Below are 288,358 nucleotides of genomic sequence, written 5' to 3' on the forward strand. Positions count from 1 at the left end.
TCATATACAGCTTTGGTGAGGGTGTTTTTTTAAGTAAGGAGCACAGGAGCTGCTTGACCCCAGCTGACACCTCCGCAGGGATCTCCAGCCAGAACAGAGCCAGCTCTGACGCTGTGGTCTTGGGGAACGAGCCAGGCGTCACTCTCAGGGTGATGCTGCTAGATGCTCCCAAAAGAAAAGCATGAGCCATCACTGTGCAGTGCCAAACGTGGCTGCAGAATTTAACTTATTATCACATCCTTTGGGTTCACAGAAATGTCACAACTCACAAAAAAATCCTTCCCTCGATAGCAGTGGATCCAGAAATCATTCTGCCTCATCTTGCTCAGGGGGCCTTGAGCGCTGGGGAAGTACTTCTCCAGGGCCGCAGAAGCAGTGCTTGGTGACATTCAGCAGGATTTGGGACCTGTGGGTGGTAAACTGCTTCCCTTCGCATGCCACCTTCAGTCCACATCATCCGTGCTGTCGTTCCACCCCCTAAAAAGCCCTCCTGCTGCCAGCTGAGCCCTGTCAGTGGGGCCAAGCACCTCGGCCGCAGCAGCCCAGCACTGATGCCAGGCAGCACGCCAGCCTTGGACCTAACAACCTGCTTTACATTGAAGTGGAGGTGCCTGACCAGACACAGCAGTCTGAGCCATCTCAGCTCCCCCAGTGCTACCCCTGGCTCTTCCTTGCTGTTCTCCTAATTCCTAAAGCGGTTAAGAGGGGATGTAGTGACACTTGAAAGCGCATTTTATCTTGCAGGCAAACGGTGAATATCACGCCACAGCCTGTGCCATGTTCCCAGCCCATGATGGCTTCTCTGAGACCAGGAACGCACATGGAAGTGCCAGAGCAACTGTCTCAAATGCTGCAGGGGGAAGGTGTTTATGGGCAACCCTGCATCCAGGAGCAAAGGCTGAGCTGCTGCTTGGATGGAGGAGAGAAAGCACCAAGAGCTGTAATTGTTGTGGGAAGCCGTTCTGGCTGCATAGCAGGAAGGGAGCAGCATGTGTTTGAACAAGCACAGTCCCACCGGCTAAGCGCACGAAAGCCAACTCTGTCCAAAGGAAAGCAGCTTGCTTGCTGCCAGTCATCTGCATGAAGCAGATTCCCAGCCTGCTCTGCCTGGATTTCTCCAGACTTAGCCTGCGCTCGGCTGAGAGGGAACCTCTGGCGACATCTTTGTGCTGCTTTAGGGTACTAGTGATAGCAAAACCAAGCCCCTACTTAGTTTGTTGGTCGATGTGCTTGGGTGCCGGCCCCTGCCCGGCTGTGAGCTGCAGGGAGGCTCGGGGTGGCCAAGGGCAGCGCATCACCCCAGGGCAGGGGTTGGGGAGCGTGGAGGAACCTCACCTCAGCAGGAGAGCTTGTGCAGCCAGCAGACTCCCAGGAGGGATGGCCGCCCTCCTCCCCGGTACTGCTGCAGTCAGACCAGTCGGCTCTGGGGGACTGGGGTGCCGGGGAGGCACCCCGGGGCCGGTTTTGCTAAGGGCAGAGGCGTTCGCAGGACACCGGGTCCCTCTGCCGACGAGCTGCCGCAGCGCTGCCAGTGCCATTGCCGGAGGATTGCTGCACGGCCCCGGCCCCGGCCCCGGCCCCGGCCCTCCCTGCTGCCGTGAGGTTTCAACCCCACGGAAAATTACCGTGAAAAGAGCTCGAAGGGGGTGAGATTGAGGAGGGGGCCGAGGACGGAGGAGAACGGCCTGGCTGAGGCGGGGAGCTGCAGGATTGCCCCTGCTCCCCGTCAGGGCGCAGCGCCCTCGGAACGCTCTGACTGGGCCTGCCGGGCTCCCGGGGGATGGGGCAGGTGGAGGAGCCGAAGCCGCCGGGCCTGGGGCGGGGGGAAGCCGCCGCTGCCGCCCCGCTCCCCTCAGCCCGCGGAGGAGAGGGCGGGCCGCGGGGCGGTGCCTGCCTCTCGCTGCCTCGGCGCTCGGCTGATCGGCCTGGCGCGGCTCGGCGCTCGGCGAATTGGCCTGGCGCGGCGCGGCGCGGCCTGGCAGAGGTGCGGAGCGGTGAGGAGCGGAGCGGACGGCGCGGCGGGACCCGGCGGAGCCCGGCGGGATGGTGAAGCTGACGGCGGAGTTGATCGAGCAGGCGGCGCAGTACACCAACGCCGTCCGCGACCGCGAGCTCGACCTGCGCGGTGCGCGGGCTCGGCGGGGCTTTGGCGGGGGCGGGAGAGTGGGGGGAGGCGGTGCGGCCTGTGCCGGGAAGGGGCCTGCGGGGGGGGCTGAGGCCTCTGGGGCCCGTGATGGGACCCGGGGCTTGCAACGGGAGGAGGGGCTGCCCCAGGACGGGGGAAGCCGGGGGGAGGTTGCTGGAGGGACCTGCAATGGCCGGGGGGGCTTGGGGGTTGTTAAAGAGGTTCCAGTAGCAGGAGCAAGGGGGGGGGGGTGTGGAAGGGGAATTTGGGGGAGATGTAGCAGGAACCTGCAGTGGTGGGGTGGGGCACACGAGGGATGTTCCAGAAAGGCGGGTTTGGGCTGAGGGGGACACATAGAGGGAGGGACCTGGGATGTTTGCTGAGAGGGGGGAAGAGGGATGCTTTGAAAAGGCTGCGGGGGCGGTTGGCTTTGAGAGGGCGAGTTTGGCCTGTGAGCGATGTGGAGCAGAGTCGTTCTGGAGGTGTTTTGAGTGAGGCTATCTGCATTCTCAGTCCATCCAGATAGTCCCCCTACGCACTCTGTCTCTTGCTTTGTGCTGCTCTCCTGTAGGCACCATCTGATTCCTGTCTTGCACTCTCTCCCCAGGCTATAAGATCCCTGTTATTGAGAACTTGGGTGCCACTCTGGACCAATTTGATGCAATTGATTTCTCCGACAATGAGATCCGTAAACTGGATGGATTCCCTCTATTGAGAAGGCTGAAAACTCTTCTGATGAATAACAATAGGATTTGGTAAGTGGTTGTATTTTGGCTAGATGGGGCCCTTGCATGGCGGAAAATGTTCTTGGGAGAGAAGTGTGCGTGCAACTTTCAGTGCTGGGTAGGTGTAGAAGTGTTTGGTTTATGAAAAAAAAAAAAAAAAATCAGCACTGAGCACTGTAGAGGTCCTCTTTGAGTTTCCTGCCTTGTTTGGCACAAAAGTCAGCCTTTGTTTTTCAGACAGGACAATGAGATGCAAAGTTTGGAATTTGGCCAGAACTTTGGATTTCAGTAATCATTCCCATAAAGACAAGAAAACAGGGATATCTGAAAGTGAATGAACATAAATCTTGTATTGCATCTAATAATCTTACAGCGATGGCTGGCATTTATTGCCAGCTTTATTAGGAAAAGTATTGTAATGGATGCTAACCCAAACTTCTGACAGTGTCAGACTGGGTTATTTTACAGGGGGATCCTCTATGTTACCGTATTTCTGCATGTCTTTTCACCATTGGTAATTTCTGCCCTAAGTTAAACCTTTGGTTTTTGTTCTTCTTTAGTCGGATTGGTGAAAGCCTTGAACAGGCTCTGCCCAGCCTGACGGAGCTCATTCTTACCAACAACAACATTGCTGAATTGGTAAGCTATCAATGCAGGATAAATCTAAACAAGCTTAAATTTTGTGTTTGTCATCTTTCTAATTAACCTTTTTCCTGAGAGTAGTGTCATATGCTTTTGGTAATAGTTCGTTCTTTTTCTTTAGAGTATTATCATATGGTTTAGGTAGTAGTTAATGGTGTACATATTTTAATGAACATTATTTGCAGCATGCAGTGGAACAGCAGTCACAAAGTCTTAGTAGGTTTCCTGTTAAAGTAATTGCAGTAGTTCTAATTAGTACCAATTAGTAATTCTAATCGGTCTCTAAAATAGATATGAGTTCAGGAACTTTGTTTTCAAATGTTTGATTTTCACTAAATGGACTTAGGATTTCTTACTGTGTTCCCATTATGTAGGGTGAACTGGATCCGTTATCAACTATTAAATCACTGACTTACCTGAGGTATGTAATCGTGAAGAGAAAAGCTACTCTTTCTCTGCTGGCCTGGCTCTTTGCTTTGATCTGGAATGCTCTCCTTTTTATCAGCTGTGACAGATTCTTTATGGCTAAAAATTGAATCGATAAACAATGTTTCCATTACACTTCAGAAATACCTGGTATTTAAGGGGTGAGGCTTTATATTACTGACAGACAGACCAATGAGATGTAAAATCTCTATAAACCAATACGCAAGCATTGAAGTAACCTTAAGCTTTAAAAACCTAAAACCCAAAGGTTTAAACTGCTGTTACAAAATACTTTAAAATACATGTAAACAATGACTTTTCAGTAAAGTTACATTCCATGTGAGGGACAAAAAAAGAAAAGCAATTTGTCCTGTGATTTTTCAGTTGATCAGAGTCCAGGCAGGAAATGTGATGGTTTAGGTATTTGGTTTTGTTTTTTTTTTTAAATATTTTGAGGTTGTTCTTTATGTTCTTTTTCAGTAAAATCTACTTAACTGATAAAATAAAGTGCAAGTTTTTACTATAATTTTCAAAATACAAAAGAACACTGTCACTAGGCTTATTTAATGGTGTTTCTGTTATAGCAGGAGGTACAGGAATGCATTTTAAAAATATACTTCAAGTGCGCAGAACCTCTTTATAACCTTTATTTACTTTGTAGCATTTTAAGGAATCCTGTAACAAATAAGAAGCATTACAGATTGTATGTAATCCACAAAGTTCCCCAGGTCAGAGTGCTGGATTTTCAAAAAGTGAAACTCAAAGTAAGTCTGCTTTCTTTTGATTCAGCACAAGATGAATACCTTTTTTTTTTTTTCTTGTTACATTCTTGAAAATTCAGTGGTAACAGTGAGCTTTTTGCTGTAGTTGTGAATTTTATTGAAACTATATATCATAAGTGGCTCTAAAACATGCTGTTTGTTTTCTTTCATGGTTTCATTCTGTTAAGGATATAGTCTGTTTAATTACATTTAATTAAGTTTTACTACCTTTGCTTGTTTAGTCTGATTTTTTTCTGGCCCTCTGGTGTTGGTAGAAAGACAGACCTCTAGAGAAAGGAATGAGCAATTGCAACAGAGCCCTCTGCATTCAGCGAAGATGAGTGTGGGAAAGAGTTCTTACTTTTAAGAGCACTAGGTTGATATGTCTTGAGTCTGAGCCTTTGGGCAATGTTTATGTGCTTGTTCTTACATCTGATCTCCACATACCAATGTTCACTGATGAAGATGAGCCAAAGCATCTTTCTTTGCAAAGACAGAAGCTTTGCAAAATGCAATGTTCTTAAATTAACTTTGTGTGTGTGGTATCGCTGTAGGAGCGACAGGAGGCAGAGAAAATGTTCAAGGGCAAACGGGGTGCACAGCTTGCAAAGGATATTGCCAGGAGATCAAAAACGTAAGATAAAAAAAACAAATTTACACTGGCATTCTCCTTCAGAAACACCACTTTCTTTGTGTGCGGTATTAGGCAGCAAACTGAAATATCAGCTACTGGCAGGATGCCTTGAAAGCTTTGGTAGCCAGAAGTACCTTGTCCAAGCATCCCTATTTTTGGATGGTGGTGAATACATCTCAGAAATATTTTTGAAAGAGATATTTGGTCAGGGTGGATTGATTTAAGTCAGCAAGCAGGAAACGTTAATTTGACTTTTTTCTTTTTGTTATTTAACTGTAGAGAGGTGGCCATTGTTTATTTTGGGTCGGTTGTGGAGTTTTTTCCCCCTAGATGATTGGTAACTAAAATTTTTTGTTTTGCCAGGACATACAAACTGTAAAATCTGATGTAGTTAGGAGGATAAATGCAGATGAAAATCTTCAGTTAAGCTATTACAAATACATGGTTTTTTAGTTTAATTCTTAAGTGGTACATCATATGTTTTGTTTAATCTTTCATCAACCTGTTTGGAAATCAGAATTCGGATCATGTATAGCAACAGCATTTCCAAATTCATAGTTAAATAAAAAAAAACCTTGAAGGTATTTAGCATTTAAAACTGTAACAGATGGACTCTAGCTCTAGTTTATGATTGTAAAGGAGTTCAGGTCTGTGATAGTTTTTAGAACAAGTAGGTGATTGAACTAAATACCTCAATAAACAGATATGAAGAAAATCTTTCTATAGCTGCAGAAGAGGTTGCAGTACTCTGATGCTGGGTCAGCACTTCAGGAAATTCTTTCCAGTTCATTACATCCATTTTCACAGACTACAGATTTTTTTTTTTTTTTTTTTTTTTAAAGCAGCAGCAGCTAACCTTTTTCTTTTGAGTGTTAAGATTACATGCGGTCTAGTGTAGGCTTTAATATAGGCTGTTGTAATATCATACTAGACATACAAGAACAGGAAACCCTATTTCAGTTACTCCGTATTTATCCACCCTGCTTTTGTAGTGGCAACAGACCACCTGAGCGTTCAACAACATCCAAATTGAACAGCTTTTGTCAATGGCTTAATTTATAAAGTTAAGGTCTGCCTCTCTTTATGAGCAGATGAAAAGGGGGGCGGGAAATGGGACAGCAAGGACAAGTTGCTGGTGTTTCTGAAGGAGGTAATTCTTCACTGTATCAGTTTGTTAACAAAGATAAGATACTACACTTGATTGAATGAAATGCTTCCAAACCTAGTTTGGAAGTTAGAGAAGCACATACTCTTCAAAGGGTGTAATGGGCCTTTATTTTTCCTTTGAAGCTTCAATCCAGGTGCTGGTCTGCCAACTGACAAAAAGAAAGCTGGGCCCTCCCCAGGGGATGTTGAGGCAATTAAGGTAAATATGTCAGGATAGCACGTGCAGGCAAAACTGGAGGAGAAAAACGGTCATGGATCCAAAGTGAACAAATGTTTGCTTCCTCCTGGTTACTGCTGACTCTGTTCAGACGAATAGAGCGGTGTGTCCTAACTTTGGTTTAGGTGCTTTTTCTGTCATTTTTCTTCTGTTATGACTTATCTGGTTTTTGAGAGTTTAAATGTAACGTTGGTCTTAGCTTAAGAATTCTCCCAGGATACAGCAGCTTGTTTAATAAGGGGGGTGGGGGGGTGGGGGTGGGAAAGAGTGAGATTGTGCTTTGTCCTTTGTAGAATTTTCTAGAAATAGAATTTTGTAGAACTTTCTATAGAAGCTTAGCATTACTTGACTGGAAAAAATCTTGTTCTTATGTTCATTCTAAACAGACTGACATACTGTATGTGAAGATTAATTGTGTTCTTTTGTCTGTTTTTTAGACTGCTATAGCTAATGCCACGACTTTGGCTGAAGTGGAGCGACTGAAAGGCTTACTACAGGCTGGTCAGATTCCTGGCAGAGAACGAAAATCAGGTCACTCTATACTTATATTATGTTCATTTCCCAGATAGAATCTACCTCTCTTCGTTGCTTCCTGATGTTTTATGCGATCTCAGGGAGTTACGTTGGAAGGACCAAAGAGTTAGGGAGTTGAAAAAACTGTTTATAATGAGTGTAACTTTATCATCAGAATGACTGCGGACCCTATCCATACGGCTCTGTGACTGGAGTATTATCTGCCTGACCTCTAGCGTGCAGTTCAGGGGTGTTACCTGGACTCCCTTGAGAGCAAGGTGCCAAACGTCAGCCCCAAGTGCTTCACTGTATTGGCTAACTCCTGAACAGTTCATGCCAGTTATCTTAAAAAAAAATAAAATTAATTACAAAGTATATCTGGACTCTGTTGTTCTGGGCGTTAGTGCCTCCCGGGGGGGGGGCGTGGTACAGAAATGTGTCTCCGAGAGGTCTCTGCATGGACAAATCTTAACTGCAGGCTGGCAGTATTGCCTGTTTTCTGTACGTTAGCGCTAGGCAGATTTTTCTTTCTGTAGTGTTTTTTAAGAGTTCATGTTACTACTGCCGCTCTTCAGGGGGTGAAGATGAATGCTTTCTGTGTGGGAAGGAAAACATGATGTTTAACTGCCCCTAAAACTCTTGACGTGTCCTTTCAGGCCCATCGGAGGACGCTGAAGAAGAAATGGAAGAAGACACGGTTCCCAACGGATCTTAGGCGCAGGCCCTGCCCGAGCTCCATCGCGTCTCCCCACCAGCCCCCTCCTGCCGACCCGCTCTTCTCCCTCCAGGGGGGCTCAGCCCCCCCCGCCCCCCGTACCCTCTCCTCGCTCATTTCGGCGTTCAATAAACGAACGTTTCCTTTTTCTCCCCTTGGTGCGGCGTCCCCTGCAGAGCGGGGGGGGGGGGGGGGGGCACGGCCATGGCGGCCGGGGCTGTGGTGACGGGACGGCCATGGCGGCGGGGGGGGAGGAGCCTTTCCTCCACACCCTGATTGGCTCTCTTGCTCCCTTCTCCTCTCCTCTCGTTGGCCGGCATAGCCATCGTGGCCCCTCCCCCTTTACTCTGTCACCTTCCCACTGGCCCGGGAGGGGAAGCCTCGCATCCTGGTTGGTTCTCTGGCTCCGAGGGGGCGGAGGACGAGGAGGGCGGTGATTGGCACAGCCGGCGGGCGCGAGGGGCGGCTCCCGGACGTGAGGCGGCGTCGGCGTCGGGCGATGGAGCTGGGGGCCGGCGGGCCGGCGGCGGGCCCCGGCCAAGGGGCGCTGGGGCGGGGGGGCCTCGAGTTCCTGCAGCACACGGGTGAGGGGCCGGGGGCGTCCCGGGCTGAGGGGAGGCGAGGGCGGGGGTGGCAGGGCTGAGGGGAGCCCGGCGGCCTCGCCTGCCCGCTGAGGAGAGGAGCCGGGTCCCGCCCGGGCGTCCTCCCCCTTTCTCGCCTCCTGGCTGGGTGGGCTCCTTCCCCCCCCCCCCCCTTCCCCGCAGCCTCCTCTCACCTACGGCTTGTCCCCGTCCCAGCGGGCTCCCTGCTGTCCAGCTATGGTTGGTACATCCTCTTGGCCGCCGTCGCCATCTATCTCCTCATCCAGAAGATATCGCAGAGCCTGGCGGCCAGGCCGAGCAGCCAGCCGGGAGCAGCTGACGCAGCTGTGGGTGAGTAAATCTTTGCTGGCTCTCTAGAGCTGCGTAGGGTGGTGCTTGTGTCCCTTCTAGGTTCCTGCTAGCAGTCATGATGGGGCGTCCGACAGCTGCTCAGATCCACACACAGAGAGTATTTATTAACAGCCAAAAAGAGATCAGTTCCGATGGGCTTTAACAGTAAGCGATGCTCAGGATAACTGTTTAGGCCCGCGAAAGCGTACAGATTGTGTTATTGGAGAGATTGCTGGGGAAAGGTTGGGCCGAGAGAGGTGTTTTGAAAAGGTTGTCGAGGAAGGATTGTGTCCCAGAGTAACGTGGTCGGGCACGAAGGAGCGGGGCATTGCAGAACAAGGGAATAGCTGTGCAGGAGCTGAGGGAAAGGTGGTTAAAATTAGCTGTGGTCAGTTATCAAATAACTTTTAGACTTACCAAAACCCAAAACGTCCAAATCTAAATATTGGGGGAAAATCTTTTGATCAATATTAATTTTTTATTAACATTCATCATCTCTCTCTCTCCTTCCAGTTATTCCTTCACAGTTCCTACTCTGGTAGAATTGTGTACATTTGGGGTGTAACTGCCTCTCGTCTGTGTTATCTAATCAAGTGTGGCATACGTTGTAAACCTTACAGTCACAATCCTGCCTCATTTAGAGACTTGCTGCTGTAAAGCACAGGCTGTGCTTGTGGATCTGCCAAAACAGTAACTGCTTGGCACTGATTCCTTTGGCATGTTGGCATGGCAGTACATGGGGCCCCAGAAAATATTACTTGCGTGCCCTTATCCTACCGGTGTTCTTTTGTAATGCTAATTAAATCTTGATTTTAATTGCCAAAACTGCCTATAAAATGAAATTACTGAATGTACTGAAATTTTTTTTACATATTCATCACTGGTTCATAGCAAACATATAAGGAGACAAACAAATGTGAAGATACTTCAGCTATTGGAAAAAAGAGAGCAATATTTGCCTTTGTTTGGGAATCATTTTTCTTTTGACTTCTAAAGGCCAGTCATGAAGAGGAGTGGTGGCTCAGTGTAGATTTTCTGAGACTGCCAGTTTTCTCTTGAGATATGTGTGATATTTGTAAGTAATTTCTCTGCTGATGGAGCATGTTAAATCTGTGGCTTTGCTGCCATAATGAAACATGCAGGACCAATTGCCAGAAGGAGTAGGAGTAAATGTAGGCTGGTTGCTTCATGCTTCTGCGTAAAAGAAGTTCTCTGGGTAAAAATGGAATCCCTGCAAAGAATGGGTGATATTTCTGAAATTATTTGTATCGAACAAATCCTTCAGAAATAGAAGCAAATCTCCTAGACATGTGAATTTTAACTTTTTGTGGGTCTGTTGCATCAGTGTCCTTATTCCTTAAAATCCCATTAAAGTAATTGCTCTAAAAATATTAAAATATTAAGAAATTTAAATCAGCATATAAATTACTGTAAAAGATTAGCTGGAAACTGAACTTGAGCTGTAATTTTCTGCAAAACAGCTGCAGGGAGAGATGCAAGCCTTTCCTTACTACAATTCTTTGAGGAGACCATCTAGAATTTATTTTTAATACCTTTGCAAACTCTTTCCCAATTTCCTAGAACCTGACATGGTGGTAAGAAGGCAGGAAGCTTTGGCAGCAGCTCGCCTCAGAATGCAAGAGGAGTTGAATGCACAAGCAGAAAGATACAAAGAAAAACAAAGACAGGTAATCAGAGAGCATTTCTTTCTTTAACTCATAAATTTGTCATCGAGTACTTTGCTGCTTTTACAGAAAGGTTTATTCCATGCTAGATACCAGAAGGATAGGAGACTCGCTCTCTCTGCTGGAATGTGGGTGGTGGGCTTTTCCCCCCCTCCTTTACGTGGACCACTTCTGAAATGGTTTGATCCACGGAGCAGTAATGGACAGTAGGTATCATGATGGACCTCCAGTGATGCAAGCATATACTTATATGCTTGCTGTGCAGACCTGATGTCTTGATGCTCTTTGTTGATTAGAATGATTGATATGTGTAGTATTCTGCTCCTTCCTGAAGTAAGTAATTTCTGTGGCACTTGCTTCTCTACAACTAACTGTGTCCGTGGGACACTGTGGGCCTTTTTTCTTTTTTCTTTACAGGTAAAACTGTACCTGCAGAAACTTAGTTATATGCACAATGAATGGCTGGAGGGGATTTACTGGCATTTAGATTAACTGTACTACTGCATATGTGTATTTTCTGTTCTTAATGGCAAATATAAGTTCTTAGAAATGTAGCTTAGCATTGCTGTAATTTGATGGTTTGAACTACAGCTTGAGGTAATGAGGAATAGCATATTGCTATGTGCGGTAGCATAGAAAAGTGGATGTGACCAGCATAGCAATAATATTGCTCATTTATCCCAGCTCTCCTTCTATTTTTACTTTTGCAGTCAGATACATTCAGACCTCAGTATAACTGATGGTTCAAGAAACACGGGCAGTTAAAAATGAATGAAAAGTCGTATTGTGGAAGAAAATACCCACTATGTAGGAAGTCTAGGTCTAGTGTGCTTGGACTCAGGGAGCTTTGCTTTCTTTGACTGGGTGGAGTAGCTACCTTGTTTCCTTTCTATTTGTTGAGAAGGTGGCAGTCTGTCTTAACCATTAATTTATTTGGTTTTGTGGATAAATTGCTTTAGAAGAGAGCTGGGAGACTGTTGATAATGTATATTGGGATGTAAATATGTAGCTGGCTGCCTTGTTCATTTGAAAAACACATTTTCTTCTGCGGAACCCTATGTTGTGCATTAAATTACTGTCACATGCAATATTCTTTACTTAGTACTTTTTATAAACTCAGGATTTAAGCTTACCACTTGGTTCTGTTTTACTTTCAAAATGTTTTAAAGCATCAAGTGGTCAAAAGAAGCTGCAGGCAGAGTCAGTGTATATTGAGGAGGGGTGGTTGTTCTGTGGTTGGGAAGACGTGGGTGTTTAAAAAAGTAAATGCTTCTATAAGCTTGGAGATACTGCATCAGGTAAAGATAGATCCCTTGGTTTTTGATGAGTCTGCTCTAGCTGTTTCTGTAGCAGTGGCAATTCTACTAGTTCTGAAATCTTAGTCTTGCATATCCTGGTTTTGTTTCTTAGCTTGAAGAAGAGAAACGAAGGCAGAAGATAGCAATGTGGGAAAGTATGCAAGAAGGAAAAAGCTATAAAGGAAATCTGAAACTGAATCAGGTAACAACTGTGTTATCGGGTGACAATTATGTTTATGTGATTAGGTTAGCTGAAATTTATGTGGATTAAATTCTGAGTAACTTTTGCTTTTGTGAACAGCAAGAAGTAGAATCTGGTGCCTCCACCTCATCAGCAGTCCCGAAATCTAAACCAAACAAAAAGCCCTTGCGAGGAGGTGGTAAGTATGAAATCCTTAAGATATCCTGAGCTTGAAACAGACCATTTATCCAGCTGCGTACATAGTCATTGCACATATTTTTTCTCTTGAAGGAGGAAACAAAACATGCCTTACAAATGTGCTCTTTGCTTCTGAGCAGCATGGCCTGCTTTGCACTTTGTGCAAAACCTAGCAGGAAGATTCTGTGGTGCTTTTCCTCGGGGAAACAGTGTTTCAGTTTTCATGTAAATGCTTTTGCTATAATTCACTGAGATTTTTGTGACTTAAGATTATAGATTCTTACAATATTTCTGGGATCCCTCCCCCATTACTCTAAAAGTCCTATAATTTAATATCTGGTCTGTCTTTCAACCACCTGTAGTACTAAGTAAATGCAGGAAGAGGTATTTTACTTTGTATTATATAGATTCAGGCAGATGAAAGACTTCATTACACAAATTGTGACCTTATTTATCAGATATCACAGTAATGACCTATTGAATATATAAATCCTGCAGATGTATAAACTGTTACCAACCCTCACAAACCGCCAGAGGGTCTTATTGTTAAACTCACTGTCAACTGCTGAAGTCATCTTGATGGATGAACTGCTTTCTATGGCCTTACATAGCCCACGTTAGGATCGCTGCCATATATCAGCCATGCAGCTAGTCTCCTAGCTGGTCAAACAGCCTGTGCCATGCCTGCAAGTGGTGTTTGGGTATAATATTTTAATGACAGTTTTCTGTATTGGAGGGGATCATCTAGACAGCCTCAATTGTATCAGACTAAAAGGGAAACCCACTTAGGGTGTAGTGCTAAGTAAGTCACTTGATTAAATGTATGAAACCTGAAGTTTCTTGATTAAACATATTAAACCTCAATAATAGCTCAGTGCTGAAATTTCTTCTTTGAATATTTTTACTGACAGCTGTTGACAACTTCTGAAAGAACTGACCGATTGATTGAGCTTATGTTGTTTAATATGAGTGCAGTCTAACATCTGATACCGTCAAATATCTTTTATAGCTCTTGCATATTTACCACTGTGGGGGATGAGTAACGCATGGGTAATAGCTGTGCTAAGAACAAGGATCAGGGCAGCTAGGTTGAGGCACCCTTCCAGCTGCTACCTGTCCTAATTTCATCCTGAGCAAAATCTTTGCTTAAGTAACAGATTATAGAATTACAGGTCTCTGATCTTCTCATGAGGTAGATCAGCACAAAGTGAAAGAACCATCTGCACTGTTCAGCTGCTGAATTAAGCTAGAAAGCAGAACTTGGCTAGTCTGAGAAAAACTTCAAAGATGGAGGTGATGCTTGAAGTTTCAGTGGAACAGGTTGCTTTGAAACCTGCTTGGTTAGCAACGCTACTAGGTTTTCGGTTGTCTTTTTCTTTGCCGTGTACAGAACAAATTGAGGACCTTTGCCAAGTTGTATCTTCCTGAGTAGATAGTCGTAAAATGAAGTTGCCTATAGGGGGCAAAGGGGAGGTCCAACTAAAGTATCTGTTTACCTTACTGCATATACTTGCCTTTTCAAGTTCTTTAAAAAAAAATAATCTTACAGTAGTAATGGATTGTTCTACCTTTTGACCTTCAGAGTATTCCTTCCTTGTAGGACTGGAATAAAAGATTATTTTAAGGCCCTAACTATTGGGGCTCTTGGAGAACAGTTACACTCTTACAGAGTTTACTGTACTCTGTTTACTCTGCAGAGCAGCATTAAAGTTTTAGTGCAGACTTAGAGAAATTAAATGGTAATTAACTTCAATTTAATTTAATCCGAATTGATCAAATTAAAACATGAGTGTTTTGCAATGGCTTTTACTGTTAGTACTTAGAAAAATAAAACATCTCAAGTCTGGATATTTTCTCTGCTTTTATCATCCTTAAAATGCTGCCTACGTAGTAAGTATGAATGAGGTGCAAGTAATTGTGAGGTTTAATTTTTGTGTTCCTTGTGTGTCGGTGGAGGCCTGTTGAGAACGAATATTAATACAATGGTTTTCTTCTCTGTACTTCTAGGCTATAACCCCCTGTCTGGAGAAGGAGGCGGAACTTGTTCCTGGAGACCAGGCCGGAGAGGCCCATCAGCAGGTGGATGAGGCTAACCTCCCTAGTGTCTCATGTCACTAGCAGGCTTGATCTTACCCACTGTCTAACTGCCTACGGTTTGCATGTCACAGTGACTCCTTTGGGATTGGGTTTAGTGCAGGTGTTAACTCTGAAAACAGATTTACACCATTTCCAAATAGTAACGCAGAAGCTGATACTACACAAGAAAAAATACCTGATCCTCTTAGAGAGGATGAAGAAAGAAACAATTTCTGTGTAATCAGTTAATTAAAACTCTTCTGTAGAGAGAAAGCATAGTGTCTAGCCAAGGTGAATCACCTGGGATTGTGAGATCTGGGTTTTATGGCTGGCTATTCAAAAGACTGGCCTCAGGCAAATTTAATTATCTACGCTTGGTTTACCTCTGTAAAATGAGGGTATTTACCATCCTTAGACATGTGTTACCAGATTTACTGTGTTTGGCTGGAAGGTACTTTAGAGGGGAAGAATATTATCATCATCAGATACCTTGAATTTTAGGAGGAGGGACTTTCAGAAAAAACGGGTGAACTGACAAACACCACAGATTTGCACCAAAGGCCGGTTATTGCAGAAGAGTCTCTGTGACAAGCTACCTTGAATGATGTTTTCCTTATAAATGGTAAACAAACCAGTGAGGATTACTGATGCTAGACAGCAGATGGGGGGGGTTTCTTGCTATTCTTTTTTTTTTTTTTTTTATTTCAACTGCTTTGTAAAAACAAAATACTATTAATATTAAATATAATTGCAAACAAATCATAAATCTACTATTTACAATTGTGGTTTTCTACAGCATCTTTTTATATAGAAGGCATATGTTCTAGTGCAATAAATGTGTATAAAGCAAGATGAGAGATCAAATGAAATTATTTTCATTTGACTACTTCCATAAACAAAAGGGTTTTTTCAGCTGTTCTTTTTGGCTTTTACGAGTTTTGTTTTATTTGGGAATTCTGTTTTCCACATCGTGGTTTTAGAAGAATCACCTTCAGGTTAAGACCAAATCAAGTTTTCCCAGGTTTAAAAAGTGAAACTCCCCATTCTCTTCCCCACCCCCAGTAAGCGATTCTGAAGTTGGAAAGACCGCATTACTGGTTGTTAAGCACTCCGGCTGAACTTGAATCTAAATTAAGAAAAAATGTAACAAAGGCCTTTGCTCTAATAGAGCAGAACGGGTTTCTTTACAAATTACTGTCGACAAATACGGTTTGAGGAGGAGGGGATTCATAGGCGTGGTCAGCTCTAACACTGCAAGGTATTCAAAGGGAAAAGAGAAGCCACAAACTACGCTGAGATCTGTGTGTTGTGGGCAGCAGGACTGTGTATAGCTTTACCAATGCAGTGTTAGGGCTATGCCTCGGGGACATTAAGAACTTTGTACTGCCTTCTGTTCTGAACGTGTCTCAGGGTGGGAACCGATAGCCTGGCTGCACGGCTGCCCTGCATAGCCCAGCTAGATGCTGAGGTGCGTTCTTGCTCTGCTGCCAGCTTGTGCAGCACAAAAGCTGAGGGTGGTCTGTGCTGAAAAGCGCCTCTGGCTAGCAAACGTGTAAAATTTGCAAGTGAGGGACTGTAAGGAGTAAGGAACTGAAGTGTGTGCGGTCTTCATCCTTCTGGTGTTATATCCAGCACTGTGGATAGAAAATAAAGTTAGAGCTGGTCATTGTAAATGAGCTTTCCAAACATCCCATCCTCTTGATATGCTCTCTAGCACAAAATGCAGCAGATGAGTAAAATTCAGGCTGTCCTTGACAAAGAGTGAAATAGTTCCTGTCAGCGTCAGAGAACTGTCCCTGTGTCTGATTACTGTTACTGAGCTTGTATATAGGCATTAAAATATGTATCAGTGTGCCATTAGCATAGCTTAGGGCTGCTTGAACACTTCATTCTAAATACTTGCACTTGGAATATTTGTGTTCATCAATAGGTGTGACTGCCAACTTTGAATACACTGTTTATATTTATATAGATACTGCTCTGTATGTCAGGTGATCCATGATTTTCTCCTGACTATAAATGTAACAGTAGCATGTTTCTAGTAACTTTTAAAGTTGCCAGCTAATGAAATGGAAAGGCAAAGAACCTTTTGCTTTAGACCCATGAAGTGTGTGTTCAAGTGCATATAGAAGATGAAGTGAGAAGGCTATTAATGTTCCTATGGAAACTAGTTTTCATTTCCTGTCTTCTGTGCATTTTGGTATGTAAACTTAATTTCCATTGTTGTAACATAGACTGGTGTATGTAACTTCAGGTTTTAATCTTTAATAAGGCAAAAAAAATAGAGGTGGGGAAGGATATTTTCAAGATCTGAAGATTCCTCATCATTAAAGAGGACTAAGTTGTTATCTTACTCATGCCTCTGGGGAACGGTTTCCCCTCGTGTTGGGGAAACAGGCAACAGACTGAGGTGGTGTCTTCAGAAAAACAGCTGGGGGAGGTTGTTGTCTTAAAGAAGCAGAATTCCTCATGTTGATAAAATGGTAAGGATGGCTTGATTTAATTCAGTAAAAACATTTTAAGAAATAAATAAGCAGGTCTGAACTGAGCATATGCTAATCTTTCTCTGTGTTTCAAGACTTGCTTCTGGCTGAGACTGGGGATATGGATTTTTGCCTAATTCTAAGATTTATTAAGACATATCCAGTAAGAATGAAGTGATTTATGTATTTCTGAAAGCATCAACCTTCTCTCTCCCTTAATTTTTTTACTTTAACCCTCAAGTCCCTAAGTTTTTCTTGATCAGACACTTCTAAACTATTGAACAGGGTGGGAGGAAGAACCTCGGTTTGTAAAACTTCTCTTTTGGCTTACAACCTGCACAAGCAAAGGGAAGGGTTTTTCCTCTGACTTCAAATAGAAAGCTCTCCCTTGACCGCAAACAAGTATGGAAAGGTGGTTGCTTGTTGCTTTATAGCTTAAGAGTGAAGCATGCAGAAGGCATTAGGTGAAAGTGAACTATTTAATGAATCCATTGTTCCTACTTTGGTATGAATTCCCAAGAACTTGATTATGAAAGATCATATTAAAAAGCCTTCGGGAGATGTTCCCCCCCCCCCCGCCCCCCACTCAGAGCAGTTATGCAAGAAGCCTCTTACTCTACTGATGCAGATGTTCTGGAAATATCTTTATCTGGAAGAAGCTAGGGAACAAACTTAGAGTTAATGCAATGCTATAAAGCTGCTGTATGTTACCTAACTACTGAAGAGTAATCTATTCTGGGTATTGAAAAATTGTAAATCAAGCAAGTTTTCAGAGGAACAAAAAAGTCCTGAAAATGTTAGTTGCTCAAGAAATGCAGCTAAGTATTTTTCATTGCCTTTCAGATGATTTATATGCTGGAGGAACAACGTTTTTCGCTTTCTTTAAATTGTAGATGAGGTCTAGTTTATGCATAGTTCTCTTAAGTATGCGTCAGGACATACTGAGCACTGGAATTAAAACTGAAAAAAACCCATGTTGTCACTTTCATAGTATTTATTTGGCTTTATTTATGCCTTTCAAAAACATTGTGAAATGAGGGAAAGCTTTTAAGAGTGATATTGCATACTTAGTTGTTTAAAAAAATATGTTTCTTATACTGGAAACTTTTAATAATGAGCAACAGAAGATGGATTTGGGGGAGTGAAGGCAAATGGGGAATCTGCAGAGCTGTTCCTGGGTGTTCCAGAATTACCTGCATGTTAATCAAAGATCACTGTGAACAAAAATGATAATTGCACCCATATCTGCAAGGAACTGCTCTCCTAGCAGAGACTGAATGCAGGTATGAAATGTTAGTACTAACAAATCAAATCTACTGTTTTATGCAGTTCTGTACTACTTTGACTCAAAACTCAAGGCATTAGGCTGTTCTGCAGTTGCTCTATGCCCAGTCTGGTTTCCTTCGTAGACTGTGCTGATACTCAGCTTAGGTGTTTAGATAGGGATGTTTTTTCTTGGGTTTTGTGTCTTTTTTCCCCTCCATAGGAAGATGACTAAGGAGACCATTAGCATTCAGAGAGCTCTGTGAATGAGGATGGCCTCCAGCGTGGCAGTCTCCCGTACGTCTTACCAGCAGCACTACAGTTAATGGCTGCATTTAAACCATCCTAATACTGTCCTTTATGCCTCCTGCACTCAATGAGGCAGTTCCCATCTTTGGCGGTCATGTTTTTTCAAGCCTGGCTGCACATCAGCACACATCTCTGCATCAGGTCAAATCTACCCTTTGGAAGATTTTTGTCCTTGTACAGGCTAAAAAGTGACACCTTTTCAGGGATCAGGTTAGCCAAGAGTTGGGCACAGCATGTTTCTGTCCACACTATTGCTGAACACTGAAACTATATAATTTCCAGCTGTAGAAAAAGCCAGTCTAGACTTAGATGGGCTCAAGACTGGGGTTTTCTTTTTTTTTTTTTTCTTTTTTTTTCTTCCCCCCTTTTGGAATGAAAGCTTAGCTTTTGGAACAGCTCTGCAACCACAAAGGAAAAGCATACGGCTGCTGGCTGGGTGGTGTCCTGGCCCGGTTGCACTGTTGTAGCTGATTTTGTGTGAGCTTCCAAGCCAGCTGTTCCAAGCCTGACACACACCCTGCCCGTATTCCCAGCTCCAGAGCCAGCAACTTCAAAAACTTCCATCAGTTTTTGTGAAGCAACCAATGGCTGCGATGGAATAGGTCTCAGCTCGGTTTTGGTGGTGAATGTACACATTTTCATTGCAGATTTCTGTTGTGAGGGGCTGGCAGGTATGCAGCCGCTGCTCTGATGTATATTTTTTTCTGTGATCATTTGTGTTTTGAAGTGTATACCTGCTAAAAAGCACTTTCAGCATGGAGCAAGATCTCCACTGATAAATTAATAATTTCATTCCTCCCTCTGTCCCTACCATAGTTAACTAATCAAGATTCTTTCTGTGTGCTGCTTAGTGAGCTCAGCTTCAGAGCTGGTACTGTGGGTAACATTAATCTAGGGATGGCAAGGAAAAGAACTTAGAAAATTCTATTTAAAGAGAATGGAAGGAAAATGGATATGCTGAAATACCTGGTCTTTCAATCTAGTTCTAATGCTCTGTTGCGTGCGTTAAAATGGGGAGTTACTGTTAGGCTGGCCTACAAGATGCAATTTCAAAAAATCCAAACCCAAACCTGGGTCGTAAAGCTTTACTTTATCACATACTGGAGGGGGTAACGTTCCCTGTAAATTTGGCTTACTGCTTCCTAGGTATTGTAATTGCTACTTTGTTAGCTGTTCTGCTTCTTAGGTATATTGCATCTTGATGTTTGCTTTTTAAATAGACGTTCTAGACTTTTTCAACCGTTTGTTGACTCTGGTCTGGTGGTAGTGCGTTAAAAATACATCACCTTCCCCTCCGTGATGCAAAGCTCAAATGCCTTGATGCACCACGGCAGCGCTGCTGCAGCCACGCAGCCGATGAGAACAGGAGGTTTGAGCTGGCAACTGAGGAGCTGCGTGGGGAGCAGGAGAGTTTTCCATCCCCTCCCGCACCTCCAAAGCCCTAAAATCCGGTTCTTTGGCTGGGAGGGGCGGAGGTGACCCAGGACAGCCCCTCGGCCCCGGCGGGCCGGGCGCGGTGCGGCCGCTGCACTGCGGGGCCGCGCCGTAGGATGGCAATGTTGGTCTGGCTTTCCAGCAAGGAGCGACGGGTGACATTTCTTTTTTGTCCCTCGAACGGGCATCTTGTGAGTGATTCAGCTGAGAGGAAAGGTTGGGACTGGTCCATGGCAGGACCAGAAGAGGATGGGGAGGAAAAAAAAAAGTGGGTGCTGGAGCCGGGAAAGGAGTTTCTGCATCATTTGGGAAAATGCAACGGTGCTGGAAAACTGTGACAGAGACAAATGCTGCTGGTTGCCCAGCTAGATTTTTTCCACTGTGAGTCTATTACCTTGAATATATGAAGTATACTCATTTTCCAGTGCCTGGTTAGTTTTTAAAGTATCAGTTTAAGTACTGGAACATTCATAATTAAAGTTTCTAGAGCACTTGGGAAGTAGTCCACTTCTTTAACTATTATTTTAAAATATGGTATTGTAGAAGGTACATCCTGTAAGTATTGGAGTGGGCTCATCACTGTGGAAAAATTGGAAATCAAAACTGATGGGAAAAAAAAGTGGTTGTAATGCAAGATAGTCCCTCTTTCCTCTATAGGGTAGAGTCCCCTATGTGGAAGAAACTTTTTTCTTTTGGTATTAAGCTGCTTTATTCCAAAAGGATGACATCTATTCTGTATGCACACAAAACAGCTCACCGCTTCAAGGACTTGGCTTTTTCATCGTTTAAAAATAGGATTACTGTTTCGTTAATCTGATTATGAATCTGAACTGTGTGGGCCTGTCAAGTGGGCTCTCGCTGGCTGGTCTGGGTGCTAATCTAACTGGAGTGAGTGGGATGGGAGCACACACGATGTGCATCCTCTTCAGATTCTGGAGAGCCCTCAGAATATTTCCTGAAGCAATCCCACATAGAATAGAAAACATGCTGCGTAAAAATGTGTTTATACTTGTATATAGTGTTATATGAGAAAAATACCATGCCTTTTAATACATAGTCATTGTAATATATAGTGTCAACTATTTATTGAGACTAAGAGCTGTAGGGGGAAGGCACTTAAATGTGATTATGCAGTATGACCGTTCTCCACCAACCAGATTAAAAACATACTCTAGGCAGGTAATGGCAGGGTTATAATTCAGCTGGAAAAACTAAGCCATACTCTTCAAGTTTTCCCTTAATCTGCCCCCTTTTTTTTTTTTTTTTGTTTCCTATAGTGGAAACAGCAGCTGCTCTATGCAACAACAGAGGAGGGGGCAGGAGCAGTAAAAGGGGCATTTGCCCACCTAACACTTTGGAACCTGAGTTTGGCACAATAAATTAAATAAAGCAAGGCAGTTTGATGTGCTTAGGAAGGTTGCGTGAGCATCGCTGCATTCACAGGTGCTACCCCGTCTTTACAGCTGGACGTCTCGGCCTTATAGCCAGTGGTGTGGTCTCGTGCGGCGGCAGCATGAACTCTAAACTTGCCTCCTCTCCGGGTTAAATCCTGGCACCAAGGAGGCACCCCTTCCTTCTCCTGCCCCTTCCCCAAGCGCTCTCTGCTCACCCCCTGCATGTGGCGAGGTCCAGGACTGTAATTGCTCTGGAGGTGCAGGGAAGTGGGAATATGCCAAATGAGAACTCGGGGCAGAGGAGATCTAACACGGGAGTGGGCTGCTCCACTTCATCGTTTCCATGTGTGCTGAAGTCGCATGAAATTTTCAATTCTGATGACTAACTTCTTTTCTATATGGGAAGAAGCCAACTGACAGCTCCTCAGCCCCAACCCTTCTCTTTTTTTATTGCCTTTTAACCATGCTAGCTCTGCCTTTTCCTGTAATTCATAGGTCACAGTGGCTTTCCCTTGAATCAGGAGATTTTTACTGCTGATTTGGAGCACGCTGAGAGTAATCCTGTTCCTGCTTACAGACTTGCCACATCTCCCTCTCTTGGAAAGGAGTGGCCTTACTTTTTATTTTAGCCTGAATGTCTGTTGGTGTCCTGTGTTTCAGGACCTGATGATCAGGCTTCTGGGGGGAGGGGAGAAGTGGAGTTTGATGAGGTCCCTTTTGAAGCAGCTTTTGAAAGATCCATGTGTGCAGAGTGGCACAGGCTGAGGACAACCCCAGGCTTTGCAGGAAGGGATCAAGACACCAGCAGTTAGAAATAATAGTGAAGCATTGCAAATCCTGGGAAGTAGAAAGGAATTACAGTAGTGGTTGGGGGCGGGTATTTCCTCATATGGAAGGGATGGGAAGGACGGCATAGCAGAAATGGTTTTCTTGGTATAAATAGCAGTTTGGGATTATTTTACTAGGGAAGAACTGAGGTGGATCATGGGTCCTGTTCCCCAGAGGAAGGTCCCAGAAAGGCAACTTTGTGCTGCCTTTGTCAGAGCAAACGTGGGGCTTCCAGCCAGGCACAGCCCAGGGTGGGAATGCCTCCACACCTCATGTGTGGTCAACCTTTGAGGAGCCTTTTTGGGGATCTCCATCAATCTCTGCCTGGTAGCACACATGAAGCTGTTGGGAAACTGTTAACATTCGCTGCACCCGAGCTAGTGCTGCAGTTATAACCCTTGCCCAGTGTTCTGCAGCTCTCAAAGGCACGCAGCCTCGGCCTCAGAAATTCTTCTCACCTTCCAGCCAGTTTTTGCCAAGCAATGGTGCTCCTGTCCTTCCCTGGCTTTACCCACCTCCTGGCTGTTCCAACTTGGACTTTTCTTCCTTTCCCTCTCTTTTGCCATTTAGTTCTTCTCCTCCTCTTCCCACAAACATACATCTCACTCAATACTTCTGTGTTCTGCCTATGGGTGACTGAAAGGAACCCTCCTGCTCTTCTTTCCTGTTAATTGCTTGTATTTCTTCTCTAGTTTCTATTTATATTTAATTTTATTTTTGTTTAATACCATAAATCGTGGTGGCACTTTCCTTGTGTTATTTGTTGCTCCTGACATCACTAGAGTTCATTGGTGCTGACCTGTCTATGAGGATTGCACCATCACAAGAGCAATAAAACCCACACAAAAACATTTTTTTCAAGACATATCATTATGTTAATTAGATAAGCAGATTGTGATATTACCTGCTAGTTCCCAGAAGTGTGACAGTTACTTGCTGTACAAGGATCATAAAACTGTCATGTATGGTGCTCTGACTTATTAATGTACAGTATTGATTTGGTACAGCATCCTCTTTTGCAACGGTTCTTGCTCAGGATCTGGCTGCCGTTATGCTGAGACTTTCTTCTCAGCTCATTGTGGATGACACCATAATATAAATAATTTTTAAAATGGGGAAGACTGGTAATTGGAGATGCAAAAATGGGTAGGAAATGGAAGAAACCACAACGATAAGCAGGAGGTCAGTGGGTTGTACTAAATATGTTTCTTCTGTAAAGACCAGAGAGTTTTTTTCTCCTGTAAGATGTCAAGGGTTTGGGGCTGCAGTATTTGAAGCTGAAGCACTCTGTAGATAAAAGGCACGCTGGAGCGTTAGTGTGGATGAAGAAAAAAGAAGTCTTCAGCCGGTACGGCTAACGTCTTCACTCTGTCAAGCAGTCATTATAGCCTGTGGATGGAAACAGACAGACCTATTTCTGGTCAGTTTAATTAGCAAGGTGGGAAAAACTGGAGAGCTGCTCATGCTTTTGCTCCCCCTGGCACCCGAGCACGTGCTGCATGAACGCATTAGCACCAGGCAAAACCAGGGCTGGAGGGCTGCTCCTCACTGCCATGCCTCCCCTCCGGCTCTGCACGTGCCGTGGGCTGAGGCAGGGAAGGTCTGGGGCTTGGGGAGCAGGGACCCGACGGTGCAGAGATGGGAATGGCACGTTCCTGGCTGCGCAGACTCGGCATGAACGGTGCTGGGTCTCTGCGGGGATGGGCAACAGACCTCTGCCACCGGGCACGGGCACCTGGTGCCTGTCTCCGGTTGGGGTACCAGTCTCCCAGTGCCTTCCCATCCTGGGTCCTGTCCTGGGGTCTCGGTGCAGGGTGCTGGGCTGGGCTTATGCCCAGGGCCTCAGTCCCTGTCCCAGGGTCATGCCCAGGGCCTCAGTCCCCGTCCCTGGATCCGAGCACCCCTGCTCCCCGGGGCTCCTGTCCCAGCCTCTTGGGCTGGGCAGCTGGGCGAGGCTCTGTGGTCCCGGTCCCAGGGCGGGATGCTGGGTCAGGGTCCCCGTCCCCTGCGTGTCAAGGTGCCGGTCCCCGGCCTGTCGTCCCGCTCCAGGATGGTGCTTTGGGAGCCGGTCCCCGTCCCGCGGTCACATACATCCCGGGTCTCGGCCCCCCTCCCCACCCCCAGCGTCCAGGCCGCCACCGGGGCCCTCGTCCCGGGGCGGCGGCCGCGCCCCCCCCCCCCCCCCCCGGTGCGCCAGCGCGGCGGGAGGCGAGGGGGGCCGGGGCGGGGGCTACGCGGGGGCTGCCCCGCGGCGGCCCCGCCGCCACCGCCACGGCCGGGCGGGGCCATCGGCGGCGGAGCAGCGCGGCGCGGGCCGCACACGGCGCCTGTGCCGAGGGGCAGGGCCGGGGAGGCGGGCGGCCCCTTCGCCTCCCTCCCCTCCGCTTCCCGTCCCTGCCCCTTCCCCCATGGCGGCGCTGGGCGACACGGCGCGGCTGGCGGCGGCGGCGCAGCGCGGGGCGGCGGCGCTGTGAGGAGCCGCGCGGGGCCTGCGCGGCGCGGCGCCGGGCGGGCATGGCGGGCCGCGGCCGCCGCGCCTGGCTCAGCGTCCTGCTGGGGCTGGTGCTGGGCTTCGTGCTCGCCTCGCGCCTCGTCCTGCCCCGCGCCTCCGAGCTGGCGGCGGCGGCGCGGCCCCGCCGAGCCCGCCCGCAGGGCTGCCGCCCGCCGCCCGCCGCCGCCGCCGCCCCGCCGCGCCGCCCCGGCCCGCCGGCCCAGAGCTTCCTCTTCGTGGGGGTCATGACGGCGCAGAAGTACCTGCGGAGCCGCGCCGTGGCCGCCCACCGGTGAGCGGGCGGTGGCTGGCGGGCGGGCGGGCGGTGGGGGGGGGCGGCTCCGCTCGGCTGCCTTCGGCTGGGCTCGGGTGGATTCGGCTGGGATGGGTTCGGCTCGGTTCGGCTGGGCTCGGCTCGGTTCGGCCACGTTCGGCCGGGCTCGGCTCGGTTCGGCCACGTTCGGCTGGGCTCGGGTGGATTCGGCTCGGCTCGGTTCGGCCACGTTCGGCTGGGCTCGGCTCGGTTCGGCCACGTTCGGCTGGGCTCGGCTCGGCTCGGCTCTCGGCACGGCCGTTTTTCCTGAGGAGCGGCTGAGGTAAGAGCCCGCGGGCGGGAGGTCTTCCGCGGCGGGGCCCTTGCGGCCGGGATCCCCCCCCACGCCGGCCCGGGGACCGCTCGCTCTTCCCCGGGGCAGGTGTGAGCGAGCCGAAGGGGGGGGGCACGCTGAGACCCGGCTGTCCTCACACCAGCCCAGGCGCAGTGTGGGCAGCACTGGAGCGCTCTCCGGGCAGCCGGGCCGGGTTGTGGGGAGGGAGGTGCCCCGACCTCTCCTCCGCTGCCTGGACAGGTCGACGGAGACGTGAGGGGTCGAGTTGAGTCGCGTTGACGCTCTCACAGGGTCTGGTTGAGCCGGTACCTGGCAGACGGACCCAGAGGTCTTGCCTGAGGGTCAGGCAGCCCCTCCAATAGCGAGGGGGCACCTACCACCGGTCACTGGGGGAGACGCGGTCGTCAGCGTCCTTCCCTCAAAGCTTCTGCCTTGGGCATGGTCGCGTCACGCTGGTGCAGTCCTTGGCTGCTGCTTCTGAAGAGAGCCGACAGCCTGCTAATAATAATAATAAAGTTTGGAGACCGCTGTAACCACCTGGATAGGGGAAGAAAAGACTGCTGTGCCAAGCTGACAGCATATGCTTAGGAACGAAACTCAGAAAACGCATCTGGGAACAAAGAGTAAAATCAACCTCTGCTTGTCGCAGCTGTTGCTAAGGCTGGACCAGGTAGCGAAACAGCTCAGATGGGGAAAGTCAGCTTGGGTGAAACGCCTCTAGCTTTGGGCTAGTGAAGCTAGCGCCAGAATCAGGGTCTCTGAGCCATGTGTTTATTACCTGAGTATACCTTTTTTTGGAGCAGGGACAATCTTTGTGCTTTGCACTGCGTGCTGCTCGCTGTAGCCAGCGGCGTGGTCTCCAGCTGTAGCTGGGTATCGCTGTGAACGTTGCGTGCTAACAGGAGTTCTGTCCAAAGCCTTGGCAGCATCAGAATAATCATCTCTTATGTGAGAGACGTGTCTGTGGCTTTGGAGAAACTCTCTGCTCTGCTGAAATATGCTTATTGCTCCAGCGTTCGCGCCAGCAGGCAGTGCAGGGAGGCTGCGCGGGAAGCCTGCTTGGGAAATCTGAAAGAGTTAAGAGCTAAAATGTCAGCTCGGGTATACCCCAGCTCCGACTGAGCGCTGCACAGCCAGTGCTGTCAGAGGAGCAGCCGGGAGCTCTGGGGCGGATCTTGCTCTAATAAAACGTCCCCTTCAGTCTTGTACTAGAACAAACCCTTCTCCATCTCCTGCCTGCCCAGGTTGAAAAGTATTTGGCCCTATTGGCCAGTAAGAACAGTATGGCAAAACTGTGTATGATGGACCACCTCCTCCTCCTCCCACTGCACAGCTCTGGCTTTGGGAGAGGGTTGCTCTCTCTCTGTATCATCATCAGATGCACTAAAATTGCTTAATTTGGGCAATCTGAAGCATATTGTCCACCAACAATGGTTTTAATGGTAACTTAATTCCTTCTTTCAGCAGTAGACCTGTAATAAAGTTACAGAGAGTGCATGATTGGTGCTTTGAAATGGGTGAAAGAATCTATTTCTTCAGGGTTATGTATTCTTCTTCACCATGTGGGATGGAACATTTTGTATTGCAAATCTCATGAGCCATGTAATTTACATTTACATACAGAAAGGCTGGAGTTATGTTGGGACATCACATAACAGGTTTTATGGCAGAATAGTTTGTTTAGCATCAATCAGATTTTGTGTCAAGAATTCAAGAAAGGGAAATTTATCACAATATTGTCCAGAGATGGGTGTTAGTTGTGGAGCATTTAACTTTGCTGGTGTGGGAAGGATTCATGTCCCTGGCTTTGCCCATGCTTGTTGAACAGTCCCGTGCTGTGGGAGAGCTGGGTTTACAGAACCAGATCTGCAACATCTGCTCACACAAAAAAAAAAATGGCTAAAGATGCAACTTTAGAAATCCAGCTATGGAATCGGGCTCCTTCAGCCCTCTGAAGGAGATCTGAGTATCACTTTTTCCTGCACTGCTATTTTGGTTTAACCTCTAGAGATGACATCCACTCTCAGAAGGGATGAATAAAGAGACCTCTTAACGGTGCGGTAGGGCTAAATGCATTTTTTTCACCTCTGTTGCTAAAAGAAACTGGTGACAGGAAGACATCTTTGGGGGAAGGTGGGGAGGGGGGAAGAGGAAGACAAACCTGAAATCTTAAATGGTTTTTGATTGCCATGAAGTACTCAAGCAGACAATTGCTGGGATTACTACATTGACAAAGCATCCTGGTGAGCTGAATCGCTGGCACAGCGAGTGAAATGGGAAGCTGCTAGCAAGGCATTCCCGGGGTGGCAGCATATGCAGAGCCTTGATACTAACGCTAGCCAGAGCACTGAAAGGAATTAGGGATTCAGAGGCTGAATACCTCCAAATTGCTGTGGCTCAAAGGCCATTTACAGACACAGCTAAAAGGGACCAGAGCGGAAAGCATTTGCTGATCCTTGCTACTGTGAATCCAGATAGGGTCTAACAAGAGGGGAAGCAATCCACTTCCTGAACATCAATCACGAGCAAAATGACCACTGCAAGGCAAAACGGGCCTGCTGGATTTTCAGGAGACGCCGGCTCTTTGAAACAGTCATGCTTTTGTAGTCTGCAAGGCAGAGAATAAGGTTTTAGATCTACAGGTTTTCGGAGGGCAGATTTGTAGCTTCAGCAGTTATTGCATCTGACAGCCAGGTTAGCAGAGCTTCCCTTCCAGGAGGCCAGTGAAGTGCAGCAGCAGAAACTGCAGTGTCACATCAAAGGACAAGAAATAGTCAGGAAAAGAGCTGTGCAGGAAGGAGTTAAGGTATGGCTGGGGTTCAGGGAAAGTGCAACAATATGTGCTAATGGTTTTGCAGTTGAGGGGAGTTGTCCTGAAAGAGCTGCAGGAAGGAGAGGATGGGAATAAGCAATCTCCCAGAAGATTTAAGTGTGCTGTCTCAGGAACAGAGATATCAGCCAGTTAACTTTTTTTTTTTTTTTTTTTTTTTTTTTTTGCGTAGCAACTAGATTTCCTGGGAAACGTGGCAGGAGACTAGTGTGAATGCAGTTAAAGGCAAGATGTCAGAGGCTGGCCTTTGGCAGTGTCTCTGCAGGAACACAGCCGCAGTGCTTCTCAGTTTGGGACAGTCCCCATGGCATCTTGAAGTGCCACGAGGCCACACACATGAGGACCACAAGCGATGCCTGGGCTTGTGCTAAGCCATCCCACTCCTGCAGCAGAAGGATGCCCTTCAGGAGGCTCTGTTTCAAACGTCCTGCCACACTGTTCACGGTGGCTTACAGGAAACAGACTGGACTGGAATCTAAATACCTGAGTGCTTGGAAAAGCTTAAGTGAAAGGCAGCCAGAAGGATTTGGGGTCTAAAGGAGTTTGTATTATCTGTCTAAGCCTGCACTAGCTGCTGCAGAAGTGTAATACAAAACACATTTTTGTGTTTCTTTTAAATTCAGAGCCTAGGTTGAGGCTTGTGTGGTATTTGGTTTTGGTCCTTTCTGGTTGCTAGTGAGGTAATACGATGGATTGTGGAGCATGCACTCTTGCCTCTCGGGAGGAGGTTGTGTGAAGTGACTTTGAACATCGTGACAGCACGATACACATTTTGCTTAATGTGTCCATCATACCGCAGTATTGCAATAGTGAGAACTCGGGGTGTCCTGCTCTTGTATCCTCTAGCAGACATATGACATACTTGGCCTTTCCAAGCAGTAAGTTACCTAAATTTTGCAAGAATGTTTAAGGAACAGTATGAAACAAGTAAAGTGAGAGCAATTGGCTTTGATGCATGGGGATAAGGAGAAACAAAGTCACCTATGTACCCCAAAATAACCATAAGGCCCAAACCTCTGAGACACTTGGGCTTTGATCTTAGTCTGACCCAATGAGTATCAGTGTGCTTACAGATGATGGATCTGTTTCTGTCCCTGTTTCTACAAGGAAGGTGGATGGATATCCATGGACAGAAAACTGGCATCACTTTAAATTGGAGGACTTTAATTCAAAGGACTCTAAGGAGCTGTGGAAGCTGCTTGGGTTCTCCATTAAAGCTGAATATCAAACTGTCCTGCAAAAATTTGAAAGGAACTCCCCCTCAAAATCTGAATTCTGTAATGCAGATCTTAACTGACAAGCTCTTTTAAACCTATCTGGAAATTTAAAAAACCAGCTTGTTTTTCTGACCTCTTGTGATGATCATCTGCAGTACCACATGCAGGAGCAGCATGCTGGTTTCTGTGCTCAGTTCTCCTGGCTAAGCTGTGATTCATTTGCTTCCCCTGTAGCAAGCGTTGCTGGAAAGATGGGACCTTGAAGAACAGTTATGCAAAACTGGCCCTAATTCAGCATGAAATTTAGCTGAACCATGTATTCAAGAAATCACTCTTTTAGGTCCGTTATCTTGCCAAGTTCTTCACAAATTATGATTTTCTTCAGCATAATTATACAAGATGACTATTTCTCAAAACTTTAAATGGTTTCTCTGATCTCCTCTAAGGGAGGTTCCCAAGCAGCAGACAAAAACCAAATACATTTTATGTAATCGTCTCCACTTTGGGTCTCTACAAAGGGAGCACTCTGCATAACACCACTGACTGTGCTTCTGCTGAGTCTGCAGAGCTGATAACAAAGCAAGGTAATACAAATAAATAATAAACACTGGAAACCGAAGATAAAACATTGCAGATCAGTGCTGCTCCTGCTCCAAGCTATGCTTCTGAAACTTCTTTTTAAATGAAGAAATGACTTAAGACAACATTTGGTGACTATAGTAGTGGTCACTTTTTAGAAAATACTGGGGTTTTTTAGCACTCTCTTTGTGCACAGTTTTCTGTATTGCATGAATACCTGTACCAACTGTGACAAAATCTTTGCACCCTGTTTGCTTGTGACTTGCTCAGATTAGGGTACACATAGAGTATCCAGTGCGCAAAACCAGTTAAGGGATGGTAAAATGGACTTGGTAGCCACCAATACTGGAGCGGTCCTAATGTCCTCTGCTAAGAGGTTTCTTCTAAGGAAGCATTACCTAATTTTTCTGTTTCTGTTCGTTTAAATTGCACTTTGATTTGCTTGTCAACGCTAGCTTCTAGTTTGTTGGAGTTATGTGCCCTGTGCACCGAGAGAAACCAGGTCGCACTGTCGTGCATGTTTTCAGTGCTGCTCCTGGGGAAGGTAATAGAGAGCCTTGCCATCCTGATTCATGCACATCCTCCTGTTTAACCGAGCAGATTCAGATTACACAGAGGAGATAAGGTTGGGTTCTGTCAGAGCAGTTCAGTTGCTGAGTTTTTAAATGACCAGTTTAGTACATGTATCGGTCAGAAGCTGATCTTTCTCTCTGGATAGAGTTGAAATGGCCTTAAGCTGCCTGAGGCCACCAGTGATCACTGCAGTGGAGGTGGTCTCTGCAGGCGTAGATACAGGAGTTGGGTGGCAGAAGTGTCGTGACCGCATTTCCTTTAAACAGCGGAGGGTGACGCAGAGCCCTTGCAGGGGGAAGGAGGGCATCAAGTTTCACTAAAAATATTTTCTCTTGTTTTTTTTTAATTATCAAACATACAATTAATTTGCAGATACAATCTGCAAGTCTTATATTAGAGAAGCCTTGACCAGGAAAGCAATGTCAGCTGGTGGGAGCAGGTGCTGATGGGGCCACAGAAGTAGGAGGGTGTTGAGACAAGAGCTCTGTGCCTAAGGAGCGGAAGGGGTCAGGTTGCGGCCCATATCCTGAGAGCAGACACGGTAAACTGGACTTCAGGTGGGAGGATGGGCAAGAAACATAGCTGTTAACACACTAATCTGCAGAATCGCTTGTGATTGAGGCAGGTCTGATTCTTTGCAATGTCAGATGAAAAAGTTAAAAGTAGCTTTGATAAGAATTCGTCCATGCATTTACCAGTCCTTAATTCTGCTGATAGCTGGGGTCAGAAAAATGTACTTAAAGTTCATATTACAATCTGTGGTTTGGCTTCTTTGGCGGAGTGCAACAACGTGTTTCCTGAGCAAACTGTTCTTTCTGTATTCTCTCCCCCAAAAAGGGCCGCAGCAAGCTGTGGCTTAGACATAAGGAGCAGCACATGGTGACTCCCATTGTTTCAGCTGCTGCTGAGCAGCGCTTGCATTGACACAGACGCTCAGGCAATTTTTTGATGTGGGAGCATATTTCGTCTGTCTGGGTTCAAATGAATGCTTGAAGCCACAGTCACAAATAACACGGTGAGTTGTCTCATCCTAGAAATTGCATTGTCACAGGAAATCAGCAAAGGCTTGGTCAAGCTGTGCTGGGGCGTGGTCGATGTGAGATCTTGAGGCTGAAGTAATGTCGTGGTGCCAGCTCAAGTCACACACTGATCATTGGGGTATGGTTAATGTTAGGGCATGGTCTTTCTGTGTGCGTTGTGCTCTCCATGTATGCAGGAATATGTCTCTGGTTTATTCCTGTTTTAGTATGAAACTTAAATGTGGCCCAGATCCTTGAAAAGATGGGGTCAAACTGGCTTTGAGCTGAGGGGTTTAGTGCAATACGAGGACTGGGAATCAAATGTGCCAGGGCTTATGGATGTACATGCATTTTGTTCCCTCTCCATTGAATGGGAACTCTTCTCCTGACAATATTTAGGGGGGGTCCTGAGGTAAGGGTACCTGGTTGGAGAGAAGGAGTAAATTTGAACTGGGAACCAACAGAAGGGGTGGTGGTGTAAAAAAAAAAAACCAAAAAAAACCCAACAAAAACCCAAACCAAACCAAAACAAAACCCACTTGAAGACTGCTCCACAAGAGTCCAGAAAGGAGTGATTGAAGATATCTTGCATTGTCCATAGTTTGTAATCATTACAAAGGCAGACCTTTCAGGATCTTGAGAGCAAGTCTGAAAATTCATTGTTTGCTTTTGATTAAAAAAAGCGAATAAGCAGAAATTTCCATAAGACTTTAGCTTATAACTTCACCTGGTGATTGTCTGGAAAGTGTCCTGGGTCCACCCAAAGCTGCATGGGGAACTGGTCGCAGTGGATGAGATAAGCTGCATTTCTCAGTAGCTTCTTCTGCCTTCTCTTTTTATGAGATTAAAATTTGAATGTATCAAGTACCTTTAATGAAGAAGTCTTTTAAACTTAGATTGGGAGTTGATATGGGAAGAGCAATTTACCATGTAGTCTTTTCATTCAAGACCAGATGATTTGTATGTGGAGTGTGGGTGTCAGAAAAGAAACAGCAAAACTTCCTTAATAGTTAGTGAAAGTTCAAGATATGAACATGTCTTATTTTTAAATGGGCAGTTTTCAATGCTTTAACAGGATGTGATTTTATAACCAGTAGTACCGTGCATTAATTGCATCACTGTTCATTAAAGGCCTCAACCTCTGTTGTGAAGTCAACAGGAATGTTTCCACTGGCTTTACTCTGTGCTCTTCTGGGAAGCTGGGATCTAAACTTTTCCTATGAAACACTACCCATTGCAGTAAGAAATCCAGAAGTCAAAGCTTTTAAAGTAATTGGGCAATATTCATTACACAGGGCTGAAGTAGTGTGTAACTGTTAAGGTGTCAAAGTTGATGTTTAGTTACTGCTAATTAACTGCCTTTGTGTTTGCTGGTGGGACTTAAGGAATAATTCTTCTGAAATATTTTTACATTGCAGGCTTTGTACAGTAGCTAATTCTGGAGATCTCAAATTTCAGATGGTCTGTACTGCCCAAAATCTGCTCTGCTTTTGGCAAGAAACCTATGTTGAGAGGCATCTGGTAAAAGTGACAGTGATGTATTGAGGGAATACTGTGTCCTTTATCTTGAGACCATTTTCACATTCAGCTTTGAATATAGGTTATATTCTGATTATAGTCACCAAACATGATTAGAAAATATTCTCCCTCTGTACAAAAAGGGGCAAAACTTGTTGGTTTACCAATGAAAATAGTTTTCTGTGAAGGATATGTGAACTCTGCTTTTTCCCAGGTAGAATTTGAGAAAATGGCACTGAAAGCCTAAAATTCATAATTTTTAGGGCAAGGCTGTAACAGCTACATGATTGAAAATCCTCCATGGAGGAGGTTAAGTATTCTGCAGTCTGCCTTGAGGAATCATCCTACGTCTCTTCCTGCAATATAAGTGACCCAGTTTGCCCACGCAGATGGGTTGGATTTGGCAAAGAGGAGCACAAAAGGTGTGGAGCAGATGTCGTCGCTGTGCTGCTTCGCACAGAAAAGGCTCCTCTTTTGTGATGTTCCTCTCTACTAAAATCTAGTTTGAAGTGTGCAGAAAGCTGCTGGAGGTGCAGCTGTTGGTAGCACCAGGTCATCTGTTGGGATTACATGTTTTGCATGCATCTCTTAAGACTATGTTTCTACTAGTCCTTTGCTGGTATGGGCAGACCCATTTGAGGTTAGTGTTGCTGCCATGCTCTGTGCTTCTCCGGCCATCACAAACAGGCAGTAGTGTTTTACTTCTGTCAAAGCCCTACATGCTTCTCCACACAGCATCTGGAGAAGTTGCTGTTTGGTTGGTTTCCCACAGGGTACTGATTCTTCACAAGCTCATGTGAAATTTGCATCTATTTACTTACTGGAAGTCAGTACTTCTGAATGCACATTTGCGCTTTTGGGGACTTAGAGGGACTAGAAGGTGGATATGATGCTGGAAAACTTTCAGGGAAGCTTTGGAGGCATTAAATCCAGTTGTATGTGAATTGTTTGCCCATCTTGGCTCGCTTTGGCTTCACTCTGTATCTTGTGACCAATAGCTGTTAGACCAGTACTGAGTGTGCTTAAGAAATCCTGCCTGCCAGTAGTGAACTACTACTATTGAATTATTTTTCTTTCAGGGATGCAAAAATGATACTCAGATGCTTGCCATACCAGAATTTTTTGTGTGTTATACCAATTGATCTGTGTGCCATGTGAATATTCGCATTTGTGGGGGAAAAAAATAACATTTCAAGGTGTTTAAAAAGCAAATTTGTAAAGCAGATGAGGTGTAGTTCCTTTGAGTGGCCTCTGGTAGAACTCTTTGCCTGCCTTTGTTTGCATACTTAATTAGTCCTTATTGTCTTTTTCAATCTAGAACATGGTCCAAAACCATTCCTGGCAAGGTCGAATTCTTCTCCAGCGAGGGTTCAGACACCTCTATTCCCATCCCCATCGTGCCGCTTCCAGGTGTAGATGACTCTTACCCACCCCAGAAGAAGTCTTTCATGATGCTCAAATACATGCATGACCACTACCTGGACAAATACGAATGGTTTATGAGAGCTGATGATGATGTTTACATCAAAGGGGACAAACTGGAGAACTTCCTCAGGAGTTTGAACAGCAGCGAGCCCCTCTTTCTTGGGCAGACTGGCCTCGGCACCACAGAGGAGATGGGGAAGTTGGCACTGGAACCAGGTGAGAACTTCTGCATGGGGGGACCAGGAGTGATCATGAGCCGGGAAGTCCTGCGGAGAATGGTGCCCCACATTGGCGAGTGCCTGCGAGAGATGTACACCACCCATGAGGACGTGGAAGTGGGAAGATGCGTACGGAGGTTTGCAGGAGTGCAATGTGTATGGTCCTATGAGGTAAGGATGAGGGCACGGAGAATGAGGTGTGCCTTGGGGAAGGTAGAGGAGAGGGTGGGAGAGGCTGGCAGCAGGGGATTGCTGTTGTACGGCTGCACAGCAGTTGCTCCAGAGCTTCCCTCCCTTTGCAACTTGGCCATCCAACTGTACAGTTTCTACACTCTGTTTTCTCCAAGCGTCACCCTGGGAGAAACTTGCACAAATACAGAAATGCAAGAGTAAGGAGGGAAATGGAGCCTGACATTAGGCACATTGGGGTGGGGGGATGAACATTCATCATTCATAACATATTTTTATTTAGACAGAAAGGGAATAAGCTTATATCAAAATGGCCATGGGTCCCTGCAGTCTTGACTGCCTAGGCCTCTTTTCTCTAGCTGGGTATGTCATGGTGTCAGTGTGGAAAATAGATGATAACAATTACTGTGCAGCTCGCTGCAGTTGAAATGTACAAGGCTGACAGATGTTTGCCCTGACAGTGACAGTTTTTTCCCAAACTACAGCCATGGCAGAGGTGTCTCATGGTGGATGGCACTGTCATACCTGTGTGCTGAGCTGCCTCCCAGCCTGCCAGCAGCCCAACTCCATTGCTGCTCAGGGGACTCGCTGGCAGCTCCATCCTGCAGGTGCCTGCTCAGCAGGTCCTTGATGTCAGCAGAGACAAGCCACCGTTCATACACCGAAACATGAAGTCTGCCCACACTGGTGTGGCTGTGAATTTGGCATCTTGGAAAAAAATGAGAGGGTCCCCAGCGTGGTTGTGGCAGTTTCCTGCTGCTGTTCCTGTGGGATACTGGGGGCTGGTGGCTCCTCCCAGGGGTGAGGGGGAGCTTCTCCTGCCTGGGTGTGCTGGTCTCCTTGAAGTGAGTCCTGGGTGTTTACAGACTGACTGAAAACACCTGCTGGACTTGAGCTGCTGTTTCTCCTCTAGTACCAGGGAAAAAGCTGCCTGGTCTGCCTTAGAAATAAGGGACAAGTTGAAAGCAGAAGAGAGGGTGAACAGTTTGTCTTTTTACACAAACATTTATGACTTGTACGCAACTATCGCTTTGTCCTTTTATGAGATGTGGTAACGAGGGGGATTCCTCTGACCGCATGACAGAGGAGCTTTGGTCATTGATGATAACAGATACTGCTGCTGACCCGCTCTTTCACTGGCAAAGACTTCCGTTAAACTTTTGACACTGAATTTCTGCCCCCAAAAGCTGTTACTTCGTTTCAGTTCACAGTTCAGTGAGGGAATGAGGTTCCCAGCTGCAGTAATTCATTCATATCTTTTGTGCATAAAGACTTTCTGGACTAACAGTGGCTTTCCTCATGGCCTACTTACAGACCTGGAACTAGTTTATGTATTGCCAGCATTGTGGTTAGCCGTTGATAAGGAATCAGTAACTTTTTCCGCAGTTTTTAGCAGCATAAAATCTTTACTCTAGACATTCTGAGTTGAAATAAATTCTGATGTGAATGCCTGTGCAGTGTGACATTTGATAACTTACTGAAGGTCAGTATTTTAGTCCTACTGAAACTGGCAAAGACCTCCTGCATTCAATATGATCAAATTTTGGCTTGAAATAGCTAATGATAGCACACAACTGCACTAGGAATGCTATCTGACAGAATTAGATTGGCCTTTTCTCAAAATCAGTTTTGTTTGATCAGCTTCTGTCAAATTATCTGTAGTGCTGAATTCTCCCAAGTGCCATGAATTACTTAAAATTGGTTTGTGTGAAGTGTATAAACTGTAGGATGTTCAGAAGTAACCCGTGAGTGTGAGATGCTAAGACTCAGCTGTTTCGGAGAGAGGGAAGAGTTTCGGTGATGAAAGTACACTGCTTCTGCAAGGAATAGGTCCACTCTCATTTAGTTGAGGCTTTTAAATTTAAAAAACTGTCATATTTTCCTTTTTTTTGATCTGGTCCTCTCATTGCCCAGGCAACTAGATTAAATGTGCCTGGTATTTTATTTAAGATAAAGCAATAGCTGTGTGAAATAACACAGCTGTCGTAACAGCTGTGTTAGGAAAGCTTGGTGTAAAAGCAACATTTTCCATGTCTTGTATGTTCATGAACATCAAGTAACAGGCCACTGTAAGTGAATTGCAAAGCGTTGTATTTCAGTGAGCTTCTGACAGAGCAAAAAGTTTATCTGTGCCTTCTCTGCTGGGGCACAGCCACCACATTCTTCACAATTCCTGTCAAAAGGGAAGCAGTAACAGCATAAGGCTCAGCAAACAAAATGGCATTGGCCTCAGAAAACCCAAACCTCAAACTTCTCCATCACTTGCTGCACTTCCTATTCTGGAGAGTCTCAAGTGGAAGCACAAATGAGGAGCTCAGGTCTTTGCAGTCACCCCCCAGCTCTTTGGGTTTTGTTCTTAGCATCTTGGACATGGAATGCCCTGCCGGACCTCAGTGCGGGTGGTTTTTTTCCCTGCACTGTTCTTGCAGTGGGCTCTATGCCCAGAGTCATTTTACTCATCTCCATGACTGTCACTGCCCCCTTTCTCTGATTTTAGGATCCCACAATGTCTTTACTGTGCTGCTCATCTTCCCTGGCTCTGGCTCTGGTGGTGTGCCCAAACGTGTCTCCAGGCCTGGCTCTGTTTTTTTTTCTGCTCACAGCAGTCTGTCTCAAAACCCCGTTTTTTCAACCCCTCCCTGTGCTTCTGTCACTTCACTGCTCTCTGTGGTGCCTCTTAGACCACTTCATTAGTGGCACTGGTTATTGCCCGTTTCAAGACTTGGAAAGATTTGTTCACACTCTTCCTGCTGCCAGGACCTTTTCAGCAAATACAGTAAAGGAATGGACACCATGATTCTTTGGACTTCCTGTTTCATCTCATCCCAGAAAAGAGGCAGCAACAGTGTGTGCAAGCTTGAGGAGAAGCTTGAAGCTCCCTGGGCTCTGGGGAGCTTTGTCTGATGCGCCCAGGCTGCTGCTTCAGGAGCAGTTTGCAACCCATGATGGATTTTAGGCTACTGTGACCAGGCTTGTAGCCGTTGCCTTACTTGACACAGGTCGAGTGAGTCACAGATAAGACATGCCTCTTAAAATGTAAGTTCTTTATGGCAAGGATTCTCATTATTGTAAAAACAAAACTGAGACTGTTACTGCTATTTGATGAATAGCTGTAAAACTCAGCCCTCTATAGGGTGGAGCAGCCAAAGCTATGGCTTTTATACAACAAACTGGAAGAAAAAAAGTCTTGAAAAGAATGGAGCTGTGAAGTCTCTGAAGCTTACGGATGGGAGCTTGACAGTTTATGAAGTAGTATAGAGCACAGTCCTTCCTCTTGAACAGGACAGAAGGCTTGTACTGAACTTGCTAGGAAGTGATTCTGTATTTCTGGTGAATGTTGGTATTTTGGACTTCTGGCAGGCTGCTGCGTTTTTTCCTCAGAAAAAGTTCACATATTTAAGTCTTCTTCTTTTCTCATTTCCTCCCACCAGTAGTTCTTCTAGTTTGTCTTGCACGGATCACAGAGACATACTAGTTTTGTTTTCTCATGCACTGCCATGCGGTGCCATGCATGGTCTTGGCTGTTCAGCCTGAGGACAGGTTTCAGCTTTGGTGACAAGCTATCTCATTTGTGATTTAAACGATCCCAACGTATTGTTGATCTCAGTTTTCATTTTGAGTCTAATGTTTCCTTTAAATGCATCTAAATTACAAAGCCATCACTCTGTAGCTTAGTGTTGTTTCAGCCTCGTTTCATAGCTGCTGCTGAGTATTGTTCTAATTTGTGTTTAATATCCTCACCTTAAGAGCACTGGTAACTTTAATACAAGCTCTTTGTAGCTGCTAGAAATCAAGGCAGTGCTGATATATATCCCATTAATTTCTTCAGTAATAAAACCCTTCTGACACATTGCTTTCAGGTGATACTAATGCTTCATGTCCTACAGTGCAATAGAAACAGCTGGATCCAACGGAGCAGCTTACGCTGCTTCTAACTGCTAGTACAAATGCCCAAATGTTTTGTCTGGTTTTCCTTCTGTTCTGATTGAGGGTAGTGGGAGAAATTAGGTAAGAAGCATCAAGTGTGTCTATGTGCAGGGGGCAGTGCTTTCCTCCAGACTAGCGACAAGTACTCTTAAATGTCCTGAAGTGAGACAGGTTTTTTCTTATAACATACATGGAAAAGAAGCTATGACAAAGGGAGCAATCACGTCAGGAAACATAAGCATCAAGGAAGAGTATGTCCAACCTTTTGGGCATTGGTGAGGGAAAATGTAGGGCAGTGGTAACTAGGCGTAGCAGGGGGCTTCTGAGAGGAGGGGGATTTGAATTAATGTTTCGTGTGGTCTTTCATCTGTAGTAATTGAAGATAATTGCTACTCTGAAATTCACTGAAGTTAGGAAATTCCTTAAAGTGCTCGTTATATCTGCCAAGTATGCTGGCAGTGCCAGAACATACCATTTCTGGAATGGACTCTCCTGTGGGCAAAACTGAAGTTTATGGTTTTCTGCAAGATAGCCAGAAGTAAAAAAACCAAAACACCAAGCAACATCAACAAAAAAAGTCCTGCAGTGATTGATCAGAACTGAAAGACTGGGGACAGATGCAACTGTTAACCACTAACCTTCAGTTACCTTGCTTTATCATCTGAGAAAGAACCTTCATTCATGAAAAAGGAGATTCAGGCAGTTTGTAGCTGGCTAATGTATGGTATGCAGCATGTGGTGACTTCAGCAGGAAGAGCTGTACAGCTCGGAGCAGGGCAGGATGGGGTCTATGAGGAGATGCTTTGGGCAGGGTGCTCTGAAGCACCTCGGTTCACTGCAGTATGTACGGGGCAGTGGGGTTGGACTGTGAAGTTTGGTCACTCTTGCTCTGTGAACCCTTGCCTTGGACTCCAGGCAGAAAATGTAAGACTCGGCTTGTCTTTGTGGTGGGAGCATCCAGCAGCGCTTCTGAAATCAGATGCTCTAATACATATATATTGTCCCGGCTTCAAAGCTCATATGTTTTTTTGAAGTCAGAGCATAGGAACTTGGCAAACCCTGACAGCAACAGATACCTTATCTCACCGTGTGTGTAGCCCATTGCATCTCTTCAAGAAACGTACAATACAAATGACGTGTGTGTATGCACGAGAGAAAGGATACAAGCATGCCCAGTGTTTTGGGGTGGATGTTTATAAATCCATCTTTTCTTAAGCACTAAATTTTATCTTTGAAACACTTCAGAGATGTCTTTTTGGCTTCAGAGTAAGTTGGAAGTGGGTGGTCATCCATTCTGGGGATGGATGGAGATTGAGCTTCATGAAGGTAATGAGGAGTGGCATTTCGTCAGAGGACAGACAGGTAAGACTAGAGAAGAGCATTATCTGGGCAGGGAAGGTGATGCATGGGGCTCCGTGTGAGACTAAAATACGTGACTGATGTGACAGGGAGTCTGTGACGACAGTGGGGGAGGTAGTGTGGTATGACCACTGTGGTCTAATTTTAGTAGCAATGTTTGCTGAGGAGGAGGGCAGAGAGGTCAAAGTAGAGAGTAAAGGCTGCAGTTTGGGTTTGTGAAACCAAGGTGTGGGTTAGGGAGGGTTTGGAATAAGAGACAGATCTCAGATCTGCACCAAAGTCCTGACCTAGCTCTTTCACTTCAGAAAAAAAATTTAATATTTGAGAAGCAAATATTTCAAAGAGGGAAAACTTGACATCACTAAGTCATTTCTTGGTGGCTTCTGAACTCAGGTTGGTAAAGGTTTCTTGTTTGTTGTAGAAATCAAGAACCACTTTGTATATAGTGCTAAGTGTTGTACCAAAGTTACTTGGGTCTGGATCTCACTGACTTTCTGCTGGCCATCATTTTGAAAGAGGAAGGCTGTGTGATTTGTGCTTACATATACATGCCTTTCCAGGCTGTAGAGACTGTTTGAGACTGACCTAGTTTTTGTGAGCACATGGTTAATCTGTCCCTAGTTAGCTGGATGACTTGATCTAATGCCTAAGCTGAGGGTTGCTGAAATGGGGACTTTGATGGTGTCGTGCAGACTCTAAGGAAGCTTCAGCCATTAATCCAGCAAACAGAAGTATTGCTTTTTTTCCCTCCATTACTGTCTTCTTGAAGTACAGTGGTTCGGTTAGAAATTAGGATCTGTGCAGCCTGTTGAGTTTAGGGAACCATCAGGATTAGTTGTTATCTTGAGGACAAGCCTGGAAAGACTCATCCTTCATTGCATGACAGGACAAAGAACTCTAACAAAATAGTTTATCATCCCAGTTTCTTAATTAAGGCACACAGAAGATACTTTAGGATTTGAGTTTGTTCTGTTGAGCAGCAATAGGTGCAGGGAGGCAAGTCTGAGACCAGAAGCTTTCTAATGTATTTTTTCTCTTCTGAACTGATGGGAAAGCCATCTCTCTTTGGCAGGGTAGATTCTTGCTTTATGGATTGCTGGAGCTGGGAGGCTCGGTAATTGGAGGAAATGATGCTGTGCTGTGATCAGAGCTGCGTGCTGCACTGCCTCTTGTAGGTGAATCCCACCTGACTGGAGACCTTGGAAGGACACGGTTAAGTTCCAAACCTAATCAATATAAAACCCAGTAGTACCTGTGTAGTCAGTTGTCTCCCATGGGTCAATTATGTCTGACCAAACTTTGAGTTGGCAAGTTTCCTTTTCTGTTTTATTTAGTGCTTATGTCTGTGTATAAAAGATGAGGGTGAGAGAATAAACCACTTCATGGCTGCCTCTGTATAAACAGAATCTCTGTGAAATGTCCCATGTGACTAGACAGTAAAAAAAAAAAAAAAAAGTCTATCTTAGCTGAAGTGGATGTGAAGTGTCTTCAGCTGGAGCTTTCAGTATGGAAGTTGTTAGCTGATCTATATGTAGAGGGTAACTGTGACCTGGATATTTGGGGCAGGGGAAGGGGGTTAACTGTGTAAGTTTGGAGATAATACTTGCTTTTCTTCCCTCAATCTATTAGAGCCAAGTTCTGTGTGCAGCTTAAAGTGCCAGCAGTATGTAGGTATCAGAGCCTGTAAGCATGGGAGAGAAAAGTCAGACTTGTTTGGTGATGGGAAATAGAAATAAGTGCTGATGTGGGGAAGGGGCTTATTATAAACTAGCTGAGGTCACCGAAGGGATGGTAGAAACACATTTTGCTCAAATGCTTTTAGTGCTAGCTGTATTATACTTGGAGTATGGTGTTTTGAGAAATATTTGGATTTTTTTAAAATAAAAACAATTGAATTATTACATAGAAGAAACAAAAGGTGGATCTTTTAAATGGATGGATATGGTGGGTTTTGATGTAATATTTATTTGTTTGGTTTTTTATAAAAACAATTTCGTGTAAAACATCATTTTCTTTTGAACTTTGAGTGAGTGAACACAGATAATTTTCCAGAGTTGCCTTAGACAGTGGTTATAGCCAACTGTATTGGTGTGTAGCACCTGCTGTGTAGGTGTTTCTTAATGCTTTTGGAGAAAATAGTACATAGCACGTTAACTCTGCCTTGACACAGCACTGAGTAGCTGCCCTGTGAGCATTTCCCTGTGCTCTCTGGGCTGACAGTGTACTAGGGCAGTCTCCGAGGATGCATTTGTGATGTGTACAATTACATTTTGCCAGTTCACTGTGTTTGCAGTCACTGCTCTGCTGCTGGTGCTGGGAGATAACATTGAAAAGAGCTGTTAACACCAGGCAACTCCTCGCCTCAGCCCACAAACTGCCAATTCCTCTTTTGCTTCCCAGTTGCCTACTCCTGAAGTCACTGTCCTTGGTGAACTTTGTGGTCTCCCAGTGCTGACAAGGCAAAAGATGGCATTCGGTGTGCTGCCATGTTTCTTTTTTTATAGCTTCCAGCTGCAATTACTAATGAGAACTGTGTATCTTGAGTCTTCCTGTGCATTGTACCCAAGTCTACTTAACATATGTCAGTAAGGAGCTTGGCTTTTTAAGCTGTGGTGGGAGAACCATTGGTTCATGGATGAACAAGGAAGATGCAAGATGACGACCTGCAATGCCCGGTCCTTGCAGCAGGCAGGTAGCAGTTTAACTTGGTGCTCTGCAGTGTTGTCTGATGGCCCTGCGGATGGTGTAAGTATGTAATCTGACTGCACAGAGGATTAATTGTCCGGGATTTGTCTAACCTCATTTCCTGTAGACATCTCCTGGCTGAAGAGCTGCTGCTGCTGTTTTGTGTTCTAAAACCATCTAATTTGAAGCAGAAAACTTAGTTCTACTTTGCTGGACTGTTACACCATCTTTAATTGATCCTTAGAATGCTTAAAACACTTTAGCACTAATTTCCTGTGTTAAAAGCTTATCTGGACTCCTGGCGGTGTGAACTTTCATGGTTATCAGCTGGAGACCTCTTAAAATCTTGCCAGAAATCCCGATTGCCTGAAGGGTGGGGATTATCTTCCTGCATGCCCAGACCAAAATGACCTTTATGTGTCACAAAAGTTGGGAACATAATTGGAAGGGTTTGGGGAACTAACAGGGTTTGTTTTTTTAAATCCTGAAGTTTCAGCAGAAGGTGTATTTGGGGATCCTTGCAGAACTGAAAGTTGAGTTCTGGTTATTTCTGGTTAGTTTCTTACATAGAAGTGAATTTCTGCTGGTGTCCTCAGTGAAAGCAAGTTAGTTGTTAGTGGTTCTTTCAGATGTGTTTTGAGCAAGTTTAAAAGTACTGTTACAATAACGAAGCAAAAATAAAAGTTGTGATGGATTTTTATCAGGGGCATTCTTGAGAACCAATTGAACTTCATGCCAGTTAATTGCAGCTTATATGGTAATGGTGACTTCGGTAAAAGAGTCAAAGCCTGCATGTAATTTAAATTGCTATTAGGGACCCAAAGTGTTTTTTAAGACTCTTTGAATAGGAAATGTCCTTTTATCCATTTATACTTTGTCCACACTGCAGTGTTGTACCCTGATATGAAGTATTGCTGATAAGAGGAAAGCCACTACAGTGAGCTCTCTTTTCCACATAAGTCCCCCAGCAGTTTTTCTGCTTCACGGCAAGCTTTGCAGTGGGCGTAATACCATTTTACCTGTGCTGCTGGCAGTGACTTGCTCCCTGGGCTGCAGCATAGATGAAGCTCCAGCGATCAGCTTCTGTGCTTTGTGGTCTGATGTCCCGGGAGCATTGCTAGGGTAGAGCAAACGGCTTCATTTAGCGTCTCTTCTGGTTCATAGCTGAGAGCACATGTCAGTACAGGATGGGAGCCCTGAATAGTTATGCAGAGCTGTGAGATGAGGCTCCTACAGCCAGTGCTTTAGAGTCATTAGCTTAGAAAGAGGTTTAGGAAAAGGCACGACATGCTCTTGTGTAATGAAGAGAGCAGAGGTAGGGTCTTACCCGCTGGATCTAAGCTCCATCCAGATCTCTGGGTTTAAGCATTCCTACTGAATGGCTTTAGGGAGCTCCAGCTGAGTGCTATATTTTTGTTCTTGGAAGCAGTCTTCAGAAGCATCCAGTACTCTTTGTGGATCAAGCACAGGTTCTTAGACAGAGTCTAGGATCAATGAAATAAATGAGAACCCATAGTTTGGACTCAGCCAGCAGTTCATTAGAAAGCAGAAAAGGGTAGTAGAAAGCTGCTTACCATTCCAGAAGTGCTACTATCACGTTCTTCCAGCTGCAAAGAAAAGCATGTTATCTGAAAAATAAAGAAAGAAGCACGTTATCAGAAAACTCGTCTACCTTTGGGTTGCTCCAGCCTTTCTGGGTAGGCAGCCAACATTTGGATGCTGCATCCTTTCCCACTGTCCTCTTGGCCATGCTCAGACCTTGTGTCAGTGTGCTTTCTGAAAGGCTAGCACAAGTTTGTTCATGAAAAGTTGTTGTCTGCTCTTGTTCATGATTGCCACTTCAAATGGGTGCAACGGGTTAGAAAAGTGCTCTGAGAATAGCAGCAGAGTATTAATGAAGGTTCCTCTGCTCATAGGCCTTCAATGGGTGTAATTACTTGGCAGTAACTTCTTTAAACCTTATTTGAATTAAAGCTACATGTTTTGGCTGGTTATGTCACCACTGTATTAGTGAGGAATGCAGGAGAGAGTGCTAGTTTGCCTTAACTGAGCTGCCTTAATCCTTTGTAACCATACTTTTTAATATGTGTTACTGTTTTGCAGAGAGACAAAACATTTGCCCAAACAGCAGAGTTCACTCCTCAGCATCTCTGCATAAGGGCAATGTTCTTTGTCCTCAATAAGGACTAAGAAATTTCTTAGTGAGTGGGTATTGACAATTAATATTATGTGCAATTCTGCATAAATACTCGATGGGGAACTCTCTGTGTCTTACGACTGAGTTTTTTATAAATATTTTTTTCCTACAGTCCTCTTCAGTGTATGGTTGCAGAGTGGGTTAAATGCTTGTTCAATTTTTTTAGTGGTTTCATGCACCCTTCAGCCCAGATGCTTCACTAAAAACAATCTTGTCTGACTAGAGTGAGTCCAGAATGTAGACCTCTCACGTTCATTGTCCAGGTCAGCAAAAACATTGTTCCCTTGCATGTGTATCTTTGCTGTCCTGACAAAAGAGAAATTTGCTTAACCTTATAACAGATGATTTGTCAAGAAATTACCCTTACCTTACCTTGTTTGTTTAACCTTATCACAGATTACTTAATGGGCATACTTGGTTTTATATCCTTCTGCTGAAGACACTTCCTAACATCTTTGGCCAAGGGGAAATTTATTTTTAAAAAAAGCCCACAACCAACAACTGAGAGACAATAGCAGATTTAATCTACATAAAGCAGCAGGGCTTTCGCTTTCCTGGAATGTTCACGAGCTGTGGCTTTTCCAGGTTTTGGACAGAGGAATTTTTCTTTGACTTTTTCAAATAATCTTTTTCCCTCTCTGACTCCTTAGAGTTGAAATGTGGGCTGTAGTCACTGCGAGAGCCTTTTGCAGTTGCACTTTGCCTTATTGCTGCGTTTTATTGGGCCCAACTGGAAGCCACCTCTGATCCTGTAGAATAATGTGTTTAGCCAAATCGTGAAGTTTGCCAGTGGTGTCATCACTGCTGCATGTGCTTGTACTGAGGAGAAACTGTACACGTGATTTCTTATCTCTTCTAGACCAAAAATAACACCATAGCTCCTGCAGCCTTAAAGAATTAGCCTAATTTCAGAGCTGGAAACTAGGGTGAAGGTGAAAAGGTTATTTCAAAATATATAAATTAGGAGCTGGGTGCCTAAGCATTAGGATGAAAAGCCTTTGTCTGGAGCTCTGGACAGTGAATCAGAAGTATTTGTGATGATCTTTTGCACAGACTCTACTGCGGGGGCAAGTCTCTGCTGAATTGCAGATCTCAAATTTAAATCAAGTGGTGCAGTTCTGATACGGGAACTGCAGGCAAGGAAGATAGAAGGTGAGGGCAATGTCATCTTCCTTCTTGTTGTAATGTGGCTCCTCCAGATCCCTGACATGGCTCTGCTGAAGCGAATGGGTCATTTCTCCAGCCCACGGCGTCTGCTTTGTGCCATCTGCCCTCACGGTTCCTGGTGCAGAGGAAGTGTGAAATGTGTAACCCCGTTTATTCTGCTAGGTGGTCAAGGCTGTCTCCCTTACAGAAAATGCCTTGTTTCTGTTCAGCCAGCACAAAGGCTCTTTTATAGCTGCTTGGCTATACATCTGTCGAGGTGCCTCAGACTGTTAGCACTGGTTACTGTTTGAGGTATGCAGGCTCTGAGGCTGTGATGTACAGTGATACGTTGTTTATATGTTGCCTGCCTTTCCTTTTGAGCATAGGGAGCTGTGCTGTCTCCTGCCCTGAACAAAGCTGGTGTTAGTTATGTGATGGAGCAGTAGCCTGGAGATTTTCCCTTTAAAAGCAGGACTGGAATCCTTGTCTTTCATGCTTTGAATTAAATGTCTGAATATGGCAGTGTGGCTGCAGGACAATAGAACTTTCTTTGGGGAAAAGTGTGTTGAATTTCTGCTCCAAAGACAGACCTGGTTTGAAAGAGTGTATGCACCAGCACAGAGGGACCCCCATCTTTCACAGGGCACTTAACAACTAGAAAAACCCCCCCTGACTTCCTAAAGGGTTTGAACTTTATTGCAGCTTCTGGATTAATTTCCCCATCTTACCTACCTACTCCCCCCTCCCCCCCCCAATATTTTTTTCTCCCGCACATGTCCTCGTGCTCATTTCACAAAGAGACTTTGCTGAAACCACTCCTGCCCAGAAATGCACACTCATCTTTTGAAATGTAGGAGAGGGAGTGAGAGGAGGGTCTTAAAGCTGACAAAATCTTGGTGAGTTCTGAATCTCTGATGTTTTTGTCCTTTGGCTTTCAGACATCTTAAGGTTTGCCATCTCCTGGCTCCTGTGTTTGGTTTTCTGTGCTGTTTTTTTTTTTTTTTTTTTAACCCTACAAAGCTATCTGACAGCTCTTCAGTTCCATTCCCAAATAGCATTTTGATGCTGTCACCGCTGGCTTCTTGACTCAAAGTAGAGCTTGGATGGAAAAACAACTTTTCATCAAATTACCATGAGAGGTCTCATGGGATAAAGGAAGAGCACAAGGGGGATGTGCCCTGTTTCATGTTAAGCTCTTTTGCTTTGATGTTGATGTTCTCTTCTGCTCCATTAGTGTGGGTAAATATTGAAATCTGGTAGCTGCTGAGTGTGGCAAAAGGTGACTTGGGGCAGGTCCATGGTATGTTCCACCACCAAGTCCCTGTCCCTCGAGAGCAGCAGTTCTGCCCTGCCCAGGCCCTACCGTCAGCGCCCAGCTCTGGCTTGTGAACATGTGCCTGTACTTGCTCTCCTCTCCCGGGAGTATTTCTCGTTAAAGATCTGTTTAGGCTTTGAAGATGTATTTAGGCTTTTTGTGGCCTCTTTCACAAGAGGGTGAGAAGTTACTTTTCAACTTAATTTTGGACTGACTGTCATTCTCGAGCAAGCTTGAAGAAGTGTGGTTTTGACCTTGCTTGCAGGGAAACTTGGAGGAACCTGATTTCCCAGTACACTGAGGGAACTGTTACCTCAGGTCTAGAATTTTGTGCTTCAGCATCAAAGCGTTCTGCAAACCTTTCCCATGCTCCTTGCACCCTGTGGAACGACAGCTCTCCCCACATGGCACGGGGTTATCCCCAGGGCACGGGAGGAGGTACCGTCAGGGCAAGGTGTAGAGTGTAAGAGGTCCTGACTCTGTGTCCTGCAGCCAAACCACACCTTCCCTCTCCTCCTTCACCAGTCACTTCAATTAAAATTCCACTGTCAGGGCTGAAGTGAGGTGAGGCAGGAGCAGACTTGTTTTCAGGAGGGAGAGGGAGAACTGAATTTTCTGCCAGAATGGGCCTTTTTCCAGAGTGGGCTCAGGAAGTGTCCCCTCCCTCCCAGTTAAGTGCAGAAAAATCACAGGTAGAAATTGCAAAAATAATCAGCATTGTCTGCTTCAGTTCCCAGAGGGCATCAAAGAGTGAATGAATTGAGCTGGAAGCGAAGAGCCCTGCAGAGACAAACCTGTGGTTCTCCGTCAGCCTTTCTGAACTATGGCCTAGAGCACTCATTGACGATGATTTCTTAATAAAGCTTGGGGGAGCTGAGCTGGCAGGGGTGCAGATGAGACTTTGCCAGCACCGGGGAGCAAAGTGGAGGAATGGGGAAGAACCTCCTGAAGGTGAAAGGTGGCAAAAGCAAGAGAGCCAGAGTGAAACCCAGGGGGGTCTTATGAGTGTGGTGGAGTCCAAGTAATTTCAAATATTCTAAACAGAGGTCCCGTGAGTAGAGCGATACAAGGGAACCAAATTCCTTTGGCATTTGCAATATCAGGCTGGCTAAAGTAGCTGCTCTTGTGCAATACTCTGCTGAGTGGTTATGGAGCAGATGTTGCTCCTTTTGTAACTGCAGCTCAAAGTGAACCAGTTTCCATGTGGGAGAGTGCGGCTGCCTGTGTAAATTCAGGTTCTGTTTTACAGGTGCTCACCTTTGCAGAAGGTCAACACAGTGATAAAGCTGAGGTTGGAAGTGCTGAGAGTAGAGGAGAAGCAGTCAGTTACAGTTGCTGAAGAAACTGTCTCCTTAAGGAGTGTGAGGACAATGTGAACCTTAAGCATGCTTAGCCTTAGTTGCAGGCAGTTTCTCTAATGAGAGTATGGGAGCTGGGCACGTGGTGGGGTTAAGCAAAGGACTGAGATATGCTTTCAGAAAGGAAATCGGTCTAAAGTAAGTGTAAGTAAACAGTAAAATGTTACAAGGTACAAGCTAAGGAACAACCTGCTGTTTTCGCTAGCTGCTGTGACACAGCTCTAATCCTTAAAGCCAGAAATCATATCTGATAGGCTACAATAATCTTATTTTTTCTAGACTTAGAACTCCCCTATGTCTGTCTCCCCTAGGCGAGGAGGAATACCTGCCAAGAAAGCAATGCACTCTGAGACTCAGCTGCTTTGGCATGCCAGCAAAACCATCCTGGACTAAAGTGACAAGCGTGATGCTGATGGGACGTGTTCTGGCGTGGCATCCAAGTTAAATCTAAGTGGGAGCAGTCATGCACCTGACTGATAGCCGACATAGAAAAAACACTGAGCAGCCTGCATTGTAGCTGTTATAATTTCATGCCTAGTTACCATGCAAAACAGTCAACTCTTTATCCAAAAACATGGTTAGAAGGTGACTTCTTAGAGTATGTTTTCTTCCTGTCCAAAGAGTGTGCAATGAAGAACAGTGGCTTGGATTTTGTTTTCTTTGGTAGCCAATATAATGTCACTGCTTGTTTTTGTGTCTGCCTCTCTTTGTGCGGTGGGACAAAAAAGCCATGTCCAATTTGAGCAGTTGGTGCCAGGTTTATCAATATGATGATTATATGCAGAAGAAAGGAGCTGCAGTGGTTCTTGTGGTGCCTCGATGCTAAATAATAGTAAAATATGGCTATCTCTTAACACTCTGGTTAGACTCCCCTGATTGCCACACACTGGAAAGCACCCCTTTTCATGTAACTGTGCGTGCTCATGCACTCTGTGGTTAGCTAAAGTAAATGTTCACATCCTTGTGTGTGCTGGAATATAACAGAATCACTGTAAAATGTTCCAGACACTGTTCCTGAGCATTGTCACTTGGATGATGCTCTCACGTTTGTTTTTTGTGTTTTTTTTAATTTTTAAATACTCAAGTGTTTTGTAGAGCTGCTGCAGTCCTTTCTACATCAGCCTTTGGGAATAAAAACATAGCTATAACTTTGAAACTTGGAAAAATCAGTACAGACTCAGTCCTGCATCTCACAGCAGACAATAATGAGCACTGAAAGCTAAACTGAGCCCATTGATATGTTGATGATCAGTATTTTTTTCTTTCTGATTAACATTCAACCTGTGTCTTCTACAACATTTCAAACAAACCATGGGATTGTCCATTCTTCTTTGATCCAGTTGCCCGGTGGATTTGAGCCCATCCTGCCAGAGAAGTTGCTGGCGCCGTATCCTGTTAGGGCAGTATCCATGTTGGCCCATGGTGCTATGGTTATATATATGATCCAATCTGGGTTGTTTTTCATTCCCTGAGAGTGGTCCTGGGCTGAAGGTGACAGACTGACAGCATGGAGAGAGTTCCTTCTCTGTTTGATCTGCTGCAATGTGGAGTCTGTAATCCCATAAGGGTTGCTGCATCCCTGCTGGGAGTCTGCGTGTTGTGCAGAAAGTGCTGAGGGCTGTGTGCTGCAGCCTTTGCCTTGGAAGGCTTGCATGCCAAGAGATTTAAGAGAGGCACAGTAAATGGCAGGACACCACACAGTACCGTGGGCAGCATTAAGTGAGCAAGTATAGAGGCAGATATTTTTAATGATGTTTTAAGTTAAACCAAATTCAATTTAGACAAGCAGCTAGGTAAAGAGAAAACTTCTTGTCTGTGCTTTAGGAGAGCTTCCTGGCTGTCCTCTTGGTCAAGCTGCCTGCTTTGGGTCCCACTTAGCTCTCATCTGCCCTGTTTGCCTTGTTGCTTCCCATGTGTGCTGCTGTGGAGTGGCCGCCTTGGTTCTCCTGTGGGGTCAAGGCTGGTTTCCCTGTAGGAGCTCTGCTGGGGATGAGCCTGGCTTACTGGAAACCTCAGCCACAAAAGGAGGCAGGCCAGTGGGCCAGCAGGCTCTCAGTAGCTGGGGATAAGCTATCCTGTTGCTCTTGGATGTAAGAAGATAATTGAATGAGGCATGTATTATTGGGAAGGCTGCCAACTTCTGTCCCATGCCTTTGCTGTAAGTTGCCAGCTTTTGGCAGTTGTCCTTTAGTCTTTGAGGGTGGGAACTCAAATGTACTGGTTAACCAGGCTGGGATGCCAAACCTCCCGGGTGTGAGGTATGGCAAATGTTGCACCAGCCCCCCAAAAAGGCAAGAGAAAGGATCCATGTTGGGTGGCCAAACACACCTTCCCTCCTGCCCACTGGCATGTCAGTTGAAGGTCAGGGCTGAAAGGTTTGCTTTTCATGCCAGGATAGCCTGGCAAACTCATTGCCATGTACTGTCAGTGGAAGTAGGAAATTAATAAGATCTGAAGGGGAATTAAAACGTAAGGGCAATCAGAGTGCTGGGGCATGCTCATCTGTGAACGGTACATTTCACAACAGAGCTACCACTGCACAGGGCTTCATCTGGTGGGTAAATCTCTGCTTGCCCAGACCACAGCAAATTTAACAGAATAATAGTTTGGAGAGGTGGTGGATCACTCTATTTGTTTCTCTGTCTTCTATTTGTGGGGAAATGCTGGAACAATTAGGGATTTGCACATGTGCATGTGAGAGAGAGAGAGAGAGAGATGCACCCCTGCTCCCTGCAGGGAGAAGTTGCACTGCAGTTGGTGGTGGGGAGATGCTCTCCCAGTGGTTCTCCTACATCTTCTCCCTGGAAGCTCTTGGGAACTGAAGCTGTCAGGAGGCGTGGGGAAATGAGGAGGGCAAGGGGCGAAATAACATGTGAGACTCATCCAGGCTTTATTTCTTGCTCTGCAATAAAGACGACCTTGCCGGCTTGATTGATTTAGGTTTGCTGCAAATCTCATCCACTCAGCAAGCAGCTGGAGGAAACTGCTGGCAGTGTCTTCAGGTAACAGTAATAAAAATCCAAGTGATTATAATATTATTTCATTTATAACTGAATGAAATACATAGGGGATGGCTGCAACAGAGCGGTTATATGCAAGGGCAGGCAGGCAATTCTCTGCTTTATGCGGGAAGAGTGAACGCTGGGGAGTGGCTCAGGCATCCCAGTGCTCCCCATAGACACAGCTCAGAATGTGAGCTTTCTTCTTTTTTTTTTTTTTTTTTTTTTTTTTTAAAAAAAAAGATTTCTAGGAAATGCAAGATGAAGTGGTCTTTGTTTGAACTGGCTGCACAATCCCCTCACGAGCAAACACTTTATCATGCCGGTTAAGCTGTGATGGGTGATGTATTACAGTAGCAGGCTTGTTATTCAGTGTAACTGCTGCTGCCTTTACAGCCAGAGAAACCAGGCAGTGAACTTGCTTGAAGCAGTTTAGTGCTAAATTTGCTGTTAAAGCCCTTTCAGGAGAAATCCTTGTGGCAGAAGGCTTACATGTTTATTAATTGGTCTAATTTCTCTACCTAGTGAAAGATGTCTTAAATCATTCCAAAAGTAAAGAATTGGGTCCAGGTAAATTTATATTTAATGAGATAACATTATAACGAAAGAGAACATTGTAGCTATACAGAAATGTCTTAGAAATGCCTTTTGCAGTCATAAAATGGAGTGAAGATTTTTTTTTTCTCTCTTGCATTTTCTTCCCTCCTGCCCACCCTCCTCCCCTTGCTGAACGTCTGGACAATGAATGTTCTTTTGTAGGGATGAACACACAGTCTCAGACGTTAAACTTGCTCTGCAAAGTGTTTGCACTCAGATAAAGCTCTTTTATACATGACATTTCCTGCATTATAGCAACTAGGTTTAAAAAAAAGTGTTTAAGGAAGACTTAACTTGACATAGCAAGGCTGTACTTAGCTTGAACTTCCTTTTTAAAATGTCAGTGTCACTTAACAAAGCCCTTAACATCTTCCTCAGCATTGCCATCAGTCCCCTCCCAGAGCTGGCGCATGGGGTATCTATGAGCTCGTGGGTGCAACCAGGCGATTCTTGCTGTTGTGAGGTTGGGGACTGCTTGTCATGCCTCTGATAAAGGTGTATCTTTATGTACTCCCCAAGCTGTGCATCCACCCGCTTTGCTACAACAAAGGCCTCCAGTTTGTAACTCACCGAAGAAGCCTCTCAGTCAAGAAGAACTTCATCAGAGTAGAAACTTAGCACAAGGCTTTTCTCAGCACATTTCTGCCAGGAGGAGCCTATGCATATTGTATTTTTTAAAAAAATGTGTTTTATCCATTCAGGAGTATCACCCTTAGGACTTTACCTGCAATGGAGTAGACACAGCACAGTGAGACTCCCTTTGCTTAACGTGATCAGCTGTGTGTCCACTTACTGACTCGAGTCACTCTGTGCATTTAGTTCCTCCCCCCCCCCCTTTTTTTTCCTTTTACAAATAGATTTTGGCCACTGCTTTTAAAATTGTTCATATTTCCATTTTAACTAGATGAGTCTAACCACTAAAGCTGTCTTGCTTTTAATGCTGTTCAGGATGTGTCTTTTTTTTTAAATTTTTTTTCTTTCCTTCTTCAGTCAAGTCTACAAAGAATACTCTGTTTTATGTGCTTTATATGTATGATTTTGTCTTAAAGGACGACTCATTTCCTCTACTTTAGAGGTATTTTCTTAAATCTGTCACTTCCTGTCTCTTGGCTGTCTGATTTGCCAGTTTTTACATACTTTTTTTTGTAACTGTTACGCTCATTAACTTCTCAAATCCTCTGGGAGTTGTGTCCTTGCCCCGGCAAGGTGAAACTCTGTTTTCATTCTCTGGCAAGAAATATTTGATGATTAATTTAATTGCTAAATTGGCTTCTAAGCAGAAGCAGGCTTGGAAAACTGAAGGGGAATTAATCATGCCCGCTTAACAGAAGGGACTTGAAAATGTGGAAGCTTGCACTAAAGACGTCAGTGAAAACCAAGGTGCACAGTAGCTAACAAGCTTTTAGTATTTTATCATACTTTTTTTTGATTTCTTGCTGGCTTTCACTGCTTTTTGGCTGCTTGAAGAACAGACCATTGCCTCCTAAGAAGAGAGCAAAGTCTTCTCATCTGTTGAGAACACTATCAGGCTCTAAGGGTGAAGCCGCTGGGCTTTTGAGTGAACACCTGAAAATTCATTTACCAGCACAAAATACAAACGTAGGGACACCCACAGATGGAGCCATGCAGGTACTTGTGCTGCTTTTCAGAAACTAAAAATGTAGTTCCCAACCTCTCTGTAGGTTTGGAGAGTTAAGATGTATTCCATGAGCGGGTACATGAATGAGCAGGAGGAAAAGCTCTGATCCACTTCTTGTAGCCTCAGTGCTCACAGATTGTGCTGAGGCCTTCATCTTTCACCTGTCCTGCAGCAAAAGGGCTGGTTTCGCAGTCTGGTTCCTTGTGCAAAAACAGCCTCATGCTTATAAATGTTTCTCTTGAACTTTCTACAGACATGTCTGAATCAATTTGGATTGAACTGTCTTTAATGTATACACAATAGGAAATTAATTCTGGTATAATAAAGAATTATATTGGTTCAAATAGGCAAGCGCTGCCTCAGATAATATTTAATTTTTTTATTTTTTTTTTTTTTTTGTACTAGAAGTGTAATACAGATGAGTTACACGAGCTACTTCTAAATAAGACCTGGCATAAAGTTGAATTTTCCTCTGATGTAAATGGGTGTAACTTGATCAGGTGGCAAGGTTATGCTGGTTTACATCAGCTAGAGATTAGGCTTAGAAATCTTGTATGTGACTACATACAAGTACGATGAAAAAATAGTAAGGTCTAAAGGGTATTTTTTGTTCAGTATTTTATTAAATTGAATCCCTTTTGAAAAAGCTTCTGCCTGCAACACTAGGTGTCTTAGAGTGAGCTCAACTTCTTGGGAGTTGAGCATTATTGCAACTTCTGTAATTACCCAAAATAACTGTTCTGTACATAAGATTGGCATGACATTAAAGCTCTGTGTCTTGGGCTTTTGCAGGACTAAGCTCCAGTAATGACTCTTCCATTATCTAGCTGGGAATCTCCCTTTGAAATGCATAAAGTCCTTTATAAGTAAGGGGGGTGAGGTGTCAAGCTGTACAATGTCTGATTTTCATTAACCATGTAAGATCTGCTATTGGTAGGAGATGTCACTAAGGTTTTGCATATACTGTGACTTGGGAAGAAATGGGAACTTAAGAGCAAATTTTGTGTTTGGAGAGGTAGGAGAAGCAATTTTATTACAGGTTGTTACGTGTTTTGCCTTCTGTCTCCATTGGCAGAGATTAGCACTGTTGTGGCATTATTAGGATATTAGATTTGGTATTTGGAGGTTAAATTAAGTGGAGGAAAGAAATGAGAAATTATGGATGTGAAAAATATTCTTACATAGGTAAAACCACTGAAGTTATTCCATACATTAATAAATGACATTTCTTATAAAATGCACCTATAACATTAAAGTCTCCAAGGTGACTGTAACTTCAAGAAATACCTTCCTGCAACTCCTGGATAAAGACACTGAGTTTTTCTGCATCGTTTGCCATGCGTTAATTCAGACATGCAAATAATGACTGAAGAACCTTATTTCCATAGTGCAGGAAGTATTTTCTGAAGAACAAGCAACCCTGATTGGTATCAGCATTGTATTGAACATGGACCTATCCTTTGAAAATCCTTTTTTGCTAGTGAAACTGGCTCCAACCGCAAATCTTCTAGTTCTACTCAATTTTAATTATTTTTGCATTTGCTTTTCAGTAAATGTTAATAGTCCAAGAACTACAGTCTGTTGATTGTTTTTCCACTATTTATATAGCAATCGAGCAGAGCCAATATAAATCTAATTGGTTTTGAGCATTGTCATTTTTTAAGTGTGTCAGATGTTATAAGGCAGGTGTAAATGAAAACACAGCTGTGGTTCATGTGGTTGTTATGTACAACTGACTGGTTTGGTACTTAAACAATTGAAGAAATTAACAGTTATCTTGTGCACATTGTCAAGTAAATTGAGATCTAAAATGCCTGAGTTGTAAGTATGCATTAATTGTATGCACAAATTTCTGAAATACCATCCTGCTGAAGTGTTGGTAAAGCACTGGGTGTCTGGTATGGGCTTTGACCTCCAGATGGGAAAAGTAACAGGGAAAAATAATTATGCAGTAAAATTAAAATTTCCTACATGGAATGGGGCAGGGTTTTTTTGTAACAGAAGAGAGTGATGGGACTTGAGATGATGTCTGTAAACTTTACTTTTCCTCTCTTGAAATCTGAAGGGAGAACCCAAGACTTCCTCCTTGCTAGTCCTGTAAGTGCCATGTTCTAGACATTTCTGTGCATCTCAACCACTTTTTCAGTGATTTTTTCATTAATCGCTTGGGAGATCTGTTTTTTTTCCCTTTAAGTTATAACCAAATAGTGTCTTGTCTTAGGATCAGAAAATACCTTCTTTACACTGTTAACTGGTCCCTTCACATTTAGATTACTGCTTTACAAATATTTGTGAACATTTTAGTAGCTCATACTTGGCACCTTTCAAACTAATGACATTGTTCTTTCCTTTGTCCATCTGTCCACGGTCTGCCATATGCTTGGGTAGTTTGTTGCTATGTTGGGGTTTTCCCCAGTTGTTCTAGTTTTGCAGCCAGCTTTCTGGCAGGAACATCTTCAGAAGGTGCAGTATTGGAGTAAATGTGTGATTTTAGCTCCCCGGCCCTGAACGTGGGGATACCATTAATATATCCCAAAGCAATAGCCTTTTTGCTGCATTGGTGATTAAATTGCTTTCTAGCTCACACTGTAAGAAGTAAAAACACTATTGCTCTCCTTTTGTGGGATAGTCTGTCAGGGGCTATTAAACATAATGGTCCAAATGCAATCTCCAGCTCAGGAAACTCTTTGACTGTTGTCTGCTGCAAGCTGGAAAGTAGTATGAGGGCAAGGACCATCCTGTATCTGCCCTGCTGCTTGGATGCTTCCCGGAGAAATTCACAACTGCCCACTGTCTGACAAGACATTAGCCAGGAGGGCCTTTAATCCGACACAGCGTGGCTGCTATATGTTTATATTCTTAAGTTCCTCCTGGTGCCGCCTTTGTCTTACTGAGTTGTCCAAATTGTTCGCCAGCTGGCTTGTAAACTCTGGATGCATGTCATCTGGTTTCACTGCGTCAATGGGATGAAACAAGATGAAATACATTAACTGTTCCTCTGACCCTTTTTTTCCAGCACTGTGAGCTTCTCTGTTTCAAGAGAAATGTGAGTGAAGGCTTTTACCGGCTTGGTGTCACCTTTTGGTTTCTTCCTCTGTATTTCAGTGATGGGTCCCTGTCCAGAGCTTTCCCTCCCCTGGATGGGTTTGTGTCACTGCTGCTGTTTAAACTTTGTGATGTTGGTGTCTTAAAGAGCATTGCTCTTTAAAAATTGTACTGCTACTCTGTGTCCTGGGGTCATCTTCTCCCATGTACCCATTTCTCCACAGGTTTTAATTTCTGCTGCCTTTCAGTCTTTCCCTGCAACCAAATGACTTGTGTGCCATTTTCTTTTTGGTTGTAGTGGATTTGCACTGCTTAACCTCTGTGCTTAGCACTGAGAAGTGGCATTCAGTTTACTTCAACCTGTTTTCCTCCTCTTATTGCCACCTGGAGGATCTTGTGAGCTCATTTAACAGCCTTCAACCTCTACTCTCTACCTGTTAATATTTTTCTTTGAATTCCTACCATCCACTGGAGCATTGCCTCTTACTAATTGAGAGCTAATGCTAAGTAGGGCAAACATTGTAAAGGGCAGCTTTTCCATGAAGAGCCTCCTTAATTGCTGGTGGGAGAGGGTTATATCTGTAGTGTTTCCTTTCCCTTTGCTTAATGCAGGTTCAAGTATTGCCCTTTCTGCTGGTACATGAAAACACTTTATTAAAGGTTAGTGCTTTGTATTTGAAGGTAGTGATTAATGAAACTTCGTGGTATAGGATTATTTTTGGTATTAGGAAAAGAAATGGGCATCCAAATGTGTGTATTCCAGTAAATCTTAAGCTTATTCAGGCACTTCTGAGATACTGGCAATTGTGTCTTTGGTTTGTTTTGAGAGAAAAGATTACTTGGAGACAATAGACCAAAGGGACCCTACCCTCTTATATTAGGAAATACTAAGGAATGCTGAGTCAGTGGCTTCAGTTGTTACCTGCTCACTGGAGTTTGGCAGATTTTGCAAGCAGTATTCTGCATGGTTGCCCAAACCAGGTACCAAGTTGTTTGAGTGTGTGCTGTCTCCTGGTTTTCACCAACGGATTTTGTGCTTTCCTCCTTCTCCTCTGTCTCGTGGGAAAGTGAAGTGTTTGGTGGAGAACTTCCTTGACCAGACTGTGATGCTAAATCTTATTGTCAGTTGAACTTTCAATTTATAGATGGGTCTGGGTTGCTTTTAATTCGAATGCCTTGTCTTGTTTCTCTTCTCTTCCCTCTCTTTAAATATCTGCCCTGTCCTTTACAGCGCTCCAAAGGGCGCTGCGGCAGAAAGGGAACGCCTGAACAATGCAACACGAAGTCAAGAGCTTTTTAAATTTGAGTTAATATTCTTTCTTAAAGAAATTTGGCCTGGGGCTACGTGTGTGCAGATGGGAAAGATGGAAAGACACATCTGCTTTTTTTACTGATGTCTAATGGTTTAAGTACAGTGCCTTGGTCATTTGTTTTTCTGGTCATCAGTAATAGTGATGAATCAGGGTTTCTGGCTCTTAGAGTTTTTGTCAGATTTGTGTAGGAAACCTTTCCATGTTTTGAATAGAGTCATATGGCTGATTAAACTGTGCCTACCCTACAGTGCTGGTTTTTGACCCTTGCAGTTAGTTGGAAAACCCCAGCTGGTTATCAGCACAGGCAAGGTGGGTGCGGGAGGATGGCACTTCCTACTTGCTGGCTTGGCCCTCCCATCACCCCTTGGAAGCCTGCTGGCATACAAACTGGCCTCCCTTTTGTGTAAGGGTGATGTTAGGCAGCAGATTAAGGCAATTCTGAAATAGCAGGCTCATGCAAGGAGTGCAATGAATATCTAGCATCTCAGAGAAAATGCTTGGTAGTTATCACACCAAGTGATTAGTTTTCATCCAGATCAGCTCTCTGAGCTGGCTGGTCCCACAGCTTGTGCCAGCGCTAGAAGGAAGATGGGCCCCTTCCAGCAGCATCAGCTGCGTCTTAAATAGGCTCAGGCTGTTCCTCAACCCGTCTGAGTGGCCTTTCGACACTGCTGCACTCATCCCAAAGCAGCAATGGACCTGACCTGCTGAAATAATCTAACTTGAAATGGTGGCTCATTAAAAACTAGATACACCTCGAGTGCTGGCATGGCCAGGAAAGAGGGTACTGGCTCGCTGAACTTTCCATTTCTTCAGAAAGTGATTTCTTTGATATGAATCTGTATCACTATTTAGTTTTAAACCAACAGCTTAAATTTAATTAGGCTTTTGACAGAGGCAAAGGCTTCTGTGATTTGAGCACTCCTGTAGTAGTTAATTTTCCAAGAGTTTTTGAGACATTTGGATGTCACTTATTTCAAAAGGTAAGGAGTATATTTTTGTGGGGTCCTTTCTACCTCTGATATCATTCAAATCGTTTTATCTTGGCTTTAAAGCTGTAGGCATTTCTGAGGAAGTTGGGCTGGTGTTCATTCCAACTGTGCACTGCTCATTCTGTTCATGTTGTGGGGGGTTATTTTCTGTTTCTCATGTGGAATAAGGAGAGAATTTGGTAGTTCATATCTGTTAAATTGGTGTCACAGAAGTGAATATTTAAATTGAAGGCTCTTTTTGGTGAAAAACAGTTTTGAAAAGTGAACAACTTAGGAGTTGTTTCCTAAAAGTTTATTATTAATAATGATTTTTGTAGTTGGAACATGATATTTTTATAGTATTGACTTGATAATGTTGTCCTTTTACTTTTGCTGGCAACCTTTAAAATAAATAGTATTACTTTGCCTTATGAAAAGGTAAATAGCAAAAAAAACCAACCCCAAAGTTTGCTAATATGTGCAATCCCATAGACTTTTCAAAATGTTGGAGTTTTAAGGACAGAATGAAGTTAGTCCTTGTTCTTAATCCTTTTTTGTATTCAGGATTATAGCTCCCACAACAGAATCAGACATGAAAAAGGGATTTTTGCAGCAGCGCTTTGCCTTTTCTGTATCTTAAGCACAAAGATAAGCATGTTTATGCTTGAACATGACGACACTATGGAAAGTAATTGTTGACCTGATTAGCTCTATTGAGACCAAGCTCGCCTTCCTGTGCTTTATGGGTGTTCATCTGCCTGGGGCAGCGAAGGCTGCACTACTAAAGCTTCTGCCTCATTTCCATTCTGTAGCTACTCAGAGGATCGAACAAGTTTGGACAGCAGACAAAAGGCAGGCCTGTAATAGTCCCTTCTGCATGTCAGACTTTGACAAGTTTGTGTGTTTGAGGAAGCTGGAAGTAATAAAGGCTGAGCAGAAGAGACGACTCAGTATCTTTAGGAAGACCCGTATGCTTTTTTTTTAATGTTGCTTGATTATTTTGTTGTTTCTGTTGTTGTTGTCTTGGCTGATTTTTTTTTTTTCCTGTGAAAAAATGGATTTTTATTTTAACCTCTTTTTCTTTTAATCCAGGCATTCAGGAAACCTGAAATTGAAATTGGCTTGTATTGATGGCTAGATAGAGCTGAGAAGCAGACAACTGGAATTTCTCTCTCAGAAAGCAAGTATTCAGTTAAATCAGTAAATCCCGCTATGACAGTTTAATCCTAAACTGGAGCATGAAGCTTTATGCAATGAAACAAATGTCCACAATGTTAGGGAGGACTCTCAGAAGCCTCATTTAACTGCTGGAAATGAAGACATGCTAACATGCTGCTCATTCCATAAATATTTCCCAATTGTAAGCCGTAATGGGCAAATAGATTACCTTTCACCACAGTTGTGATTAAAAATGGTAGGATTGCTAAACCGTCAGCATACAAAACTTTCTAAGAATGTGCACCCATGTGAGGTGGTGTCTTTCCTCTGTCCTTAATTTTTACCACAGCTGAAATGGAAAGCTTGGGGCAATAACGTGATATTCTGTCTCTGTAGGGTCAGGCTTAGGATAATCACTTGTTCTTTACCTGGACTCTGTATTTACAAACAGCAGTGTTGTGGATAGGGTGTGTGCCTAACATACTCAGTCTGCAAGACCACCACATTAAAGGTTAAAGTGTGATGGAAGGATCTGTATTTCCTTGATTAGATTTCATCTGTTTATTATCAGTCTGTAGCCATGTTTTCTCTGTATGTCATTTCCAGATGTATGTGTTTGGTTTATTGACACCACTGCTCTGTGATGTTGAGGTATAACCTTTTGCCTTGTGCTCTCCGCTCTGCCTGTACTTGCCTGTTGTGTGTCACCTTACTTTTGCCTTAAATTTGGAGGTCAGAGAGAGGTTGGGGTTTTTGTTGAGGTCTTTGTGTGTGTATGTGTTTCTGTTTTCTTGTTGGGTGTTGGGGTTTTTTTGGTTTTTTGGTTTTTTTCTTTCTTTTCATATTGTTACCAAGCCAAGCCTGATGGCTTCTCATCTGGGGTAACAGAGAGCCTTTGGCCATCCCAAGACTATAAATAATAAACAGAATTGTCTTTAACTTGCAGATTTTGAGCAAGTCTTTCTTGGAGTAGCTCTGGAGGTGGTGATTAGAGCCGAGGTTGGTTGTCTGATGAGTGTGAAGTTCTCACAGCTGTCTGGCAGAGCTGTCTGCTTCCTGCAAATCCTTGTTGTACAGTTGGCTCAGAATCCATGGTAATATAAAGTATCTTTTGACAAGTTCTTTTTTTCTTTCCTTTTTTAATTTTTTTTTTATATCACCCTTCTCTGACTCCAGCACATGATCTCAGGTCCTGCTTACGTGACAATAAAATAGGCCTTTTCTTTCTGACAGTGGGCATTTCTGATAGCTCCCCAAATCTGATGTCCCGTGGGCAGGGAGAACATGCCCAGTTAGAGACAGCTCTGCCCAGTCTGTAATACCACTTAGTTAGTCTTTCATCTGGCTTATTAGATGCATGGGAGAGCAGTTTCTTATACCTGTCCAATTTCCATTTCCAATTTCCATTCTATGGAATGGACATTTCCCAAAAGCCATAGCAGAATTTTACATCGAAACCTTGCCTAGAACCTGTTTTGGTCAATGGACCTTGTTTTTTAGTTTTCCTCTTTGTAAGGGATTGTTCATAAAATGCTGGAGATGCTTATTTAATTTCATCCCAGAAGTTTTACATGCTGCAGAAATTTCAGATTATTCCAGACACTTATCAGGAAAAAACCTTGGAAATAGAAATGTACGTAATTGGATATGTGCGCAGAGATCCCTGCAGGGTGTGTGTTTCAAAGACTCTTGTCTCTGCTGTTAATAACAGCCCAAAAGACCGCAGGCATCTATTTGAGGTTTTTTTACTAAGGGGTATGGCAAAAAAAAAAGCATAATATAATTTAATACAATATTAAAATACTAGTCAAATACAAAATTTACCTTTCTTATTTGAGGCACTAGATTAGCCTGTAGGCCCTCAAATTTAGACTTGGGTTTGGTTCATATTTTTAAAGGGAGGAGCCGGGGAAGCTGGTGTTTAAAATATCTCAGTTTCTTTTATTCATGGTTGTCTTCCAAGCATTTAACAGTGGTAAGTCTTACTGGAGATTGTCTTGATCTGGCACAGATTTCCCGTGTCGCTAGCTCTCACTCTTCAGGCCCTCCTGAGGGGTGCATGTGAATATACTGCTAATGACCCTCAGAGGTGTTTCGTAGAGTTATGTCTGCTGCAGCCTTGCCTTTTTGCAAGGAGTGGCGTGCTGCGGTCCTCCTCGCTGGCTTTCTGCAGCATGCAGTCAGGCTGAGTGCCTAACTGTCCGCGTAACGCTGGGCAGCCTGTCTGTGTCTGGGCTTGGAAGCAGAAGCGGCTGCTTGGCAGAGAGATCAAACTCTTTTCTGAGAACTGCATGGGTGTGAGACCAGACACAAGGATGGGCACAGTTCTGGGTTTCTTTCTCTGTCCCTCAACCATAGCTTGCTGTGGTCTCTGTTCCTTCATCTGAGAAATTGCAGAAGCCAGTTGTCACAGTGCTGATGTAGTTTTCTCTTCTTGCTGCTTGAACTATCCAACCATGTGTAATTGTTGGAGAGGATGTCCTAACAGTACCATAATTTGCTTTCCTTGGGTAAGATGACCAAATTCTAGGAGTAATTGGCCAGGAGGGCATACCTGTATTCCTGCCAGTAGAGCATGTCTTTGCTGGCGGTGGCTGTAATGTGAAACCCTCCCAGAACATATCAAACCATTAAAAGTGACCTTTGGTGACTTTCCTTGTGAGCTTCTTGTATCTAGCAATATCCTTAGTACAGCTCGTAAAACAGCCACTAGCTGTCCTTGGTGGTGATTAAATTACAGCAATTCAAATGTCTCCACTAATCAGACAACTATCTCCTTTAAAAGGCTATGCAACATATACAGAATGGCTGATTCAGAAAGCCAGGTGGTCAGCTGAGATGTTCACTGCCTTGAGTGCACCTTGTGGTCCTGCAGCATTTGCTACGGGAAGGGCATGCAGCCAGTGTCTGCTCCCACACGCTGCAGTCCCCGAGTGCAGCAAGGAAATTCCAGAGGTATGTTACATTGAGGTCATGTTTCTCCCAACACAAGTCCAAAATGACTTTTTGTGCATTCCCTCTTTCATCCTCTTTGGGGATAGCAACATGTCCCAGTACGTCATGCATGTGGTGACAAGCTTTTGCAAGCGCTGCCCCCCCACCTGACCCAGCCTAGCTACAAGGCAACAAAAAAAGGGCTCTTTCTGTGAAGCTTTCAAAGAGGAAGTCTGGAGGAATATGCACCTTTTCAGCGTTCAGTGGCTACTTAACTGAGCAGTGGTTGGCAGTCCAGCACGTTAACAGCTTGAGACTTGGGACACATCTAGTCTAATACGTGCTGGTGAAGGACATTAGGACTGACATTATGTTGTGGGACAGGAAAGCAGAGCTGGGTAGCTTGGTGAGAGATGACATTGTACACTTCCCATATGTGGATTTAGTTTTTCTCGTGGTATAAAGAAGGGATTTGCAAACCTTTAGTTGTATTCAAATACACTGTCTAAAGGTGTATTCATCATTTAACAAAGTAACGTTGAAGCCTTGACAGTTTAAGGATACAAATGAAGTGAGGTTTAGAGGAGGAGCCAAGTTTTCTAATATATATTTTTTTTTTTAATATTATTTGGTCTAAGCAGAAAGGCTTTCAGGCCAACAGCCCTCCTTCAGACTGGAAAAGAAGACTTAGGTGCCGAAAGCTTGTCAGTCTCTTTGCCCTCCCAGCCCCCCGGGCTCCTTGTTTGTATCTGTTGGTCTAATAAAAGGTATTACATCTCCTGAAAAATGTTTCCTCACTAAACATTTAAACACACTGGTTTGGATTTGTCAAAACTGTCTAGGTGAATTAAGCAGGTTTCCATAACACTCCTGAACAGCCTTTAAGTCATGAAGATGGATTTGGAAATGCTATCCAACTTTTTTTAAGTGGGTGGTAAAGTAGTATGGACAATACAGGGGCCTTTTACGTTTCAGTTGTTGAAAACTTCCCTCATTTTGAAGTCTAGGTAGCGTCTATTTAAACACTAGTCCTGCAGCAGATACTTGCTTTGCTTTTCTCCCTTTTAATGCAGCTGGGCTTTTCAGTTACTGGAGCTTCTGCCGCATCATCATCTAGTGTTACCTGCAGCTCTTGTTATGCATTTCCGCAGAAATGTTTGCTTTATTTAGTGCTCTTATCCACCAAACTCCCCAAACTCTTTATTTTCCACTAGATAGCTGCTCGTTCCTGTCTTTTGGAAGCACTGAAACATGTTGTCTTAGCGAGCAGCTCCTAATGTAATGTAGCACCAGTTACTTGCCTGCTTTATGAGGTGTTGGGCCCTGATTAGCATTTGCTGCCAGCAGACTTGATAATCCCTCCAGAACAGACACATCAATAAAATAGCTCCCAAAATACCATGGACATGTTGCAAGGGATGAGAATTCAGCCTCTGCCAGGCTTGGGGCTGCTCTGGCTTTGTTGCTGGGGTGGAGAAGGGATGTGTCAAGGTGTCATGCCGAAGGAGTCCCCTCCTTCCAAACACGTGGATACTGTGAAATGTTCTGGTTCTTGGCTATTGGTTTTTAGTGTTAACTGAGAAATCATATTCTTGACCACTGTTTCTCAAATACTTTCTGCAGGTGAGCTTAGAAGTGCTGCTTTAAGGATCATGAAGCCATTAACATTCTCATGACAAATTCTGACCTTTAAAACAAAATGTTCGTGGTCATATTCGCAAAGTGCAGGGAAGGAAGAACGTGGAAAGATTAGTGCAGCTCTGGGTGTGTTCCCTTCCATAAATGCACTATAGGAGAATTAAACAACCTGCAAGGAGCTGGTTCTCGCTCTTGCTGCACTGCTTTTTTTTATATTAACAAGCAATCTTTGTCAAAGTGACAGTGTACCAGAATCTCCAGTGTATGAGACAGCTCAACTGATCTTTTTTTTAAATTATTTTTTTTTAACCTGCTGAATGAAGGCATGTATTGGCTGGATCAGGCTACCTGGCATTTATAAAGATCTGTCTTTCAAGCATGCAGTGGTCTGCTTTTCAGTAGCATTACTGTCTTTGAAAATTATGTTGATACTTTGGCAGCCCATTGACAGATCTGATTTTTTTTCAAAATGTGGGTAGTTACAGGCTCACAAATAACGGCTCCTGTGGGAGTATATGTAGTGCAGGCTGTAGGGTGGTGTAAAAGTAGGAGCCTGAGTAGGAAGGTGCAAGAAACAAATGGGCTGTGGCAGTTGCATACATTTGCAGTAAGCTTTCTTCCCTTAGCTAAGGCATTTCAAGTCAATCTGGGTGTTGCTGTGCTAGGCTGTAAATATCCCTACTTGTTCTACATGGCTTAAGCTTGTATCCCACTATCAGGGAAAAACACCACACGACTGCAGCAAGTTGCAATATAAAAGGGTTTGTATTTGAAGAAGCTGGAGGCATCTGATTTTTCTCGTGTTGCTTGTAGAGGCCTTTTCTGAGTGCTGCTGTTTTCCAGCAGTAGGTTTGGCCTCAAAAAGGCGTTTGCTAGAACTGGGTTTAATTGTACGTCTCTTGTACTTAGTGGATTTGTTCAGACTCTGAACCCTAAAGAAACACACTTACAACTATCATAGGCACTTCTGTTGCTTGGCTTCTGCGTCCCATTGATTTCTGGTTCCATGCAAGCTTGCAAGTTAAATATAAAGGGTTTTGTAAACTTCATCCAATATCTCTGAGAAAACCAGAAATTTAGTAGACTGAGTTCAGTGGTGCTGAATATCTGTTTGAAGGTAGAAAATCATGGATTTCCAAAAAGATGCTCCTTCCTCTTAGGCATCTAGACAGAGTAGGGAGATTTTTCATCGGAATTTGAGAGCAGGGTCCTTCGGACTGTGAGGTCTTTCCTGTGAAATCATCTTGTATTTTTTTGGTGAGGACAGAGGGCTTAGTATTCAGTTCCTGAACCTCTTGACCCAGAGGAATTTGGCCTCTTCCACTGCTCACAGTGCCCAGTCGCAATCCCACCAGACTTAGAAAACTCCACAGGAGATGGGTAAGACTGTCACTGTTCACTCCTCTGCTGCAGAGGCAGTTTCTCTTTCTGCTAGGATGGCTTTTTTATTTTTTGAGTCCCTGAACTTCTCAGGAAGAAGTGGCTGTAGGAGTTTAGTGGAAATGGCAAATTTAATGGTTTCTAAAACAAGCAAGCATCTTATTTCTTCACATCCTACCCTCTGTGGAGGTTTCCTGCTGGTACTGTTGATGACATTTATAGCTGTTGCTAACGGGGAAAGGGCAAAAAAAGAGACTTGTTATTTTTCCTGTCATAGCAGTACTCAGGACATCATCTTTAAGAAATTGGACCTGGAAAGCTCTCTTATTAGCTATTAGCCTTCCTGTCCTTTCCATATGAGCTCCCCCAAACTTCTTTGCAGTATTCTGTAACATGGGGTTTTGAAGCATTTGAGTATTTGCTTTAACTGCAGTAACTGATTTAAATGCATTTACCCCCAGAAGAGATAAAAATCTTATTTCTTTCCTTGAGCAAGCTGCTTTCACATCTCAAAGCCACCATACAAACTTCAGAATTCAGATTGTTTCAAAGATGCCAGGGAAAACAAAACATTCACCTTCTGTTGTGAGTTGAATGGAATAAGGTGTTCTGCTCACTGGCCTGTTCTTCAATATCCAAATGGCTGCTTAAAGGTTTTTTCCACTTCTGAGCTGTCTGTGAAGGGATCAGGAGCTCTGTGCTCTTCCCCCACATGGGAGGTATTCCAAATGTTTAAAATGGTTTAAGAATGGATCTAGAAGAAGCCTTATAACAGACTGGTAGAGCAGGGAATAAATGTGCAGTGTTTAGAAATGCAGCATTTGGTATACAGTTTTCTTTAAAAAAAAAAAAAAAAACACCACAAAAGATTCAGGAAAATTGGCAGGGAAAAGGAGGCTGAAGATCACAGTTCCTGCATGGAGTGGTGTTGAAATCTGCAAGCTCTCTTGAAATAATGGGTTTTAAAGGGAGACTTTAGACCCCTACCTTTCTGACAGTTCTGCATCTTGCATCACACTTATTTTTAGTACACTTGCCATGTCACAGCACTTATGTAGGATTTTGTTCTTCTGAAAGCAGTCAGGTTCACATAATACCACTACAGGCAAAATCTTTTGCTTGCTTTTGCCTGCCTCTTGGTTTAAAAGAGAGCTAAGTGAAACCGAGAGCTGACTAAAACCATGTGCCTGCAGCCCTCTGCGGTAGTGGTACAGCTCTTTCTGCACACATGCTTGGCAGTGTTTCGTCATCCTTGCTGCAGAGGGAACAGTGTCCCTTTAAGATCTGGCTTCCGTGTCTGTTTGAGGTTTACCCAACTTCGTTTTAGAAGGTACTGTTTGGACTTGCTATGAAGCAATGATCTGAAGGGGATGTCTGATATTTCTAATCTTTTTAAGATACCGTTTAAAATTTGGTCCGACACCTTCCTGCCTTTCTAGGACTTTGTATGGTGCCAAACCTTGTCTTTGCTCAGAACAACCCTGCAGAATTTGGAAAGGAACTCTTTTCTTTGCATCTCATTGCCTTATAATTTATATGGTTTGCTTAAGAGTGCTCTGTGTTGTTGGTATGTATTTCCAAAAAAAGCTGTAGAGAAGGGAGTACAGTTCTGGAGATGTGTAAAAATCTATGTAGGTTTTGGTACTCACTGGAGAAGATGTCTAGGGGAAGAAAGTGGTTCTGGTTTTGAGCTTACCCTGTCATCCAGACAGCACAATTTCCTTAGGGGTCTCAATCTTTCTTTTTTTTTTCTTTCGTTGTTTTTAAGTTACAATTAATGCATTGCAGTGGCAAACTGCTAGCACTTTTCCCCCCATCATTTCTTCCAGAGTCCTTGCTTTGTTCATGCTTTAAATATTAATATAAGGATTAATTCCTATGGTAACTCCATGAAAGTCTGTCTTATTAAAGGTACCACTTCTAATTTTCTCACTGTGCTGCTCCTGAACCTCTCCCTAATTTCCTTTAACTGAAACTGAAGGTTGCTACTGAGACCCTACCAGGATGAAAAGGTGGGGGGAAGTAGTGACCCAGCTTTAAAATTTGCTTCTTGCCAGTTTTCAGCCCAAATCCTTCCAGCACAACAAAGGAAGAATGATCTCTTTTGCTGTGTGAGCACAGAAGAATAAAATTCTGTGTTTGAGCTTTAAATGGATTTGCTGGCATGCACTTACAAGATGTTAAGACTTTGACAGAGGGTGCTTTTATTGAAAGGAGAAGGAGAGATGCAGTAGTTTGTTTGGCTTCCCTTCCCAATTAGGTTTGGTAAAATTAACTTGATTTCCCCCCTTCCCTTTTAATTTTGTTACATATGCAGCTAGAAATCAAAGAATGGGTGTGTGCAATTCAACTTCATCTCTGGGAGAGCTTCTTCTAGATTTCTTACATTGGTCAGGGTGGTGCTCTGCACTCCGGGTGAAGGAGCTGAGCATCTGTTAAGTCGTAGCAGCTTACGACTTTAACTCTTTTGTGTCCAGAAGCTGAGATATCAGGGAAGAAACGCTACTGTGCCATTTTCTAGATCTACGGCACCTTTGTAGCAGGGGCCAGCACAGTACCATACCACGTGTGTCCTACTTACTGGTGCAACAGAAGGACCTGAATTTTTAATCACAATAATATAATTTGTCTTGCTTGCAGAGATCAAAAGGTTGTAATCATCTTCTCAGGGAGAGAGAATACAAATTTGAAGTGAGATAATTTTAAGGTTGTTTGGGGGGGGGTTAATATGCTGTCTCAAGCTTTGATTTGACTGGTCTGCTCTTTGTTACCTTTCTGTTTCCTTTAAAGTCTGAAAACAGTAATTGCTGTGCTAACACTGTCATTACGTGTTGTTTTACTGTGTTATTTCCTCATGTGCTCTTCCTTCAATGGTTCAAAGCCCATTTAATTACACTGATTACAACATTAGCCTGATTTTCTGATCCATACCTGATCTGAGCTTTGTACTTTCCTCACAGCAAGAAAAGAACCTTTCAGGTGTCTACGCTGGTGGCCTGTTCTAACAACTCAATGGAATGGGCGAGACTCTAGGCAGACTTGGTGTTTTGCCATGTGTGTTTGGCGAGTCAGCTCTTCGTGTTTGGATTTTCTGGCTATGTGAACACAAATAAGGACTGGGGGGGGGGGGGGGGGGGGATGATCTGAAAGAAGTCTAGTTGCTTACTGAGTTTATACAGGTGATAGTTTGGGGACCAACCGGCTAGCAAGCAGCATTGCAGACAAGGGACATGGGGTCCTGGTGGACAATGAGCTGCACACGAGGCATCAATATGCCCTTGCGGCAAAGATGGCCAACAGCATCTTGGGATGCGTTGGGGCAGACCATTGCCAGCAGGTCCGAGGGAGGTGGTCCTTCCCCTCTGCTCAGCCCTGGTGAGGCACATCTGGAGTGCTGAGTCCAGTGCTGGGCTCCCAAATACAAGTGAGACATAGACATGCTGGAGTGAGTCCAGTGACAGGCCTCGAGAAAGGTGTGAGAACTGGAGCATTTGGTGTATGGGGAGAGGCAGAGAGAGTTGGGGCTTTCAGCCTGGAGAAAGGAGGCTCAGGGGGATCTCATCAACATGTATAAATACCTGGTGGGGTGGTAAGGAAGATAGAGCCAGTCTCTTCTCAGTGGTGCTCAGTGACTGGATGAGAGGCAATGGGTCCAAACTGGCATACAGGAAATTACATTTAAACATAAGATAAAACTTCGTTACTGCAAGGGTGGTCAGACATGGGAACTGGGTGCCCAGAGAGGCTATGGAGTCTCCATCCTTGGAGACAGTCAACACCCAACTGGGCAGGGTCCTGAGCGACCTGCTTAAGCTGCCCTCTTTTGAGCAGAATGGTGAGACTAGATGATTTCTAGAGGTCCCTCCCCACGTCTTTCATTCTGTTACAGTTAGTGAAGGTTTTTAAAAGGCCTTCAGGCTGGAGTTTACCATTTGGTAAACTACTGGAAAATGCAACCCTTTTGCAATCCTTTTGCCATCAGCAATTGCCTGTTGGATGTGTGAACGTAACTCCAATTGAAATTGCTCGCATGTATCTAAGAGAAGGAGTCCAAGTTGCTTGCTCATAAAACATTTGAGACTTGGGGCTGTTGGCTGCAAATTGGGCAATGCATTCAAATTTGCATTGCATGCGGTAAACCTCTATCTGTGTAATACAAGGGCACGCAACCTTTTCATTGCTAATGGCCCAGTAAATGTTTTCAACATATTTGATGGGCCACATCTTGACACACACTTGTTACTGTGTGTACTGTGCTATGCATAATAAACTAAAACAAATAATATGGCTGTGAGCCATATGTTCCCTGTCATTGGCTTACTACAGCAGAGATTTTCAGAAGAGATTGAAACTTTCAACTTCCTTGTATGTGTTGTCTTGCTCAATCATCTTGGTTTGTGCCAGGTAAAATTGCACTTGTTCTTGGGGCTTGTGGTCTTGAGTTACAGGCTGAGGCGTTAAAAGTTACAGGTCTGTCACTCTCTTAGCATCATTACACACATAACTTTTCCCTGTCAGGCTGGGTATTTGCACGTTGTGCACCAGCAAGTGTCATGCGAGTCCGTGAAAACTGATAGTCAGCACATGGACATTGAACATTTGCAGGGGGGAGACCCAAAACCTGTCTTCATTAATTTTAAATATTGCCTCAAAAGCATTCATACACAACTAGAGCAGTACCTGAGGAGTTCATCCTGCCATCCAGGCAAAATTACAGCCTGTGGTAAATAGGACTGTGGGAACTGCCTTTCCTGTAAAGACACACCAGGATAACAAGCAGCTTGATGGGTGACTTTCCTTTTTGGCCTCCTGCAGTGCTTTGAAAGCCTGGGTGGTCACTTGCAATGTCAGCATCTTCCTTTTTTAAAAAAAAAAGGGAGAGGGGGCACGGGGGCGGGGGGAGAACTTTTAAACAGCTGTCAGTCCAAGAGGCCATAAAGAGCAACAAAGCACTTGCAGTGAGACATGGCAGTTAGTGCCTGGACCCGGTGCATGGGAGCCTTCAGAGGTGACGTCCTGAGGGCACTGGGGTGAGCTTTGAGTCAAAACATGTCCCTTTGGGGCATGCATCCAGCACCACGTTTACTGTACTGCCCAGGGAGGTGTCCCTGTGCTGGGGCTGGCAGTGCAGTGCTGACACAAGGATTTTGCCTTCTGTGGCTTGAGCGGGAGGCTGGTGTCCCCTCCCTGGAAGGCAGGATGCATGCCAGGGCAACAGGACTAGAGACCTCAAGTGCCACCAGCTTCCAGCCTGAAGCTCCCAGTGCAGTCTGTAAGACTCAGAAATGAGCCTATTCTGAAGACCGTAGGAGAAGCTGCAGAGAAAAACATACACACATATCTCCATGGTGGAGGAGGGGAAAAGATGTGTTCTCCCCACCTCCATCCCTTCTTTAATCTTTTTTCTGCAACTGTGGGCTCTCCTGGTTTTGGGGGAGCTGATCCATGTGTACAACTGGGCTCTGCTGCGCTCCTCGATAGCCCTTTGTAGGACATCAGCGAAAAGCGTTGAGCCAAAACCGCAGGATGTGGCATATGCTTGCAGTGGCACGGTGGGATGCAAAGGCAGCTCTCAACCCTCCCTGTTTTAGTTTTGGGGGTTATCCCTACTTTCTCAGAAGATGAAGTAGCCCATAAGAGCAAAGGGGCTGAGGTGTTACCCGTTTCCTGGCTGCACTGCTGAGTGCGAAGCCCTCCAGCAACTGTACAAAAGAGGGTGTGATGTGGAACAGTGACTCTTTACATCCCCCTTAAGGTGAACAGCTGTTCTCAAAAGAAGTCCAGTGCTTCTTTCTTTTCCTTCTTTTCCTAAAGCAATGGAGAATGTAAGGAAGACCAGGGCTTTACTTGCCAAATCTGATCATTTAAGTGGTTTTCCAGAATGCTGTGTTTCATCTTCTGTTGATTAAATGCCTATTTACAGGGGAGAAAAACATTATGCCCTGTTTTTTCTCTGATTACATAAGGGCTGATTTGTATATAGTTTAATAAAAGTTAAAATGTTCCAAATTGAACTGTTTATAACCCTTATGCTTTAAATATATTTAATACCTTTACAGTTTGTCTTAAGCAGGAAAAAAAACCAGTTCAGGGGAAGGCACACATGTTAATACTGTTATATTACTTTTGCATCTTTAATGGCTGCCTACCAATAAATTTAACATTGCCTACACCTTTAAGGCAGGGAAGTGCTGTGTTACCCAGATTTTTATGCAAGTATCGGTGAATGTGTATTTATCTCTTTTTAAATGGGGAAAGTGGGGTGACAGAGAAGCGCTTCAATCTGGTGTCATAGGATATTGCTAGGGGATTTAGTGTGTGTGGGCGATCCTTTCAGGCCAAGGAAGGATAGAGGGGGGATCATACAAAGAACATATTTTGAAGCAAACTGTTCTCATTTTACTTAGAGGGTGTGTAGGGACTTCAGTCACCTTAAGGCTGTGTTGAAAGAAATGTTGTGGGGTTTAGGAGGAAAAAATGTAAAGTTCTGCACATGGAGTGGAATGATGCCTGTGTCAGTACTGGCTGAAAAGGACCTAAGCGTCATGGTGGGCACTAGGTTGAGTACAAGCCCAGAGTACAATTATCACAAATAAAGCAAAGTGTTCATTATCTATGTTAGAAGCCTGGCCAGCAGGATGAGGGAAGTTCTTACCCTCTCTACTTGACACTGGTGAAATACATCTAAAATATTATGCCTTCAGCTCAAAAGGATCATGGAGAAACTGCAGAGAGTTTAGCAGAAGGCCACCAAGATGGCCAGAGACCCATGAGTCATGGATGTCCTCCAAGGAGGAGCTGAGGGAGCTGGACTTGTTTCCTCCAGTGAAGAAGCTAAGGAGTCACCTGACAGCCAGCTACAACTATTTGAAGCGCATATGTGAAGATGATGGAACCGAACTCTTTGGTAGTGCCTGATGGTACAAGGAGCAATGGCCACATAATGAAGCTCCTGGGGTTCAAAGCTGTGCCAATAGCCCTGCTTCAAGCAGGAGGTTGGGCTGGAGTCCCTCAGAAGTCCTTAATAAAAGCTTCTTTAATCTTGTGAAGAGCTCACTCAAACTTTGGGGTAAAATGTGCAACAGCTGTGTACCACTGTGGTCATGAAGCAAACAAAACCTGATCTGGCGAGCCTGAATGTGGCTTTGTTCTGATGTCTTCTGAGTGACTAATGCTGTGAGGAGGTGGGAGGGAGGCACGAACTGGAAACATCTGGGTTGTCATTGCATGGCCAAGTCGCCTACAACTTTGGTGTTCTGTTTGGCCACTTGCACCTATTTAATGTGACTCTGGTTGTAGTGGGTTTAATGCTGCATTTTATTAAAATTAAATTGTGGTGAGCCTGCTGGAGATGTGTAGGAGGATTTTTTTAATCCTGATGTGAAAGAACGTCAGGTAGGAACCAGTGCATGAGGGATTGAAGCGAGACGTGTTCTCTGGGCTTGCGTGCAATGGGGACAGCTTTAGGATGTTGTTGCTTGGGTTGAATTTTTAGGCAGGAGGTGGCAAGGAAGTGAAACAGATCTTGTTTTCACATGCAACATAGATATTCCATTGCAGTCCTGGCAAAAATTCCTGTCTTGTGAATGATATTTAATTTGACTCTCTGTACTACTACTAGGCGGAAATTCTTGTGTGTGTCAGGTTAACACCTAACAGGTTTTTAGGTTAACACTCATGCACGTTTCACGTGCCAGCAATGCGTGTGGTAAAGAAAGCGTCTAAGCACATGATTTTGCCCTGTGAGAATACTGCTTGGAGCAAAATAGTTTCATTTAGGGTTTATCAGCTCATGTCAGGATATATGGGGTCTGGCTTCTTTCCTGGGTCAGCTGCACCTTGTCAGGGCAGACCGACAGCTACTTCTCCCCTTTTGACTCATGGGGTAAATTCTTCCCTCACAGGATATGGCAAATTTTCATTGACTTCAGCATGAGTTTGTCATGCTCTGTGGGAAGAAGTGGGCCCAGAACAGATAGCGCTTCTCGAGATTTTCCAGCAAATATGCGTAAATCTATTTTGTAGCATTTCCACTGTTTGCTGTGGCCCTAGCCATGCCATCATGTGGCTGAAAAGCCTGATTCCCTTACGTAGGAAGTGAGCTCAGCTGCATGTTGGACTCTTGCCTGTGTCTTGGGTTTTCAATATGAACCCGATAAGCTGACCTTCAGGCTGAATATTTTTGGGGAGGGAAGAGGATGCAGAATTATTGTGCAGTTGGTACATCTTGCATTAATTAAAGGTGAAGCAGTGCTTGAAAAAAACACTATTAAAAGGCACTAAAGAGAAAATGGCTGTAGGAAGGCAAAGCTTGGAGGCTCGCCATGCTGCTTCACTGAGCAGTATTGGTGAATGTCCACATGCTGTCCGGTTTGGTACTGATGGCTTAATTTAAGACTGCAAATGCTTGTAAGACCTTCCTGAATGTGAAATGACCCAGTGGAGCAATGCTGGCAGTGCTGTTATGCTTTGGCTTTGTTTTTGACTGGTTGGCTTAAACTGTTCTATCTACTGTCGTGGCTTTTTCATGATTCATTTTTAGAAAGTGCAAGCATGGAAAGCTGTCTGTCTGGCTTACTTTACAGATTATGTCCAAGATTTTCGGTAGCTTATATATGACCACGGTCTTACTTCCTTCTGTGTGAAGGATGGCCGCCAGATTGAGAAGTAGCATGTATCATACCACTGACGCAAATCGAGGGAAATCCGGGAGCTGTCTGCTGGAACAGCTGGTTGCCCTTTTTTTGAGGGAAAGTGGAAAAAAAACAGGACAAAATTGAGCAACAGTGTGTGATACTTGAGCCACCAGTGCGTAGAGTGATTGTCTCCACTGCCGCCTTAATCAGACATTCGATAAGCAAGTTAGAGCAGCACTTGGGAATTCTGAATGTGGTTGAGATGTCCTAGTTTGTGAGGAGTTTCAGGGCTGTGCCTGTAGGCAAATTATTCAGAGTGATGATTATTCAGAATTTGAAACTTCCAAATCAGGGAGGAAGGGAAGGAAACATACTCGGGAGCTGAATTTTTTAATTATTTTAAAGTGGAAATATTCTAGTCAGCATGCTTTTAATTGCAAGTGATGCATTTTAATGTGTTTCCTTCAGCTCGTGTTGCTGAAGAGAATTATGTCCAATACAGAGAATCCTCTTTATCTCACCACTTTGTCCGGGAGAAAAGATTGAGTGGCTGATCTAGTTCATGTTAATATCCCTTCGCTCTCTTTCTGGGGAGCAGGCAGACAGCAGAAAGCACAGAATGATGAGAGAACAGCAGCGAGATCCTTTGCAGTGCTGAGGTGAGGGATGCTCAGTGCTGCAGCAAAGCAAGTACGTGAAAAGAGTAATGAAGTCCAGCCGCTGTCAGCCCCTCTGACAGCCTGTCCAGTGCCGTGTTGTAGTACAAGTCATTTATGTCAAGGTGGCAAAACAGAGTGTCCCTGTTGCACTGTGAGTCAACATAAGGAGAGGTGTTGAAGCAGATCCTCTTATGTAGTGCAGGCTAAAGCAAGCTGATGAGATGTGCACTCAGCATTGCTTCTCAGCATTAAAGTCAAGGGGGACAACAAAGCCTGATTTCTCCAGGGTTTCTTTTCCCTGCCACATGTTTTTTGCTGGGCTGTTGTGAAAATATCAGCATATGAGTGTGAACGCTGGCACTGGACTTCTTTAAAAAGAAAAAAAAAAATCGCTCCCTTCTGATTAACCTCTTACCTCTGTCTTCTGCATCATCATTGCTTAATTATTGCTAATGATTATCAGGGAAGTTAAAGGAGAGGCATTCACAGGGTCTGTAATGAAATCTGCAGTTGGACAATAGAGGAATAAAATCTCTGATTATCCAGGCTGGGAATTTAGCTGTGATAGTATGACTACATATTCAGCAGTGATTATATGCAAGATTACATGTCCTTCTGGAGAGATCTTTAGCTTAACTGGCTCTGTGGGAGGCATCTGGGATCAAGCTAGAATCCCATAATATGTAGAGCAATTCATGCTAGGAATTGCACATGCAATTTTAATTAGTTTAAAGGGGCATTTTCTCAAGCATTTTGCAGATGGGAATGTTTGAATTGATGGTCAGCAAGGAAATAGCATAGCAGGGAATTTCACTAGGGTTGATGCTATAGAGACACATATATAAAATATTGTCAGTGTATAGAATATGGCTTGTATGTGTGTTCTATGTTCTAGCATGTGTGCTTTGAAAGGTTTATGGACCTGGAAGCTGCATCTCAGCTTCTTGAGAGTATAAATTTTCAGCACTACTTCTTCCAGTAAAATCAGGTGAGTAGTCTAGACAGAGGTGACGGAGGATTTCCCTCTGAACAGGAACCCAGTGGAAGCTAGAAAGTGGAGTGAGTCTAATGGGAGAGGACAGGGCTTGGGCCTCTGCTTTTTTTTTTTTTTTTAAACTGTAGTTAGCTGGCAGTCCATCCAAAAACAGTTGGCTGTATTAATTCTTCCTAAGTGAAAGCTTTACATGGGTGTAACTCTTTCTTTTCTTTGGCAGCCAAAACATTTTTATTTCCAAAGGCAGAAAAGTCTGTGGTTTTTTTTGTTTGGTGCCTTTTCTAGGTAATGGAGCTTCAGCTAACCCAGCACTTATAAACATTTTAAATTAAATTTAAAAAAAAAAAAGGGGGGGAAAAGGGACACAAATGCAGACTGGGAAAGTGGGACAAGGGCAGCACTGCAGCTGGCTGCTCAGCCGGATGGCATGGAAAGGGCATGGTGGGAGGTGTCATAACATTTAAGAAGAAACATGTTTTAAAACTTCGGATGGCATGCTTTTTATGTAGCACCTATTAACCCCTAAACTTCGTTGCTGCAACATACTGATCTGCCAAAGCCCTCTGTGGGGTTAGGAGGGATTATGGCCACATATCAGTATTAGCCTTGGCAACCATGCTACAACAAAAACATGTGCATCAGTTGTGAGCTTTCCTGTGTCAGGGAATAAGTTAATGAGTAAGTGGGCTTAAGAGTGACTCTTTAAGCATAGGGATGATGCTGAATGGAAGTTCCTATTCTTGGGAATCCTGGATCCAAGGAGATCTGGATCTGATGGCTGCTTGATGCTCCAGGTGGAACTTGGGGAGCTGGCAGGGAGGGGAAATGCTGCTGATCCCAGTGTCTGTCGAGAGCTGGAAAACAAGTTTAGTATGTGGGGGAATAAGGGGCATCACAGGAGATGCTGGTTCAGTGCAAGCTCACAATCGACACAGAGACCCTGCAGAAAGCAGCTCCATTCCTGACCCAGATCTGCCAGGTAATGAGCATGTACAGGTGTCCCATCACTGCCTGCAGGGCAGCAGCACAGTGGGGAAATCGTTCACATGGGCTCCTCCTGTCTCTTTTACCCCCATGATTTCTCTCCAAGAGCTCTTCTGGGGCAGAAGAGGCTTTGATATTAAATCATCTCTTCAGATCATGGTTTTTCTCCTTGCCAGGGTGTCTGGAGAGGGATTTTTATCTCCTTTTGGTCATGCTGCTGAGGCTCCTGCATTGAATCCTTCCTGGCACCTCCTCGTAGTGTAGCTGGGGGCATTGCTCAGGTTTATGGATCCCTACCCAGATTTCCAGAAACTGGCAGTCTCCTTCTCAGCTGTGAGATGCAGAAGCCTGGAGACCCAAGGCAGTGCCAAAACAGCAGATCTCTTCTGAGCAGCCTTCTGCGTCCCAGGGGGAACAGGTTGGTTTAGTCTGTTAAAAATAAGGTCGTGACAGCTCCATGGGGAGTGAAACGTCTGGGTGTACAAGCTCTCATGTGGAACAGCTTATATAAAATGTGCTTTTTAAGCTGCAGTGTCCTGTATTTCTCCTGTCCCCCGATCTAAAAACATCCTATGGGCTCAGCAGTATGCTTCCTTGTAAAAGATGTCTGAGCGTTTGAATAAAGCTTCACAGTTACGAGGAGGGAGGTGCTCTGGGTTTTGGGTGTTCAGCTTGGAAAACCTGTGATTTTTATTTTTTTTTTAAAGTACCTAGAGATTTTTAAAATGCAGGGACCATTTCCCCCTCTTTGATATACCTGTGAGCTGCGGTGGTTTTCTGCAAGGGCTTAGCCTGTCTGCTGGCTCTGCAGGGTTTTGGTGCTCTTTCTGCGAGGGTTATTGTGTGTGGTCGGCATGTCTGAGATCTGAGAGCTGAAGGAAGTAAAGCCTGTGTTTGCAAGTTGAAATACTTGAGGAGAAATAATTGACCATAATCTGACAGCAGATCTAGCTATGCAGAGGACAGCTCATCACCAACGGAAATGGAGCTGATGGATGTTTTCTAATTATTCCCTTGTGTTGCAAATGTTAGAGAGCCAGCTTGAAATCTCTGCCCAGAATTCAGAGCCTTAATTTGTTTGACCTTTCCACTGCTGCAGACTCAAGGCTGTATGAATTGCAGTCATCTCCATTAATTTCTTTATTGTTCTGGGGATGCAAATGAGCGTGTTTTTCTGCAAATACTGTATGGAAGATGTGATAGCGTTTGGTGTTAGGCAGTACTTTGCAGTGTGTTTGAGGGGGATGCTGAGCCATGCCTTACTGCAGGGTTCATCTTCCAGACAGGTTGAGGGACATCCTGGCTGAGTGGAGCTGGAGTTCTGTTTAAATACACTCATGCTGGAGGGGTTTCTCTCCCTTTCCATGTCTTTCATAGAAATCACCAGATATTCTGGCAGATGTGTTTCTCATAGACATGCCTTGAATTTTGCCTTTGGACAGATCCATTTCGACAAAGAATGGTACATTTCAGATAACATATCTCAAGGATGTATACTGCTCCAGTATCATCCTCTTGCCTTGAAAATATTATTCCAACTAATCAGCCTAAACCTCCCTTGAAAGTGCATGTGTGTTTTCCACTAGTTTATCAGGGAGACTTTTTAGACTGGCTTGCTTTCATGTTTTAATGAAGGAAAGATAGAGCTGCCAGGCATCTGCTAGTTCAGATGGATGTCCTGGTACCAAACGTGTGTGCATGTGTGTTGCCCTCGGTCTGTGAATCACCAGTGGGTGCAGCAGTAATTTTTGGTAACTAGGAGGCAGACGAAATTGCTGGTTATGATTTGATGTCTTGCCCACAGCAGAGCAAGCAAAAGGGATGAATTAGAGACAGGAATAGTAGCACAGCCTTTTTTTCTTTTTGTGTGCAGGAAACCTCAAAGCATATAATAAACTATTGCCATTTTGATTAAAAAAAAAAAACAAAACACCCCAAAAAATTGAATGCAAAGATAAAATAAGAAAACCTCAAGCTTAATGGTTTGGCCAGTAATAAAAATACATCACTGAACAAAAGGCTACAGAGGGGTTTTTTTTGTATCTTGTATTCAGTATGCTGGATTGAAAAGAAATTGGCAAAAGTGTATTTTTAAAGTCCCCACCTTGCTTGTAGTTTCTTGTTTTTGCATGGGAGGAGTGCCTTCGTGGCTGTACAAGTCAGCAGCCGGCAAGAATGGTGGCGAGTATGGGAAAGGACATAATTAGGATAGCATTAATTGCTCTTATCGCAGGATTTATTTTACAACAGCCTTTTAATTCAAGCTGCCCCACCATAGTTCAGTGCACTTTCCAGCGATGTCTGTTTTGGTCTTGGAAGCTGCGCAGGGCCTGGCCGGGTTCTCACTGAAATCTGCCACTGCTTTTTGACTTCAGTTAACAAAGAGCCATTAAATTACATGAACGCAAAGCTCCTTCGGGCTGTTCTGCACCGGTGGGACTTGTTTGAATCCTTATAAATACATTGAACTGACGTTGGCACTTTAAGTAAAGCCTTTCATCTCCTTTCTATATAATGAGTATATCCTTGGCCACAGCCAGTAATCTGCTTCCTTCTCCCATCCCTTCCCTTCCCTCCTGTTCTGAACCCACTGCTTCTCATTTATTGAGGTTCATCCCTCTGTCTGCTGAGCTTCTCCACATTGCAGTGCAGCTGAGGCATCATGCGCTGCTGGCAGGTCTTGCGAGAGGGGAAGAAAATTGTAGAGAATGTTGTCTTTCTCTGGACGCAAATCAGGCTGCGTTTTAATGACAGTTCGCTGCATTTTGGTGCATTGCACTGATACAGACTCTCACTGAATGTCTTCTGCTATCTGTTGGAAGAGCCCAAAGAGTTACTTTTTTCCTTATCCTCTTGCTTTGGGTGTGGGAGCACACCACCTTTCTAGCACTACTGGGATGTGGTGGGGCATCAGGGGGAAAAGCTAAAATCCTGAGTCAGCATTCCCTATCCACTGCTCTTTTAAAATCAAACTAGGATTTTTTTCTTTTTGGTCTCCAGCACTGACAAAGCTCAGAGGATACAGCTGTGCTGCGCAGCAAAGTGCCTTTCAGGGATATCTGGACCAAGCTGCTGTGCTCCACCCAGGGTAATAGTCTAAGCAAAGCAAAATGCTGCTTAATCCCAAGTCACTTTTGTGCCCACAGCTTAACTTGGAGTTCCTGCTCTCAAATACTTATCCTTTGGGGCAGAGGCTTGGATTGCTTCAAACCAGTGTCATTACTGAAGCAGCGTAAAATGTGCAACTGGACTTGCCGGTGTCTGGAGGAATATTGTGTCCTTGCAGGTTCATGGGAGTCGCCCATCCACGTTGATGGGGAGACTGTGACTGCTTTCAGCTGATTCTTGGCAGTGTTTAACTAACTGGCTTTGCACAGTGTTTGACAATGGTTTTTCCACGAGGTGCGGCATACGGCAGTGCCCGGAGCTGGCTGCTGTCATGCCATTACTCGTTATGAAATTGGATTCTTGCGGTTGGCACCACTGCGCTGTGCTCCTTCTGGCAAGGAGCGAGGCAGAGAATACTGCAGCTGATAGAGATCCACCACGCTGCAGCCTTGGAGCCACAACTCTAAATCCGCTTTTTCTGTGTGGAGCATAAGCAATTGGAAAAGCAGGCAGTGCTTGCGCTTAGGGTCACAGGTTGTAGAGCACTTAGTTATGTCCCCTCTTGGACTTTATTTGATCTTGCATATATCACAGGCTGTTAAGTTTCACCCAGGTATCTCTGCATTAACTCAAGAATTTCAGCCTAATCCAATTTTGCTCAGGAGAGACAAGAGAGAGGTTAATTCCTGATCTTCTCCACAGACAGATGATTGATTAGGTGAGAGGTACTTAAGTGGTCCTAAGAGAGAGGCAGATCCCACGTTGCAGTAGGAGAGCACTCTGGGGGAAGGATTTATTCTCCCATCTGTCCTGGGATAGGAATTATTCCTGACACCAGCTCTGGTGACCTTCAGCATGCCTAACTAGCCAGACCTCTTAGAAAAAAGGACTGTATCTTATATCAGACTTGGTTTGGTGTGAGTTGCTCAGCAACTTTTCAGAGCAAAGCACCTGTGCCCCCCTGATCTCCTCCACCATATCTTGCTACCACAAATACATTTAACAACACCAAATCTTCCCTGATCCTGGTGGACAACTGCTGAAGCTCCAAAATATCAGATCTAGTAATAAAGGTTTATTAATACAGGCCTGTGAGTGGTAGGAACGAGCTGAGCAAGATAAGGGCAATTGCGTAAAGAAATGAGCTATATGGAGAATTTGCTGGTTCCGGTCCAGATGAGATGGTCGCATCTAAGCAGCTGGGATGGTCTGTGCACAGAGGCCATGCAACAGCTCCCAAAAACTTTAAATAAAGTATTTATTTTTTTTAAAAAAAGGGGGTTTAATCTAATTTTGAAATCTGAGTAGTTGGGCAGTAGTGTATTATATTGCCCACTTTCTCCATTTTGGTGAAGCTGTTCAAAAGTTTAGCCACTTTGACAGTGTGGTGCCCCTGTTTTCAGCTCTTGGATCTCATTATAGCTTTAAATCAATAATGAAACCCCATTTCCATATTGTCAGGTAGTCACTACCCACACCTAGTGTTCAAATTGTGGCTTGGCCTTTGTAAATGCTGTGTCCTCTTAAGCTAATGCCCATTCAATTAAAGAAAATGAAGCAAATCCCAGCAGTCTTGCTTACAACCCTTTCTTTCCCATTCCTCTGCTTTTTAAGAACATCCCACCCTGTTAATCCTGCTTTATCATAAACCACCCTACAATGGGCAGTACATGTGGTGACAATTCTTCTGTGTGCCAGGCAATGAAGTAATGGTGGTCTGTCAAAACGTGCTGTTTGAATTTGCTATGCCCAAGAGAAGTAGGTGTCAACAGCTCCTATTTCAGTTGCTTGTTGTTAGAGATTTTGTATCAACTAGTTTGTCATCTGCCGTTGTGGTCCCTTGAGTAGTGGAGGCTAATTCTGCCCTCCAGGCCTGTTTTGAGGTGGAAAAAGTGACATGTTCCTAATGCTGATTCAACAAAACAGTGACACACAGCAGCACTGCTCTGCTTTATGGTCCAAAGAGCATTTGAAATGGAATAAATCTTGCAATCCTGTTAAAACCATGCCAAAACACTTTTCAGGCTGGGTAAATATTAATATCAGGCTGACAGGAGCTTCTTGCAGGCTGTCACCCACCGTGGGCAGGAGGACCTGCAGGGGTATCTGGCCAAAATCTGTGAGGCTCCTTTTCTCCTTAGGGGGAAAAGGAGCCGATGGTCAGATCTCCAAGGTTATGTTTAATATGGTCCCTGTTTAAGCCACTGATCCAGGAGCAGAAAGTCTGTGTTTCCAGATCTTTTAGAAGAGTCACTCTTGCAGGATGACATTGCCAAGTCTTCGAAGACTTCAATTATCACGCTGCAATTCCATCTGCGACCTTAATGAAGATGATGTCTTGAGTGGTGATCTGCTTTCATCCTCCTTTTGTGGGCTGATACACAAATGTTTGCATTTTTTGCATTATTGATTTTTAAGTTTTTCTCTTAAAATGAGAAGAGAGACTATATGAAAGTCGAAGGAAGCACAGTCAATTGTCAATGCAGTCGGGGCAAAATCTGCACAGCTGCCAAAATGAGGTTCAGATATTTTACTGGGTGATACAAAATAAATGCTTAATTCATAGTGCATAACACTTTAAATAAATATCACTTGGCCACCCTCTAATGAGGATATGCTTGACCATTGACACCTCATATTCTGGATGTAGTTTCTCTGACTAGTTTTTATGGCAGACTGTACGTTTTTAGGAAAATAACATTCAAAATACAATTCATTCATTCTTGTCTAAAATGAGTCTTCAGTTTCATAATATCATGTTTGAAACTCTACATTTAAATTGCTGATTGAAGACAGCCTTCAGGATTAAACCTGACTTTTATGGAGCAATAAACTGCAATGTCATGTACCAGATGGTAGCAACGTATAGCTACTGTGTACTTTTAACTAAAGACCTTGATGTTTCTCCTCCATTTTCCTTTCTTGAGAGATGTTTGCTTATTCCCTGTATCCCACGCCATGCTGTATCCACCTGCATGCAGGCTCACTAGAGGTTTACCCTGTGCTTAAGGAAGGGAGCAGTTAATTAATATTTGAGCGTGGGTGCACAAAGGAAACAGAAGTTTGTTTAATAATTATTCTTTCCCTCAACAAACAGAGACTGATGCCTATCTCCCTGCTTTTTGTCCAATGACTAGATCCATTTCTTGGACTAACCAGCTAGAGAGTGAAGAGGAAGGGAAAGTAGCTGTGAATAACGGAGCAGCTGCAGGAGGGCTCCTGCCACTTCTTGTTGTAACAGGTGGGAGGGCCAAGAGAGCAGAAGGAAAACATAACTGCAGCCATTATAAATACGGATTTCCTAGGTAAACAGGGATTTGTGTAGTGCAAATCTCATCCACTGAAGTGTGTTATTTGTTGCAGGTGTAGGGAGTGCCTTCTGTTACATCCACAGTTGCTGTTTCTAGTTGTGCTTTTTACCTTTTCTTAAGAGTTAATTCTCTCTAATCTTGGGCAACCTGAGGCTTGCCTGCGTATTTGGGTATGGTGACTTATTAAGACATTATCACATTGATACTGCGCCCTCTCTTTCTGGGAAGATAAGGGAAGAAGTTAGGATTAAATGAAGGAAGATAAGGGGGGAGGCAGTTCTCAAACACCAGCAAGTGTGCTCTCTGGGGCTGTGGGCTCCTGCAGTCCCTCTGACAGCTTTTCATATTGGCTACCCTGGTTTTGTCTGCAGCGGGACCCACACGATGGGCCTTTGGCTATTTCAGTTTTGCTAAGGAGGGCTTGGCAAGTAATCACACACCTCTCCCAGCCATCTTCCCGGACTGCATTCACAAAGAGGCTGTAGCTCTTCCACGTAGTTCTTGGATGGAAAGCGTTGCCCGGTCTGCCGAGGAAACCTGCTCCAGAAGCTCACTAGCACCACTCCCCCATCTTCAGGCACATTTGTTTCTGCTGCTTGTGTCAATGCCAGGATTTAAACATCAGGGAAACCAGAATGTTTGCACTGTGAGCTAATCTACTCTTTAAAGATGTTAGATAATGTAATAAAATAGCTCAGCGGTGCATTGCAATTACCTTTCACATTTCGTCATGCTTCTAAAATTTTTGTCTTCTGAAACTAGGACTATATTTTTAGTACAGTGCAATCAAAAATGTCTGGCCAAGAACCTTATATAGTACCTAGGAAAATGGAAATATTCCTTTAAATGTCTTCCAGAGCTGTGGTTTCCTCTGAGTGTTAAACTCCATTTGTTATGTTCTGATTACATACTTTGGTCTGGGTTATATACGGCTTGGTTTTGTAATTCCATATATATGGACAGTTTGATCTCTTCCTTGTATTTTTAATAACAGAAAGCACAACCTAGATTTTTGTTTTAGCATGATGTAAGTGTAATTATTTAGTGGGCAAGATAATCAAGATTACATTCCTTTGTTTGCCACTGAGGCTTACAGATTTTTTTTTTTTTTTTCTTTATGATCATGACCAAAAGATTCATGCTATTAAAACCCTAACCATTATGTCAGGGTAATGGTTTCTGTAACTTGCAAGTGAAGAAAGAATCCTAATAGAGAGCCAGCTAACTCACCAGTGGAGTGGATTTGACATCATTCAGCAATGACGTGAATTGGTGCATCTCTTAGAAACCTGCATCGTGGTGAGTTCACATAGTTCACTCTTTGGCATTTTGCAGCACTCAGGGCACAAATTATTAGCCGTAGTCCCAACTGCTCTCATAAACTATGACCCCTTAATGTCTTCTGCTCTTTTCAAGTGTTGAGTATATCTCTTCCTGTAAGGAAATTTCCAGGCTGGCGTTTATCACACAACTTCCTGTCTAACATGGTACCTGTGCAGAACTGCTGTATGATCTGCAGCTCATAAAGCTCCAGCTGCCACCTTGAGCAAGTCATTGGCTATTGTTATTGCACACTTTCTCATGCCCGTGAACCATCTGATGCCTGTCTAGTTGCTCTCCTATGGAACATAAAGCAAAACCAGGGTAGAGCAAACCAGCACAGGTAAATGTCCTTTCAAGACAGTTTCCAGTCTCAGTACCAAGTGGGAATTGTCTGAAGGATGAAGATGAGAAGGGTGTTTTGGATAGGGTTGGGTTTTGATGTGTGCTTGTTGATGTTGGGTTGTTTTACTTTCCCAATATATTTTAGCCCTTTGACAAAATGGAGCAGCTGACATTTAATGAGTCAGGTGGTTTCTTTCCCATTCAAGCAGGCAGGAGGGCTACACTACAGAAAAAAACAACCTATGAGGAGCCCATGAAGCTGGGCTTTCAGGGCCAGAAAGACTTTCTTTGACCTACTTCTTGACTCATTGCAAATAACACGCTACATCTACTAATGTGACGCTGTTACTCTGCTAGTGGGTCACAAAACCTGGACACTCATCCTTGCTGCCAAAGAGGACAGTGCTTTGCGTAATGGGAAGGCAGCAGCAGGCAGGCACCGAGTGTGCTGGGTCTTCAGGTTTGGGCCACGTCAGTTCGGTTCCAGCCATAAAACCTTTTTCTTAGAAATCCTCCGGGTGGGAAATCCCAGTCCTCAAGAACAGGCAATACTTTTGTTGAAAATCAACATAAAGCAATGGGCAATACAACATGTTGTGTAAATCACATGTGTCTGTCTCCTCACCCATCCTAAGTTAAGGCAAAGAAGTATCCTTTCCGAGTTGATGGATTTAGTGGAGTTTGTATGTGCTTTCTTTTAATGTGCTTCAAATTAGTCATGGTGCTTTATTTCCTAGGCTTCATTAAGCTTGTGGTCTGACCATATTGTGATAGTCACCCCTAACAGTTTACTGAATACTAGTTTTAATATCCGGATATAGATTTCTTCAATATCCTGCAATGCATTTTTCAGTGCTTTCAGTGGATAATGCTAATACTAAACAGTCTGTGATGCACCAGGCCCGCGAGCTACATTTTAAGGTTAGCATAATGCTTTCCATCTTTCATCTTTGCGCAACACAGACTGCTGTTATGTTTTGGGGGTTTTTTTAGGACATAAAGTACCCAAAAGGAGCATCTTGCTTAAGAAGTACTGCAAGATAACACAGTGGTGCTGTAAGCTTGCCTCTTCTGGTCTGCCATTGTGCCTTCTCCCTTATACTCTCCCTCCGTCTTTGCCCATCCTTTGCGTCTCTGGTTTTTATCTATGAGAAATACCATAATGGTGCACTGTTTCCACGGAGAACAAAATGTCCAGGAGATCACCTCTGCATTCTTCTGGCTTAAAGACCTGCAGAAACAAATGTCATTCCAGAGGGGAACATAAAAGTTCTCTTTTGACAGTTTGCTGAATAAAAAGATGGCACACTGAATAGGTTGGGCTCAATTTGTCACCTGTGTTCCTGTGGCACTACTGAATTAGCTGTTAAAATTTCTGTGAAGGTAGAAAACAACTATTTTGCAAGTCAAGAGGTCAAACTTTCCTCAGAGACAGAGGGTTGGTATTTGCTGGTGTGTAGTGAAGCAGTTCTGGACCAGGTGTAGATTTGCCTTCTCCAAACAGAAAAAAGCCTTTGAACATATTATCATTGCCTTAAAAATAAAAAAGAAAACTATCCTCTCGGGCGTTTGACAGGAGGCCAGACCTCAGAGGACAGCTAAAGAGAGAGAGACAGGTTTCTAACATCTGTTTCGGGTGGGTGGTTTGTATTTGACTTTGGCATTCACATCAAGGCAAGGCAAAGGCAGCATAGGCACAGCTTGATGAAAAGTATTGTCCAGCACCCTGCACGCTGACCCACTGGCTCTTTGATTAAAAAAAAAAACAAACGGCAATGGGCAAAACTGCCATGAAATGAGGGGTGAGAATTCTAGGGTACATGCATAGCTCTTTCTGTAGGTTTTAGAGAAAAAGACTGATAACACTGGATTTGGCATCCCAAATCAGGTTGTTGCTATAGAGTATGTCATTGACAGATGTCCTTGAGCAGAGTGAGAGCCTTCCTCCCACCCTGAGCTCTCTGGGTGCCTCCAGGCCCTGCCAGATGAGCTGTGTTGAACAGTACTGCTATTTTAAGATGCAAATAGTGTGTCAGCACCCACCTTGCTTTCTGACACAAAGTGCTGCCCCCAGGGCTGAGTCAGCAATGGGGAACATGTCCCTCTGCTGCCAGCTGAGCCTGTTTGCAAAAAACTTGTTCTCAGTAGCGGTTTTAAAGCCTGCTGTTGGCTGCGAGTTGGGAGCACACCTATTTGCTCATTGGGTTCACGTCCGAGCTCTTATTAGCTCCAGCTCAAAACCGCACTGAACTCAGGAACAACCTGCAGTTCAGATGATACAAGTATATCTCAGAAGTGTACTAAGAAAAATGCAGCAGAAAGTAGTCCTGTGTGTCCCCGTGAAAGCCCTATTGAAGGGCTCTGGCTCCCTCATGGACGTGCCTTCGTGGGACAGCAGAAGAACACAGTCCCCATCCATGCATCCTGCCCTCCTGGGCCGGTGGCCCGCCTGCGTCTGAACCACGGCAATTTATAACGCCCTGAGGAAACGAGTACCCGTTTCAATGCAGCTTTAAGCTGTCAGGCTGTAAATTGTCTTGGTTCAGGAGCTACTTCAAAGCAGCCCTGCCTTCCTGCAGCAAGGAGAAGGCTTTTTGGCAAACCCAGCGTAAGTCATTTGCTATTCATGAGTCAAATCCCTGAAACGTCCTCGATCAACAACTAAAAATGGGTCATAAGAAGACAAGGCATCGCTGTCTGGTGAACGAAGCTGCTAACTCTACCAGCCTTCTCCATCTGTTGGCTGAAGCTGCTTCTGCTTTCTCAGCCATGGCTTTTTCTCCCTCCCTGCTTTTCTCCGTCATGCTCAGCAGTGTCAAGCACCCACAAGGTTTCCTAAAGCAATGGGACTTCAACCCAATGGGCAAACCCATCCAGAACATCTCCATGTTTCCCTGCTCCTTTCATTGCCCGTATCTCCCAGATGAGTGAGAAGTGTCGATGGGATAAGGGAAAGTCACTAATGAAAATGTTAAAATTCCTCCAAGCTGCCTGGTTTTCAAATCTAGAAGGGCTGCAGTATTCAAGGGAGAGAGAAAGAAAACACTAGCTGGCTGCAAGCAGAGACTTGCAGCCTGGCTGCTGGAGGGATGGAGGGACCAAGGAGCAGTGGCGGCAGGTAAAGGGTGCAAGTTTTGGAGCCGGGTCCACTCTTCCCAAAATGGCACCTGTGGCAGCTTGGTCACAACCAGCAAAACGAAGTGTCTTCCAGGTCGGAAGCAAAGAAATGAAGAAAACCCTATGAAGGGACCAAAAAACTCTTCATGTGCATGTGGCTAACGTTCAAAGGAGAGTTCAGTGTGTTATGTGAATAGCAAATCCTTCACCAAGCTTGGGAATATTTGAGGCAGTGTTTAATTTTTTTTTTCCTTTCCATTTCTAATGGTGGCTAATGCATTTACATTCAGCATAACTGCATTTATTGGTATGCAGATCTCCTGCTTTAATTTAGGGCATTACAAAAGCAGCAGTCAAATATTCTTTTTTGTCAAAGCTAGATGATGGATGGTGTACATCAGCAGAGCTTAAACATACCCAGTCAGAGTTGAGCCCCTTGGTTTGACAGACCACGTGTAATGCAAGAGGCACTTGGTTACAGAGAGCTGCAGAGTAGCACTGCTTGTTACTTTTCCAAACTGTGCCAGACAGCAAACTTCCAGAAAACCTCAGACCATATACAGTTAGCCAGCAACACTATGCGAAATCTTTAACCATATTTGAACGAACGGGCTAACTTGGACACCGCAAGGAGGGAAATGCCAGTCTGCCTGACAGCTCATTTTAATAATGAGAAAGTTGTTCCACTGACAGGACAATAAAAGCTGTGGTTGCGTAGAAAGATGTTGCCTTTCTTCTAGTTGAGAGCATGCATGAAACTGCAGAGGAATGGGCTGGTCCCAAACCTGTACACATGCAGCTGCGCTTTTCCCTTCTTTCACCACTTTTCTCTTCTTTCACCACCTTTCTTTCTGGGGTGTTGAACCTGCACCTAACCTGCAAACCCTATCAAAATGAGGCTCCCATTTGCATTAGTAAATCACAAGTTGCTCCTAAAATGTGCCTTATTTTAAATGTATTATCCCTTGCACTTCAGCGAAGCAAGAAATAAAAATAGGTGACCTTTGTAGTTAAAGCTATTAATGCACAGTTTATGGGGCTTTTGACATACAGGGCATGAAAGTCAAATTCTTGAGAGATCATCAGCTCTCTGAATGGGCAAATTTCCTCTGCTGATCCCCCCGTTGATCAAGGAGCTGTATCTTTTATAACCAAACTGCTGTGTATTGAGCATATTTTAGATGGCAGAACTCTTTGAGGCAGAGACCTTCTCACTGTATGGTTTTGGCAGTGCCACGTCTATGCTGGACAGTGTACGTATGTTTTCCAGCAATGAGACAGAGGGCGGATTTTGCTTTTAAACCCAGCACAGAATAGTGGGCAGGCTTTAAGTCCTGTGTGGTAATGATATGAGCACAAGAAAAACACTTTCGCAATCATGGCATCTCACTGTGGAAATTGTGTCTGCAGCAGCAGTGTTACTGCATGATGCTTTTTACCACCGCAGCTTTCTAAAGCTGCGTTATCCCAGGGCCAGGGCTCAGCTGGAGGATCCTCATGGGCTGACTGAAACATGTGGCTTCTCCACATAAAACAAGGGTTTGTGGCTTTATTTCCCTCCCCTCCTCTGAGCAATTACTAAACAATTCTTTTGGCAAAAAAAAAAAAAGTGCACGCGTTTAAAATGCACACTTCAGAACAATGCTGTGCAGCTTCAGTGAACCTTGGAAGCTGTCATCCTGTGCTGCTCCCCATGTGAAACAAGCTGGTGATTGAGTCCAGGCCCTTGTAGACAGTCTTCAAACCAGCTCCAGAAATGGTGGCTCTGGCTGAAAAACCACATTGAAGATGAAGAACTGATCTGAGCTCACAGGCTGGTGAAACAGGAGCAGTGAAACCATCAGCCTGTGTCACAAATGCTACATCTGTATTGGCCACCGGTTCTGCAGGAGTTTGTTAGTTAACGTCTGTGTTAGGCACCGGTTCTGTGGGAGTTTGTAAGGAATTCCATAGCTTGTTCTTATTTTCCACCAACAGGAATAAAAGGAGATGTTCTTTTAAATCCAGCTGAATTTATGAGAACCAGCCAGAGGATTGCAGAGCGAGTTCCCGCTCTGTTGCTGGATGCCTTGCAGGGCCATCCTGCTGACACCGGTCCCAGGCAAGAAACCCAGCACTGCCTCATGCTGCCGGCTCCCCTCCTGCTTGAAGCAGGCCAGCCTTCAGCAGCGGCCAACAAAGGCAGGCAGCCTTGCTGCGGTAAGCGGAGGGAGATCGTGGTCCTCACTGGGAGGCTTTCTGCTTTTGGGGAGCTGATGCATAGCTAATTGCAGGCCCTGGTGCCTTGTGCTGAGCCACACTGGTTCTTCCTAAGCTTGCTGAGCTAGAGGGGTAGCGGCGACAGCTGGATGGCCAGTGGCCTTCAAACTGTGCTGAATTACTAACAGGGCTGGCTGTCAGATGGGGAGGACTTTTCATCTGAAAGAAGTCAGCTGAATTCCCATGGAGCTTCCCATCATCTGCACACTCAGAGCTGCTGCATGCCCTTTTTGCTAAAGGGCTGGGGGTATTAAATCACCTTAAGTATTGGGTGTCTTCAGCATGACCCTGGAAAAAGCAGTTAGTGAGCACCATGTTGGAGCCCTCGTTAAAATCCAAGCCTGGAGGTGAGATGGCTGTGCCATCCGGTTAACACAACAGCGATTCAGCCATCACCTTTGTGCTGTTGCAAACCAGGTGACGCTGGTGAGACGTGAGTGGAGCCGAGCATTGATCCAGCGTGTCCACATGGATGCAGCGAGGCCAAGTGGATGGAACGAGCCCACTCTCAGAGTTTATTTAAATGTTGGCTTGCTCTATGTTTCAGACTTCCCTGCCAGCATGAGGTGGTGTGCAGCTCCTAGTGACAGGTCACCAGCAATTTGGAAGGGGCTAAGGTTTCAAGAGTGCGTCCTGAACAACATCCCTTTTTCCATCTGCTCACCTGGCAGAGGTGCAGCATAGCAGCACCCACGGGAGCAGCTGTTGTGGCAGCTGGGAGGAGGGCTCACTAGCAGAGAAATCAGAAACCTAATATATTCCCAGTTTTCTGTCAATTTTCATTAGCTGATACTGATGCTGCTGGCAGAGAAGTGGTTTTACCGTCAGTTATTAGGAAAGCATAAAGCAGACGGATTTCTAAATGCAGTTATGAAAGATGCTCTGTCACTTTGAGGCTTACTGGCACTGCAGGTTTGAAGGGCTGCAGCTTTGACACAGGCAGTTCAGCAGTTGGCCTTGTCTTGGGGATTTTATTCAGCATTCCCAGCTCCCCTCTCACCCCTTTCCAAAAGATGCATTCTTGCCACAAGTCTTCATGAGGGATCAGAAACAGCAAGCATGGCCTCTTGCCATAAAGAAGGGAGCTTTGTCCCTCCTCATCTAAAACGGTGCTGCTTAAGCTGGAAGTGCCAAAAGTCTTGAAAATGAATCTGTTTTTTAAATACAACCCCACCTTTTTACACACAGGGAAGAACTGCAGCAGTAGCTATTGTAAGGCCAAATCTTTGCCTAATTAAATTCACAGTAATCTCCTGTGAAGGCTCAGAGAGATTTAGAGCTTTGTGCTGATGTGACTGCTTCAGTACTGTCCTTCAGCCCAGACCTGTTACTGTGACATTGTCTCCATGTAGAGCACTGTGTACCTACTCAGGGGCAGGGATTCCTGAACTATCTTGTATAGAAAGAAAGCTGTGCTTGTGGTTGTGGGCAAGGCTGAAGGGGCTGGATCTTGCAGCTGGATCCACTCGGGCTGATCCTTCCCCAGGGTTCTTGCAGAATCTGGTGTTGGCAGAGACCTGGAGACCTGGTGTGGTGTGTGCTACAAAATCACTGCTGTCCCAGCAAGTCTGGCAGGGAGGCTACACTGCTCCAACTTTATTTCTGATGTTGGACTGATGTTGAGATGATGCATGGATGCCTAGGCTGCAGCTGAAGTTTCTCCAAGCAGGGGGGTTCTTCTCCACTCCCCTGTAAGCAGCAGCTTGTGGTAGCCTTGCCAGGTGTTTTGGGACCAAAAAGGCTCATCATCCATCATGGCTCGCAACTCCTACAAAACCACTGGTTGTGGAAAGTAGCTCCCAAATAGGAATCTTTGAATTCCATGGACAAAAGTATTTCTAAATGATTACATTACTGCCTCTTGAAAACACATGGTGGAAAATCATGCAGCAGTCCAGAAAAGGTCTTCTTTTCTGTAGTCTCTGCTCAGAGGAGACTGCATCCCTCTAACACTGTTTCCAGCATCCAAAAAAATATTTGCCAGGGTGTCAGAAGCTTTCTGCTCATCATCTCCAAGAAACTACCCTCCAAGATTCATGTGCTGCTCCTCTGAAATCTTAACGCTTTGCATGAGAAAGAGCAGATAGAGATTTCCGAGGCTGTGGCTATTTCTTTCATGGGCCTGATGAAATTCATAATGAAAACCAAGTTTTTCTTGTACTCTGCCTGGACTGCAGAGTCTGAAAGTGTGGAGTTGACAACAAGAAAGAGAAATCCCAAGATGCAGTATATTCAGTGGGCAAGCAGTCTGGCATCATTCCTGATTCTGGCCTTTAAATGAACAAATCAGTGGCGAGTCACTGTGTTCCTGGTTTTGTTTGGATCTGGGACAGAGGCAGTCCCTCTCTGCTGGAGAGGGAGAGCTGAATCATTTGCCCTGTGGGTCAAAGCCTTAACTTGAGCAAGGGAGAGCCATGTGCAGAACAGCAGTTTGCACCAGGACTCGTAATTTGGAAATTATGCTAGAAACAAATTTTGAGCACTGTTTCTCAAGCAATAGCAATGATAATTAGTCATTAGCACTTATGATGTTCTGCTGCTTTAATAACCGTAGCATAGAACATTTGTTAATATTTAGTGGTGTTTTATTTGCTTTTGTTTCTGTTAAATCAGAACCTTTTGGAAGAAATCCCTGCAATTGCATCCAGCTCTCTAAGGTTTGCACAGTTAATTCTAAGTAACCTAAAATGGCACATTCTGTTTTATCTGGTTACTCCTAAGGTACAAAATGCTTTCAGGTTATATTCTGGTTTATGCTTTAAAAACATAAATCTGTGTCTCTAGAGAAGCAGTTTGAGGCTTTATGGAGTGCACAATGGCACCTGTGTAGTATCTGTGTCAGATACACCCAAGGAGAAGGATGTTTCACTAAATGAGCAGCTACCTTCTTTTGACAGTGTTAATGTGATTGTACTAGTCTTTCTTTTCTTTAACAGCAGGTCTGATTCAGGTTGCCCCCCTTATCCAGAATAGGGGAGACCTGAGGAAGGAAACCCTGCTTCATGGCTAAGAGGAGACCAGGATCCTGTATCTTCATTTAGACCGGGAGGATGAAGCTCAGTCTAATGCAGGGCCAGGCAGAGGGAAGTTCTCCTCTGCTTTGTAGCTGGAGAATCTCAGTTAGTTCCCAAGTGCTGTGGATTGCTCCCACGTGTAGGTTTTGTGTAATGAGATTGTCAAGCTCAAGGTCGGAGGTGAAGTACATGATGCCAGTTTTGAAGACATACTCATTTTTGCAGGTTTTCTTCTTTCTGTTGCCAAGCTGGGAATACTTTAAAGGCTACTTGGTTAGAAACTGTAAATGAGTAAGTAATTTTTAAGCTCTTCTACTTGCTTAAACAAGAAAGGGTTGGGAGAAGGACAGTTGTTTAATTAAACAGCTACTTGTTAACAAAAGATTGAACTCCAGCAGTAACTCTCCTAATTCACAGATTCCTTGGGAATTCAATGACCTTGAGTTTGCTGTGCTTGAAACTTGCCTTAGATACTTGGCTTCCTTTCTCGAATACTTTGGAGAGGAGAGCGGCGCAGAAGGCACTGCGAGGCTCTTGAGTGAGACAGGCGCTGTTTCACTTAGTATCATATAAGAAGAGGCAATTGTGTTGTACAAAATAAACTTCTTGCTTCAGAGCATGCCTGGAGTTATTGCACTCAGAGGTCACAGTGTATCACAGCTGGATCTGCCTCTGCTTCTCTAGCAGTCTGCTATGGAAATTTTGAGTACTGGCTGTTCATGATGTCCAGCTGATTTTCTTGCCCCTCTTTAATTTATGAAACAAAGCAAATGTGAACCAGTGGTACATGATGAAATTTTTGTGAGAAGTAACTCATCTGAGGAATCACATCATTTGATTGTGCTCCAGAGCTTGGGGCTTCACTTGTCAGCTGAGAGGGAAGTCTGATCTCCCAGCACTGAGTGGTGTTTCCTGCATCCTTTCCTGTAGTGGCAACTGGGGAGGTTACAGGGATGAACAAGAGGCCAAGTTCACTGGAAATGAGTGTTTATCCATTATTTCCCTGTGTTTGTCTCCACCATAATAACTCTGCCCGGGAGTGACTTCACTCATGTCAGTGGTTAGCTGTGGGATCGCACATAAAGCATTAGGATTTAAAATGAAAAGATCATCATTAATAAGAAGCCTGAATACACAGAGTTGTGTGCAGGGTGGTCACTGTGGTCTCCCCCTCCACCATAGGCAAGTCAGCAGTAAACCAAGACCCACTGCTCCTTTCCATTGGGTCTACATGCAAAATATTTTACCAATTTAGTGATATTGGTGGTTTAAAAAACAGAAAACTAGTGATCTGTTTTGGTTAATCACTCCAAAGTGGCAAAGCTGTGTTAGTGCAGCTACAATTATTTCATACAGTTACTTGGGATGTGGGTGCAAAACATGTTTCATTCCACTTTAACCAACCAACAGGAGCTGCTCCCTTGCACTGCTACAGCTGCATCTCTGGAAGGAGGAGCAAGGAGGAGATGGGGGCAAGCATCCTGCGTAGTTTTGGCAGCAGAGCTGTGGTAAGGGTAAGGGCTGTCCTGGCCGCCACGTTGCTCCCATAGGAGAACAGCTCTGCACCAGCTGCGGAGAGGGACCTGCATGCTCATCTCCTCCCAACTGAGGTGCTCATGCACTAGGTGACATTAGCCATCTTTTGAACTTTTAATTAGTTTGGCTTTGTATTTAAAGCACATCTTGGGCATTTCGAAGCCTGCCATACAACATGTCTTGTCCATGATTGCTTTTCATGAGACTTGTGGGGCTGTGTTTTCTGGGTTGTGGTAGTACAATCTGGAGCTGTGAGAGAAAGCCCTTGGGGGCTAATCCATGGCTGCGGGCCAGTTTCTGCATAAACTGGTCTTATTTTTAAAGTCCATTTTCTCCAGTACACTTTTTTTTGGCCTGCAAAAGACTTCTTCATTTAAAATGAAGAACATAACACTCTCTCCTTTCAGTTGGTCTTTTGGACATGAGCCAGTAGTGCCCACAACAGCTGTACCACAGTTTAAACATTCAGTCTCTAATGGTTTGGGGAACATTAGGGTTTTTAAGGCTTCAACAGGTCTAGAGTAAATAGTGGTCAATAAAGAGTAGCTCTTCTTTGTATCCCTATGCTCTCAGTGCTCTGCATTAGAATAAAGCATGCTTAGAATATAATCATTGCAAAACTAATATCCATGAAAGGTTCTTTTTTTGAAAGGAATCATAGAGAAACCTGTTTCACTACAAGAAGAGTTTGCAAGTGTTCAACTCGCAAGAGTCTGGTAACAGGCATGGGGAAGTTTGCATGTAATGTCTGTTAGAGACATGTATGTTCTGGGCTTGTGTCACTCCCCGTGTGTGTGTTTAATGGCTGCTACATGGGAGGAACAAATACATTAGAGGAATTACTTTCTCTGTTGTCTTCTCCCACCCACCTATTAATGATGTACAGAAGAGGTATTAAGATTTTTTGTCTTCCTTATGGCTTTCCAGTATTGTGTGGAGTTGAAAGCCCACATGTGCTAATAGGTGATATTTAGCAAAGTGTTTTGGACCCAAACGAGGTAGAATCTACATTAGCAGTGATGGGCGATGGTTGGGCATTGCCCTTGTTAGTGATTCAACCCAATGCCGAGGACTAGCACTGCCTTAATGATTTAAGCAAATTAATGTTGGTGGAGCTGTCAAACTATGTGGAGGGAACTGCTCATTTCTTTCAAGTTTTGTAGATGTGGGTGAGAAAACATAATCCACGTGGGGCTCCTTATCGTGAAGGAAAGCCCATGGGCATCACAGTGCTTCTGAGGCATTGGGTCAGTGTCCACCTCGGCCCAGGAAGGGTTAAATTGCTCTGTTGGCTGCCGGCCACTTGGACTTCATTTACAGCACTTCATGACACTGTGCAAAAATAGTTTGTAAGTCATTATACTCTCTATAGGGAATTGATTAACCCCTTCTGATACCCTTCCGGGTGTTTCCTACAGGTGTGGGATGTACCTTGGTTCCTAGATGGGGGATCCGGGCTGCAGAATGCTGGCACATCCCATGCCTGCTGCAGCTTGCTGAATGCGAGGAGACAGGAGGGACGCTGGAGTAGGGAAGGGTGAGACTCCATAGGAATAACAAATGAAAGTGCCAGCCTTGCAAAGCATTCTTCTGAAAAATAGGATTATATAAAAGCTGGGCTACTGTGGTGCTTCTCATTAGTTGCACTGCAGGGTTGGCCGGAGCACAGGGTTTATTACAGTTGTCACCTTTTTGGCTGGAGCAAGGTGGCCGTTAATAGATGTTTCAGTTGTAAATTGCTTTGCGTTGAAGCACCAGTAAAGTCTTGCTGAGATGTGTTTTATTTTCAGTTCGGTTTTTGAAGTTAGCTGGTTTCTGGAAGAGGCAAATAGTAGTATTGAAAGTTCAGAAGTTAACCAGCCTAGCTAAGAGGTTACTCCTGCATGGCAAGCCAGAGCTTTAAAATATGCTTGTTAATTTTATTTAGGGCCATTTGCTAGGGGTTCATATCTTTACTTCCGTTGGGAAGTTTCATAACAGTTTCCTACCCATCGGTCTTCTATTAAAACTTTGTTGTGTAATCTAAAAGCCTCTCTGCTTCTCATGGTTTCCTCTTGTAGCTAATTCAGAATGCCCTAGATGGCAGTTTTGGAATAAATGCATTCAGGCTGCATGGTCTTGATTTTGTTTTCTTATAAATTCAAAACAAGATTTGAAATTAAGTCCTACTGTCAATTTTCCTTTAAATAACAGTTGCCTAATGACATGATCTAAGAATTTTTATCTAATGTCACAATACTCCTGGGAAAGCCTGTGCCTATAGTTGTATTGTAGTTAAAATGTCAGTGAAATCTGTTACCATATGCATTTAATACTTCTATATATATGTGTAGTGTTAGAAAGGATAGATCAGCGGCGTCAGTAAAAATACATGTGTGGGTCCTGTAGTGTTGGACTGGTCTTGTTCTTGCCATGTGAGCTCTCCATTGTAATAAATCGTGCTTAGAGGACTGACTGTAAGTGGGTGTGATTTGAGGTCTCCTAGAGCCCCTAACAGAAGCAGCAAGGCTCAAAGTGGACAAAAAATAGAGTGTTATTAGTAGAAGAAACAATACAGGGATACAAATGAAGAACAGTCTTTGGGTGAGTGGAAAAACATGCTTCTCAGGAAAGCATGAGGTTCATTCAATTTGGATAACTCTCAGCTGAACATAGGATTAGACCAACTAACCGCTGCCCATAGCACTCTTTTAAATTTTGCATGACTTCTAAGGGGATATACATCTTGACAGGCAGCTCATCTGTGGCTTGCCAGGAGGCCATCGCCAAGATGTCCTTCTTTGGCTGCATTGCTGTATGGGATCTATCTAGCAAGAGGCAGCCTCTGGCCTGAATTGCTCACAGACAGCATGCATGCAGCAGGAATCATTTGGGGGAGGGTGGGCAAGAAGGTGAACTTGAGCAGGAAAGGAGAACAGGTAGGGGATTGGTGATGACCCATGAAAAAAAACATTCTTTCTTTTTCAGTCCAGCTGAAGTTCCTCCCTCCCTCCTCTGAAATGAATTACATTCGTTCAGATTAAAATCCATGTGAGCTGTTTCAAGTATATGCAGCTTGCTCCTGTGCTGTCCACAGCGATACGCTGAATTTCAAATTTCAGTATGCGCACATGTGGTTTGTTAAGATAGCGGCAATTAAATCCAGGTGTAAGTTTATCCCTTAGATTCAATGTCTGTCCACAATAATGGGAAAAATGCAGCTGAAGGCCTAATAAAACAAGACTTCTCCTGGGTCTGAACAGCTGGTAGAAGCATCACTCGCACTGTCTGTTAAAGGGAGTCTTTCTGTGCCTGTGATTTTCCTTTTAGTGCTCTGTTTAATTGCCATCATATTTGAGTCATTCTTTTTTCTGTTTGTCTTTTGGATTTTAGCTCTTTGCTAATCTTTATAGCCTTTTTACATGTGCTTTATTGACTGTATTACCTATAGCAAATTCTGCTGCCAATAACATGGTTGGATCCTATATCGAATGAAGCTGTCGTGTCAGCTGCTCTGGCAGGTTGATGACATTTGTGTTGTGATATAGAGTCAGCCTGTGATCTTTTAAAATGTCCATTGACTAGGCTGGTATAGAACTTTGGCGTCGAGGGGTTTTTTTTCTTCATGGGTTTTTTTTCCCCCTCCCCAGCTTATTTTCCACATTATCATCCTGGTTTGCACATGCCTTTCATTATATCAGCTACTGCCTGAGCTACTGAAAACTGTAAAGCTGGTTTGTCCACTTTTCTTAAGTTGTGGCTTTCCATAAGGCTTGTGAATCTAATCTTAGCTTGCTATCTTCTTGTTTTGAAGTAGCAGTTTCCACTTTAAGGGTGCGTTTATTCTAGTGTACATACACATCCTGTATTACCTGCCTTTTGGAACTACTGCTGGGAATCTCAGGTGCATTTTACTTTCTGTTGACATTTTAAAATGGCAGGGGAACTATGGTTGTGCATTGCAGTACTTGAGAAAACATATTTGGCATCTTGACTAAAATATTTGGCAAGATGGATTTTTAATGCCTAAACAATATTTGGGTGTAACGGAAAAGGTGTTGTCATCCTTGCTTGCTATGTACATGGTATCCTTTTTTATTGCGCTTTATTATTATTAAAGCTCATGGGAAGCAGACAAATAGTAAGAATTTTGTAGTGGATACTTTATTTTTTTTTTCCTGGTGGTGCTGTGGTGTTGTGAAAAAATGAGCTTACAATCTACTTACTGCTCAGTTGTTTGGCCAACGGTGGTATCTCTAGAATGGGCTGTAGTAATCCCAAATCCATGATAGATGTTTCTTTCACCAGTTTACAATGAATAATCCTCTTAATTTCCTTGAATAGCAGCTGGTATTGCTACAACCTGTGCCTAAAACCAAGAACAGCTTATTCAGAAAGCCTTCTGGCCCTGCGAGCAAGGAGGAATTTTCTCCCAGTGGGGGTTGCGTGGGCTAACTTTCACAAGGACAGCACTGCTGAGACGCTAACTTCTTCTTTCTCTCTTCTAGATGCAGCAGCTGTTTTATGAAAATTATGAGCAGAACAAAAAAGGCTATATCCGAGACCTGAGGAACAGCAAAATACACAGAGCTATAACGCTGCACCCCAATAAGAACCCCCCATACCAGTACAGACTTCACAGCTACATGTTGAGCCGCAAGATAGCAGAGCTGCGCCACCGGACTGTGCAGCTGCACCGGGAAATTGTCCTGATGAGCAAATACAGCAATACAGAAATCCACAAAGACGACCTGCAGCTGGGGATGCCACCCTCCTTCATGAGATTCCAGCCCCGCCACCGGGAAGAAATCTTGGAGTGGGAGTTTCTTACAGGAAAGTATTTGTATTCGGGTGCCGATGGGCAGCCCCCTCGGAGAGGAATGGACTCTTCTCAGCGTGAAGCGTTGGATGACATTGTTATGCAGGTCATGGAGATGATCAACGCCAACGCTAAGACCCGGGGGAGGATCATAGATTTCAAGGAAATACAGTATGGCTATCGCAGAGTAAATCCGATGTACGGAGCAGAGTACGTTCTTGACTTGTTGCTTCTGTACAAAAAGCATAAGGGGAAGAAGATGACCGTCCCTGTCAGGAGGCATGCGTACTTGCAGCAGACGTTCAGCAAGATCCAGTTTATGGAGCATGAAGAGATGGATGCCAAAGAGCTGGCCAGCAAAATCAACCAGGATTCTGGATCCTTGTCCTTTCTCTCCAACTCGCTGAAGATGTTTGTTCCCTTCCAGCTCAGCAGATCAAAAGTAGAGAGGAAGGAACTCAAAGACAAGAAGATCAACATCCTGATTCCTCTCTCCGGACGTTTTGACATGTTCGCAAGGTTCATGGGGAATTTTGAAAAGACTTGCCTCATTCCAAACCAGAACGTCAAGCTGGTTGTCCTGCTTTTCAATTCCAACTCCAACCCTGACAAAGCGAAGCAGATCGAGCTGATGAGAGATTACCGCTCCAAATACCCCAAGGCTGACATGCAGGTTTTACCGGTGTCGGGGGAGTTCTCGAGGGCACTGGCTCTGGAAGTCGGATCTTCTCAATTCCAGAACGAGTCTTTACTTTTCTTCTGTGATGTTGACTTAGTGTTTACCACAGAATTCCTCCAGCGGTGTAGAGCCAATACGGTTTTGGGTCAACAAGTGTACTTTCCCATCATTTTTAGCCAGTATGATCCAAAGATTGTTTATAGTGGAAAAGTTCCTAGTGACAATCATTTTGCCTTCACCCAGAAAACAGGTTTCTGGAGGAACTATGGCTTTGGTATTACCTGTATTTACAAAGGTGATCTTCTTCGAGCAGGTGGCTTTGACGTCTCCATCCAAGGTTGGGGCCTCGAAGACGTAGACCTGTTTAACAAAGTCATTCAAGCTGGCTTAAAAACTTTCCGAAGCCAAGAAATTGGAGTAGTCCATGTGCATCACCCTGTTTTTTGTGACCCTAATCTTGATCCAAAACAATATAAAATGTGCTTGGGGTCCAAAGCTTCAACTTATGGGTCCACGCAACAGCTGGCTGAAATATGGTTTGAAAAAAATGACCCAAATTTTGGGAAAAGCAGCAATACTAATGGCTCAGTGAGGACAGCCTAATGTCCAGCTATGCTGGAAAAGACTTTTTTTTTAATTATCTAATTTATTTTTGGGAAAATGTTTTTTGATAATTCACTTTTAAAACACCACACAGGATATATTTTAGAAATCATCATTGTTTTCTTACAAAGCGCTCGTTTTGAGAAGAACAAGGCCGTTGGTTTTTCTGTTGTTGTGGTTTTGGTTTTGAACAAAACTGTGATCAATATTTGCCTTCAAACTAAAAAGTTGTTTGAGAGTTATCCGACCGATCGGCGGAAATCTGACTTGAATTAGAATTTCCTTATGAACAAAAGATTGTTTCCTACCTTTTCCGTTGCTGTCTTCATTGCTGGGATTCTGTAAATTGGGACCTGAGCGTGCAAGCCAAGTGGCAAAACAGTGTATCTAAATGTTTTGTTGTGATGGCTACCGTGCAAAGATTCTGCTTCTTTTGTTAAGGGTAGCCATTGTTTTTTAAATTGCATTAGAACAAAACAAATCGGTGTGGCGATGATAAGGATATTAATCGCAGGAGGTTTTTTTTCTAAATGGCTGATTATTTCAGTTTAAAAATACACTTCCACTTATTATGGCCAGGCGACTTCAAGGGAGGGAAGAAAGTAAGCACAACCTGCCATCCAATTAGTCCTTGTAGAAATTTTTGTCTTTTATATTTGGTCCATATATGGACGTAATGTTTTAAGAATCCGTGGATGGGTTCTGTGTATTATCCTCAACTGCTGTCCTGTCTAGAGCTGAGATGATGTGTATTATCCTCAACCTCTGCCCTGTCTAGAGCTGAGATGATGTTATCAAGAAATGCCGAAGCATAATAAGGGAGGGGAAGAGGATGGGAAATGCGAATCTCTTGCAGCAAAGCGACAGTATGCAACGAACAATTAGAGATCCTTAACGAGAACTTTGAAAAATCTTCTATACCGAGTGTACTGCACCTGGTTGCGTTGCTTTTATTCAGTCGGTTACATGATGTTAATGGGAACAATTATTACATTTGATTACTAGTTTTGTTTTGGGGTTATTTTTTTCTGTATCTGATAGACCGTTAATTTATTTAATATCCATTGGTTTAGGTTCTTGACCTTTCCTTGAATATCTGTTAGTCATTTTAATATTTTATATATATATATATGTGTGTGTAAATATATATATATATATTAGGAATGTATTGCATCTTCTCACTGATAAGGTAGTGTACATCGTACTTGCAGTAAATGATCTCCAAAGATTACTTTCTAAAATATTTTTTCATGAATCTTTTCTCCCAGATTTCTTTAACACTTTTGGAATGACTTCAGTAAGCTTAGAAATTTTTTTGGTATTCTGAGAGGAACTGGGGATGGGGAGGCCGAATACAAGGAAAGTGTGATCCCTATGAATTAACACCTAGCAAGGTAAGAGAAAATACACAAAATAAAGTGCCTTAAAGCCAGAAAGGGAACCCTTTACACTGAGACTTAGACAGTGAATGGACGTTGTCATTGAAGTAGATGACCTATTGGGACCTACCTACCTGTAAATATCTTGATCAGCAGAAACAAAAAATAAAAACCAGCGAACAATATATTTTTCTATCGTATTCTCCATCACCATTTTGTCTCATTGCTCTCAGTTCCACTTTGCCTACTCTTTGGGAAGTGGAGACTAGTGAAGGAATGGAGAAAAACTGATGCTTAGGTTGTTGCCATGTTTGAAGGGATCTTATGGAGTAATTGCTATTCCAGTAGAAGAAATAACCATTGTTTACATGTGTATGGAATATGAACTGCAACTAGCGTAGAGTTGATGTCTTATAATGTTCATCGTTTTTTGGTGACAGTCCCAAGGATGTAGGTACTTGGATGGATTCAGTGCATGGAAATTCTTTTTTTTTTTTAAGACTTGCTTCTAAGATGCAATAAAGATTTTTTATTTGCAGTCAGCGCCCCTCGTGTCGTCTGCCTCAGTCCGTATCTTTTCATACAGCGTAGGCACAGCCGCAAAGGGTAAAGCAGTTTCGGGAAGAAAGTCCAGGTAAAAGGATCTCCCTCGTACAAAGGCTTGACCTCTGTTGTGTTTTGGCCCAGAATAAACTTAATGCCACATACCCTGGCTCTGGGGAAAGGGAAGATAAATCCATTCATCAGACTTCGGTGTACACTCCCGTTGCTGCCCATGCTGATGAGCTGCGCGATTCCCCAGGGCAGCTGGTCATCTCTAATGGAGGTTTTGGACTTCTTCCTCATGAAAAGATTAAAAGTGCTTTTGCTGTCTGAAAACATCCCAAACTGTACATTTAAAATGCATACGATAACAAGGCTGAATATTAAGTGTGTCGAGCACTTATTTTTAATAGCTCTGCCAGTTTTATCACAGTTGTTCAATATTGGTGTGAGGCTTATTTATGTAAAAATTAAGTCCCAAAGCAAGAATCTTGGGGATTACAGAAGTGTTTCTTCACATAAGGGAATGGAAAAAAAAGCAACTAGTATTTGTGGCTGCAGAAAGGAGCTTGAAGAATATGAACCCTAAAGAACTGTACCAAAAGACAGGAGAAAAAAAGCCCTGTACTTATACTGTATTTATTAACATTTATGATTATGTAGGACTTTTTTTAGCCCGTAACAGCCGGTAAAAGCAGGATGCTTATAAATGGAAAAAGCCGTTTAATGAAAAGCACCCATCTGGTATTATGGTTTTTTTGCTCGGTTGCTGCAGTTCTGATTCAGTTACTAAATCTGTCCAAGCAGCATTACAAGCAAGTTTTACACCAAGCTTGCAGGCTACTCTTGAGGCCCCACATCTTAATTGACCACATCTTTTATGGACTCGCAGCTTAAAAGTAATCCATTTTAAATTTAAATTTCGAATTATAACTGTCATGATAAAGTCTAACCTTATAAAACCCATTTTATACTAAAATAAGTGGTATTTGCTGCCCAAGTTGTAAGAAGCTTGACCAGGTGGAAGTCATTGGCTGGTAAGTGCTAACCCAGCCTCTGACAAATCCCTTCTGGGGCTGGAACATTTAATTCGCGGTTTACTCTGGTTGTTTGGTTCAGAGAGAAGTTTACTTCATGCCAAGAAGCCAGTTGGTGTTGGAAAACCCACGTGGGTTTGCCTGTAGCCCATTAAGAAAAACAAGATAGGAGAAAAGGAGACGGTGTCGTCCTGAAATTGAATAACGTGGTGACCAAGAGTCATTTGCTCAGGTTTGCTATGTAGAGAGATGCTTCTCCTCTTCATTAAAACAATTAACAATGCAAGATGCTTCTTTCCCTCATCCTTCCTGTGTATGTAACCCGTGTCAGATGCCATGCTGGTCGCAGGCATGCTGACAGCAATAAAACTCCTGCCCAAGCAGAGCTCTGCAGCCCTTCAACACTTGGGTTTAAACCCTCCCACCTTTTCTGGACGCTCATGGGTGCGAGCTCTGTCCCACACACCCACGCGGAGGATGAGCTCAGAAACGCTTTGCCATTCCCGTCTTCCCGGGGCTCACGGTAAGAGACAGCATCACAGAGGGGTTTCTCACCCACGGTGGCTCCGCTGGCTGTGGCTCGCAGTTGGCAGGTTGGTGGCTCTGCAGGGTTTTGGGGGCCCCTTGGGTCTGCTGAGCTGCGGGAGTGGCCATCTCCCACCAGTGACTGGCCAGGGACCGTGTTCTGAAGCACAGGTGGGATGACCCATCACCATCCTCACCCTGCAGGTATTTTTGCTCCCTGGCCCCGCATTGCTTGTCGGGGGCTTGGATGTCCCCCCGTCCATGTTCCCCAGGGTCTGATCTTTGGCAGTGACCATCCCCAGGGCTTGTCCTCCGGCAGCCTTGATGGCTGCTCAGCTTTGGAGTCAGTTCTCACCTGCAGAAGATGGAGCTGATGAACAGGAGGGGCTGAGGTGAACATCAGGATCGGGGGGACACACACATCTGCAAAGAAGCCTGAAGGCAGCCTTGGTCCTTCCTTCTGGTAGGGACGTTTGTGGGGTGGATTGGAGAGCCTGGTTGTCCTGTGGGCTGTCGGGGGAGCAGCCAAAATTCCCTGTGAGCCTCGAGCTGGGGCGTCTTGAGGCTGCGCTTGGCTCTTTGTTCATGAACGCATCAGATGCTGGAGTTAAATTGCATGTGAAACTTCATGGCAAAGCAACGAGTGGGAGAGCTGGATTTATTACTGCTGTTTTCTAAAAGCACTTCCAGCAGCTTGTTTCTTTGCTCAAGGATCAATGATGGTGGAAAGAAGCAAAGAAGATGGGGAAAGCACGGGTGCGGGAAAGGCAGCGTAGTATGTTCAGTGACAGTCATGCTCCGTGCAGCTATTTACAGGTTAAATATTTATATGTAACTTTGCAGAGTCACAGTCCGTGGAAGGATTTCAAGTTTCAGTCCTTTAGGCACAGTGGGGTTTTATTGCCCTGAAAAGTCAGCGACCAGCTCCAGCCTCCACACAGCTTCACTGGACCTGGCTGCGCGGTTCCTTTCAGCAAAATCAGCAAGAAAGTCCCGCTGACCCCAAATCTGCTTAGTCTGAGTTTTTGTCGAAGCTGTAACTTTACATTGCAAATTATTAGCCTAAGTCATTTCGCATGAATACTTGCTAAAAATACTCCACTCTCACAGCCAGCCTCACTCCAGAGCTTTTTGGAAAGAAAAATCTTTCAGAGGCATTAAAAATGGAGAGCAGGTTAGCTCCTTGCCTGGGGCAGATGCTTCCAGGTCCCACTGGGTTCCTCCTCCTCTGCTCTGGGACGTGGCAATTTCTGGGCTGGTGGGACACTGCCCACCTTAGGGCCAATTTTAAACAAATGTTCTTGTACCGAGGTCTGAACTCTCTCAACATGAATTATTGCACTGACTGGAGCAAATTCAAGGGTTTATTCGGTCCCAGTTGGAGCTCAAAGGCCATCTCCTCCGTGGGGTATGGGCAGCCTTGGAGACATCCTAGACTCCCCAGCCAAGGCATGGTGAGCTGCAGTGCAGCCGCATCCCCTGAGGTTTCCTTCCCCAACTGTTTCACTGGATTTCACCTGGCAGCTGCTGCCAGAAGTGCTTTTATTCCTCACGTCCAAACTGCTGCAGACGCTTTCCCAGGTGCAAGAAACCCATCCGCGTCCTTTCCAAACTCCAAAACCCATCTCCTGTCTCTCCTCCAGCCCAGGAATCTCTGCCACCTTTTAAATCACATTTATGAGCAGGGTGAAAAAAATTGAATTAACATCAGAAAAATAACAGACTGAATACTGGGCTGGCTGTATTTACTTTCACACTTTAATTCAATAAAAACCTCAACTTTAATTGACCTGACTTGATTCCAGCATTTCCAGCGTGCTGGTCTCCAGTGTCTTGGAAATCGGGGGTCCCCACGGCGCAGCTGGGGGTGCTGGGAGGGCTTTGCCTGGGTCCTGCTATGCCGCTCGCTGACTGTTTTAGCAAAGGAAGACAAAAAAAATAACACCACCTTTGTGCTTTGTTGACTTTTCAATAAAAGGGCTCATACAAAGGGCACAGTTTAAAGTAATTCCGCAATAAAACAAACTTCCAAAGCAAACGCGCTGTGATACAGAGCAGATAAAGGCTGTTTGCTTTGCTGGCATTGGCTCCGTGGGCAGCAGTTCGAAAATGAAAGATAGAGCCGGGGTGGTTCTAGGCAGCAGAGCAGGACCCCAATGGCCCTGGGGAACCCAAATTGCCACAGACCTGCAGCCTTGCGGGGTATGTACGTGCCCTGACCAGCTGCCCGCTGCCAAAAAACCAGTCTGCTGTGATTCCCCTGGTGCTGAGCACCTGCCCCAGGTGAGCTCGGCCCCCATCCCCATCCCCGGCCCCATCCTCATCCTCATCCCAATCCCCATTCTCATCAGCAACTCCATTCCTGGCCTCATGCTCATCTTCATCCCAATCCCCATCCTGCCCGGCTCTCATCCAGGCTGCAGCGTCCCCACACAGTGAAGGTAATTAATGTCCAAATGCAACCAGTGGTTTGAAGTGTTGACCCTCAGTGGGAAGGACTTTTTTAAAAAAAAATTGAATTTTTTTAATTGCTTTTTCTCTGAGCAGCTGTGAGCCGTGTCAGGAGCCTGTGCGGGAGCTGCCCCAGCCCTTGGTGCAGTGGGACCTTTGGGGTTTGGCTTCCCTTTGGGTTTGTTCTGGGGGACAGGACGGTAGCAGGGATGGATATTTGCTGCCCCTGGACATGGTAGCAAGGGCAGCAGCGATGCTCGGGCACCTCCAGAGCCTGGCCCCGCTCCCCGCTGCGACTCTCCTGGGGGATTTCTCCGCTCCTGGGTTCAGTTGAAGCTCTCAGGGCAGTTTCCAGGCAAAGCTGAGCTGGTTTTCACACCGCGATTGTTTTCCACCACCCTGCAGGCTGTGGTATGTGTGCGGAGCTGACTGGTGGCTGCCGCTGCTTCCCAAGACATCAGAAGCCAGGTAGAAACAAGGAGCTGGGCAGTGTTTGCCCAAGGAGACCAGGGAGGTTTAGTTGTTTGGAAAAATTTGGCACAACTTAAAAAGTTCTGTTCTCACATGGGGCCCTGCTTGCTGCAGTCATGAGGGGTAGAGCATCAGCGTGGTGGAAATCAAAGGGAAACCCCCTTTTGCAGAGGTCAGACCAACACAGCACCAGAGGAAGGTTTATTAGGGACGGAAGATTGCAATGAAGTGTTTAATAGTGCAGAAACCAGCCCGAATCACCACCAGTGCAATAACCAGGCCCCGGGGTGATGGCATTGGGGCTCAGCCCCGGAGCCGGGACCCCCAGCCGGACCCCTCAGCACCCAGCAGTGACTGGCAGGGGGCTTTCCACCCTGCAAAACACCTTCCTCAGACATGCTGTGTAAAAGACCCTATTCTCAAAAAACAGAGTGGGGGGGAGAAGAAATGGGAATAAATTGTATAGAGGAGCCTCCAACACACTATATTTTCCACAGGGAGCGGGGCTCTGTGGCAGGATGCGGCCACCTTAATGCTCCTTTCAGCCATCGCGTCCCAGTGTAGGGCCCTCGGGGGTGAATGGGGACCCGCAGCCAGGGACAGCAGGTTCGGCTGGGAACGGCAGCGGTGCCTGGTGCCCCCTCTGCCAAATGCAGCCAGGCCACTGTGGCCCCCCATTATTTGGGGGGGCTTGTTCTCCTTGCCTAATCCTCTGAATAGGACGGTGCTTTATAATTTTTGAGAAGGAAAATGGAGAAGGGAGGGGCAAACGCGTGGCACAGGTTAGTCTGTGGCTCCCAGAGGTACGTGGGGTGCTGAGCGCCTCCTGCTCCCTGCAAAGCCCATGGCAGACTGCGGCAGCCAGCCCTTTTTTGATAAAAGCAGCAGCGGACACTGAAGGGTGCTCTCACACCCCGCTGAAACGCAGCACTCGGAGGGATGCACTTGTGTGATCGCACAGGGAACAGGCGGTGGACGGGGGCAGAGCCCTGATGGGGTCCCGGCCCTGAGCTCCCCGCCCACCCCACCAGCTCCCTGGGCACACGGTGGCCACTTCCCTGTGTCTGTGTGTCACCAAAGCCACTTCCATCCCTCCAAACTTCTATCCCTCCATCCCTACAAGCTGCCATCCCTCCATCTCTGCATCCCTCCAAACCTCCATTCCCTCCATGCCTCCAAACTTCCACCCTCCCCATCCATCCCTCCAAACTCCCACCCCTCCATCCAGCCCCCAGCACTCTCAGGGTGGAGGAGAACTTGCCCGGTTCATGGGCCGCGGGTACCGCACACGTCTAACGAAGGCTCGGCCCCGGAGCTGCTCTGGCCAGGGAGCAGGCGGAGGGGAAGCGTGACGGTCACGGCACGCCGCCGGGGCCAGCTGGGGCTCCGTGGCACTGGGACGGTGGCACCGTGCGAGCTGGCTCCACGCCAGGACTCTGCCGGCGCTGGCAGGGGAAGGAGCAGGAGGGTCACAGCTTGGCATGAAGGAGAAATCAGTGGGACCCGAAGCTCGGAGGAGCCTGATGAGGTGCTGCTGTAAACAAAAAGGCACAAAAAGAGCTGGGGAATTAAAAAAAAATCAGGGAAGAGCTCAGCACAGGCGGAGAGAAGCATCTTCCTGGGGGCACGAGTGGTGGGCTGGGAGGGAGAGGGACGGGGTTGTGTAAACCCGGCTGAGCACTTTGGGAACGGGGCTTTCCGAGGGGTTCTGTGGTTTGGAGTTTTTTAAATCTTGGTGTCATTTTTGTTAGACATTGGTGGCAAACAGTAGCCACCCACCCTGGCAGAGCAGCAGCCTTCTCCTGCCTGCAGGAAAACAAAAGCCAGGGGCTACAGTGCCGGTTAAGCCACTGAAGCCCAACGGTGCTGCCCGTCCCATCGCCATGGGCCCGGGGTAAGCCGAGGACAGGCTGGCAGCCTGAAATAGCCACAATATTTCCTGTCCTTTAAAGTTTGCTTAAAGAAAACTAATTTCCTCTGTCCTTTTGGTAGCAGAATACAAAGCAGCCAGCATTGCCCCTTTCCCCACGTCCCTTAAAAATCACCTCATTTTTCCTTATGCTGAAGCCAAGAGCCCTTGGTGTGGTGTGGGACAGAGAATCATCCAGCTGGTGTGTAAATGCCCACCTGCCCCCATCCTTGTCACTGGGCCACAAGAGGTGGCTTTTACTCTAATATATTAAATTACCATTTTTTTTCCCACATGTCAAAAGTAACAGAGCAGGGAAAAAACATTTGAATTACCCAGCTGTCAGAAAAATGTAGCTGAAAATGGAGTTTTTAAGGCTCCAAAGCACAAAGAGCTGCCCGGGCCATCAGGCAGGGGTGATCACAGGGTGTTTTAATGCTCGTGCTGGTTTTTGGCAGCAGCATGGTGTTATGGCACAAGTGAAGGGGAGCAGGAACCAGCCTGGGCAGCAGCCCCCCACGCCTTTGCCACTCTGGCCAGCTCAAGCCCTGCCCACGCTGCCAGACGCTGGCTGGGGGAGCCGCTGCAGAAGAGCTGGTCTGCTCAAGGGATGGGGAAAATAAAGTCCTGCTTTTAGTTTCTAATCACGCTGCAAGGTTAGAAAATATAATTGGCTTTGCCACCTTTCCTATCCTGCTGTCTGATGCCCAGCTGCCGTTCCCAGTCTCTGGAGCATCCCGGCTTCTGCAGAGGTGCTGCTTTCAGGTGCCGTGGCAGCATCAGCCCCAGGTGCAGGGCACCTATTTTCTGCCAAGGTTATTTTATCCAACCAGGACTAGAGAAAAGTTTAATACCGTTAAATTGTCCTTTCCATGGCTTTCTTTGCAAGGCAATGCCTGGATTAGCCAGAGGGATGTGTCCAGTGATGAGACCCAAAGGGTGTAATCCCATCAGCTGGGTCCTCCAGCAGCAGGATGGGACCGGGGTGCTCTGGGAGCTGTTGCAGGGGTTTGGGCCCAATCCTGCACTGCTGCCCAGGGCAATGTGAGCAACGGGACAAAGAACTGGCCCGTCTTTCATTTTTCTAGTAGAATTAGCTTTAATGTTGTCCCATTTTCCTGCACACTGAGGTTTTGGACAGCCCCGGGCTGGCAGGGTCAGTGTGCCCACAGTGCTGAGGGGGGTTGTACTGGCTCCGCAAAATGCCCTGAGCGAGCACCAGCACATGGGGCCTCGGAGGAGGGCTATGACCAGCAGTTTGCATCCATCACGCCTGCCCCCCCACAAAAAACCAACCCCAAACATTCAAGCTTTGCCCTGAGCTCCACTGGGAGCCAAGTATTGGGTACAGCAATCGTTCTCTGTTCCAGGGCCTGACCCTGCATCCCACTCACCGCACCGATGCCAGCAGAGAAACAGCCAAAACCAGGACTAGTAATCACTGTCCAGATGGTAATTATTTTTATTTCTTTTAAAGCAGGTCAAGGACAGCTGAGCACTTCAGGGAAGAACCCAGGGGTGCTCCCTGCTTGCCGACTGGGGGTTTGGGCAGCCGTGGCTGAGTGGGAGCTCCGGTGCTGCCGCCAGCTCAGTTAATCTGGGTGGCAGCGGGTCCTGTGCATCTCGCTGCTTCCTCGGTGAGTAACGGCCTCAGCACCCGCCTCCCTCCCACTGCCAGTGCGGGGGGTTAATCTCATCGGAGAGCATCCGTTTCCCTCCCAGCACCAAGCCCTTTCCGTGCGCTCCTGCTGCTCCGAGACAGGCTGGGGAGGACCTGACACTGGCAAAATAAAACTAAGCTGCTTTCTCCTCTCTCCTTGGTCAGCTAAAGGGATACACACACATCCCCCCAGGCCCCTGCTCAGGCTTATTTTTAGAAGCTGAAATAAAATAGTGAGGACTGTGATATACACAGCTATCCCGGGCCAAGTGCCGCTAATGGGGATTTTAATCACCAGCGTCTGGGGTTCAGGCAGCCCCTTGCTTCTGGGTTTTGGGGGCTTTTCCTGCCTTTGGCCTTGACCCCATCCCTTTCCCCAGGCATGGATGACAGCGGGATGGATGACACCCCTCACTCGTACCTGCCATCAGTCCGTCCACGAGCAGAACAGGTTTTGCTGGTGAGAGGGTTGGGAATGAACATTGAAATCTCAATGAAACTGGCTGAACTGGTGGGTTTTTTGGGGATTTTTTGTTTTTAATTTCTGTTTATTTTTGCCCCCAGGGATTTATTCCCGCAGCACGTGCGTTGCTTACTTAATGGAGCCTTGTGTTAACAGGGTTTCAGGTTTGCTGAAGGGGAGGGATTTTGTCCTGCTTCCAGGGTAGCAGCATTTAGGCTTTCAGTCGCTTTTGGGAACCGACCCCATTCCCAGGAGGTTTCAGGGCACACTCCTGTCCCTGGGGCAGGGACCTCTCATGCCACCACGCAGCAACATTTGCTTCTCTCCCACACCCTCTTCCCTGACCATCCCGACCCAGCTGGTGACAGTGGCGGCAGGGTTTTTGGTGCAGGGATGTTTCGGTGCGTCTGGAGGAGGGTGCGCGCAATGGCTGTGTGCAATCCCAGCACAAGCAGAACAAGGCCCCTTTTGTGGTGGGGCCTCAGCTGGTGCCCACCGAAGGTTTGGGAGAGGCTCCGGCTGACCTCTATGGGTGCTGGGGAGCCCGCAGGGGGCACAGCCCCATGCTGGCTTTGGAAGTAGCATGGTGAGCAAGATATTCTGCTCGAGAGGGATGACAAAGAACTGCTGTGGCTCTTCCAGATAGTGTTTTCTCCAAAAAAATCTGCAAGGCTGAATGATGGTACAAGCTGTTTTATAGCCCCTGTTGGGGGCATGTAAAAGGGGTCTGGCACCCAGAGAAGGCGCCTGTGGGATGGTTAAACCCCAACTCAGGTGATGGGTGTGTGGGCAGGCACATGCTGCTTTGGGCGATGCAGCAGGACGGGAAGTAGGTGACACAGTTTCAGGGTAATGCAGTTAATTAGCCCTGACACAGATACAGCTATTTCACAGCTAAGCTTGAGTCAGGATAAACTCTCGGGGCAGCTGTGAAAATGCAGTAGCAGTGAAGGGCTGAGCCACCTCTTCCCCATGGCCGAGACAACAGGCAGCAGAGCTTGTCCTGGCGAGGGAGAGCAAACCAGGGCGCAGCGGTGCTGCCACAGGAGCCACAGGGGGACGGAAACAGGTAAGGCCGGGTAAGAAGACAGACTGTACTTGTAAACCCGATTCAGGCTATGCCCATCAGGAGGACAAGCATTTTAATCAGACGCTGCAAACCCCAAACACCCTGCATACAGGCATGGGTTGCCAATAAAAAGCACTACCAATGCAGTGTCATTGTGGGGAGGAATCTGTTTATTTTAAGATACACTCTATTTCTGAAGAAGGATATTTTAGCAGCCTGCAACAGAAATGTGAACCAGAGGGTTAACCTGCCCATTCGGCCTTGGCCAGCCTTGCCGATGCTCACACAAGTTTCTTGGGATAGAAAAAAAAAGGTCCAAAATTTGAACTGTACACCTTTTTACAGGGTGCTTAGCCAGGCTCACTTTTTACACTGCTGTACATGCTTGGGATAACTAAGTGCAATTATATTCAGAGCCAATACATCATCCCAGGCCACTAATGAAGATAAAATAAAAGCTGTGGTGAGCAGAAGCTGTACAGATACACAGGCAAATTAAGCTTATTGTGTTCCTGATACTCCAGAGTGCATTTACCAAGAAGAAGAGGAGTGGAGCAAAGACAGTTTATAAACCTTCCTGGTCACAGGGCTCCCTTCTCTTACACCAGGAAGTATCTGTCAAACTGAGTGGCTTTGCTTTGTATCAATCAGCTCTATTTACAAGTGACTTTGCAACAGTGCAATTAAATAGCTCACTCACTCACTGAGATATTGTGCAGTATTATTGGCAGATTATTTTAGGCTCTCTCACAGTAATGCTGTACCACAATAGCTTTTAGGAACCAGAAATGCAGTGGCCAGCCAAAGCTTATTGCTGGTTCTTTCACCTGGATGTCTCTACACAGCAGTCACAACGGGCTACACCTGAAGTAGCCTCTAACAAACTTGCAGGGATGTGGGTAGCAGCCCCGCAGCGCAGGGCTTCCAGCGGATGCATTTCCCTCGGGAGCAGGGTGGATTAGCCCACAGTGAACCGCACCACCAGCCAGCAGGCAATGAGGACTATAACGTGCTCAGGCTCCCAGGAAAGAGCCTGCTGAGGTTAACAGAGCTCTCCCGGCTGACAATATACACTATAAAAGCAGCAGCAGCAGCCAGGGCATGCTGAAGGTGAGGAAGGAATTTAAAATGGGGAAGAAGAAACTGGAAACAGAGGCATGAGCAGATCTGCAGCCACCTCCACCTTCTGCTCTCGACTACTGCAGGGGAGCATGTGACAGAGCAAGAGAGCGGAGAGAGAGCCCAGCTCCCAGGCTCGTCCCTGCCCTGCTCACACCAGTTTCTTCAGTCCCCGAAAGCCCTGATGGGGGTCCAGCCATGGGAACCCCACAGTGCTCATTAGCAGCAAACCAGACACACACTCCCCCCACGCACCCCTCGTCCCCTCCCTCTCCAGGGCTGTGTCATGGAGTCCAGGTGTGCTCAGAACAGGACCCTTCCATCTTTCGTTGAGCCTCCGTTCCCGGCACCACAAGCACTACCTTCTTTTTCGCATGCAGGTTTCAAGCCTTCCCAGCTCTTCGTAGGCCTGGTAGAAAACGTCAAAGTCTCTGGCACTCCAGCCCCTCCAGACAGCCAGGCACCACTCCATGTTTTCATTCTCAAAGCAGCACACAACTGTGTCCTTTGCTATGAGAGCAGCATCCACCAGCGTCCTGGGAAAAGAAGAACAGAGCAGAGAAGGGCATTACAGCGGAGAGCAGCTCTGCTAACACAGCACACTGTTGCTCATCTGGGACGCACTGACTCACAAGCTTTCCTTTCCAGCTACCGAATCTCTTTTTATAAGCTGCAAATCCTTGAGAAAGGAGAACATAACAAAGAGAGGGATCAGAAACTATGTCACGGCAAAAGCAAGTGGCTCAGTGACATGGGAAAAGATTTTTAAAGGGATTCAGGTGCCTAAACATGCAGGTGGGTGCTTAAGTCTGCTGTGACGTTTTGAAGTTGCTGTTAATCTCCCGATTTGCTAAATCCACAGACTCTTTTGCCTGCTGCCAGCTGGGCATTTTCAAAACAGCTCCATCATGCCACAGCTAACAGGCTGCCAAGAGCTTCCGCAGCCTGAAATACAGTGTGGAAGTGGGATGGAGCCCAGCTCTGCCAGTTCAGGGTATGAGCCCTGAGTCCAGACCAGCAGGCATGGCTATGGCAACAGCCCAGGGATCTGCAAAGTTCGTGTAGGAGAAGTCTGCATGACAGCGTCATGTTGCATGTGCTTCCCTTCATGGTCTCTGAGCACATTACCTGATCAAACAACAGTAGTTGAAGCTGGCCCTGCAGATACCCCAGAGGGAGGGGGCCAGGCAGAAGATGACATTTTTGTCCTTGTAGGGTTCAAGGGACAGGAGTCCAGCCCTTGCTGGGCTCTTTCTACCACTCTGATAGCAGATGGGGGAAGACCAGCCCCAAGTTGTTTCCCCAGAAGGGCCCCTAGATGGGGAGCACTTGCACCAAGGGCTGTTCTTGGCAGCTGGTTTTTATCACAAACTGTCCCTGAGAAGCCACCTCCCTTCCCTCACCTCCCTACCCTGCTCTGCACTTGGAAAGGCTTAGAGGAGGCAGGCACTATCTATTGGTCTTTATCCTGCTCTTAAAACAGGGTGAGTCAACGGCCACTGTGCCTGAACCAGCCAGGCTGCACAGCAGCAATGCAGGACAAGTCTGAGATGGCAGCGTCACTTTGCCTTAACTCCACATTTAATTTGGGTAAAGCAAAATCAACCTAAGAGTATCTGTGAACAATAAAGAGAATACTCCACTCCCAACTAACTAGTAAAGACACTCAGTTCACAAGTAGAGGGAATGGCAGGAGCACTTTGATCTCTTGTTGTGTTTGCCCAGTGGTAATAAATGATCATTTATAATCCTTAGCACTGCTTAACCTCCATTTGTTTGGACATAAATAGTACAATCCCAGACTGGTATTTAAGTGATCAGCAGGAACACCCCCATCTCTCTAGCAGCTATTTATTTACCTGGACTCTCGTTCACTGTATGAAACATTTTAAATTAATGCATATAACTGCTCTCCCCTGTGCTCCAGGAGCCTTCCCTTGGCCCGTCACTGCCGACAGCACAAAGGTGTTCATTTAGAGCCAGAACGTCAACCTGAGCCACGTGAATGCAGCCACAGACAAGCACTGCACTCTGTATAAATACACCTCTTGTTCTTAATGCAGGGCCTGAGTCTGCCAAGCTCTACTGCTCTTCTGTCAGGTGCCCTCAGAGCACCGGCAGTCAGCACCAGGCAGGATTAGACCGATGTTTATCGCATTGTGCAAGACGGTCCTGCCTGTCTCATTATGGGGGTACCTGGTCTTGGTGGCTTTTGGAGACCAGACCATGGTCATGGTGCCCTCCCCTCACCATCTGTCGTGCTGTAAGAGTATGCACATGCCTGGATGTGCAACCAGCAACTGTGTCTCCTCTGGCTGGGACCTTCTCAGATGCTGCTGGAAGCCAAGAGGGAAGCTCCCAAGAGCCCCCAGAGCCTGCAGAACCACCCTCTGTCACCCAGTCCCCTTCTGCTCCTGGAGACTGGTGTGATGGGCACTACCCAGTCAGCCTCACCCGTAGGGAGCCAGTTCCCCAGCCTTCAGCACAGCGATCACTCTGCCCCGCTGGGTGCCGGATTCCTTCTCCAGTCCGATAACGATAATATCCCCTCCTCTCCTAGAAGAGAAGTGAGGGAGATGTTACATGTACTCAGCAATGGGGACTGCTGACAGCTGAGGAAGATCCATGCTGGATATCCATCCTCTCTGCTGCAATCCCTCCTGCAGTTACACGACCTTTTGCAGGGAAGGGGGCACTGCAATGCCAGCAGGGCATCCTGAATCCACTACAGCAAGAGTCCCTGTGACAGACAAAATCAGATTCCCAGTGCCTTCCATCAGCTCAACAGGAGGCAACAGGACTTGCCAGGGTTGCGTCTGAGCAAGGAAGCTGCCTGCTGTTCTTTGTTTCCTCAGTAGCTGGGGAAACAGGGCTTTGAGTCTTACCACCCACCTTCTCATTCTGCTGAAATCTGGCAGGACCTTAGATGTACCATTCTGCTCAGCACTAGGTATCTTTGAAAAGGAGTAGAAAATCAATGTACCATTGTACTGGGAACAAAATTTCTTAATGGTAACTTGATTTTCTGGCCAGGTGAACCATACTGGGAATGCAAGAGCTCCTGAATTAGCCTGAACTAATCCCACATTCAGCCCAGGAGGGATTTTGACAAAGTTGCTTTGACAAGTGACCCACTTACCTGGGGATCCATATGAGGTCTTTTACTGGAAGAATCTTGACAGCTTGGAGATGCTGCATGTTGTCACCTGCAGGCATAGCATCGTGATCCAGGGAAGGCTTCAGCTCATGAAATTTGTCAGACTCCTCAAAATCTGTGGAGAGCGGTGCACTGGAAGAGCTCATGGGTGAGCTGGGTAGGCTGGAGGGGCATCGAGTTACCCTGTTAGGAGGCGAGGAGGAGTAGGAAGACACAGAGCAATAATCTGTGAGTGAGTCCTGGTGGTTTAGTATCTGGGTGCCAACCTCTGGGCTGTAGATAATGCTCATGTCCACCAGCGGGTTACTCTCCATCGCTTTGTGGTTTATAGGTGCCGTAGCTGGGATGGCTGCAGAAGGTTGCTGGATTGTAAACATGTCCCTGAGGGGGCTGCAGTCTCCACAGAAGTAGCGCGCGCAGAGCTGGTAGGTGGTAACATGATACATCACCAGGAAGTTGCTTATATCGTCCAGACACCACACCACCTCCTCCCCGTGACACTCAGAGTTGCAGGCGATGGATGTGATCACTGATGGCGGACTGAAGGGCTCCAGCCTCCTGCTGATCTCCATTGTGCCACAGTCTATGATGAGGATGCCGGGGCCGTTGCTGTACCAGACCTCCGCTCCGCTGTTGGTGATCTCCATGGCCTTCACAGGATACGGGTTCTGCCGGGGGTCGTCATCAGAAATGTTGAATTTGGACCTGTTTGCTGTGTGGGAGCACAGGTAGGAGCAGCTGTCCCCTGGGATGCCCTGGGACACTGAAAACACTGCTACAAGTCCGTCCGACAAGCCGGCCAGCACCACATATGAGTTCTGCAAGAAAGAAAGCAGATTCACTATCCAGATTCTTCACTTCTCTGAATATGAGAGCTTTCAATCCCAGAGGCTCTGGCTGCCTCTCACAATCCTGCAAGTACACCAGTAACTTACCCCAAATCACTCAGTGATAACAGCAACATAAAAAGAAGTCATTACATAGAAGCTGCTGCAGAGCCATACTCCTCTCACCCAGTATTACCTCTCTCTTTATTGGCAAGGGAGGACAGACAGACCTGGCAGCCTGCCCCAAAGGTTAACAAATTCAAGCTGGAGTATGTTCAGAAACAGCCATCATGATCCTAAGAATCCAGCTGTAGAAACCCGGCTCATTTCCAAAAAGGAGTAAAGCTATTGCTATCAGTGTAGGTACGAAAAGAACGGAAGAAATACAGTAAAAATTGAAAGAAGGGGAGGCAATCCTCTTGCAAAGAAGAGCATACAGTGATCGCTCTGCATCCGATGTCTGCTGCTTTGACAGCACCACTCCTCCCAGGGACGTGCTCTGTGTCTGGGATCCCTGGCAGCTCAGAGACATCCCAGCAAAGGGCACAGAAGCAGCAGCAGTCCAGCAAAGCAGCTGCCAAGTGCCATGAACAATTCTGCAGGTAGTTAAAAACCTGCCCCTAAATGTACAGATGTGTTGGCTGCAGGAGCCATGGCTGACACCGAGCTCCAGTGCTGCACTCTGCAGCACTGCTGCGATGGATACCATCACGTCCCGTGGACAGGAGCCGGTGAGAAGGCCACGGCTTGATGGATCTCTGACTCCTCCAGCTCATCACAGCGGTGTAAATTGCTGTTAAACACACTGGGAAATGGATCTCTTGGGAACAAAACTCCCCATGACCTCGGGTCTGTACCAGAAACTCTCCCATCTGTGAAGCAGATAAAACAATACCTACCTCAAAGGCCTTTCCACTTCCTCCCCGTGGAGCAATAAATTCTAAAAAAAGACCCTTTGCCCAGGGCTCTTTTGCTTTTGTTACAATCTGGCTGGACTAAGCAAAGCAAAACGAACAGAACCAGACAGAGCACCGCCAGCTGAACCGACACAGCCTCACCCCTCTGCAGTCCGGCCATGGCAGAAAGCCCTGCCTCCTGGCGTGCTCGGGACGCCAGCAACGCTGCCTGCCTCTGCGAGATGGGACGGGGACTCGGCATCACCCCTTGCTGCTCATAAATTAAGGGAAAGCCTGTGCCCTTCCAGGGATCTTGGCTGTGCCAGCCCTGGAAGATAGCCCCCAGACTGCTTAAGTCCGCAGAGGCCAAAATCAGTATCTTGAATAGCTCCCAGATATCAAGGGGCAGACAGCATAGAGGTAAGTACTAGTTTAATTGATAGTACTGTTTCCAAGGCTCATTAAGAGTCTTGGACAAAAAGACACTATCTGCATACAAAGTATGAGTAAAACCATGAGTATACTGAGCCCATATGACTAATCCAAATCACAGCAGAATTTTACTGTAATGGGAAAAACTAGGGAAGCAAGTGGAAAGTTGTGAAATGGGACTTGGACTTTAACTCAGTCCAGTCCCAATTCTCTAACCACTAATTAAAAGAAACCCAAATGGCCTGCAGTGTTTGGTGCCATGTCCCCGCTGCCATGTGGATCTGGTGCAAAGACTCCTGGATATGGGTTTGCCAGGGAGTTGCATTGATAGGTTGGAACGTGGCACGAAGCTTTGCACAAGCTGGGTTTTGGGTTACTTTTTCTTTGGAAAGGAGTTCAATTATTTAAAACAGAACAAAACAAAGCAGAACAGCCCACATCATTGATGGAAATGGTCCAACTTTTTCAGTCCAAAGGACCCTGCACAATAGGTATTTCTTACTAAAAATGGAAAATTTAAATTGAAATGGGAACATCTGAAATTAACTGTAATATGGGTATGTTAACGTGAACTGCTCCTAGTGTGACACAGGACACTATTAAAGTCTTCAGAGATCTCCATAATTTTATCTCATTTGATTTGAAAATGCTGAATTATCCAAGCATAGTCTTCACAAAAAATATTTTTCTTTCTTTGATTAGCACCAGCTACTGCAGAACAGAATCCAGATTCCACTTTGGGTTCCATAGGCCAAATCTCCCCAGCACTGAGCAATCGGCACCATAACTAGGCAAAGCTGCATCAGTGATCCCCACCCAGCTTTACCAGTAACGCTGACTCCGCCAAATCCTAGCCTGTCTGGAATAGCACAACGGTGGATACAAATCTGGAAGATATTTTATGCTTTGGGGCTTGGCTGTTGGGACCTGTCTGTATCCAGCCACTGTTGTTATCTCTCTGTTTAAGAAACGAGGAGTAGGAACTCAAAAGCAGAGAAATGCCCTCAACCTGCCATCCCTTGCCTGACTGAGACAAGGGAGTGACCTGACCCATTTCACAGAAGACTATGGCAAAGGCCACCCACCCACGGGTGCCACTGGCTCGCCAGACTTTATTAGGTGCTGGTGCAGCCAGGCAGCGAGGCAAAACTCTCTGAATCGGGGTATTACAACAGTGACCAAAGGCAGGCAAGGCAGCAGCCTCCAGAAACCTTAAGTAACTTTCTCAGAATTCATTTTCAACATTTGGGCTGCACAAAGAGCCAACAAAAACACACAGCAACAAAACTGCATTTGAAGTCTCCGTCCTGCCAGAAGTCCTGCTGTGCCAGGGAGGAAGGCCTCTGAGCGGGGCTGTGACGGTATGTGATGTGCAGGAGATGAGCTGGCTCCAGACATCCTGTCCTTGCAGCTGAGGACACTGCAAGGCTCGGAGCCGCCGGGTTGGCTGCTGTGAGCAGGTTAAAAAAAAATACAGCCCTCGACACCACGGCCTCGGTCACCTCCTCCTCTCTTCCCCGCATGGTCTGGCACTGCTGGCAGTGAACGCCATGGCAGGCTGCAGCCTTTAAATGCAGCTTTTGTTTTCATGCGTTCCAGGTTTTTGCAAGAGGCCAGAGGCTTGCACCCATTCAGATTTCTCTCTCCCTCAACATCTTTTTGTAAGAATGCTGCAAACCAATTCAGAAAGCATCTTGTTTTGCTCTTTTTAACCTGTTTGTTTGGCTTTTTTCTGAAAGGGAATTTACTGAAAATTTTATTGTTTGCCAAAACCAGTGATATTGCTGACAGAAAGCATGCAACAAAAAAGCTTAAATTGTACAAGACTTTTCCTTGGCGGCTGAGTTTTGGATTCTGGGCCCCTCTCTGCTGCTTTTAAATTTCCATGATGCTTCCTTTGGATGAGAAACCAAGTTTTGGAAACTATTTCTTTTGGATCAGTCTTCCCAAGGCAGTCATAAAGAATTCCCCTTCCCAGCAACATCCCTCGGCAATTCTCTGACTGCAAGTTTCCTCACATCTCATCAGTTAAAGGCTTTCTTCCCAGGGAAGTGCAAGCAATTCTCTTCTCCGCTGGACAATAATGACTATGTGATAACTGTGATACAGCTCACTGCACTGTACAGTGAGTTTGACAAGTGTAAGCTTTCCACTTAGCTTTTTTGGAAGAACTGGCCGTTTCAGTTTCTTGCCAACCTGGTCTGCACATCCCTATGGCTGCTGCTCTGGCTATTTCACTGCCAAACTCATTCACAGAAAGGAGAGAGGAAAAAGTAAGTCCAATAAACTAAGAAGGAGTGCGCCGAAGGGATGTGGATTTCTGGAAGGTTGGGTAGGGTCGGGGGAGGAAGGGAGGTGTCTAGACTCAATATTACTATTGTAGGGCCTGGCATTATTTATGACATTTTCTAGGCAAGCCACAAACTGAAAATAGAAACCAGGAGACATAAAGCCACTCGTAACCCCTGAGGAATGGCTTTGCAAGCTGTATGACAGTGGAAAAGCTGAAAGTGAAAGACTCGTTCGACTGTCCTGGACAAAACCTCAGGCAGCATGAAAAAGAAATTTGCCCTACACATCAGAAATGAAACTCCACGGTGGAGAAATGCTGCAGGTCTGGGAGCCAAAGAAAGCCGACAGATGCAGCCTCCCGGCGGGTGAAATTTATTCCTGTGCCAATTTTAGATCTATGCCCTATTTCAGTTGTACTTACATGCTCAGAAGTGAAGCGGTACACCTTACACTAACCATCTGCTTCGGATTCAGTTTGCAGCGACGCACCAGTCCAAGCAAATGAGCCAGAAATGGACAATAATGCAGAACAGGCATTTGGTACAAAACAGCTCCACTGTCACTCCGAGAGCTGCTCCATATTGAGCTTTTAGACACATACCAGTCTGCTGGCATTTGCAAAAACTACACAGCTACCAATAATGTTGGAACATAATTATATGTTTTTACTTGAGGTGGCTGTAAGCAAACAGGAGGCAATTTAGCCCAAAACCCAGTTTTTATACATCTCCCAAGACTTGCCCGCAATAGGCAGTCATGTCGGATTTCTCTTGCCAGTACCTGGATGTTAGCAATTCCAATACTAAACAGATAGCATATAACTTCTGTTATTACCTGTAAGAGTAATTACCGTATTACCCGTAACAGCTGTATCACCCATAAGAGCTATATTATCTAAGTGTTCTCATTCAAAACCAGAAAAAGAAATGTGGCTGAGCCTAGGAAATATTTCAAGATGATTGTGCACACAAATGACAGCATGCACACACCCCAAGAAAAGAGCGGGTACAAGAGCTAGGATATACCCAAGTCCTGCGTTAGCAGTTAACAAATCTCTATTCTAATTATTGTTCCATGTCCTCTCTACTTTGCTTGATCAGCCTAAACCTTGTCTTCCAGTGATGTGGAAACACAGCTGGAAAACTTCCTTGCAGAAGAATTTGATCTATTTTGACTATTTTCCCAGCAGGCTTGGAGGTGCCAGCTTTGGTCCCCTGACTCAGGCTCCTGCATACACCTCTGTCTTCTGGCAGAGGCACAAAGACCTGGAAACCTTCTCCTCGCACTGCCAAAATGTTCCTGGGCATTGCAAAGTCCTTCACCACTAGCTAGTGACAAGCCATGCAAACCCTGGCAGCTTGGCCTGGCAGCAGATGGCTTAGTCTCACTGATGCCCCTTTTCCTTTATGTTCCTCCTTACCTTTTTGACAACAGGCATTACTAGAAAGCAGCTCACAGTAGCAGGAGTGTCTAAACCCTTCTGCGGAGTCTTTAGAGGACACATGCCCTGCAACCCATACACAGAAATCTTCTGGTCCTGTAAAAGAGCACATAAAATTCTATACATTTCATTCATCTTCCATGCTTTTCATACTTTGATACCCAAACAAGATAAAATTGGTTCCAAAACCAGTTTTAACTTGTATTTTTTCATATCCAAAGCCTGGATTTCAATTTGTTTTCCCTGGACAGCATTTGCCCTGTCTGTGGGTAGAAAGCAGGTACTGCCTTCCCCAGAATGAGCTGTGGACAATATATGCACTATCCAAAAGCCACCGAAATCACTGCTGTAGGTGTTTTAATACAACATCTTAAAGTACCATTTGACAACCCTGACTGCACAAATCCAAAATGTGCCAGGACAACTGAAACACGTTGTATGTTATTCTGCATTAATAAGTCAATTCAAGGAAAACTAGTATTACATTGTATGTGGAATTACACCTGCTCTACACCTCATAAATCTACTAAACTGACAGAGCACCCAGTTTGGGGAATAGCAACACATTTCATTTTGACCAAAAAGGTGGAAATACAATGCTTTAAGATTTTTAAATTTTAATTTTTCTATACTTCTTGTTATGAAAAAAATAGAAATATTTGAACTTTACCTCTATTTGGGAACAAAAAGAGACAAAATATCTTATTTTCCTACGGGGGAAAAAAGATCTATATTCTCACTCAGTTACAGCATCCATACTAGGGTGGAGTGAATTAACCAACACAATTAACCAACACAAATTATTTATTCAGCAAGTGTGGCCTTTTTGGCCCACTCTGAAACATTGAACTTCAGGAATGTTTCAATTTGCCTCAGCTGTTTTTTGTTTGGTTTGTGTCAAACAATTGTGTCAGAACTGGCTGACACTTAACACAGCCCTTTTTGATGGGCAGACAGGGGCTCTGAGGGGTAAATGAGCCATGCTCTCTCACTCTTATCTTTTTAGCTAGTTTTCCACAGTGAACACAAAACTTGGGTACCCATTTCGCACCAACTTTCAAATCCCTCAGGCCTCTTTCAAAACCCCACCCTTAAACGCATGGTTTCTTTCACTGCTTCCCTTTATCGCTTACAGATAAGGCCATTTCCCAGAAGAAACCCTGGGTACAGATACGCTACAATCTGGAGAGTTTCGCCTTGGAAAGCCGAGGTTCCCACGATCGCTTTGAACACCAGGAGGCACGATTTTGATCTAGATATCAGCTATGTAACAGGTAGAAACAATACACCCGGAGACAGCAGATGCAGTCACACTGCTCATCTGAGATGCCCATTGTCTCAAACACTCTCAGCTTTACTAATTTAATAGGCTCTTTCTCTTCATTTTTGTCTCTTCTAACGAGGCCCCTCTTGAATGGGGCACTGAAGTGCAGACAAGACTTACCTCAGTGGCAGCCCAGAGGGCATTCTGAAATTTTAGTTGGCAGCATAGCTTCATTCCTGGGCAGCTCATCCTCTCCACTTCTATGACTCCTTTCTCTGGATTCACCACCGTGTAGTTTCTGAAAGGAGCAAATAACAATTTCCTATAGCCAACTTTCAGCCTGCAAACTGCTACAGGACGGCACTCGGCACTTTTGGCCAAGGTGTATCGTGACTGTCCAGATGTGGATGATGCTGCAAGGCTCTCCACCTCTCCAAATAGTCTTTGTAAAGGAAGAGAAATACAGATGTGCCACAGCTCTTCCTCAGGGGGCAGATATGCAACTGCTTCTGTGAAAATCTAAACTCAGCTATCTGACTTTGCATGGAAATGGATTAGGAGAACTTAACATGGTCTGTTACTATAATACAGCTGTGAGACAAATAGCTCCAGCTGAATAGCAGTAATTAATAGCTGGGAGGTCTTAGCCCATCTTGCCCATTAGGTTCTCAAGAGAATATGTGCTCATTCTCCAAGTTCACTGCCTCAGTATTATCTGGCTTCATTACTTATTCTAGTATATAAACAGAAGAGCGTGATTCTTCCAAATAAGAGCAAAGATCTGTAATCTGATAAAATAATTTATAAATAGGACTAATTAATATTTTTGTAACTAAAACAGTTTTGTTTGTTTGGGGTTTGGGGAAGTTTACTGGGTTTGGGTGTTTGAACAATAACTGGATATTCACAACCACATCTGTGAGCCCCAGATGTTTTACCAACTGTGGCACAAGCACTTACACATCCTGAAATCTGTTACATATAAGTAATTTGTTATTCAGCAGTCTCCAGCAAGTGGATTGTCCAGTCAGGAAGCAGATTCACTGAGATATATTGCTGTGAATATTTGGACAACATCCATGCATTCAAAATACATCTGTGAGTCCCATGTGTTTCACCAGTTTTAGCAGGAATCGTTATACTGTCTGCACTGAATGAGTGACCAGGCACCACAAATAGCAAAGCAAATCATTCATGAACAAATCACGTACCTTTCCTATTAGGTTAATGGTTACAAATAATGAACACATTAATATAAAATTCAGATCAGTTTGTGATGGTTTCCAAATAAGATTGGGGCTATAAAAATCAGTAACATCCATAAAAATAAACCTAACTAGCCATGGGTCACATGTGGCTGAGCAAAATACCATCATCTCAGTCACAATTTAATAACATTTAAACCACATGCCTATTCAGTATAGCACGCATTTTACTGGCAGTATACACTTGGATGCACACACAGCTTCAGGCATGTGGTTAACTCCTGATGATTTCAATAGGATTTAAGCATGTGCTTAATTGCTTTGCAGAACAGAGATGGAACTGCAGTCTCAATTAGGAAAGGTTTAGTGTTAAATGGCCTCATTAGGAAAGGCAGAACACGTCTGTTCTCATGTGCAAATGCTTCATCCTGTGTGTGTGAATCATTACACTGCCCTAATCTTCTCCTCATATTAACTGAAGCAGAGTTAAGCTCATTAAATATCCTTTATAAAGCAACCACTGTTCCCAATTAAAAGAGTTTGGGAAAACAGTGTTCACCGTATCCTTGGCATTCACCCAAATTCACTTTCACCTTCTTTACCTCCCTCCCAGAGGCATAAGTGAAGACGCTGAAGGATTTTTACATAAAAAGAAAAAAGAACAGAAGAAAGAATTACTAATGTGAGCCATCTCACCTGGTGTCTTCCTTCCCATCCCAGAACACCACAGTGTACTCCTGTCCTTGAGAGCAGAAGAAGGAAGACTGTTTCCCACAGGATAGCAGGTACATAAATGTTGCAAAGGTAGGATCTTTCATCTGTCCTACCACAGAAATGGCCAGTGGACGCTGTGGGGAAAGGAAAAGAGAAAGACATATCTCACAAAGGACAGCTGGAGGTCCAGACGGAATAAAATAATAATAATAATACTAATAATTATTATTATTATTTATTAAAGCTAGAGAGCCAAGAAGTAGGACTTCTTTAATAAATGCTTCTGCTACTTTCTCTAATCTACACCAAATTCTCCTTATAAATCCCACCTGGTTGGTTCTTAGTATCCTCCATACACCAGACACTGAAGCCAAACCTCTTCTGTACTTCCATGGTTTGGTCTGTGTTTCTCATACATATCTTATTGATTAATTTCTTCAGGTGTATGAATTTTGGAAGCTGACCCACTGTCATGATAGTGTCTAGCTGTTTGTGAGTCAAGCTGACATCTGTTTGGAGGACAGCAACTCTGAAACACCAACTTGTAATTAATGAAAAATGTAACGCAGCATAATATTTTTCTCATACTTTGAACCCTTTTCTTCCTCGTACTGCCTTTTATAATCTCGGGGTTTTAGAAGTCTTCGCAGTTACAGTCACAGCATGATACTGTAGCTGGTTTTAGAAATTATGGGTAATGTCTTGCCCTGGTGAAATCAATAGCTTAACTGCCATTGACATCAAGGGACCTTCATGTCACCACAGATGTCTAAGACCACCAATCTGCCATAGCTTCATTCACAAAACTCTCATTTAAGTCAACAGAAGTTCTGGGCCATATCAGCAGGAGGGGTAAATGGGCAATGGAGCTGTTCTGCTGTACTGAGAGTGAGCTGCCAGATCCCTGTAGCTATACGATCAGAAAACACTGGTCATGAGGGTTGTCTTGTACCTTTTCTGGCTTAGTGTCCCAACACTCCATCATGAGTGCCTGCATCCTATATAGCTGCACCTCTTCTGGCTGCCCGAGAACAGGACGGATCCCTTTAGACAGCTTCTTTGCAATCTGGAGCTGGTGTTGTCCTAGCACAGGCCGCTGACCAGACAGCAGTTCATACAGGACCATCCCATATGAGAACATGTCAACCTAGAGCCAGAAACAGAGAGAAAAAACCAAGGCAAACCTCCATCAGTGGGTGGAGAGGAGAGCAAGGAAGGCTCTGGTGGGAAAGCTAGTGCTGCACACCATACATTTATAAGGGAATTCAGCCCCATGCATGAAGACAGCCACCCACCACTGTCACGCAGGGGCTGCGCCCACGGATACACCACAGTTACCTTCTCATCGTAGACTATGCGAGGCCTGATCTCAGGAGCTTGGTAGCCTGGTGTGCCTTCCACGCCAAGCGCACCTTCGTGGAACGACTGCCGGGAGATTCCATAGTCGGAGAGTTTGATATTGATGTGCTCTTTGACGTCCAGGGACCACACCAAAATATTGTCTGACTTCAGGTCGCAGAAGATGATGTTCTTCTTATGCAGGTAGGCAAGGCCTGTTACAATCTGATACGCTACTTTGTGTGTCAGCATGTGTCCCAGTGGCACAAAGGAAGACCCTGGCACAAAGGAACAGCCTGTCTTCAGTTCTTGTAATTGCAGTAACTGCTTCTTTTTTTTTTTCCCCTTTCTCTTTTTCTTTTAAACTCCAGAGCAATAACTAACAACCTTTTAAAACATCACTCAAAGCCACGATTTGAAATGACACTGTTCGTGTTACTATACACGTCTGACAGTTCTATTAGATTCTTTTTTTAAACCCCTCCACTTCTAGACCCCTAAATCTTCTGGTGAAAATTAGCATTTGACTGAAAGTTGATACAAAGCCAAGGTGCCAAGAGGGTCAGATGGCCTCAACCTCTCTTGGAATTAGCATTGTTCATTTGACAGTGAAAAGAAATACAGATAATTATGAGAGAATTTAGGGTGCCAGACACCCATCTGCAGGGAGAAGAACACAGGATTACTGTGAAGTGAGATGCACTTCCTATTAATTTGCAGAGAAATTGAAAATCCAGGTCTCCAAAGTAGTTTTGAAATCCTGAGCATCAATATTTACTAGGTTCCCAAAGGCACAGTTTAAGACCACTTCCATCCCTCCCACTTCCACTAGTCTGCAAAAAAATCCCCTTCAGTAAATCAAGCAGTAATTTAAATGTTGTTGACCATTTGCCACTACCATGACTTGGAGAGTGAGCTCTCCCAGGAGGGAGACCCTGGTTTTACCTTTGGAGTTTTCAGACAATACAGTGGTGAGGCTGCCCAGAGGGGCCAGCTCTAGGGCAAAGCAGAGAGGATGGATGCTGATGCCAATGAGGGAGACGATGCAGGGGTGTTGCAGTGAGTGGAGCATGCTGGCCTCCTGGCGAAACTCGGAGAAGTTCTTCATGGCATCCATGGCTCTCAGGTGTTTCAGCATCGTATCTGGCAAGACACACAAACCCCTTCTCATTCCCCAGCTGAGAAACCAGGTCAGAAACTCTTTGGAAGGTGCTGAGCAAATGCTGCAGGAAGAAGGCAGCTTGTGGGCTTATGCCAAACAGCAAGGCTTTAAGCTGCATCCTCATGTTGATGCACAAGCCGCTAACAGACATTGGCTATAAGCAGGATACATACAGCTGCCTCAGGAAGTAAGTGCTCCCTTGGTCCTTTAACACCAACCTTGAGTATGTCTGGCACACACTGTTCTCATATATCACCTGGATGATTTTGGAAAACTTGTGCTGTGCTTTTTAAAGCAGGGACTCTCTGGGTGTCAATGTCACATTGCAGACCCTTTGGCAGAAGGAGTCTTCCCTACCCTTTCCCGGCTGCCCCGCCAGAAGAGGGACCCTTCACAGCAATTGTCCTTCTGCCACAGGACACCACAGGCTGCTCAGGCAGGTCTGGTCTTTCCAAAGGTTATTTGTCACTGGGACAGCAGCTGGCCCCCTCCACAGCTTAGGGGTTCACTGCATCCTTCCCTGACAAAAATGAGGAAAATGAGGCACTTTCCCCTTTCCTTTATCCATGGACTGAGGCTCTGCTGGAAACCTGGGCTCGACAGACAGCATGTGCAGTACGAGAGCCTGTCCCTGCCTGGAGGAGCTGGCAGGCTGAGAAGGATCTCCAATTTTCTTTCTGGAGCTACTGGCACAGATGGAGTAAAAGACTTATTCAAAGGTGGAGACCCACAAGTCCTTAGTGCAAACCCAAGCAAATCCACACTTATTGCCAAATAGCTTGGGAACAGGTGATGAAGTCTTGCCTCCCACCTCAATCAAGGGCTCTGCCTTGGCAACCTATGAGTCCACCCATTGACCCACAGGAGAGAAGCTTCCTGCTGTGTCAATGACCTTCAACGCTACAAATGCTTTCATGAAGGACTCTTTAAGATGCAGCCTCTTCCTCCATGGAAACACATCAATTTTGCTCTATATTTCAAAGCTGTATTTAAACAGGTGCTGCCAGCACTTCGGAGAGCGAAGACTCTTTGGTCTTAGCTTGGGATCGCAGACTGCACGAGCTGATTCCTGACACCGATTCTGTACACTGTACCTGCAGCTGAAGTGGGAGAACCCTTGCATTTTTTAATCTGAAATCTCTTCACAGCCACTGGTTTTCCTTGGTATCGTGCCCGATATATAATGGTCCCACTTCCACCCTGGCCAAGAACGTTGTTTTCATTTTCACTGCATTCCAGTTTGCTATTCTCCAGGAACAGTCTGCCAAAAAGAGATTGGGGCTTTGTAATTAAAAGTTTCAAAGACATTGTAAATTCATGTTTTTAATGTGATTTCCATTTTCACAAATCCCTAATAGGTTCTTGTCTTATCTACTGAGAGGACTGGATCACCTAAACTACTTTGGTCATCTCAATGTACTCTATGGTGGCTCATATTGTACAACAGATTTCTAGCAGAAGAAAGTAACTTGGGCAAATAAGCAAAAACGGCTTTTTATTAATTTATCCCACAAGAATCAAACAGATCTGGAAAGCACATAAGCTCCTTTTCCAAGCAGATGACACAGGTACAGATATTTGTACCATTTATCTGTATTAATGATTTTTTTGCTTCGTTTACCTCCTGTTCATCTTTTCTCTGCTGAAGCAGGACAGAATGTTTATGAACAGCCCCACACTCTGAAACCTGATTATTCAAATCAGCTTACTGTTCCCAGGCTGCAATTCATCATTTCCCCACTCTTCCAGAGACTACTTTTACAGCTGTTCACACTTCAAACATCTCCATTCGCCTCTCACCCGTCAAATAAATCTCTAGGAGACAGCACTGTGAGGAGAGCTGTCGTGATGAGCCGGTGGGTTGTTTGCCCAGTAAAATGACCCTAAGAAAGGAACAGGGGCCAGTGGGAGCACAGAAAGCTCTGACAGCAGCCAACAGGACACAGTTTGGTCTAGACGTCTCACGGCTCTGCATTGGGCACAGAAAGGTCTGAGAGAGTGTGAACCGAAAGAGATGAGGGTCTCCTGTCCTGCCTGCTGTCAGGAGGTCTCTTGTTCTACACACTAAGTAAAAAGGGGTATAAGACTGAACCCATCTGGAAATGCAGTTAAACAGCTTAAAGATTTGGCAGTGCTGCTATGGGTAGGGAAAGAGCTGTTTCAGCTGTTCAGAACTGCCACACATCCAACAGCCCTCAGCCAAGCAGGAGCCTTGACTCAGTGTGAATTCTCTAGTGGTGTCTATATAAATTCACTCACCTACAGGCTCTTCAAAACTAAAGGCGATTTCAGAGCCAATCTTGTGATGCAGCAGCACTTCCTTTTGGTTTTGCCATACTAAAATCTCCTTTCTGGGATCCCAGAAAGACTCCAACTACAGAAAACTCTGGCCAGAGTACTCAGCAATGCAGGACAGCTGCGGCTTTAAAAAGGGACTTTCACATTGCACCACAGTGATCTCAAAGGACCCCCCAAAGTGATGACTTGGGTCAGCACACAGCGATTATCTAAGCAAGTGTGCTGACCACCAGGAGTGCAGTTTAGGATGAATTGCCAGAGCTGGGTTTGAGAGAAGATGAATTTGTTTCCTGGGGACAGTATGTTCCTCTAGCAGAGGTGACTTAGGAAACCAAATTACATAGGTAGACTGAAACTTAACCAAAGGCTATCAAATAACATTACCTGGCAGGAAAATCGGTCATGAAAAGCTCTGGGACCAGCTCTTGGAGAGAAACAGGGATGTCAGGGTGGTTAGGACATGTGATGTAGTCCAGTTCAATGGCAGTCAGGACACAGTCCTCCATGTTAAAGTACTGCGTGTCCTCTGCCTTCTCACCACACTCATTCTCCTCCGGCTTGGAAGCTGCACAGATGTGGCAGGGCACATACTGCTCCATCAGCAATGTGCCATCACTCTCAGTGGCTGTGAGTGCTTCAAAGCAAGCAAGCAGAGAGAAAACAACACAACTCACATAAACTGAGAAAGAATGACAGTTCCTAGTGCATCCAAATATCTACAGTCCCTACCTGGATCCACTGGCTGAAAATGGTCACACACATGAAAGTAGCAGTTTACTGCAGTGTATTGACTGGAATAAGAAAATAGTTTTTTGCAAAGTATATACAGATAGCAGGGACAGTACTGAGAAGACAGGACTGTTGACGTAACTTAACAGCTACTCTGCTTTGGTCACAGGCTTGTGAAGAAAATATATTCAGGACCAGTAGAAATTAGAAGTATAGGAATAAAGCATTGGAGAGAACCTTCTACTTGCTGGGTGACTGTGTGAACTGCATACAGGGATGAGCGCATATACTAAAGAGCATGACCATGCAGTAGAAGGATGGCAGCTGTGAAGTTGCCCAGGAACCCCAGCCACATCTGTTTCGCAGACTGCAAGCTGCCAGATGGCTTCAGATGGAGAGCAGGCATGGGAAACAGGAATGGGAGTGGACTCAGACGCATGGCATGCTGCGGTCAGGCTTGGCGCTTCAGGTGCAGGCTAGGAGTAAGCACCCACCTGCAGCACTCAAGATAGGAACATGGTGACTGTGGGGTCCCTCACAGGCAAGGTTTTCAACCCCTCCGGGGGAAATGTGGATTCTACCAAGACTAAACCTCTGGGAGGTTCACACCTCTCCCACTGACTACAGATGGATTTTGTGGTGACAGGCTCCATTAACTGCCCACAATTAGGCAGGATGAATGCAGGCCATAGCCTTTGAAGTCGTGACTCTTCTCAAGCTTCAGGGATTAATGTTATCATTATTTTAATCCAAAGGCAAATAAAATTGCCTTTTATGTCCATAATATGCAGAACATGAATATGTGAGAGTGCACAACTGTTTCCTCCAGAGAGCCTCCAATTAAGAGATTTTGGCAGTGCTTTCTAGACCAGTGTGGGATGACAAAGAACACTTCAGATTTTGTTTTGGTTTTAAACAAAGTGTATTGGGGTTGCAAACAGCCCGCTGGGTAACAGCAGGATCTGTGCTGATCAGAGGAAAAACAACTGCTGGAGTCAAGGAAGTTACCTTGGCACAGAATCCTTGGTATCATATTCTCTCATGCCTCTCCCATCACAATTTTATAAATTATAGGGTGTTAGAAATGGTGGGCAAATGCTGATCCCAGCTGATGCCAAAACGAGTTCTGCCATCAAGGGACAGTGCCAAGGAGTTTGCGCCAAATCCTGTCCCTGCTATGAGCACTGGAAGAGTCTCTTGAAATCCTATGGAAGCAGGTCCTGTTTGAACTGTAATGTTTCATGTGTGCTCGCTGTGACTTACACACTGAAAGACACAATGTCTAGACCAAGGTGTGCTGGCAAATATTCTTGATCTGTCTGCAGGTTATCAGCTTTTCTCAAACTTTATTGGCTTGAGACTGTCAGAGCCTGAGGGCTCTTCAATTAACATACAATATTGTGCACCTGGGGAGCTGTCAAAGAACCTTCTATTAAAAAGATGTAATACTGCACAGAAATTACAGCAGTTCTCTTACCAGGAAACCACTGGTCTATCAAAGAGTTGACATGATCCGTTATGAATGCCATTGCTGAAAAGTCTCTTACTTCTGACTGGCAAACGATTTTAATTCCACCACTTTTTTTCTTTTTCCAGTTCACATCAGAAGACTCGACACTGCGTAAGAGAGCCAAAAGACAGCCGCATGAAGCTTTTGTGAAGTATCAGTGTCAACAAACTTTCTTTCTCACAGGAAACCTGAGTTACACAATAACACGTAGTTCTTAAGTAATCAAAATAAAAAGCAATCTAGCTTTGAGGATGATTTTCAATTCAGTCTGTTCTGCAAATGACTTTCAGAAGAGAATTCTTGCACAGAAATGTCAGTTGCTCACAACGGGTAAATGCTACAGAAGGCCAGACCCAGAGAAAACTCTGGCCCAAGTGGACTGAGTATGATGGAGAGTTTTGACAGAAATGCCCCATACAGAATGATGGAGGGTCAGTAGTTCTAAAAATTGGTAACAAAACTCCAGTGGCATAATAATAATAATGATAATAATGATACAACTTAAAAAAACTGCTTGGAAAAGTTTACGGACTTAACAATTTTTGTGCAAATCCCCCCCCGCCCCCCAAAAAACCCCTTTAATACAAAGAGCTGAGTTCTGTAACTCAGTGAAGTACATGGGGAGATAAGAGTATGACCACCATCATGGTCCCGAATTAAGGATCCCAGCTTGTGATTTGCAATGTCTGGTTCCAAGTCTCTACTCAGTGCAGACTGCCTAGATGAACTCGGGAAAGTCACTGTGCCCTTCTGGTCTCCAACCATGCAACAGCACCAATGGTTCCTCCCTACCTTGCCAGCAACTAGAAGAGCAAATGCATCTGCAGATACTACAAAGATGAAAGTCTTAAGTGACTGCCTACTCTCTGCATTTATGAAAGAACATGGACAACAGGTCTTATGCAGGCTTGCAGCCAGCAGACACTCTGCCTTGGCCAGCTTAAACCAGTTAGCCATAGTCCCTGTCGCATGCAGTCTGATAGCACAGAAGCACCTCCATTGATCTGGATTACTGCCACACAGTGGTGAAGTTTTAGGATTCAGTGGAAAACTCACTGACGTAGGGAAATCTTTGCATGTGAAAATGCATGAATTTACACTGGCAAAGAGTTCTGCTCTGAATATCGCTTTCTGTTTTCAGGCCTCTTTAAATTTGTGGCTGCAGTAACACATAAGGTTGATATATTCAGAACTGCCAAACAATCAGTTATTCATCATTTTTGTCACCAGTTGTTACCAGATGAGTTATGTCTATTAGAAGAGCCTCCTCTTCTACTGATGAGTGAGCACATAGCATGAGTCAGGCCCATTCATCTCCATTCAGATGATGTGTTTCATACACTCTATTAGTCCCCTGTCAAGCATGCTGCATTACAAACACAAATTACCTAAGATAGCCTCCATCAAAGGTAACGAACAGACCTTCCTGCCAGTAAACAGTGTGAGTCCTTTTGACTCGGAACGTGCTGCAGCGGTTCCTCTGGGTGCCTGTGAAGCTGTAGATGGTCACCTTTTTGTTTCTCGTCTTGGTGTTCTTCTTGTTTTCAAAAAGCTGAAACAAGCAAAAAAGCATGAAAATCATTAAATTATTGAAATTTCTCATAAGGATGTTGTTTTAATCAAGCAATAAGATGACTTCTTTTTTTGGCCTTCACAGGTGCTATCATACCTTTTCCATTAAAGAGCAACTTGTGCTCATAAAAAAATTTTGCAATGGAATGAAAATGCATGGAGTAAAATTGGTTTTGCAGCAATTGAAGTATTTTTCATGCCACTCAAAAAGGAACAATTTCATATCAGTGAGCAAAGTTAATTCTATAACTGTGACATCTGTTATACAAATTCGGCATTTGCAAAAGTCTTATAAACCTAAAGAAGAGCTAAATGTTCTAGTGAATGATTAAGTCTGCCCTCAATGTAGAGAGTTAACTTTTCCACCTGTTTCAGTGGGAGGAAGATGGCTTTTCTCCAAGACACTTCAAACCAGCACTTAGAGCAAAATGTATTTTTGTTTTAAAACCAAAGACTTAATCTGCAGAACTCCACTGTACTCATTTCTCCAATGCTTATTTGTCTGCAGACGGGTCTGACGCCTGGGATCCTTTCCATTCACTTCAGTGAGGACTGGATGAGGTCCCTAGCAAAGGTGCTCTAGTGTTATATAGTGCCCATGAGGATGTAAGCAAGGGGTTGCCAAGACAGCCTGTTAAAACACGTAAAGTTATTACATGGTTTGAGAAGCCTGGAACACAGAGGACCTTCCAAAAACAGGTATCATGTTTTCCACGTTCTGTACATCAATGACAGAACACAGTTTAAATGGACAGCTGTTAAGAAGATACCACAGTAGTACTAAAAATATTTTGCAGGTATTTATTATGGTTTCCAGCAGGGCTATGTTTTCAGATATAAGCTCTGCAAATATGTCTGCAACAACATCAAAATTCACTTAGCTTTCAGAACCTTACAAACACTACTTTAATGATTTGCATACCACTTGCACTAATAGGGTGCCTGCTTGCACTCATTATCCCATTAAGGCAACAGTGCTGTAATTTTTTTCTCATTTAAACCTATATAGATTCAGATAGCTGACTTTGGTGGAGCTATTCCAGATCTTCTCTGGCAAATGACGTGAGCAGAGTCTGGCCCAGTGGAAGAGTCATGGACAAGAGCCGCAGGCAGAACTCCAATTACTTGTAATTGGAAGATGCTGGAGGTACTGAGACCTTCCAGGGAATCATGTTGTAAAGAGGCTGTGGAGAATGCAGGCTTTCTTCCCCAGTGTCAATTTGTTGTTCTAAATGACACCTACCGTGAAAACAGAATCAGATTTTGATTGCAGAGTCTCATCTCTCCCTATTTACTCAAATAATGTTATTGATGTTTGTGACTGAAGCAAGCTGGATGTGAAGAGACACCCACTAACGCTTATATTTAACAACAACTTTAGCTGCCTTCTTTTGCTTGCAGAGATACAGTAACCTACCTGGAGGTCCATCTCTGCCAGGCTAATTAACATTCGGGCTATGAATCTTTGCCAAAAGCCAACTGGGACAAAACTCATCTTGAAGACCCTTTGGACTGTGTTTGTGGTCTGGTGGCAGAGCCCGTGGATATCTAATGCTGGCTTGGTAGGAAGCAGATGAGGGAGGAGGTAGCTGAAACACATCAAATTCAACAGCTCAAATTTTAGCTACAGCTTGTAACAGTGAGTACATTGTTACTGGATAATAAGGCGATTCAGTCTCCAAAGAGATTTTTAATGGCACAGCCTACTGCATATAAAAAAGCTTTTAGAGTAAAGGCGCTGCAGCAATACATGGAGAAATTCATTTACACTGTGGAAGCAAGCAGAGGCAAAACAGACATTACATAATTCAGCCAGGGCTATTGGATAGGACTAAAATTGATGTAATAAGCAGGACATTTGTGTAATCTCAAATTAAATGCATTAAAATATAAGAGTCATTAAAACAGCTGTGATGTTGGAACTAATGTTTTTGGTATCTTTACTACTCTGCCCTGGTAGTAAGCAGAGAATTACAGCTGTGCTCCTATGTCGAACAGAAGATAAATGCAAGAACAACCTACAGCAGCTCAGCTTCAGTAAGCCCAGAAGGTGGGGAGAGGAGGTGTCATGGGAGGTGGCAATGAGGCAGTTACAGGCTGCAGGGACTGGACTGCTCTGGCTCTGATCCCAGTCCCAGAATGAGAGCATCTTATGGGTCAACATTACAGGGTTTCCTGCTGCACCATACTGCAGCTGATGGATTCCCTACTGTAGCCCTGACAAACTCCTAGGGCAAGAGCTCACTTTGCCAGACTCATGCCAGCAGAGCTATCACTTGTCTTGCTCAGTCTCCTCCTGCAATCAGGGTATTAGGTTCTTTGCCCAAGTGTGGAGGAGACTCAGTGCTATCCAAGTCTGACCAGTCAGAAGTAACAGAGCTACACTGGTATAGAGGACCATGAAGTTTTCAAATTATTTTCAGATCTCCCAGTAAGCACAGAATATTCCTTTGTTCTGATCTTCGGTATTTGGGAAGCTAAAACTTTTTGGAAGACTAGAACTGTTTTGAAAACTGTTGAGTTTATGGCTTTCAATACCTGCCAATAAATCTCATGACAGCGATACTGTTATGTACCAAATACATTCCAAAATGCCTATATGATCAAAAATCTTACTTGCTTATAAGCAGAAACACTGCTGTTTTATCAGTGTTGAGCCTGAGAAAATGTGTCAGCATCAGGGGCTCATCATTGACGGGCATAACAACAGCAAAGATGCAAATGGCCAAGTGTCTTGACCAAAATAACAGTGGCAGGGACTAGACACACAACTAGAACTAATGCTGAGTCCAAATCCAATGTTTTAAGCCTATCATGTTTTCTCTCTAGCAGCTGCAGTATTCTGTAAAACATGAAATATCAGCTCAGAAAAACCAGCCATCACTAGACAACAGCTCTCTCCATATGTCACAGTCCATAACATCTGATGACATTTTACATGATTGAATTATCCGTTCCAGGAAACATCTTTGGAATGTAAAACTGATAAAAATTTCTCTTCACTTATAAATTACAGTAAGAATGGTCATACTTTCAACCCTATTTTAACAAGCAGAACAAAGCTAAATTACATGCACCTTAGGCAGAAAAGTGGAGTGCATCAAACTGAAAGTTCTTGCTCTATAAAGGTAGTGGATGCACCGTGTGACAGCGAATAAATTTTCCTCAGCACATCCAAGAAAAGGTCTAGGAGTATAAGAAGGCCAGTGAGGCCCTACTGGACCACAACTATATAGTGGATTATAATACAGATGGTGATCTGATGCACTTGAACAACAGCCAATGCAAATTTTGAAAATATGTGAAACATGCCCCTATCCACCCTTTCAGAACAGAAACTGGCAGCTGCTTTCTCTACTGACTGCACAGAAACCCTATCTGGCAATCTAGACAATAATTGCAGAAGCACAGTAACAAATAACTGCTCTGTGTCCGGCTAGTACATTAAATTAATCCAACCTGCTATAGCTACAGTCCATCAGTGGGAGGAATATTCTGCTAATGTGGCTTGGATCGCTCTAAAAAAGATTGGGCAGGCCATGAAAAAGCAGTTTCCTTGTTCCCGAGGCACAGACAATGTAATTGCCTTGGAGAAAAATGGCAGATAGTGACAAGGAGTCCAAAAGGCATTTTGGACTAAGCAGAAACATTGCTGCTTTATCTGTGTTAAGCCTGAGAAAATTTGTTGGCATCCGGGACTGGATAAGTGACAGGCATAATGACAGCACAGAGAATGCTGCACTTGTGCTGGCATTCAGAGCTCCCAAGAGGCTCAGGGCGATGCAGCCGTGCTGTCCTGGAAGGGCAAGGAAGTGAAATGCAAATGCCACATCAAAAGTGCAATACAACTATGGTTTCACCGTTAACGCAACAACAGGCTGTCGCCAAGCAGATGGGAGAGAGAAAAATAGCAGGGAACTCTGCCCAGAGGAAGAGAGATGGGGGGGGGGGGGCAGGAGGGAGGAAGACTCATTAACATTTAAAGAGAATGAAGTTTCCTAGAGCATTTCTAGGAAAACTATTGATCAACACCTACTGAGGCTAAAAATTAAGAAAATCACATTGCTACTGAAGCTACACTTTCTTGATTTCACTAGAAATAAAATACTACTACTTTCAGGGCTGACATAACTACCAATTACCCAAAGTTTTCTGCCATACTCTGGAGTGAGGATCTTTCACTGGAAACAGACAACTCCAGCCCATCTATATTTCAGGCCCGGCAGCCATGAGCCTCACATCCTCTCTCAGCTGCAGCTGTGCCGGCTGAGTGCTTACAGCTTCCACCTGCTCATTGCCACATCCCTGGCGGTGTCACTGCCCCTCTGTGCTGGTGGTTGAGCTTGTCACCAGCCTCAATGCCTTGAGTTCCAAAGACCTGCTCTGGAAAGTTTTCAAACTAGCATATTTGGACCAAAGGATGGTCATGCCAGGAAATACAGCCCAAATGGATGGGTGCCTTCCATTACACTGTTTAATGGACTCAAACATTTTCTCACAGCAAGATCCTTGTCAAGACAACTGCTTATAGTGACAAAGCCTGTTAATATCCACTGATTAAATGGCCATTTTTCTCCAGCCTGGCTAAGCCTTTCTTATTATCAACATACCTGTTATTGGCCACAGGCAGTGCAATTTCAAACTTGGCCAAGAACTGGAAGTACTGCTCTTCAGTTTGCTCAGTGAAGCCCGTCCCAACCAGCAGCATCCTGAGATCCTCTGCTCTGATGACTCCATTCTTAGCTACAGACTTGGAGCTCTTGATATTGAAAATCCTCTGTAGACATTCTGAGAGCCAGACAGGGTCAAGGAAGTAGAGGTTTCTGAGGCCATGGCTCGTGTCTGGGAAGTGCAGTAGTGTACCCGTTTCTATGAGAAAATTAATCGCTGCAAAAAATAAAGAACTGTAGATTAGCAATAGACCAGCATTAGGAAACCACAGTGCAGGTGAATAAGATTATGAGGCAGTCTGTGCAGTTTTATGCATACTAGATATAGCCAGCATGTAGCCAAGCCAAAAGAATAGCATTTATCTGCAGTGTGCTGCTATCTGGCACTTCACTTGTAAAACCCACATCTCACTACTTTACAGTCAGTATTTCTGTCCCCATCACACCTCCCTTTTACTCTCCTCCTGCCATCCTCACAGGGAAGGGCTCTCCCTGGCTTCTGCAGAGCAAGGCCTCCATAAAGGTCACAGGACTGAGGCCCTACAGAGAAGACAGCCTTGAAACTATGGCAACCCTCATTCTTCACAGAGCAGAAATAAAATCAGACAAAGCTTGTTGAAAAAAAAATTTAAAAAAATGAGTAGCCTCAGGCCATCCTAGAAACTTCCCAGCCCTGTCCCCAAAGCCCCATTACTAATTTTATATCTAACCAATTTCCAAAGTGACCTCTATACAGGTGTAGAGCTCTCTGTAACTGTTTTTTTGCACAGCAATTATCTGGTGGCCTTCCCCCCCCCCGCCCATTTTTATTATTCATGCAATATTTCAATTGGTCACACATATTGATTTCCAAGAAATTACTGGTCTGCTCTGACCTACCAGTTTGCAAGTCTTCATAGTCTTTGATATCATTTCCAGGCGTTTGCTCAATGATCAGTTCTATTTGTCTGTCTGTTAAATACTGTACATCATCATTCTGACTTCTTCTATGCTGTTCTGCAAGGACAGCTTCTTGAAGACTAAGGTAACTTCTTGGTATCTGCAAGCCACACAAGAAAAATAGCAAGATCAATATCAGACAGCAACCACTCTGCTGGAGATGAACTGGCTAAGTCATCTCCCCTTTGCAGGGATCTTACAGTGGTATTGTTTACCAAAGCCAGATAGCCAATCCAAAACCAAGCCCCAAAGAAGCCCCCCTTTAGTAAGGATCACCACTAGAAAGCAACAGTTCTCACCAATCTCCCTGCAAGTTTCTGTGAGCAAATTGAGCTGCCGACATCCTTCATGTTGCAAGTGACATGAAAAATCAGCTGTCGGAGTCCATCAAGGCCTTCCAGAGTCTTACATGAGAGCTCACTGCAAAAGTCATGCAAGGGTGAAGATTATCAAACTTTATCAGCACACTGGCTTCCTTTCCAGGCTCACTTTCTCTTATCAGTGATTTTAAATTTCCTGTGTCAGATGAATGGGAGGAAGGCTGTCAGTGAGCATTTTTAGCTTTGGAGAAAAATAAGAAGCAGCCTGGGAAAGATATACGAGGCCAACCTCTGCTCTGCCTGCATCATTTGCTGTGCACTGCTCTTCTGTCCCCTATGCACCACAACCTCTGGGGACTTCCCCGGCACACCAACCAAAGTCATCACCCTTTTTCCCTTCAGTGCTGCACACGTCCTGGAAGGAACTGCAGGAAGAAGCAAAACACTGCTCTGCCAATTGCTGGAGACGAGTCCAGTTCTCCCTGCCTCAGATCAAAGAGGCATGATGATGACTACCAGACACCTTTCCCACCCTCATTCTGGCCCTTGCTCAGCTGGATCTTGTGATCTGGGAATTGATGCTCAGATCCTAAAAGCTGGCCTTCATCATCTCTTTTAACAGCTAAAAACCTGCCCTCTCTCCAGCTCCTACTATTTTTGGCCTTTTTGTGGGCTGGGTAAGAATGTTTCTCTTCCACTTTCCCCAACAAAGGGTCTTTCTAACTCATCCTACACATGTTCCTGTGGCAGACAGAAAATCCTTTTCTAAAGCAATATGCTTTATCTTAAACCTCAGCCATCAGTGGCACTGGGAATCATTCACGCACTGGGAATCGTTCACTCACTGGGATGCTGGAGGACCAGCTTGATAAAAGCACTCTGGGCTCACCCACACAAGGCTTTCACAACACACACTCCTCACACTCCTCCGGCTGCCTGGAGTACTGCTCAGAGGAGCCCCATCGGGTGGACGATGGAGTGTAAGGAGAGGCACAGGAGGGAGGACATACGAAATCAGGCTCAAGTTCAACTGGGACGAAATGCAGGGGAAAAGGAAGGTAAAGAAGGGGAACAAGTGGGATGTGTGGCAAGGTGAAAGTCCCCTTGAGAAAGAATGATTGAGATCATGTTAGGATGCTCTGTGGTGATGGGAAAAGAGGCTTGAGGATACCGAAGCACAAAGCTTTCTCTTTCTCAGGCTGAGTCCCTGTCCTCACACCGGGTCCCTGCTACTCCTCTTAACAGAGAAGAGCCAGCAGGGATGCCCGACGCAGCACTTGCATCTGCAGAACAGTGTGGGAGGTCTCTTGATGACTTTGCCAGGCAGCAGACGCAAAGTGCTGGGGACATTGCAGCACCCTTCTTTACTTGCCAGCCACCACCTGCTCTTGCCCCAGGCATTGGCAATTTCACACGGTTCGGTGCCAGCCTGCTGCATCCACGCACTACTTTCCCAGCCGGAGAAGCCTCCTCTCCCCAAGGGCATTCTCTGTCAGCCGAAGGGAAGCAGTGGCATCAGACTCCATGGCCTGACTGACACCAATCTTCCACACCCACTGAACTCAGATGGCACAGGTTTGGACTGTCTGGGGCTCAGGGGCCTGACCCACTCTTTGCCCTGCCAACACTGCCACATTCTCACATCAGGTAGCAAGAGGTTCCCACATGGCCTCCCCTTAACAAACCCCGCAGCACCCACCCTGTAACAGTCATGCTCTCAAGCTTTGCAGCATTAGTTACTCAATCTGTACCTTCTCTCCTTGTGACTAATAAACTGTATCACCATTTAATGGTGAGAAACCTAAGTGGAGCAGGAGCACTAAAACAGGCTGGCCAAGGTCATGACTTTGGAGCTTCCAGCTCTCAGACCCATGATCAGACCCCTGAGCAACACTGAACTTCTCTCTGATTATACTACATTATCTCAGTCAAAAATAGATGAAATGCAATGCTGACGAGTCTTTAAATCAGTTCTGTTGCCAAGGAGATCAAATATTACAAAATTGTTTAAAGTGACATAAAATAGATTGACTGAGCTTCATAAAGGCACAAGTACTTACTGCAGGTGCTTGAATGTGATATCTGGGAAGCCAGTTGCTCTGGATCCAGAGGGAGACCGACAGAGAGCCAAGACATATGCCCTCAGAGTTGCTATCCTCTCAACGCGGAATTTAGTTTCAATTAAATCAAGGTGTGTTCCTACCACTAACACCACTGAATTTGGAGCTTTGGCCTGTAAGAGAAAATACCGACAATGATCTCGTCCAGATTACGTCACGGTAAATTCAATGAGGACATGTGAAAAGTATAACATTTAAGAGGGGGTAGTCATATACATTAATAAAATGGAATATATATATAAAATGCAGGCAACCTGTTGTGGCAGCTTGACAACAGCAACAAGTGCTCTAGGTATTACAGAAGTTCTCCTGCAGAATATGGCTTAATCATCTGCTGCTACTGCAGAGCACAAAACTGTCAGTTTGGGTTTATTACATCACGGCTTAACATAAAGGGAGTTGCCATGTGGTATTAAGTTGCTAGGAGTCAGCTAAATGATAGGAACTATGTCCACCCAGACAATGGAGAATTTAGCTTAACCTGTAGCCAGATCTAACTCTGATATCCTCAAAAAGGCTAGTTACACTCTGGAATGGATATCTGGGGAAGTTATACAAACTTTTTCACTGGAGGTATATGGAGAGGTGAGATAAACTGCTAGAAAAGTCTAAATCTACTTAATCCTGAATCAGTGCAAAGGAATGGATTAGATGATCTCATGATTTCTTCCAACCCTTCCATGATTCTATTACAGCACTGGAATGTATCCAGATTTCAGGGAACACACTGCCAAATACAATGGGATTGCACAGACTTAAGCAGGGATCAGCCTGCCAATCCAAATGACTTCGACCACAGAATAATATTCAGATGCAGAAACATATGCTTATTTGCAGTCTATCCATTTCTCTCTTATGATGTCCACTGAAATCTCTTAAACTAAATGACACCAAACTCAAACCCAGTGCAGACACAGGAGTGCTGGCTGTACCAAGTCAGACCAAAGGACTCACTTGGCCAAATATTCTGCCTGGAGGCTAATGAAGAGTATAGGCACAGGGTAAGCATGTAGAGATTTTCCCTGGTGTGTCCTCCCATTGTCCAGCAGCCTGAAGCAGCCTGAAGCTCACCAACTTCCTGAGCATGAGACAGTATCTCTGAATTAATAGCACTTGATGAATTTTTCTTCCACTAGCGTGTTTTTTTCAACTTCTGACACCCACAGCACATTGTAGTTCCAATAAATTCCACAGGTTAGCTATCTGTTATGTTTAGGATATTTCCTATTGCTTCTTTCAAAGCTACCATCTCATTATTTCATTTGATCTCTCCTAATTCTTCTATAGTAAAAGATCATGAACAAAGACTCCCTTGTGGTTTTCTCCTTACTCTGGTAAGTCTACATGCAGCCCTCCTCATTCGCCTCTTTCCCAAGCTGAAGAGGCCTAATCTATTTAATTACTGTGCACTCAGAAACTTTTCTATACTTTTAACCATCATGTTTATCTTTCTCTGTATCTTTTCTGATACTACTACGTGCTTGTTGGGATGTATTAAGGACACAGGCACATCATACATTTTTGAAATATCATAATTATGCTTTCAGCTTTGTTACCTAGTTTAGGTTTTTGATTGCTGCTGACCATTAAGCTAAAATTTTTGTAATGTCAAGATGCTTCTTTTTTGAGAGGCACTAGCTTAGATCCCTTTTTTTTGTATGTAATGTTAAGACAGATATTAAATAATAAAGATTTACAAAAATTATGAACATGGTATTATAAAAATCAATCAAAGCCAATGAATTCACTGCAGCTCTGAGTCTCAGCTGAGAGCTGTCTGGGAGATACTCTCTAGCTTACCTGAATCTAAAGTGTTAAAAGTATAACCTCAAGACTAATGTGTGTCTAACCCACACAAGAAAGAAAATGCTTCAAACCCTCCTCGGAGCAGTGTGGTCAAACACTAATTCCAGAATAAGTATGTTCAGCCTTTCTTAGCAAGGGTTTATAAATCAGCTTTTGTTTCATTCTCTGATGTGTGTTAGGGAGAACAAAGCAAATGATAAATTTAAACTGTTAAATATAGCAATACGCCTACAGCATAATGGAAAATTAATTCCAAAAGCTATGCAAAATTCATAGCTTGTGGAGTTTTAAAAGCAGACCAAAAAGAATCTGTAATATCACATATCTGTGTGCTGAGCTACTACTTGATAAACAGATACCCCAGAGTCCACCAGTGACTTCTTACCTCAATGTTCAGCAACCAGAACTGTAAGTTTGCCACAGCTTCTTCCCCTAGTGCCAAGTTCCATACCACTATGTACAATGCTTTGTCTGTGAAGAAACACTGATTGACTGTAGACATGCTTGCTGGGCCTCCGATATCCCAGACATTGAACTTCACTGAATCAACCTACTTAGACAAAGAGAAGTGTTCAAATCAAACGGTTGCAGTAAATCACAGGGAGATAATAGCTGAAGTATAAACCTACGCCTGCATAATGTATGACACAAGAAGGGTTTCAATGTCCTAATTGTGCCTCCAGGAAAGACAAATCAACAAGCAATTGTTAAGCATGGCTACCACTTCCCCACAGGAAATCAAGACTAATTACTTGCTCCTAAAACGATAGAGGTGCCCTTAATGCTGTGGATTCTCCAGTACAAACAAGGGTCTCATTCTGAGCCCTGTATTTCACTGGCTCTGGAATAGAAACTGTTTCATCCTTGTCTGTGCCACGCTTGACAGGACCGTTGAAGCTACTTATCTGCCACTGCTATGGGGAACAGGAAACCCCCTGCTGAAATCACTTCCACTGAGCTCAGCCCTAACTGAGCCAAGCAGAATATAGATGCTCAGGAGATGGGAAACTTCTCAAGCCTTTCATAAACACCTCCTGCATGTTGCTCAGAGGCTTCTGATGTGTGTGTCACACCAGAGATGGGCCAGAATTACAGCTACTGTAAATCAGACTCACTGATTTTTGGGGGAACGTGTAAATGGAGGTCATTCTAGCTCTGGCTCCCTTCCAAGTATCTCAGCATCCATTTCTTTGTGCAGCCCCACAACAGCACCAAGAGGGAGCATGGTGCTCTGCTTAAATTGTATTCAGGTTCCCAGTTGCAGTAGGAAGCACCTATATACTTTGGAGGCTCTGTCGCTAAATCACTTGGCCCTGGGGAGGCAAGAAGCTTGTGATCGAGCAGGAAACCAAACCCTGCTCTAGTCACCATCCTCAGAGCATAATGTAACACCGAGTGGGCTCTGTTTACTGGTCCAGGTCCAAGTACTGACTGATCCCACATGACAAGTTACCCTATGAGATTTCAGCAAGGAGCTAAGAATCTCAGTAGGGCTCTGATCTCCTAGCGTAGTCCCAGTTTGAAGTTTCCCAGAAACAGCTAGAAGAACTTCCATATTGTTTAAGCCAAGCCCTAACTAGCACCAGGACTGCCTTGTTCATCCAAAAGACCTTCAGCTATGGGTGCTTGTACATAGAGACAGAGACTCAGAGGTAGGGACAAAAGCCCATTCAGCATCTTGATCCCATTCCACATCTCTGATGCTGTCTAGGTTTTTATTTTATTCAATAGCACTTAAACATGACAAATCCCTTCTCCCACCAAAGTCTTCTCTCTAAAGAGTCAGGCTGTGCTTGCTCTTTTTCTTTCTGTCCCTGGCCTGGCATTCTTTGTTGTAGAATAGCTAAACTCAGCAGGCTCCTCCACTCCTTCCAAAACAGTCTGGTGGTCATGGATCTCATCTGGGAAGGGAGAGCCATGCGCTCACACACCCTTAGCTCTAACAAGACCTCAGGACCAATTCTGCATGCTCTAATCCCTGTGTTAATACACAGGCAGTTGGCAGGGCCACCTATAAATGCTTGAATGAATTCAGTGCTGTCCAAATGAGTTCAGTGTGGGTCAACACACTCCCTGAATGAGCCATCTGAGATTTGTGCGGTTAAGGTATGCCTCAGACATCCCTGGATCACACCAGAGGTCAGGCATCCTATCTTCCACCCACCTTCCCCACCTAGGACAGTTCTGATATCAAGGGAGTCCAGCTTTAGGTACTGATGTCCCATTTTCTGGCCCCAAATGAAAGGACAATCTGCTTTAGATAAGCTGATTTAAAACATTCTCTCAGAATCAGTGTTCAAAAACCACCCAAGCTGGGAAAGCCAGAATTTAGGCAGTCTACACATGGCTTCCTCTCTTTAGGATACAAAGTTGAGTGCTCAGGAAAACAGAACTGTCTTCTAGTAGTACCAACTGGAAACGAAAGAAAGGAATTGTGATGGGTCTAAAACCACGTTACTTGTGAGGTTTGGCTCACAGGTAATGGAAACTGTTCTTTGTAAAAGGGCAGGCAATTTCAGCCTAAAAGGGACACTGCAGGGCTCAAACATCCCACTGGGGCTAAGGATCTTTGATTGTTTTTCACCTTTGCCTTGTGTCCCACTGGCTTGGGGAGCTCCCATTTTGTTGTACGTATGGTGGCATCACTGTGCATCATCTGAGGGACTTTTCCTGTCTGTAGGATCTCAATCAGTGTCGACTTTCCCTGTCGTGGAGGACCAATGATGATCATCTTCATTAGCTTACACTTTTCTGCTTTGCGCAGCTGTGCTCGTAAGTATGCCAGCACTGTTTTAGGGCCTATGGGGGGGAAGTGAACAGACTTTATCTGTGGTTAGCAGTTACAAATGTACATATGTACAGCAGGACTGCACAAAAGCTACTGCTGCAGACACATCAGCTGAATTAATATTTTCCCTGCAGTTTTGCTGTGGGCTGAGACAACCCAGAGAATAAACAAAGAAACCTCTAGTGGACAAACCTGAGACAGAGACCCCAGAAAAAGGTCACTGCTCTGAGACTCTACAATGGAGCACTGTAAGAAGAAACAAATGCTGTGGCTCGTAGGCTTCAGAAGCTCAAAGGAAACATAAAATACTAATTTAGTATTGGAAAATACTCAGTTTTTCCTTCTACTTTTATGTTCCCAGTTAAAATTAGATTTAGGCTTCAACAGTGCACTGGAGAAGGAATAATTCCTAATAACTTTGTTCCCACAGGATTTTCTTATTAAAACACACAAAAAAGAAGACAGTATTGTAATAGATCCAAAAATCTAGCAGCTTACAATAAAGTCACTTCAATGTGACTGCTGATCCTAAACAATTCAGTCTTTAGAAAGACCGTCTAAATACCCTAAAACATATACATTCAGGAAGCAAGACACGGAATTCATCCAGCATGCACACTGCAAATGAATATTGCACTTATAAATCATCATTTCAACATGTGATCTATCTTAAATTGATCATATAGCCAGAGCTTAGCACCGATTATCAAATTTGCAAATATGCGTAGGAGGTTTCCCTATGCTATTCCAGTTAACTGCAAAAAGTGCTTGGGTGCACACTGTCTGTTCCTGTTCAGGACCATTAAAAGGAAGCGATTTTCATTATATGTTCAGTCAATTTAATAAAGAACACACAGGATCAGCCTTACCCTCTTTTCTGATCTCTGCAGGAACGTTGCTGATATTTAGTTCCTCGATATCCAGCTGCCAGAGATTAGCCAGCTGTCCAAGTTCTGGAGGAAGCTCTCGGATACCAGGGTTACTGTACAAAAACAAATAAATCTACCAACAACCAGTCTTTGTGTGTAAGTAGCTGCTCTCACGGACTCTCAGATTACACTATTCTCTCCTTGCAGAAATCTTCCATTAACATTTTAATAAGACTACTCAGCACTTTAATAGTAATTTCCATCCTAAAAGTGATGTATAACCTTAATTTATCCTCTGAGGCAGACAAGTGTAATCATCTTTACTGGATAGTTGAGGAAATAAAGGCAAAAATGATGAGTTATTGACTCTAATGCTATAGAAGCTGACAGCAAAAAGCCAGAATGAACTAGAGGCACACTAGATTCCCAGGCCTGGGTTCAAAGCACTAGATCATCTTCCCTAATTCAAAAGGGTGGCCTACTCCTTATCTAAAGCAAATGACGGGCACAGTTCTAATAAGGGGCTGACTATTTCCAGCTTTTTGACTTCAAAAGCACTGGACGTCTGGGGTGGGACTCCACAGAAGACTGGTCACTAAAACAACATGGAAATAATACCGCATAGCTTTTCCAGGACACGGACTTACTTTCCTAAATAAAGTTCTGTTAAACCTTTCAGAAGGCAAACGGACTGTGGGACAGAGTCCAGCTGATTGTCATTCAGATAAAGGACTTCCAGAGAATCACTCAGAAATGCTGGAAACTCCAAAAAAGGACCTGGAACAAGACAGGAAACAAGTTGCACCTTTAAAACGTAACAGGCACCAAGGCTCTGAACCAAGAGCCTTCACCTTAACTTTATAGGCAGGACATGAGGTCATGTTCCTTGGCAGGAACCACCACAAAGCAACAGCAGAAAAGCAAATGGCCTTCAAGGGCAATCAAACATCAATGCTCACATCTCAATTTTATAAAACCATTGCGATGCGCATGTTTGAAGGTGACAGTCTCCAGGACTTCTCGGGTGCTGAAGGAGGAACTTGAGGCCTGCTAAGACAACTACACATCAGAGGACAAGTGGCATTATATTTCTTGCTGTTGAATAGCTGGTAATACCTTATGAACAGCCCCTATTCCAGTCTAACAGCTGGAAGTGAAAGGGCGTACCAAGGGCACAAGCGGTTCTCAACATGTTTTTTCCCATGCTGCCTGAGAAAAGCCAGAAGCTGGTCAGAATTTATGTTCAGGCCCCCACACTGCATCCTGGAACAATTTATGGTGGATCAAAGTCAATAACAACAGAGAAGAAAACCCAAACTGCAGCTGACAGACTGCTAACCTATGTTGTTTCTAAAACACTGCTTGCATTTGCCCCTCTGTTCTGTTTTAGACTGCAAGGTCTCAGGGTACTTCAGACTTCCTACATGTCTGAGCAGCAACTAGCGTATTTTGGGACCAACCCAAGAAATAATAGCAACAACTGCATGGCTGAGTTGCTGCTGCTGGAGAGGTTCAAACAAAAGGAAATTCAGCTGGTTCCAAAGAGCATCATTTCACTCCACAAATTACTCCCGGGATAGCGGCATGAAAAGCTGCCATGAATTGTGCTGCTGTCTTAAGAGTGTCACATGTATCTACCAAGAAGCATCCTGAAGTCAAGGAAAACTAGGCCACACAGGGACAAGCAGATTCTGAGTCTCTGATTAGGAAAGTACAACCAGCACCATCTGCTGCCTCCATGGTCAATAAAAAAGCAACTCCCTGAGATGTGAGACACACCCTTCCTCAAGGATAGGACAGTTGCATTTCCACCAAGATCTTCTTCCCTTACAGAGAAGACTTGAGGAACTGTAACTAGACTTAGCCAAAAAAGAAAAAAAAAAAAATGGAAGAGGTTTTCTCATAAGAAAATTCCCCCGTTCTAATATTAACAGCATTTCAAGCCTCAAGCTATGATCAGAAAAGGAATAAGATAGAGTCCCACTGTCTGCAGGGGTGTTTTATGTATATGACAGGACTGTCTGGTGTGGGCAGGGTGTCACAGTCCACCTTTGAGTTTTCAAATAAAAAACCATCTTTGGGATTAAACAGCAGGCTTATTCATGGATTCAATTCACTTCCTTTCTAGCTCATCGCTGGACTTAAACTTTTCATTGTTCCTCTTCAGTATGCACCTAGGCACAGACAGATTTAGTCCCTCTTGGACACATAGGAGCAAACACCTAAAATAGTAGCAATACTCTCAATTCACCAAAGAGTCTCAGGCGGAAAGGAGTGTACTACATTGGAAGCAAGCTTGAGGTGTTTATGAATTGTAATTATTTATTCATGAGTTATTTATGATTTGTCTGGCTTGAGCTCAAATTTTCTTTTAAAGAACTGCAGAAAAATTAAAACAAATCCCATCTTGAAAATATATTTTTGGATGAGTAAACACCACCAACACCACATGCGTGTGCAAGAAGTTATTTTAAAATTTATCAATCAAGTATAGTGAGCATCCATAAATTATTCTCCTTAAATAATCTAGACTTAAGTAAACAGCTTTGTTGGTAAAATCATATGAAAACCTGCCCCCCACCTCGCTAGGAGACTTCTGTGAGCTGCTGATGTACTCCAGCTTCTGTTTTCTCTTGATGTTCTTTAAATTCTTGGCCACATCCTCTAGTCTCACCAAGCTACACTTGGCAGAGGAACAGAGAGAAAAAGATGAGCTGGCTTTGCTCTGTCTCTGTGGCTATTCAACCGTGGCACCAGCCAGGTGGGCTACTCTGCGCCCTCCTGCAACCTGAGGCAGCCTCAGGCAGCTTGAAGTTGCACCAGGGTATTAGGTCCCAAGGCTTTTCAAATGGTACTAATGCAGAGTCCATCCTCTCCTCCTTCATGTAGAGGAGTTATGCTGGGTTTGCAGCATGTAGAAATTTCCATTAGGACAGTAATTCCCTTTTATAGCTGGTTTTAGCTGCCTTTGCCCGCTGCTCCTGACCTTCTCTCCCCACTGGGAAATGCTGCTGTAGCCCTTCACAGAGAAGCTCTGAGGATGTGTCAGACTCCACAGATTCACAATATTCAGACTCCTTTTCCAGTTCTTCTGTGTTCAGGTTTTCACTGATGTCACAGCATTTCTACTTCCATTTCCTACTTGCAAAACAGTGCAGACCAATCCTTTCTCCTCCTTAGGGTACACAGACAGGACTTGCTGCACAGCAGCCTCTACTTCCATGGACAGGAAAATGAGGTAGGATTAGCTTTGCCTGGAGGTCCAGGTAGAGCCTCTGCCTCCCAGATGAGCAGACTGGAGGTTAGGACCTCCAGTCCTAAGCTATAGCTATGGCTGTACTTGGTGCATTTACCAATTTCACCTATTCATGTTGACCTGAGACCACGAACAATTTTCAGGGGAACTGAGGAAAGCATTTGCTCCAGGAGGGCCTCTCCCTCCCACAAGCAGCTGAGGGCTGCTCGGATGTGCGTCATGAAGACGGCAGCTCTATTCCACTCTGCTATTTGCAAAGAATGCTTTAGAGCAAGCCATTCTTCAGGCAGCCGAGCATGAGAAAGCTCTCCAAGTGCTTTAAAATAAAACAAACAAACAAAAAGAAATGCAGATGAATCCCACAGAGAGCAGGAAGCAGTGCAAATATCTTCAGATATTCCTTTGTTCTCTCTAGGATTTCAAGTGCACTAATCCAGAACATCTCTTCTGCTCTGCCCCAAAGTGTGGGTGCAAATCACAGAGACGGGAAAACATGCAACTTACAAATTCAGCAACCAAAAGAATCCTAAGAGTAATAAGACTAATTATGGGTTAATTTCCCTTCAACACACCAGTTAGTACTCTGGCCAAAAAGAATAACCTTCATGAAAAGAATAAAACCTCAGTGAAAGGAACATGTTCCACTCATTCTTCATCTTTCTATACTGACGGTACCAACGAGCTGCACCATTTCTTTAGAAATATTTTATCTAAACACATAGCCTCTTAATCTAAATGCTGTTGCACTTAAAATTGCAAATGCATTTACACCAATTTCCCTCCAGCCAAACTCTACAGGTTCCTGCTGCTTCACAGCTCACCTGGCATTCTCAGCACTTACTTCCCCACATTTGCACTGCCATGCACCTTACCTGCCTCTGGGCCACAGCGCACCCTGCTCTTCGTGGTGAAAAAGGGAATCCGCTTTGTTTTAAATCCCTCATCACTCCTGCGGGCCAAACAAAATGGTGACATGTGGAGAAAAGAGCTTGGACACAGCAGTTGAGAACTGTGCTGGAGCTGCGTGCCCAGGACACTATGCAGTGCAGAGTCTAACCCCACTCAAGGCTGTGGGATTCACAGCACAGCTCTCGTGGGTTTCTGTCTGCTTTTGAGAGATGGGATTGAAACCCACTGTGCAATCACAGAGCTAGACTCTACCAACATTTGTCCAGACTCAATGGTTTTCTTCTGGGAAATTAACAGAGCTCTGCAAGGCAACGCGTTCAGCTCCCAGGGCAAGAGCACTTGACCCTCAGCTTTATGGGTGTCAACGTTAAGTAGGCTGTCAAACAGCAAATTCAACAAGCTTCAGGAGAAGCACCGGAGAACCGACCTGCTGCCATTCCCTGTTCTCACCAGAGAGTCTCTGACAAGATGACCCAACAACATGACTCTGGAAAGGCACTGAGACATTCAAAAAACCAGTAATTTGTCTTTTGCAACTGACACAGCAACTCATAAGGCCTCCAGAATATTTGCCGGACAGGCACCCAAGTGAGAAGATACAAGCATGACACAACTCAATGCAGTTCTGGAGAAGATAAGAGACCTTTAACTTTCTCTGTTAAACATCCCTATTGTAATTTCTAAATAGAAGAACATCACTTTTTTATTGGATGACCTTATTAACATCAGCCTTCTCTATGAACTTGCAGCTGGTTACACTTCCATTTAAAATGCACAGATTTTTCATTTTTACCAAAACAATACTCCCACACCAACTACAAACTGCAGTCCAGCCAGATGGCTTACGGTTAAGATATGCTCCCCACAAACCAGTATTTGTAGTGATGAACCACACACTGGGTTAAAGAAATTTCTACATGCTCTGAAATTAAACTGCCATTATCAGTAATCTATCCACTTAATAAATGATATAGTGTGCTAAATGCCCAAAGAATCAGTAAAGGATAATTCATCACTGTCACAGACACACAATATACTTAGAGACATGGTATGTGGATATCAATGCCTTCTATGCAGGTAATTAATTCACTGCTGACACCCTTTGTATTACACGAGGGATCAGGTTTGCTATTATTTCTCCAGCTTTTGTTTTCTCAGACAAAATTTGAAAGAAATACTTACTTTCCAAGTTGGTTTTTTGAAAGATCCAGTGATTTAAGTTGTTTGCAATTCCACTTATCTTGTGAAGGCAATGTAACTAACTGATTTCCCAGCAGCTTCAGGGACACCAAAGCCTAAAAGAGGAATAGCCTAGAGTTAGAAGACAGAGTCCATCAAACACACTGAAAGAGGTTTTTTAGCATAGCTATTAAATAACAGAAACATGAAGAAAGTACATCTTATTCATCAGAACACCCTGTCCCTGCTGCCTAGCATGCAAACATTTCCTTCTTGTCTCCAGCAAGTATATTTTCTGCACGAAGCAACACCACTAATAATTTTGGGAGATTATTAGTCTACTTGCTGACAGATGCAATTGGAAACAACCCATATAAAAAGACATTTTACTTTCAGTGAGGAAACCTTTCCAAATGGAAAAGAACAGTATGATTTACCTACACAGTATGCCACATTCGGATGAGAAGTCTTATATGTGTGTGCAAGCTAGTGTCAGAGTGGGTTTACACCTATTGTGCATGCATAAAATCAACGTGCAAAATGTGAACTATTTCCTACAAAGAAAAATCTAATTGCTTTGTTATTACATGTCTATTAAAATGGAAAGGATTTTTATTAATTTTCCAAGAATTATACAAGTTACCTATTTACCTTTTTTTTTCCCTCACACCAGAGACAGAAATTTTAAAAACAAGAAGTGAAGCTGATTAACACCATACAGTTAACACCATACAGATAGGACTCAGCTGCAAATACCATGAATAAGGTTAAACACAGCTCTCCTTTAAATTTAACTGAAATATAAAAGAAAAAAATGCAGTTCCCATTCAGATTTGTAAAGTTTAAGCCCTTCCACTTGCCCTTAAAAATAATGTCGAGGGTCAAATGATCATTTTCATTTGGTTGAAAAAACAATTTTCCACTGAAAAACAGTCTTCTGTGCAGAGTTTCCAACCAGGTTTATTCTGCAAGTTCCCCCTATGAAAACTGAGATAAGCAGAATGACAGCTGAATTATCTCGTGCCACAAGCACAGCAGTATTAATGAATTATACCCCATGGAAATCACGTTTTACCAGCAGAGACCTCAGCTTCAAGTGTGTTTAAATATTTTATGTCCTCCACATAATATAAAAGGTTTATGCCCCTTCTCATCAAGCAGGATTAACAATGTCTCATGAAGCCAGTCTGTTGGCCTTCCTCCCCTTTTCTCAGATTGGAAAAATATGAGGTATCCATGTGACATAAGCAATGGACAACCAGCAGTTGCTGGAATAGCAACTGTCATGCAGAACGCTCCCTCTAGTGATAAGAGAGGGGCAGCACTGGGTCTTGGTGGGACTTGGGGAAGGCAAAGTACAATACAAAACTGCAGATATGCAAAGTGAACCACTATAGGAAAGGGTTAGAAAACCGTGCAAACTATAAACCCCTCACTGCCACTTGAGTCTTGACAGTCAATGCTTTTATCATCATTAGTCTTCCACTGGCTCAAACCTCCTGTTGGAAGGAAGACCCAGTCCTCACTTGGCGCCTAGTGTCAAGCTCTCTCCAAGTATCAGCATGGGGCTGTTCAATGACAATGCTTCAAACTCCTCCCACGAAATATCCCTGAGCAGGGGGCGGGAGAAAAGGGAGGCTACATGTTCCAGGATTAGCACAAACTTTGTTCTGTGTGGTCTAGCTGGGGTGCTTCATTTTCAGTCAACTGTATCCACGCTACATGTCCCCCACAAATGCTGACAAAGGCCACTCTCCAGGACATCTGAGAGCCTGGTGAGATTATATGCAATGCTTATGTGCCTGCTCCATTGGGGAAAAATTAGTGACTTTCAGCTAGCTGTGGCTCTTCATGATTAATTCTGGAGATCACTAGTCCTTGTTTTGCAATTGCCTCTTCTCTCTCATCTCTAACTTCTCTATTTTTGCTGCCTTTCAGGAAGAGAATGGGTGCCTCCAAAAGCGAGACAACGGCAGCAGCAGACAACTTCCTTCAAACCTACAGCCGCAGCATGCAAAAAGGTTTCTGGTGCGTTAGATTATACCAGAGGGAAGGAACTGTAGCATCCAGGTTAGGCTGCCTCGGTCAGCTCGTGATGTGGAAAAGCTGACCAGAGTCTTACCTGAATACTTCCACCCACAGAGGGTCAGGTCTCTTCAAGAGAAGCAAACTAGTCTAGAGAACTAAGATATGGCTTGGAGCATGTACAGTTGGTTCCTTTAGAAGGCAACAGACAGGAAAGCTGAGAAGTCCTCAGCTTCTCTTAACACCACACTTCTAGTATATACATCATATTAGCGACTGTGAGCTGGTCCTAGTCCTAAGAACCCTCCACAAACCAAGCAAAGGCCAGTGATAAACTACATGTCTCACCAGCCTAGGTCAGAGACATGCTTTCAAGTCAAAGGCTTCCTCTGCTTTCAGCTTTTCCCAGGGAGAAGACAGTTCACTGCTGTTCCTACACAATAATGTAGGAATGTATAGTGTCTGCTATGTTATATGTAGGAACACGTTACTGCTCATTTCTCCCCCTTCCCACATCTACTTCTGGAGAGGGCTGGAGTGTGAGTGGAGCCCTATTCACCAACACAAACTCTACAACCAAGGAGTAGCCCAAGCCAGAACTGATCTATGCATGAGCTTTCACGTTCTATTTGTTCACCACACTCTAGCCCTTGGGGGACTGAAAATACCTATTTATTTCTTTTATGAAGGTAAGGCTGAAGAGATATGGATAAGAACCGGCACTATTTAAGGCAGCCAAAGCTCACTAACTTTGAAGACAGACCATCAGCAAAGATTGCACTGAGGTCTTCTCTGATGCCCTGTACTAGTACTTTCACATCCCTCTGCAGCCTCTCGGCAGCAGCACCCAAAGAAATGTGCCCTTGAAGCACCATCTAGTGTTTAATATTTGTCATGGTAGCTCCCACCCACCGGACTTATTTTTAATGCATTCAGAAAAGAAAAAGTTTCAGAGACAATAGTCCATACGATTCATTCTATTTCAGGAAAAATGCCAACTGAAAACAAATAGTTACCAGAAAGCAAAGCCAAATCTGCAGGGATCATTTAAAACTACTGAGGGAGCAAACAACTCTCAGCACTCTTCTTCTATGCAAGAGCAGGAGGCACTTTTGCAGCAGACTCCCGAGACTGAAATTGGACGTGGATATGAACCATCACTTCTGCATCCTTCCTGCAGAGGCCAGCAGTGAAAATCATGAAACTTTTGCACAAAGATTTACCTCTGTTTCTACCTCCATGACCCTGAGTTTCACAATCTGGAAGGGAAGCTTGGAGGAAACCCCCAAGTTCTGCTTGGTTTCATGTCAAAACCATGTGAAGCCACAAATTCTGAAGAATTTTTGAGTAAAACTATGGAACTCCGATGTCCGCTGGCAAGAATTGTTTAATCTACAAGCTTAAAGATAAGAGAGATGCCAACTAGCATTGTGTAGGGCATTCAAACATGCTATTTTCAGCACAGAAAGACTAATACTTAATTACACAACACTGGTGTGCCAGATGAAGAAAAAAGACAACCATTTGTGAGCACACTTGAGTACGCCTGTATTTCAATGCTTGGAGCTTGCAGCTACAATGCAGTGACTGTCTTCCAAACTGCACTCCCAAAATCTGAAAACCACAGACATCCAAAGAGCTCTCAGAAGACCTGTGTCAAAAGACAGATACCATATCACACTGGACAAGGGCCTAAATGTAGTAATTCAGGGGGTTACGGGCTGCGCAGAGGCTCTGTGCATTGCTGTGTTCATCAACTCAAAACAGCAGGTAGTCTCCTACCTTAACTAGGCAGCCACTGCTAGGACGTCAAGGTCTGAGTAGGTATTAAGAGAAGTACTGTGAAGTAGGAAGAAATGACACTTACTTCAAGCTGGAAGAGTCCCAGTGGAACTTCTTTTAGTGAGTTCTCAGAAAAATCCACTTCTCTGAGGTGATTTTTCCAGAAAATAGTCAACGCATCTGGTAGGAATTCCAGTGAGTTTCTAGATGCTTTACAACATTTCTGGAAAACATAAAAGAAAAAACACCTACAGAGTAGTAATCATCTCTTTAAAAAATGAATTAGATCAGTGGACACGTTTAAGGCATTAATAAATTCATTCTAGGTGGTCTCTTTAAATTTTTTCATCTAGATAAATTATTGTGCACACAGGCACATAGGATTTGCCAAGGAGATGCACTCACTTACTTGACAGGCAAATTCTTTGGTGTGCAAAAAGGATTTCAAAATTGATTTTGAAAATTATCCCCATTTGCTTTTCAACAATAAACAAACACTTCTTCAAAGTATACTGTTCTCCTGCTATCCCTGTAATAATGAGGAATAAATTCACAGTGATGGGTGGATATAATGCCCTAGTTAGCCATGGGTTTGGGCAAAGTTAACTTTGAATGAAGGCTGTTCTGTAAAATTATCCTAACAGTACTTCTGTTCATACGACCGATAGAGCAAACGAATACATCCATATAAGACATGTTTCTAGAAGTTTTCCACCAATGCCATCGACATGGTGAGAACAGGGTAGAACCTCAGAAAGACTTGATCTGAGACCCATAGACCAAATCAAGCAGGGGCACTCCTACAGAAACAGAACAGCCTTTTAGTCTAAGACATCTGACAGCTTTTTAAGCATCACAGTATCTTTTTTGCATTGTTTCAACAGCTTTTTCAGCCTCTGATTCTGTCAGAGAAGTTCAACTTACCAAAGGGCAGGCCCAGGGATCTGGAAACACTTTCAGCTGATTTCTGGAAACATTCAGTATGTTTAGGGACTTGAAGCAGTACAGAAAAACCGTTGGAAGTTCCACCAACCTGTTGTCAGAGATGTCAAACTCCTGTAGCTTCCTTAAACCAATCCAATTAGTTGCTAGAAAACATGAAATATTGCAGACTTGGTGTAAGCATCATAGCAGTCTGATCCAGCAAGATGCTGCATACTTGCTAGATAAGAGCCAAAGGATTTCATGAGTGCTAAAAATCAACTAGGCCTTTTCCCGTACTTTGGACAAAGGATTAAGAGAGGCTAAGCACCTCTAGCTAATACTGGTTTTAAGTATTATAACAGTAATTATTATAAAAGTTTGGGGTTCTCCTTTACAGATTAATCAGGACTTGAAATGTAAGCACAACACAACACTGGACTGTACGTACTGTTTTCCTCGTCAAATAACTTCTCCATATAGTTTTTGGAAGCAATGAGTTTTTTAAGGTTTTTAAGATGTAAGAATCCAGAAGGGAGAGTAGAGAGCCTGTTGCTGGATACATCAACCTCGAGTAACCTGTTAAGTACAGAAGATACTCAATCAGGCATCAATAAAATCCTAGCAAAGACTCCTATTGCCATAGACATCTTTACCAGGACAACTTTAGATCTGAATGAAAGCAGCTGGAATGTGCTCTCACAAGGCAAAGCAAAAAAAAACTATTTAGAAAATTAACCCTTCCAGGGAACAGTTAGAAATAGTCTGGATAGACAGCAGATCAGATAAGTGATATGAGCCAGCAAATGTCAATCTGAGTCAGCTCAGGGCTTAGACTTAGAGGAGTGGGGCTCACTAGAACTGGAGAAAAGCGGAAGCAACATGAGACAATACAGGAATATTGTCAGGACAATACAGTCCTTGTAATTGTCCTGAAAACTAACTTTGAAACACTGAGAATGCAAAAGGGCAACCTTAAGTTAAACCTTGCAGCAGACAGAAAATAAACCAAGAGCTCCTGCATATGCTTTTCACTTACGCAGTTTCACACAAGCACAACTGACTCATTTGCACCTGCTCTCTGTATGGGTTCAGTTTGCTGTAGGCATCTAGTGCACACACCTTGTACATATAATTTCATCAGATGACTGTACACTGGGTAACTCCGTTAGCTGATTGTCAGCCAGGCTGAGCTTCCTGAGGTTTATCAGGCCCCATGGGATCACAGATGGAAGGGAGACCAGGCAGTTGGCAGAGAGATCAAGCTCAGTTATCTGACAGGAGATATCTATCAGCCAGTCCAGATCCACCCAGGGCAGTTTGAGGTTTGACCAGTTCACACACAAAGCCTGCATATGTCAGAGAAAGAAGAGAAAACCATGTTAGTAAAATCCCAATTGCTCTCAGCTTGTGTTACACCACTGGGAATCTGGCAGATCAGAGCACAGACCATGAACGTTTTACTCACTTTCCAATCTGCTTCTAGGAATTAAACTGACTCAGAGATGAAATCGTGCCTGGATATCAGCAGGCCCCACCATATAGCTGCCCCATGATCCCACTCCAAAGGCCATGAGCAAGCACAAACAGGGGACCTGGACTTCTTCACCAGTCCATACACCAACTCTAGTGTGCCCCACAAAGGGTGAGCTGCCCTTGCCTGAAACCAGCACTCTCATCCAAGAGCTGGACAGACTATAGTGGTTTGTTCATCCAACAATGTACAGTGAGCTTCCATGGGGCTGGGCTCCCTGTCCCACAAGACGCATCACACCCTAAACTAGCAGCACGATATGGACAGATAATAGAAACCATCTTAAATCCAGACTCTGCAGACCGAACCCCACTCTGTCTCTTGGACATGGTCTGCATTGCTGCTCTGATCTCCAGGGGACTCTGAACACCAAGAGGCCAGGCAGGTCCAGTGGAACCCCTGTGGAGCAGTCAGCCCCTGAAGTGCTTACAGATCATTGCTTGTGCATCTGCAGAGAGGACAGGGATAGATCTGCTGAGTGTGGTAATGACTTCTTAGGAGGAGGCCTGTTGCTGGAATAATTAATATATGCCCAGGCACTGCTCTTCCATCTTAAACCTTCCAACAACAAGCAGCCAAACCATTCTGGACAAGGTTTAGGTTTTGCAAAGGCACATCTGTGAAAGGCAAGGAAAGGCAAACACCCTCTTGTAAAGCATTTCTAAACACTAGAAATTTGCTCAGTATCATTCAGGAAGATAGTTTAGATTCCGAGAGACATGATCTTCGCAGTTGCCTCCTTTTTAGATAGTGTTCTGTTGCTTTTGACAGTAACACGAGGAAGTTGTTTTATCCTCTTTTGGAAAAAAAAAAAAAAAAGAAGTTGTTGTCAAAGGCATAACTACTTATTTCAGGCTCCAGCTTGGACAGAAGAAAACATGAACACATAATGGTCATCAATGCAAGTAAACAACCCCAGGCTTCATTTTCAAGATCATCTCATTGCGTTCCAATGAGATTTATATTCCAAAATACACGTTTAAAATGTTAGTCTCAAAACGTTTTCATAAGCTTAGTGTTCTTGACATAACTCATCCCAAAGACAGCCTCAATGAAGTGATCATTAATTCTCCACCAGGAGGCAGCAAGGACCCAACAGCAAATTTAATTGCTTTCCAATTCCCAGTATTTAGCACTTAAGATTTTTAACCCCAAATTTAAAACTAAAAGGAATATATTTTGGGAAAGGATAGAAAGAAAAGGGAAACAAAGGTCTATCTCAAATGTTTATTTGAGACTCAGAACTACAACTAATGAAGATCACACAGTTCAAATGTCTAGGAGAATGCAATAAAGGGTAAGTACAAACAGTTGCAGTTTTTAGAAATTGACAGTAGTAGTACTTATTGTAGACGTAGTGCTTTTCAAATGCTCACTAGTGAAGCCTCAGGACAGCCCTGCAAATGTAAATGGAAATACTATGCCCATTGTATCACTGGGGAAATCAAGGCAGAGATCAAAAGCTGTTTGTGTAAAGCTACATTCACCACCATGCCACAAGGCATCCATAAAAAACATAGCAAGCCAGTAGCTACAAGAAATCAAATTAAGCAGAGTATCCACTGCTACTGCAAAATATACAGTACCTAATGGGAGTTACACTGCAAAGCTTTCACACTGGCACTAAACATATTCTGCTTTACTGATAGATTTTCCAAGTCTGTATATTTAACAGCTTCCTGCTTACAAACTCTTGTTTTAAATTCTGTATGTAGTTCCCTGTAATTTTCTTTTCACCAGTAACAGCCCAAGACTGAGCTTGTTTACATCACTGGACAGCACTCAGTTGTGATTTATGGTAACAGAGAGTATAAACACACAGGTCAGATTCCCTTTTCCATCCCTAGCCACCCCACACTTCAGGAGAGGGATGTGGTACTGATGCTAAGGGACTGGAAGATCTTCCCAGCATGAGGAAACCTCACTGGGGAAGAGCACATTTGTGCTGAGACACTTGAGTATTTTTTTCTCGTTCCTTGAATTGCCCCAAGAGCTCATAACAGGAGCCAGATCCCTAAATCCAGGTAATGCAGGAAACCAGCTCTACACTACGAAAAAAATCCTCAAGTAGTATTGATATCTGTCTGGCTATTTACATGCACATTCAGGGCAGTACCCTGTCTTACAATATTATTACTCTTTAATTCAGAGAGAGAATTTTCAGCTGGTTTAGCTACCAGCCGAGGTCACCAAAAAACGACTTAGAATGGTACTGAGGCAAGAGGGGGGAGGAGCACATGGCTGGGGAGAGGAGGAGGGCAGCATCACTGTAGCTCCATCCTGGATGAGCTAAATTTGTCCCTGATAGAAATACAGCTTAATCAGCAATGAAGTTCTCTTACTGATGTTCTTTATACCATATTGTGGTTTACAGTGATGCCAGCAAAAGGCTTTTTATGCCAGGACAATTAAATATACACCATGACTTCTGCTTATACAGAAAAACCCATCACCCTCCTATCTAAAAGTGCTGGATAAAATCACATGCTCTGCATTAGCAAAATCAAATACCACAAACCCCTTGATTTAGTAAAGAGTTAAGAAAAGGCCTGATCCCCAACTACACATACTTCATGTAGATTTTTAATAGGAATGGCCTCTTCAGGCTAGAAGAGAAAGATGTGACAAAGATCCAGCTGCGGAAAGTATAATACAAGCACAGTCTGCCTAGATATGTGAGAAACATTTAACAAGGAATTAGCCATTTTAACAACTAACCTTGGCTCACAATGCATACTCCTCCTGATCCTTTCTTTCCAGGAAAGCCAAATTTTTTCAAAAGCTATCTGAGACTCAGCCGAAATGGGGGTTGAGGGGTTAAACCAGAATGAATAAGGGAAAATCCAGACTTTTAGGCAGCAATTCCAGACAACGTCTATGATCTTAAAAAATAACTGCTAGTAAGAAAGGGGCTTCCTGCTTACCTGTATCGTCAAGTCATGGGCTATGAACTGCTAACACAGGGAATGGAACTGCTAACACAGCACTGAGGGTTACAGAAAGGTGGATTCATCTCAGCCTGTCTATCAGACCCATCAATTATCTCCTGTAACCACCACAAAGGCCTTGCTCAGAAGGAGTCTAAACCTCAAAAATGAAGCCATGGAGATCAGCCATGCTCTTTCCTCTATTTCCATTTACAGCTTGCTGTCTGCCAACGCTCTTCACGGAGATTTCAGGCAGTGGCTGAAGCTGCCTTTTACTGACCCCATGCTGCTGGAGCAAGGTGGTAGATCAATCTGTGATGAAGATGTGGCTGCGAGACTAAAGCTACTTTTCACTCTGCAACAAGGACAACAGGGGAATTACATTCAAAGGTGGTCTCAGCACTGACGTTGCATGTTGTTAATTATTATCCCGTACCAAAGACTAGCACAAAGACTAGCACTGCTTTGGGCAGGACACATAACAAAGATGCTGTCCAGAGGAGATTTACACTGGAAGTTCAGGACAACTTTCAAATGAAAGTACACTGAGATGGAAGTGGCAGTATCCTGGCACTTTCTCCTTTGGAAATGTTATCGCCACAATGGCTGTGGATGCATAGGATCCGCACCATGGCCCAAAAAGAAAACAGGTAAGGAAAATTTTCCTGGCTTCTTTTTAAACATCTTTTAGCATCTGATCTAAAGTGGGATGCTGTGTAGCAGCTTTCTTAAGATAAGCATCCATGACCAGAGTATCCAACCCCCTGAACTATTCACTTATTTTACCTAAACAAACAGAAGCAAGAAAATTGAGAATTACAGCCAAAAACCTGGGCAAATATTCCATGCAAAAGGATATCCACAGGTCCTGCAGTCACATAAGGATGTGTATAACCCATATAGGGCTTTGAAATCCTGGCAGTGATGGGAACAAAGGCCTGGAGAGCTGGCTTGCTCATTTGGTTTCCTCCTCACAGGAGAAAGCAGGCTTTTGTGGTTGAGATCCTGAATTCAGACTCCAGAGCCCCAGATTTCTTGTGTGACACCAGTCACTGTCTCAGGCTACCCAGACTCTGTTTGCCAGTCCATATAATGGGACATTAACATTTCCTCTTCACTCAGGGGAGCCGCGTGTAAAAATGCACTACAGACTCCAACTCCCTCTTTTCTCTTCCTGCTTAATTAAATTGCTCCCAACAAAGATGCAATAAAAAAAAATCAGAAAAAAGAACTGATGGTGGTTATCGCCTCTCTCAGTTCCTGCTCTATTTCAAGATGATGCTCTTTACAGTGGGCCCAGGCTCTTATTCCAGTACAAGAAAAGTAATTGTCCTTAAGTACACCAACCAATGCAGTAATAATAAAAACTACAGCCTGCTTTTAGTGGGTGCAAGCAGGACCATGCGTCTCTGCTGCTTCTCGTTTCAGACTGATACTCATCTCTGTTTTGCATTTAGATTGCTGTGTATCATTTACCTCAAAAATGCAGAGCCATGGCCTCAGGGATTTAATGTGATAGGAAGATACCTGCAGAATTCAGATAGCGACTTCTAAAACCACAGACCAGATTGTGAAATCCAAAACCTGCTATTAATGCTGCAGGGTAGGTGTCCCCATCTGCTAGGAAGCTTTTTGAATCTCCTTGCACTCAGTCTTCCTCCTCATCCAGAGCCCAGGACTGACAGTGTCTCTTCTACCTGAGTGCTGCAAACTGGAGGATCAGCCAAGTCCCTTCATCTGACTTAGGGACAGTGGACCAAATTCATCCTGGTGCTAGTAACCTGATGTCAGTGTAGTTTCCTTAAGGATTTACTTGGCTCAGCACTCTGCAGTGAAAACGTAATTAAGTAAAAGAAAGCCTGACAGCAATGGCACAAAGAGAGGGGATTTCCTCCCCAAGTCATACTTAATCATCTCCACTATCTTCCCAGAAAAGCCTGTTTCTTTGATGCCAAAGGTCTGTGATGCTGAACTTGCAGAACCAGTGATCAGCTGAACCCTTCTCCATTTGACACTGGCTGGTGAGCTCTGTGCTCAAATGAGAGGGATGGTGTTCAGAGGCTGTTACCTCCTGGGCACAGCCTGACTCTGGGCAGCTTACTGTTCTTCAGAAGGGCAATGAAAACCTCTGTAGGCTCCCCTCTCCTGCAAAGGAAAGAATTTCTCAGTATGAGTCCTGAAAACTAAATGGAAATCTACTGCAGTGATGTCAGGGGATGCACTAAGGAAGACACGGGACTGGAAATTGTGCAGAAGCAAGAAACCCCGCTGCTCTTGGGCAAACGATGAACTATAAATGCAAAAAAAAATTTACTTAGATTTGAGACAGTTTGGTAAGGTGATTAAAAAAGGCTGTTGTGCATTTCTCCTAGATGATGTGACATGCCCTAACAGAACTTTGCTCTTGCTGTAGACAGGATATTCTGAGGACAGTGATCTATTCCTCCACCAATAATGTTGCTGTGAATCTTGAGTGGAACTGCTGCAGATTTCTTTACCTATGGTGATGTAACTGCAATTAGCCAGGCAGTGGATAAAGAAATCAGAAGAAGATCACACACATACATGTACATTTGCATGCTTGTGTATAAAATTCTTGGCAAAATATTTCCAAGGGAAAATGCAGCAGTTTAAGCTCTTTTCTGGTCTGTAATGGGAAAGATAAATACAACTCACACTGCACACACTGGGAGGTTACATTTATCTCCATGCTGACTAGAGCTATCGAAGTCTGAAATCCATGCCCAGCCACTTTACTGCAGGGTATCTTTTTGGCATTTGGTACCTGTTCTTTTAAAAATGGAGCACTTCCTCTCTTTAGCAAGACTGTGGTTTGCTGTGGGGATAAATTTAGGCCAGGAAAAAAAAAAAACAAACAAAAAAGGAGAAACAGATATTAGAAAAATGAGATGTAACTCCTCTTGTCTCAGAAAGGGCAGCACTGCATAGTGCAATGGCTGCCTGAAAGGTGTGGCAGCTAAACCGAGCTCTCCAACTACATTTTATGCATAGCTGGTAGTATTCACCACTGTGAAATCAACTGGAGGTCAAATGTGCAGTGTTTTCACTCAGAGATAGCACAGATGGGACAAACCCTTTTGAAGTTCTGGGCTCATTCTGAAATGATTGGTGCTCGGTCTGCCCTGTCCAAGAGGAGAGAGGAGAGACTTTCTGACATCCAGCTGGCTGCCATACACATCGCAGTCTCTGCACAATCCTTTTTTGCTTCATCCCAGTGCAAAATGCACCACAGCACTTACACAAGAAGACTTACATTCATGAACCTTATGAGATATCAAGAAAGCACTGAGGCAGCTTGTTTGCAGCTGCCATGAAGTAGTGTTTTAAACAACTATCAGGGTGTGTGACTGTCACCTCCCAGAAACCTGCGCTCTGCAGACAAACTAGGACAAACTTTCCTGAATTTGGCCCAGTTTGCCAAAACGAATTCAAAGAGAAAGCATTAAATAAGCAAACATATTTAAAAATAAACTAGCTACTAGAAGAATCAAGGTCGAGTTTCTGGGTCTGGTTTTTTGATTTTTCTTTTTCTTTTTTTTAAACCAGGCCCTTCTGGCAATTAGCTGATGTTTTAAGACTGCTCTCTTCTTCGCTCAGGGTGTGACAACAGCAAAGCTGAGTCATTTTTACAGCAGCTAAGTTAAATATTGCCAGCAAGTTCACATGGAAAACAGACCTCTTCCCTGTGATTCAAAGATTTATTCCAAGTTTATTCAAGCTGAATTATCGAGTTAGTTGGACTTTTTTTCTTCTAAAAGGCAAGTAGTTTTATCAACACTTATTCAGAAACATCTATGGTTTAGCTTCCTTTTGTTTACCTGTCAACAAAACTAAGAATCCCACAGGGAGGGATTCAATCTGCTTATTGAACCTAATGAAGTCAAGCTCGCATATGTGGACTGTAGTCCTTTACATTGACAGTATCATTGGGAATCCAGAGAGACAGGGTTTTGGCAGGAAAAAAGAGAATGGAGAAGTGTGTAAAACTATGAAAACCTCTCTGCTTATTTTTACTTAACACTAAAGCAGAATCAACACCCCACAATATTACGAGCTGAGCAAACAGATACTCAACTGGCAACAGGATTCACGCAGACAGAGCCTTGATCGAAAAATTTCCCTCAATTTTTCACTGCAAAATTTTTATGACCTGATGAAAACTGTAACTATTGAAAGTGCAGGGCTCTGATGCTCCTACTCAGTGTCAGTTAATCTACATACTGAGGGGAAAAATGAAAAATGTCTGATAACTAAATTGCTGGATAACAGTAGAAATAATACAAAATACTACACGCTTCCCTATAAAGCAGTAACAGTGTGTGCTGTGAGACATTTTTCAGTTCTGAATAAAGGAGACTTGGATAATAAAGATTAAAAGAACGAAGAATATAGCCTAGTTATACAAAGACATGGGATAATCATGAAATGTAATAATACCCTGCATGAAAACAATGCCACTCATTCGTAGATCTCAAAGCATCATCATCATGTATTAAGCCCTCCAATGGCTGTGAGATGTGAGGATTTTAAATCTCCCCATTTTACAGTGGAAGAAATAAAGACACAAATGAATTACCAAAATTGTCAAAAGATTGTAAGTGGCTAAGTAGCGAACCAGAGGTCTTTCCAACGTAAAAAATTGCTTTTTGTTAGCCTCTGCGTCCCATCAAAAACCATTTCTGTGGGAGAAGCACAGCTCAATTAATATGATCTGATCACACATCATACTCTCCATGCTGCTCCAGAAAGCCAGATCTGTCCTGAGCAAGTGACAGTAAAGGCTACCAGCCATCTTTTACTAATGAGGATCTGAAGTGGGGAAGATTATTTTCAGCAGATGTGAGCTTGCTCTACTCATGCTCCATGTTAACAAAAAGCGACATGAGCCTATTTGTACGTGCTGCATCTGAGCTATCAGATGCAGGGGAAGAGAAGGGTTTATGCCCAGCTCTGCGCTGTGCTAACACTCCAGGACAGCAGAGAGCTTGTGGCATTACCTTGCAACCAGAATGCACAATAGAAATCTAAATGAATTGATTATCCTGGGGCCACAGAGGAAGCCATGGTAGTGTTTATTTCTCTGGAAGACTTTGAGCACAAAGTCAATGTTTCCTTTCCACAGCATATGCCTCGTTCACTCACTGATGTTAAAATTGCCAAGCTGAAGCTGGTGCTCACAGCGTCTTGCACAATGATGTCATTTAAAGGCCTAATGTTTTACACCTTGCAATTCAGCAGTGGCATGAAAGCCACTTTCACAGTTTGTTTTCTAAATGGGTAGCAAACCACAAGGCTCTTAGTTGAGAAGAATCATCACCAACCACATGGTACACGAAGACAAATATCAATTATTCACATGATGCTCCTTTAAAAGAATGTCTCTTCAGACAGATAAACGGCTACTTACTGTTTTTGCTGGAGCACTGCCTGGTAGTGGGCTCGTCTCAATGAAATACTTTCTCAGAAGGTGTTTGCTGGATTCAGGACTGTCCATCAGGATGTAGGAACAAAAGAAAGCTCCATTCCGTAATAAAAACACGGCTACATCTTCGTTCCCTTTAGAGAAAAGCAGATTGTCTGTTCTCTTCTTCTCATGTGAATGAACCAACAAGGACCTGAACAGAAATCCTGGGAAATAACCACTTCTGAAAAAAACCATGGGGGTGTGCAAAAAGGAAACTGAACTGTATAAAGACTGTTTCCTCCCGTGATACAATTTAGTTTGGTCAAACTGAGACAGCAAAGACACTATGTAAAAGCACTGGCTCAGGCTCTTTCTTTTTTCTCTTTTTTCCCTGTCTTATTAAACTATACACACAGCTGTGCTTTGAAGTGTAAATTATTCAGCCTAAACCAAGCATGTGTGCCAGAGTGTCCACAACAATAATGCTTTTACTTGCAAGGTTTCTATTTTGGAAGGGTCTTTTCCCTAGGAGTTTATAGAGGAAAGTTCATCCTCTCAGTATTTACAGTAATCTAGCTTAAGAAGGCCCTGACTTAAATTTGGCTAAGTCAAAAGACTCAGAGACAATTTTATTTTAATTTATTCCACTGGAAATCCAGGACAATTCCAGGCAAGTCAGTCCACACTGATAGTTTCCTAGATGTGAACAACTCAGCTCATTCTTTAAAAGACATTGCAGAAAGGGGCAAAGTTTTGAAGCATGCAAATACATACCTGCCTTTATAGCAGCATAGAGGGGCAACCGTATAAGAACTGGAAACTCATTCTTCCTGACTGCACAGCTCTCTGGGTCAGCACTGTATGCACGAATTAGGAGTTTTACTATGTCCAAATGTCCCTGCTGGCAGGCTATGGCCAGCATCCAGTTCAGGAGTTGTTGGCAAGTACTAGGACCTATGGAAAAGATAAGGCATTTGACTTAGTTGATGCCACCGGGCTGTGATGTGTAAGAGTCATCCACAAACAGTGGCTATGCAAAGGGTATAGGGTGAAGCCCCTGAGGACAAAGGAACAGACTGCACTGCAAGTGTGTGTTACAGAAGAGCCCTAAGCTGGTCAGGCACAAAGTTTTCAGCTTTGCTTAACTGTTCTTCATTACCCACCCAACTAATGAGCGAACTTTTTTGACTGCTCCTGATCTAAGTATGCATAAGCTAGAAACAGTGGAAGGTTCTGAGGATGCCTGCTAGGCTACCAGCAGAAAAATCAAACATCTAATCCCAGACAGAGGTGGCAAGGGATGACCAGGACTGTCTTTGCATCCAGAGACAATAGGCCTGATCCAACAGATGTTAGATCCAAACATCCAAGATAGGCCTCTTCTTCCAAGTTCATGAGAGGGTATACAAATAATGGGGACAACCAGCTAACTTTTCATGCTACTGGATGAATAAAACAAAAACAACTGTTTCAGACAACGCAAAATAATTATTTTAGTTTGTTTTCACTGCAACCTAAACTCTCCCCCCAAAATTTCATTTCCCCTTGAAATATTTCATTTTGGTTGAATTCTTTACTATCAATTCATTGTAAAGTTAGACAAATGTCATTTAAGGCTAAAAACTAAAATACCATGTTCTGATTTCTGCATGAATTTGCTAATGTTTTAGTCATCCCCAAACTGCTTTTTCTGCTGAATTAATGTCTTGCCTGTAGATCAATGCTTTCCTCCAGGTGTGCATAATTCTGCGCATGTAACTAAATGCCCATGACAGGATTATTTCTATTAACAGTAAGCAGTCCTCAAATCTTCCCTGATTCACAGTATCACCTCCATTTACTTTACAAATTCACATTCCCTTTGAAATGCTTACAGAAACATCCACAAGCACAAGTTTACATGTCAGCTTTTTTTTTTTTGCAGTTTCTCCATGTGGAAATTACATCGCTCTTTGTATACTTAACAACTTGACTAAACCACTCACCCTCATGCTGCAAAAAATGGGCTCCACTTCAGCTGTAAGCCACAAGAAGTTCACACTGAGCCAGAGGGAATCACTGCAGTGCATTAGCCAAATTGCAAATTCATGCAATTTATTCCTAAGCCCTGTGATTGGTTTCTGTGTAACTTCCCAGGGAAAGAAATGGAAAGTCCTGCATAAAAACTTCTGAAAGCTGCTGTTTGTATAGAGCACATCCCCTGACCCCCTGAAGCAAGGGTTTAAGGGAATTTGGTCAGTTCTAAACCGAGCTAAATTTCCAGAAACTACTTAAGTCACTTTTCATTACTGAGAGCATTAATATAATTTAATTTTTGCTACTAGGTTACAAACCCAGCATTGTCAGCCTCCTTTCTGGCTGAAGGAAATATTACATTTAATTGAGTCCCCCAAACTGGAACATTCCTTTTGCTTATTAGTGCTCTAACAGTTTAAGAACTCCAAACAAGCAGGTCTCCCAAAAGGTTATTCCTGTTCTCACTGAGGTCACTGGCAAGTATATTGCTCCAGTGAGGAACTAGAGCTATATTCAGGTCAAATATCGCAGAGGCCTAGCTTAGCTGTTGCGGTTACTGCAGTGTCTGAGGTCAAGACAGCAATTCACCCTGGCTGCTATGCAGGACTACCAGACCCTCAATCCACAGAAGGTCCTGGTGAGAAGCAGCTGCCATGCCCACAGTACACTAAGAGAGCAACAGGGGACCCAAACACAGTTCCTGGTCCTGACTCAGAGTAATGCTCTTAACACTGCCCCCACAGCTGCCTTAAGAATTGTGTCTGCATCTAAAAATGTCTCTGTTCTGCTAGAAAATAATTTTAAAAATAAATGTAACTAAAATATGATGATTCTAAAGAAGGAATTCCCCTGAAAGTAAAATCAAAATGCCAACAAGAGAGCACAGAGCATGCTGCCAGCTGTGCACCCAAACGATTACTTGCCAGTCAGTCATGCTGCACTCTCACTCCCATCACCACTGTGTCTGCTGGATCAGCAGAGCGGGATGATGCTGTTTCCTGAAAATCCCTTCATTTCTCTGTGGGGTCTGGGATGTTACCCAGCTGTGAGGACTGATGGGAATGAATTGTCTAAATGGCATCTTCCTCCACTTCCAATGTGCAAACATGGAATACTTTTATGCATGTGTTTTTCCCCACATGGTTGAATTTTCTTCAAACACAGCAGAGATTAGATCCCTCCACACAGCTTCCCATGACTAAGTCACTCCTCTTTCAAGGAATGTGAAAAAAATAAATAAATGCCTGCTTGAAGCTATAGCACACAGCTACCAAAAAGCTTGAGGAAAGGCAGAGGCAACCCAGTAGGCTTACCATGCAAGGAATCCAGCAGCTCTTTCACAACATCCTTATGTCCAAAATATGCAGCCACCACAGCTGCATTGTCATCATTAGGTTCTGTTGGTAACACCACTAATGCTTCCTTCAGTAAATACCTCACCGCCTGCAGATCTCCATATGCTGCTGCAATACCTAAAAGCTGACACTGGTAAAGAAAATACAACGACATAAACTCTCTGTAAAGGGAGTGGGCAGAGAAAGAGAGCATTTCTAGAGCTATGTATTTATTTGTGCCCATGCAAATGGATACTCACTGTCACTGTGGTTGACTGACAATGTCATAAACACTAGTAGCCATTCTAATAATTGGTGTTGATATACTACTCATATTAATTTGTTGGTTTTTTGCTTTATATTTTTTTGTATGGCTTTACCACGAAAGTGCCCAAGGCACAGAATGGTGAGCATAAATCCATTTTTCATGGACCAACAGAAAAAGCATTTGCACAGCGCTGCTATGAGGTGTAGTACTTCCTATCCTGGAGATGGACAATATGCCTGGACGTGACATCCAGGTACTCTCCCAAAACACTAAGATAAGCTCTGTGCAAAGAGCAGGCTCAAAATGAGGGCTCTAAAGGCAGAGCAGTGCAGAACCTGGCACAGAGGATATAGTTCCAAACACAAGCAGCAAAATCTTCCAAGGGGGTCAGTAACCATCGTTGTACTGATGGGGGAACACAGTTTTTGCTAAGTCTATAAACTGCTTCCTTTTTATGGAGAAAAATGTATTTCCCTGTTTTAGTGACCACAGCACCAGCACCCCAACTTGCACAGCCTCCTGCTCCTACATGCACTGTTCCCTGTGGTCTGTCTCATCTTTCTGATCAGTGCTTTCAAGGGCAAATACTGTCTCCCAGCATATGTTTTTGAAGTGCCCCACACAACCAGCTGTATCTGGGACCCTACAGCACCAGCATAACATATATAACTGAATGGATTTTCTGCATAAGAAACGACGGAAGACAGCAGCTCGGCATTTTGGTTTCTTTCCCAATAAAATTTGAGAAAGAGTAGTAACCTAACCCTACCTTTTCCACCTGCAGTGCAGTCTCCTCACATGACAATTTAATCAACTCTTGGGCCTTACTGGTGTCTCCAGCTTTGTAAGCATCCTGAATGCTTTCTGTCACAGGTGTCTGAATTATGGAGACTTCGCCAACTGTGGACTGTTTGCCACCCATGTCCACAGTTCCTGCAGTAAAAATAGAAAAGGGGGTTCAGTAAGAAGTACCTGTTCATTACTTATGCACAGCTGCAATGTCAATGCATCCTGGCAACAAAAAAAGGGAGTGAATTACTTTTAGTGGAATATTTACTGCACACAATTAAAAAACAGAGGGACAAACGTGAACATTCAGTTGCCTGATAAAAGAAAGTGATAATATGTTAAAGTAGTTTCCAATAGCGACATGAAACTAAAAGGGACAGTGAGTTCCCCAATTGCTCCCAGAGGTGGTTTCCAAAGGACAGCATGAAAGCTCACATACACACAGACACGTATGCTGTGCAACAGCCTGCCACACTTGACCTCCTGCTGCAGGAACCAGGGAAGAGAAGGGCTTACATGAGACTGGTACCTGCAGTACTTCTGAAGAAGCAAGGGGTCTGCAGGACCTCCGAAGCAATTCTGGTATTATTAGCCTTTTTTCAGTCACACTTCACCTCCAGACAACAGCCTAATAAAAACCCACTGTACTTCTCCAGCACTTTCAACCAGAGCTTTATACACATCAATGAACATGAAAGCAAAGAAATTGGAAATATTTTTACTCTGGGAAAACAGAGCAAAAGGAGACTATGCAAGATGCCCAGCATCACCCTGATCAATCCTGGAGAATCTCCTAGGCTAGGTTTTGTTTTTTTTTAAAATGCCATTAGGAGCCAGAAGAGCTTTTACATGTCAAAGATTAAAAGCTGCAAACCAATACAGAAGATGCTTCTGGTGGGCAGCTAACAAAGAGGCAGCCATGAAGTCTCACACCCACTCACTCCTGCAACTACCAGGACAGGGAAAGCTGCAGGAAAGTCACTGAATTACGAGTAAGATGTTCAGGTCCACTCCTGAACAAGATGCAAGACAGAGAAAAGAAGCACTTTTCACTTGAAAAGGGACCATTTCATATTCACTTTTTCCTGCTAAAACTTTATTAATTATTATTGCTTGTTTGCAATGGGTTAAATAAAGCCCTTAAGCCCACAGATTTTCACATGTTAACAAGGATTTATTTTTTTTAAATAGACACATATGTCATGCAGGGCCTAGTTTAACACAGCCTGGAAAAAGAAGTAAATTTGGACCAATCTATAACTGTCAGTAAATATCTTTGAATAATGCAGTCTGAGTCACCAGTAGATTCTGACTAACGCTTCTCATCCATTATTTAAATGACGCTCAAATCACTCAGACATTGGAGATGCCTCCAGAGAATCGTGCCATTAAAAATGTGCCCACATCAATAACCTTTCTCAGATGATGCAGAACGTGTGAAGGACAAGCAGTAGAAATCAAGGCAGATGAATGTGGTGTTAAATTACAGCATAACAAACAGCACCTCAGAGTTCATGGTAATAGGCGCAGTGCCTTCATAATTCTGGAGTTTTAGGGAGTACACAGGAAAAGAAATTCATGCAGCATTTGGTCCAGTCTTTTAGAGCAGACCACACACTTGTAAGGGATCTCGAAGAACATTGCATATCATTTAATTCTCTTTTTAATGGACACCAACAGTAGGAAATGCAAATAATTCTTAGGCAAGTAACTGTTTAAAGGGTGATAGAAAAGAGAACTTTAAAGCAAAATAGTTCTCCAATCTAAGTAATTCAGAACTGGACTAAGTAAAACTGAGAAGTACAGATCCAAGCAAACACTGCAGTTACTGGAACATGCAGCCTACCCACGCTCGGCACCCTGTGATGAAATCCTGAACCTGGAGAGAAGCACTGGAATTCCCCTTGGAGGAAAAAATACCTCACATCTGAGATACAAAACAGCTGGAAAGCTGAGCAGGAAGCCCTGCAAATTGGGGCTGACAGAGCATAGCAACTTTAATCTGGTTCCAAAAAAAATGCTGAAAGGAGGGACAAATTTTACTTCCTTCCAGCCTCAATCCTGATTTTGGGAACTATCACTCAAGACCCACATCTGCAGCCATTCCACGTGTAAAGGCAGATCCTTTCTGCCAAAGAATTAAGCAGGGCCATCTTTCTTTCTTTTTAAATCATGGCCAGGGAAGGTGCAGGTACGAGTACCTCATGGTCAGAGATTCATCTGGGGTCTGGGAGATCCCAGTGTCACTTCCTCATCTATTAGAGAGGTCTCCAGCCAACCACTCACACATCCTGCACACCAGAGCTCTTCTTACAAGAGCATTTTCCACCTCTCCTATTTGAACTGCTACACCTTGTAGAGAGGACTACCAAATCAGTTGGCCAGTGAGCACAAGAAGGACCACAATGTTGTAACTGAGGGAAGGAGGAACTCCGCAAGCTAGACCCTAATCCCAAGACCGCTTCTGTGTTTTACCAAAAGACTACTTCACTAAACTACTTGGCTAATGTGTCATGCTTCCTCTTACATTTTTGGCCCCCTCAAAATTTCTGAAGTTCTTTGTAGTGTAATGGCTTAGTTACAACCACTGCTACCATCACCAATGTTTGGAGAACATGGGCTGGCCATCAACCATCACAGTCTGGTCATGTGAGTTAGGTGTAGACTTCTGGGCTCTCCAGAACAAATGGCAGGCTTCACAGAGTTTACATGCTCCCAGAGTTAGCTGGCAGTTTAATCAGAGTCTTCGTGATATTAATTTTAGTCATTAAACTCAATTTTAGTCTTGTCTTAGGCAAATTTTTATTGATCTAACCAAAACTGCCCAGTTTTGAACATTTGAACATCCATCAAGTAGAAGTCAATAAAAGCTTCATTAAATGCAAGAAAGCTGGGCAATTCTACTGTTCGAAACCAATATGTTTATATTTAAATATTCTTGGCAGAAAGATAATGCTGCTTATCACTCAAGTAACTGTCATCAAAACTTCTTTCTATGATTGCATTCTACAGAGTGAATTGACCTCCTGTCTAAGACCTGAGGAAAAAAGCTGCCAAAGGTCTTCAGCAAATAAAGACCTTGTAACTGAATTAATTACAATCCTCAAAAGAGCAAAACTGGTGAGATACAGAGTGATAAAAAAAGCTTGCCCTCAACTAACAGCTGTACTCGCGTGATTCTGTCAAAGTTAACTTGAGCTTTCAAAGGTTAAATGAGAGCAAGTGGACCATCCATTCCTAAGTTTCCAGAACACACAGAAGCCATCCATTGCAAAGCTAAGCATCTCACCAACCAAATTACTCAATTCATACGAGACTTCCTGGTGACTTAGTAAATGATATACTGACTTCTGAATTACAAATGGAAAATAAGAAACAGCATGTTTTATAAACTTAATTTATACTCACCAGTAGGAAAAAAAAATGAGGAAAATTACATTCTACTGACTAAAGACCGTTTTATTTCTACAAGATGCATGACACTACTATCATCAGCACTGGCATTCATGCAGGCTGGAAATAAAGTTTTGCCAATACATCAGCCATTTTTAGCAAAAATCTGGGCTGAAATCCAAAGAAATTCTGCCTATGGTTTTAACCCCACAAATCTCACGCTCTTTACCTGAGCTCTTTGTGCCTTTCATAATAGGGTCACCTCACTTGCATATAGCCTTGAACAACATGACATGAGAGTAATACTGAAATTGAGTAATACGGAACCTCTATTTTTGGACTTTATCATGCAACATGCTGAGCATTTAAGCCTGAATGTAACAAAGTGCTTTTAATTCTTACACTGTATGGATTTTAGGAACTGGCTTCTGTACTTTGCACAACAGGGTCTACATTACTGTTTGACAATGCACATTGCTATATGCAAAACAGCATAGCAAGTTATAATATTGTAGCAGTATTTCTTGGATATCCCTGTAATAAAAGGCTACTAGAAACTCCAGAAACTCTTACACACCCATTGTGATTTCCTTTAGTTTTTGCTTTATTGCACACAGATCTGGGACAGAGTTGTGTTGGCACAGGTTCCTCTAAAACCACTGCCCCAAATCAGCACCCCTCTTCTGAGCTTGCAACAGGAAAGCAGATAAATGAAGACTATTTGAACTGAGGTGGTATGGTGTGGGTTCATTTCTCTAATACGTTTGAATGTTAAAGAAAATAAGGCCATGGGGCTTACCCCCTAGCCAACACTAAAAACACAGCCTTCATCTATTCCTCACACCACTTAACAGCTTCTATCAAAGCAACTAACTTTGGAAATATTTCCCACTCTTGATTTCAATGTTTTTTATACTTTGGAAGTACCTTTTAAGTTTGGCTTTGCACTTACAACCTTTTACAAAAGCTAGGGGCAAGACTAATTTTCTTTAAAAAGTATTCCAATGGAAAGAGAGGTTATAAAAAAAAAAGCAGTGTTGTTTTATTGCCATTCAAAGGTTATGAGACTATCACTTTTAAATTGCAACAGACTGCTGACCCAGCACAGAAAAAAAAAAAAAAAAAAGTCTTATTAATAATAAAGGGTACCATGAGAATTTCAGAGATACATGTATTGACACCATGTATCAGACCTTGTTATTACAGCAGGTGAAAAAAAAAGATCTAAAGTTTCTAAATTGACAGTATGCCATCACCAGTAAAAAGGTGAGGGTTTGCAGGTCAAGGCTGTGAATCAGCAAACAACTGCATAACAAAACAGCACACTGTATAGATGCTTTCTACCCCAAATCACTGCATTCCTGTCTCTACACATAAACTCACAGAGTTTTAAGTGCTACATTAGTCCCTTTGATAAGGCAGAGTTCTTTGGCAACTACCTAGGATATTTTTATTTAGGAGAGAAATATATAAATGAGATGCTTAACACAGGATAAAACAGGGCAGGAAGCCAACTTACTCCAAAACAGAATTACAATCATAATAAAACTTTAAAACTGCTACTGACCTTGTCATAATGTGTGCAGGTATTTCCAGAGACAGGAGCAAATCAAGACGATGACTTTAACACAGCATCCCATTCAGCGATGCTCAGTTAAGCTATTAATTCTTTCAGCACAAGCAGCTCTGGATGTAATGTCTTTTAGCTTGCTGCCTGCTTCTTCGTCTGAATTAACTACTACATTTTAGCCTTGACAGTTATTTTCATCTCCATGACCCATTACAGCGAAATCCAAGCCTCTGGTTCAGAGAGGATCTGGGGATGGGGGTGGGCAGGGAGGCCGTCTCTCTGGGCTGTGCTCAGACATTAATTCCTCAACAGCACCAGATGGCTACAGCTAACCTTTACCAGCTTAATCTTTTGCCGTTTTGACTTCTGAGTGCTGCCACAGAGCAAACAAAAAATGGGACAGAGAAGAGGTTCAAAAGATGCTGAATATTGAAAGCCAATCCCCCCAACTGCTTAAAAACTCACGAGCACTGCTGCATATTTTTCAAAACTACTCTGCAGAAGCTCTGGCAAGCTGGTTTGCAAAATTAATGGAAAGCCATGTTATTTCTGAGTCTCTGTAACAGACTCATGTATCTTCTATTGCTTTGAAAAACTTCAGATTAATAAACTGAACAACAGCCAACGTGAAGCCTACAGTGATTTCAAAGGATGATGGATCTGTCCTACATTGCGCTTCCCACTTGGATGGGTAAGAAAAAATTTTCAATCCTACAGAAATCTTTGAGATACTGAAAAATAATCCTCATCCCAAATCAGGAATAAAAACCAAAACCCTGGGTTCTTTAATAAAAAAAAAAAGCATACATTTTTAAATCAGTCCAAGTCAATCAAAATGCTTCATGAAACAAAGATATCTTTTGTGTTCCTTCTCTAATTAGCTGACACTTCAAAACAAGGTTTCATTTGTTGTTTAAAAAAGTTAAAAGATTTCATTCATTCATTTCATTCATTCATTTCTTAAAAGATACAATCACGGGCCAAGGTCTGTCTCCAAGAGGGAAGCTGTTTCCCCTGTGTGCCCACATGCCCTCAGTCCATATAGCCCCATAGCCAGGAGCTGGCCCAGAACCAAAGGAGGGTCATGCAGCAAGAAGCCTATGATCTATTTCACCTTGTTCTCGGATTTAGGCAAAATCCACATGGCTCAACCAATTCCGCTATAAAATGTCACTAGCAGGATTCAAAAATGGTCAGAACCAATTACAAACCCCGCTGTGAGAAGACAAGGAGAGAAAGTTATAGTAAATCCAATCGAGAGATAACAGGATGGTTTCTCTTGGAAATTCAGCATCCCCACTGGAGACACCACACCAGAATTGGGCCATATCCCTCTGACCCTGACTAGTATCTTTTCACAACAAGCAAGAGATGACAGCTCCTCAGGACAGTGGGAACCCTCCACACGTTTTTTCTGCCTATTTTTTTGTGGTTCCATTTCACCCAAACATCCATTATTTCATCTAATTAAAGGAGTAGCTCTACATTAAGATCTGCTTGCCAAGGCAGTGGAAAAGATGGTGTATTGAATATAAAAGACACTCACATCTACAACACAGCTTGTAATCAATGCTTACTGCCACAAAAGGAAACTTATAACCCTACAAAAGACCAGATCTGAAACACAGAAGAATGCTTCAAAGACAAAAATCCAGTACTGAAGGGATCTTTTTCACTATTATTGCATAATCTGGAATTATTTTTAAATTGTTTACATGCCAGTATCATGCACGCGAAGTGCTGATCTGCATTAAACATTTTCCAGCAAGCACACAGGATCTTGTAAAGGACATGCTGACAATTTTAGGTACAGCCATGCAAAGTGACCAATTATCACTAGAGCCATTGGAAATTTTCTACTTAGAAATACTCTTAACGTGCAAGGAAAAAAACATTTGCTAATGCAAACCTGAAAGGAAAAAATATTAAGTCCCGATGGAAAAATGCTCTGGACTCCTGCCTTTTTAAGGGGCTCCAGAACTGAATTACGAAAAACAGACGCTTCCAAAGGCTTTAGCTCCACACTTAGACAATCGTTTCTCTATCATTCAGGATAATGGGGGAAGAGGGGACAGAAAAGCCTCAAATACTAGTAACACTGGGACCCAGCAGTCTTTAGTGGGCAGTAGCACAGGTGGCAGACTGGCTGTGTGAAGTTGGCTGGCTGGCTGTTTGTCTGTCACAGTCAGCACTAAGCTGGAGCTGAAAAGCTCTACCAGATCTGAGCAGGCTCCTGCATTTGTGTGTGTGCCTCCCAGATTGCTGGGACTCTGGAAATTACTTGCATTGCCCAAGAAGTTCAAATGAAACTGAGCTGGTTACTCCTATTTTGCTGAAGTACAAAAGAGGCTACACAAAGCCGTTACAAGGCAATGAACTTAGAGCACAAAGAAATACACACTGGAATATGACCATCAGAGCAAACCCAGAATACCAGCAGGCAAATCACACTGGAAAGCACAAGGTAGCTTTGGGGTCACTAATGATACCTGCAGCTATCCAGGGAAAAGGAACAAGGGCTACTGCATGTGACATCCTGTGACACGCCTCTTCTCTTGTGCTCTGCAGGTGGGCAGCTCTACCTCAGACACCATGCTGCCCACAGGCTGTTTTTAAAGTGCATGCACCACTTCCACTGCCCTTGGCTACATGACTGGAAGAGGGGCAGCAGGACTGCAATCCTCACCGCAGAGTCAGGAGGCAGCTCATCAGCACCATAACTGGGCACCCCTTCCTCCCACCTGGGCTCTGGGGGCTGCATACTGTGTACTGATAAACTCTACACAAATCCCTACCTGGCTGTGCATACCAGCATGCAAGGCTCCCATTGCTCCACACTCCACCTCTTGTTTCACCCTCTCTGTTTATAAAGCTTCCTTAGCAGCAATAGGCAACACCAAGACAACCTCCACATCCCAAACGAATGGCAGCAGCTGACAGCAAACACAGGGCTGCTGCCTCCTCCTCCTCCTCTCTCTTCTCCTTCCGACTTTTCACCAAGTGGCTGGGTACCAAACACAAGCAGGCAGGCCTTTGCTAATCCTGCCATCCCCAGCTTACTAGCACGACAAACTGGGCCGTTGTTGATGACAGTGATGGTTTTACTCTCTCCCCTGAGTACAAGTGTCAGGCCTAAGCAGCTTCACGTGCACACATTCACCCTTCTGATCTGTAGGAGCATTCAGAGCATCAGTGGCCACAACACATCTCTCAGTGGTCAGATTGTCTCGTGAAGGCACCATCATCCCTGGTAGACACACTACTAGCCTTTGGGCAAGGAAGGAAAGGGATGGGGATGACCTCCGGCAAGCACAGGGCAAAGGCTGGCTCTTGCAGTGATAGGGGATGCCCCGCATCCCTCACGTACTGCCCTCTTTGGGGTGCAAAGGATCAGCAAAGACCACAGAGAACACTGATAATGTTAATTTCCACCCTCAAGGGAAAGAGATTGAGGGAGCCGAGAGAGCTCCAAATGGCCAGAGAGCCAATTGCTGCCTTGAAAATACAAATGACTCAGCTCTAAGTGAAAGTTTCTATTTTTGTCCTTTGGCCTCAGTCATTTGGTTCCAATCCTACAGCTTGAATCATTCAGAAATATGCCTTTGCATGCAAGGCCAGCTATGCCACTCTTGCTTTCCAAATTTTAAATTGGAAGATATACATTAAGCACGCAGAAGTATGACTACGCTTTTGGATTTTCTTTATGTTCGTTTCCAGGCAGAGCTGGAAAGAGAGGATTATTAAATGATGAAAGGTGTCTCTAGTGAGACCATTCTTGTCCAACTGAATCAAATATTATACCCATGAAACCAAACCAAGATTTGATTTCATTTGAAACTTCATAAAATAAAATTTCATGGCTAACTTTGGTTTCTTTTGAAACTTTTTTTTCCCCTAGTGTTTAAGCTTTCATCAGAAGGGAAAAAATTCCATGCATCAATGTTTTATCTCTTTCAAAGAAAGAATTTGCTCAACATTCTTCTAAAAAAAAAGTCATTAATTATTCACATTGGGGAAGCACCAAGTCATGCCCAGCCCCCTTCTGCTACATCCTCCTTAGACGTATATTTAAAGCTATCTTTAGAAAGAAGCAAATGCTTTTAGCCCCAGCTGTGAGAGGCTACATCTGCAAGAGTTTAGGGAGGGACTCCCTGTGTGTGTTTGAGGGGAGGACGGGCCCAAGGTCTCTGCTCAGGTCTCTTCTGAGCCCGAGTCCTCTACTGGCTCCACCAAAGACACATCCAGCAATTCCACAGCTGTCTGAGTTGAGAAAAGCAGCTCCTAAGCTTATGTTTCACTTTAATAACAGAGGTAAACACCCTCCTAAACCAAAAACCTATTTACAACTCCCCAACCCAACTGCTGGTCAAAAATAATAGCACAGAAGCAGCCAACATCTGTCTCTCCAGCCCCATGAAACTCCATGGATACTACCGGGAAAGACAAGCCCCAGCAGGGCTTTCAGAGAAAGCTGATGAAAGCGGTAGAATGAAGCTCATAGCTGCTCCATCAGGTCCCCTTGGGCCACAGCAGCAAACCCAGTTCTCCATCCCTCCATCACATGGCAGGGGTCCTGGGTATCTGCTGTCACCTGCGTGGCCACCAGTGTCCCTCCTCCCTTCCCCAAGGAGCACAGCAGGTTTCTTACAGAACTTGGACATATCAAGACTTCGGAAAGGCTGTCCTGAGAGGAGGAAAAAAGGGAAAGCAACATTAAAAAGATATGTAAAATACCTTGCACGACTCCAGTTTGTCATGTTCAAGGAAGATTAAGACAGTCTGGAAGAGGTGGAGAAGATGAATCGAAGAAATGGACACTCTAATTGCAAGACTACAGATGAAAAGAGCTTGGCTTGTTGAGTCTAGAAAAATGAAGGCTGGACAGGGATGGGAGTACTGTCTATAAATACATCCAGAGGGAGACACCAGGGAAGGAGAAGAGCTATTTATGTACACGGTATGAATACATTTTGGCTGCCAATTAGAAGAAACTTTAAAACATTGGAGAAATGAGGCTTTGGAATAGTCTTCTTGATAAAGCAGAAGCAACAGACAAGTCAACTTGCTTAAAACACATCTTGCATAAGGTTTAGGAGTGTGAAACCAGGACACTGACCCACGCACTCCTTCCAGTCCTACAGCCTGTGTTCCCACGTTACGCACATGCAGAAGTTAACCCAGCTACCAAGCACTAACAGTTGTAACACTTGACACAACAACTGTTTCAGAGGCTACTTCAAGGGAAGTTTGTAGAAAGGGAGAATACCTTTTATTAAACAAACTGATAGATCTAGGAGAAAGCAGACACATCTAAGGGAAGAAGTCTTTCAAGACATTTGAGGGGGTAAACACCCCATGCAGCAAAATCCAAGCTTAGTACTTGTTAGACACAGTTCAATGTGTTTTGTTAACTGTGTCTGCTAGCCTAATAAAATAGCTTACTCTTTGCTATCCTCACTTCTTGTTTATCACCAACACAACAACTCTAGATTAGTTTTAGGTAAAAGTGTTGCATGCAGAGGAAAAGGAAATGCAAACATTGGATATGGTTGGCATCAAAAGAGTTGAATGGGCAATTTGGCAACAGCAGAGCCAAGAGAAGTGCAAAGCTGGGAAGAGCATCAGAGGAAAGAGATGAATATGACAGTCTGGAAAAGAAAAAAAAACAAAACAAAACAAAACAGTGGAGAAAGCAAGGCTCCACTACAGCTTCTACTGAACTCCACCAGCTTCCATGAGAGTAGGAGCAGATCCTCCGAGATGCCGGTTTCTAGGACAGCATATCTCAGACAGAAGATAACCTTAACAGCTGTGTCTGGAGCAGAAGAGAAAGCCTGATGAAAAGATCTCTGCTGTTGGCCAAGACAGGGCTGGTCCTGAATCAGGCTGTGTAGTGATGTGCTGCCAAAGCTTTAACGGGGGCTACAAAAAAAAAAATAAAACATTCCCTCACTTGTGACAAAGCCTACAAGCAGCAGAAGTGCCTGCCTTTGCAGAGAGGGGGAATGGGGAGGTACTTCCCTTTTGTCTTCCTGATGTCTGGGAATATCAGCATTCATTTCAGTGGAGGGAGGACAAGGACTCTGCCTGGGAGGATGCTATGAAGGTACATGCTGTGAACCTGCTTCAGCCCACAGCATTTTTAGATGGCTGCTCCAAGGCAGAGACGGCAAAATTAGGCAAGGCACGTTTCAACCCCTTCCCAACAACCTATGATGAACTCTGATCCACTGCATCTGAGAACCTGGTCCAATCCATGCAAATGACTTTGATTTGATAGCCTTTATTTCCACCCTGCTATCGTGTGAAAGGTCCAAGGTGCAAAACATCAGAGAACTGTGACCATGATAACAAGCCCACTTAAGGAGCTAGACCTTTTATTGAAGCTACATTTGAGATCTGAAAAGGGATCTTGTCCATTAGTGTTACCAAAAAAAAAAAAAAAAAAAAAGAATGCTCCTGTTTGATGTAAAAATAAAAGCATTTTCAAAGGCTCTTTGATGTGCAAGACAGAGAGAGATGCAGGCAGATTCTGGAGGAGGTCTTGTATTCAGCAATTACCAGCACTCTTTCTGAATCTTACTCCCCAGACAGAATTTTTATATAAAGCAGATAATCACACTGCAGAGTGTATCAGTTCTAAACCTTGTGGCTTTTCAATTAAGCAGCAATAACCTCTAGTCAAAATACTCCTTAACCAAGATGGGAATGAAACAAATAACCCCAAAACCAACTAACTGCAGGTGAAGCAATTCCAAAGACATGAATGCTTTTAATAGATTTCATTTTGAGCTCTTCTCGGGTAGCCATGCCAGTTTTCCAAGCGATATTCTGATCATTAAAACAAGCAGTGATGTAACTTCCACAGCGACCACAAACATACCAAGAATATTTGAGCTAAATTTATCCAGACTTCTTGTTTGAATCACTGCTTTGGTTCGCTAGTTTTCCATGATTTTCAACTATGCACAGAAAAGGAGTTGTGGACAGCCTGGGACTGAGCTTCCTCCAGCAGTATCCAAAATGCCAACCTTTATGCTTGAGAGCCACATATTGACTATTAGAAACAGAATTAAGCTGCTCCTCCAGTTCCTAACCCCAGGTCCCTGCTCCTTTCACCCTTCACCTTCCTCATGCCCTTCCTGTAGCAGACTGACCCTTTCCCTCACCCTTGGGTGACACAACATGGGGCTTGTCTTTGTGACCGAGAAGTTCCTGAAGCTCCCCACAGATCTGCCACCCTCCCCAAGTGGAGAGGGTGAGCCAAAAAAGACAGGACCTGCACCAGATTTCCCACAGCTCTGCAGCTCCGTGGCAGACCCCAAGTCCTGCCAGCCTGTCCGAAGCAACACATCCCACCACTGTAAGTAGCCATATGAGGAGAGCTCAGGCTAGGAAAGGCTGTCTAGGCACCTTCACCAGCAGGTACACATGTCCCTGCAAAAAATACACAATCTACAAAGACATCACTGGGTTTCACCCTGTCTCCCAACACACACAGGGTGGCTAAATATCATACTGGGAGGGACAGAGTATTTGCAAAAACTGCAGCTTAACCCCGAAGATTTTACTATAGCAACTTCACTACTGTTCAATGGGAATCTTTTTCAACTGTTATATTTTAACATGGTCTGAATATGTCCTTGCTGACTCCATTTCAGATTCATGATCAGACTCACCGAGTTTGCCTGCATGTAGCTGTACATGTTTTAAGGGCAGTTTGTAATTTCTGAAAGCACACTTTTTTCTTTAAACCAGAAACTGCCAAGCACCAGAGCACCTCTGCCTGCTTTTTTGAAGGTTGAGGGCCTTCCCTAATACTTAAAAGACTTCTTTTATAAGTCCTCCCTCTAAGTAAGAGCAAGGCACAAATTGAAAGCATGGACACACTTCTGTTGTGAAACTATCAGCAGCTTACATAAAAGGGCTGCTGCTGTGGTGATACATAATCATGCAAATAAGCAATTCCTGACCCACTAATGAGCACACAGACTTGGATTAAGGAACGGAATTAAATATCAGCCTAACTTGATGTAAAATCTGAAACAGAACCTATTAAGAGACAGACTTCACCTATACAGCAGACTGGGAGCTGTATGGTATAAAATCTATACCCAACGCCCTCATCTGCAATGCAAACATTTCCTCCCAGTTAGCTGCCTTCTGCCAAGCAGAAGCTCTGGCAGCCCCTTTATTGATCAGAGAAATGAAAAACAAACAAACCGCAGACTTAATGCTGTAAGGATCCCTGAAGATCTGATCCCAAGCCTGTTATGTCAGTGCAAAGACTTTAATTGGTTTTGGATAAGGCCGCCACAGGCTTTGGAGACGATAAAAAAAAAATAAAATATTCATAGCACTTTCTTTAATGCAAGTATAAAATCGCCTGCAACATCACTGACAAAACAATAAATCAATTACAGACCTGGTAAAGACTGAGTTGGTGTGAACACTATCAATTGCTTTTTCCCACTGAGATGGAGGACAACGGTTCTGTCACCACAGTGTCGACCCTCACCTGAGAGCTACCTTATAATCACACATTACTAACATTGTTAAGGAGTCCCTGTGTATAGGTTCTAAGGGCAAAGGATTTCCTGTACCACCTTATCACCTTATCTTTGTTTTTTTCTAGGCTTCTTGATAGAGTTGTCATAAGTTACATTTTAATGTAATACACCACAAACACATTTTAACTGAAAGGTGGAAAAATAAAGCTGTATAGCAGCAGATAATGCCAGATACAGCTCAGATAAAGATCAATGTTTTACTACTGTCTGTAAATCAAACTGGCTCTCAGGTTGGACTCTCTGCTCAATTAGCTACCCAAGGTCTGGACTGCACCGCTGGTACTCCCAGCAGCTCTGCCCTCCTTGCTACAGCCCTCAAGTTCAAGAGCACACTGGCTTTGATGGTATTTATCGGGAAAAAGCTGGTCCTGCCACTCCTTTATACCTTCTTGACTCCAGAAGGACACAGCACCCACAAGCCAAACTCCTACTTCCCACATGGACTAGAAGATGTTTTCAAAGGCAAATGCCTCTGTTTCAAAATACAAGGGACATCTTCTAAGTTTATGTCTGAAGAGCAGTGCTTAGTATCCAGACTCTGAAAATCAGTTCAGAGTGTCTTAAATTAGGCACCTAATCGTAAATGCCCCAGTATTCACTGCTCTTTTTGGAAATCCAGGCTCGGTTCTGTGAGATGGTGCAACATGCGGCTCTGCTACAGTCTGTACAGGAGAGCAGGCTTAACCACATGCATTTTTGTTGCAGACCAGCCTTCCACATTAGCTTTTGGCCCCACGTGAGATTGTACCACTTCTGTATGAAGTAGGTATTTAAATATGTTTAAAAATACAAGCCTATTACTGCTTTACTAGTGTACTTCCTATTCCTGCTTAGCATTTCCTACTTCTCCTTCTGCAGGGCATTATGCAGTAAGACTAACTCACATAAGATACCTGGGGTTTTTTTTGCTTGTAGGAATACTTTCAATTTGCTGTTTGAACTCAAATTAACTCACAGCTTAACGAGCAGGAAGAAAAACAGAAAACCTTCAAGGCTCATTTAGTCTGAGTATACAGAACTTCAAGCAACCAACACACTTTGCAGGTCTCTAGTGCTCTGTGCACTCAGATCACCTCCCAGATGCTCTCCTTGTCCTTCTCACTGCCATGCTGTCACAGCAGACTCAGGGTAATGTTACTACAGGGTAATGTGTGGATGGAAAAAGCAGGACAGAGGGTGCGAGTACTTTTTCCCTGTTATACAGCACAACAGGCCACAGAAGGGGCTAAGTCAACGTGCCCCAAGACCTAGCTGCTGGCCCATGCACACAGCTGATGTAAAGATTTTAGGGTTTACATGGTGAGTTCACGAGGAACAAAGTGATATCAGTGGTGCTGCCAACACTGATTTTCCCTTCCTCCTCTATTCAGCAGGAAAGATTTATAAGCAAAGATATTCACGCTACCAAATGCAAGTTCCTGCTGTTCACATTTAACGCAACAAAATCAACTGTGCAGAACTATGAGGAAACGACAGCAAAGATCTCATCTGGAGGCCATGTACATGCACACCCATGAGCAGGTGAGCTCTGTTTTTATTGCTACAAAGAAGTCAGGTTCTTCCTGTAGACTTTTATTTTTAAGTGGATTTCACACTGCCAGACTGACAGCCTGGAAGGCTCGGGTTATCCAGTAAGTACAAAACAGAGAGCAAGTGCAGAGTTTGCCAAAGTTTCCATCCCTCCACCTACAGTCCTGTCACCTCCTCAAACCGCCACCCTACGACGAAGGCCTCGGCCACATTTGCAAATGTCCTGCCCTCATGCAAACAGGGGAGTGATGCTGGAAGCACAAAGCTACGTCCCAGGAGAATTAGCCATTTCATTTGCTATTAGCTAACCTCAGACTGTCACCATTCAATCTGTTGTGAAACTTTCCATATAAAATGGCACTAGCTCCTGAGCAGTCCCTCTTGTTAAAATGACTCTTCAGCTCTTCCAGTTAAGGTCCTCTGACTTGCACTGGAGACTTCTATGATTCAGGAAGTGGTGGTGAAGGCAGCAGCTTTCCCTCTGAGTCAGTACTGAGTTAAGCCACGGCCCAGACAGGGTCGCAAAGGTCACTACCATCGTGGGTAGCTTCTTTCTGATAAAATGTAAAGTCCTGTGAGCTGCAGGGTCACCATGGCACTTCTGATGCACAGTTTTAAGAGCCTCTGGTCTACTCCAAATGCCAGCTCAGGTCATTATATTCTGGTTACTTGTTTGCTCCCTCATTTTAATAGTTAGGTCTCTTTTCCAGGCACACTGCACATACCTATCTGTGCTTCCCTGGACAGTTGAAAGTCATCAGCTTACAACAGATTTGCCTCAAAAGAAGTTGTGAAGGTTCATTTAGTTAATATCTGTAAAGCTACCATAAAATTTCAAACAATTATCACTGGTGTCATTGTCCCTAATTATGTAACATTACATACATTACAACATAACACCCCTTTACAATGCTTATTTCTTGATTTAGCAGGACAGAAGAGACACCCTATGGCGTGTTTGAAAGATAATCCAATTCCACCTCCAAGACACACACAAATGGCATATGAACACTCTGTGACTTTGAATAAAATTCTCAATAAGACAGCGATAAGCTCTTTAACAAAAGTACCCTTACATTTCAGAAGACAATGATTGCTTTTCTACATCTTTGCTGAACTGTCTCCTAGAAATTCATTAAATCATAGCTGTAAAATTGCATAAGATTCAAAGAAACTAACCAGCCCGTAGAAAGGAGATGAATCTCTCTTCGGTTCTAGGCATTCATACAGTAATATCTTTGGGCTTCCATTGCATTTCCTACAAGATGTATATTATGTCACTTCCATTATATTATGTAGATCTCTTTAACCAAGTTTAAAAAAAAACAAAACCCGTGCTTCATGAGAGACTGCAGCCACCCCCGTAACTCTGCTCGCTTTCTTTCTTTTAATTAGGACAAGATGAATAAATCTAGGAGAGGGGAAGCAGCGTTTGAAGAGGCAAGGGAGATGCTGACTGCACCCAAAATGGAGCATTATTCTGCACTCCAGTGACAAATCCTCTCTGTGGACCAGGAGGTGCTCACTGGCATCACTGAGTCAAGCCCAGCAACATCCCCAGAAGGTAGACAGGGTCCAGTTCTGAAACACAGCTTGCCTGCTCTCAGGGTAAGTGGGCATCCTGCTGGGATACAGGCAAGATCACTGCCGCAGCCAAGAGGAATAGCAGAAGAGACACAGGCAGTAAGGTGAGCCCTTACATCATGTTACATTTGCTATCTAGAGTCAATGATGCTGTGAAACTATTCTCCACATGAAGACCTAGCCAAATGTATAGCTGTCAGGAATAAAAAGCCCTAAAAATCTTAAGGATTTCAAATGATCAAGGCACCCAGGTGCACACGGTATCCGATGGAAGATGCCTCCAGCACTGTGCTGGCCGTAACACCGTGCTGATCCAACTGACCCGTCACAGAGCCACAAGCACCACCATGCTGTTTGTTAAACCCCTCACATTCACACACCTGTCCTTCCTGCCTGGAAAAAAAAGACTCCAAGCTTTGTGAGCACTAATGAGGTCACTGGCATTAAAGAAATTATCTGTGATCTCACTCCACTTCCCAGTGGTTCCCACTGAATGGAAGCAGGAGGCTGCATCTAGATTGTTAAAAAATGAGCGTAAACAATAGGTTCAAATGTGGAGGCTGAATGAGTCACCACGTTGCTGCATTCAAGCTGTGTAACAGGATCCAAATGCAGAACAAGGACCAGCTAACTTAGGGAGTGGACCAGCTAGCTAATGACAATTATTCTTGGCAGGACTCAAACAATCCCAAAATAAAAATGAGTTTAAACATGTACAGTATGCTTATAAAGAGCAAATCCACCAGGGCAGTCCTGGATCTTAAGCTTTCCTAGGATCCCTTTGCCAGTCTTCCAACACTGTTTATCAAACAAAATAACCCAGACATGTAAGTATAGAAGAGTTACACCACTAAGATTTGTATGCTTCCAGTTAACCAGTTTAACTGAATATATTTACATAATAGAAACATGCAATAAAGTTCTCAGAAGAAAAACTGAACTCACAATGTAGAAAATAAACCTTTTTCACTTTTCACTTCCTTATTCACTCATAAACTAATTTGTTTATTTACTGTATCCTTAAACAGTGAGAAAAACTTGTCAAATCACTATTGCAGAACAAAAATTTAGCAATTCTTAACACTTGGGAATCACTAGCGCAGATTAAAATTCTTCTCATGGTTTATAGCTTAGTATTCAAGTGGCGATAATTTCTTCCAGAGAAAAACTGAGAAGATAGAATTTAAGAATTTAAAGAACATTCAATAACCAAATGCTCCTGATTATTATAGGAAGATACAATTCTAATTAACAAAAGCAAAAGCAAACAGAAAAATCAGTATCACAGAATAAGCAGAATACATACAGAAAAAGGAAAGAGTTCCCAGAGCTCCCTGTGACGCTGGTGAGAAACGTCTTCAAACGAAATAAGGCAGCCTCTGAATAAACTATCAGGTTTTGCTTCATAGTTGCTGATAAAATCCAAAATAAGGCTGCAAAAACATTAGCTTCTACTGAAGCCTGCTTACTCACTACAAAGCGTCAAACACACCTTCATCCCACACTTAAAACGCAGATGCTGCCTCCTAATGAACTGCTTGTTGCAAGGGGGGAATACCGTTATACAATAACCAGAAGGCTATTTCTTGATGCAGAAATATAACTGGGTTTTGACTCAGAGAAATGCAGCAGTGCCTAGGAGGTTTAGGTTTCAGCAATAAAAATCACCCAAAAATAATTTGGATGTTTGGAAAAAAAATTAACAGGAAGCAACCTGAAGCATATGTCCCTTCTGAAAGAGAAACTTCCACCTATGGATTTATTACATTACATAAATGCAGACCTTCTAATCTAGCTCAACAATAAATCACTGCAAGCCACTGAATCAAAGCTGACAGTAAAACTGGAGCAGGTTAATATCTATTCAGCCTGAGAAACGATGCTCTGATTTTAGCAGCTTTCATACCCTGAATACACACTGCATCAGTGGCTGGGAACATATTTGCATTCACATGCTGAAAAAGCACAGATCTTGTAAAACGTATTTAGGAACTGGTGAGACGTGATACATATATTGACTAATTCTGTAGGCCTTTGGAGAAAATTGGTCTTCAGAGAAATGCTATTCTTATCACCTGAGCAGTTCAATATCATTCTTCTTGGAAGTAAAATTCTTGTTCTATACTTTAAATTTTCAAAGATTAGGTCTCAAATCACTCAAAGATCTTTCATATATTTAAAATTTCATCAAAACTCAGTGGCAGTTGGCTGCTGAGTTCTCTTAAAACCTTTCGCTCCCAAACTGAACAGGAAAGAAAAGAAATCCTCCTATTTACCATTTTGCGGATCCATGTTGCTCTCTCTGCAAATAGCGGATTCCTCAGTTCCCACACACCAGTACATTCTGGGTCACAGTTGTGAAGATCCAACAGACAAACTTTCTGCAGCACTTGAATACTGTTGTCAAAGCTGAATGATCTCCGTCAAGTAAATGCAGGAGTAGAGCAACTGCTAGTAAGCACCATCCCGAAGAAACATCATTTACTCTGTTTAAAAATAAACAGCAAAACAAATTAATCGTTCTAGTATAGAAATTGCAAGATGCTTATTCCTCTGCACTCTTAACACAGCTGTCTAAATATTACTTTGCAGAAATGCACTGATCATCCCATAAATACAATTATTTTCACAATAGCTTTTTTAAGAGCGTAACGTCAATTAACGGAGGATACTAACAATGTCTCCACTATAGAAAGATAATGTTCCCAATTTTTCTCTGCCAAAGCTGCTCAGTCTTTGGGCAGAGGGTGTGGGGGGTGGGCAAGGGTCACAGCTGCAGTTTCAGATTCTCCACCAGCTAGTGTAAAGGCAGAGCATTGAAACCATGCAGTGCAGCTGGAAAAATCCTAAATGCAACCTCAAAACCTTTCCCATCCACAAAGAAGACTGTGGCTTTTATAAGACTCCACTGTGAGAAACTGAAAAATACTGATGTGGTTACTGAGACAATCCTCTGTAGAAAAGAAAAGAGAGCTAAGTGAAACACACCAGCTTCTTTCCCCTTTGCCTAGTCCTTTTGGAGAGCTCTACTACCCTAGAAGCGTCAGGCTTCTTCAAACATGTTCAGGGAAGCAAATCAGGCCCTTAGTAGCTCTTAAAGGTTGGCTTCTTCTGAACTGTCTTGCATAATAGCCGGCAGAAAACTGCACAGCTCAGTCTCCCGAAGCATTTCCAACTCTGTACCTCTTCAAAGCTGCACACCTGTAATTTTCTTTCTTTTAATACATCTTCCACAGAGGTTAAAACTATGGGTGAATTTGCAGTGTGTGCCCAACCAGTATCAGTGCTCCTTCATTCTCTGCTTTTGGTTTCAGTCAGTAAACACCCCTCAGAGGTAACATGGTGTCCCTCACCTTTGACTCTTACTAGTTTTTTCTCATGTCTGGTGTGTGATGCTGAAGTTTTGATTGGAGGCTCCAATTCGGCAAAGCATGTAACCCACCTCCCACTATGGCCAGCAAGACCAAAGAATATCCCTAACTCTCCCTGAGCAGAGCTAGCTGGCTTCCTGAGTTGGGATCAAAGACCAAGGAGAACATAAAAATACACTGATCCATCATGACTCTCGACGAAACTTTCTGCTCCTCCCTTGCTACACAGGGTTTTAACCACCTGCCGACAACGTTAAAAATCACTGCATGCTACATACATCAGTTGTTTCTAGGCAAATATCTGAATTTTAGGTGCATTTAGAGCAAAACTCAGCTTCTGGTGACCCTTACTTTGTGGTGCCTGGCAGCAGGAATCAAAACTCACACCCCAACCACAGTGTACGCCCCTGCGCTCTGCAATCTGGGTGCTGGGTGCTGCCACAGACTGCGGTTTGGTTCTTTGGAGTTTTTCAGAGGTGGAAAAAATAATTTGGGTGCCATATGGCAAATAATGATAGGGACTGAGAGATCTGGGCCAGGCGACATGTGAGCGCTTTCACACACATGCCACATCTGAACACCTCCTTTGCAGCAGGATGGCTACAACTCCAGATGGATGCAGATGCCTGAGCTGCCGAGCATCCATCCCTCCCTCCACATCACACACTGCAGCAGCAGCTCACCTCCCAGGTCAGGCCCTGGCAGCTCTCACACCCCAATGCAGCAGCAGTTCGGCACATATAAGAGGCTGAATTTGGCAGCTTTCACCCACACAAGGAGGGGAGGCTGTGGGCTGCTGCAGGAAGCTGAGATGGAGGTGGTCCCTAAGCCCAGATCCAGCCCACAAACTGGTGAACTGGGCCATGGTGGTGGAGGATCGGATTCTGCCCTGGAATGTGCCAAGTTCCCACCGGAGTCAGCTTGGTTCCTGAGCCGAGCTTCCCTTGGCCACGCTGGCAGGCATGGCTGCTGCGCTGGGACCCCATATCTCTGCCACGTTGTGGGTGGGATACCACAGACAGAGGTGTCAGGGCAGCTCTCACACCTCCCAAAAGCTGTTCAGGTTGTTAACTCTGAAAACGGAGAGGATGTGATGCTTCCATCAGCTGCCTCCCCTGCACCCTCACTATAAAAGCACTGAGCAGCTACAGTAAGAATAAATACTTCCCCATGCAAAGACCAACAGACTAGCTCTTTTTAGCAGATGCTGGTTTCTGAAGCATTTCCTTGCTGTATGACTGGGGCATACCATGTGCACTCACAGCAACTGTACAAGAAACACTGAATGGGGGGTCAGTGTGGACCAGTGAGGCTTGAAAACCGTCCCACTCCTGATTTTTAGCTTTCTACTCAGCTTATTCCCCAGGCTGAAACTTTCCTCATATATAGTGAAAGGAAAAAACTTTCAGGAAAAATAATAGTGTGGGTTTTGATAATCAGTTCCCTTTAACTGCAAGTAGGACACTAAATGCTATAGCCATGTGTATTATTGCCACACAGCACCCATGTGAGCAGTATTTCCATATTTCAGGACCTTTGTGTATATAATTAAAAAAACCCTACAGTGCTTTTACCTTAAGAAAGATACACTCAACTGTAACATGTGCAAACACCATGTTTTAATTTGATTTAGGGAGAGGGATCCTATGGGCTCTGCAGGATCTCATTCAGGAGGAGGACCATGCAGAATGCACCTGAATGCTGATTTACATCCCATTTCACACATTCCCGGTTTCTCTCCCGCGACCTGCTGCTGCCAGCTGTCAGCGTCCCAGCACCTCCGACAGTGCCTGTACCATCCCTAGCACCTCCTCTCCACTTTGCCAGACCATCCAGTCTCACCCCGTGCATTGTGCCTAAACGCAGCAAGGCACCCAGAAACACCACGGTTTGCCTGAGATCGCTTCCCGATTCCCAAGAAACCTGCCAAAACTTTAGTTCTTTGCTCAAATCACCTACTGTTTCCGAGAAGCCCATCTGGGGCTGGGCACTGTGATAGGTATCACCACGGATCTAGCGAGGCCCACGACACCATCGGGATGGAAATGCGCTGCGGGCTCATCTCCCTGCCATCGCACAAGGCAGGGTGAAGCCAGACCTGGAACCAGCACGGCCTGCCCGGTGCCCGCCTGGGGACACCCCAGCTCGGCGGGACGGGGATCCTTCGTCCTTTGGTGAGCTCTGCACAGAAAGCGGCTAAACCAGCCCCTTTCTCCCCAGACCAAAGCCGCCGGCTGAGGAGAAATAAGGCTTTACACCCCGATTCGGGCCGTCTCCTAAGCCTTTCTAGTTACTTTTCGGCGGCCGCTTGTCTGTCAGCTCAGCCAAGGGGCTGAGGGCCGCGCTAGGGCCCCCGCCAGCGCCGGGGAAGCCACCCCCAGCCAGGGTCGGGGCCGGGGAGTCCGGAGGGAACCGCTCCCAGCCCTGCCCGCGGCCCCGCTTACATAAAACCGAGTTTTTCCTTAGGGCGAGTCTCGAGTGTTTCCTCTCCCCGCCGGGCCGGGGCAGCCGGGCCGGGGCAGCCGCTCTCCCGCCTGCCCGTGCCGGGGAAAGGAAGGCAGCGCCGCCGCCCTGCGCCGGCTGCCCCACAAAGTTCCCTCCGAACTTTTATTTTTTTTAAAGAAAAGCTTTCTTCCCACCCCGCCTTTCTCCACATGAAAAGCCCCGACGTGCCCCAGCAGCCCCCCACCCCGCCGCCTCCCCTCACGGCGGCACAGGTGCCCGCGGGGCGGCCAGGCCGAAGCGGCAGCAAAGCCACGGTACCTCCTGCGTCCCGGGGGCTGGCGGGGTCCCTGCCGCCGCGCCGCCGCCTCCTCCTCCTCCTCCTCCTCCTCCTCCGGCGCCGGCCGCCCGCCCGCCTCGCTCTGCGGCGCGGGAGGCGGAGGGAGGGAGGAAGGAAAAGGAGCGGGGCAGCGGCGCGGCGCCTCCTCCGCCACCGGGCCCGCCGGCCCGCTCAGGGCCCGCCCGGCGCTTGGCGGGGGCCCGGCCGGCCCTGGCCACGGGGGGGGGCTGCGCCTTGCCGGGGGCGGCTGAGTGTGGCAGGCCGTGGGGCTCAGGCCTCGCACGGTCCCTCGCCTTCCTCCCGAGGGCAGACCTCTCCCGCTGCCCGCCGCCGTGCCCTGGGCATGGAGCCCGTCCCACTGAGGGGGACGTGGAGGGAGACCGTGAGGAAGGGCACAGGGCAGCCCCTCTCCTGGGCTCCTTCCCCAGGCAGGACCCACGCACTCATCAGTGACTGGTGTCCGCCTGCTCCCCAGGCAGTCCCTACGTGGGCCTACGCTCTTTGGCTTTGCCTTTTTTTAAGGAAAAAACAGACTGTGGGAGTTGCGGGGGCTCTCAGCCACAGCGGGTTGTCTGGGCGGCCTCGGCCTCTCGACCAGCTGCCATGTAGCTCCCCCGGTGCGGGCACCAGGCGGGCACTGATGTACCGTGGCACTGCTACCCATCTCCTCTTGGCATCGCTTCTCGACAGAGGCCTGGCCTTACCGATAACGAGGTTGATGCGAGATTTCCTTCTTTGAAAGTTGCTCCTTCCCCGGATGGCAGCGTGTTGCTCCTCTTTGGAAAAGCAAAGCGAGATTGCCCCCTTTCTTCTGAAGGTGTTAGACATGCCGCGCTCCCCCTGGCACATTGGTGTTGTGCACGTCTTTTTCCCATCACCCTTTCATCTCCAGGTACCAGGAACCTCTCAGAAGCCTGGTACTGCTTTATTTTCCCCACCCATTGGACCTACTAAGAAAAAAACACTTCTGCATGCCTTTTGCTTTGTTATGCATAATGATTCTGCAAATTACAGAGAGTTTTTTTCTCCCCTGGTCCGTACCAAGAAATGGGTCTCTGATGATTGCTTGAGGATGGAAAAAGCCGTATCCATTTACTGAATGGCTGCTGCAGTCTGAGATTTGCCTAGGGTGTTCCTTTGATGTGATTATGGAGACACAGAGAGGATGGATCTTCACTGGTGCTTTTGCCTGTGTTCAGGTCCCCATTAATCTGATTTTAGCTGCAGCCATAGTAGTGTTACCTGTTTTTAGCACGCTTTCCACCTCTTTCCCAGCCTGCCATCTTTTATGCCTCACAGCCTGGCTCTTACCCAGACCCTTCTTACAGCTTTTGTAGCACAATTGTTCAAAAACCCTCTAAACCAACTTTTTTTCCTTTATTTTGATAGAGACTCTAACTTCCCCTAGCAAGAATTGCTCTACACATTCAAGCTAATTTTTTTTCTTCTTTTTACCCGCAGATCTCATCCTACTGTTCCTGGCTTATGTCTCCCTTGATTATGTCACTCACAGTAATTCTTTTGTATCTCCAGCCTTCCCCCTTCTAAAGTCTAATGGCTTCTGAGTGATGCTGCTAGCAAGTGGAAAATTCAAGGAGTTTGGCTTGGCCTGTGTAGGGAGATGACAAGTATTTCTCGTGTATTGAATGGGAAGAGAGTTAAAAGACAATGGTATTGGTATGTTCTTGCGCTCTATCTACATTGCAGATGAGGGAAATAAGTAAGACAGGAATGGGAACGCGTTTAGCAGAGTCATACTAGTAATGGATGTGTCTCAAAGGGGTTTAAGAAGCAGCCAGATCGAGGCAGGAAGCCCATCTGAAGTCCATGGTCCCTTCAAATTCTCCATTTTGAGGCTCACCTCAGAAGCCAAAAAGGATCTGTCCAACTTTGAACTGGAAGAAGCTATGCTTGCCCCTACCAGCTGCAGCTCTGCTCTCCTTCCCCCTCAGCTTACTGTAAATGGCACAGCTTATAAAAGTGACTGCTTAAAGGCTAAGCTGAGACGCATGCTCCAGCTTTCATATGTAGAGCACTGACCACACTTTGGCACTTTACTTTTTTAAAATAGGCTATTCTTCACAAATTGCAGAAGTGAATCCAAGTTCAGATTCCTTCACAATCCCCCAGTGAGATACTAAATCCCCAGATACACACATGCAGACGCAGTCTGCATTCAGTTCTGCCATGGGGAAAAGGTACCTCGAAAATACGTTGTCTCTTGTGAGCCCAGTGCACGTTTCTGCTTGGGGACTACCGCTGGGTCACTGAATCAAGGGAAACAGACACAACCCTGTTTGAGGAAGAGCCTCCTGTAACTACAGCAATACAGGGCCATTTTGTTTTGGAAGCTTGAAACTGTAACCCTTTCCAGCGTTTACTTTTATTGACACAATGGGCCAAATTCAGAGTGAAATAAAAAACAGTGACAGGAGGATTGAGTTGAGTGGAAGTTGCTTGCTGAGGGAAGGGTTTTTAACACATGCATTAGGGGGGGTGGAACTATCTTAAAGCACTAAACAGCGTAAATAAAAAAGCATTCAAATTACTCCTCTGTTAAAAAGAGTGAAGTCAATAGAAGTTTCCTGCCCCCCCTTCACTTCTGAGTCATATCAATATGTAGCATTTAGAAACCATTTCACAAAGTTAAACATTTATTAGGAACAAGAACTATTACAAAAAGATACCCATAGTCTAAATATATACATGAGGTTTAAACATAGCATTTTCATGTACCTTTAGCTATAAAAATACATTAGATTAACTGTATCCTAATTTATAAATATAGTTCTTTTAAAAAAAAAAAAAAGTAGTATTTCATATGAAAGCCTTACTGTGCAATGAAAGAATATATACCCTCTAAAGGGTTATTTTAAAGTTAGTGTCTAGTGTTATATAACTTAGAAAATTCAGTGTGTAGAGTCAAACCCTGATTTATACAATAAGAGATACACTGACTTTTTAAAAACTTGATAAGGGAAAAAAAGAGGTGAAATATATATCATACATATAAAGCCAGAATACTAGGATTTTAAGAATTTCAGATGATTTCAGTTTCAACCACTGTTAATAAAAAAATTCATACAGAGATACATCAAGATAACCAGCCTTTTACTGTTTGCCTTACCTCCCTACTGTCTGACTGCAGCCCTAGAAAACTGTCAAGTAGGCAAAAGTAAAATGTTTGTCTGAGAAGATGTTTGCACTCTTAAGTGTTTTATAAAAATAGAAACTTATTTACAATGTTCCCATTTGGCCTTTCATGGGGAAGGGAGGACATTTTCTTCACTGGATGGGGAGATTTACCTGTCTCACATACCCATGGGAGGACAGGCACCTGGTTATACACAACTGTTGGAGGTATGTCATTTAAGAAGTTAAGCAGTGTTGAAGTGCAATTTCAACGTTCACAAACTAATAAGGAAGTTTAGGCTCATGCAAACTTTTTCCTTACTTATCGCCACCCACCTTCCTTCCTCCTCCAAAAAAAGGTCCACTCATGCAACAGAACTTGTTGACTGGGTATATCTCTGAGCAAATGAAGGTACTGGTTAAATCCTCACTTGCATCACGGAATAGAGGTTAGACCTGCATTTCTGCTTCAAGCCCTGGCATCTGGAAAACTCCAGGCAGCAATCTTTACCCGTGCCGTACGGGGATCTGTCGATATGCCATAAGGAACCTCTATCGGTTTGGTCTCAGAGGACAATCCCAGCGAGATCAGCTAAACTTCGTAACAAGCTGACACCACTAACACCTGCATACTTAGAGCTCCTGCAGGCATGGATCTTCCCATACATTTGCCAGTGGTTTTCCGGTACAGAATCAGGAGGAGGAGGAGGGAAAGTAGTGAACCCAGGAACTGAAGACAGCATGTGGCTTGTCATTAATCTCAGACTAATGTCTGGGCATGCAAAGAAGTTACTGCAGGAGATACTAAGGCATGAACTTGGTGTGACAGCCACTCCATGGATGCTATTCATGTACTTGCATGCTTATACAGCTGTAAGCAAGAGACAATTCAAGGCAGTTTATTTCTCAGTGAAGGATCAGCTACTCTGTGCTTGCCATAAGATGACAGCACTCAGGAGGACAATTACTGCAAAGCTGCTGATACTTTTAAGTCCAGCCATAGCTTATTCCATGGTAACTGGTTTGTACACCCACATCTTTAGCACTCAGTGTGTGCTTGGGAGCACCTGCCTTTTCATACTGTACTTCCAGAAATTTATTTTAAGCTACATTCATACGGGGTAAAGAAGCAGTGAGAAAAGCTTATAAGTTTTACTCTCACAACAATAGCTCTGGCTCAAAAAATAAAGAGATGTTCACAAAGCCTGAAAGTTACAGAGAAAGAGCAGGACAGCTTCCTGCAGCTCTTCTGCTCCCTCTCCCAGATCAGAAGGACTGGTGTGGGATGTTTTCTGTGGGTTATCTACCATGCTACATGCTTAGCATTCAACTCGGTGTCATCACGGTAAGTACAGTGCAAAATCCTCTTGCAAAAAGTGCTATAGTGAAGGTTTGAGATACAATTGTGACTCGTTCAGAGCCAGAAGGGTTAGCAAGTCAGTAACTTGCATTTGCAGCATGTGTAATGTGTGCACACCAAAACATCAGGTTCCAAGGACACTTTAAAGTCTAGCTTTGTTGGGTGAAATACTGGCCCCAAAGGAGTCCTCTAGGAAACTCCCAGGAATCTCATTCTGGGCTAGAATATCACCAATATGGAGAATGCATGTATCTTTAGAGAGACCAAGATAGCTCTTTCAAAGATAATTTCTTTACAGATCCTCCCATGAAAGCTTGCACTCCCATTCCAAACTCCAGCTGCAATCTTCACACAAACTCCACCAGCTTCAGTCAAGTTGTATTAACCCTACCACTCAAGTCCATTTATGCCAAGTGAAACCTATATGCCTCTGAAGGTGTTTTAACAGTCCGTGATAATGGTACCAGAAGTCTCTCTAACATGCCATTGATGTCCACGTCCTTCATGGGTACAGTTTGAAAGCAGATGTCCTGCAAACACTGTGACTGACCAGCATTTTAGTCACAGGGAGCAGACAGATGTACAGCCAGGGACTTGTACAATACAAGTGTGTGCTATGCTGCCAGTAGGGTCAGTTAAATCAGTTTTCAAAGAGCCAGTTGACAAAATGGAGTCCAGTAGATTCAGTGTTTCTAGAGGAATAAAGTTAGGTGTTTCCATTTTCTTCCTACCCCTCCCCTCCCCCTTGCTCTGAACACGTCCCCCATGTGTCACATTCAGAGTGTCAGCATTTTAGGCCTTCTGTTTTCATGGACTCTTCTGGGAGAGTTTAATGGTGACTGTTTTCACTTCGGTGTATTCTGCCAAAGCATATTCACCACTGGAAGAGAGAGGAGGGAAAGGGACAAACAACTGTAGCATGTTAATGTCTACTTCTCTAAGATAAGAGATTTCTACACAAGTGCATTTTAGCCACTGATCAACAGCTGCTATAGATGCCATCAGGCCATTAAAACCAGATCTGAACTAATTACACCAGCTATCAATTTGGCCCACCACTTCTAATAATTGCTAAGTACATGCACATAAATACACACAACTACACCCTATTGTAAAAGAAACATGGAATGCTTCTGGTCGCAGTAACCCAGAAGATAACAATTTGTGAGACTCTGCCTAGTGAAAACTGAGTACTACTGTGAGAACCCATAGAAGAAACATCCACGTAAACATAGTTATCAGTGCTTAGATAGCAATTGAAGTTACTTTTTCACTGAAAGTGAGCTTCCATCTACAAGATACCATATAATCAAGAGGACATAGTTGCTCCAGAAATGCATACTGATGACAGACCCCACCACTGCATCATGTCTTGGTTGGTGGAAACAGGCTCTATTCCCATGACTTGCCCAAGGGATAAACCCCTCACATCCTTTAATTAGCCAGGCAGTCAAGCAAAGTAAACCATAAGGTCTCAATATATGTGTCTCATTTGAGGATTCATTAATTTGCTGTGCTTAGCCAGTGAGGCATCTGAATGTCTCAGAGCAGCAGGTGCACCAGAACAGCTACTGGAAATGGTAAATGGTTCTTGGAAATAAATCTGGCTTATGAGAGAAGGGTTGCATTAGATTCCTCTGAAGGGTCTTCCGAATGGTGTAATAAAACCTGCCTCTCTCCTATACAAGAAGACAATTAAGATTTAAGTCAATTTCTCAGCTCTACCTCTAACTGATAGGGTGACCTTGGTTTAAAAATTTCTGTGTTAGTAACTAACTAGAGCTGGAATCCCCAGTAGCCATGCTGCAACAGGTCAGGCTGGGGAAAAGGGACAGAGGATCTTTCTGTAATTTAGTAGCAAGCTTGGAAGGTGGGAGGTAGAATGATTTTGGAGACCTTTCCTTGTTGTTCTAGCTCCAGCCTTAGAAAGTCAGAGGTAGGAAGAGGTCCAACTAGGACCAATGCTACAGCAGTCAAGGGAGGCCCACATACCACCATCTAAAGATGGAGGAGGTTTGGGGTGGATACCAGTGTCCCCAGCCAAGGTGCCATACTTCTCCCTTGATCTAAAAATCTAACTAGTAAGGAAAAATGCTTGCAAGTGGAATTGACTGAACTGGAGTTATTAAGAGCTTATAAAGCAGATGAAAGTACTCCTGAAGACACTGGACACGTTCTCACATCTGTGCTTTGCTGTACTGGCTTAGCACCTCCCTGTGCAGCATACTGCAAGCCTCATAGTTTAAAAACAAATTCAACAATATTTTCACAGTCACAATTGCTATTGCATTCACCATCCACATTTAAACAAAACTTACAGTTCTCTGCCATTGCCTGACATTTTAAAGCCACCAAAAGGAGCCTGTGCATAGAGCGCATTGTAACAGTTGATCCTACAATAAAGACATCAGTTGTAAAAAGACAATTCAATACCAAGGAGAAGCAAGATGATGACAACAATGACAATACGAAAAAGGCTGAAATCTGTCAGTTTTCTCTTTACACAGTTCGTTCACCTGAGAAATCAGATTTTGGCAATAAAATCTTACTTTGCTACAGAAACAGAAAACATTTGAGTGGTACTCAGTCTGACCTACACTCACTTCATAGTCTCTAATGGCTAAGACATTCATGCTTCAGCTGGAATTTATGCTATGTTCAGAGCCATGCTTAAAAGAAATAGTCCAACCTATTCCCTAGTTTAATGAAGCACATTCTGAAATGAACATGTTTACTCAGAAAGCTGTCTAAACACTCACAAGCAGACTCCACTATCCACTTCTAGGTATAATAAAAAGTTGGACTGCATGAGACATTTGTGCCACAGTAAAATGAAAGCACTAGTCCCATTTCTATAGACACTAGGTAGAAAAAGCTAATGCAAATACTTCCTCAGCATCTCAATAAGATCAAATGACTGAAGAGAGACAGGTATGGCTTGGTGCTGTAGGGCTGCACCTTCATGCATGCACAGCACATGTATCCTTCAAAGCCCAACATCCCATTTTAATGTAAATATTACTCAGAGGCAGATTCTTCTGGCGCCAATTCTTGAAATCAATCCTCTGTATGCATCAAAATCAGACATCAGATCAAACTCCTACCTTGAGTGGGAAAAAAAAAATCAGGATTCCATCTTTAAAATTATTCTAATATAAAATAAGAAATTTTGTGAGCAAAAATAGCTACTTATCTTTCTGACAGTGGTGTGGTGCCATCTACTGTCCATACTGATCTGTGCATCTAAGACCCCATCTCGTGCTACTTAAAGATCATAAGAATTGCTTTTTTCTACATACAGGATTTTGAAAGCCATCGTGTCTGGTGGAACTTACTACAACCCCTACATTTTCAGAGTTTTCCAGATGAAGAACTACATCGATTAAACAAACAAACAGCCCATTTCTCGCCAAACTGTCTGGTCCTCACCACCTTCTTTTGATGAATGGGTGTTGCTTCTGAGAAGAATATCAAGAATTAAGCAGACTACTAATACATCTTACCTCCAGCACTTACACATGATTCCAAATCATACATCCCTCTCCCCTCCCAGGAAACAAAATCCCAGCCCACACTCTGGTCCCACACTGCTTACCAGACAGTTCCTGATTGCAATGCAGAAGCTAGTGTCAATGCTCTGTCCAGATTCTTTGTGAACACTGCAGCCGTAAGTCCATACTCAGTACTGTTGGCTCTTCTTATGACCTCTTCTATACTCTTGAACTTCATAATTGGCTGAACTGGCCCAAAAATCTGCACATATCAATTAAACATTAGTACAGGAAAGCCTTTGCTAATCATGGTAATTTGGGAGTAATTAGAATCAGATGCTTTGTTTGGATACTATATTTAAAAATGTTATATCATAGCCTTTTAGAAGTCACTGACAGAGTTTCTTAAAAACTACTCATTAAACTGACTTCAAAGGAAGTACAGTGATGTGCTCTAGTAGTTAATATAAGCTAAGATCCAACAACTAACAGATCATCTATAACAATCAAAATAAGCAGAGTTAGGTCTGGACAAGTTTCAAATGATTCATCCTTACTCCATTTACAACTCCCCTTTTGAACTCAGAAGTTGAGTATGTTCAAGAAGCAATTAATATATTTCAAGGATTGCAAGTTTTTTTCCTTGGTTTTAACTCTCATTTTGTCATTGTATGCAGTTTATTTGCATGCAGTGCATTTACCACATATGTGTTTGACCACAAACTTGGCTTCCCAGGTTGCCAGTATAAAGGCAGCAGGCATACACAATAATTCCCAACTTGTGGGATGGAGTGTCTCATCAAATACAGTATCAAAGGTGGGGCCCTTTTCTGGCCTGCATGGTCCTGCAGTACAAGAAACCCCCACCAAAGGTGAGATACAGTCTCACTTGTGCCACCCTGAGGGCCAGGCTAAGCCGTTTGCCTGGCTTGTAGGCTCATACAAGTGTTTGTAAATGTCTTCGTTTGGGGAGATCCGGGTACTTAACTGAAGCCTTCATCCTGGGCAGAGAATGAATGTGCATTTGCAACAAAACTGCGAATGAATGAAACTGGATAAGCTTCATGAATCACGACTTGGGATTTGGAGCCAGTTCATTAAAAAAAGGCCTGTCACGGGATTTTCAGTTCTTATTCCCCCTATTTTTAGAATGTAACTCATGCCGAGACTGACTGATATCTTTCCCAGGTTCCTTAGAGATTCTGTGGCAGATCTGAGACATCTAAACATTTTGCCAGGAGAGAACAGTAAGCAGCCCCATAAAAAGCACTAGGCTAAACTATAAAATACAAGTGCCAGTTAGACTTTGGCAACTACTTATTTTTCCATTGGGGAACATGATGAAAAGTAGATTAACTTCTATTTCAAAGGAATATCATAGGACCTAATCACATGCAGCTTGTTCAATTTTTCTGCATATGAATAATGAAAGCCAGAGTATTAGATCTGCACTTTGCTGGTTTCAACCTTGTTTTCATATAGGAAAAAAATGGTCAGCCTCAGGGGATTTCACCATGAGAACAGAATCTGGGATTATTTCAGACGCTAATGCTACTTGAGAAAAGTTCTTCAGTGGCAGTATAGCAGGGCCATTCCTTCCCTCCTCACCAGCTTCAGGTCCCAGAGTTCTTGTCCTACCTTTCTGCAAAAAAGCAATTCCTTTTTTACTAAGTAGTGGAGCAAGAACACACGTTGTACTGTCCTCTCTCACTTTGAATCAGAATGTACCACAGCTGAGCAATTTTAAGTCCACTCATTAGGAGGTGCATAAGAGCACACAGCACGCACAACCATCTGTCTGTGTAGAGTGGGAGAGCTTAACTCTGTCTTCAGAAAACCTTCAAACTTGAGGGCAAAGAATACGTAGAATTGCTCCAGCCTGCCACAGTTTTGGTTATTTTTATTCAGTTATTTGTATTTAAAATCAAGGATTCCGACAGAAACCCCTCCATCACCACTATTTTTTATTCAGAAACAGCATTTATAGCAGCTGTAACTACGTAAGGCATGTGCTTGTATTTTGCATTATATCAAGTTCTCCTGAAATGAGACCTAAAAGCTTTAGGTTTTTATCTGGGTTCGTTATTGTCCAGTGAGTACACAGGTTTTTTGCCTGTTCTGCTCTCCTCCTTCTCCTCTCACTCAAAATTGAAGCTCACCTTGCAGATACTTCATTAGTAGAATGGATTTCAGCACTAGGCAGTTATTAGGACACTGAAATAAGTGAAACTGCTATTCTCCTCTCAAGTTTTCACTTCAAACCACAATGATACTGCTTTTCTTTCCCATTTACAATAGTAAATGCATACAAAGGTTCAGGTGACTTGTACTGTACCTCTTCTTTGGCGATACGCATGTTGTCAGTGACTTCCGAAAACACAGTGGGTTTTATAAACAGGCCTCTGTCTTCAATGGCAAGACCCCCACACTCCAGCTTAGCTCCTTCTTTCTTCCCACTTTCTATCAGCTCCAGGATTTTATCAAACTGTTTTTGATCAATCTGTCAGACACAAAAGGAAAAGAAAGAGACAGCAGCGCCTTTACTATCACTGTTCCAGAGACAGGAGTCATGGTATGTGGCCCAGGGGCACATTTGCAGGGCACTGTCAGACCAGGTTAAGTTTACATCTCATTCTATGATATGGCAGTCAGGCAATAAGCAGGCTGAAAGACAGGATGATGGCATAGCCCTGAGCCACAGAAAACAGAAGGTGAAGTTACATGTGAAAGTTTAATCTTATCTAATAGTTTGCTGCCACGTGGAGGGGGTCTCCCCACTTTCCCTTCCTCCGCATCCTGAATATGCACTCCCACGGCGCACCTCACTCCAGGTCTGGGACTTACTGACCTTCTCCATGCATTGATTTAGCGCAGGAGCACCATGAGAACAGCCTGAGGTGGGTTTTGCTGGGCTAGCAACCTCAGTCAGCTCAGCAAGGGATCTGACCAGCAACAGAATCAGTGCAAGAGAGGGAGAATCAGAGTATATAAACTATTAAGTCGACTTTGCTGTAATGTGCAGCTTTTCCCACAGCTCTCTGTCCTCAACTGGAAGAACCCAGCGAGCTCTGCCTCCATCTCTTTCCACACATGCACACTATATGAACAGCCTGAAAGATAAGAACTTCAGAACAACTGATGCACTGAAGCCATACTTTAAAAATCAGAATAACCTTTCATGAATCTTAGAGACTAATACCATCCCCGCATTCTATGGTTCTCTGGACTGGGAGCCATATCCTCACTTTTAACTACCAACCTTGTCTAACTCCTCCCCACCCACACCTAAATATGCAGTAATCTCAAATAGCGAGTACTGTTGTGTTACTAGCCTTTAAACTAGGGGTTTCAGTAGAGGTGGGGAAAGGCCGGTCCAGTTACAGGACACTGAAGTAGCAGAGCTGCGCAGCCCTGCACCAGCACTTGGAGGAGACATCACATACTTTACAGGCACAGTGGGTCATGTGCTGGGAAAAGGTGCAGAAGCCCGCAGCACTTCTGAACAGTACTGATCCTTCTTTTGTGTTCCACATGCAGCAGTGTACTGCAGGTATTGTCAGGTTGCAAATAAACAGATGTGGCTGTTTGCATGATGCATAATTAAGCAATGAAACACCTCATCACAGCACGCTGCAGATGGAGATGTTTAAAAAACAGCAAAACTAACAAAAACCTCAACAAACTCATTGAGGTGATTAGATAAAAGACTCCATCCACTGGTTCAAGGTGCCCTGGCAGCCCAGGAGGTTATTCTGAATGCCAGGTATCTCCAGATGCTTCTACTGTTCAATACCCCTCCCTAGGCATCTGTTTTTATTTCAGCAGGGCCAGTTGCCAGTTGGGACTGTTTACATGGAGTGTTCCACACTCGACTCCGCCAGATTACAGACTATATCCTGTCCCTAGTTAATCCTGGCCACACGCAATCCAAGTTTTCATGCTTTTAGGCAAATATCAAAGCTTCAGGAGGGTGTCCTTGGGGTACTTCTGGTACACACTGAAAACAGAGAACAGCACATCTCCTGCCACACAGATGTGTGTATCACATGCACTGTGTACAGCTTGTACTAAGTGCTTATGTTCTCTCATGCGTTCAGATGCTACACAAGAAAACACTTGATACATGCTACTGCGTGAGGAAATGTGTGCCCTCATGTAGGATATAGTGTCACACAGTAAGTTTGGCAGGTGTCATACATATTGTCTATTTGTCTGGTTGCTTAGTTGCCAAATGTAAATAATTTGAAAATATCTGCAAGTGCTTTCCATCCTGGCATGTCTGTGATCCAGACCAATCCAGTTCATCCACTTCACATCACAGAAAACAAAACAAGGATATTTATACAGCTGTAACTTGTTGCAAGGCAAACTATAGTTAGATGAAAAGACACTGGGGAAAGAAAACATTTGTAAAAATGACATGCAAGGGTGGAACTGTTTGTCATTGTAACTAGAGCTTGCAAGGCTTGTTTAAATTCTGTCCCCTACTCCACTATTATTTATGGTTCGAGCATTGACTTCTATTAAAAACACATGATCTGGTAGAGCAAATTCTACTATTTGTCCATATAATTCAAAAGAGAAGAAGGCTTCTAAGGATCACTGCAACGCTGAAAATCTGAGAACCCTCAAATCTTCACATCTTGCTTCATTAAAGTCAAGACTGCAAGGAGCAGTTTTTCCTTTTCCAAACCTAGCATTTGTAATCCTAGAGAATAACCCCACATCTATGTCCAACAGACTGTTGGACACAGACTCTTTCTGCTTACATATTTTACTTTCATGCTTTAATCCTAAAGTACACAAATGTCTACAGTCTAAGGAAAATATTCACCATCTTAAAAATCAAGCAATAGGTTTTGGGCTGAATAACTACTGGCTAGCAAGTGCCATGAGGCAGCCTTAGTGCTTATCTTATTCCTGTAGACCAGGTTTTATAGTCCACAAATTCCAGTATTTGGGGTTCTACAATAAAAAAAAACTAGCCCAGTCTTGCTCTAATCTAAGCCCTGTTCTAGTCCACCAGGACATTACTCTCATCTAATGCAGTCTGCTGTTCACAATTGTATAATGCACTGGTTAACCCATTTGCCATCTGTGCAGATTTACTTTATTACTTCCTGTGCTACAGCTCACAGGAATCCAAAGTTAAAAAATGCCCTTGGTCTGCATTTGAGGTTGGCACTCAAACAGTCCCGATCACCCCTCAGGTTTCTTGTGGTGTCCTTTGAATTCCAGCCAGCCAACACAGTCAGACACATGTGAGTTTTGGAGAAGTCTCATCAGAGGCATGCCTCATTTCTGTTTAAATTTAATCCTGTTTAAATTTGACCTAATTTTGATCAGAGCAGTGCAGTTTGTATCAGCATAACCCAGTACTGCAGCTGACACAGTCTTTTCCTCACACCCATGCCATGAGCATCCATGCCAGTGCACAGTAACCCACATCAGGGAACTGACCTGAGTAAAACTTTTCTTCCTCACTTCCAAAAAGACTGGATTAGACCTGAATCAGCCAGTTCACCAATCTAGTTCCTAAGTGCAGTGCAATATAGGAACAAACAGCTGCACACAGGACCACTTTTCCAGGACTAGCTTACATCAACTTTAAGTTCTTGTGGAACAATATTATCTGTCACGCCATGCTGTCCTGCACCAGGTTGTCTCAGCAGCTACTTTGAGCACTATGCTCAGCCATGGGGCAGCTTGGTTTCACGGAGCACTACCTCAAAGTCTGGACTGCAGAGGCTCTCCTATTTTACACTTTCTGAACTCTCTACAAGTTGCAGATCCTGTTGTCTGGCTACCAGCACTCAGAGTTGATGTAGGACCAAAAAGATCATGGGCTACCACTGCTGTCAGCCAAAGGGCTGGCTCCAACTCCTTCCTGCTATTGGCTTCTAAGCCAGTGATCGTTCCAGAATGGGGTCTACACAGCAGCATGTGGACATTTTTGTAATGCTATTGTGTATATTCACCCTGACCCACACAGAAGGAAAATGAAGCAACGACCTGGATCTGAAGCAACTGGGGCCTGACAGGAAGAGATGAAGAAGAGGAAGACAGATTATTTTTCCTGGTGATTCTTCCCTTATCCATAAATTCAAGACCAAAAAAACCCTCACAGCAGAGCAGGTTACTTCAGGAACAGAGGAAAAATTTGATATGGAAGCCTCACATTTGAACAGTAACTTGTGGGCAGGTGTGAATCTGTGCTACTTTTGGAGGTATTTTAAGCCCTTGTGATACTGCATCATTTCTCTCTTCTGCTTGCATTTCTGTGTGTTGCATCTTACAGCATAGGCTCCAGAGAGCGAGCAAGCATAGCTGCAGAGGAAGTGGTTGTTCCTTTGCACTGGCAGCCACATGAAAGCTTTGGGATTAACAGTTTCCTCCCACTCTCTCAACTCCTTCCCATCTTGGGCTTGACAGTTGCATGCACAGAAGTTCAGGTGTGTGTGCTTTCCTAGCGACAAGTGTAACAGGTAAGCCAGAACAGGGAAAGAGGACAGATGGGCTATATTTAAAATCTGACCAGACACTGCTATTCCAACTTACTGTTACCCTTAATTATAGCTCTGTATGCAAAGCATCTCCCTTAAGCCACAGTAGTGATACCAGAGCATGGTGCTCTGCCATAGAGCTCACTGGGAAGTGTTCCGACAGCCTGGCAAGAGCTGGGAGCATGGATGAACTGAAATAAGCAGTCCAGTTCTACATGTTCTGCTCACTGCAGAGTGTTTCACCCTTTAAAACCTCACAACTACTCCCTATGGTTTCAGGGGCTGTTCTCATGAAACAATGGTCTCTGTCAGAGCAGGGAGGTGAACATGGTCCTGACAGGACTAACTATAAATGCAGCTCACTTACTGATATTGCTGGATAAGGTTTAGGATGATGTTATATTAAAAAAAAACAAAACCAAAACACAAAAACCAAACAACAAACAAACCTGAAAAGCTCGCAGCCCTTAACAAAAGGTAAGAGCAGACCTTGAAACAGTTTGATGGTCAGCTTATCTCTGCTGAAGCAAGTTCCAGCATGGGATTATTTTCCTAAGAATGCTGAGCATTTTGAAATCTCTTTCTAGGCAAGTTACAGATGTAGCCCCAGCATGAACAGGGGATGTACATCATCTTATTCCCCATGCGTGAGGACATGTAATGAGGTGGTGCCATGCATGAATCGTGTGTAAATGGACCTAGATCCAGATAAGGGGAGGCAGATGTCCACACAGCCATCCCTTCTCTGAGGGATCCTATGTAGCATCAAGAAAGAAAAACCTCAGTGCAGTACTGAGAACAGGAGGCCTAGGCTACAGACTTCTAGGATTCCCCCTTTATTTTTGGCAGCAAATAGTGGCCCTGTTAGAAGGCCTGACCCAAGGATCATCTTCCTCCAGAGCTCTCCACCACAGCTCAGATTGCTTTGGAAGGAAAAATACGAGGAAGGCTCTGGAAGCATTGATGAGGCTGGTCATGACAGCAGCTTGGCGTGGTTCTTCCTCCCAGTTCAGCTGAAACTTCTCCAAAGGATCAGAAAGGGAGCAGAGGAAGAGAGGGAAAGTAGGAACCCAGGAGCCCTTGGGCTCTAACTACTTGTCATCACCAACACAGCCAAGTAATGGAATGACCATTTCTGCAGTGCGCTCTTCTGTGCGTTGCTATTGCTCGCTGCAACATGCTTTGTATTACTGTACCAGGGAGACAGCCCCTTCCATAAAGCTGGATAAGAAGTGAATTAAATACATTTGCGTTTAAAAAAATTACAACAGAACATTTCAACAGTTGTGATTAATTGATATTTAAAGTACAGAGAAAAATAAAGCCATGATACATTACTCACCCCTCAGCACTTCAGCTGGGACCATATTCGTAAGGATAATATTTACACAAGACAAATTAAACAAAAACACAACCAAAAAACAAACAACTGTTCTCAGGCACACAGTTACCTGGGGTCCTTGTTCAGTTCTGGCATCGAAGGGGTCTCCAACAAGTCGCTTCTTGGCATACTCCACGCTGCGCTTGACAAACTCTGGATATATCTGCTCCTCCACAAACACTCGCGAGGCAGCTGTGCAGCACTGCCCTTGATTGAAGAACACACCTTGATGGGCACATTCCACTGCCAAGTCCACTGCAACACAGCCCAAGAGGGAAAAGTGTTACCACATGCACAGTTTCAGCCTTCCAGTGTTTCCAGACTTGTTTCTTCCTTTCTCTTTTGAAAGCCTCCTTAAAAAATGCTGACAATGGTCCACACCCATTGAAGGCACTCACAAGGTCTCATTCTGCCCCCAAACCAGATCTCTTATTATTTCCACCCCCCTTCCTGCCTTTTGTCTCAAGGTCTAGTTTGCCATAGCTCCTGATACTTTCTTCCACAAGGACTCACAGAGGGCAGTAACCAGTTTTTCTTGCTGTGGGAATTCAGATGTGGATTCCTAGATATCCTGCGTGGGTTCCTGAAGACTAGTTTCAGTAGCAATTGTTTAGAAAGCAGTGTGCCCTTCTGTTGTACAGCCAGCTCAGACCAGGTCCTTGCAATGCCCATTATTAGCAGACGGCACAAATACCTCTGGCTTTTGACCTATGCTGTGCTGTGCAAGAGAGTGAAGACTATTTTCCCCAAGCCAAATAGGATTTTCCAACCACTTTGGAGGTTACAGGTTACACATATCTCCTAGCACTACTCACTAATGCAACAAAGTCACAACGGAACATGCGAAATGAGGACAGCAGAGACACACAAAAAGCACCATGCTCGTAGTCTCCTACAGCAAATAAACACAGCAGCCAATACTTACAGTCTGCATCTGCACACACAATGCAGGGGTTTTTCCCTCCAAGCTCTAATGTCACCCTTTTGAGGTTGCTTTTAGAAGCAGCTTCCTTGATCAGTTTTCCAACCTGTAGCATTGAGACACAAAGAGGACACAAGCTGTTTCCCCTGAAAGTCTTAACTCAGTGTGTCAAGTGTGATGCTCACAAAGGTAGAAGAGCCTGGTGGGTAGCTGAAGCAGGTAAAAGTCAGGGATAGCACTCTTAAATGGTTTGAGTTTCCTACTGCTGTGATGTGTTAGGTCAAAAGCAGCCCCAGAATTAATGTTTGGTTTAGGCAGATCTGAAAGGGCAGGCTAAGTGTGAGAGCTACAGGAACTGTATCCTGAAGTTATCTGCTGCCCAGAGCTGCAGACCAAGGTATTTCCCACCCAGTGCAAGCTAGTGGGCAACACTGGCTATCAATGGGGCTCCAAGGTTTACGAGTTTTACTTTTAAAAATGGGGAATTCAACTTCTTAGAGTAGATCTTGCCAAGGCAATGATGAGAACTCACTGTTCCTACCTGTTACCATTCCCATACCAGAAAGCCATGCATGATTTTGACATTTAGGAGAAAACTACTTCTTTCTGAGAGTTTAGGCTGAACTGCTCCACACACAAGAGCAGCTGAGACATGTTCCTTCCAAGGCAGTACCTGAGGATGTCAACAAACTCCAGCTAGCTCTGCCATGGCTCTTTCTGCCCAGGAACCTGCTCTGACCATCTGGTGGAATTTATCTGGCCACCCTCTCCTGAAGGGAAGGATTTACTCTGCTCTCAGAATTTAATCAAAGTAATGTCAAACTAAGTTTTTTTCCTCCCAACAGAAAAATTGTTTCATACCAAATGTTTTCCCCAAATTCTGACTGACTGTGCTATTTCTTTTTTATACTGGTAACACCAAAACAGCAATTTCTCTTTCTATTTAAAAAAATTGAATTCCTCATAAGAAGAGCATAAACCAAGCATCAGAATCATTTCGTAATTTAATTTCATTAGAAACAGTATGAGTTAAAACTCTTTGGGAGCTTCAATTCTTAAGGCAGGTTATTTTTTTAAGTGTGACCTTATATTTGAATTTCCACAGTTTGTAACTGTTTTTCTTGTGTTTTACCTTTGCACATGGCAATCTTAACTTAATTTCTGCCTAAAAATACCATTGCCTTGGCGTGGAGCTGTGAGCAAGAAAAGCATGGGGCAGCTGGCAGTTATAGATCTGCATTTCTCATAGTTTGCCTTTGTAACTCGATCAAGACTCCTGAACTTAGCAGTACAGATCACCTCTAGTCACTCAGCAGCCTAGTCCTAGAGACAGCAGAAATAAGTGATGCATCATGCTGCAGATACACATAGCTTCACAAGAGGCATTACTACAAGCTAGCTGGCCAAAGAGGAACAAGTTAATAAACTAAAGGAAAGGAAGAAATCTAGATGGGAAAACTCGTGGAGTTTAAGATCAGTATTTCCAGGCTGGCACTGAGCCCAAGCTGGGGCTTAAAAACTAAGTCAAAATATATTTTGAATGAGCTTCACTTCCTGGCTCAGAAACAGTAGCATTATGCTGCAAATACTGCAGAGATGCAGCTGAACTCACAGATGGGTGGAGGGGGAAGAAAACACTTCTAAATTACACATGCATTAGCAAAGAATCTGTCTCCCTCGGTGTTTCCTGTACACCCATGGATTAGGAAGACAAGCACAACACCTATAGGAGTTTTTTGCCTACAGGCTCCAGCAGCTGCGATTTTCCTTCTGCCCCTAATCCACTAGATAGTCCTTTTTCATTAAAAACCCAAACAGATCCATGTGGGCTGGATGAGTCTATAAGCTCTATTGTTTTCACACAGCCAGCGTCTCATCTGGGCTAAAAGTTTCTGATCTAGGATCTGGAGAGAAGCATGTAACTGGGTAAACTCCTAGATTAGACCAACTATCAAGAGAGTAAAAGCTCATGGTGAACTTTTACTTTATTGCATTCGTGTTTGTTCCCATGATCCCTATACAGAAACAGAGGCTTAACACACCTTCTCCTATGGGATAAGCAAAGCAGTTAGCATGTACACAAAGCCACTAGATGGTACTGTTGTTAAATGCAGCAGCTTTTAAGGGTTCAGTGAGTTACCTTTACCGACCAAGAATACCATTCAAGGTAATTGGTCATCATTACACATTTAGATTACACTCTGCAATTTTGAGAATAGACATAAGAATGGATTAATTCGGCAAACGCTCAACAAGAATAATGTTACTCAAAGAAATAAAAGAGACTATATTTGCCTCAACTGCATCCATTGGTGTCAGCATTTCCATTGTTTGGACACTGCCTCTCTTCAGGGGGTGCATATATATATTGCAATAAAAATCTAGAGCAGTGACTGGAAAAACGTTCACATTTCTAAGGAAGCTTTTGTTTGAGAATTTTCAGCAGTGATTACTGGAGACAAATAAGTTTACATGTCAGAGCTGTGCTCAATTCCACAGACTAGGCCAAGCCATGGGCTCCTTTCCCCCGTATAGGTACAGAAGAGGATGGCTATAGGTGTCTAATAGTGCAGAGGTCTCACTTCCACCCCTCTTGTAAGCAAGGCAGCTGTAGCTATTTACAGGAAAAAACTGAATAGAAGGTGCTTTACTGTGCAGGTCTCAAAAGAAGCTCAAATGTTAATCCTGTCCACGTCAGCAGAGGAAGCCTCGGGCACTGGGCCATGTTTTTATTTAAGTCCTAGTTCCTCAGAAGTAACTAAAGCTGAGGAAGAATTGTTCAGGGCTCTGACTGACATGTTTACCAGTTGCACACGCTGGCAGGGCAGGACTGGCAGGCAAACTTGCCCAGAAGCTTCATCAGGTCAATGACACGATGTTAAGTCACTGCCAGCCTCTCCTGTAGACTGTCTTATCTTATGTCAGAGCATCTTTACTTACAGTTCTCACAGAAAAGTGACGGATTGGCAAAACCCATCTTACAGAGATGTGAGATTATCACAAGCGCAAGGACCTGAATTAGACAAATCCCAAACATTTCTGAGAAATCCTGTCACATGGAACGTAATGGAAAATGGTGCTGGCTATACAGAAATCGCTGACATTTCATTGGTCCAGTCTTATGTGGATGACAGTTTTAGAAGAGAATGCAAAGAGGACCAGCAGGTATTTTATGAGAAATCTATCACCTACCTTTGTTGATCCAGTAAAAGCAATTTTATCAATGCTGTGATGGGTAGAAATAGCAGCTCCAGCTGTGGGGCCATAGCCTGGCACAATGTTCACCACACCTGGAGGGAAACCCACCTAAAACAGAGGTTAAATACAGCTCTGTAGAGAGAGATTTTGAGCACTCTGGAGCTGATCTGCACTCCTGAGAGTGCAGTGCAATTCTCAGGAAGCTTGAATTAGTTGCACTATATTCCTTGCAATTAAGAATTGCAAGTTGCAGACAAGGAGCCCATACCAGATACATCACTGTTTTCCAGACTTTCCAGTAACATGGCTGTGTGCTACCAGCTGGAGTAGATGTGGGTGAAACTAACAGCCATGCGTAGGAAATGCCAAGTTTCAGTAAGAATTCTTGGAGAAGTCCCAGTTTCAAGTCAAAAGAGAGTAAGTCTTTTGGCCAAACTTGGCCCCCAGCTACTGCTGTGCAGCTGGAGCCAAGGGGTAACTGAATGAAAGTTTGTTTTGAACAAAGGTTGACATTTGTGGTTCTTCAGGGGCCGGAGGGATTAAGAAGTCGGTAAAACCTCACTAGATGATGGTGCTAATAAAACACGAATACAAGAGCAGATGGCAACAGATTTACTCCAGTTTCCACCACATTTACAACCCAGATTAGCCAACTAGTAATTTTGCCAAAAGACACAAATGGCAAAACTTTAGGTGAAATTCTAGTGCGAGGAGAAGTGTGGGACTTACTGGTCTGTTTTTACTTCCTGGAACAAGAGTTTCAAGGATTATGCTCTTCTAGGTTAGCCCTCCCCTACTACCAATTGCACAAGGTTGTTTGCCCTGCAATTTCTAACAGTGGAATTGCAAGATATTAAATGTTCACTTCATTTCTTGTGGCTTTTTAAAATAAATTCTCAATAAATGCAGTTGCTCCTTCCTAATATAGAAAATATTGAAGTAATTGCTCATGTACTACCTTGCAAAAAATTATCTTCATAAGATATTTCTTCCCTATTTTTTCTTCTCATAAATTGGAAGGGCAGTCTGAGTTCTTCTATGGATATGACAATGATAAAAGTGAGTTTAACAGAGTTTGCATCTTGGCTAATGAGTTTTCAAGAAAATACTGCATGTCAAACTGTGCAAGTAATGGTGTTTGGAGTCAGCAGCAAAGCCACAAGGAAGCAAAAAATTGGTTCAGGCCATCCTGAGCCAAAAAGTTTTTTCTGTTTTTCAGCAAAAATGAAAGCCAAAATATTTTGGTTGGCCCAAAATTATTTCATTGAACCTAACATATAGCTTTGCTTGTGTGTTAACATCTTCTGCATCCTTTTAAAGATTTTTTTAAAAAAAGTTTAACTTATTCTTCTGAAAAACTGCAAAGAATTTAGCTAATTCTGGGTGGAGAAAAGAGCATCTTCAAATAGAATTATTCTGCTCTAGTTACATTTCTGCCTTGAAGGACAATTGTGAGAAACAGGCAGCTTAGAATTTCAGCTCAAAACATTAATTTCACCAGAACTGAATGTTTTTTTTGAGGGCAATGCTATGCCTGTGTTTGGGGAGCTGTATGTCAGAGTGAAAAAAGCAGTGCTGTGGCAGGGCTAACTATAAGTCATGAAAACTGCACCCTATGTTCACTCTTCTTGTGTAACCTTATTAAGTCAATTAACTGCAGGAGATACTTAACTGGTAGTGTTTTTTGCACTGCCTTTCCTGACAGAGGAGGCCTAAGTGTCAATTATTAACATATCCTTCTATTTTCTCCCAGGCTAAGCCAAGAACAGACAAAATCATCATTATCATTAGACTGAGCCTAACAAACAGATTTTTCCAGCTGAGAGGCAACAAAAGGGTATCTACAACCCTTTTAGTTTTCCTCACAATTATTCACATACATAGATATAGGAAGCTGACGTACTGACCAGTCCTGGAAGGTACTGTGCACCCACCACCAGCTCTGTATGATTAATAGATCTGAGGGCACCTGAGATCCTACCTGACAGGCCCTAAACCAACATTTTGAAATCCCAACCTATGACCTTCCCTTTATGTCAGTATTGAGTTGGCTTTAAAGGCCAGACATAGCTGAATTGTTCTACAAACTGCAGAAATTATGAAGAATTGTTTCCCATGGCACTCTGTCTTGCTTGAATTATCCCACTTTAAAATCGTACAAACACAATACTGCTGTCTAATCGCACTCTTTTTTGTCCCGTTGTCTAATAAAACTGAGCTGTAGTCTTTCCCTCATTTGGGAGAGGGGAAGACATGGCAGAGGAATAAAAGCACCATTTTTTCTCTCTGCAGCTTCCTAAGAAAAGAAAAAAAACCTACAGGTTTTGTGATCTTTGCTGCCTCCCAGCCAGCCACTGTCAGTCAAGAAGGCCTTTGCAAGAAAAGACTGAAGACAGAGGTTGTTCTCACTTTCCTCTGTGAGGCTTTAATATCTTTAAAACCTACAAACATACACAGCCAATTCAAAATACAGTCTGGCTTACCACCTTAAAAGAACAGTACCTAGACGGGATGTTCAGATTTCCTTACCTCCTTGATCAGCGAGCCGATGTACAGCGATGTGAGAGGAGTTTGTTCAGCTGGCTTAATAACCAAAGTGTTTCCACAGCACAGCGCTGGTGCCATCTTCCAAACCAGCATTAGCAATGGGAAGTTCCACTGCAAGAACACAAGGCTGGTCAGATCAGCCCAGCAGAGTCACCTACTCACTTCCACACAGCATTATCCCCACCTTCACACAGCTCAGGGAGAAAGAAGCAACTGGGAGGACAGCCACAAAGAGAAGCGTCTGTTTACGATACTGAGTTTGCTTGGACTATGGAGTATAACTTCCTTGATTTCCCCCTGAGATCCAAAATATTGCTGGCAGTCCTCAAGCTAATCATGTAAGTTGGACAAACCTCTGCATGATGTGACCTCATTCTTTACAGGAGTTTGATCACACTTTGTACAGGATTTTGGCTGTTTACAGAAATTATTCTGGAGGCAGTGTCGTGATGCATCACTTCTGTACAGCATCCTTATGTGGGGGAACTACAGGGTGCAACTGCTCATTGAAAAAACCTCATTTTTCTGTGTTAGGTATTGGCTGAATAGTTATACAGTATCATTCAATTCCAGGTTTATAACTAGGAAACTGCAGTGGGTTGTTCAGTCATGGAAATCCAGGGGAGGTCTTATACTCCCTTCAAATTGTAAATTGCTCCTTTCCAATTAGTTTTCTTATTTGGAACTAGGAACCAGTCCACATCGGCTTCCTCTGTGCTAATCTCTTTCTTAGTCATGTGTATTTGTAGATCTTGGAGCCTAAGCAAGAAGTGGAAAATCTAGCTCACACTGAATCTCAGAAAGGTCATTTGGCAGCAGAAAGGATTTCTTCATTAAAAATAATTAATGCTGCTTTAGGGATGATGGAAGCAGGCCAACAGTAAGGGGACTTCTTGTCAAGACTCAAGCCAAGGGCCTTCAGCTATCAACAAAGCAGCCAAATATGTTAGGAATCCACAAATTCACACTTACAAATAAATTAGCAGTGTAGCTTTTAAGAGATGAGTTCTGTTCTAACGCAGCAGCCCTGAGACAGAGCAGAATTTAGTCTAATGTGCTATTCTTCAACTTGCCTCTCCCTGTTTCCCAGACCTGGTTCATTTCAGTGAACTTCTCCAATGGCCATATCCCATGATTTGCCCATTTGTCTTTTTCTCCTAAGCCTTCCTGAAGGCCTGATTTTGCAGCTTGAGCCATCCACACCTACATTACTTTTCTACACTTTCAGAGCATGACGTAACTCCATCAGAAGCCTTCTGTTGCAGAATGGCTGGTGAAAATAACAGTAAAAGACTCCAGGGCTGCCTCATGACATCACCTTGGGATACAGTTCAGTCATATGCTGCGCTTTCTAAGAACTTCCCTTCCTAAGAACGTTGGTTTAAATATAGTCAAGCCACAGGAAAATGGGAGGGCTGTTAATTGGTCTAGGGAGACATATGCAGAATAGTGACAAAATCTCTTTAAATCAAGTAGGAATACACAAACCCACAGACTGTTGGTATTAGATATCAAACTGGGAAAAAATTGGGGGGAGGGGGAGGTTGTTCTAAATAAACTGAAGACAGATGTGGTTTTGTTGACCCCAATCATCCTTTTTTCAAACACAGTGTTGAACTTGAGTCAAATTTGGTTCTGTACTTTCTATTGTATTTATTGCTGATGTAGGGTCAACCTGAAATACTAGAAGTGCCACTATGTCCCCTTATTGTGGCCTTCCAAAGCATTCTACATGTAGGCTTTTAAAGGGATAGTTTCCAAAGAATTGCTGAGTGCCAAAGGTGGCTAAGTGTGAGAGAGATACCTTTTAATTGGTGATCAACATGAGGAACCTGATGTTTTGACCTTAAGTCATAAATTCTAGTTGCTCACAAGCAGTCATATTGCTTGGTCAGCCAGAAAAGCCGTGCAGAAGTCATCAAGCCAAACGTCTGATAACTAGTACTGACCATCTCCCACTTTGCCTCACCCTGGCATTGCTAAATAGACCATACCATCTTATCACCAGGGATATAAGCTCAGTCCTGCTGAAGGAAAAAGCAAAATTTCCCCAGGTATCTTTGGGAACTGGTCCAGACCTGGTATTCCCAGGGTCCAGCAAATCCAATACCCCACATGCATTGCTTTCAGTCTCTCATATAACCTCATCCCAAAGGTAAAAATCTTCCATGGACTCTTATTGATCCAAGTACCCAAACAGAGAATCTTGGCACACCACCATTTGCCTCATGGCCTGTAGGATACCACATTCAAAGCATTTTACAACCAGACAGGAACAAACTGTGTCTCCCATGTAGCTGTAGAGTATTCCTGGTCATCTGTTTAAACGGAGCAAACAACACACACTAAAACTGGAGATATTCCAAGAACTAGCCACACTGTCCCCTCAGCAGAGAATGAGACCTCAAGGAAAAGAAAACTCTATTCAGTGAGATTTAATCACAGAAAGCTCAGAGAACAGCCAGGGGTTATTAATAATGGATATGATTTAAAACTCAAAACTATGCATCAGCACTAGGCAGCAAAAAGCTAGCACATGTAATGACAAGATGGTCATCCCAGCAGTGCAAGAGTCAGAGAGATCTGACTGGTCTCTGGTGACTGGTGTCAGCCTTAGAGAGGAACAGAGCATCTGATTAGGAGACCCACCCTTCCATCGCAGAGGACTTTGTGTTGCCAAGAGCAATTGGCATAGGGGTAAAACAAGAAACTACATCAGGCAACTGTGATGGGAGTTCCCTGAAGAACAGCTGTACTTAACTAGGAAGCAAATGGCTGCAGTATAAGATGGGAAGTGCACATGTACTTCTTCCAGTTCTCAGAGAGATGCAGAGCACTGTCACTGCTACTTACTGGAGTTATAGCTCCACAGACACCCATTGGTTCATGTCTGGTGAAACAGACAAAGTTCTCATCTGCAAGACAAAACAATAAAAGAAGACAAACCAGTCAAAATCCTTGCTTCTACAGAAACAGTGTAAGCCAACTGCACACTAACAGGTTGGGGACAGAACTAAAACCGTATTAGACAGAGAACCCTATATCTGTTCATCTTAACACATGCCTCTGGGACACTCCAGGCAGATGATCTGTTTGAGAATAGGTCTTGTGTTAGCTCAAAAGCCAAACTGCTCACGGTCACAGTGGAGCCATTTAAAACCAGGGGTTCAATTCCTTCTGCAAACTCCCTGTGTTGAGGCTCAGGGGAGGGTAACTCCTTACCACACTGAAGAGCAAGCACAAATTTCATTCAGATTGTGTCTCACTGAAAAGAAGAAAAGCACTTGTCTCTCTGAGGGCAAAAGTTTTTAAACCCATTTATTACAGGAATCATATTCAGTGTAAGCGGAATGGCACTTCCAGTAAGAAATTACAAAAAGATGAAACTCTAGGAGTAAAGTAATACCATTCATCTTAAAATACTGCTATTACTCTGTCAAAGAGAAAGCAGGAAGGACATTTTCCTTACAAATTCATTCTTGCTGAAAACCTAGTTTCATTGGGAAGATCTGACAGAAAACACGAACATTTCTAATTACAGTTTTTAGAAGTGATTTTAAATCAGGACCAATGAGCAGCATCCAGGCAAGCAAAGCTTCACGTTACTCTGAATGAGGGTGACAGATCTCAGTTTATATGACTAATATCACTCCTTTTGCTGACTGCACAGGCTGAGCTAGTTCAGCCCTTCAGAGCTCTTGTCTGGTGGCTAATTTTTGTCTGCAGTGCCTGTCCTTCACACAGCCTCAGTGATCACCCACATGCAGGAACAAAACAGGCTGATTTTGAAAATACAATGTGGCTCATCGTGCCACATGGACATCCGTTGTCTTAACTTGTCTCCCCAAAACCATATTTGAACTTACATAGCTGAGCCAAAGTGTTCTCTCTGTCCCTGTCACAACAGTGCAGTGTGACTACTCTGGCTCTGCAGCTTAGGAAACATTTTGAAAAACCTCTTTCAAGTGTCAGAAAAATTGACAGCGTTGCCCCAAGAGCTCAGTGCTGTGGCTCCTGAGAGGAGTCAACATCTCAGACCTTCTCTTTAATAAAAGTTAAGAAAAAGCACTACATGATCTCTCTGAACATCTGAGAGCCAGCACTGTCAGGGATGTGGGAACATCAGTGGAGGTGGGAGACACTGGGAGATTCCACACCAACCCTCTGCCACATCCCTGTGGCATCTAGGACAGCACAAGCGCTGCTGCCTTCATACAATTCTCCCTAGAAACCTCTGTCCTTACACTCTCTGACATCTTAATTCATTTCAGTGATACCTAATGAATAAACTCCCCTATAACGTGTAGGTTTTTTTCTTTAAGAATTAGTCTGAATTTAAAACCCAAAAGGTTTCTCTGTTAAAAAAGCAACAAAAGAGCCCATCCATTATTTTCCAGAGATCTATCCAGGCATTCACATTGTTCTCCCATTAGTTTAAATCTTGAAACCCATCTACTTAAAATGCATCCTGAGATAGAAAGGAAATGCAGGCTGTTTTTGCAGGTTTTCAGAAGTTGGCCTTTCCATGCATCTCCCTTCCAGCAGGCCTCCCTTCCACCCCCTCAAGCCTGATTCCATCCCAGCTCTGAAACCGGGTCTGAAGGAACTTACCCACTGGGATAGTTCTGCCCTGAATTTTATCAGCCCATCCAGCATAATATCGGAGCGTTTTTATACAACCTTCCAGGTCAATGAAATAAGCCTGCAGAAAAGGTTTTCCTGTGTCCATTGTTTCCAGAGTCTGAAAAAACAAATTGCATGCAGTCAGATAAGTCAATGTTTTTTTCTTAAAAAAAGCTTTTGGAGAAACTCCTTTTCAATTTTATTTTGCCTTGTGCTGCAGACATGGGGTTTCCTTCCCTCCCCTTATATTTAAGGAATGAAGTTGCTAATACAAATATGGTAGAAGGGAGACTAGACCCAATAACCCTGATGCATACAGAAGTTGCTTTGTTCAGTGACTGCAATGAAAGCGCATCTTCTGAAAGCCCCAAGAAGGTGGCTGTGGGTAAGATAGAGGGCTGTGGTCCGGGGCATTGGTCAGAAATGACGTGAGTGTCATGACTTCACCGTAACTGACCCTCCAACACAGATGTTCTGGATTCCAGATGGTGTCACTGAAATCAGTCAGACCCACTTTCCTTTTATTTGGAAATCTATTTTTTTCTACTTCACAGCCCTAAAACCAACCTCTGAAAAGCCTCTTTTGTCCACAGGATGATAGAAAACACATTTTTTACAGAGTTCTGGTAAAAAACCTTTGGGCTCAGATCCATGCTGCAACTAAGGCAAGGGAGAAGTTGCTTCACTAAAGCTGCATTGATGCTGAGCAGCTCTAAATGAAGTCCAGTCTCGGCCTGTGTCCTTCTCACTGTTCTGGACATTAGCTCAGTGAATGCTTTGTTCTGTACTCAGGTCATTAAACAGGATATTGGTGCAAATGGCCAGCACATCCATAAAGGAAGTACTATCCCCTGGTAGATTGAAACATCTTTGTTTACGTATGAAGTCATATCTCATCATCTTCCACAGACATTAGGGTCCAAGCAGCACTTGAACAGACATTCCCCTTGGAACAACTAGGATTGTTATCCACTCTGAACGTCTGCTAAAACAACTGATTTTTATAAGTCATTACTTAGCATGCAGCCAAGGCAGCTACGGCTGGTTTTCTGCAGTGAAAATAACAATGCCAAACAAGCCCTCCCAGATCAGGACAGCAGAAAGCTTGAAATGAGTGTCCTGGTTTATGGAAAAAGGAGGGTCCTCTGAAGTCACATCAAAAAGTGAGCAGAAAATGAACAGGGTATATTCACACTGACACAGATATTTTTTTTTTTTCCCTTTTATTTGCTGGCCAGAACTGCCAGACCTGGATTTTTTTGGTTTTGTCCTGCTGAAACTGGAGGCTGTCATGTGGTTAAGAGACACTGTGTTGGAGAAAGAGACCCAGCTCAAAACAGTCATGCAAGTACAGGCTCCTAAGCACATCCCATGTATGTTAAGTCCTACTGACCTCAGTGGGACATCAGCTCAGGAACTTAAAGATATCTAACAGCACTGAGTGTCATAAATGCCATTCCCCTGAAGATAAGCAGAGCCAAAGTGCAGCATTGAAGTGGTGAGTGCTCAGGTCCAAGATCTTAGAAATGGAGTGACAGTAGCCCTACACTGAGAGATGCTAGGATCTGTGGGCACAATTTGGAAAGATGTCCAAGGCCCATGGAGTCTAAAGGCTTCTACCAACTGCAGTGCATTTCAGCTTGGGTCCTACTCCCCTTGTTCTGCACCAGAAGGACTCCTTCAGGACAGGATGGGGAATCATTAGCAATAGTTCTTCAGTGCTGAAGTCCAAGTTAACACAGCTTCATGGCTATAAAGAGATTTTCCTGAGCCAGTAAATTCAGTAGGGAAACAAAGAGTTCCCACTTACACACATTTTAAACTTTGGATGACATCCAGCAAGAGAAAGATTCTCTTGCCAGCCCCCCATTTTAGAGGAAGCAATTTGCAAAGAAGTCAAACTGGCCTGCATTTTTTAAATAAAGGACTGAGTCAGTTGTAGTGGTTTGGGTTTGTTTGTTTTTGTTGTTGTTTGTTTTGGGTTTCTTTGTTGTTTGTTTGGGGTTTTTTTTGTTTGGGTTTGTTTGGTAGCTTTTTTTTTTTTTAAGATAAGAACTGGGAGACAGCTATGAACATTGATGACTGTTAAATCAAGAATATGTTTGTTGCTTTGAAAATTTAAGTATTTATATCTGTAATCACTTCAACAACCAGCTAAAGTTTTGAAGAGGAAGTCAACTATATAGAAAAACTAACAGCCTTCTTCTAAGACCCCTAACATCATCCTGCAGAATGAGGAAGATAAGCCATGACTCCAGCATGGACTCTTCTGCCCTTCATAAAGGGAGAGAAAAAAAACACATTAGGTAGATATGGATGCAGCAAAATCAAAAGGTTGGAGCTGAGTTATCAGCCAGCTGTTGCAGGTTTATCACTGCTCACCGATCAGAGTACTTACTGCCAGGATGACTCTGTCTCGCTCAAGAAGATCAGCCAGCTTGTGCAGGAGTCGTCCTCTGCTTAGGGCATCCATCTGTCTCCACGGAGACCCCCTCTGGAATGCTGCCTTCGCTGCTTCCACCGCATTATCCACATCGGGCTAGAGCAGTCACATACACAAGAAAACCTTAGGTTACAAGGAAGGAACTGGACAATGGCACAGAAACCCCATCAGGCTGCTTCCTAGCTGATGCTGTCGTGGCTAAAACAAGCTGTCTGACAAAACCACTTCCATTTTACTCCTGGATTTGAACCCAAGTCTGCAGTAAGTTTTGGCTTTGGCCTGGGCTCATAAACAACCTTGGGGTCAGAGCACCAATAGGGTCTTTCAAGGGTAGTTTTATGCAACTGGTTTGTTTATACAGTAATCCAGAATCATGTTCCTGCTGATACAGGATGTAAGTGACACTGGAGGAGGATGGAGAAACAAGATCCCAATTCTGTTCCCATTACAGCCTCCCTAAGTGTGACAGGCCATTGGCCTACATGAATCATCTTCCTCTGAACAAGTGTGGGAAGGAAAGTCCCCCATGAGAGAGATCATGGTTTTATCCAGGGGAACAATCACATCTCAGATCCCACCATTCAGTCCCACTGAAACCTATGCCAGTAAGAGTTAACACTCTAAAAAAGCTCCCTTAGATCCTAGATCATACTTCCAGAACACTTTTACCAGATGGGAAGGGTTTTGTTGGTCAGTGCTACAATAAAGGCATTTCACCTACACAGACTTAGTGCCACTCTCCATCTCCCAACTGCTTTACCACACTCTGGACCAAATCTAACCCTGTTTACCCAAGTTACTACTCAGACAGGCAGCAAATTCCCTCTCTCCCCACTGCACCATCCCCAGAGAAGCTTCATGCATTTTCTCTGGCCACAGTATGCCCTGGACTCCTCCCTTCTTCCCACATACATTGATTAAAAAAAGTGAAGGTAAGGGCGACCTCCCGACCCAGTGAAGTCAATGGGAACACTGCCATCAACATCCACAAGGCCAAGGCCGTACCCCAAGCATACATAAAGCATACTTCACCCTGACTTTGGACAGAATCCTGCTCTACGTAATGTCTGGCACAGCCCATGCCTCACTTCAGCTGATGGAGAACTTGCACCTCACCACAACATGTAGCTCAAGGGGGTGGGAAAGGAGGGAGGGTTTCAGGCCTTGATTGTTCCTCAGAGTGCTTCACCAGTTGCTCTCATTTACGTCTTATCTCAAGTCTTGTCTGGATACAATTAAGAAGTAAGCCTCTGCACTGATCCAACAAGGTCTGGTCATTCTCCCCTCATGGGGAAATGTGTGGTGCTCAACCAATTAAAATGTTATGGGGAGACATGTTGCCTTCTTACAGCAAAAGTTCATGGAGAAAACAGCAAGTCATCACCCACTGAAATGGCACCTTACACTAAATTTGGCTTCTTTTCTTTACAAGAAGATTACACAGCTGTAAAACAGTCTGACCTATACTGCCAGGAAAAGAACCCCACCCTTTTGGAAGGACACTGATGGGGAAACTGTTGGAGGAAACTTGCTGTTACAAGGGGTTAAGAATGGCTCTGGTCAAGCAAGTGTGGTGGCAAGGCAGAGGTAGCAAGCAGCCACTATGAACAGGCAGGCATGTCCTGCCTGGGGACCATCACCCACAGGCAGAACAGGCCTTCAGAATGGTTTGCTTCAGTTGAGTTGATCTGGATTCAAACTGGCACATCGCAAAAGCCAGAAGGCATCCCCAGCCACTGCATGCTTATGTACTCCTCATCCTGCCTGCTCGAATGAAGACTCAAGCTGAAAGAAGGCAATATTTTGTGTGACAAAGCAGACAAAGAAACACAAGAGGTGTGTCAGGTTTAAACAAGTCTTCCCTTAGCAGTAATTAGCTTCTGTGACCAGGCTTGGAGCACTGACATGCAGAGCATTAGGTCTGCAGTGGCACAGGCCACAACGCAGCATGCCCTTGGTATTGGGGGACTTCCCACCATCCTGGCACTCACAGGAACAGGGATGAGATGGCTGTGTGGGCAGAGGACTTCAGTGCATGCCCAGATCTTCCCTATCCTCTAAACATGGGAGCACCTGAGCCCCGCTGCAGCTCCTGCAAATGCTAGTTTTCATTCTTGTCTCTTTTCTCAGACACGCTGGGTACACATAGCGGCTTGAAGACTGCAGTCACTATCACACAAGCAAAAAGGCTTTCCCAAAACACCCTCAGGGGTAGCACCACCAAGTGAGATCTTGTGAGCCTGTACAGCTTCAATAGGCCTGAGAGACCAGCAAAAACAAGGAAATTCTTCAGGAAGGCTGAAATGCCATTCTTAATCCATCCTGTTATGACTAGGCATTAGGGGAGTCTGAATGGCATGTTCATTGCAGGCATGTTGCAATAGGTAGGCACAATGCGTGACAAAGAAACTCATAACTGTCAAGGTGCCAGGGACACACTGTGGTATACAAAACCACAAGGAGGAGGAGGTCCGTGCATCCTGGTGCTTAGTTCTGATCTACACAGATTTACAGGGTATTACATAAAAAGCTCCACTAAGAGAATATTAAGATTGCAAAGTCAAGCACTGCAGCATTGGGAAATGCCTGCAAACCTCCATACCCACCTTGGATGTTTGCATTATGATACAACCCCCAGTTACACAACCGCATACCATTTTCCCCTGAACAAACTCACACCGTTCTTTGTTCTAAGCTACCTCCTCCACATTCCTCCTCTACCTCAAGTCCTGCTCATCACTGCTCCATTTCTATCCTGCCCCTTTTTCCTCTCTCCTGTCTCAGCAGCAGGCTGCAGAGCACAGTGGAGACCATCACCCCACTGGCTCTGTGAGTAGGGAAAACACCTGCAAAAAATCCTTGCTCTGCTTCAGGCTCAATGTGCACAATACTGCTTCAGTTTGGCCAGTAAGGAGCCAGGGATGGAGCACACCCAGTGGAGACTGTCTTCAATTCAATTACTAACTTCTTCAGGAAGCCTCCACTGTGCACATCTTTGGAAAGGCACTTCTCTGACATAGGGCTTGAGCATGTCACAGTTTCTTGATTAGAAGATGTTCCCTGACCTGCTCCCCTGCAAACCCTCTGCAAACAGTATACACATTGCATTGCTCTAACTTTTGAGCCCAAGTTCAAAACAGCTACAAACAGCATCTTAACAGCCTAAAGTGTCCAAAACCATTATTGAGGGCATTGCAAACCTGCTGTAGGGAATAATATTCCTGCAGCCTCTTACCTCAGCCTGCCACTGCAATCTGAGGGGGGCAGGATGACTGAGAACAGAACCCTCTTACAACCCTTCAAAGATCCACATGGGAGAGTGAACTGCTCAGAAGTGATCATGACACACGCTCCAGAGCATCAAGTCTGCTTGACAGTCACAGCTGTGGACCTGCTGCCCATGCTCTGTGGCAGCCAGCTGAGCCAGGCACTCATTTGAGCAAGGAGCACCTTTCCCCCTGCCCCTGATGGATGTTAGCAAGCTGCTAATAGAAAAAAAGCCTGTCTTCAAGAGTTAGACAGCACCAGAGAAATAGCAATGGCACAAGTATTTTTACCTTCACATTGTAACACCCAGACAGGGTGGAAGTTCTGGGGCTGCACTATTTGCTGGGGGCAGAAGTCTAACAAAGAAAGCTATTCTTTCTCCATTATCAACCTGGCAAACACTTGGACCCTAAGCCATTATTTGGGAGGCAAAAAGCCTCCAAGCATCCAGTGGAAGCATTTGCCATTTTATTTTCAGTGCTTCTTTTTCCACACAAGACTTTCCTTTATCCCCCAACTATGCCATCAAGGGCAATCCTGTCTTAAATTCTGTAACTAAAGAACAAACAACAAAACCTTTGCTCCTAGCCTCATAAAGCATTGGCCAAGTTTCAGCACCAGACTAAATTGTCATCACTGAGATATCAGCTGCCAAATTCCCACCCCTCACGTGTAGACTAAGCAAAACACACTCTGCACAGCCAGGGAGGGGCAGGTTTCTGTTCAGGGCTAGGGAAGTGGAGTCCCGCTCCCAGCCTGCTGTGAAGGCAGAGCCAACCCTGCCACAGCACAGCTGAAGCCAGAGCCAGCACCAGGAACTGCCACCCCTGCAGTGGTACTGACCAACACAATCAAGTATGATGGCACATGGGGACAAGATGCTGGAAAGCACCACCAAACACAACTCACCACTTTCTGTAGTGACTCCAACAGACTGGAGTTACAGATCTAGGAGGGGATGTTCAACCAGGGCAAAGGAAGTCTCAGGGGACTCAGTTTGCCAGAGGACAGTGGGACATGGTCAAGTGTCACCTGTAGCCAAAAAGCTAGTTTGGGATGCTTCTTTCCCATGACTCTGCTTTCTAGCTAATCCAGATCCAGGTCTAACCCCACTCAGTCTATCACAAAAGCCTATTTAGAGCAAAAAAAATTTTTTTTTTTTTTTTTTTTTAAAGTATGATGTAAAGGGGTGGAAGAAGAGGCTTTCAGCACCCAAGGTGCAGCTAACTTACATTCTTGCCTGCAATTATTCTATGCACCAAGGAGTCAGCCAACTATGCTGAATATCCACGGGCAGAGGGCTCCACTGACTGGCCCCAAAGAAAGGTTTACAGTGACTCTCCTGCAAGCTAGAAGCTGAATGTTATCCTTGAATTCAGGCAGAGACAAGTCTCAAGGATGCAAACTGCAAAACTGGCCTTTTAGTTCTGCATAATGAATTTCTTTAACTAAGTCATTAAGAATCAGGCTTGAAATACTCATGTAATGCTCTGTAACTGCTTGAGGAGACACTTCGCTCAGGGAACAATAACAATGTCATGGATTCTGCCTAGCAAAATACAGTTGCATCAGAGTTAGCTTCAACTCCACTGTTTACATGCCACTGCAATTCAAAACAGTTGTGTCCTACCCAGTTAGTATAAAGAAATTACACATAATGTTTGGTTATGTCTTAATCTGTAATTGTGCCACAGATGCACAGATCTCCCATGGTAATAGGTCTCAGAGGCTGCTTTAGTGCCATCCAAAAAGAACAGCTACCTTACACACTATTTGCATGCAGGCTGGAGGCTTGTATTGCCAAGCAAGTTTGCTCCCATCTCCAGAAGGGTCAGGCTCTATACTCTACACAGTATAATACCAGAAAACACACTGCCCCTGCTCAACTAGTATCACTCCTACTAGGAAAGGATCCCCAAGGCAGCTACCTAGCTGGAAACCAGGCATTGGGCCTCACAAGTGTTGGACAGGCTTAGATACTAAGAAAAAGATACCACAGTACAAACAGAAATGTCCACACTGCCCATCACATACTGCCCACAGCAATGAGCAGCCAAAGCCCTGGTACAGCAGAGAAGCCGTGAATCACCTTCCCATGACACACTGCAAAAAGCCAGCTCTTGGGCCAGCTCCTTCCCATAGATCAGGCCAGTTGGCCCATACGTGATGAGCTGTTTTGGACAAAAAGCGTCACATCTGATTGTTCCTCACCTCAGGCTGTTACCAAACCCAGGCAGTTATGTCCCAGGCTAATCTACATCACACCAGGGCCAGGGACTACTAAAGTTCTTGGGAGATACTGGTTTGGTTTAAACTGAGAGTTGCCATATTTGTGCAGGAGGCCAGAACCTGTGATACCAGTTGGTAAAGCAGCACCACGTCTCCAGCAGAAAGTGGGCAGTGTTTGCATGACTGAGCTTAAATTCCCCCAAGCACTCAGGTTATTTGTTGATTGTGTTTAAAATAGGGCGAGTTTCAGTTCGGTGTCTCCACCAGGTTGCCATGCCGTTTGTGTATAAACCACTCCCAACACAAGGCCCAACTTCTGTCAGGGATGTGCATACACCATCATTACTATTTCCCCAGACTGGCTGCTTCCTTCCAGTCTATAACACAAGAACGATGCTGAATCTCATTCCTCTGACAGTGTTTGGCAGGGAGTTCCTACGAGGGAAAGTGACTCTGCCGAGTCGGACAGGATTGATCCCACCCACCCTGTGTAATTCTTGAGCAGCACATCCAGTGTCCCAGACCTTCGGTTTACAGTCTGGCCAGATGTATGTTGTCATTAAAAGCCAGCTTTTCCTCTGTGTGCCTCCCTACAAAAGGGAAGTCCCTTAGAAACTGTCTTTTGCACTGCCTTTTCAACAACACTTACCTTGTCTCCTTCCTCAATGTCACAAATTTTCTCCAACGTTGAAGGGTTGTAGGTGGGGAACTTCTTTCCACTTGTAGACTCATGCCATTCATTGTTAATAAATATCTGAAGAGAGAACAAGAGGAGTGGGATGGGGAGGAGAAAAAAAAACTGATGTAGACAATGCAAAAAAACCACAAGTACTCCTCAAAGGTCCCGAGGCTCTTCAATTTCCATTGATGGCAGTCAAGCATGTTCAGTCTCTCTCCCAGGGAGACCGTTTGCGATACAGACAGCATTTATCCAAACTAGAACCTGAGCCAGAGAACAGACGAAAAAGCCTTCGTGCACCCAGTTAGTTTTGAGGAAGACAGAGGATGGGGCCCACACAGTATAACACCATAATTTGGCAATGAGAAACAGACAGTTTTTGAAATACATCTCCATGGGAACAGCAAGCAGACACCAAGAGAAACTCGTATGGTTCAGGCAAAAGGAGCCCCTTGTTACATGCTACAAATGAAATGCCAGCATACAATATTACTTGGTTGTTTGTATCCTGCCCTGGGCTACTTCCACGACTTGCCCCCTGCAGCACTGTCCGGAGGAGGGCAAGTACTGGCTTAGTTCTACCCCACCATGCCTTGCCACGGGCTAGATCAAGCCTCCCACATCACTTGGAGTCGTCTGTGACAAGATTTAAGTGTTTCAAAATATTGCATTTCCAGAGCAAGAACAAACAGTCCCAGTGTTGCGTAACTGAAAATGCATTAAATACTAGAGTGTTGTTACTCACTGTAAACAGAACATGAATACCTATATACAATGAATTGATTCAACATGCATCTTACCCACACTGTGATCTAACTTGGCAGTGTTATATTTTATAAATATACTTCAAGTAAGATTAGATGAAGTAATCTTTATTAGTAGCCTGTTAGCAACTGTAAGCTAGTACTTTTACTTGGAAGTCATCCACATTTACAATCTTGTTTATGAGTCGCTACACACCACCAGGAGATTAATGTTGCATCCCTTACATTCAGAATTCCCACTGCTTTGGGTCATAGTTTTCTTTCCTTGGGCAGCTTTTTTCCTGAAAGCAGTTTCTCCTGACTATTTCTGCAAAAAGCATCTGAGATGTAACCAGCATAGAAGCTGCACTTTTGGACCCACCTGTTTCAGACAGGCAGAAAAAAAGAAAATCTTGGAAAAAAGTTGTCAAGTGAAGTCACAAGAAAAGATACGTTAGAAATATTAACTTGACACTAATGCTCCCAAACTACCTCTGTTATCCAAGTGCTGCATTTTAACATTTACGCATTTTAACTTCAGTTTTCCTTTGTTTCACTAATAAAGAAAGTAATATTATAAATGTGGGTGATACGACAGGAACTGTAAAATTACAGCATCAGGTATATCCTCACAAACTAAGGATTGGGGAAGGATACCATTCTTCCTCCACATTCAACATTAATTCTATGTGAAAGGGTTGGGATGGGAAAGCGATGTTGCTATAAGTAGTAAAACACAAGAGTGACAGGATCAGGCTGTTTTAAATGTAACATATATGCTGGCATCATTCTGGGAATCACACCACATAGCCCTAGTCTTTGGTGCCAGGACTTGAAATCAAACAGAACAGTGTATCAGCCGTTCATGCTTCATACTCAGGATTTGGGACACGGGATTGTGGACAGATCACTTCCATCACACATCCATGACAAGCATTAAGCTGCTCTATAAGTAAGATCTTTGTTGAAAATTTTTCCTCTCCTGCAGCCCCGTAACTGGTAGAACCGAAAATAAAAATCTCCGCTAAGCAGACGAAAGTGTGCCGTCAGCTGTAAACATCTGGTGAAACTCAGAGCTTGTAGAAAACCCCTTGCAGTTTTATGAAAACTGACTGTGGCTCATTATTTTCTCAGATGCACCAGGAGCATCAGATCAAATGTCAAATTCACACTTTTAATTAACATTGGTTTCCACTTTTAAGAGACTACCTTGATACCTTCAGTGCACAGAGTCTCTGGCAAAACTCTAGCGAATAAAAAACGCATGTTTTAAAACATACATGGCTGCAGGATCAGATCCCTAAGGAGTATTTAAAAAAGTGTTCACAACAATAAAAATAACAAAAAACAGAACATTTGGATATTTAAGAAGAACTCTAATGGCCGTGTCCATTTTGGATGCAGCAAAGAGCTGTTTGTGCAGCATTACGCCATTCTGCAATCAGCAGCTGCAGATCCAATTTGCTGCTAAATGCAAGTTTATCTTACAAAGAAAAAGTAGATAAATTTGGGATGTTAAAAATTAATCTAGTCCAGTGATTACCACTAATTGCTAATCTGTTTCAGTACTTCAGATGCATAATTCAAATCAACACCTCACTGGATAAGCTATTGCTGTTTACTCCTTCTCACTGCAAGAGAACGAGCTTCAAGTTTTGCTTTTTCTTTTTTTTTAATACTTAATACAGAAATGTAGCAGTAATTAATATACTCATTCAGCCCCTCCAGCTCTTTTAGTCCAGCCACATAGTTCAAATTATGGCAGTCAAGGCTGCCTAGCAGCACAACCAGCCAGGATATTTTCCCCACTGCGCAAGACAGCGGGTCAGGCTGTTGTGGAACAAAAAGCGCCTCGGCTATTGCAGAGCTACGGCTGTGTTAGGGAGCAGGGATTTCTGCAGCGGTGCTCAGCTCCACACCAATGCCAGCCTCACCTCAGAGACAGAGTAATCATGCTCAGGAGCCTTCAGTTAAATCTGAAAGGTCAGGAGCAACCCTTTAAAGGTCATTTAAAGGGAAGATCAATGGAGACCAGAGAGATATGGGTTTGTGTGGGCTTGTTGCCTGACTCCTCATCCTGCAGGGAGGCCATGGAGGAGCTCCGTTGGGACGGCGAACCACCAACAAGATGTGCGTGAACACCACTCCTCTTCGGGAGCTGCGGGGTGGCCCGATCCCATCACAGAGCCCTTTTGCAAGGCCCAGTCCTGCAGGACGTTGGCCCTCCTCCACGCTCCCTGCATTCACCAGGACCCAAACCTGTCCTCTGGCACCGACCCCCCCCCCCCCCAGCAGCACCCCATCCCACCACAGGGGAGCTTCACACCAGGCCAGGGAAGGATGAACAACCCAGGCAAGCAGCTTCTTCGCAGATAAAGCCCTTCTTGCCTCTGCCCGGGCTCACCCCATCCAAATCCAATTTCACTGAGCGCTAACGTGATGCTAAAAGCATTTACCGGGTCAGTTTGCAAGAGCTGCATGGGGCACTTGGGAAGATGGCCGTCAGGGTGACCGGGAGCGGACAGGCCAGCACGGCACCGCAGCCCTCTCACAGCAGGCTGGCCACTGATCGGCCTGCCACACGGCCAGGGAGAGGTGCCCGTGGGCACCTGGGACAGAACCACAGGTTTCGTGGTGGTTTTTTGGTTGTTTTTTTTCTTTCTAAAAAAATGGTGGTTTCTTGGGCTTTAGGGACTGGGGCAACAGCAGCTCCCCTAGAAACGCCATGGTCATCTGCTTGCTCCAGTCACTCAACCACACTCGCATCCCCATAAGCCTACCATGTAGGGCGGCAGGAGGAATAGAAAAAAAAAGTAAGAAAAACAGCACAGAGGGATAAAATTTTACATTACAAAAATAATACTTCACCACGAGCCTGACTCCACCAAGCGCCGGCGACGCCACGGCGGCGAAGCCCACCGCCCACCTCCCCTCGCCGGCTCACCTTGGTGTACTTCACCTCCAGGCTCCGCAGGGGCCGCGGCAGCGGCGGCACTTTCCTGTCAGGCTGCCCGTTCTCCACCGCGCCGTTGAGGGCGGCCATGGCCCCGCCGTCGAACCCGCGCCGCCCTCTGCCGCTAACAGCCCGCGGCGCCGCCTTAAGAGCGGCGCGCGCCGGGCGCCGCCGCCCACCCCCATTGGCCCCCGCCCCGCCCCGCCCCGCGCCCCGCCCCCGCCCGCGCCCCGCCCCGTCGCGCCGCCGCCGCCGCCGCCGCCGCCGCCGCCCTCAGGTAACGGGCGGCGCCGCCCCGCCGAGGCCTCGCCGAGGCCTCGCCGCCGCCGGCAGGCCGGGGGGCGCCCGCGGGCCGCGCCCGCCGCCTCGGGGCTCCCCGCGGGGCCGTGGCGGGGGGCGGGGAGGGCCCGCGGGGCGGCGGAGCGCTCTGCTCGGAGGTTGGCCGTCGGTCGCGGCCTCTCCCCTGGTGAGGGCAGCGAAGGAGGGGGGCCCTGCCCCGGCCACCCGGGGGGGTCGGGGAGCAGGGCAGCCACCCCGGCTTCTCCCAGAGGGTGGCGTGGGAGGACGTGCCGTCTGCTGCCTCCTGCCTCTGCTTCCCACGGCAACCTGCCCAGAAGTCGGTCTCTCCGCGGGAACACCTCCGCTCTCCCCAGGCACGGTGTGGGTGTCAGGGAGTGGCTCGTCTGGAAGGCTCTCCCCTCACCGCTCACGTTACCTCCTCTGCTGCCAGCTACGAGGGCCTTTCTCTGCCGCTCCCGGTGCCCTGACTTCCTTACCCCAACCTGCACCCCCCTGTCCTTCGCTCAGTGCCTCTGCAGAGCTTCCCAGGGCTGATCAAGAAGAGAAGGAAGAAGCGTTACATCGAATGTCTGCTGTGCGGCTGACAGCGACGCCTCCGCATCCTCGTGTGCATACCTGAGTCTGGGACCAGTTTGACCACCCGTTTGACTATCCCAGTCAAAGGACGTCAGCCTACTGGGGCAGGAGCAGGGCCTTCAGTTGAAACCTCCTGCAACGACAACCAAAATACTTGTGTCCCGCACAGTCAACCTCCAGCATGGTGTTCATAGTAGCGTACTCCGAACGTTGAGAAAGATGCTGTCTTTCAAGAAGTCCTAAAGGATATGGAACATGTCTGAAGTGACAGATCTAGGCTCTGTGCCTGAACAAGTTCATTATGTATTGCTTAACTTCATTCTGAATAAAATATGTGTAAGTCTTTGCAGGCTGGGGGCCAGGACACTAGGAGCACCCTTACACCCCCACACACATGGAAGATAATACAACATATTTTCCATATAACAAGTGGCAAGATGCCTGAAGTTATCTTACAAAATGTTTCACAGAATCTGTAATCCCCAGCAATAGTCAGCACTTTGCTGTTAGAATGCTTAAAAATGCTCAGTGCTTCCAAAGGCAGATAGCCTGTGATATCATAGCGGTAGAAGAGTTAGTGCTGATTCAGAAGGGAAAGTACCACTGATGAATCAAACCCCACCTCCTGCAGCTTGCAGGATATTCATGGAGGTCCTCTGCCCAGGTGAAAGCCTGTCTGATGGTGTTTGGTTCCTGACAGCTGCCAATAACACAGAGGAAGATATTCTTTTTTCCCCACAATCTACATATCTTTACCAGACAAATGACTGAATTGATTTCTATGAACTGTTAATATTGAAGGACTCATCCTGCCTAGCAGTTGCAAGATGAAATTTTCTCTTCAGATGGGAAGGTGCTTCAGTTATAAATAATTTGCGGGAATATCCTTGTATGCAATGGCAGAATCAAATGAGAAGATTAAGGGATGTATTACAACAGCAGAAACGTTATTTCTAAGCTGTCTGGTTTTAACTGTCCAGTTGCTATTTCCCACAAAAGCTACAAAAACATCAAAGCTAGAAGAATCTCTTAACCAAATCCCAACGTACTCCTAGTCCCAATAAAGAGGAGTTTGGATCCAAGCTATCCTTAGATGTCATCAACAAAACTACAAGGTGACTGATAGGATGTGCAAGTTGAAGTCTGAGACAGAAGACATTTCTGTCTATTCTCTCTGGAAAAGACATGGTCACTGTTCCATTCTAGGGCCAGTGGCATGGTCTGGCAACAGAACTTTTTTGGGCCTCTAGTAGTTTGCCTTTTCTGGTTTTACCAGAACATATCACAACACTATAGGCAATAATTTGGTAGTTCGAGTATCGGGGAGCAAGGAGGAAATCGTTACAGAGGTGACACAATATCGAGAGAATTTATACATTTCTGTCTGTATTTTGCCCACAGAAACGGTCAGCTGAAGTGGAAAGTACTCTTGTAATTAGAGGACAAAGCATCTGGATGAGGGGAAAGGTGAATAAGAAGTTCCAGGACAAGTAGCGTCTAAAGAGTCATTACAGTGGGTTGTCTCGTGTGGAATGACCTTGTCTCTTACATCTCATGAGGTAGATTTTTTACAAGACATTCCTGGGAAAATTATTTTAGGCATTATTGCCTCTTTGAGTGAATGGTGCAGTGTGAGATGATGTATCTAAGGCAAAAGTACCACATGCAGGGGTTGGGGGTGTGTAAGCCTTTTAGAAGGCTGTATGAAGTGAATGAATTGTGAGTCAGTGACATATGAATGAGCTGAAATAATAAACTTTAACCAATATACATAGCTGTATGCAATGTTTCCCCTAGTAACGTCACAAGAAGAGTAACAAAACGTTCCACCGTCAAAGAGTTTTGCAGACACTGACTGGTCCCTTGTTGGGCAAACTCAGTCCTACCGTAAACAGGAACAACTCCACCAGCCTCAGGAGGTGTGTCTTTTGTCGCTGGTGCTTATATCAGATCCACAAAGGTGGAAACGCTCGCTCCTCCAGACTGCCGAATGGTGAGCTCAGCAGGAGATGCCCTAAAAGCAACAGCAGAGCCCCGATCAGAACAAGTGAGAGGCGTTTTATATTAATTCCCATGCTCCAGGAGGGCCATGCCACCATTCAGAGAGAAGCATTGAAAAAAATGGGGTTTACCTAAGTTTGTAACAGTTGATAAATGTGTCAGAAACAGACGCAAGAGGAAAAGCGTCTGTTAATGAAAGGTCACATTACTATTGAGTCACCCTGTTATGTTCCACTGTTGCAGCAGTGTTTGCAGAGATGTCTGCAATATGTATCCTTAACCTGCTGCACTGACTGCGATAGCTGTGAATTCCCTGGTACTGCGCTTCTCTGCAGAGCTGTATCTCACAGAAAGTTCCTAGACTGTGAGTACAACAGCTCTTCTCTGCCAGCCAGCACAAAGATTGCCTTTCCTCTGTTGGGTCAGACATGTACACTCTTAAATCTGCCACCATGAATTAGACCTGACCACACTTTTCTGTGCCTGTCTGTCTGTGCCAGTCTCTCTGTGCCAAGAACAGTCACAGAACATGTTCATGCTATGGTGTAGCTGTCTCCTATCTGCTATGGATGCCAAGGGTCTCTGCAGGAATTAATTTCTCAGACTTACCCACCACATTTAACCATAATGAAGGGACTATTGCTGGTGGTAACTCCTCCTCCAAGTACACTCTGCTCCTGTTTGCATGTGCCTTATGTCCTGTCTCCACACCGGGAGTGCAGGGGGGTTGTATCCAGCAGATCAGTGAAGACGTCTCCAGATCACCTAAGACCATGATGTTTCTGGGCAACTTCGGCATCCTGCCCCATGGATGAAGACGGATTTGGCAGTGGGGCACATACTCGCGTACAGGATGGTGATTTGCCCAGCCAGCAGTGGCGTAGCCATTGAGAGCTGCTGTACAAGTTGATCAGTTGATATTTCAGTGATATTTTGCATCGAGACCTCAGCCTATGCTTCAAGCGGACCAGAAGTCCCATAGCTCTGTAGAGTAGTTAACATGGCACAGAGCCAAAGCTTATTCCGCTTATTTTACATATACCCTGAAGCACATACACTCACAAATACACGTGTGAAACAATATACTCTAAAAGGCTGCACACTCCAGCATTCAACAGCTAGGAGAGATCAGAATTTGCCTGGGTTTGTGCATCTTGATGAACTGTAATTGAGTTATCCATGCCCTTTTCCTACAGACATCCCCCTCACTCTGCATTGGCAATGGTTGCTGCTCCTGAGTGAGCAGCTCCCCTCATGATTTATTCTCCTCTTGTTTAATGTGCAGCGATGGGGCTTTTTATGGCCTGTTATTCAAAGTGTTCTTTGGGCACAAAATTATTCATTTCCATATGGTTTTTCCATGGTGCTCATGACAGCAGCGTCTGAGTGTTTCACACGCAGTACTTCCTTTTCCAATAATTTTGAGAGGATGCTGACCTTATATTATCAGTGAGGAAAGAAGGCAGGCAGCGATGAAGTAAAAAAAGGGTCTTCATAATTTTGGATTCCCGATGTGAGTCACCTACGGGCTGAGTACTTTAGATGACAGGCATTCGGAGCTCAGCTCCCACTGAGCTCAGCTACGGCAGTAATTGCACAACAAGCCGGATCTGAAGATCTCCCACTAAACACCCAGATAAGGCAGAACGCGCAGCAAGCTGGGTATTGCTGCCCAGTGACTTTAATCTGGGAATTTTCTTCTTTTTCTGTACCAGATTTTGTAAACTTACTATTCCTGTAACTTTGTTTTCGGTGGGTAGTTTTCTAGGGTTTGAGTTCATTTTTCTAAGCAAACTTAAAAATCGTAAATTTCATCACTCTTGATCAAGTTCACCACAATATGGGTTAGCAGCAGCATGGATTGTTTTGAACTATGATATGATTGGCATTTTACAGGCCCCCTGGTAGCAGTAGTGGACTGTTTAATTGATACAGGCTGGCCATTTGAAGGGAGCGAGACTGTGCTTTGCCAGTGAGTTTGGTTTTGGTTTGTTTTTCCAAATATTCTCTGGCTGCAAAATCCCAAGATCCATTCCAGACCCCAGAAACAAGTGGGGTCTAGTGAGCTCCCTCAACCTGGTCCCGTCTTACCAGGCTGGCTTCTTTATTCCAGACGCAAAGAATACAAAGATGGAGAAACAGTCCCTTAGATACCCTTTGGAAGAAGCTATTTAGTAACAAAGGCACCTATTTGCTTATTTACTTGTCTAAACAATTACGTAGCTACCTGATGGTAATTACTGCTGCTTAAAAGTTTGGCTTTTACAGAGATTTTTGCTGAGTTCATTCAAGACAAACCTGTTCAGCTGCCATATAAAACAAGTAAGAGAAATGGTGATAAGTGAACTGCTGCCTTCAGCTGTGAAGGACATTGCAAATGACACAAAATTAATTTAAAAGTCTGCCATTTTATACCAGGACAGGTTCTACTCAGTTTATCAAAGTATTCACATGCAATTTCAAAAGGATTGGAATCCAGACAGATGCCTTTTTAAAAAAAAAAAAATCAGACTGTCATGAAGATCTTTTGGATATTGTATGTATTATGTGGGGGGGTTTAAGTTAATCCAACCTTACTTGGGCTGTGCTGAATATTAGTGGAGAAGAGTTGTACGCATTGGATGCATCTTGGAGTCTGATGCAGCCTTACCCCATGAACTGACCACTCCCCCAGTAGTTCTATCGCCTGTCTCGTGCCCTGTAGGTTAAAGTTTCCATTTTGACATACCTGGGGCTGAAGAAGCGTTTCTTTTCCCATTCCTCTCCACCATCACAAAATTTGTCAGTAAAGGTGAAGAGAAGCAGTGCGAGATATTATGACATGCTATTTGTGTAAGCATTTGTAATCCTAAATATGACCTCATGATGCAAACCAGGACTTTGGTGGCTCAAGACAAAACACAGTCTTCTTATAGTTTGCACTGTAATTACTTCATGAAGCAAAATCCTCAATCAAATTAATTTTCTTCATGCATATCATAGGTATTAAACTGTGAGTGTGCACCAGGACTGGCCTTTCCTTTAGTTTGCTTGGCTCCAAAAGTAAATTGGAAAAGGAAATTGGCAAGGAAATAACAAACAGCTGAACATTTTGAAGCCTTTTATATTAAAACAACTTCTATTTCCCCTTGCCTTCACTTCTTCCTGCCAGGTCTAGCACTGGAAGATGAGGAGAGTGGGAGCAGGAACAGAAGCAAGTGCATGATAACCTACTAAGATAGCGTCTGTGCTGTGAAGAAGTTCAAGGACCTGTTTCATTACAAACCATTCAGTGTGTCTGGCACCGCGGAGTCGATGGGAACCACTCCCTGCATTGATCTAGCGATGCAGACCTGAGGATTATTTGCCTACAAACAGCTCTGGTTTGCAGGATTGGCAAATGAAAAAACAAATATGTTTGTTTTCTCCACAGATCATGTTGCTTCCTACTTTTTCTTGGTAAGAGGCATTTGGGGCCGGTGCCCAGGTTTTGGAAGCGTTGGTTGCCTAGTCAGGAACTGAGGAGCCTAAAATGTGCTTTCTTCTTCTGCTCCTTCCTCCCTGTCTCTTTGTTCTCACTCATCGTCACATCTGTTCTGGGCCCAATGCCCAACAATTCTGCATTAACGCCTCAGTACACACAGGCTTGCACAGCTGAACAGTTTGCAGTGCAATGTACCCAGTGCCATCATGTCTTCCCAAATCAGGTTCCTGCAAACAATTTTTGTTTACGGGAAGAATCATTTGGCTCCGTAATGCTACTTGTGAGCTGTGCCCAGCTGACTCTAGCCACTTCAGGTCTTCCCAGAGAAATGGTTTTGCAGGGCACAGTCACGAATCTAGAAAATGCAGAACAGAGCAGGTAAACAAATATCCTTAAAGAAGATATCATCTCAGGCCTTGATCCTGCAAACTCGCACGGGCTTAATGTTAAGCACATGAGCAGTCCCAGATGACTTCAGCAGAGCGACTCACATGCTTACAGTGCATAGCATGTGCCAGATTGGAGCCTTTATGTCTAATTGCAAAATAAAAGGCAAGTCTCCCGGTTCTATCAACTGTAATGAATTGTTATTAACAGCACATTTTAAAATAGCCGTGGGGCAGATCCCAGGCAGACCCACTGGGGATAAAGTGATGTGGGCTTGTTGCAACAGAACCTGCAAATACTTTTTCTTGGACAAAACACCGTGCCAGTCATACGAAACGCTAACACTGCGGAGGTTGTTTTTATAGGCTTTGACCTGTGCAAGGCTTTTTTTGTGCTTAGTCTTCGCGCAGTCCCTCTCTTTAGCACCTTTTGCGTTGAATTCTGCTGTTTGAACCAGGAGTTGGAAAACTCCTCTCCTCCTAACCTCGGGGGTACTTTCTATACAGATTTGCTGATTCCACAACGTCCCAACATACCTTGACGAGCCACGGTGGAACGAACCCAATCACGGCACATGCCCGCCAGGCTCTTTCGCACCAGGTCCGCATCCACGACCCTGGCCTGCGGGGTCCTGTCCGTGTCCCCTCCGGTGAGGGGGGGAGCAGCACAATAGGAGACATTGTGTCCCGCCGTCCCGCAGCAGAGCCCCGGCGAGGCGGGGGACAGACGAATCTGGGGGCACACACACACACACACACACACAAAAAAAAAAGAAAGAGAGCGAAACCCACCCAGGTTTGCATGCTTGCATGGCACGCCTGTTAATGAAGAGCCAGCCCCGGGCCCTCATTAAGAGGGCCTCGGCGTGGACACCCCGCCAGGGCCGTGCCCCCGTCCGCTGCCCGTTTGCAGCCCCGGCGCCCCGACAATACCGGCGGTTTGAGGGCAGAGCCGCGGTGCTGCCGCGCTCAGCGGGCGCGGAAAGTTACGCGGCCTCTCCGGGCTGGCGTTTGCACCTGGGGCTGCCGCGGTTTAATGGACTTTAACACATGCAAACAAGAGCTTTTGTTGGCGGGCACAAAAGCTGCCCCCGGCGCGGGGCTCTCCCCAACACTGCCCGCATTGTTTCCCCTCCGCTGCTTCTTGTCACCCTCCTTGTCAGAGTTTAATGAGGACAACGAGATTTCGCAGGCTCATTTCGCACTTCAGCAACTTTCTAACACTTTCCTAACGAGGGAGAAGGGGCAGGAGAGATCGAGGGCGCAGGGGAGGAGCCGTCCGGGCCCGGCTCCGTCCCCGCGGGCAGAGACCCGCATCCCCGGGGCCGGGGCCGGGGCCGGGGCAGGTGCGCTCGGCGGCCGGGGCTGAGCCGGGATGCGGGGGCTGACCCCGGTCTTCCCGGGGCCGGGGGCTAGAGGGGAGGCTCGGCACCCTGCCATCGCCCCGGCTCAGCCCCTTCCAGCCCAACCCCGGCACCTCGACGTGGCTCGATTAAAAAAACCGATTAATCTCGCCGGGTTTAAGCTCAGCCGGGAGGGTGGGGGTGGTGACGGCGGGGTGTGTGTGTGTGTGTGTGTGTGTGTGTTCCCTGGGGTGCCCGCAGGAGCAGCGAGGCTCCTGGGCTCTGGGACCGAGGTGGGCAGCGGCTGGGAGCGTCCCCACGGCTCGCAGCTCGGCTCTTCCCCCGAGCAGGTAGCTTTCCCCGGGTACCGGCTCCGCGCTTTCTGGGCCGGAGCTCCGCAGTTTTCTCACCTCCCCGCCGTCCTCGCTGAAGCCGAGCATCTCTCCTAAAGGAAAGCAGCGGAGTGGGGGTGGACGCCCGGCTCCTCTCCCACGTCCCCGGGGCAGTTTCTCCCCACCCCGAGGGCACCGGGCACCGTCGCGGCGTCACCGAGCAGGGCCAGCCCCGATGGTGCGGTCGGCTGACATCGCTCAGCGCGTTTCGGTGCTCCGGGGCGGGGGGGAACGGGGGGTCGCGGGGACTCGCGGGCCGGGGGATGCGGAGCCGAGGCCGGTAAAACTTCCCGAATTCTGGATTTGCACAATGAAAAGCAAAGCCGTCGCTTTTCCCAACGGGCCGCCGCTTTTCCCAACGGGCCGCCGCCAGGCCGTGTCCTTCGGGGGGGGGTTAACTGCTTTTGGTTTTCGGGAAGCGATCCCCCCCACTCCCACCCCCCGGTCCCCAAACGCGGACATCCCCCTCGGGCTGGTCTTATTTCTCCCTCTCTAGATAGCCAACGGTCGCAGGCAGGTCGCGGCTGCGGTTTGCGGTGTTTTGGATGGAGATTTCGGGGAGGATTTGCCTTTAGCCGTTGCAAATCCCCGTCTCTGACTCCTGTTCCCACGACCGAAATCTCCCCCCTGCTTTTTTTCTTACTTCCCTCTTCTGTGCGTGTGAGAAATTTGGAAAACTCGAGAAGTCGTTTAATGCAAAGGGATTTTAAAACACCAAAGTATGCGGTGAAAGGAAAAAACCCACCCCAACCGCTTAATTAGATATTTACCGAAGGAGCCATTACAGCCTGCTGGGTATAACACAGAGTTTATAAGTTCTCTGGCCACAAAGAAATTCAGTAATTACTTTTTTTCTCCCTTACAATGGGATGGGTTAAGGATGGAGCGTGATAAACTTAACTCTGTTCCTGGGCTTTTTGCAGATTAGACTTTGGCATTCGTTGGTAAATACCAAGTGAATGGAGACTGTGTGACCACAGTCCCTTGAATTAGGGACAAACATTTCCTCTGTGCATTTTAAATAATGCTACTGCCAAATATTTTGTTACCAGAGATCATTATCCTTTGAATGAAAACTGGAGGAGTAAAGGCATTGGTTTTGTCTTTGCTGGTGTGGAACAGACTATATGATATCTAGAACAGCAACAAGCTTTCACAAATTGCTATATGATTTCTACTGCCAGGTTCTGTGATATTGGATACGACATAAAAATAAAAAAGCCAGGCAGATAGACACAGAAACTCACAGAAACCACCTGTATATTTTGTTTCAAAGGAAAATCTCAGCTATTGTCTTACTGGCCCTGGTTCTGTTAGGCCTTGGATCTGCTTAATCTTTAAAGCTATTCAAACAAATTGAATGATACAAGGCAAGTCTCCTATAATTAATCCGGATTCTTGAATTTTGATACAAACTTTTATGTAACCGAGAAGTTTCTCCCTTTTCCTTGCAAAGACACTAAATAGACACTAAGTCCTTCTGTCAAGAGCGCTACCATGAACAAAGTTAAAAGGAACAAACCTGGAAATTTTCCCTTCATGAGGAAGAAAGGGAGGCATATTAGAAAGAGATGCAAACATAAAGTCATGGGAGAGCCGGTACTGGTGTCTGGACAGAGACCAAGGTTTAAAGCGGCCTGTATGCTACAAACTGCCCGAACATGAACACAGAAATTGCGAGTTGTCCCAGGCAAAGCTTTTGAAGGATGTTATTTTGTCAGTTTATCTGAACCTCACAGGCTCTCAGTGCTGGCACTCAAAGGTCTCATTTGAACCTTTTGAAATGTTTGTCCTCTCACTGCTACAGTCCAAAGAAAATGGAAACGATGCCATTGCGTATGGAAGAACTCCTGACAGTAACGCTGAACGGCCACTGCAGATGATGAAGCTTCAGCTGCGGTCTGCCCCTTCTCATGTTATGAAATTTGCTCTCAGTATTTGGCAGAACTACTCCAGAACGCATACTTTGCAGAGCTATGCATCCTGTGATGAGGCATTGCTGAAATCCCCCAACGTATGACTCCCTTGTAGGAGTCAGTATTTTATCTGGATTATCAGGAAAGGAAGAAGGATGTATTTTCTCTTTTTTTTTTTTCTTTTTTTTTTTTCTTCTGTGACATGGGCTGTCTGTCCTATGACTTTAGTGGAAAATAAAAATGCAGAGAAAAGCCTGTAGGCCTGGACCTGCTAAGTAACTCATAGGTTGCAGATACAATTTCCACTGAGGCCACTGGTAAAATCCTCACAGACCCAGCACAGACTCAGTTGGTGTGGGCAAGTCTCCAGGTTACCTCACAGCAGATCTATGCCCGACAGCCCCTGCTTTCTGACTCTTTGGCTTTCCTCCCCCTCTGCAGATTTTTCCTTTAATCAGGTAAAATGCAGCAAAAGAATGAAAACCTTTTGGGTTTTGAAGCTGATGTGCCTGGCAGTGATGGTTTATACAGTGCAGTTCTACCATCAGGTGTATGGAAAAGGACCCTCAGCCCTTGGGGAATTACCTGCTGGGTTGAATGAGCTGGGTTTCCTTGAGTTTCTGAGCAGACATGGGTCTGAATGTCTTTTCACGAACACAAACAGAAACGGTGCTGACTGTACGGACAGAGCAGAAAGCCATGCCTGGGGCCAGCCTGGCATGCCGTCTTGTCCTGGGTCACATCAGGCGATTCCTTCTCTGGTGGATGCCCTACCCCTCATGCCAGTCAACAGTTCCACCTTGTACTCTTCGAGGTGTAGTTCCAAACCATGTGCCCATGATGCTAGTGCTCTGTGTCAGCCCTTCACTGCTCACATTACCAGTTTCTCCAGAAAGGCACGGTAATGCCCAAGGCTTCTTCTCCATTCTCTACAGAGATGTCACCTCCTCAATGTTGTCTAAAGACCATTTGGAATCAGGCTGTTCATTTTAGGATGGGAAAAGAAAGAAAACACAGGCCGGGCTAGTTTCTGTGGTCCCCACAAAAGAAGGGGACAACCCAAAGTTGCCCATGCAATGGCCCAGATGGGACGGTTTTTGGGTGCCAGCAGCTCCCAGGCGCTGCTGCCGATGCCAATGCCACTGGGTCTTGTCACAGCTGCTCAGTGTGCCGTCCGGGAGAGGCCACTGCTGATAACACTCTCCAGGTGTTCAGCCCGAGAACAAAGGGCCTTTTCAGTGGCTGCTGAGAAGGAAGAAGCCTCCTTGCTGGTTGCAAAATGGCTTTCCTGGATGGCAATATTTGGTTACAGTAAGATCTGTTATTTCAGAAGAAGCCCCGCAGAAGGGAGGGTAATTTGACTCAGGCATGTAAAAAACCATTGTGGGGACTCTTGTCTCCCTCTTTCTTCTCCCCAAAGTACTGAAACAACATTGAGTTGTAATGTTTCATCTGAGCAGAGTAAAACTGGAGTCTGGGACCAGAATGTGTCTTATCTTGTCATGCCCACTTACATCAGTTTGAGCTAGTTCATCATCCTGAAGATACAGGGCTTCCTGCAGCTTACCTGGCTGGTCAGCTCACAAACCAGTGTCTTCTGAGCACAAAACTGAGCTGAGAAAAGCTGTGTGCTGGCATAAGCACAGTCCAGGGGAGACCTTTCCTCAGTCTGTGGACCTGAATTTCAGTGCTTGCATTGGAACGTCTTAATCAAATGGTTTCACAGCAAAACCTGCACTGTTTGCACAGGGAAACCTGAAAGATAACTTGGTCCTGTGAATGAGGGTAAGGAGGTAGTTTTGCTGTGTTTCCCAATTAGCTTAGTCTTGATCCATGTACTCTGTGTGTTTTGGCACTGGAGGGATTTCTAAAGAGGAAGGTACTTGTGGATGCGCCCATCGATCGCAGCTGTCTAGAGGTGGCGCATTCTTCCTTCCCACACAGACAGCTGCCAAGGGAAGGAGCACCCCTTGTGCAAGCACTGCCGATATGTTGTCCTTGTATTTTTCAAAACCTGTGGTCCTAGCAAGAGCTGAAGGCTTTCTGTGTTCCCCTACAACCCTCACCATGGTTATTACCTCCATGAGATAGTCCCAGCATGTTCCTTTACTGTGGCTGCTCTGTCTCCCTTATGTTTTCCCTGTACCCCATAAACTGTTCTTCTCCACAGGAGTGGGGAGGTGGTGCCCTCTGACATGTAGGAGGTGACTTATTTAAAATTGTTTTCCTCACCTCCTTCAGGTGGAAGTGAGAAGGGCAATCCAAGGAAACTTCCCACACCAAGGAGGCATTTCCCGTCTATGAAAGAAAAACAGAGGGATGCTGTGTTCATCCCAAATGCCCATGGTTCGTGGAAGAGCAAGGACATGTAGCATTTATTTTTTTTTAATACCTGCCAAGCTCACCATGGCAATTCACACACACATATATATGTATATATAAAGTTGAACTTCTAATTTTAAGTAAGTAGAAGAACACTAGCTCAGAAATTGTGCTTTTCAATCAAGCAGTGCTATTTCCTATTAGAGACAAGGCTATCCTAATTCTTCAAATGCACCAGCTAACATCTATACAAATAATGGGATTTGGCTGAGTACAGTTAAATATATTTGATTACTTCCCTTTTATCTAGTTCTAGGTTTACTGTACTTTTCCTTGGATGGCAAATAAGAAGCCCTTTTCTTCTAAGTGACAGCAGGGAAAAGAATCAGGTTGCTAATTTACCTGAGACCCAGGAGTGTGTAATGATAGATGTGTGCTGGAAACTACAGAGTGAGTTTTCTAATTTGGGGGGGGAGGAGAGAGGGAAAGCGTGAGATTCATTAATCTTTCAAATTGATTGCACTTTTGCTGATGGACTTTCATGGTCATAATTACACGCACAGCAGGAAACAAATGCAGTGAGGAGAAGATCAACTGGCAGGAAGCTGGGACCTAACGAAATGTGTCATACAGGAAGCAATTAAAATGGAAAATCACTGTTCTCCAGACAAACAAGGACACATCATGCCCGTGGGTACTTACAGTATCTCTCTCAAAGCAAAGGTTAGACTTACCTATAGTGTTGTAAGAAGTAAGCTCTTCAGAAGTAAGCACACACATGTTCCAGGACAAGTTTGGTTAAATAAGCAGAAATCCTTGTGTGGATGTTCAGTGTCGGTCTTCATCGATGACCAGCATTGGGGTTCAGGAATGAGAGACCACCCTGGGGAGCCACAGCCTGCAGAGTGGCTCTATGCTGCTGCTGTTACCAGGCCTGCATGTCACCAGTGCTTCCGAGGGCATATGTTACTTGGTTCTTTGCACATCAGTAAACGGAGCCTCTCCCGCAAAGTCTTCTTAGAGGTATGTGAAGGAAAGAGGCAGGTGGGGAGGGAGATGGGAGAATGCATTGCAGGCAGGCACTGAAGGGTCATGCCTATGGTTTAGGTTTGTTTCAAAATGGGTGTTATCTGCCCACGGAAAAGAAAAAGCCCAGCACATGTCCACATTTCCATGACGGCCAGATAAATTGGGCTTAAAGCACAAGAAGCTTTGTGTGAAAAGTCATTCTCTAGCTAGGAGAAAGATGTAGCAGACTTGAATCTGAGCCTAAGTTAGGTTAGTAGTGTGGATGTGCTGTTAGTCTGATTTAGGAAGGGCTTATCTCCTCCTCTCCTTTGTCCTTTTCTGGGATCATTTGCAGGCAGGCCAAATTCAAGCCAGGCTTTCACCTGGAGAGGTGCGTTCGCACCAGACAAGAGAAGAGCAGTGCTAGAAGGTGAGATGAAGCGATTTATCCAAGTCACGAACAGGTAAGTGCCAGGGGCAGTTCAGGTGATCTGATGCAAAATTATCTAAAATTTTTTGAAGATTTTAATATTGCCTAGTAAATAGTACCTTCTTTTTGTTCCTTAGAAGATTCAACATACTAGTTCTTCCCGTGGCTCTTTTTTAGCTGGTTCAGATATAATGCTAGTTATATAGAAATGCACAAAGATTCCATAATTTCCCGTAGGCACATTTGTGTGTATTCTACACTTACAGCAGACTCTGTTTCCCTAAAACATCTACAGGATCACCAAAGCGGACAAGCAGCTTTTGTCTTTTTTGTTGTTGTTTCACAGAAAGAAATCGTATCGTGACTTTCAAGTAGAAAAAAAAATTAGAGAAATAATAACATGACCCAATTGCGAAAATATTTTTTTTTCATGAACTATACCAATGAATTGGAAATGCAAGTAGTAAAATGAATTGCCAAAAGTATCAAATATATGTGTTTTCAATAACTTTTTTTTTTTGTTACCTAGTAAAATATTTTCCTGGAGAAGGGTTGTTAAACCCCTCTGTGCAATATAAAGGTGCAGTGATGTATTGTCTCAGAAGTGGTTTAATGGAGTTTTGGGGTCCCATTTTTGTACATATTTTCAACACACACAGTGCGTGATCAATTTGGATTTATAAAAGGCTATATATTTCTTTCTAAGCAATGATCTTAACTTTTAAAGAATGTTGCTTAGTTAGGAGTGCATGTGTGTGTGTGCATTTTGGCAAGGCAGCAAATAACATGCAATATTTATGTCATTTGAGAAAAGTATTTTGCGCGTTTGCCAAAATCCAGTCCTTTCTAAGAACCTAAAGGTATTTGATCTGTGCTAAAACTTAGTCCTGGGAGTAGGATTAGGTGTGCGGGAGTAGTGGGCAGAGGGAAGGTCTGTCCAGTCTTTGCAGTGGGAAAGGGCAGGATTTTAAACAAACAAGCCAGATCTCATTTCAGCTCAATCTCTTTGACTCCGTTTCAGTGAAAATCTGTTTCAGACTTACCTGTGGCTTTACTGCCAAAAACCTTGGTTTTTGCAATCAGATTACTAATCCAAGTTGGGTTGCATTAGGTAAAAGTCCAACCCCAGCTCTCCTGCCATAGGTACTGTGAACAAGCCAGGGAGGTCAACCCTCCGCAGGGAGCCTTATTAAATGTACAGAGCAAGGATGGCAAAAAGACGGTGTCTTGTGTTACACCAGCATTTCCCCCTTGGTAGCTGACCCACTTCAGCCATGTTTTTCACTGGGAAAAAAACAACAAACAGCTGTGAGTACAGAGATGGGGAAGATGGGGGGGTGTATGATCACAATTTAGCCATATCCTGATCTCTGTTACTCCTGCTTCCTTTATCCATTGGTGTGATGAAGATCAGGATCTGTCCTCGGCCACCTGGTATCAGCTCCTGCTTATTCGTTTCAAAAGGCGAAAGCCCCGTGCCTTGCTCACACCCCAGCTAGCCATATAGATCCGTTGCGCTGAAATCTTTGTGCCAAATCCAATGATATAATGTTTCATTCAGAGAATTTTGCCTTCTCTTTTGCTTTATCTCTTCCTTCTATCTTCAGCCTGTCAGGACTTTCACATACCTGCGGCTGACAGCTAAGAGATCAGGAACTTTGATGTTGTAAGGGATATTTTATCTCAGGTAATTCTCACCAATTCCTACCTTATTGTGTAGGATATCCAAGGACTCCAAGAGTGAGCAACGCCTTTGTCTGGTAAGATCAGAGCAATTTGCAAGCTTTTCTGGGAACAAGGTCCAATAAAGGGACTTTAGAGATATAATCTGTCAACCCCATTGAGCAGTACTGTGACAGCAGCCTTATGATTATTGACAGTTTAAGTATCTCCCAGGACAGAACAAGGCTGGGGGTATGCAGTTATTTGTAGTAAGACATTGTTTGCTGAGGAAGCAAAGGAAACTTTTAATACATGAATTCACCACGTTTTTACTGAGTTTCCTCCCCACACAAACAATTGACCCTACTGGGAGTTGCTTCTTTTTGCCAGGAGTTTGTGGAAAAAAACCCCCACCCTTGCAGGTGCAACCTCTAATTCACAAAGATGACCTGATTTTGTGGCACTAGCTTCAAAGGGTTGAGCCAGTATGGCCAGTCCTGAGCCTGTAGCCACTGGGCAGATGTGGACTGACATCCCAGGGCCCCAGACTCTGATGAGTTTGTCACCTGTGCTGCATGGCTTTGGCATCACAGGCAGATGCAGCTGTGAGGACATGCAAAGCCTTTTTTTCTGTTACCAGTCTTACGGTAAGTACTGTGTGGGGCAGGAGTAATGAGAGGGCTGCAATACCCCAAGCCCTGTGTTTGAAATCCTCTTCTTCACCACATACCTTGCTCTGTTCCTTTAAATTTCATTCCTGGTGAGTCATGCTGAGATGGCAGAGGTTTTACCTGGGATTAGCCATTCATCATCTCTTCAAGCAGCCATGGCGTGGAGCTCCCTAGAAAATGACTCACAGGAGATGCTCAGCGGGTCTGTCCTGTATTGTCTTCATTACCCACCAGCTGGCTCGCCTCACTGGGGTTGCACTGTCCTCACCATATTTGATTCTTGAGGAGTTTCCCCATTATGCAATGCATTTCTGAATTAATTTTTCTCCCTCACTAGGCAAACATTTGCTTATTTTATTTGCAAAGACATCAGTACCTTCTTTTTCAGTAAACACCCAGGCCTCACATCTTTATAAACATATTAACAAAGACACCAGCTCATCTTCTGTGGCCACGACTCGGTCTCTCACAGCAGTTATTTTGGGATAAAACCTTTCTGCAGAAGCAAGTATCCATCCACCCTAGTCTGTATCTATGGCCTTGTTTGCTTAGTCATCAAGCTGATGCTAATATGCGCTCCTGGTAGGTGTTTAAACTTCCTGAATAATTGATCTCTGCTTACTGATGATCAGATAGGCATGTCAGTGTTAATCTTCATGCCAACAGACAATCAAGCCTTCGATTGTTCCCCAAGCTCCTTTTCTCTTGCTGTTCTCTCAAACTTTCAGCCATCCTTCGCGCCATGTTCTCTGCCCTCCTCAAGGATGTTGCTGTCTTCACCGAGCATTTTGAAGCCAATGCTTTGTGACCTTGGGGTAGAAGTCCTCCTGTGGCTTTGCAGAACGAGGTGTAGCCCAAATGCCGATAATACCAGCTGTTGAGCTTCCAAGAGAAATGCTGAACCCACTACAAAACGGCTGGTAGTTTGCAGGTAATTCCTTTCCAGCCCCTCCACTATGTCTCCTGAAAATGCTTTTCCTGATGGCAGAAGAGACTCACCCTGCCAAGAGCTGTGCAAAGCTGTGCCTGCCTGGCAGAAGCACCAGCAGCAACAGATAGTGAGCAGAGCAGGTGAACGTCTAACCGTCTAGCCAGAGCAAAGGGGCTGTGAGCAGCTAGACCACCAGAGCATAGGATGCCGTAACTGAGGCTTTGCCCCAGGACTTCATGGGTGCAAATTTTGTGACTTCAGTGTCTCTGCCTGCCCTAGGGTTTGTTTATTCTTGTAACAGGTGTCTTGGGGAAAGCAGATGGTGGGCAGTAGGCAGAAAGCAGCTGTGGGTGGTATCGGAAGAGAATCCTGCCAGCTCATGTTGGGCATGGATCCGAGTACCTGCCACCGAGGGAAGAACCGCTCGTGGCCCCGGGAGCAAGGCACTGGCTGATCCTCTGAGCACCGACCTGACAGGAGGCTCGTGCGACAGCTCCAATGTGTTTCCTCAGTAATGAATTCTGACTTGTTTTCCCAAATCGCCTCATAATGACTCAGTTTGAATCTAATGATGCAATCCTGAAGGGAATCGTTAGCTCCCCAGCTAGGAGGGTGGCCACTCTCCAGCTCCAGCCCACGTGGCTGCTGATTGCGGCGTTGTTTCATGCAGCTCTACGTACCCTGGCTTGGCGCATGCCAACTCTTGGGTGTACATTCTTTCTAGGGATACCTCACTCCATCCCATTACGGCTCATGCCAGCGCTTCCCTCCTAGTCATCTAGGGTGCAGAATGGAAAAGGCCAATCTGGTTTTGATTAGGTGAGAGCAAACATGGTGGTGTTACCATGCTGCTGAGCTGGTGGGTGTCTGCAGTTCAGTCCCTCTTATCAATCCCTGATATTGTCCCTTCCTTGCTGCAGCTCGAGGACCAGATGGAGAAGAGACTCAGAGAGAGTTCTGCAGTGCAAACACTTCTGCTGCTGCCTGCTACTCATGCAGACAGAAAATCTGACCAAATGCACATAAGAAAAAAAAAAAGACTTTTCAAGCCATCACTGGCATTGTGTCTACATTGGGAGACATACAGGAGGTGCACTGCCACATGAGTTCCAGCCCCAAATTAAAATATCTCTCCCAGCAATAGCCTTTCCCACAATAGTCTGAAACAAATTGTGTGTGGGCTGCTGAAATGACACTAATTTGCACCTTCCAATTCATTATGCACTCCAGACTTCACAATCCTATTGAGGTAGAAGCCTGGCAGTGACAACTTCACCGAGAGTTACACACTGATGTCATTCATACATTTGGTCACTGGAGTTTGATTTTCCAGATTGTTCTGCAACTTCAGCACAGGGTGTTAAATGATTTACTGCAGAAAGACAGTGGTGAGGCCAAGAATAAAACCCAGGTATCGTTAGGCCCAAGATACTATGACAATCAACTAGTGTTAGAAAACACTCCCTGCCACTGCCTCACACTTTTATTTATCACTTATAAAAGTGGATTTATTTTGTTTTATTCTTAGCAAGACACTGTTTCACTGGAGACCACTTAAAATGAGATTTATCTTCCTTGGAATAACTACAGACTCTTGCATTTGTAATTCATTCCCCTCCCATTTCTAATCTCATTTCTATTGAATGTATTGTTTTTCTTGCCATTATTTATAAAATGAGATCATTAAAATGAATATTGGAACTTGACAGGTTTGGGGCAGGAAGAAACTCCACTGCAGATGCATCCCAAATACAATACCTTGGATTGTTGCAGAGCCTTTCTCAGCTAAATAGCAGAAAAGAGCTATTTCTTATGCTGTTTATTTGTGTTTCTGTTTTGGCATTTTGGGGACAAAAAGAAAAAAGAAATTCTGACTCCTGGAGTCTACAGCACTTTCTGCAAGAGGCAAGCCTGCTAACATGACAGCATTTACCTGCGTGAGTGCTTCAGAGGATGAGGCTGCTGGGCTGGACTCTTCTGCTTACACCGATGGAAGTAAGAGGGAACCTCCCAGCCGATGCATCTGACCTGCTGCTTGCAGTGCAGAAGAACCCTGACCCCTGCAAGGGTTGCAAGGTTGGGATCTGTAGCTCCACTGACTCAGCTAAATCCAGAGAGTAATTACGTTTTGCCTAAAAATAAACACAGTCACTCCCTTCCATCCCTCAGCTGTTATTCCAGTGTTTTTCTTTTGTCTCTCCATGGGTCCAAACCTTCCCTGCCCTAATAGAATCCCACAGAGCATGAGGTGGGGTTTGGGAGGCATTTGTGGGTGTGAGCTCCCAGTTTGCTCAGCACTGCTCTGCTCTGCTCTGCGGGGGTCCCTGCTCTGCTCCCAACCCAAGCAGTGACAAACCTCTTTCCACTCCTTTAAAAAGCAGCCGATTTTCATCTTGAGTGGGCTGGATATCAGGGATTGGTGAAGCAACTCCTGATGGAAATAATCTGGGGGACCTCAAGGATGCTCTATTAATGCAGGTTATTATCTGACCCTCGGTAATACGGCAATATGTTCCAGACGCAAAGAAGAGATCTGGGGAGAAGGGTGCTGGGGAACTTCTTTTCTTCATTAAACTTCTATTATAAAAAAAAAAAAAGAAAAAGAAAAAAGAGCAAATTGCGATCTAACAAAGCTTAAATCTGGAGTAAATCCACTGCAAACTACTGCTTTACTCTGGATTAATACTGGTGTTAATTAGACTAAGAGCTGCAAATCCCAGCTCTCTCCTCATTCCTGAAAGATACAAACATTAGGGTCTAAGGATCTACAGTTATGTATTGCATAAAATATTTCCTGGCTAGGAAAATCTCATGGGACAATGATCAGGAACAAGATGGTGCAAATAAGTAGTTTAATTTAAAGTAAAGGCACACTACTAAAAATAAAGAGATGAAAGCAGTTTTTTCTTTGCCAGTTTTAATAGGAGCAATATTAGTAGCAGCTGCATTTCAACGCATTTTGCAGATAACTGTGAGAGGGGCATTCTGAAACCTAAACAGTTTAATTGCATAGGCTACCCTTTAATTTAGGGTGGTGAGAATGATATGAAGGACTCATTAAATTGGGGCATTAACCATGGCAGAAAATAAAGTAGTTTCTTTGTTGCAGAAGATCTCGCTACCCTACAATCACTACAGTAAATTGTTCATGGGAACCACAGCAGGGTAGGATGGGTAGATAGAGACCTGTTGAGATAGAGGGGAAGCAAATGAAAAATAATTGGTACAGTGCTCTGCAGATTGTATGTCACTGCAGACAGTTATTTAATAACTCTCCAATTATTGCTGCCAGCTGGGGCATATTAAGACACTGCGAGAAGTCAGGCCAAAATCCCCAGGGCATGGCTGCTAACCCGGCCCTGTGCTTCCTCCCCTGGGATGAGGAGGGGGCACTGTGGGGGCAGCCTGCATCCCACCGGGCAGCCCAGGAGGGAGTGCTCCCCTTTTCCCAAGGGATTACGGTGCTTTCCCTCACCCCTCCTGCCCGTGGCTTAAAATATGAGGTGGTATAAAGCTGTTTTGGGTCGTCCTTCCCCTGGACATGGGGCGACTCTCAGAAAGCGTTTTCTTCAGCGTAAATGTAATTAAGTGCAGCGTGATGGGCAGTTTGTTCAGTGGCAGTACTGGTTTAAGCAAATGGCATCTCTCTGCTGCCCCTGGAGCTGACTCAGCTCTCGCAGCTCTAGGCTTAAACTTATGAAGTCTGCGTGAGGTACATCCACAATGGCTGGGATATGGGAACTCTCTAAACCATCTCACCTTGCTTCTCTCAGCAGTTGCCTTGGTGCTTTGAATATTTTGCTTTCTTGGATTTCACCGTGCCCTCCTCCGACCTGTGGCAAGAGCTCCACATCACCCGATTCATTGGTTTATTGGGGGATATGGAGTCCAGGAGTCTGTGCACAAGTCACGGGCAAGTAGCAGACCAGAGTCCACAGCTGGTGGCCAACAGCTGCTAATATCAGAGTGGACCAAAAGAAAGGGCTAGGGGTACTTGAAGCTTGGAGCAGGAGTCCACTGGTTACCGTTATGTGTTGGAGCAACTGGAGGGACACCAGTACACCCTGGGCAGCTGCCAGACATTCTTGCAGCGAGCCTCGCATCCTTAGGGGCTGTCATTTAAGCTCTGAGACCAGAGTCCTGTGATTATACGGCCTTCCCATCTTTTTAAGCACAACCTCAGATCCAGCAACAACCACTATCTGTCTCAGAACTGCAGAAGAAAGCTTGACATCATGAACCTCAAGGGCTCAAAAGCCCAGCTGGAGACCGAGAACCCAAAATACATTGTCTGAGACCCGCTGCCGTTGGGTGTCACCAGCACCACGGCTCAACACAAGGCAGGTAACACCAGCCTGATGGGGACAACTGGTGAGCCAGTCTATACTGGAAGCAACTGGTCCCCAGGTCCATGGATCCCAGTCCCAAGGTGGGTGTGAAGATGGAATAACCTTGCCTTTATTCCCCAACAAAACAAAGCCTTTTTAAAAACTCCTTCCCCAAGCTCAGGATTGGGTCCATAAAACAGAAACTCTACTTCGATACCAAATGAAAAACATTACTCACAGACTGTAATTCCTTTCTGCAAATACCGGAGGAGAATATTTCATTTGGCAAACAATTGAGCCTTACAGTTTAGAGCTCTTAATGTGATTAGGGACAGGTTCTGCAACGCATTTGTAACTCCAGGTGATTTTGCTATATCTTTTTGGACTGTGCCCAGATATAAAAATGCCCTTTTGCTAGATTTGGATCCAACTAAAACTGAGGAGAATCAGATGTCGGTAAGTCCTTTCCAGTTTGATCTTTACCCAGGGGTATCACAACATGCCTCAGCTGTGGGTTGCTCCGAGCATCTTTGCAATCTCAGGCTCTTTTTTGTATTAAACACATATCTCCTCTGATGAGTGATAATTCTTCTGTAGCAGATATTCTGTAAATGAGCACATGCTACTCCTCTGAATTACCGTGATGTACTTACGGGGTGGGAGAGAGCACAAATACTTCCATTGGCTCTATGGACACAACTTCACTTCCTTTTAATCTTCCTAAATTGCTTCAGAAGATGCCAATCTTGCTTAAAATGAGGTGAGATCAGGTGCCCCCTCCATTTAGAAGAGCCCAGTGTTCAATCCTGAAAGAAAAAGCCCCAGCGTTTTGCAGGATCAGACCCCTTCTGGGAAATTTTCTGGTCTCATGCAGTCTCTGCCAGCATTTCTGCCTTGGCTATCAAAGGTAGGGCTGGAAACAGATTAAATTAAGAGCAAAATCTACAGGGGAAAGAGGTGGAAGGATGGCACCACAGGGAAAAAGCTAAATTGTTCTGTACATGCAGCTGAGAAACAAAAACAAGCTTGACCTTTAAACTATTGATAAGAAGAAAATCCCTGGTTTCTTGTTCATGAGGACTTGCACGCTGGCTTCACCAGCACCAGTGGTCAGGCTGTCCATTGCCTTCCCCATGCTTTGCCGGGAACTTCTTGTGGAAGTAGCATCCGTTGCTCAACCAGAAACTGGATCAACCCTTTAGCCTCAAACAGCATCGTCATAAGATGATACTATGCAATATTTATGGCAAGCTATAAAGCAATAAATAAAAAAAAGCCGGGGGGGGGGGGGGGAGAAAATTCACATTCTAACAGATTTATCACTTTCTAAGAGGACAAAAATTGAACTAAGGACAAAACCACATCATTTTACCAAGCAGGTAGGTCAAAGAAGAGTCAGCAATGGGAAAACCAGACCATGGCTGTGCACATTAAAGCCTTGCTTCCACTAAATGGCCATCACAGCCAAGACACAATGCAAAGGAATACGCTTGAAGTGTTTTACAACGTCGTTGATCTTTCTGACCCCAATAGCTCTGCTTTAGTAACACTGAGGGAAAGCAAGCTGGTTAGGACACCTGAGGTGCGTGCTTTGTTGGGTGGCAGTGGCAGCCTGGATATCTGATAATCTGCGGCTCTCCACCTCCCTTGGGAACAGGCAGAAGAAGATCTAATGGCAGGAATTTGAAGTCAGCACCATTCAAATCGGAGAAGAGACATCTGGTTTTGAACGAGGGCAGCCAACCGCTGGAACACGTCAGGAAGGAATGCAGCAGATGCCTTAGCCCTTGCTGTCTTCAAAGCAAAGAATGAATTTCTCTTCTGGAGAGATGTGATCCAGTGCAGCTACAGGTTACCAAGGCCGGTGGGGGAAGTGGCTTGGACAGCTACTCGGAGCCCGCGGGGCTGCCGGTGGTCAGAGCGAATGATCAAAATCTGTAAGTGCCCAGCTTGTGCTGTGGGAGTACTGGATGCCATAAAGTTTCACTGGACAGGTCATATATGTGACTACACACACGTGTGTAGATGCATGCACAAAGCTGGGGGGGGGTTACAGAAACCCTGGCACCAGCAGCAGGCAGAGACAAGCCCAGCAGCACTTCAGTAAATCTAAATAAACCAAATATCTCAGGACTTTGTCCTTGTGTGCTTTTCCAGAGTTTTTTTTTTTCCCCCCAAATGCTGTGGGACAAACATTAAGGCCAAACCAACATATCTGCCCTTTACCGCACTTTCACAATCCAGGCATGAGGCCAGACTGCAAAGCAGGACGGTCCAAGGGTGCGGTTTGGTGCTGCGGCTGTGCCAAGGCGGTGGCTGCTGTGATCCCAAGGGACAGGCTGGATCCTCCACCAGCAGCATCCCACAGCACCGTCGTCAGCCTGGCCTCACCAAGAGCCATTTCGTCCAGCTAAACCAGCAGAACCCCCTTCCCTTCCATGCACAGGGCTGGATTTCTGGTCCATTAAGGTCCCTGAGACATCTCACCTGCGTCAGATGGGTGATGGACCCTTCGACAGAGCCACTGCTCCACTGGATTTTATGGATCAGCAAACCCCAGCTATGGTGACTGCAATGAAGGCCACAAGCAAGGCTAGGCACGAGCTGTCACTGTGGGGCTCTCCCAGCCCCATCCCTTCATCCTTATTCCTGCCACCTTCATCCTACCAGCATCAAGATTTGCCCAGCCATATGATAAGCTGAAAACCCATCTATTTTTTCTGTGCTTGATTATATTTCAGCTGGATCTGAATTTCCCAAGATGGCTTGCCACCTGGGCACTGGGAGCTGTCACACACATGCAGAGGGTTTTCTAGTACGCAGGTACAGGATCAGTTTCAGATAAAATGCTGCCTTTTTTTTTTTTCATTCCTATCTCCCTCCCCCCTTTTTTAAAAAAAAAAAAAGAAAGCATATGTGTTAGCCTTCTGTACCACACAGAGGCATCAGGGCACTCAGCTGGGATGCAAGATATGCAGGTCCGATTCCTCCCTCCGCCCCAGGGGGTTTCTTTCAGTTTCTGTCGAAACTATATCAGAGTGCAACGGGCATGAGAAAAAAAAAATAAAAAAAAATAAAAATCATGATTCAGTAGGTCAGAAAGTGACACACAAATAAGCCAGATCCTGTGACCTTATGGTCATTCCCAGGAAGCAATAACTGGAAAAAAGCTTGAAGCAGCTGCAGCGGCTGGGTTCACCCCCATGACTGGGGTTGAATTCCCTAAGATCCCTTCAGTTCCCTCAGGGAACCTTTGAGCTACTCTCTGCAGCGCCTGACTTCAGCTACCTGTGTCCTGGGGGAGACTGGTTAAAGTCTCATGGTTAAAAATAGCAATGGAGTGAATCTGGGCATAGTCTTCAACAAGAATATGAATATCTCGGCAGGAAAACAAAAGCTCCTCTTTTCTGGTTCACGCTTTCAAACGTTTCTTGAAACTTTGTGACAAATTCTTAACTGGTGTAAATCACGTAGCGCTACATAAGCCAAGAAATCGGCAACTATAATTTAGGATACTGAACCAGTTCTAATGAGAAAACTATCTTCTGTTCATTCAGTACCATAAAAATAGTTATATAAACCCCCCAAATGATCTGCTTTAACATTTGTTCAATAGTTTTTGATTGTAGTGGGCAAGAAGCTGGGTTATCTTTACTGCCAAGAATGAAAAAAATTCAACTTTTTCAAGTATTTGCAAAACCAGATGCCCCAGTAAAAATTTTTAGTCCGTTTAAAAACCCCCTTATTTCTTAAAAAAGCATTTTGCATAGAAAACATACCAGATGTAACAAACATTTGAGGCACTGCATAAGGACCACATGCTCCCCAGCTTAGCAGGCAAGCAGGACATCCAGCACTGCATAGGTGGACGCGGTTCGGATCGAAGTGGATGTGAAGCTTGAAGAGATGTGCTGAGTTTGGACAGAATCCTGCTGGGTGCTCAACACCCTCAGTTTGCTCAGGCAGCGACTGCGGGGAGCGCTGGAGACCGATAATGAATATTGGGAGAGACTGTCCCAGTGGAAGCGAGGAAAATCTGAAGGACTTGACTGCATTGAGATATATGCACCAGCTGTCACATCTTTAATCACCCTTGACGTTTTTTATTGCCCTGGCAATTGAAAGGTTATTTGCTGAGAGCCTGTGGAGGAAGATAAAAATGACACAGTATCAGAGCGCTGTCCCATCTGTGGCCCTCTGCTTTGAACCGTTCCTGACGTCTTTTGAAGGGATTTGCTTCCTAAGGACAAAAACACACAAGACAAAACATTTTAGATGTGGAAAGAGAAAGGAACCAAATATCCCTAAAGGTGAAGGCCCATGTCTCTGTGTCAAAACACTGTAACAGAACCGACCAGCTCTGCGCGCAATTACTTTGCAATCAGTGAAGTCATTAAATGTGCTCTGTGTGTGTGTGTGTACACACACGGCAGGGAGGGAGAGCGGAGGAAGGCAGGGGCAGCTCTCCTTGCACTAAGCCGAGCAATTCAAATTTTAATTAACAAAAGGTATCACTAAAGGAGGAGGTCAGAACAACAGGCTAATCACACAGACAGCAGTCTCCTTTTATTGGCTTCAGAGCACTACTTCACTTCTCAGCGGCTTGCAATTAGAAGAAATAATTACCATCACCACTGAACCTGCAAAATCTAAATACAGAGCAAGAGCTGTCTGCTCCCTACTAGCACGGGGGTGCTTACAGCGAGAGCATTTCTGTAGCTGTAGCCTTCCCCCCACATGAGCCATCTGACGGAGGGTGAGGATAGAGGTTACACACAGCCTTTCACAAGAGACAGGCTTCAAGGAGGTGTTTTATGAGCTTTTTCCACAGCTTGGACCCTCTGAGAAGCTTCCAGGTGCACTTTCCCATTGCTCTCTTGGTTTCACGACTGCAGGGGCATGCACGTGGGTGTACGATGGGGGTGACAAGTAGCAGAGGGGGCTACTAACCTGAGAAATTCTTCTTCTGACTCGGTCATTCACCAGAGCCCAAAGCAAAACTGCTAGAGGTCACGAGGGAATCCACGGATAATGCAAATAACAGCACAAATGGAGAGCTGCAAGCGCTGCAGATTCCTCTTGCAGGATGTCCACAGGTGGCCACCACCCACCTGCCCTGGGGTACTAGAAGCTGCCTATATCCTCCCACCTGCCCTCCCCCATTCATTGCCAGCTTCTGTCTTGCAGAACCATTAATTAATAAGCTTCTCATCACTGACATGGCATTTAAAAAGACACTGTCATGTAATATCTGTTTTCAATCACAAATTTGGGAAGAATAAGGCTTTATGTACCTTGAGACCCCACGAGGAATAGACTAGGGATGATGATATTCCTTTTTGCAGCAGATGTCAAGACTTGGAGGAACCATTTTTCTTCCAAAGAAGGAAGCAGCACTCTTCCAAAAAAGATACCTTCATTGAGCAAAACCTGCATTTTCTCCCATCACATTGGCTCCATTGAGTCAATGCAAGGGAAGAGCTCAGGATACCACCTCCCATAGCTGAGCAAACCTGAGCGGGCCGTGACGACTGCTCTGCAGGACATCCCCCGCTGTGCAGCCACCAGAAGAGAACCAGCTCCTGGAGCACCATGACCCTCATTTCAGCTGAACATCTTCGCTCCAAGACACCTTCAGCCAGGACACAGCCAAACCCACCTTGTCCAGGTCTTCTTAGCAGTGCATGCATGGGCACGTCCCCTGGCATTAACACAGACTTTAGCTCAAGCTAAATGCTTCAGTGGAGAAAAGCCTTCACAGAAATGAAATACCGTGGTTCTCCAGCACGACAGAGCCAGATTTTTAAGGGCACCTCAGTAGAAGGTCAATGCTTAAAAACTGGACCCTGGCTTAGAACGATTGGGCACTTATTTTCAGTGCTGTGGGCCTGGTTCATGTTTACCTTATGGTGCAAATGAGGTTGCGGTGCCGTCCCCTTTGCATGGCCAGAGCTATGGGTTCCTTGGCTTAACAGATGCGGGCTGTGGGTATTTTCTCTAGGGCATCGGTTTAGCCTGATCATCTGAAAACTGGCAAAGCAGTTCAGCAGAAGGGAAAAATAAACTAGATCACAGCCTGAGTTATTAACTCCTCCCCACCACCCCCCGCCAAGAAAAAACCGCTACCTCCATCTCCTGGCAACAGAAGCAGGGCAGAGAGCGTGCAAGCTCAAAGCAACCAGAGACAAAGCCTGCACTCTAAAGCCAAAGCTTTGAGTTCATTTAAGTAACCCTGGGCTTGAGTATCTGCTCCTGGAGCCCATGGCACAGAGCCTGGGCTTTGTCTGCAGCTGCCTTCACAGCTTCGCAGGTCCATCCTGGGGCACCAATCTGGTCCCAAGTGATTTCTAACTCTTTGCTAGCAGGAACAGGGTATGGTCTGTGTTCGTCCGCAACCCATCACAGTACCATGATCAAAATGCTTTTTGTTTTGCTGGAGCTTAATTTTCAGTCTATGACTCCAAACTTACCCTTCTGGGATTGGATTTCGAACACAATTCCATATTGGAAACCACTAATGTTCTTAGTACCATTTTCAATGTGGTAGAACTCTGCTTTTAAAAGACTTGGGCACAGGAAAACTGCTTATTTCCATTATTTTTAATAAAAAAAATTCAAGAACAATGCAACAGATTTCATCCCTAGTGGCTCTCAACCTCAGATCTAGTTTTGACTCAAGTACAACCTTAAAACTTGACCCTCTGTTCAGCCTCAAACCCCAAACCTTTCCATGGGCTCTGGGTGGAAAGTTACTGACCCTGTATCTGAGCCAATTTTCAAAAACACAAATAACTTGCCTGATGAAATTTTTGTAGGGAAAAAAAAAACGCACACACGCATACATGCACACACACTGTATATACGAAAAGGGATTAAATCCTCATGTTGCAAGAATTTAATTTAAAAAAGCTAAGACATTGTAGGAATGCAAAAATATCACCTCAGCCTGGTAACCTTTGGCTTAGGCGTGCACTTCCACAGCTAACAAATGGGAATGTTTCCTTTCCAGCGCTGGGAGGACCGGTGCCACTCAGGAATGCCTGGCTTCAGCCCAGTTAGAAAAGGAAACCAGCAACCCTTTACTAGTGGGGCCTCCACGGGCTCCCAGAGTCAGCCTCTCATCCCACGAGCTTGTTATAATTCCCACTTTCTTCATCATGCTCCGAGCGCCCCATTTCCAAAGGCACTGCTAAGGAGCTCCAAAGAAGGGTCTTTGCGAAAGAACACTATATATTTTCCCGCTGCAAATCCAGATTATTATTATTTTTTTGTTCTCAGGAGGTAATGCATGATTTGCATCCATACGCTGAGCTCCAGGGCATTAAAAGGAGAACCGTGCCTGCTGCTGACATCTCACCGGCGTGAACGCCATCAGGAAGAACAAACTGGTGTCTCCAGACAAGTCCATTCAAACAGGAGATAAATGGTCCTCAGGAAATATTCAGTACCTGCACAGGGACAGGAATAAGTTCATTTCACACCAAGGTTAAGCATTTAATAGGACCCTGTGTATTAGCAGAATTCCTGGCACGTCTGAGCCTCGTTTAAAAGGTGGACGGGAAACTCTCTGCCTTTTGGTCTGATCTCAAGGTAATCACGACAACCAAGGGACTGACCTACAGGAAACAATTCTCTAGGTACTGACGTTACCCAAATAAAGCTAGCAGTTTCTGTAGTTTATTGGCTGTGTTTTTCCCCCCAGCAGGCTTAATTTATGGTAATTACTAGGAACTATGGATTAAATTAATAAAAAGGAAATTATTAAGGTTTCCTGACCCGGACGCCAAAGGTAAGTAAGGAGAAGCAAACTGCTCTAGATGGGAATGCTTCCCTGCTGCTTTCAGGCAGGGGAGAAGGTCTTTCAGCACAGCAAGAGGGAGACTAGATTTTTGGGAAGGAGCTGTCTCACCTCGGATGCCGGGATGCTGGGGAGGACCGTCACATCCACCAGCCTGGGGAGCCCTGAACCATCACAGCACAACTATTCCCTGGCAGAAGAGCGGGCTGCTGCTTTCCTCTTCTCTGAGCTATGTGCAGCATATGCAACAGTCTCATACGCTTTATGTTAGCAAAGAAATAGAGATCTCTGTCGGATGGGAAGAGACTATAAAAATAATACAATGCAGAAATCCAGCTTAATTCAAACTACACCAAAGTCCAGAGTCCTGTTCTAAATCCACCTCTGCCAGCTGATCAGAAGTAATTCTCTCCTGCCTGGGTTGGAGCACATTTATTACTGCTTATAATTCTTATATACGTCTCATACTTTAAATTAGCATTTTGAATGCTCTTATGCTGTTGCAAAGTCAGACCGTTAGTATTTGCCAGACCTGGCCTCCCAATCTCTGCTGGCCTGGGTATCAATAGGAATCATGTTTACCAAAGGCAGAGCAGGGCTTACTGATGGTGGGAGTAGAGGGGATGGCTCCCGCTCTGCTTTCCCAGCAAGATCAGTGCAGAAACAAAGACACCAAGTTTTGCTCTCAGTAATGATCCTTGAGCTCATCACCGCTCTCCCCTGCTGAGGCCCTCCATGTGTACGTAGTTTCTGCAAAGAGTGCTTTCAGCTTCATTAGCTCCGTTATCTGTTCCCTGTCCAGCGTAAAGTCTATCAGTGGCACAACCTGAAATTCATCTCACCCTCTACAACCAACTTTGGGCTCTGCAAACAGCCTCATCCATCGTGGCCTGTGACCTACCAAGGAGTTTCACAATTTTTATAACACATACATCTATCTTAGAGAAAAAATAAAGGAAAAAAAAAAAGTCTGGATAGGCTTTTGATGTGAGGTTCAAAAGAATATCTGAAATCACGTCCCTCCTTATACAGATTAAGTAAATGCAGCACACACCTGAACTTGTATTTAAGTACACCTGAACTGTATTTAAGAAAGAACTGCTACAAGTTTGAATGCTGAGAAAGGCAGCGAAAAGCTCCTGGAATCAGCTCCGGCAGGGCAGGCATGAAGAAGCATAACCAACATTTACAGTGGCCAATTGTTATAGTGAAAACAAGCCTGCCAGATTATATGTCACTGGGGAGGGATATCAGCATCTGATCTAGGTAAGGACGGGACACGGGGGTACCTGGAGCCTTGTCAAACTCAATGCTCTTATGTAGTAGGTTGAATAACAGAACAATGTTTACATTTCCCCTTGTGCCCTAAGTAGTTTGGAAGCTGGACACCTGAAAAGCATGAATGATTTTTAAAGCAGCGCCAGTGTCTGCTCTTGATCACCAAAGCCTTGACTGTTCCTTACCAGCATTGAAACAAATAAAAAAGAAAACTAAAAAACCCCACACAACCCCAAGTTATTGCTGCTTCTGAACCTGGACATCCAGTAAAGACAATATAAATGATGGAAAATTCAGCAGCTATCTCATACTCTGGGTACATCAGCCACACAGCACAGTGACTATAGCAACTTCAAATGCAACCGTTCTGCTGAAAACCTGATGAATTCCAGGCAAGAAAGAGTTTTTTCTAGTTTCTTCCATATTAACACACTGAAACTTAATATTGAAAGTTCTCTAAATATACAAGCACAACAATATCCATAGCTAATGGCAAAAACCATAAATTGAAGTATGTAGGAAACATCCTGCATGCACTGGAGAGTAATAAACGTTGTTACAGGACGCTATATACAAATGCACCAGAAATACTGGGTGGAGGTAGTAAAGTCTTTAGACCTTTAATCAAGAGGATGAGAGGTCATGATTGGATTTGTCCCTCAGTGCAATGACAGATGGGATGACTTGTCTGATACATTTATCTTGTCTCCTTACTGCTGCCCTCTAGACAAAGCATGCCACCTTCTCCCATACTCTTAAGATACTCTTAAGCTCTCAGCTAGCTCTGATCCTCACAAAGCAGACACCTAGGATGCACGCAGCCTTGTGTCAAGAGCAATGCCCCGGGTCACATTAGTGCCTACAAAATTGCCATGCTAAAAAAAAAAAGAGCAAAACACAGACAGACAAAAAACCCCACCTAAATGAAGAGGTTTCGCTAAGCAGAACCCACCGAGCTAAAGGCAGAAATGAGAATTTTTTCCTCTAGGAACTGATTTCATATTCACCTGTCTGCTGCAGTCAGCTGAGTTGTCAGAGCCCTGAGCTTATCCCACAGCACCATCAAGGTGAGCTCTCCATGTGCTGCACTTCCAAGCTTATTTGATGCAATCTAACAAGGTCTGCTCCAGCCTTAGTCACCCCAAGACTCATTCAGTTCTTCGCCCTGATTACCAACACATTGCAGTGGGGCAGCCCCTCCCCGCCCCCCCCCCAGGCCAGGTTGCGATGTCAGGACCAGCCAACATTCTGTTCTTGTACAGTGAGTTGGGACAACCTGGTACTTTCTTATCCTGGCTACGGTACAGTGAGTTAGGACAGTTAGGCACTCCCTAACTGTACCCGAAACTCCTGCTGCTTGGATCGTGGCCCATCTTTGAGGGTGCCTGACAAGAATTATGGCCAGAATGGAAATACACTGACCCAAGTCACTCATCTCGCGAATCTATAAAGAGCAGTTTTAAGTGAGGCCCTTTGAGCTCTCCTGGACCACAGCAGGCTGCGACCAGCATCTCCCTCTGAGTGGGATGCCTCTCAGAGCTCATGAACTCTCAACTTTGTGAAATTCAGAGGACCGTCACCAATGGTCCTGACAACAGGACCTGGACTGAAACCCTTCATTCCTGGAGGCTCAACCCTCACCCGTTGAGAAATGCCAAGTCATTTGAAGTGAATATTTCACTGAACTCGAGGGGAATTTTTAACAGGTATACCTTTGTTTATATATCTATCTTTGTGTCTGTGTGTGAATTGACCTAGGTATCCGATAGTAAGTATAGTATAAATATTGCCACTTCAAATCTATAATTAAGTCACTGTTGTGATAGTAGTAAATTCTACTGAATCACTTTGTAAATGTTAAATTAGTCAATGACTAAGTGCCTCTAAATCTTGTGATCCACCTTAAGCTGTGAATGAACCTTAAACTGCTGCTACACACATACAATCCCTTAAAACATAAACCATCGACCAAGTCTGGGACTAAAATTGGATTTAGCCACCCCTAAACTCCATCAGGAGTTTAGAAAGCACAGGGGTCCACTCTGAACCTTGTGACTCAATGGGAGGCTCTCCCCTACCCTTTTGTGTCTTCGGTCTCTGTATACATCATTCTAGTTTGATTCTAATTTGATTTTCCTTTGTATGCTTCATCCATGTATTGAGTAATAGAGTGAACTTTGCCATCGAATTTTGTGAAGTCCTGCTTTTATAAACTCCTGTTAAATCACTTTTGCCAATACTCTTGACGGTGATTCTTTAAGTGGCCCAAACCACTCATTCACGACACACGGTTGTGCAAAAGGTGGTGACAAATGCTGTAGTATGGATGCTTCAAGTGCTCCAACAGCTATCGAACAGCCACAATTTTCCATCATTGTCAAATCAAGGTGACCACTTTATCGTGTAAAATTCTATGTTACTCTTGCCAGCCTGGATCCCAACACACTTCAAAAGCCAAATTGGTAGTTTCAAAATTCAGCTTCATCAGTCTCTTCTAAACTCATGTGCTCTCCAGAACAGTGAGTCCTAATCCGGCTTGAATTGGACCATTTCATCTCATCCTGGGCTCAAATGATTGTCAGTCCATCAAACGCTTCTTTGAAAACTGATTTCTTGCAGATGACCATGATTGCTATAAAACAGTATTTAAAAACATTTAATATTTGAAAAGAACTTTCCTTTCCTCTTATATCAACCACATGTTTGAGAAAGGGCTTAGGGTTTACCACTGCTTGGTGAGAAAAATAGCAAAAAAGAGAATGGATAATGGGGTGATAATGACTGGAAATGTATGGGTTGAATTTGGGACCTATTTAAACACAAGAAGACAATTTGCAACTCAGTGGTATATGCAAACACAGAGAAACGTTTGTGGCTCAAGTGTGCATTTGAATATAGAAAAATGTTTTGCGGCAAACTATTTTTCTTTTAGCGCAGACAAACTCTGACCGAGTTGCCAGCTGCTTGAAGTTGTGGTACCCACCCCAGCCCAAGCAGATGGGCTGTGTCTGCTCTGGAGTTTCTCAGGAGACTTCCTATTTCAGAATTACCGCTGTAGGATGGTAATGGTTTGCAGCCACCGTGCTGACCCCCATCACATTGCAGACCACAGCCAGGAACAAAACTCCTCCTTCACCTTGTGCCTCCAAACTCATCCCTCTGTTTGACCTATTCCTAGGTGACATCTTAACTTAGCAGTAATTAGCAAAAGAGCCAACATGAATCTACACTTCAACTAGGACCTTCACTACGATGGAATAATTTTAATTGTTGGACTAGATGATGCAGTTGGACTAGGTGATCATCGTAGGTCCCTTCCAACTGAAACTATTCTATTCTATTCTATCCTATCCTAATGAAAGGAACTGTAGAGGAGCCAGGTCTGGTCCCACTTGACTCAGGTTAGCGGTGTCTCATTGTCCTTGGAAGGCTCAAGGGCTTCTGCTGTTTTTACAGCGCTGCATTTTAAGGAGTTTGGTGACTGGTGACAACACTAAAACCGCAAGTGTAGTCACTGCCAGGCTTCCACGAATCAGATTAATTTGATAAACAGTTTGTCACTTGCTCCACCAGAAGCAGGGAAGTCAGGCTGAATTTTGCCATTAAAACCTATAAAACGTTTCACAAAATAAAATTGCCTGAAAGTGAATTGTGACTACAGGGCTGCTGATTTGTGATCTCTTACGAGAAGTCTTATGTTAAAGAGGATTCACTTTTAGTAGGGCCTCGTTAAGGACTGAACTTGTAAATCTCCATGAAAACTGAGAAACGTTAAAATAAAAATAAAAAAAAATTGGTGTCTGAAGAACACATAAAGATGCAGAATGCACACACAGAGCCACTACACAAGATCCTGATGGCTCTCACGATTCTTCGTAGATTCACTTGTTCTTTTTCTCCTTGGTGTGTCTCATCTTTCCAAAAAAAGATGCAAAGCAGGAAACAGGCCAAGCACAAGAGTAGAGAGAGGCTTATAAAAACATTCTTCCCTATTAAGCAACTGGGCTGATTTGCACTGTATAGAAGATGAAGTAGATGGAACAAAATACTTACCTATACATCTCCATTTCTGATAGAAACCCTAGATTGCCTTTGTCACTTTAGCACATGAGCACGAGGCCAAATGAAACACATGTTTACAACTATAATGAGGATTAGCTTTGCACTAAAAAAGTTGAACTACAGTCAAAATTAGATGGTGACATGGGTATTTGCCAACAGCATTAAATGAGAAATAACGGAGTATGAGGTTTCTGGAATGAATAGAAAATGTATTGTTTAGAGACCTTTTTGGCCAAGTATCAACATATGCCAATACTTAAGACTTCTTGTTCTTATTTACTTACCCCGACAATAAAACAATTGTTGTTTTGTGCCAACAGCCTGACAGACTGGTCTTGTACCTTAAGAAATACAGATTGGATATTATTTCTCTGGTATCAGCTTCAACCTACTTTTCCAAAAAAAGAGATGCAAAGTACTTGAGCCCAGAGGATCGGAAATAAGTGAAGGAGGTAATCAATTTTTATAACATATAGCATCAACACACATTAAGAAAATACATATAACAGAGAAAAAAAAAGCGCTTTACCATCTCAGCAGACCAGGCAGCATTTGTAGCTTCATCCAGCCCCGGGCAGAGGTTATCGGTGAAGCCTTAATAAGAGCAATGATTGATCTTCCCCCAGCGCCCTCCGTCAGCATGACCCCAGAGCGGTGAGGTAACCACCATCGTTCCCATGACAAAACCAAGCAAACTGATGGATTAAATACCTAGGAAACGTTCTCAAAACCAGAGAACTTGAAACATATTTGCAGTTGAAAACGTTCAGCCTCTTTCTGGTCTAACTGCTTCTCTCCATGGTATCACTCACTGCCAGGCCACCCTTGTGTCCAGAATGAACTCACTCCTTGCAGTATTTCACACCTAGGAGTGTGCCTCTGTCCTTGTGCCATAACGCTACAGCTGGAATAGATAGAGACCCAAGCCAGAGCTCACTCAATTTTAAAACAGATATTGCTAGTAAAGATATCAGGAAAGCCTTCAAATTTTGGAATTATTTTCCCCAAACCTCTTTACTATGCCCAGTCCAAGACAGACTTGCTCAGCTGGTCTTCAGGTGGCCTTTGCATGGGCATGACATGATGTGGGGCAGGATGGGGCTGACCTTGTATGTGGCATAAGAGCATCCTGCTATTTACACTGGGAAAAGGTTCAACTCTGTTAACAGTTAGGGGAAAATGGACAGAACTCGAGTTTTGTTGTGTTGTGTCCAGTCTAGTGCTCTGAAAAACTGCTTGTATTATTGAAAAAAAATAAAAATGACATATTTCTCTAGCTTGCAAAGATGGAGTAAAGCTTAACTCATTCATGTTTTCAATCAAGCCACCAGCAATGGGTCCTGTGGGAATGCATGTAGAAAAAGCATCATTAATTATTAGTTAACCTACTCTTAAGATCAGTTTGCACTCTCTGGAGGAACATTTCTGGCCAAAACCAATTTGTCAATGATCAAAGCGCTCCATGAAAATGTCAATATGGACAATGATCTAAGGGAAAAGAGGCAGGGTCCCAGCAGAGCCCAGCCTGCCACACCAATCTGAGTCCTGCCTGCTGTCCCACCAGACCATCTCCTAGACAATCTTATGGAGAGGATGGGAAGCAAAGAGCCTATGAGTCCCAGCTCCAAAGTTCCCAACTTATACTGGAGTACCTGGCCCTCGTCTGAATGGGAAAGCAAACTATGGGCCTGATACAATGAGCGCTTAGGACCTTCCCTCTCCGTGGCAGATAACATCAGAACTACATGCCCTGCAAATCAAATCATCACAATACCTGTAAGTCCTGGATCCTTGTGGTCAACACTTCTGTTGGTTTTATGAATTGAGGAAACCCTATCTGACGCAGGAGGATCAACTCCGTAACTTGCAACACCCCGTTGAAGGCAGGAAGGATATATGAGGTCCTGAAGCAATATCTCGGAGCCTTGACAGTTCTCTCACCTGTCTTTAGATTGTGGTCTCATAGCCCAGTTCACTGTCCTCTGAAAGGGGATGATCTCACACCAGCAGCCCGACACCTCCCCCTCAGAAGACACAGCAAGGCAGGAAACAGGGGTTTGTCTCTATTTGATCACTTACAACAACAGAAAAAATGAAATGTTCGTGTTCTGGCACAAAACTACCAGAGCACACTTCAAGTGAAATCTGCGAGATACACAAATAATTGCCAATCAAATATTTGAGATTAAGGAAAGAAAGATTTATCTCTAAGAATATGTATCTCTAAAGAAAAATATACAGTCTGTGTAGATCTGGAAAGAGAGATGTCATGTCTGGGTATCATCATCATGGTAGTACACGGTTAGCTGCCTACAAGAACCTGTACCTTTTGGTCTACATAGTCTAAAGGCTCATGCCAGGAGTCAGTCCCTTACACCAAAAGTTTGCTTCAATAAGGAGAAGAAAGAAAGTATTTTCAGCATTTTATAGACTGGGAGCTGTGACACTGGAAGCAGTATATGGTTTATGCCATTTAGCCAGGATGTCCTAAATCAAATCCAGTAGGCACAAGGGCACTCACACTGCTGCTCTACCCATCACGTTGCTCACTCTCCATGACCGTGGAGACATGACCATGATTCAGAGAGGAGCCCCTGCGGCCTTCCACTGATTGCCCCCATTGCACGCATTGGCCTCTCATCCTTTTAGCACCAAGCCACCACGCTTGGTGTGGACACCTTTTGCTGAACAAAACCTCATGGTAAGGAGAGGACAGATGCAGAATCCCAGCCCCGGGCTCCCGGGGCACTCGGGAGGACCTCTGCACTGGGGGCCTGGGTGCGCTCCCCAGTCTGGCTCGTTAATGCCTGTGGCAGGTAGAAGCACAAGCAGAGGAGAATGTATCTTTCAGTTGCTAAGAGGATGATTTAGCTTTAGAGATCCTGATACCTGGGTACAAACCCTTAAAGTCTACATAATACAATGCCTACAGTATCCACACATGACTATAATGTGTCTATAGGGGTTCTATACAGTCATCTCTTTCCTCCCTTACATAAGCTGTCCTGCCATGCCTTGAAAATAAATAAAAAAAGGTATTGATTGCTTACCACCTGCGCTCTTGACTACTATTGTGCAAATGTTTTTGCTCTGGGAACATGAAGCAACATATGTTAGCATTAACTTTTCTGCCTTTTTTATACAGCTATAAACAGATCCATTGACCCCCCCTCCCCCCCCTTTTTTAATTTTGCAAAAATAAATGCTTTCCTGGACAGTCAGAGTTCATTACTGAGACAGAGCACAGCTCCCCTTCTCCTGACCACAAGAATCATAGAATCATTTAGGTTGGAAAAGACCTTTAAGATCATTGAGTCCAACCGTTAACCTAGCACTGCCAAGTCCACCACTAAACCATGTCCCTCAGCACCACATCTAAATGTCTTTTAAATACCTCCAGGGATGCTGACTCAACCATTCCCTGGGCAGCCTGTTCCAATGCTTGACAACCCTTTCGGTGAAGAAATTTTTCCTTATATCCAATCTAAACTTCCCCTGGCACAACTTGAGGCCGTTTCCTCTTGTCCTATCACTTGTTACGTGGGGGAAGAGACCAACATCCACTGCGCTACAACCTCCATTCAGGCAGTTGTTGTAGAGAGCAATAAGGTCTCCCTCAGCCTCCTTTTCTCCAGGCTAAACAACCCCAGTTCCCTCAGCCATAAGACTTGTTCTCTAGACCCTTCACCAGCTTTGTTGCCCTTCTTTGGACACCCTCCAGCACCAAAATGTCTTTCTGGGTAATGCACAGTTAAATGAGAAATGAGTTTGAGTAAAGAAACACAGTGCCTGAAGAGGCCAGCTGAAGTGACCACAGGTCTACAGCATCTCATTCAAGCAGCTCCAGATTAATTTAAAAGGGGGGTCCAGAGAATTGCATGCAGTATTTGCATTCTGCAGGTCCATGCTCAGCTATGAAAGCAGCAGGGACAGGCAATGAAGAGGGTCACCCAGGGTAAGGGGCTTTTACTTGTGGGTCGGGTTTTTTTCTGTGGGTTTTTTGTTTTGTTTTGTTTGGGTTTTGGTTTTTTGTTTGGTTTTTTTTTTTTTTACTTCTTTTCTTCAAAATCTTCATGGAAGTGGCAAATGCTTAGCTACAACAGTGAAAGGAAGGCAGAATGCTGCTCACAGCAAGCCCCCTCCCAGGTAGGAACCAGCCCTGGGAGACTTGACCCTGAAAGAAGCTACTTTGTCCTCCAAGAGCCGCTCTCCTCCCACACGCTTGCATCCTCCACTTGGCTTTCACCTTGGCAGCCTCCAGAAGACCCCATCTAATCTCATTTCATTCATATTGGGTCAGAGCACAAGTTTCCCAAAAATGTAATTGCCTGGAAAACCCACTATTCCTGCAGCTGGGTCTGCAGGAGGGGTTTTCACACACCCTCTGGTTTTGCAGCAGGGGACAAGGACACGGGACCGGAGAAGGCGGTTACGCAGCATCTCTTCCTATTCAATTAACTCAGTGAGCCTGGAGGAAAGCTCACCATCTGCACAGCCCGTGAGTCACCTCGGGACTTGGGCAGTTTACTGTATATATTAGTCAACAGAAACAAACAACACAAATCCCTAGGCATTAAAAGCTTTTTAAATCTTTTTTTTTCCCCTCCCTCCCCCCAAATTTGGCTACAGATCTCTAATTATAATTTTCTGGAGATTTTTAAAATATTTAATTGTGGTTTCTATAAACATGAAGATAAATTACTACATCTAAATATTGGTTCTCAACAGTTACTAATGCCTCTCAGGGGTCTGCTTTTATTTTACTAAGACAGAAAAAATAAGTTGTAAGAGATTTTCTTTGTCCTTCTTGCTCACCATAAGGGGAGTGGGGTTTGAAAAGATTTCTTGTAATCACCACCAAATGCTTTCTAGCTGATGACTTTTGACAGCATTATTAAGTAAACTAAAGGGGAAGATTGATTTCCAAGATGATACGTTCTAAAGTCATGAGAAATAAAAGCATAAGCTTTTATTCCAGAAAATGAAGAGGCAGGAAATGCAATGAAGACACTAAGACAGACACTGTACCACCCACCAGTTCCCATTTTAAAACTTCCAAACTGACTGGCAGACAGAGCTGTAATGAGAAAATTTTAAAAGTTTTGGGACTTGGATTTGGATAAGCACACAACGTGTGTGAGCATCCCCGAGGCTTATCCAGACTGTACGAGCTTCTTGGATCTAACTCTTGGGTTGCAAGGTTTACGAGAACATGCCAAGGTATCACATATTCACAGCTTCTTGTCGGGTTAAAAAAATGCCCAGAGAGCATCATCTGTTCCAATATTGCCCTGTTACAGCTGTGGATTATCAGTCTGCAGGCATGGATGAATGAGAAAATGGAAAGCAACAGGAGAACAGCCCTGACCAAACCTTCCTTGAACAGCAGCATCAGCGTGGGGTTGGAGCAGCTACAGTTACACCTTACAGAGTTTGATCTCTCAATGTTAAAAAAAAAAAAAAAGTCCCTAAAAAGGGCAAATCAGGAACTGAGGATGTTATCAGGAACTGAAAATATTGTGAATGTGTTGCCACAGCTGAAATACCACTGCCAATCCTGTGACTCCTCTAACACAACTGTTGGAGGAAACTGTTTCTGTACCATGTGTGGTTTGCAGCCGGTCTCCTGAGGCCATGTCATGGGTGGGAGCCCAGCTGAGATGTGGGTGCAAGGCATCCCCTCCCTGAGCATCCCCCTCTGCTCGATGCACAGCATCCCTCTGCCCCACCAGCACAGCTCTCTGCATGGCCACACTCTGAACTAGCCTGAGGAACTGCTCTTGCTTCAAAATAACCCTGCAAAAACATCTCAATTTATGAGTAACTTTTTTTTTTAACGCCAGATCAGTTCTTTGATCATGGCCACAATGCCGTGCACAGCTGAGGAATGGAGGTTGCAGCTTGGGAGCAGGAGCAGAGAGAGAGGACGTGGAGGCATCAGCGTGACAAGATGAAACTACCACCAAACTGGACAAGAAATAGCCAGCCAAGACAGAGAGGGACCTGGAGCAGAAGCCCCATGTGGGAGAGGGCACCCTGGGGTCTTTAAACGGGGACATCGATCAAATCCAAAGCTTTGCGGGCCCTCTGGCTGAGCAAGCTGAGCTGCCATGTCAAGGCATGGAGGCTGCTCGCCCATGGAAACCCATCCATAGAGCACTAATGCTGTTACCTCCTTCGTGAAACAGGTCAGGGAAAGGGATTTTTTTTTTTTAAAGCAGTGACATTTTGCCTTTGGGTCTTATGCAAAGGCTACAGCTTAGTTGTCTTGTAATGAATTTGCCTTGTGCAGAGAAACCACAGCCCTTGCTGGGACAGAAAAATGTACACAGAGAGGCAAAACTCAGCAATGGAGCCGACACTAAAGCTCCTTTTGCCCGATTACAAGCAGAGCCGCAGCCCCAAGCTACCCTGCCTCTTCAACCAGCCCATGGTGTGCCAAGCGCTCTTCAAACAGACACAAGGAGATGTGGTTCCCACCCAAAACAGCTTCCAGGCTCCAGCTGGGCAGAATACAAGGAAAGCACAAACCACGTATACAGCTATATTAACCATGCATTCATAGACACATACTAATAATAGAGCCCAGAAACTGCTCCCAGGTTACTCATCTTGCACGTCAAGCCAGTCCTCATGGTTTCCGTAGGCATAGGGGAGAGGTGGGTGTCTTTCTTGGTTTCATAACAGTGCTGCACGCTGATGTGTAATAAATAAAGATGAAATGGAAATAATCCAACCCATTCCTCTTTGAGCAGAGTTCAAGGAAAATATTGCAGCTACAGACTATAAGCAGACCCAATAAATTTGTTCCCCCCACCCCATTCCCCTTTTGTTATTAGGGTGTGACTAAGACTTTGCAGCATCACTTTAGGTCTTAATTAGAGATACTTGCAGCAAGCTTAAGGGATATTTTAAAATCATGTTAAAAATATCATAGGAAGTTGCAGCATGCACGCAGACACAATGCAAACCTGTGAATCGGGCTGGCTGAAACATGCAGTCATGGTCCCAGGATTTTCCCTTTATCTTAAGCCTCGGATTCCTCTGGTGGTGTATTATCTCCTGTGGATATCGTACCAAGTGAAGGCAGAGGGGGTTTAATAGACTGCATCCAGTTGTCCTCAAATATTTATACCCAAAGGACTGCTTGGCTTTCTTGAATCAAAGATGGAGAAAGTGGGGCTGTATTATAAGGAAAGCCTTATTGCTCGGGCTACTGCTTAAGACATTATTGTCTGACCGAGCTTTCTACCCAGCACTCGCTTCAGACGACTGAACTTGACCTATCCACCCATCATAAATTAAATTCTTTGATCTCATCTGTAACAACACAGAGCCCTAATAACAATAGATCAAACCACGGCAGGGACAATATGCTTATTCTTTACCAACTAAATTTTAATTAGTAAACAGTGCAGGGGAAGAATCCACCTTTGAGAACAAAAAGAGAAAGAAAAAGCATTTAGTACTTGAAAGAAATCGCTGATAAAGAGCAGAGGCGTCTTTCAGAGCTCTACATCCTTGTTCTGTTCATCTGAAAAACCACATCATCCCCAAACCATTAAAACCAGGATGAATTTCACGTTGTAAGAAATCGCCGTGAAGCAAACATCAAAAGGAGCTGGGGAGGAGGAAGCAGATCAGGTGGGAGAGAAATAGCGTGATGTCTTTTATCAACTGTTCATACAGAAACATCTTGATGATTATCTGCTTGTATCCTTGTTTGGGCTACTCCAGTCCCTGCGGTTTGTACAGTAAGCCTGGCTGCGGCTGAGTGAGGCTCCCATACCTCACAGGGGTGTTTAATGTTTGCAAAGCAGTTGGGAAAAACCACACGGCTCCCATTGTCCTGTTTATTTTCTGTTTGCACAGGGTGGATTTATTATTGCAGAGATCTTCGCGGGTTTCCCTTTACACTAAATAGCTTCAGTTGGCTCGTCATTTCCAGGTGAACTTATCTGCTGCTTAGCAGCATGGTTTCTTCCAGGCAAACAAATACTCAAACGAAGTTTTCCTATCAGCAGTTGCGCTTGTTAAGGCAGAGATTTTCTGTGGCTATGCATCTTGCATCCCTTTATGCCAACGTAGGAGCAAATTTCTAAGTAAAGCTTCTTTTGCTGGAGCACCCACGATGTCTCCCTTCCCGCCTGCTCCCTGGCATTTCACAACAGGGTGCAGCGACGGCTTGACTGGTCCCTCAGTGGGATGCTAACACACGCCTCTTGCTTCTTCCTAGCCCACTGCTTTCAAAAAACTGGCAGGTATTTTGCTGACCATAAGGTGCAGAAGGTATCTCTGGGGAAAAGGAACATAAACCGATGTAGATTGTGTGCTCATGTCAGGCTCGTTTCCTTATGAAGGCAAGCTAAACCCCCAACACGGCTTATTAAAACCTGCCTGACACAGGAAGAAGACAAGCCAAAACCAACCCAAACCATTTATGTGGTGTTACCAGGACCCAAGCAAACAAACCCAGCCTGCCGCAGACCACATGCGGGAAGCAAGCCCATGGACAGGGATACTTCAGTGAACCTCTCTGAGCATTAAACTCCTTGAGTTTAACCTCTGCAATCACCCATTGTGCCAGCAATGCCCTCATTGGGGCTTAGAAAATACCACAACACTCCATGTATTCTCAGCCGGGTTTGATATTAAAGCAGATACCTGCTGAGCCAAGGTACTGGAATTTCATTGGCTATATGTGTCTGGTTGTAAACAGCTAACTACTACCTTAAAAAAATAGTAACAACCCAATTGTTAAACAACAATTCAATTAAAAGAGGAAACTTGCAAGCAGTGAATAAATAAGCCAACTGAAACCCCTTTTTTCCAGCTGGATGTCAGTGTACTTGAGCTATTTTACTAACTGGTCATACCAAAAAACCCCACATTTTGTTTACCACTGAAATGCAGCCCATCTGCAGTGCAAGGCTGCAGGAAAAGCAAAGAAAAATCTGGGTTTCAGCTGAAATTATGGGATGAGTTTCATGTAGGAAAAACCTTAATAAGCAAACTGGAAGTCGGTCTGGACACCAGGGCAAACACTGGGGCTTTTATCAAATGTTGGGCGACCCTGAATGATTACAAGTTGACAAGCTGGCCTCATTTTTCTCTGTCAGCTGCTGATTTCCAGCATAGAAGACTCGAAGTGTGATACCCCACATGTCCTCCCTCTGCTACATGTGATATGGGATGGGAACCAACGCCCTGGCAGGCTCCAGGTACAGTTCCTAAACCAGAAACATTTCGATTTCCTTTCTGTGTTTTAAATGTCCACTCTTGAAAAGATATTTCATTTTTACGAGACAGATCATACGCAGACCAATGACAGATTTCATTAAGAGGACAAAGACGACTGCGAATACGACTGTGGCTATTTCTTTGGACAAGTTTTCCGTTGTTCCCTTAGAAGTTAAAAAATAAACAAATATGGTAAAGTTCTTCCATTGAAGTCTCTGTGAGCACTGACACAGGCAGATGAAATCTTGCCCACACCGAATCAAATAACTGGCAAAGAAGTCAAAGTTTGTGTGGCACACATACATACACATAAGCCTTAGGACACAGAAAAAGCACAAACCCCTTAGCAAATTGTGCAGCCACAACACCCAGGAATAACATGAAACTAAAAAGAGCAGAACCCACCCAGAGCACTGGCAGGACCCAGCCTTCAGTTTGCTCGCAACTGGATGGATAAAAAGGGGAAATCCACCACCTCATGGATTTTAAAACCACAGTCACAACTTGCATCTACTAATTACTGATACAGCTATAGCTGCTGGGCAGTTTTGAGAACCAGAGGTAGACATCTGGAAGGAGAGAGAATCGCTTCTCCGTCTGTCGCCACCACAGATGGTGCCGAGGCCACGCAGCAGAAGTCCATTTTGTTCTTCAGTGGAATAACAGACGGTTTTGCCACCTACCACTACTTGCTGCCTTGTCAAAGCCTTGTGTATTGTGTGTGGTCTGAAGTTGGGTCACGCAACCAGCCAAAGCCCTCTAACTCCATTTCCAGTTCACATCACTCTAATAGGCCCTCAGCTGGCCTGAGAAATTCCCAAACATCTCTTTCTACAAACAAGGAACTGGGTTTCTTTTGTCTTGCAATCAGGGGAGACAAATTCTCCCCTTAACCACAGTTTAATTTATTCCTTTTGGTTGTTATTGCCTCCACCTAGTACAGCTGTCTAGACTGGGGTGGTGGTGGTGGTTTTTTTTTTCCTTTTTCTTTTTAGTTTGGGATTTTTGGAAGCTGCCTTTGCTTCTTTCCGAAACAAGTTTATTTTTAGTGTCACTTTTTCCATTGGCAAGATACTATGGCTGAGAGCTGCTCTCAGAGGAACTGCTCTGCTTTCAGCATGAAAATGAAAAAAATCTGCCTGGTTGGAGGGCAGGCACAAGAGAAGGCAACCGAGGTAACAGCGTGATGGTCCAAGCGAACAGGGTCCTGCACACATCAATGAAGGTTGGTTGCCGGCGCTGCTGGCAGAGTGCATTGCCATCCGTAAGAGTGCAAGTCCCTTTCAAACCCAAACCTGCTTAACCAAGGAGGGTCATGGCATCTTCTGACATCCTCTTGGACTAATCGCCTCCTTGGATGGAGCTCCACGTGGGAGGATGCTGACAGGACTTGCACCTGCAAAGCCATGGCACTCTCAACTCTTCTGTTGCCTTCCAAGAACAAGTAAACACTTGTCAACGAGTCACCTGTGAGCTTTAAATCATGGGCAACCTTGCCACATGAACCTTCAGCCAGCACTAAATGGTTCTCAGGTGATTTCTTAGGAAAGGGTGTCACAGACAGCTTGCTTTTTTTTGCTTTGTTGTTTACCACCCTACAACCTCCTGGCTGCCTTCTTGCTGCACTGACCTTGCTTGCTCCTGCTCTTTCAGATCAGTATTTATCCCACTCTTTCTCCAAAATATGAAGCCCCTCTGATCTTCCCACGATTTTGCTGGTGGGTGTTTTCAGAAAGCTTCAGCTGAGAAAGGGACAGCAGAGTTCAGCCCCCGAGTCCCCTTCTCAACTGCAGAGTTTAATCCCACTGCAATGGTTGTCTGCTTAATTACCACTCGTTTACTACCTTGCAAAGAGTAAGGGTGCAAAAATCCAACATTACTTTTGTAAAGAAAGAGGTGGACTTGAAATAATTGGATAAAAATAAGACTGGTCTCTTATTTTTTCAGTGTCACTTTTCAGCATCTGCAGCCCCCAGAGCAAAGGTTTCCTAGTTCCCAACATCAGCCCAGCTTCACTGTTGAGCGTGACACAGCCCAAATACAGCAATACCAGGAGAGGAGAAGGAAAGAAAGTAATATATGTTAAAGCAAATCCTGCAGGCTTTTAGACTGGGAATGAAGAGGTGGGGGAGGGCATTAAAACACACACATGCAAAACCCCAGAATTAAGCAAGCGAGACCATTCCAGTTGAGCTGTTTCAGCCATTGTCTTACAACAACTTTAAACCCAATTGCTTCTTTTTAATGAGGTATTTTCTTCCTCTTAACCACCCAAATCTAATCCATGATGTTAGTCCAACTCAGAGAACTTAAAATCAGAACATTGGGGCCTTTCTTAATCCTCTTAACTTGCCAAAGGTTTTCTGATCACACACCTCTTCCTTCCTACTTAAGACTGTTTTTTTTCCACCACCCTTTGTCTTCTGTTTACAGCTGTGAAAAATTAGGATTCAAGCAGTAAAATCTCTACATAACAAATGAGCACTTAGAGATGGCTTGCATGTTTCACTGAAGGAAACCAGGCATATTTTCTTAATTATTTCATCAAATCATATCGAATAGTTTCCTGGGCTCTGATACTCAGGATTTCCTGAGGGACATTCTTTAATCCACAGTCTTTGGTTCTGCTGAATAATTACCTTCAAAAGATAAACCCTGTCTCATGCTATGGTCGCTTTGCACCTCTCACATGATGTGGTAGGTCAATAAAGCTATTGTGGCGGGACAGGATCTCACGTAAAACGCAGGAATCCTCGTCCTACACCTCTTACAGGCCTTCCTGCCTCCTGAAGCCCAGCGTCTCAGGAGAGGATGCAGGGCTTGACCACTGCTGTGGTCTGGTCATTCCAGGGTGATGTCAGGGCTGACTGGACTTCTCATATGAAGAAGCTGGAAAAGATCCGATCCAGCACAGATTGATTTCAGGGCTCACCACCAGACACGTATAAATACAGCTGAGATCCACCATCCCCCTAAACTTGGATCTTCATCAGATCATGGCTAGAGTAGCACAGAAGACTGATACTATTGGGTATCTACAGGATACCATGCTACGAAGACAAGGGAGCCATACTAAAGTGAAAATTGCACATCAAACCCTAAGAGGAATCTGCTGTCCTTCATGAAGTTTAACGACCAGAGAGGGCAGCAGGTGACCTCTGTGATTTTCCAAGCCTAGCCACTTCCTGATTTCACTTAAAACTTGGGAAGTGTTAGAGCTGCTGGCAGAGCACTGGCTCCTGGAGTCATTTCTTGCTGTTAGACTGCACTGAAGAAAACAAGCATACATTAGAAACCCTCCCTATCACATCAGCGCTACATGCTGACAGCATTAGCTGCTTTCGAGATGAACTGCATGATAGAGAGTAGGAAGGGTGCTGAGCAATGCAAGAGCCATGAGTAAGCAATTGTCCAAGGGACAACCCCCGTTATGTCCTGGTACAAATTATGTTTAAAAACAAAAACAATGAGAGACTTCCTTCCTGCCCCTCACTGCATCAATCTTCTTGGAAGTTTTACCGAGTGGACCACTGAGTTGAGACGAACTAGGAGCCAAGCAAAGGGCTTGAACCAGAACATGACCTGGCACCTATCCCAAGTTCCTTTCGAGTTTGGTTAACATTCCCCACCCATCATTTTTCATGTGCATGTGCCACATCACTTCCTGGTTCTGATTTGCCTGCTATTTGCCCCACGGGTAGGGTGTTACCCATCAAGACTCAAAAACCATCAAGTAACCCCTCCTCCCCCTCCTCATAAACCCCACACCCATCTCTGAGGGATCCAAGCATCCCTAGCAGGAAGGAGTCCAAGAATTCTTTATGCACATAAGAATGTCCCCTTGCCACATCATAATCCTGTTTGCTACCAGTGCCACACACTGATGGTCTAGGTCAAACTCCAGATGTTAGTAAACCTCAGTAACAACTGCTCAGAGAAAATGCAGATAATTGGTCTCATACCTACCATTAGAAGAAAAAAAACCCAACAAAATACATGACAAAAGAAAATGTGCAATAAAAAAATGCATCTTGGTTGCTTTTAACATTCTTTTCTAAAAGCTAATTTTAGCTTTACAGCTGGAGCTTAAAGGCAGATGCACATCTGGTATAATCTGCCAACTTCCATGGGTCTGGCCCATAGCACTTCTTTCCTCCTTTGCTGAAAGCAGCCATCTCAGATGGCTTGGGATGCAAAAACGTGGAGGGTTAATTAATGGGGGATTCAAGATGTTTCCCTGTGCTCTTTCAGCTTTGGACAAACGTGGATGATGATGGCCTTACTGTGGTCAGGTGCTGACTGTAAAACAGCTTCCTTCTGTTCCCCCCAGCATTCAGAAAGTGCTTGAGTTGCTCTGTTAAAAAAGCATTGATATTTGGCTTGTTGTCACGAGTTGTTACACCGCCTTTGCTACTACTGTTACTTAAATGTGCTATACTCAGAAGAATCCATGAGCAACAGGCAGAAGATAGTGGTCTGGGATGCTAGCTGTGCTATCTGTAGGTGCATTTCTCCTGTCTTTGAATCACCATCATTACCATATATGCCCTTCAAAAATAGTTTCCAGGCAGATGTTTATATTTTGCCATTGGATTGGCTGCGGTTCTGAGAGGATCAGATATGGTCAAATTCTGCTGCTAGTGCAGATAATGCAAATCCCCAAAAGATAAGCGAGGTCAATTATCTGCTATAATCACAGGAATTACATGCCAAGCAAAGAGTTTTGCATTAAATGAGGAATCACAGTCGTATGAGCTAAACTCACCATTAACCCTAGCAATTGGCAACATTATTGATCAGTGTTATTTCCCAGGGTATTTCAGTCTTTGCTCACTTCCAGCCACGCATGGTTCACGTTATCGGTTTGCAGGAACGTGTTGCTTATCACACTTGCTGCTTCATTGCACGTACTATATTAACACGTGGCATCAGTGGCCTGCTAGCTGCTCCAGCAATGACACAGGATGCAGAACACAAGTTAACAATTTTGGATGCCTGTTCCTATGTGGGAGTCATCACATTCAAATACCTGAAACACAGCATCCACTTCACTACAGCTCTTGATTTCCATGGTGCGCAAAATAATTCTGCTCTGGAAGCCTCTTCGTGCAGTGAGAGCTTCATTGGGCGCCTGAAGGTGAACTGAGCAGGTCACAGCATCACCAGCTTTGGTGATCTTTCACAGTGTATCTACACAGGGATGCAGAACTGCCATTAGCCTTTTTGGAGATATTTTTAAAGCTCTTCAGGACAGATAACAGGGCTCTGGAGAAGTGCTTCTGCAAGTTTGTTGCCCGTGTCCCTCCAGGGAAGGCAGGTAAGACTGAATTTGTGAAGTTTCATACACACCCTGATCTCTGAGCAACACATTCCTCCAGGCTTTCTCTATCTGCTGCCACCTCATTCACTGAGTTTGCATCCCTATCTCCTCACCCCAAAAGCTACATGTCACATGGACAAATACAGTAAGCACCCAGTAGGCCATACCATGGCCAACACTGCCCTGCTCCGACACTTGGGTTCTGCCTGATTTCTCCTACCACAAAAAAACATCCATAGATGGCCGCCTTGTGCCCTTCAATCCATGCTGCCAAACTTTCTCATTACATGTTAGGTTTTAAGTGACAAAGCTGTGAGCGGCACTTATTTATCGTGCTATTTATGGGCAGGAAATTTATAAAACATGTTAAAAACTTTACAAGGAGAGCAAGTCTTTCCAAAAAACTCAGGAGAACAAACTAAGTTTTGCCAGAATTTGGTTGCTTCACACAAGAAACATGGTCTCTGCAGGGCTTTGTACCAGTGAGAAAAGAACAACTTGAAGATGAGGAGTGGTACCTGTCCCTAGTGCACATACTTTGGCAATTAGGACTTTCTCCAAGTTTTATTTTTTAATTTAGTGTCTGTGCATGGCCTGTTTAGGTGAAACAGGCTTACCCTAAAGAGGACAGTCAGATGCTGGAGCCTGCAATAACTTCATTTACAAGGAGAAAGGAGGCAGCTGGAGAAGAGGGGGAGAGGATGTGTGAAACCCTGAACCAGGCGGTTGTTACCCCAGCATTCTTCAAGAAATTGCCGTGGTCTGTATAATGTGGGTAGTTTGGAGCAGTTGTGCAGTAAATATTTTTACCCAAGCATTTTTCATGCTCGAGTTTTAGGTTTTCAGAGGGATATTTTATATTAAAAAAAAAAAGGGGAGGGGGTTTGAAGGAAGATCAACAACTTAATGAAAAAAGTCTGAGATGCAAGAGCAAGGCTATCGCTTCAAGAGTGCTTCCAGATTTACATAAATAACATTCCTGCTGCATAAACATCTTGGCAAAGGCAGAGCATCTAACCCCCTCCCACTCTATTGGCCTCCACTAAATTCTGCAGAATATTAAAACCCCTTGATGGTAACATGTTCTCGGCCAGAAACAAATCATTAGTTTGGATGAGGGCATCAAACTGCATCTGCTCTGTTCCCTGAAGTTCCAAGTGCAAGAGATTTAGTAGGGAGAGGAGAGGATTTCTTTGATAGAGGGATTTAGAAAAACAGCAATTGATATAATTTTAAAGCAGATACAGATATGAAGGGATGTGTCTCTTACAGACAAAGACACATGGGAATGGTCTGGTATAATTAAAAGTGGAGATGGGCTCAAGCTGTGGAGTTTGGAGGTGGATCTGAACACTCAAGATTTTCGGGTCAGAGCTTTTGTTCTGCCCACTACGCACAGCTAAGATGGTCCATAGATCAATTTTATCAAGAGTCAGGAAGAGGTAAATCCAGGCTTATCTCTAAGCAAAAAGAAAAAAAAATATCCTCAGAAGAGGGAAGCTATGAAATACTACAGAGGACTCTACTTGGCTGGAAGAAAGCTGCAGTAAGGGAGCTGCCCTCCATGCTGCAGGGCCAGTTCAGCCCTTGGCATCGAGCGAGCAGAACTTCAAGCGCTCTCCAGCATGCAGCAATAAGGGACTCTTCTGGTCCTGGCTGTTCCTGTCATTGCCAAAACTCCCTGTGAGAAGGCAGCAGAGAGGAGTGGTACAGAAGAAGCTGTTGCCAGTTTTTAATTCACCTCTAGGTTTTCTTGCACAGAAGGAATTATTAGGGGTCAGTTCTACTCTTTCAAGAAAGCACCACATGGCCAAAGCCACGCAAAGCAACTCCTACTCACCAGGGCAATAATTGATTGATCCCACCAGAGGAGGAAATCTCTTTTACCAGTAACATTAATGAAAATTAGGGACAGTTGAGGGTCTTTTTTCTTTTCAATCCAGTCCGTGTCCCTCGGGTTTTTTTCCCCTCCAGAAATGGCTGGCTTTCTGCTTCCTCAGAGGTTCTTCTTTAAGCCCACAAGAACATCCTGCGTGGATCTGCAGGGACAAATGATTTCTTGAAACATACTGGTCTTAATCAAACCTAATCTTTCATGACAGGACAGAACAGCCTGGACAGCTATTAGATTTAGCACAGCTACTCTGAGCAGCACTGTTATGTCAAAATTATGCAACCTAGGCTTTGATAGGCTTTGGGGATTTTCTCAATGGTTCCTTATGAGCCTGTTGGTACCCCTCACATTTCAATGACCACAATATGAACATTAAATGTATTTCCTTTCCCACAGCTGGATACTGTCCCATCTGTTCTGAGACAGCCAAAGTGTCAAGTAAGCCAGACAAGGCAGACAATTTTTCATGCAAATCTGTTGACTTTAGGATTTTTAAATATATGTCTTTTTAATAACCCACAGATTATCTCACAAAAAACCAGGTCATTTGCAAGAGTTCCTCCAGCAGTCCTTGGCATCATTAGCTAACATTGCAACGTACATATATTATTCTCAGAAGAAAACCTGGCAAGAGGACAGAAAGAAATGCCATGTATAGTCAAACTAATGGTTTAGCCTAGGATGTTGTATCTGACAGCGCTCAGTCTGGATGCTTGAGAGGGACACACATAACCCCCTAAACAACTGCAACCTCAAACCACTCTCCAGCTGTGCAGCACAGGTGGAAGGGAGAAAACCAGATTGAAAGCATTGCATCAGCCCCAGGCAGGGGAATCAGGATCTTGTCACAGACATGGGCTCATTCCCTGGCACCTTCATTATCCCTATGCCCTCCTGTGCTCGGGTGGGTAAGTCAAGACAACTCTTCAGATAACGTCTCATGGCATGGGAAGCAGTAGCACCCACAGAATCAGGCCCCAAAACAATTTACACAAAGCCAAGGAAATAACCTGTTAAATCAACCCATATTACAGGTAGCCAGCTCAGTATAAGCATAGAGCTCACAATTAATTTAATTCCAAAAAGCAGCCAATCTCACAGCCTAGGACCAGCCTCTGCTCAGCACGCACTGTGACTCATTTACTCATCAGGTCTCTTGGAGCAAGGTAGGGATTTGAACAAATTAAGTGCCTTGTGACTATGAAACGCTGCACCACAATGACACAGAAAAGCCTTTCTTGCCCCCTGGTTTTCAAACCACCATTTAAATCCCCTTGCTTTTTAATGAGATGCTCCACAATAAAACAGACTGGAAGAAGCAGCTGGCCAAGCATCCTGCAATGAAAGCCAAAGACGATAATTGCCTTCCTACCATAATTTATATGATAAATTTGCTGTCAGCTAGGGATGCAAGACCCCCACCTGGCAGGAGAGGATGGTACTGGGAGGAGGTTGTATACAGTAGCTTCCAGCCTCTAGATTTTGTGCCCCTTTACCAGGGGAGCCTGCTCTGGTTGGCACCCAGAGCTCATCTGGTCTTACCTGTGGTCTGGTGAAGGACCAAACCGAGGAGAGACAGATACCTACCTCAGACAGACAGGTACTTCTCATTCCTTTAAAACGTATGTGGACATTTGACTCATCCAGGTGCAGTTAATTTCTCCATATTTGAAGGCTGATTTAATGGGGCACAGAATAACACTGGGAAGCTCACACAGCCGGGGCAGCA

The 288,358-nt window shown here is 44.5% G+C and overlaps 5 protein-coding genes across 9 annotated transcripts; 3 read left to right on the top strand and 2 right to left on the bottom strand.

Annotated features, from left to right (window-relative positions):
• The first annotated feature begins 1,947 nt into the window (after positions 1–1,947).
• Positions 1,948–8,077, top strand: SNRPA1 (small nuclear ribonucleoprotein polypeptide A'). Its single transcript, XM_075044966.1, has 9 exons — positions 1,948–2,125; positions 2,733–2,880; positions 3,411–3,489; positions 3,867–3,913; positions 4,580–4,682; positions 5,234–5,313; positions 6,604–6,679; positions 7,135–7,228; positions 7,867–8,077. Exons 1-9 carry the CDS (start codon positions 2,044–2,046, stop codon positions 7,923–7,925), a joined length of 768 nt encoding a protein of 255 aa, XP_074901067.1. The 5' UTR covers positions 1,948–2,043; the 3' UTR covers positions 7,926–8,077.
• Positions 8,078–8,129: 52 nt separating this feature from the next.
• Positions 8,130–15,213, top strand: SELENOS (selenoprotein S). The gene is given in 8 exon segments (XM_075044967.1): positions 8,130–8,169; positions 8,172–8,260; positions 8,263–8,509; positions 8,723–8,857; positions 10,439–10,545; positions 11,953–12,042; positions 12,142–12,220; positions 14,227–15,213. Coding segments are annotated over 8 exon segments (867 nt in total). The 3' UTR covers positions 14,307–15,213.
• Positions 15,214–24,441: 9,228 nt separating this feature from the next.
• Positions 24,442–103,618, top strand: CHSY1 (chondroitin sulfate synthase 1). 2 transcript variants are annotated; one of them, XM_075044968.1, is made up of 3 exons: positions 24,442–24,789; positions 34,160–34,655; positions 100,105–103,618. In XM_075044968.1, exons 1-3 carry the CDS (start codon positions 24,521–24,523, stop codon positions 101,695–101,697), a joined length of 2,358 nt encoding a protein of 785 aa, XP_074901069.1. In that variant the 5' UTR covers positions 24,442–24,520; the 3' UTR covers positions 101,698–103,618. The 2 variants fall into 2 exon arrangements, with proteins under 2 accessions (XP_074901069.1, XP_074901070.1); XM_075044969.1 differs by having other exon boundaries at positions 24,770–25,093.
• Positions 103,619–113,358: 9,740 nt separating this feature from the next.
• Positions 113,359–195,972, bottom strand: LRRK1 (leucine rich repeat kinase 1). Its single transcript, XM_075044970.1, has 34 exons — positions 195,819–195,972; positions 191,961–192,170; positions 173,018–173,181; positions 171,960–172,131; positions 169,405–169,584; positions 168,634–168,782; positions 159,867–160,093; positions 159,196–159,323; positions 158,748–158,911; positions 157,909–158,046; positions 154,020–154,132; positions 152,801–152,877; positions 149,320–149,449; positions 148,673–148,785; positions 147,600–147,814; positions 145,401–145,565; positions 143,150–143,322; positions 141,069–141,189; positions 140,710–140,869; positions 139,771–140,047; positions 136,578–136,749; positions 134,977–135,140; positions 133,556–133,695; positions 131,734–131,983; positions 130,146–130,312; positions 128,835–129,032; positions 127,890–128,167; positions 127,504–127,698; positions 126,534–126,685; positions 124,813–124,930; positions 123,348–123,464; positions 117,463–118,298; positions 116,778–116,879; positions 113,359–114,859 (listed from the first exon to the last, which is right to left on the bottom strand). Exons 2-34 carry the CDS (start codon positions 192,025–192,027, stop codon positions 114,682–114,684), a joined length of 6,000 nt encoding a protein of 1,999 aa, XP_074901071.1. The 5' UTR covers positions 192,028–192,170; positions 195,819–195,972; the 3' UTR covers positions 113,359–114,681.
• A 2,374-nt stretch (positions 195,973–198,346) lies between these two features.
• On the bottom strand, positions 198,347–235,437 carry ALDH1A3 (aldehyde dehydrogenase 1 family member A3). 4 transcript variants are annotated; one of them, XR_012652765.1, is made up of 13 exons: positions 235,300–235,437; positions 231,583–231,687; positions 225,393–225,533; positions 222,983–223,112; positions 221,225–221,286; positions 218,354–218,482; positions 215,819–215,932; positions 212,630–212,732; positions 211,775–211,959; positions 206,156–206,320; positions 203,925–204,082; positions 202,648–203,787; positions 198,347–201,209 (listed from the first exon to the last, which is right to left on the bottom strand). XR_012652765.1 is itself a non-coding variant. In XM_075044971.1 (13 exons), exons 1-13 carry the CDS (start codon positions 235,396–235,398, stop codon positions 201,137–201,139), a joined length of 1,539 nt encoding a protein of 512 aa, XP_074901072.1. In that variant the 5' UTR covers positions 235,399–235,437; the 3' UTR covers positions 198,374–201,136. The 4 variants fall into 4 exon arrangements, 1 of the variants encoding a protein (XP_074901072.1); XM_075044971.1 differs by having other exon boundaries at positions 198,374–201,209; positions 202,648–202,722; XR_012652764.1 differs by lacking the exon at positions 198,347–201,209 and having other exon boundaries at positions 202,648–202,722; positions 203,352–204,082.
• Positions 235,438–288,358: the final 52,921 nt, after the last annotated feature.

Source organism: Buteo buteo, chromosome 13 (genome assembly GCF_964188355.1).
Source record: "Buteo buteo chromosome 13, bButBut1.hap1.1, whole genome shotgun sequence".
NCBI lineage: Eukaryota > Metazoa > Chordata > Aves > Accipitriformes > Accipitridae > Buteo > Buteo buteo.

Coding starts and splice junctions, on each gene's coding strand:
- SNRPA1 (XM_075044966.1), top strand. CDS start 2,044: ATGGTGAAGCTGACGGCGGAGTTGATCGAGCAGGCGGCGCAGTACACC. Junction 3,914..4,579: donor AAATCACTGACTTACCTGAG/GTATGTAATCGT, acceptor TTTACTTTGTAG/CATTTTAAGGAATCCTGTAA. Junction 7,229..7,866: donor TGGCAGAGAACGAAAATCAG/GTCACTCTATAC, acceptor GTGTCCTTTCAG/GCCCATCGGAGGACGCTGAA.
- CHSY1 (XM_075044968.1), top strand. CDS start 24,521: ATGGCGGGCCGCGGCCGCCGCGCCTGGCTCAGCGTCCTGCTGGGGCTG. Junction 24,790..34,159: donor CGCGCCGTGGCCGCCCACCG/GTGAGCGGGCGG, acceptor TTTTCAATCTAG/AACATGGTCCAAAACCATTC. Junction 34,656..100,104: donor AATGTGTATGGTCCTATGAG/GTAAGGATGAGG, acceptor TCTCTCTTCTAG/ATGCAGCAGCTGTTTTATGA.
- LRRK1 (XM_075044970.1), bottom strand. CDS start 192,027: ATGTACTGGTGTGTGGGAACTGAGGAATCCGCTATTTGCAGAGAGAGC. Junction 135,141..136,577: donor TGGCAGAGATGGACCTCCAG/GTAGGTTACTGT, acceptor TGCTTGTTTCAG/CTTTTTGAAAACAAGAAGAA. Junction 123,465..124,812: donor CCCTCTGGGCTGCCACTGAG/GTAAGTCTTGTC, acceptor GCTCTTTTACAG/GACCAGAAGATTTCTGTGTA.
- ALDH1A3 (XM_075044971.1), bottom strand. CDS start 235,398: ATGGCCGCCCTCAACGGCGCGGTGGAGAACGGGCAGCCTGACAGGAAA. Junction 223,113..225,392: donor GAGACAGAGTCATCCTGGCA/GTAAGTACTCTG, acceptor TTGTTTTTTCAG/ACTCTGGAAACAATGGACAC. Junction 204,083..206,155: donor TGCGTATCGCCAAAGAAGAG/GTACAGTACAAG, acceptor TGATATGTGCAG/ATTTTTGGGCCAGTTCAGCC.